This window comes from Diceros bicornis, chromosome 22 (assembly GCF_020826845.1).
Source record: "Diceros bicornis minor isolate mBicDic1 chromosome 22, mDicBic1.mat.cur, whole genome shotgun sequence".
Lineage (NCBI taxonomy): Eukaryota > Metazoa > Chordata > Mammalia > Perissodactyla > Rhinocerotidae > Diceros > Diceros bicornis.
This window is the reverse complement of record NC_080761.1, coordinates 14,537,183-14,825,540: the sequence shown is the minus strand read 5'-3', so window position 1 is coordinate 14,825,540 and position 288,358 is coordinate 14,537,183. Positions and strand designations below refer to the sequence as shown.

At 40.2% G+C, this 288,358-nt stretch overlaps 1 protein-coding gene across 1 annotated transcript; it reads left to right on the top strand.

Annotated features, from left to right (window-relative positions):
• The first annotated feature begins 64,516 nt into the window (after positions 1-64,516).
• On the top strand, positions 64,517-204,731 carry TLE4 (TLE family member 4, transcriptional corepressor). The gene is given in 21 exon segments (XM_058565594.1): positions 64,517-65,378; positions 66,208-66,305; positions 67,399-67,462; positions 68,636-68,680; positions 99,369-99,431; positions 114,041-114,115; positions 137,393-137,597; positions 138,875-138,891; positions 182,852-182,971; positions 183,938-183,991; positions 184,503-184,655; positions 186,325-186,457; positions 186,811-187,004; positions 187,506-187,582; positions 196,672-196,921; positions 198,010-198,117; positions 198,119-198,258; positions 200,113-200,260; positions 200,703-200,853; positions 201,212-201,288; positions 203,048-204,731. Coding segments are annotated over 21 exon segments (2,325 nt in total). The 5' UTR covers positions 64,517-65,333; the 3' UTR covers positions 203,156-204,731.
• Positions 204,732-288,358: the final 83,627 nt, after the last annotated feature.

Below are 288,358 nucleotides of genomic sequence, written 5' to 3'. Positions count from 1 at the left end.
GTAATTAGAGTAGACACTTGACATTCATGAGAGAGACATTGAGAACTTTGGAATCCCCAAATTTGTGAATTCAGAAATATTAGTACAGGAATTCCTGTTAAGAGTCAGACGTTTCTTGGACATATCTTCATATCAAATTAACCATTGTTTCAAACTTTGAGGGTTAGATCTTGCTCAGTTAGTAATTTTCACAAAGCCTGGCACATTTTTCTGCATAGTTTCATGACTCTAATTTCCTGGTTTCCATGTAGAGTTTATGATGGTCCTGTTTATATTATTTAATGTTACTGCCCAATAGATATTGCACTTATTTTTTTCCTAACACTCCTAGTTGTTGTCCAAGAACTCATTATTTCTTCTTCTTTATCTTTTTTTCTTTTCTTTCTTTCTTTTTTTCGCTGTCTTTCTTTCTTTCTTTTAAACTACTACAACTCTGAGACCTATGAGAGTACCAGGCATACAGCAAGTGTGCTCAATGAATATTTGCGGAATGCTTTCTTACACATCTTCACTTCCATACCAGTATCAATGGTTGACTCTTTGGAAAGGGTAATTTTTCCACTGTATGCATTCCCACCCCTGATGCTTCCTCCCCTGTGGAGGCTCGATTGAAATAACACATTTTTGGCCTCTCCCTTTTACTCTAGGGTGATGGTTCTCAATCAGGGCTGCTTTTGCCTTGGCAACGTCTGGAGACATTTGTCACCACTTGGGGTAGGAGGGATGCTACTGGCATCTAGTGAGTGGAGGCCAGGGATGCTCCTAAACATCTTACAATGCAGAGGACAGCCCCTTACAACAAAGAACGATCTGGCCCAAATGTCAGTGATGTCAAGTAAGAGAAGAGTAAGGTAGAGTAATGATTTAGGGTGAGTTGAAGTAATGTTAAACTTAGAATAGGTGAGGATTCTTAAACCAGTCCCTTGCCCTTTGTTTTTCTCTTTGTGATTTGCCTGCTTATAGAAAACACACATTTTCACCTGTTTGCACTACTCCATGGAGTAAGCTTAGTGGAGCAGGATCTGCCACCCACAGGGCAGACTTGCAGTTTGGGAGTATACATTCAATTCAGGGGAGTGATAGCAAGCCCATAATCTGCACTCCCTAAGCCTTATTATTTAAAAAAAAAAAAAAAACATTTAATCTCCCTGTACTTGAGTCCTGAATCTCTCTCTCTCTCTCTCTCTCTCTCTCTCTCTCTCAGTTCATTCTAAACTTGGATGGGAAAGGTTACTATTTTGGGGGTTCCCTCAAGCTCCAACATTATATAATGAAGACAACATGAGATATGGATGCTTAATGGCCAGCTGGGTTTACTGACTAGCTAAGGCTCTTCTCTCCTCATACCAGCTCTGTTAACAAACAGTTAAAATGGTGATGGTTACAGCAGTAGATGCTAAAGGCCTGACAGTTGGGAAGATTAAGATCCTTTAGAGGCAGGGAAATTGAAGAGCTCATATATTTAAATATGGAAGAATAACTATAAATGGAAACAAAATATTTTGATTTGGGATATACCCTCTATTATATCTGCCCCCAACTTGGATGCCAGAGTGAACGTGTGTTATTTTTGTCTGTCCAGAATACATCTTTTTCGGAACAGAACCTACATTTTCCTTGGGGAACCACCTTTCTTACACTCTTGGTCCATGTGGGCCAACACCACACGTGGCTCCAGCGGCAGCCGTGAAACACAGACCTGGCCCAGGACAACCTTGACTCCCCTGGGCCTCAGTGAACAGCTTAGCAATGGTCACATACCCCCAATCAGAGCCAAACCAATATCAGGACTTTGCTGGAACAAACAGGAGAGACACTTTTTATTTCTGCTGGACTTAGGGTTATGAGTATGTTAGCCTGAGATGCCACAAATAGGATGCATGAGATAGAAACCAACATACAGAATAAAAAAGCCGAGAGATAGAGAGAAAAAATCCAGGACCTAATGAGATCATTAGATCATTGAGATCCAATCATGCCTAAATCTTGGATGTCTCACTTACATGAGCAAATAAATTCCACCACACCACTCTGTAAAAGAAAAAAAAAGCACACTTTACAATAGAGAGAGTCTTAAGTAAGAAAGACATCAATTCTGGACTTACCACCTCAATTTGTCCCCAAATAAAATAATTCCTCCTAATTCTGGATACTTACACACTGCCCATTGTCTTCCCAAATTATATACTCTTAACTCCCCTCTTGGTTTTATATGTTCAACTGCTTTTGGTCACATTTGAAAACATTTCCTATTGGTCACTGGATAGTCTGGGTAAATGGATGCCATGAACCAGGTTATAGGTGAAACACCCTATAAAGAAGTAATCTTGGCACTTACCTGACAAAACCCTGGGAAAAACCCACCTTAACCAAATGCTATTCTACAGTAACAACTAAAGTAACGACAAAACTAATATATATATATTTGTGTGTGTGTGAGGAAGACCAGCCCTGAGCTCACATCTATTGCCAATCTTCCTTCTTTTTTTCCCTCTTTCTCCCCAAAGCCCCAGTAGATAGTTGTATGTCATAGTTGCACACCCTTCTAGTTGCTGTATGTGGGATGCCACCTCAGCATGGCCAGAGAAGCGGTGCGTCGGTGTGCGCCTGGGATCCGAACCTGGGCCGCCAGTAGCGGAGCGCACGTGTTTGACTGCCAAGCCACAAGGCCGGCCCCCCAAAACTAATATTAATAGCACCTACCATTGATTAGCACTTTACTGCTTTTCACATACTATGCTAAGTGCTCTCTGTTTCCTCTCATTTAGTGGTCCCATCATCCCTGTAATGTAGTCTTTATTTTCCTACTTTACAGAGGAGGAATTGGAGACAGAGAGAGGTTCAACAACCTACCAGAAGTTACCAAGTGAGCAGGAAGTGGCAAGACTGAGAATCAGACGCCAGACCCTGTGACCCTGACCACTGTTCTCTCCTACTTCTCAAGGCTATTCACTGGGGGCACCTTTGTAGCAAGGTTGCACAACGATCAATGATGGAAATCAATGATAGGCCCTAATCATCTTTCCTGGAAAATTCATTCATAAAGTGATTCCCTTATGGCAGCTACAGAGAACAATTTTAAAGTAAAAGGCTTACAGGTAAAAAATACTGTAGGAGATGGGATGCCCCATAAAAGACAGAGACCCCAAAGGCTTCTGTCATTATCATGCTGTGACCTTGGTCAATCGCTCACTTCTCCCAGTCTCAGTTTCCACCGCTGCAAATAGAAGAGGCTGTTGTAGAGTGTAATGCTACCATTGATTGAGGGCCTACTGTGCGCTGGGCATTGCTGGCATTTTACATCCACTGGTTCTAAGCTATCACTCATGTCTTTTTTAGGTTTAAATCATCTTCCGTGATTATAGGTTTTTTATGAATTAAAATGTTTTTGAAAGGGATATGTGAGAATACAAAAATGCAACTGCTTGAAAGAGTTGGATTAAAAATTCCAAAAAATACAGTCCCCCAAAAGTTAATTTTTACTTTTATTCCTCACAGGGCAGCATTGTTTGCACTTGGCGAGCACACACACTGCAACCATTATCCTTGTTCCAGAGCAGCCACCAGTGGATTTGGTGTGACTAAGAAATAAAATGCTTAGAGCTGAGCTCTGGGTGGCCTGCTTAACCTTTTGGCTGAGTTCTATTGCCCTGCTGACACCCAAATGGACACGTGAGAAGCCAGAGCTTTTGTTAATATGCAGGAGTTTCCTCCGATGGCCACGAAAGGCCTCTGTGACTCAAAGAAAATTAGGTTCCTCAGCAGTAAACTGCCCTTTGGGGAAAAAGAAGAGAAATTCCAGAGGAGGGAAGGAAAAAAGAAAGAATAAGTTTCAACTACTCCTCTCAATTATAATTAAAAACAATGAGGGCAGTAAATGACAATTGCTCATTTCAGATGTTGGCCTGACTCAAAGTCATCTTCAAACTGGTTTCCTTGGTACGTATTTATTTTTCCTTAAATATCCTGGGATGTGCACATCATTATCTTCTGTGGACATCTTTAGTAAACAGGGAGCTCGGGCATGTTTGCATCGTTCTGGCTTGTTGCAGCTGTTGACCTGATTGGATCCTGCACCGCTTTGATCGCTTAAAAATGAAAGCAGTTTTTACTGCAAATTGCACTGGAATGATTTGAAAACTAAACAAACTAAAAGGACGTGTTCTATTTATTCTTTATTACTTACACATTTAAAAGAACACACAGACCTCCCTTCTCTCACTCCCCAAAATATAAACGTGCTTAGGACATACTTTTAAACCACCTTCTCTTTGAACACTCTAGGCAAAATCCTCTGGAGGGTGCTTCTGAAAAAGGGTCAATGGGCGGGCAATTTCAGTTTGGAAAAGCCCACTTGTTTTTTCACCAGACCCTCCCCGCAGCCCTGTTTTACAGGCTCAGGGGGTTTTGTCTTGGCTCTAGTACTCCCTGGCCATATAACCTTAGCCTTGATAGCTAAACTCCCTGAGATTCCTTTTCTTCATCTGTAAAATGGGACGAGTGCCTCAAAGTCTTATTGGAAGGAGTGAATTATGTAAAGTACATGGTAGGTATTCAAGGGAAGATGGATGCTGTTTTTGTTGTTGGTGTTGTTATTTTCAATTTACAAATGAGAACATAGAATCTCAAAGAAATTAAGTGATCTGTCCAACTACTCACAGCTTATGAGTGGTAGAATTTAGAAACAACCTCTATTCTTTTGCCTTCAAATTCACCTCTTCATATTTTCTTCACATAAAAGAAACAGTCTAAGTAAAAACTCTGTGCTTGCTATACACATATCACTTTAAGATGAGTCCCTTGTCACTCCCCCCATTAGATTGTCAACTCAAAGTCCTTAGAAGAAAGACATTCTAAAGATGCCATTTTCTCTCTTTTTTTATTTAAAATGCCCCCTAATTAAAATATACTATTTGGAAAATGAATTGAGAGGCAATGGTTTTAAAACCACCCTTTGCATAATGATGTATCTGTTGCTGAAGTTGCCTTTTCTCATCTTTTTGATCAACAGCTGTGATAGTCTTATCTTTTCAATGCAATAGTCGTGAGGTTATTAAAAGGGACCTATACCCTAACAGCCTTATACCTTTGATTTTCTGCCATACTCTCCAAGTTAATGAGTAAGAGGGTCAGGGGAATTTATTTCTGTGCTTTAGGAAATCTACAAACAATATTAAAAGAGAAGTTGGTTGGCAGATTAAGAAACTTTTAATAACCTTGTGCAAACCTTCCAGACACTCATTACTCATTTTCAGTTAGCACGTATAGGTGATTGAAATATGCAATTTCAAAATATGCTGTGGGAGTTAGGAGAGAGCCAGCGGCTGACAGAGAGGTAGTTTGGGCAAGAAAAAAGAGGTTTCAGGGCCAAGGAGTTCAGTGAAAGAGTTAGCTCTTTTATTTTGCTGCATTTTTAACTAGAATAACCACATAAGAAGGAATGTTGGAAGCCTTGGAGGGTCTTGCATGCACACCATTTTGAAACCCGCTAAAGACCACTGATAGATTTATGTAAGGCATATATACTCTGGTCGAAAGAGAATTCTGTATTCTCTCTTCTCTCTCCCTTTCTCTCCTTTTCTTAAGATGCTCTTTTTCCAGGCAAGCAAGTAGCTTCCTGACTGGTTTATCAGTTCCAGTCTAAGAAATGGAAATTTCGAGGTATTTTCCTATTAATCTTTGAACAAGTATTTGTCTTCGTAATGCTGTTTCTCAGAGCCAGCTGTGAATGTGTCCATAGCTTGAGATTATCAACTGGATTCCAACTCTAGCCTGAGCACTTTCTAGTTCTGGAAACTTGTGCCAGCCACATAATGGTTTAACATGCAGTACGTTAAGTATTTTAGGCACATATGACAGAGGAAAATCTGAGGTTCAGAAAAATTAAATAACCTACCCAAAGTCACATAGCTATTGAGGGGAGTTATGACCATTCAACTTAGATCAGTCTAGTTCCAAAGTCCTTGATACTGGACTCTCCCTGGCATCAGTTTCCTCTCAATAAAATAATAATAATAATAATAATAATAATCTCTGCTTTACCTTCTCAAAGAATTCTTTGTAAGAACCAAATAAACTAATAATTGTGAAAATGTTTCATAAACTCAATATAGCAATAAACGAATGTGAAGGTTTCAGAGAGAAGAGAGGGAGGACAATTCCAATGGAGGAAACTGCGTGATCAATGGCATGATGGGAAGAGAGAATGACATGCCTAAAACACATACAAGATCACTCTGACCTGAGTCGGGATTCACAAGATAATACAGGGGTCTGCAAATTTTCTCTGTAAAGGGCCACAAAGTAAATATTTTAGGCTTTGTGTGGCCCATCTGTTCTGTCTCAAATACCTCTGCATAAAAGCATCCTTGGATGATATCTAAGTAGATGAAGATGACTGAATTCCCATAAAACTTTACTTATGGACACCGACATTTGAATTTCACATAAGTTTCATATATCACAAAATATTATTCTTGCTTTGATTTTTATTTCAATCATTTAAAAATGTAAACATCATTTTTTAACTCTTAGATCATCCAAAAACAGGCAGTGGGCCCATGGGGCATAGTTTGCAGATCCTTGTTATAGAGCATGAAAAATGATGAAGTGGCTGACTCGCTTGGATAATGTTTGATAGGCAAACACAATGTCACTAAAGCTCATTAGCAAGAGGATTACAAGACTATGTTAGTTTGGGCTGCAAGAAACCAAAAAAAGTTGGACAACAAGGAATTTTTTTTTTTTCTTGAGGAAGATCAGCCCTGAGTTAACATCCATGCCAATCCTCCTCTTTTTGCTGAGGAAGACTGGCCCTGAGCTGACATCCACGCCCATCTTCCTCCACTTTATGTGGGACGCCGCCACAGCATGGCCTGACAAGCGGTGCGTCAGTGCGCGCCTGGGATGTGAACCCGGGCCGCCAGTAGCAGAGTGCATGCACTTAACCGCTACATCAAGGGGACAGCCCCAACAAGGAATTTTATAGTATAGTTAACAAGAAATCTGAATGCAGAGATTCCAGGGTTTATTCAGAAGTTTAACAATGTCATCATTGACCCAAACCCTTTCCCTCCTTTTGCTCCTCCATTCTCAGCATGTTGGCTTTCCATATTTATGCTTCATACTTCACGGTCCTAACATCGCTGCTATGGCTTCAAGCATCATGTCCTCATGATAGCATCCCCAACATGAAAGAAGGGGAAGATTATTCATCAAAAAACTCTCCCCCATATCAGTCTCTTTTGTCAGAAAACAAATGCTTTCCCAGAAGCCCTTCAGCAGACTACCCGTTGGCTAAAATTGGACCACAAGGCCACCTCTTTGCGCTTCAAAGGAAAACACAATTGTCATGATTGGCTTACATCGATCATTATTTGGCTTAGTCCATTCAGACTTCTATAACAGAATACCATAGGCTAGATGGCTTAAACAACAGAAACTTATTTCTCCCAGTTGAAGAGGCTGAGAAGTCCAAGATCAAGGTGCCAGCAGATCCAGTGTCTGGTGAGGACCCTCCTTCTGGCTTGCGGATGGCCATTTTCTTGCTGTATCCTCACATGATCAAGAGCAGAGAGCAGTCATCATCTTCTGTCTCTTCTTACAAGGGCACTAATCCCGTTCATGAGGTCTTCACCCTCATGACCTCATTACCTCCCACAGGCTCCACCTCCAAATACCATCACACTGGAGATTTAAGTTTCAACGCATGAATTGGAGTAGGACACAAACCTCAGTCCATAGCAATCATTTATCACATTGGCCCAAACAAAATTAGAATTCCCTTAGCAAGGGGGACATGGGGTGATGACTGTTGGACATGCCACTGACAAGATCTGCCTCAATGAAAGAAGCAGTGTCTTATGGGAAATTAAGCTAGAAGCCAAGCTGAGGTAGGATGAAATTTCTGTATTCCCACAGGATCCTCTATCTTACCTCTTACCACATACTATGGAAAGTACTAATAAATACTTCTATTTTCTAAGTTGACCGTAAAATTGCTGAGGGCCAGGACCACACCTTATTCATGAGGGTGCTCTCAGTGTCTGGCACATGCCTGCAATTCAGTAGGCTTTGAGAATACTTGTCAAATTGAAATGTTAGAGCTTACAGGCAGAGTCAAAGATATTTTCCAGTAAAAAAATGAGTCTGAATTGGAAAGAAAGGAGAAGAAATGGAAATAAGAAAAAGGAACGATCATGAATTGAAGCTCATTGACCTCAACGCTTTCTTTTCCGTATGGGAAAGACTGAAGCCCTCCTGGCAGCAGTGCCTGCTCCTCTCCCATGGCTCCAGGTCCTGTTGCGTCCTCAGTGGAATGGAAAAGACTACATCCAGTCTTTTTGCATCATAGTGAGTTAGCCAAAAGAGTTATCAGTGTCCCACTGAGAAAGAGCCAAGGAAAATCTGAATAAATTTAAAAGAAATTTCAGTGAAAATGAGACGATAGACTCATAGTATGGGTACTTCACCAGTAACAATGGAAGCGAGACTCCAACTGCAGAAAATTAGGTTTTTCATTTTCTGTTCCCTTGTTTTATGAGAGATGTGTTATAATGTGTTATAGTCTCTTCTAACTTGTAAATTGGTGGCCATGTTCTCTGTGCAGATGGCAACACCCCAGTGAGTAAGGTAAGCAAAGCTTTGTCTCTAGCAATATAAAGAGAACCAAAAATGCCGTTTGTTTCTAACTTTTGAGATCATGTTTTGTGTGAGTTCAATATTGTCATCAAATAAAATGTACAACAAAGTTAATCTATTATACCGTTAAAAACATGCTTATTATTTGTCATGCTGCACAGTAAAAAGACAAAAATAATAATAAGTTCATAATCATGGCTATAATTATTATTAATCTTATGTAGCAAAACCTAGCTTTCACAATTTATCTTTCCTTTATTAGTTTACCATTATCTAGAACCATGTCAATGTTTATTACCTTTCCTAATATTTTATATAGCTTTATCCCCATCACATATAAGGACACATGTACTCACACAGCACTATTCATACTAAGAGTCACACATGCTCATTTACAGACAAATTTCTGAGCTCTGCTTCCTTCACAGCTGGAGTTTTCTACGTACTTCACCCTCTTAGCCTCAGGGCTAAAGCCCCTTGTTCCACCCACCCCTCACATTCTTGGTTATTCCTTCCACCATTCCCACTCCTTCCCATTTCCCATCACCTCAGACAGTGATGACAAAAGAGTTTTATCTGGGGCACCAACTCCAGCTGAATTGTACTGGTTGCTAGGGGAGCTGTGTTTAGAAAAATTGTGAGCAACGTCTACTTTGGGCCTGGGACATCAGGGGAGCCAGGCATCTGTCTTCCCTTGTCTCAGTGGTTCTTAGAAGGTATTGCTTGATCCTCTCCGTACATAAGGAGGACCTGCCCTCAGTGTGACAGTCGCTGAAGAACTTAAGACAGCAAGAACTAAGGGGCATGAGGCGGCAGTGCTAGCAAGAACATCCTTTCAGTCTGCAGTAAGTAAGAGAGAGATGATGGCCAAAATATGGGCTGAAAGCAAGCATGAGCAGCAGGAATCGACACAGAAAGAATGGCCTGGAGAAAGAAGCAGAAGAAGAAAGAATGAGAAAAGCATTTGAGCAGGAGGAACTATTTTCAGGCATGACATCTTATGCCTGCAAAATCCATTCTCTATGCCCATGATCTTTATGAGAACAGCTCTTAAATAAACTGGGTCTAAGGAAAAAAATATCTAGTGACTGCACCGTTCACTATGCATGAGAACAGTGCCACACACACACACACACACACATAAGCACACATGCACACACAGTTTTCTTATCTTTTTTCACTATTCAAATTGCTTCTGCTTGGATTTTCACACTTCTTGGAAACATCATCCTTCTCTTGGATTCTCCTGTCACCATGGAGGAATTGGTTGTGCAGCCCGGAGCAGAAAGATGGTCTGTTTTCTTATCTATATGCCGTACTGGCCTAGAGGTTTATTTTCATTTTAGCGTCTGTGTCTGTTGCCAGGAGAGCAGAGTGGGCAGCAGATTACAAATAGAGGCCTTAGGCAGTGGCAATTGAGGGCTGGTGCAACCACGGTGGCACAGAGCTTGGAGGGAATATTGCTCCTGTCTAGGTGGGAAGAGGCTAGAAATTTTCTTATAGAAATAGGGAGTGCAGACAATGGTCAATGACTCCAAATAGCAAGGGAATCTATTTGCAAGGTTACGTTCAAGTTAAGACCTACTATTGAAATTAATCCTACATGTTGCTGACATTAACTGTGGTGCCCTCACCTAGCAATTTACCTGAGGTCATTTGAAAGCCCATTCTCCCCTCTCCCCACCCCAATAATTAATTCCTGGGATTCTCAAAACAGAAGCTAAAAACTTTTATTCCACAATTCAGTTCATATCGTTGGACTACCTGTCACGTGGTAGGTATTTTGGGAGATGAACTGTGCTTGCCTCAAGGAGTTTACAATCTGGAAAACTAGAAGAAAAAAAGTTTAATAAATTAGAAAATTAGCATATTGGTTAAATTTGCAATCAGGTGCTTATCTCTCTTACCATTAGAAATGCCCTCTTTAGGTCTATCTCAAAATTGTCCACAAAAAACCTCAGTGATGGGGAGAATGATTGCATATGATGGACACTCTGGGGACAAAGCCCCAAATGGTCCATCACAAACACAAAAATGTTTTGGAAGTGTCATGCATGTATCAGTGGTTTTCAACAAGTGTGACTTTGCCCCCCATCCCCCAGAGGACATTTGGCAATGTCTGGAAACATTTTTGATTGTTACAACTGGGAAGAGCATGCGTCTAGTGGGTAGAGGCCAGGGATGCTGCTAAACATCCTACAATGTGCAGGACGGTCCCCCGCAACAAAGAATTATTCAGCTCAAAATGTTAATAGTGCTGAGGTTGAGAAGCCCTGCTCTGTATTAAAATTCATGCAAATTCTGCATACTCAATGTTGGGAATAATATTATTATACATGTTTTTTATTTTTCTCTGAGTAAAATTGACACTAAAAGAAAATGGGGTCATGTTTCTCTGATGCCCTGGCCCGGCCTCTGGTGCATGGCCGTGCACCATACTTTGAAAAGCACAGCCCCATTCCTGCCTCTCCAGGGATTCCACTCATCCTTCAGCTTAGTTCCCACTTCTGCTGTGAAGATATCACAGAAGCTTATAGCTAGCGGTACCAGGTTAGGCAAATAAAAATACAAGATGCCTGGTTAAATCTGAATTTTAGAGGAATAATAATTTTTTAGTATAAGTATATCCCATGCTATATTTTGGACAATTGAAATTTAGAATTTTAGTTTGAATTTGGGATTTGAATTTCAAATAAACAAAAAAATTTTTTTTAATATAAGTGTATCCCATGTCATATTTGGAATATATTTATACTAAAAATTCTTCATTTTTTAATCTGAAATTCAATTGTAGCTGGATAGCCTATATTTTCTTCAGCAGCCCTGCCTGCCCCAGCTTTAAGTGTTTGCTGTCTCCTCTCAACTCCTATGACATTATGGGCTGTATTCCTCCTTCAGTACTTGTGTTTAATAACTGTGTTTGAGTAATTATCTTTTAGCAAGCGTGTTTTAACCTCCCAAGTAGAATCTAAGCTTTGTGAGGCCGGGATCAGGTTCTATCGTTTTTCGTTTTTTTGCGCAGAAAAGTGCCCTAAACATCATGGGAACTCAATAAATATTTTGTGGCTGATGCATCGTGTCATTTTAGTGCTATGCTGGGAAACCGCAGTAAGTAAGAAAGAGATGATGGCCAAAATATATCAGGTTTTATTTTGTGACATGATACTTGCTCATAAAACCAGGATTTTAGCAGTGGGTATAGACTGTATCAGTTAAGATTAGTTTGGCTGTTAGGATTAGCCAACACCAAAAAAAAATCATCCCTAAAACAAGACAGGAGTTTACTTCTCTCTTGCATAAAAGCAGGCTGGAGATCAGCAGGGCAGGGCTGGTGTGAAGTCTCCACAGTGAGAGACCCAGGCTTCTTCCAACTTCTCACTCTGCCATTCCTAGGATATAGCCTTAGTCCTCATATTCCAAATGGCTGCTGGAGATCCAACATTCATATCCACATTCCAAGAACCAGAAGGGCAGAAGAGAAGAAGAAGGGCTCACCCTCTACCCTTAAAGACAATTATCTCCACTTGCATTTCATTGACCAGAACTCAGGTATATGGCCACACACAGCAGCAAGGGATACTGGCAAATGTGGTCTGTATTCCGGGGAGAAGTGTGCCCAGCTAAATATGAGGTTAATGTGAGAGCAAAGTGGAGAGTGAATATTTGATAGGCAAGGAGCAGTCTTTGATACAGATCTCTTCTGGCCTCAGTGACTAATTCCATTACCACTTCTGACTTATATCCCTCCTTCTTAAATTAACTGGGAAACAGACACTGAAGAAGTCCCGACCCCTATCACAATGGTTCAGACCTTTGTTGTTTTTAAATGCCACCTCCTTCACCCTGCCTTCTTAGGTTCTTCCTCTCGTTTATCTGCCCCTTACGAACTATCCAAGCACTCCATATACCTTTTAGGGTATGCACAATATTTACCTTCCATCATAGTTATTTCTGTGAGTTTACATTTCTCCCACTAGACTGTAGACCTCTTGAGGACAGAGTCAATTTTGAAATCATGGCTGTGGCCTCTTCATGTCTTGCACACACTAGGGATTCAAATATTTGTTTCATGGGTGAATGACTGTCTCATACCCGTGGGACAGAAGTGACAGTCTGGCACAGGCATGGGGCACACCAGGAAGGCGTCCACATTATCTTTAATGTAAAGACAATATATTGTGGAGATTATTTCACTTAGCTAAGCAGATTTGGTAAAGGGGAAAAATGAGTTTGTTTGGGGACGACAGGGAGCTTTTTAATATAACTCATGTGAGAGTCTCAAGATTTGGGATAAAATACTACCCCAAACTGCTCCTGAAAGCAGCAGGTCTGCAAAACTTGCCATTACTGAATGACATGGTGTAGAAGGCTGTTAGTGAAGCCTCATGCCTATACAGATGGTGTAATGAAGAAATGGGAGGTTTAGGCAGGGGAAACCGCAGCTCCAACAGAAGGAGCTGAAAAGATATAGATAAGATTAGCGACATATGTAAAAGCCCAGATACTGTGTGACAAAGTCTACCCAGCTGAATAGGCTGAAGCCAGAAGTAATAGGAAGGCCATGTTCTCCCTAATCCTCCAAGATAAGCTGTTCCATCCAGAATTATCAGCCAACAATCTTCAGGGTATCAGGCTGAAAATGAAGTTTCAGACTGCCTTGATTCCTCATCCATAAATGAGAAAGTGCCTGAAGGATCTTTATTTATTCTCGCTCCCACCGAAACACTCTTCAAAAAGTGCCAATATACTAGCAACAGATGCATAAAGCCTTCCTTCCTTTGATTGACAGAACACGATATAAAGCAACCCTCACTTGACATTTCAGTTTCATAAGTCTCCTAGCAGGGGGAGGAAAAAAAAAAAAATCTTGAAAAAAATCCACTAGAAAATAAAGAGGATTTATGCAAACTCACATGAATGTTTTCAGAATCAAATTTAACAGTTTTCTGTCTCTCCAGCCCTTATTTGAGATTCCGGGTTGCAGATGAATAATTTCAGCAGGAGCAATTTCAGCCATGTGCTTATTAATGTTTATGGCTTGTTAAAACAAAGTATTTACATGTTAATGTTTGTTGATTACTGGATGTTTAAGTTGCTTAGTTGTAAATGATTGGGATATTCACTCTGGGGAGGAGATCTTTAATTTGATGTTGTGTGTGGTTTAATTTAGATTTCAAAATAAGTAACTGAATGAGAAAATGTCATCCACACCTATGCATTTCAGTTTTGAAAGGTCATCCTGTGGTTAGTTTGTACATTTAAAAATTCTTGTCACATTGTTCAATAAGATATTAAAGTCAACTGCACCCTCTACATATTTCTTGCAATTGACATATAAATGTTCTGTTTGAAATAAGAACTGAATTTAATGCCTACATATTTCTTAAGGAGGAGAGGCCGAAAAATCTTCCAGATGAGCCTTTAAGAAAGATACTAATTCTTCCTGTTTTATCAAAGGTATCTCTTTTTATATTTAATTTCTCTCTGCATTTTTGCAAAGGTTACCTGGAGTTGGAGTGTTCACTTTCTGCGGCAACCATAGTGTACCGTAACTCCAGCAAGCCAGGATTTTCCTGACAAACATCAAAGCTACTTTGAATCCTGGGGTTGACTTTACGTCACTCAAAGAGCATTTCAAATGGTAATCTTCAGACTGCAAAGAAAACTCTGGGTGAGTAAGAGCAAGGGAAGAATATACCAAATTTGACAAACCTGGGCTAGATGGAAATCAGTTTTATTTCAAATATAATTTACTTATCTGTGTGTCCTGATTTTCCCACTTTCCAACAAGCTGAACAGTAGACAGCAAGCAGGTGTTGCTAATAATTGTATTATCGCTTTTTGTCGTGATATTAGCTATGGGGTGGCTTAAAATTTTGGTTTTCTTACCAGAGGGAAGTGGAAACTTGAGGAAAGCAAGCAAGATGATAATGTGTCTGTTATGACTCCGTGGGTGTGTCCCGCCAAAATTCATATGTTGAAGTTTAAGTCCCCAAGTGTGACATACTTGGAGATGGGGACTTAGGGAGGTAATTAGGCCCTAAGAGTGAGCCCTCATGATGACGTTAGTGCCCTTATAAGAAGAGACGCCCTCTGCCTTTCTACCTCTCCCTCCCCCTTCCCGTGCCCCTCCCCTCTCTGTCTGCCTTCCCCTCCCACCTCTCCCACCCTCTTCCTCTCCCCTGTGAGGATACAGCGAGAAGGTGGCTGTCTACAAGCCAGGAAGTGGTCCTCACCAGACATCATATCTGCCTCACCTTGATCTTGGACTTACCAGCCTCTAGAACTGTGAGAAATAAATGTTTGTTATTTAAACCACCCAGTCTGTGGTATTTTTGTTACAGCAGCATGAAGCGACTAAGACAACTCCTAACAACAGTACTTTTGCTGGCATAGGATACTCTCAGAGAAGCCAAAAAAAGTTATTGAATTGCCCCCTTCTTTTTTTTTTTTTAATAGATGAGAGATTCTGTAATGTTTCCAGATTTCAACCAACGACTAAGAAGCTCTAAGGACTCCTTAACGAAGGACAATCTTCACCTTGGAAGGGAAAGCATTGTCTGAGTTCCTGCAGCAGGAAAAGAGGAATTAGATTGAAAAGAATGAACAGAAAGTTTACAGATAGAAGTATATACACAAATTTGGGAGAATTCATTTTAAAAATAGACTCCTACTCCCTCTTTCCTTTAGGATCCAAATATTCACCTTAAGTACAATAATTCAAATGCTACATGCAAAATGGATGAAGAGCATGGGACAGGGTGGAGTATTGGGGCTACACAATTCAGCCCCAGAAAAAAGGATGTAATTAAATTTTACCTATATGCTCAACTGTGGACCCTGAATCAGAAATAAATTTTTTTAAATATATAAAATTGGCTCCTAGGAAGTTGCAGACTTGACTACCAAAGACATCAATGGAGAGTATATTTTGATTAACTGTAGTTCACAATGCCTCTACCTCCTTCTAACTATTTTATCTGTTGGCAATTAAATAAAATATATTATGGCACAAAATATCTCCTCTTTTCATTTAAACCTCGCAGAGACACCCAACATGATACAGTCTAGAAGTGGTGATGTCACAGCAGGAACTTCCACCCTCTGGGGGAATTGTGAAAATGTCCTGTAGTGGTTTAGAAGCATTTTATCATAACTGGACCCTAAATAAGAACAGACACTTAAAATCAGCAAACAATATTAAAATAAATGTAGTTAGCATAAAAGTTTCTCCTAAAAATTAATAGTCCTTTTTTTAACGCGTATTGTGAGGCAGGAATTCTGTATACTTTATCTCATTTTAGTTTCACAATAACCCTGTGAGGTGAGTACTATTATAATCCCTATTTTACATAGAAGGAAACCAAGGCTTCTTTCTGAGCCTAACTGAGCAAAGTTCGGTAAATTGGTCAAGACCACACAGCTAATGAGCAGCTGAGTCCCGCCCCACACTCAGCTCAGCCTGACTGCAAGCCCAGACCACAGTCATCACTTGTATTGCTAGTTTCTCATTCTTTTGCTTGGGAGTTGCTTCGACACATGTCTTGCACACACACTTATTTTGTATTGTAATGAAGAAAACCCAACCATAGGCTATGTTTTACTTCTAAAGTGTCTGGATCCTCGGACATGGTGAAAGTATTTCAGAATATGCAGTGTGCACAGGATTGCTGCAATATGCTTATATGGTAACAATCAAGTACGATGTGTATGTGTGTGCGTGTGCATGTTTAACAGACTCATTCTGGTATCCTAAAATATATTTTCCACACATTGGAACACGTGCTTTGCTAAAGGCAGCATGTCTTTATGCTTTAAGAATGACACTTATAATTTCAGGATAAGTGCAAATTAAGTCTATCACTTAAAATACATAAACCTCAAATATACAGACTAGATTCCAAAAATGGTCATTTAGCAGAATTGTTGAATGATGCATCCTGTGCTCTATAGTCAAATTCTGCCTTCAGCTGGCATTGGTACGGTCACATATAAGCTGATGCATTTTATTAAAACTCAAGGCCACTATTTATTGTCCAAATTTCTTACAAATGCATAATGTTGCCTATAGGGGGACCAAATAAGAATGTGGACGAATCAAACAAGACTCTCTTACTCCCTTACCATGTCTTCTGTCCAAGTCAGCAATAGATGATGTTTACCTACAAATACTACCCTTTTTTAAGGTAAATATAAGCACAGGAAATGCATTCCTGAAAATAGGAATGCTAAGGGAATCAGTACCCTCTATGTTCATTATGGCGTAGCCCCTGTGAGGATGTGGTCCCTACACGGCATTTGTTCAATCATTAACAGTGCCTAAAATAGTCCTTGTTCAAGAGCAGACACTCAATAAATATTTGCTGAATGAGTGAATAGATTATCCATTCACTTCAACTTCCCTGAAGTCATCACCTGCCTTTGAACATTGTTTCTTCTGGGTTCTAGCCACACTGCTGTAGCCTGTCTCCCTGTCTGCGGGGATGTTTATCTGTCCGGGGGCGTCTGCCCATCCTGGTTGTGGGCTGATTTTTACCCTCTGTTTCCTCACCTGCAAGCTTGTCCCTTGAAGGCACCTCCAGCCATTGTCAACCTCGAATTTTAAAAACCCACTTGGTAGTTATACTTGCACTGCTGCCCCACCTCTGGAATGTTTACAAATACACCTACTATTAGTTATTCTGAGTCAAAGTTGTTCAGCTGAACACGAAGCAACAGCAGAATTAGAGCCTCAAGAGAGTCAACAAACTGCCTGACAAACACCATTCGAACTGAGCCAAGTACCTCAGGTCTGCTACAGTCTGACAGAGCCTGGCATTCAATGCTCTCTTCCGCATCGGCTGCCCTGTCCTAAGAAAATTAGGTATTAATTACATTATTCAGTATATTATCTCTTTAATGAAAGTGTTTCTGACACAGAGAGTAATGTAGCAAATCAGCAGTATAGGAGGGAGTCCTAAATAAATGCCTGCATTTTAGTTAGAAAACCAGAGATTTGTTTCATTTTGTTTTACTCTGTTATTGCAGGATAACATAATTCCATAAAGTGTACAAATCTAAAATACACATTTTAATGAATTTTACTAAAGAAACATAACTACCACACAACTCAGATATAGATTATTACCAGCAAGACAGAAGCCTCCCTCACCCCCCTTCTAGTCATTACTGACCCCATTCTCACCCCACAGCAAAGGAACTCTGGAATCTAGTACCAAAGATGAGTTTGCCTATTTTTTACTTTTTATAAATGTGATATATAGCATTGACTCACCTGTGTCTGTCTTCTTTCACTCAATCTTTCATCTGTGGGATTCATACATGTCAATGAATTCCATTGAATTAGTATATCACTATTTATTTATTCATTCATTTTGAATGAACATTTGCATTCTCTTCCAAATTTAGGGCTGTTATAAACATTCTTATACATGTTTTGGAGCACATATGTAACATTGCTGTTGGGTATATATCTAGGAGGGAAATTATCGGGCTAGAGGATAAGCAGATTTTGAACGTTTAGAAGTATTGCCAAATAGTTTCCCAAAGTGTAGGAGAGTTCCAATAACTTTACACCCTTCAAACACTTGATGTATTCTGGAGTTTTGGGTTTGGGTTTATTTTAGTCATTCTTGTGGATGTATAGTAATATCTCAGGGTGGCTCTACTTGCATTTCCCAGATACCTAATGGTGTTGAACATCTTTTCATATGTTTATTGATCATTTAGATATGCTTTTCCATAAAATGCTTGTTCAAATTCCTGCTCATTTTTATTATGTTGTCTATTTTTTTCCTTATTGATATACACTAGTTAGGCGTTTTTTGTTGGAGATAATATATGTAGCAAACATCTTTTTCCACTCTCTCAGTAGTTTTTTTGCTATCTGAATTATGTCATCTGGTGAACTAAGGTTCTGAATTTTAATGCACTCCAATTAATCAAACTTTCCTTTTGTGGCTAGTGTTCTTTGCATTTTATTTAAGAAAACTGCCTAACTCAAGGTAAAAAACAAACAACAAAAAAAACTCATCTGTATCTTCTAAGAAGTTTAGTTATAATTTATCCATTTAGTTCTATGATGCTTCTGGAATTGATTTTTCTGTATGGTGTGAGTTAGGGGTCAAGATTCATTTGTTCTTTTAAATAGGGATATCAAATTGATTTAGCACTGTTTTTCTAAAAGAATGTTGTTTTACATTGCATTGAGGTGGCATATTTGTTGTCAATTCATATTTATGAGTTTGTTTCTAGACTCTATTCTTTCCATTGATCTGTTTTTCCCTCTTTGCATTAATACTATTTTATTTAATGTAGTCATAATAAATGTCTACATAAGACCTCTTTCTTCCTTTTCTTCAAGATTATCTTTGCTAATTTTGGCCATCTGTATTTCCATATAAATTTTAGAATCAAGTTGTCAATTTCTACAAAATATATCTGAGATTTTGACTGGGGTTTCATTAACACCCAAGATAATTTTAGAAAGAATTCATATTTTAACAATAATGAGTCTTGTAATCCTTTAAAGTGGTATTCCCTTTCATTTATTTACATATTTTAAATTATCTCAGTAATTTTTTTTTAGTTATCTGTGCAGAAATTTTGTACATCCTTTGTTAAATGTATCCCTAGTTATTTGATTTTTTATACAATTGTACATGTATCTTTTTTCAATTTTATATCTAATAATTTATTGCTAATATATACATATATAATAATTTATTATTGACTCTGTTTTTAGATTTTCTATGTATGCAGTCATATCATCTGCAAATAAGATGGTTTCCTCCCTCTCTTTCCAATTCTTCTATCTTCTATTTTTCTTGCTGATTAGGACCTCTAGCACAATGCTGAATAAAAGTGATGGTAACTGACATCTTTATACTTTTTCCAAACTCAGGATAAAAACTTTCAATATTTCAACCTTAAGTTGATTATTTTTTGTATACTTTTAAGATACCTATTATTAGATTGAGGACGTTCTTTTTTTTTGTTTTTTTGGTGAGGAAGATCAGCCCTGAGCTAATATCCGTGCTAATCTTCCTCTTTTTGCTGAGGAAGACCGGCTCTGAGCCAACATTTATTGCCAATCCTCCTCCTTTTTTTCCCCCAAAGCCGCAGTAGATAGCTGTATGTCATAGCTGCACATCATTTCTAGCTGCTGTATGTGGGACGCGGCCTCAGCATGGCCGGAGAAGCGGTGCGTCGCTGCGCGCCCGGGATCCGAACCTGGGCCGCCAGTAGCGGAGCGGGCGCACTTAACCGCTAAGCCACCAGGCCGGCCCTAGGACGTTCTTTTTTATTCTTAGTTTAGTAAGAGTTCTTATTATGAATAAGTGTTGGATTTATCACGTTATTAACACATCTATTCAGATGATCATATGCTTTTTCTCCTTTATTCTATAAATAAAGAGAATTTCATTGTTGATTTTTCAAATGTTAAACAAACTTTATTACTGGAAAACTCAATGTGTTGTCTATTATTCTTTTTATACATTTCTGGATTTAATTTGCAGAAATTCTAAACAGAATTTTTGTTAATAAGAAATATAAGCAAAATAATCAGTACCCACTTCTGATTTAGTAGCATCAAGTAACTTCCTACAGACGTTTTGCTAAGCAGAATAACTTTTTTCAACTACAAAATTGGCATTCAGTGCTACATCTCTTATAAAATACTAAGATTTAGATATCCATAAACAAATAAAGCTAAGAGTTTTATGAGTCCTCCTCATCTATGGATCTGCATGGCAGGAGGCTGAATGGAGGCACTGGCTCTGTACCTTTTGGACATGTCTGTTAGCCCACAACTTTCTCTTGTAGATGAGTATGATGATGGTCTACCTTTAGGATAAGGTCTAAACTCCTTAATACAGAACCCAAGGGCTGTGGGGTCCTAGGGTCTACATACTTCTCTAGTCTCACATCTCACTCTTCTCCCTAGTTCCCCCTAGTATCCTCTTGCCATCTAAATGATTCAGCCTTGCTGACTTCCTTGAAGTTTCTTCAATATGCCCGGCTTTCACTCATCTTGGAGACTGTGATTTTCTTCTCTCCTGATAGCATCTACATTCTCTATTTAGGATTCAGCTGAAGTTTCCTCTCTTGTTGTGTCTTATTATGCAGCGATATGACTGGGGAGAGGTAGCTATGTCTTACTCATCTTTTTATCCTATAAACTTGACCAGCACATAAGAGGCATTCTAAAAACTTTGTTTGTTTGTTTGTTTGTTTGTTTGTTTGTTTGAAAGAAGGAAAGGAAGGAAGGGAGAGAGGGAGGAAGGGGGAAGGAAGGAAGGAAAGAAGGAAAGGATGAAAATGTATTTACTACAATTCTCCTATATCCACTGATCATAAGTATGAGATCACTGATCATAGTATATATATATATCAGTGATTATACTATGATCACTGATCATAGTCCTTTTGGTCCCTAGGACCAAAAGAAAAGTGAGAAAAACAAAAATACCACTAATTTACTCATTAATTAAGTTAGCAAATAATTATTGACTAGTGACTATATGCTAAGCACAATTCTAGATACAAGAGATACAATAGTGGATAAGACAGAAAAACTCAGGAAGTTTATAGTCTAATGAGAGTGATAGCCAAGTTAACATAAAAGGGAAAAAAGAGGTAAATTTTGAAATTACAAATTGAAATAAGTTCCATAAAGAAAAACAACAACAGGGGCCGGCCCCGTGGCGTAGCGGTTAAGTGCACGTGCTCCGCTGCTGGCAGCCTGGGTTCGGATCCCGGGCACACACCGACACACTGCTTGTCAGGCCATGCTGTGGCGGCGCCCCACATAAAGTGGAGGGAGATGGGCATGGACGTTAGCCCAGGGCCAGTCTTCCTCAGCAAAAAGAGGAGGATTGGCATGGATGTTAGCTCAGGGCTGATCTTCCTCACAAAAAAAAAAAGAAAAACAACAACAACCAAATATTAAGCTCCAGAACACTAAGAGTGGGGAATGCTTACTCCAGAGTTATCAGGGAAAGCCTCTCTGAGGTGGAGACAATTAAGCTAACTTCTACAGAATGAGAAGCCAGTCAAGACTCTTACCTTTATACAACTCTGAACCAGGGCGCCTAATTGGACCATAATTTTATTCAGGTTTGTTTATCACAGCAGTTCTCAAAGTGTTGTCCGGGGACCAAGAGGCATCCTAAAACTCTTTCAGAGAAGCCGGGAGGTCAAAACTGTAATACTAAGATTATCTTGCCTCTTTCACTCTCATTATTTCATGAGGGTATGGTGGAGACTTCTAAAGGCTACATGACATGTGATGTCACAGTAGATTCATTGAAGAAGCTGTCTTTTATTATTAAACCAGACATTAAAGAGATTTGCAAAAAATGTGTAACAATGTGACTTTTCTCACTAAATATTTTTGTTTTAGACAATATAGGTATGTTGATAAAACTGTTAACGTGTAATGGGTTTATGATTGCTGTTTTGTAATAATTTGATAAATACTTTAAAAACTTGCCAATCTTAATTTGTAATATAGTAAATATTGATAGATAAAACCCACATAAACAAGAGCTCTTTCAAGTTCTCAAGCATTTTTAGGAGTATAAAGGCGTCCTGAGACCAAAATGTTTGAGAACCACTGGTTCAGCTGGTAGAATTAACATTAGTAAAAGAAATACAATCAGTAGGTGAAGTAGTTGGATGATATATATGAAATGATCCCTACTAACCCTTCAACTTTGGACACAAGGTGAAACTGAAGCATCTGCTGGAAACTGAAGCATTCAGTCCAACATCTACAATGTTCTTAAAAGCCCAATATTTAGCAGGTTATGGACAACACATTCTGGGTATTTGAGTGAACATGGGCAGGGCTCCATGGCGAAGAGGGTTCTCATCCAATTATTTGGTGCCTTATCAACCCAGCCTGAGCATTTTCCGTTTTAATTGGGAAATTTTGTTGCCTCTTATTTACAGCAGGAGGGATAGGAAAACAGGCAACCTTAAGTGAAATAAAAATAGAACCACTCCTCAATTTAAGTTTCTGCAATCTTTTCCTTGAAATGTTGCCTTCAGGTTTCTCCCACCAAATTACTCTGTGCCAGGACTGCTCAGCCACTGTCCAAGATGAGCAATCCTGACTCCATTATTCAATCACACCACGCCTCCGCCTGCTCCCTGGGCACCGTGGCACAGTATCTCCATTGTATTTTAGTCTGATTTTCACTTTCATTGGCAAAACTAAAAGTAATGAAACTGCCAGCCATAAGAGATCAGTTATTGAGGACATGTTTCTTCAACATTCGCTTAAAAAAAAAAAAACTAACTTCAGGCTTGTCATTCCAAAGAAAAATTATTTATTTCTCTTTGTAAAAGTCATATATACATTACACTGTATCTAAAGTAAAAGTCAACAACAACAGAAAGCAGCCCACCAAAAAAAGAAAATAGCAGAATATATTAAATTGGCAGATTTGGGAGAGCTATTTATATAGCCTTGTTTAACGTGCTATACCCTAAGAAACATTTATATTTGCTCCAGATTTCCAAGCAGAAATTACCATATTACTTTCAGAATCCTTCTGTTTAAATTTAACAGCAGTCAGAGAGATTGTTACTTTTGCAAGGCTCTGGCTTTTCCTGTTGTAAATATGCCAGTGCAGATTTACGCAAGGTAATGTGTATGAAACGAGCTTTACACTATAAAGATGTATACTCACATACTGGATTATTATTGTAAGTAAGGAAAGCAAAATATAATATGATCTCTTTAAATAAAAGCTATTGATGATATTCCTATCTAATCCCTTTCCCTTGATCCCTGAGTGCCTTACTGAATCTGAAGTCTCTTGTTTCTTGGCTAATGGAACATTTCTAGACTGACCCTTTGGAGTATTCATGCCGTCAAGTAACCAATCTGTAATCCGGAGCATTTTTTGTCTAAACATCTCTAAGTCCTTCTTGGATACTAATTAATCTGTTCCAGAAAGATTCTCAATTAGCCAAGTCCTACAATATGCATTCCCCTACGTACCTGAATACTAAAACAAAATAATTGTTTGCCGATGTTATAATAGTCAATGTCCAACTCCTACCATTATGTTTATAATTATTTACACTAATTCCTTTGAGTGCATTGATATATTCTCCAGAGCTAGATTATCCAATTTAGAGAACCAATAAGTTCTCGGAATTTTAGAGAAAAAAGGAAACATGAAAAGTCAAGCATTAGAATAACAAACCCATACTAATTGTCATTCCTGTTCTGAGGACTCAATTTATTTGAACAAATTTGACTAGAAAAATAACATTCAATGAATGTGAGGATGTGGAATCATTACTGTGTTTCCTTGAAGTAGATTGTTAATCATAGTTAAACAGACATCATGATACTATAAGATGAAACTACTTCAATGTAACTATTCTGTTGTTAAGGATTATGAACACATGAATACAAATTTTGTCAACAGAATTTTATAAAATCTTCCATAAAGTGATCATTTACTTAGAGGCCCTTGGTCATCATATCACTTTAATGTTCTTAAGCTTTTCAGCATTTTAGGAAAGGCGGTGGCGGGTGGAGGGGTGGGGTTCAGAAAATATTTACTCCATGCATTTGCTTGTGTGTGATACAATCTTTTATTCATGGAAGTTTCTACATCCCATCTTCATTTCCCTGATAATGTCAGTCTGAAATGAAGAAAGGGAAAAGGAAAGATGTAAAAATTCTTTTTCTTCTTAAATCTTCTGCCAACCTCAGCAAACACTGTTAATAAGTAAGAAACTCACCCCCTGGTTATAAAGAAAAAAAGAGACTTGTGCGGCCTGCCCCAAGGCCTAGTGGTTAAGTTTGGCACACTCCGCTTCGGCCCAGGGTTCAGTTCCTGGGTGTGGACCTACACCACTCGTGGGCAGTCATGCTGTGGCAGCGACCCACATACAAAATAGAGGAAGACTGGCACAGATGTTAGCTCAGGGTGAATCTTCCTCAGCAAAAAGCAAAAGACTTGTAGAGTATACTTGGGACCCAGGCATCCTAAGGAGATGCCTCTTATTCTTAAGTGCATAGTATGCTTAGAAAGAAAGACACTTTTCTGAGGGAAAAAAAAAGAGAAACAAGAGTAGAAGTTCAAGTTTCAGCTTTGCCATCTAAGTACCCTTGCTTCAGAGAAGAAAGGAGAACCAGGCCCCTTGCACAGTCCCTTCACATTTCTGGCAGGCGGCGGCATGCCCTACCTTCCCTAGCTTTCATAATCACTCACAAAAATGAAATCATAGATTTTGCTCCAGATAAGTCCATCTGTCAATCATGCATGATAAATTGGATTATGAAATTATGAGAATGAATTCAAATGTATTTAAATTGCCATTTGCACTGCTAATGGAGATTTATATAAATGTAGACTAGCACTGAAGCCTATATAACAAGGAAAATATGCTTAGCACAAATCAGGCAAAATATTTGGTTTCATATTTGATGGATCTGAACATTTTTCATTAACATTTCAGGTTTTTCTTTCTTCATCCTCTCTCTAGGTAATGTTGTTAATGAATAGTGCAGAGAGTATAAAGTATCCGACCTCCCTCCCATTCCCTTTGATTGGAGCTGAGCAATCAGTTGGCACATTCAGTGGAGCAGGGACAGTTGGCAGTGTTAGGGCTCAGGGAAAAGCCTGTGAGATCAGGATTTGGCTATTGGTATTGAACAAATACAAAAACAAACAAACAAAAAACTGAGGATAATGGGGAGCAGGTTTCTCACCATTGGAGAAGGCAGTTACGAATATGGAGAGAGAGAATGCTGGAATTAACCCTGTAGTACTGAATCAGAATTGAAAGTGTCAGTGTGGAACCATGGTTTTTCAGTATACATAAATGGAAACAGACATAGCTGTATGTGTGCATGTGTGTATACATGTATATGTTCCCTAGCTCTGTCTGCAAGAAGGACCTAGATGCAATGACACCCTGGTAGCAACAAGCATCCAAGATACTCAGATCTTGATTTCCAAGCAACATTCTCTACCTAGAGAAACCGATGGTCCTGGGGAAATGACTGAATCTAGGGCTGGGGCAGGGAAACAAGATGAGCCTGGAATATCTTGTGGCAGAAAATTAAAAAAAAATCCAAAGAATTATGTCAGAAGGACATGGGAGCCAGCTTGAAGGGGCTTTCATTGGCAAAGCCTAGGACAGTTTGATTATCAAGATATATAATAGTAATAATGGATTGTAAAATATTGAGTAAAACAGGAATCTGAGTCAATACTGGTATAGATAGTAGATAGGTAGATAGATAGATAGTAGATAGGTATATAGATAGATAGATAGATAGATAGATAGATAGATAGACAGATAGACAGACATACAGACAGAGAGATAGATAGAGCTTCTCCTGTAGAGAAAGGAAAACTATCTTACAGTAGAATGCCATACATGTAAAAGGAATAATAGAATTTACAAAATCACCATTTGCCCAGCCGTTATAGAAATGATTCAGGCAAGATTCATTGGTGGGTAAAAGTTTGGTGAGGAACAGGACATTTACATAGTCTCAAACTTTTCTGCACAAATTACTTCATTGCTCATTATCAATAGGTGCAAAACACATATTAAGTAAACTTACAATGGACAAACCTGGAAAATATCATTTAAAATAAGTAATAAGAGTTAACAGCAGCAAGAAAGAGACATATGGACACCATGTACCTCTAGAAATGATGCACTGAGGAGAAGTTCTATGATACTTCTGCCAAAAATGCATAAATCACAAGAAAACACCTGACAAACCAAAATTGTGGGGCATTCTGCAAAATAATTGGCTTGTGCTCTTCAAACATATCAAGGTCATGAAAGACAAGATAAGACTGAGAAACTGTTCCAGATTGATGAAAACTGAAGAAATATGACAGCTAAACACATGTGATCATGGATTAGAATCTGGGACTTTATAAGGATATTATTAGGGTAACTGGCAAAATCTGAATGAGTCTGTGGATTAGATGGTAATGTTTTATCACTGTCAATTCCCCATTTTAAAAGTTTGACTGTAATTATGTAGAAAAGTGTCCTCATTTTTAGGAAATACACATTGAAGCATTAAATGATAATGGGGTATCATGTCCGAAACCTACTCTCGAATGCATTAAAAAATATGTTATAAGGTACACATATATGTACAGTGTGTTTGCTGGGGAGAAAGAATGGTAAAATAAATGTACTACAATGTCAGTGTTTGGGAACCTGATGGAAGGGTATACCAGAGATCTTTGTACTGTTTTGCACCTTTTCTGTAAGTTTAAAATCATTTCGGGGCTGGCTCAGTGGCATAGTGGGTAAGTTCGGGCACGCCACTTCAGTGGCCCAGGGTGTGCGGGCTGCGATCCTGGGCACGGACCTACATGCCACTCATCAACCATGCTGTGGCGGTGTCCCACATACAAAATAGAGAAAGATGGGCACAGACGTTAGCTCAGGGCCAATCTTCCTCATCAAAAAAATCATTCCAAAATGAAAAGTTAAGAAAAAAAACTTAATTCTATTCACCCCTCACAAAAAAGGGCATGAAACCATGATTTTAAAAAAGGAAAAAAAAAATACAAACACACACACAAATACAAGAAGCAATGGTCCAGGGAGTCTACAAAAAATAATTCAGCATTATGTTAAACTATCAAACTATAACAAGGAAAAATGGTTGTCTATTTCACCCAGTGCAGTCTCCCAGGAGATGGATATCAAAATTGGGTTCCAAATTTATGTCCACTTTTCTCTATTTCAATTTGTTGATTTCTAGTTTTAAGAGAATTATTTTGGCAGATTGCATCCCTTCCCAATATTTCTCAGTGAGGCCACCTTCCAAATATCCTGTCTCAAGCTTTATAAATGTTCTCAACATGACCACATATCATATCTCTCCTTTGTAGGAAAACAGAGATTTTTTTTAAATTCCTAGACAATACCTAGTATTTTAATTTGAGATATTGTGACTAAAAATTATCACTTTTTCTCCCCTAGAGTTTGGACTTAAAGGAGGGGCCTCAGCTGGTAGGCAGAAAAGAAGAATACTATCACAGGTGTTTCTTTTCAGGCTAGGAGTTTTGTAACAGGCCAATTTCACATTTTCTCTGTGATTTTTCTCTAATTCTAGATATTGAGTTTCATAATTAAAGTTTAATAATATCTTCTAGGTATGATTTTTTTTAAAGAAAGAATCTTGGTAAGTCTCAATATTTTATTTGAGTCAAACTATAATAAGCAATGCTTTGTGTCACATTCTTACAAGTTTTCAAGTTTTTGATCAATTAGCAATCGTGTTTTAGGAAGTTAAAAATTTCTCCCATAAAGGAAATTAAATAGTGTGTTTGCTACGTTGAGAAGATAAAGAAATTGAGTTTGGGTAGAAATCTAGTGTTATAGAGGTCCCAGATGGATCCAAAATGATGATGACAACGATGACGATGATAGTGGTGGTGATGGTGATGAGTTTTGCAACTTAGGAGTAAAGTCTTAAAGTAAAGGCTCATTCTCAGATCCACACGCCCTTGGCACACAAGAACATTTGAGTTAACACTCATATTGAAGAGACTACTCTAGTAGATTTGCTTTCTATTGTTGAGTTCTTAAGATCCATACTTTTACTTCATAACTTCTTGTTATAAAAGATGAGCCAGGAACAAACAAATTATGATTCTGCGTATTTTCCTGACCAATTGTCCAATCATCCAAATGTGCAAACTGCCCCTTAGTTACGTGGTTGTGTCTGTGTCCTACAGATGTTTCTTTATGTAAGTACAAAAAAAATGAATGTATTATTTAATCCCTTTTAAACACAAAAGTAATATAACGACACTGCTCTGTACTTCTTTTACTCCACTGTCTTTTTAAAGAGGTCCTTACGTATTCTCCTAAATTCCTCAGTTCCTACCTTGCAGTGAAGGATACAACATTAGCAGTGATCTTTTCTTAGCAGAAGAAATTGGGACTACGGAGCAGAGTTCTTTAATCAGGGTTTCAGTTAGAAAGGCTACAGTTTGACTGCAGATAACAAAAACCTGACTTACAGAGACTCGCACAAACAGGCATTTTATTCTTCACTTACAACAACTATCCCCAAGGTAGTTGGTTGCTGGCATGGAGTCAGCAGCTCAGAAATGAATCAGGGGTCTGGATCTTGTTTTTTCATGCTTCCATTCTTGAAAGTTGGCTTTTATCCTCTTGTTGTTGTCTTGCAATTGTAAAAGGCCATTGCACCTTCAAAAATTATCTACATTGAGGGAAAGGGGATTAAAAAGCCTGTTTCGCAAGCAGCTTTGTAGTATTATTCAAGAGAGAAAGTCCTCTCTGCCAGTCCTCTCCTTACACCCCATTGGCAGGAACTGAGTCACATGCCCACCCCTAAACCAATCACAGGCCAAGAGGAGTAAGGTTATGGGACCCATATAAACCAATCAGCCCTAGGGGCTACGGGTAGGATCCTATCCTCCCAGAGATCCAGGGAGCTTTGCCCTCTACCTGAATGAAATGGGTTATTTTAGCAAGAAAGAAGGGAATCAGGAATGATTATTAGGTGGGTAGCAGCCAGTATCTGCTAGATGCAGAGAAGACTACTGTGTGTACTGAGTGACTACTGTGTGTAATATTATGAAATTGTATACATACTCTAGCTCTGTCTTTATTAATATTTAGTAATTACAAAGACAAAAAGAATAACTTTACAGTGTAGAAATCTGGCAGACATCACCTTAATCAAGGGATCAAAGCTAACTTCACCAGTCATGAGATGAATTGAAACCATGTGGCCACCTGATAGGATGCAATGGAGAGAACATCTTGCTAAATATGTATAACCTATATCTAATCATGAGGAAACATCAGACAAGCCCAAATAAAGGATATTGTACAAACTGACTGGCCTACAATCATCAAAAGTGTCAAGTCCTAAGAATTAAGAAAAGACGGAGAGGAACTTTTCTGGAGTTAGAAAGGAGACTAAAACTCAATGACGGCTAAATTCAACAAATGCTTCTGGACTGGATCATTTGTGGTAAAGGACATATTAGGAATTAACAAAACTGGAAAGGAGTCTGAGGATTATATGGCAGGAACATTTTCTTGATTTTGATGATTCTATTAGTGTTATGGAGGAGAATGCCCTTTTTTTTAGTGTGTAGGAAATACACACTAAAAGTATTTAGAAGTGATGGAGCATTTTGTCAGCAACTTACTCTCAAAAGGTTCAGGGAAAAAAAATATTTCTGTATTATCTATCAAGTTTTCAATAAGTTTGAGACTGTTTCAAAATAAAAACACTTTTCTGCTGTTTTCACTTAATAATATATAGCAGTGCCAATTCTTTGTAATGGCTGCTTAGTATTCCACTGTATGGAAGTAACTTGTTCTCTCTTGATGGACATTTAGATTGCTGCAATCTTAGGCTATTACAACCTATGCTTCAATGAATATTTCTGTAGTTATACTGTTATACACATGTGCCATTTTATTTGTAAAATAAATATCTAGAAGTAGAAATTATTTTAACTAATTATAAATAGAAGCCATGTTCCAAGATACATAATGCATAATGCAAAACGATGAAATATTTCCTAAAAGTATTTTTAGGCTGATTGACCTGGTTTAATAATATTTTCATTCATTGATTCAACAAACATTTTTTGTTTGGCTACTGTAGAGTAAGCTCTCTATTAGTCCTAAAATACAACCATAATCTTCGTCTTCAAAGGACATAAAAGTTTGAGAGATTTAGCAGGCAGAAGTTAATTAATTTAAAATTTTTTCCAATTCAAGATATGTCTTAATATTAAAATTTTTTAATGGAGGCAGGAAAGAATTAATAACCCCTTTTCCCTTTAAGCATATATAAAATTTTTTCCATAGAAAGGAAATCCTTAAAAAGTTTTAGATACTTTACTAAAATAGCTTATCAGCCTTAGTGTTGCTGTTAATATTTTATTAATTAATATTGTCATTGTTATGGTCATTTCAAATAAGTCCAGTTGGCAGTTTGACACACTGATTCCTCTGTTTTTTTCCTACACTTTAACCTTTCATGGTGCTTCCTTGACTGTAAGTTTTGTCAACTAGCTTCTGAAAGATGGGGAACAATAGCCCATCTCTTGAAGAACAAAATATTATTTTCAAGGTTGTTCTTTCCGCATATTTTCAGACAAGAATTCAGAAGTAAATACATTCATAAACATTTTTCAAACGTAAGTGGAGGCCACTAAAGACACCCACTCTAGGAAATTGACACTTACAGAGCTGACAAATTGCATAAATGGCCTTTTATGGATATTGATACCAGCTGTGCAGACAGAGGAGGCTCCCCATCAAGAATTTATCAAGGAGAGCCACAAAATAAATAATTGTGCAAATCTCAGAATATTCTTCGCCAGTGTTATTATGGAATAAATAATAAACAATTAAGACACCAATTACAAGGAAATAAATCTCTTAAGGTCAAAAACTAATTCCTCTAAATTGAGGGCTTCGGTCAAAAGGTTTTGAGTTGAATATAGAGCTGTAGTCCAAATGTGAAGTCAATCTCTGGTTTTTTAAGGGCCAGGCAAAGTCTTGGATTCAGAACAGTGTAGTGATTGGGAGCACAGGGTTGGCTTGGAAGCATATCGTCAGTATTTTATAGGGGAGCATCCCCTGGGTCAATGATTTACCTCCTCTGAGTCTCAGTTTCTTCAGGTATTTATTGGAGATAATAAGGCCTACTTTTATCCAAGATCTGAACAAAAACAATCTAATCTAACAAGCAGCCCAACTGCAGTGTGCTGAAATATGTGTACAAGCGTGCAGTTTGTATCCTGTTGGGTGCTTCAGTTAGCGTGTCGCTAAAGGACTGCCCTGAGCCCACTCTTCCTGCTTCCCATCTCCACACCTCCCCTGGCAACTGACACTTTAGAAACAATCCCCGTAGAGCCACGTTGGAGTTCCCCATGCTGTTTCCCACGTCTGCTCCTCTCGCCTGAAATACAGTAGTCCCCCCTGATCTGAGGTTTCGCCTTCATGATTTCATGTCAACCACAGTCTGAAAATATTAAATAAAAATTTCATATATAGTTGCAATGTGGAAGAACTAAGGTATTCTACATTAAATCTCTTTTTTTTCCAAAAAAAAAAAAAAATTTCCAGAAACAAACAACTCATAAGTTTTAAATCGCCCGCCATTCTGAGTAACGTGATGAAATCTCCAGCCGTCCCACTCTGTCCCCGCCCGGGAGGTGAATCATCCCTCTGTCCAGGGCATCCACGCTGTATACGCTACCCACCCCTTAGTCACTTAGTAGCCCTCTCCATATCAGATCAACTGTCCTGCGATCGCAGTGCTTGTGTTCAAGTAACCCTTATTTTACTTAATAATGGCCCCAAAGCGCAAGAGTAGTGATGCTGATGATTCAAATATGCCGAAGAGAAGCCGTAAAGCGCTTCCTTTAAATGAAAAGGTGAAAGTTCTCAAGTCAATAAAAAAAGAAAAAGAATCGTATACTGAGGTTGCTAAGATCTATGGTACCTTTTATTACAGTATATTATTATGTGTTCTATTTTATTATTAGTTATTATTGTTAATCTCTTACTGTGCATAATTTAAAAATTGAACTTTATCATAAGTATGTACGTATAAGAAAAAACATAGTATATATAGGGTTTGGTACTATCTGTGGTTTCAGGCTTCCACTGGGGTCTTGGAACGTATCCCCTGCAGATAAGGGGGCACTCCCATACCTTCTCTATGTTCTTCATGGTCAACTCAAGGGTACCATCCACGAGGAAGCCTTCTCTGGCCACTGGCTTTCCCACCCAGCCAAGTTCAACGAGTGCCCTGTACATGTTGGGAGTGGGGAGAGGGGCTAAAGAGGGGTGAGAGGAGGGGTGTAGCAGAAGTGAGAGATGCACGAGGCCGAAGAGGTCCTTTGGGGCGAGACTGGGAATTGCCTTACATGTTATGCTAAAGAGTTTGGCCTAATCTTAAGGGCAAAATCTTATGGAGGCTACAGAAGGTTTTGGTAGAGGAGTGACAGGATCAGATCTTTTTTATTTAGGAAGATGATCTGGCTGCAGTGAGGAGAATAGATTGGAGAGGGAGGAAATGTCGCAAATCCAGATGGGGCCAGCCAGCAGATGAGAACAAGTCTCCCTGCAACCTTCCTTGTCCTCTCCTTCGGGGTTGCACAGGAGTTGGTGGTTGGTGTATGGGCCCAGTGCAGGTGGCCTTTGACGGGAGTCCTGGAGACTTACAAAGCGTCAGGGGTTGAGTGTCGGGTCCCTGAGGCGTGAGTCTGATTGTGGCAGCCCAGTCTCTCTCCAAGTTCTGCTCTCAGCCCTCCTTTCCTTGTGACACAGAAGGCAGAAGGCAACACTAATACATTCTAATAATGAGGAAGTGGAGGTAGAATTGGAGAACCAGGGGCAGACAGCAAATGAAGGAGCGTGCTTATCAAGACAGTTACCACTTTTGCACATGCACTGCATGCCAGGGGCCTTTCTTATTTTAGCGGTTCTCCAATTTTAGCATGCACCGTAATCACCTAGAAAGGGCTCATTAAACCATAGAATCAGCTATTCTGGGTCTATAGGTCTGGGTGGAGCCAATAATTTGCATTTCTAACAAAATTCCACGTGAGGCTGATGCCACTGGTCCAGGGACCACAGTCTGAGAACCACTGTCATATTTTATCTCTTTTGATCCTCTCAATAACCTGGCTAGGCGGTATTTCAACAGAAGAAGAAACAATTGTTAGAGGACTAAGTAACCTGTTCCCCGCCCTAGGTCAACAAGTTAAGTAGGAAAAAAACTTTGGAGCCAGGTTGTGTTTGGCTCAAGAGCCCACCTTTTCCCCCACTTCCCCACGCTCCCCTTTCCTCCACAGCTGTCTTGAGACCTTATGCAGGGCAGAGGGAGCTCCCAGCTATTTCCTTTCCATGAGGGTCTTAATTGCCCACAGCTCTTAAGTGTGAGGGTGGAGTGTAAAGGAATATACTGTACTTCTGAGCATTTCTTTTTCTCCAAAAACCATTTCAGCTCCTTGAGCTGTGATTCCTCACTCTGGCCCGAAAGGAGATATCCAGACACTGCGTGTGCCATTGCTCATAGAACGTTTCTTCTGAGGAGGGTACAACGTGAACATCCAACTCTTCCACATACAACATACCGCCTGCAAGTCTACGATCTGCCCTATGCATCTTGCCCTTGATGCCTTTTCCAGCCTCCCCTGTGCTTGTATTATTTCCCCTTAGCACAACCACAACCAGGTGGTTGTATATGGGATGGCCCACTGTGTTCTCTGCGGGGGTTCCCCTTTTCTCTTTGTAACTATTTCCACATGCTACAGTTGTCCTGCCAAACCTTGCTCCTGACTTCAGATCATTTGTTTGAGCATCTTCACTTGCTGGTTGCCTACTTTGGGCCAGGAAAAAAAAAAAAAAAAAAAAAAACACCCAGTAAAAGCATTCATTTTGAATATACCTGTGCTTTGGAATTAATTATTTTCTCTACAGGCAATAAGTATGTAAAAAGCCAAGATGCCTGTTTTGGGGCAAAGAAAACATTTTAACCCAATGTTTCATTGTTGTTGTTTTTTTAAAAGTAATATTCAACCTATAAAGTAGGCAAGGTTTGCTTGAGGAATTTTATAAAATCTTTCTGTGTTATTTATAATGCATATATTCCCTTATTGCAATAATCAAAAGAAGGCAATTTTTTCCTGCATAAGATTTTTTTTTCTGAATGGAGAGGTAGTAAGCACCAACAAAAAATTTTGTCCACCTAGTTTTGCCCAAAGCAGGACTTGATAATCCTCCTGAACTTCCAAATTTACCTCATCGGTAGAGTTCTTGTTAACTTAGGTAACTTAGTATTAGTCACCTTAGGCTTGACGTGGTTTAGTTTTCCTTGACTCTGGGTGGCATTGTTGTCTATGTTTTTTTTAATCATCAGACTGTATATAGTTTAGGTAAGTGAAAAATATATTTTCATAAGTAAATTTTAAAAAATCTGATGTATTCTTTCTCTTCCTTTCCCTTGTCATTTACTCTCTTCCCTCTTTCCCCTTTTCTCTTGCCATCTCTTTCCTTCCCTCATCTCTTTCCTTCCCTTCCCAACAGTTCAGCCCAAAAGCTATTAGGTAGGGCTGAGCAAGGCAGACACAGTGCGGGAGGGGGCAGCTCAGCTTGGGTTGTTAGAACTGCAGTGAAGTGAGGAGGGTTCCACACTGAAGGATGGTCGTGGCGGGTGGCCCAGCACGTGAAGTTGCCAAATTTAGCAAATAAAAATACAGGAAACCCAGTTAAATTTGAATTTCACTTAAACGATGAAGAAATTTTTAGTACAAGTATACCCCAAGCAATAGTTGGGACACATGCCAAAAAAAATGTGTTGTTTAGCTGAGATTCAAATCCCACCAGTGTGGGATGTCAGACCCGAGTCTAGATGAGAAAGGCATCTACATGGGGGAGGGAGCAGTAGGAGTAGCAGATTAGCACAGGGTGTCAGAGCCAAGAGGGATGGCAAGGACATTCCTAATCTAGAGGGATGTGGGTCGAGGAGATTGCTTATATTCAGAGGAATTGATCAAATAAGGAAATACATTGAGGATAATGTTGGAGATGGGAGTTACAAATTTGGAAAGGGAGAAAACTAGAATGAGTCCTGTGTTGTGGAATTGGAATTGGAGATATCAGTGTGAACTCATGGTTGATAATTTGAAAGTGATATATATATTTGCTTTATATGCATAGAATGTCTCTGGAATATGCACAAGCGAGTCGTAGCAATGTTTACCTCTAGGGAGTAGAATTGAGTGGCTAGGGTATGAGATGAAAAAATTACTTTTCCTTATATTTCTCTTGCTACTTTCCTTATATTTCCATGCCACATGCTCATATTACCTGAAGTAGACAGTATTTTTAAAATATTTAAACATTTAAAAAATAGAATTGGCTCTATTTCAAATCAGAATATTAGAGGTAGCAGGGACCTTAGAGATTTTTCTAAAAACAACATTATGAGGATGGGGGGGGTGAGTGAAGATATAATGGGAGGTAAATACCTCAATCTTGTACAATTTTGATTAAAAAAAACATACAATTTGTACACACTTGGAAGTAAACAAAAAAACATAAATAAAATAGAATTGGTGTTACTTCCCAGGAAAACATGCACTGGTATCAAATGATTTGGCCAGGAACTGAAACCCGTTCCCTGTCCTACAATGACATGATAACAGGAGGTGGTAGATGTGCAATTCTAAGTTGGACGTGAAAGCAGGCAGCACTGGGGACCACCCAGGCTGAGTGGGAGTACAGACTGCCCTGGGCCAGCACCTGGGCGAAGTCAACAAAAGCGGCAGAATAAGAAATGAGTTTTGTGAGGTCTGTAAAATATGTAAATCTAAGCATGAATGCCTGAGAATTTGAAGGGAACTGTGGGTCTGTTTAATCCTCCCCTTGACCCTGGTGAGATACAGAAATTGAAAAATAATATGGTTGTGTTTCCAGGTTGCCTCCCCCATTCCACTAACTAATCAGAAGGAGGGAACCATGCACGAGGAGGCAGAGGCTCTCCGTGGTACCCCAGTCTGGATGAGAGGTATCCAGGCCATCAGCTGATCAGGTCAGCCTGACCTTATAACCACCCGGAGGGTGAAGTTGGAGAGTAGGTGCTGAGGAGGGAGTAAACGCTTACCTCCTAGAGGTGTTATAAGAATTAAATGACATCAATACATCTGGCACCTGCTAAGTGCTCAATAAATGTTACCTATTGTTAAAAAAAAAAAACTCTGTCACCCATAAAATGCTATACAAATATTTACATTATATAGTTTTTTTAAGGACCATCATGATTAGATCCTGATTCTTGAGGCTCACAATCTAGACTTCTTTGCAACATGCCACATTTTGCTTATTTCATGCACTATTACTTTAAATTGAGCCCTTTTTCAATAAACTGTATTATATATACTAGTTCATAAACAATAGCTTTGTGCATGGGGTGCTGTGCATCTTTCAGATATTTCCATAATACATACACACAATGCAACACAGAAACAGTTTTCTTTTAAAGAGCAAAGCTTCAGCAGTTTCTCTTGAATTTTATTCTGTCATTTGACTACATTATATTTCTGATGTTCAATTTGCACTGAGTACATTATGGACTTCTCTAGGGAACAGAAAGAAATTTTTTTAAGTAAACATAAAATGCTTTGATAAATCAAAACATGTGAATGAGATTTCTGTTAAAAATGTTCCAATCTGTTTGAGACTTGAAATAAAGTGGTCTGTAACACAATAAAAACTGTTAACCCAAAGGCAACGACAAAATAATAGTAATGTATTTGTTATAGAAGTAATGCATAAGGCTTATTTTAAAAGGTTAGTTATGTAAAATACAAAGAGAATCTTGCTGTAAACTAATTGTAAAGAGACTTAAAAAGATGTAAAATCTGTGCTATCTGATATAAGCTGGCAGTAAAAAGTGTAAATTGTTTGGAATCCATACATAACAGCTTATATCATAAACTAGCCATAGTATCTCTCCTGCTGAAAAGTCAACCATATTCTAAATATCATGGAATATTACCTCAGTGTTAGGTCTGTGAGAGTAAAACCTTGCCTGGCCCGTTAATAGCTGTATTCCCAGTAACTAGAACAATGTCTGCCGTAGCAGGGCTCAATAAATATTTCTTAAATAAATAAATGAAAGAATAATTCACATAGATATTCAGTGATTTAAGAAATCCTAATAATCAAAATTCCAAATATAAAAAACGAGTAATTAGGGAATGATAATTTAAAAGACAAAAGGATCCCATGAGCTTGCAAGTTTGGTGCAGGTCAAAGTGCAATGGAACGGAGATCTGAAAAATCTCAACGCAGCTAACTAACCAGCTATGTTTAGCAAGTCACATAGCTAAGCCATTTACCTTCTCTGAGTTTCACTCCTAGAATGAAGGGGGTGGTGGTGGCTGGCACTAATGATTCTAAGGGCCTTTCTAACTCTAAACTTCTTTGATGCTGTGGACTATAAAGCACCACCTCCAGGCATTCATGTGTATTTTCACTCAAGATGAAAACAGAGAAACTTGTAGCTACATCACTATCAAAATTGGCAATGTGGTAGAGACTTCTGAGTGTCCTCTCTCCCTCCTGGGCAGAAAGTTAGGCTACGTTTCCCACCCTCCTCTATGGTGAGGTGTGGTTGTGTCCCAAGTTCTGGGGATGGAATGTTAGGAAGTGGTGTGCACCACTTTCAAGCTTGGCTCATAAAACCTCCTATGTATGCTCCTCCAAACCCTTCCCGTTCCAGCTGTCTAGAATGATGACATCCCTACTCCCTGCAGCAACCTTAGAAGCCATGTGTTGAACATAGTAGAGTCACCATCAGTCTGGATCTCTGGATAACTTTGTGTAGTAGAACACCTACTCCCACTCTCACTCCAGAAATGTTGGGAGACAATTCTCCATGAGTCTCTAATGTTTCTGCACATCCTGTGAGCAGAGGCATTGGTTGCCTTTGTTTCAGACCATCTTTTCAAGGATGTTGGTATAGAGAACAGCCTTGGAAGACAGAGATAGTGTCTCCCTTAGAAGCAAAGGGCAGGTTTCTTTATTGTCCAGTATAATAAAGGAAACATCTCCCTCTGGGGCAAAGGGTAGTTTTGCTTGCAGCTCACTATAAAAGATCCCAGTTCCCTAAGCTCAAGGATCCTTAGATTTGACTCAACACCAATCTATGTGCAGTGTGGAGGGACACTCCACATTGACCCTGTGGGACTTGGAGAACGTGGAGAAATGACGTAAACATGAAGCTCACCCTGATTGCTGTGGCATGAGTAATAAAGTCATTTGTCTCTGACCCAGAAGTTTCATGTCTTCTGCCAGTTCCCCTGAAACTGTGGTAGGTAACTTGTGAGCTTAAGAGTAGGGTAGGATCTCAGATATTCACAGATACCCACCCACTCTCCCACCCCAGAAAAAACCCGAACTCTTATGTGAAGGAGTCATTACATTTTGGGTCTATTTTTTATAGCCTTAACCAATACAGCAGCAGTCACATTCCTGTTGAAAAATCCATAAGATATTAGAGTAAATTACCTTATCTTTGTCAAATAAGATGATGAAAATAAAGCGTATGAGTCTGTTAAATGAAGGGATTGAATTAGATAAATATTTTCAAAATGTATCAGAGTGTGCACTAGTCCTATCAGATATCGGATGAAAATAATGTTCTGTATTCAAGTCTGTTTGCAATACACCCACTGCTTAAATCTTGTTCCCCCTCCCTCCCTGGAGAGTCACAATGCACATAAGTTTATTAAAGACTCTGTGAAATCCTGTAGTAAAGAAACTTATTTGAATTATTTAACCAGCAGTATTTCCTAAATTTTTTCAGCATAACTTCTGTTGACATTCTATGAAATGAGTGTTCCATGGAATACACAGGGGAAATGCATGGCTAGATCATTTCTAAAATGCCTTTATGCATCTGTGATTGAAATGTCTGAAAATAAGAAACACGCTTGTTCATTTATTAGACAAAGGTAAGTACACTCAGTGCTTCTTAAACTTTAATGTACACCTGGGAATCTTGTTAAAATGCAGATGCTGATTTAGATGTCCGTGGTGGACCTGAGAGTCTGAATTTCTAATGAGTTTCCAGGTGATATCAATGCCGCTGGTCCACAGCCCATTCTTCGCGTAGCAAGGATCTAGATAATACGAGAACTAAAAAAATAATAGTCAGACTTATGATGATTTTTTAAGACATTTAGCTAATTGGTAGATAAGGATATATTACTACAAATAAGTTTTTATTATGTATTTAAAGAAAAATGGTCTCTATTTGTAACTTCATATTAGACAACTTGGAGGTGACTTCAGAATTTCTCGGTATTACCTGGTGAATTTAGGGACATGCTTACTTACTAGAAAAATGTATGGGGACCCATTTGGGATTCTGCATCATCATGTAGCCTATTCCCAATTTAGGATTTGAACACAGAGTCAGGATCTTCGATAAAGACACTGACAAATAATTTGTGAATCAACCCAGCAGAAGAGATTAATCTGGCCAGATTGTTACCTATATGCTCTAGATTAAAGATGACTACAATTTTTTCTCTCGAGAAAAAATGTTTTTCTTTCTTTTGTGTTCCTCTAGCTCAGATTTGAATTCCTTGGCATATGTTTCAAGAATTGTTTTCCCCACTCTGTTCTAACAGTAATATAGCAGAATTTTTCCAACAAAATATAAAGGTGTGTGAGATCAGGTAGAAAGGTTATAAGGAGATGAGCTTACAGGAGCATAAAAGCTTAATATCACTGAAGTTACTTCCAACAATGAAAACAAGAGAAAGTTTGGCATGTGCTAATTAAGTAATTTGATATGTGTGAATTTGTTTCCAATTATGAGATCTGAGTCCAATAATGAATTCTTTGAACCTGTTTCCAAAGTAACATATTTGGTTCTATAATAAAATTTCATACCAATCCCTAAATAAAAATAATTTGTAACCTTCATGATAGTGAGAGGAAAAATGTCAAAGAAGTTACACTGCATGTTCTCATTGGAAAACGAATTCTTAAAAAAAGTATTTAACATTGTAAGAATCTGGGGGAAATTCATGATATAACACTATGGGAAATAATAATAAAAGAAAGTATATCTTTCCTATAAATACACAATAAGAAAATAAAAGCAGTTTAGCATGTGGGGTGATAAAATCATGAGTGAATTTTTCTTTCATTTTGATTTCTGTTGATATTGTATTTCCCCTATTACTAGACATTATGTTATTTTTTAAAAAGTCTATTAAAACAGCTGTTGCTGGTGGGTCTGTGGAAACAGAACTAGTTATGTCAATGGGAGTTAGAAAAAATACCATATTTGTTTTGTTAATTTTCTTAACATGTTGGAGGGGGAGAAATATTGGCTGATCAGAACTTTCGTCAATGTAGTGCTTAAGACTAAACTGTACATAGGGAATAGATAAGAAACGCAGCAGAAAACAGATGCCACACCCAAAGTGAACAGTTGAGGAGGTTTAATAGACTATTTACAAATGTGTAGGCAGGGTTTAGGGGAACCAACAAGGCTTAGGGCAGTTCCTGGGAGGGTAGCAAGGAGGGAGCTGTTGTCACCATTGGGCCTGAAGGAATAAGGATGGAGCAGTCACTGGGACCCAGGTTGGGTGGCTGAATGGAAAGGGCCACTGAAGGAGGGAGGCAGCTAAAGCACAGTATCCTGGCTAGGGGAGCCTGAGGGATAGATACCCCAACCTCACATTCCTCCTGCCCCCTCTTCTCCCACTGATGCATCCTAATCTTAGATCCCAACCAAAGCCGAAGGACAAGGGAGCTGGTTGGTGCAGGTCAGCTTCCCAGGCCGAGAGCAGGAATAGAGAGGGTGGACCACGGATCTGGAGGGAGAAGTGGAAAAGAAGAACAGGAGGCTATCCAGCAGGGCAGGCACAGGATCTGCGCGTTTACACACAGGTTCACACGAGGGCTGATGCTAAGGGCTTCAGGCTAATGCTGATGAAGAAAAATACGGCTAAAGGCATTTCTGAAAACCTGGAGCATTGCATAAACATGTTTATTTCTCTTTATGTGCAAGAGTGCCCATGCTATGTTTGCTTGGCTGAAATAAAATGTTCCAAGACATCCTGCACTCTCCTTCGCATTAATAGCAAGAGCTAATGGATCTTAAAATAAGAAGAATCTCATTCAGACTTTTGTTGAAAAATCTCTCCTAATCTCTGCTAATATACGCAAATAATATGTATATATTATATAAAATTAATAAATCACTCTATACCCTCACTGAGACTCTCTTGACTTCTAAATTCCCCCCCAAAAAAGATACCTATACTTCTTTTGCTAAAAGTGTGAATTATTGATGGTGGTGGTGATGATGATGATGATAGCCATCACTTATTGAATGCTTATTATGTGCCAAAGCACCTATGAGGTAGGTGCTATTATGGTCTCTATTTTAGTATTGTATGGATGAAGAATTGAGGCTAAAGGAAGTTCATTATCTTCTTCAAGTCACATCACCAGAAATAAATGACTAGGGTTTTGGAGGCAGTCAGACTACGGAGCCCAAAATTTTAAATACTCTATTGCTTTTCTCTCTGGAAACAGTGCATTATACACTTTTTAAAATATATACTGGGAAAGATGATTGGTGTTCTTTAAAACTTTTCCTTGAAAGCTAACCAAATAAAATGCAAGACTGCCAAAGACGGAGGAAGAACAAGAGAAAAGACATCAGAGGCAGGATGAACTGAAGGGAAATGTCAGATGAGGAAGGTTCTAAATTGATCTCAGTCTACGTACTGGCTCCTGCCTTTCACAAATGTTCTCTGTTCTGTGCCTTTCCATCTAAACTGGAATATTTGTCCTTCTTTCTCCTAAATGATTGCTGTGAACACTCGAGAGCTAAGACTAATCATTTTGTTGAATCTATATTAAAGTCCTACATACAAAGCTCTAATAGGATAGTTTTGCCATAGGCCTTAAACTTCTCCCATGTCAGCTTTGTTCAATGAAATTCTGAGAAATGTGATGGAACTGTGTAACGTGCATATGGCCACATTGCATCTGTCAGTGTAAACTGGCTTTACTAACACATTAAGCTGCTTTTGTAAAACATACTGATCAACCAAACCAAATATGAATAACTCTTGATTATCCATATTACTTCACAGACTTCAACGCTCAAAACATTAAAACATTATAAAGAAATAAATAATAATTCTCACTCTACTTTGGAATATCAAGGGATAAATAAACAATTCTAGATTACTAAGACTTGATACGTCTCCAAATTTGGACTGCTTGGCCCATTTTTCTATTTATCAGATGATAGTTAAAAAAATATGTAAAAATGGATCCCTTCAGTAAGTTAATTTAATGACTTATCAACAGACAAAAAAGGTTGATGATGAAATTAAAATATTTATGTAAGATGACATATTGAGGTTAACAATGGGATTCAATTATCTATGACATCCATTAGCATGGAAGGCTGAGAAGTTGCTGTAAATTTCCTAAAGCTTGGACTGCCCAATAGCTTAACCATATTTAGCAGAAGAGATGAGAAAGAATTTATCGGCTCCAAACTGATCTGATGTGCCTTGTGGCTGTGTGCCAGCCTGTGCTAGTGCAGATGTGTGAATTGTAGGCTGCTGAAGGTAATCCTGTTATATCCCTTGTCTTTGCCACGTGCTGGAAGAGACTTTATCTGGGCCAGAACTGGACTTCTGAAATAGCTTCCTGTAGTGGTCATCGGCTGTTTTTGCCTCTCTGGTATCCGTTCTCTTTTTGTCCAGGTTACAATACTTCAGATTTCCTTTGGGACACTATTTCCTCCCCAATCTCAGATCATGTTGTTTGAGATTGATCACGCAACCATCCTCAGGCTACCAAAGCACTGAATTTCATTGGCCATATTGATCTGTTCAGAGCTGGGCTCATGAGCCAAGCCTGCCCTAGTACCAAAATTCTATCCTCTGGGCACATTGATTGGTTTAGAGACAGGCAAAAACTCATGTTAATCCAGTCATAGTCAATTTAGAGTCTTGAGAAGGTACACTAAAAAAAAAGAAGAGTCTTTTCTACCTTAGACTAACACTAACAATGAAATAATCTTAGAGCTATAGGGCAACTATAACTCAAGTTCAAGGTCACCTATAATATAAGTTCGAGAATGAAGCCCATGAACGTAATGGCAAGAGGAAGGTGAGAAACTGATACCCAATAATATTGTTTGAGCCCCTGGATCAAACCATGCCTGAAGATATGAGTACTGGACTTTCAGTGATATTAGCTAATTTATCCTTCTTTTTGCATAAATGGGTTTGAATTGGGTTTTCTGTTACATGCAGTAAGAGTTATAAATCTTATATCTCCCAACTACATTTAGTCTCACCTTCTAGTTCTTCTAGAAAAATCTCACTATTGATCTCCCTTTTGATCTAGCACTCTCCTGCTAAAGAACATTTAACAACGAATCTTCACTGCTGAGTCTGACAGGTATGATCTGGCCTCTGCCTTAACCTGGCTGGCTCAGGCATGTGGCTTTGCAGCATGAGGCCAGTTGGGAGGGACAACAAATAGGAATTGATGGGAAGTGGTCAGGAGACCACAGCCTGCTTGAGAGAGGACAGTTTGTGGTGTCTGGGAACAGTGCCCTGTGGTCATTTCTAAAATCAGGAGTAAAATAAATATGGACGATTGGAGACATAAAACAAATATTTCAGAGACATCCTTCTGGGAAATCTGGGTCATCAAAAGGAGGAGCAGTGACACTGTTTCCCTCAGTCCCTTGGTTCTGCCTGGTTGTAGGCAGGCAACAAGCCATGTGGCTGGGCTACTAGAGCTCACTCGGGAGAGCAACCATGCTAAGCCTCACCTGACGGGAGAATGCAGGCCACTACCAAATGCGCTAGCCCTGCTGATATTCACTCAAGAAGTCAGATGGTCCTGAGCTTGCCACATGAGCCCTGTAGTAGATTCAGCTGGAGAAAACAGAGGCAGGGAAACAAGGTAGCTGCCAGCAGGTGCAGCCTGCTTCTCAGCACCAGGCAGGGTTGGATGCATTGGCTTAGAGACCAACCTAGACCTGGGCTTAAGTCCCAGATCCAGCACCAGCTAGTGGTATGACCCAAAGCAAGTGTTTCAATTGTCTATGCCTCAGTCTTCTCATCCACAAAATAGTTGTTTCCTCAGTAGGTAATTGTGAGAACTGAGAAATGTGTGTAAAAAACTTAGCACAGGGGCCGGCCTGGTGGTGTAGTGGTTAAGTTCACGTGCTCAGCTTCAGCGGCCCGGGGTGTGCAGGTTCAGATCCTGGGTGCGGACCTACTCACTGCTTATCAAGCCATGCTGTGGCAGGCGTCCCACACGTAAAGTAGTGGAAGATGGGCACAGATGGTAGGCCAGGGCCAATCTTCCTTAGCAAAAAGAGGAGGATAGGCAACAGATGTTAGCTCAGGGCTAATCTTCCTCACCAAAAAAAAAACACTGAGCACATAGTAAATACTCCATAAATGCTCTCTCTCACATCACCCCTACAGTGCAGATAAGCCAGACGCACGATTTCCTGTAGGTAGCTGGTGCTCCCCTCTTTACACACTCCATTTTCCGCCCTTATGTTCCCCTTGCTGAACTTCTACCCATCCATTAAGATTTAATTCAAAAGTCATCACTTTCATGAAGGCTTCCTTCCAACTAGATGGATCTTTCCTTCAGCTGTAGCTCTTTGTAACAGATAGAAACCGCATCTAGGGCAGTTGTTCTTAATCCTGGCTGCATATTAAAACCACTTGGAAATCTATTAAAAATATTGATGCCTGGGCCCCCATCCCAGAAATTCTGATTTAATTGGTCTGGGGTGAGGCTCAAGCATCAATATGTTTAAAAAGCTCCCTAGGTGATTCTAATGTGCAGCCAAGATTTAGAACTACTGATGGTTGAATGAGTATGTTCTTAAATAATGTTTATCAATGAATTCAAGCTGATATTAATGGCTTAAAGTTTTAATAGACTAACCTTTAGAATACCTGTATTTTTATTAAAAGCAATGCAATACTATGCCCCAAGAATACAAAAGTAAATAAAATTTTTTTAAATGTCTAGCCTAAAGGAAGGAACCCTAATTTAACTAGGGAGATAAGTAAGCCTTACCCATAACTAGACCAAGCACTAAGCAAGATATGGGGTATCTGAATAACCTAGGTTGGGTCAGGTGCCCATCTCTGTCTAACCACTATGGTAGAGGAAGCAGAGTCAATAGGGAGACATCAGCTTCCTTTTAAGTAAGGCCTGTGGTCAGGATAAGCATTTCTTAGAAGACAGAGGGTGAGTGCTCTTGTAAAAGAACACAAGAGTGCTGGGCAGATCTTGGAGATAAATCTCCACCACTGTCCATCTCTTGGCCACTTAGCTCTCTCATACACCTTCTTCTTCTTGTTTAAATAATTTCCCCAAAGCCTCTGTGGTGGATTGATGTGCAAAAATAGCTCCAATTCCCCACTTTGCCCTCTATCCACACCCTTTGCAATGTGACTTTGCAGCAACTTCCATCAAGAGGTGGAATCTACCTCTATTTTCCCACTCTTTGACCTGGGATGGCCTATGACTTGCTGTGGCCAACAGAACAGGATAGAAGTACCAGTGGGCTAGTTCCGAGCCTAGGCTGAAAGGCCCCGTGTACTTCTGCTCTTTCTATTAGAGCCCTGCCACCAACATTAGAACCAACCCAGGCTAATCTGATGGAGGGTGAAAGACTCTCGAGGCAGAGCCAGATCATTCTAGGTGAGGCCATTTTAGATGAGGCAGTCCCCAGCCAACCCACCAGCTGGGTCCAGACACACGGGTAAGCTCAGCCAAGATCAGTCGAGCCTAGCCAAGACTGAAGAACGGCCCAACCAAGCCACAAACTCATGAACGAAACAAATGCTTGTCGTTTTAAGCCACTGGGTTTTGTGGTTGCACGTTAACAGAATTTTTGTGGAAATAGATAACCAATATAGCCACCATTACAAATGAAATAATCCTACATATAAACAGAGATATATTCAGCCCGCCCCAATGCAAATAGCAGAATGTCCAGTAGCACAGAGTGATGTCTGTTCCTGTCCATTAGGTGCAAATGTGACTTTTCTGATATTAATATTTAATAATGGCAGAAAATTAGGGTAATGCCAATTAAAACTTCCCACTTAGAAATGGGGGCTAGAAAGCCACATGCAAGGGCAAATGCTGCCTAGCAGTGATCCTCGCTATTGATCCTTGCCCAGAGTGTTCCAATTTCCTTTGGGAGTTGCCCTCAAGCATTGTGTGTGTGGCCTTGGCAGGAGGCTGATTCCAGCATCCTCCATCCACAAGAAGAGGATCCTGCTGGTCAGGGGTAATAAGATAAATGATGACTTTACTAGGTTTCATTGGCATCTATGCATTGAATCATTTCCCTGGCAGTATATTGAGTTCTTTAATTGGCCAATCTGGTAGCTCTGGTTCTGCCAGCTGAGTGATTTTCCTTCTCCAGTTTCTTCACTAGAAACCCTGGGAGAAGGGAGAGAGGCTCGGGAAGTTTGAACACCTCAACTGTCCAGCTCACCTACAATTGGTGCAGACCTAGAGGCCTAGCGATTTCCCTGGGGCTTAAGCAATCGCTGGCTCCTGTGTCCAGATTTGAGATTTCTCTGGTAACATCATAAGTGCTTAGTCACCAGCGCCAGAAATGTGGTCCAGCCTGTTATTTGAACTAAACATCACCGTCAATTTTTTCTCCTAGCCTCTATCTGCCTAGGTCTTCATTTAAAGCATTCGATCTCTGCCTCTGTCTTGTGGTTGGGAGGGTGGGCAGAAAAGGAAGGCAAAACTACTCTCTCCCTTTACCCCAGCTAATGCTTGGGAGGGGCCTGGGAGATCAGATTTCCTAATTCCCCTGGGGTTTCCTCGGTATCCCACTTCAGCCTGGACTGAGAAATAGACTTTTGCAATTTGCCAGTGCGTGAATGCCACATCTTCAGCAGGATAGGACCACCGCTGAAGGACAGAAAAGGATTCGTTTAACAAGGACATTTCTCTCTCCTGCCATTTCTCTTGTTTCAACACGGGCAAAGCACATCTTTCTCTTGCAGCACCATACTGAGTGCCCTAAGAGAGGCAGCCCCCACACTCTACTTTCATGACATGTTCTACCACATCCTCCAAAACTTTAGTCGTGATGGACATGGGGGTGGAATTCCAAGAGACCACGGGCTACAGTTTATTTTAACCAATAGCTTCAAATTTGCATAACAGCTCCAGAATTAATCTACATGCTTGGAAGAATTTTCCAGAGAAAGAAGGGTGCTCCTCCCAGAACATCAACATTCTAGGCCAACAAAATAAATCTCTGACTACTATAACTCCATATTGAACACTGCTCCTTTAGTGTTGCCAGCTCTGATTTATTGGTAAGGTTTGCTTTCAGTGGTGTATTGAGAGGGATTCTGAGGTGATGTCTGGACTCCATGAGAAAGAATGCCATGATTAATTAGTTATGCCTGCCAAGGTCAAGAGATAGGAGAGTAACAAGACATACATCCTGTTTTGCCATCCTTGTTCTATGCCAGTTAAGCATAAGATCACGTCTGATATGTGGCCTGGTCTTTATAAGACAAGAGTTTGAGAATTTGATAAGCATTTGAGATAAAATTCAAGAAGAGTCTAACATGAAAAATAATCACCTTAACTTCCTAATAAAATACCTTCATTTTTTGGAAGACACATTCTTTTGTATATATAAATCAACATCGTCGACAGAAGACTTTGTTTACACTCCGAATACACTAAAGTAATCCCCATTTGAAACTGTCATATACTTAAGGTTACACATCTCTTTCTTTTAAAACAAAAAGATAGATAATAACTGAACACTTTATATTATATAAAAGTAATTTCATCTTTTTGAGGCTCAGATATATTTCTTTCCCAGAAACCATCGCCCTGAAATCTCCTGCTTACTCCTCTCTCATCACCCCCAGCTGCCGTGGAGGTTGGGCAATCATGTATCCTACCTGCAGCTGGGTCCATTGTTGCCACAAACAGATACAGGGTTCTGTTAGTAAGGAAGAGGTGGGTGAATGGATATCGGGTAGGTGTCTAATGATGTCTGCCAGAAAAAAAAAATCTAATACTAAAGAGACAATAATCCTGGCCCTCTGAGAGTTAGAAACCATGGGAATATTGACCACTAAGGAAACAAGAAACTCTCCTAATGAACATGAGCCCTGTCCCCATGGTCTACTCACTCTGCCCCAGGCCAAGCAAGATGTCCCTACCAAGGACACGGTAAGTCTGAAGATGGGCCCCTACTTTCAGATACAAACATGTAACCACTGGCTGGAAAAGAATACATTTCTCCAGAGGAGCCAGAATTCCTATAGCTGACCAAGGTCTTACAAGCCTAGAGGTTTCTACCTGGAAGCAGAGATGGCCCTAAACTGCCCAGAACAGAAGGCTTGGAGTCTATGACGTGCTTTCCGTGATGCAGCTATTCTGATCAAGTGTTCCACGAGCGGTCAACAGTCTTGGTGAATCCTTCCTGACGGCCTTACAAGGCCTGCCGCAGACTCCTGACCCCGCCCTGGCCTGTCCCTTCAGGATAGATCGTCCCAGGAGATCCCACTAACCCAGCAATGACCCCTTGCCACTCTGACCTCTCCCTGAGCTTTCCGCCTCTGACCGCAAGAACTAAACAGTCCCATTCTATGCCCTGGGGAGGCCCCAAACACTGAGCCCAGGGAGCAGCTAATTGGTTTTTTACAAGCCTAAGATAATTCAGACATTTAAATATTGATGTTCATTTCTGGGCAGCTATAAACACAAAAGGGGGGAAAGAGCATGTTTAACTGCTTCCTCTCATTTGGTCTCACCACGATAATGGTCTTTAGTCAATAAGCCCAGCTTTCTCAAGAGGGAACTCATTTGCATTCAAAGGGATGTTCAGTGTGCTCTGTCTCATTGTGACAGAATGGTCCATCCACTGGGCGGCTACTCTGTTCACCCAACATCCGCACCTTTTGGGGCGGCAGGAGAAATCCTGGGTTCTGGGCTAGGAAGAATAAAGCAGACTATATTCGACGCCCGAGGAGCATTTTCCAGTAGCTGATGAGATCCTGCTGAGGATGAGGGGATCCTGATATTCAACTCCAGATGGAGAGTGGGAGGCCGTGGTGCCCTTGCCTTCCTCTCCTTGAAGCACAGGTATGAGGGGGACACAGGTGGGAACTTCAGATGCCAGGGGTAGATCACTGAGCAGACACGTCCAAGAAGGAACTGGGGCATCATTCCTACCCCACTCCCAATCCCGCTTACCTCCTCTGCTGAAGTCTTTTTGTGCTTGTCCTGTCAGGCCCTCAAAACCACTCATCCCTATGTCCCTGACATCTGCTCACTTTTTCTTGTACTCTTTTGTATTATTTCTTGAAAATGCCCATCAACAAGCAGACAATAATTTGTCCTACTGCTGATACTTCCATTTTCATGTGTATTTGACTGTTATTATTAAAGGTTTATAATCCACCCATAGGATCTGCCTCTTAATCAGGATCAAGGAATGCTATTAAGATGTAGAAATCACGTTAATAACAATAGTATCCTTTGGTTCAATTAAAACAGCATTACTGTTACAATACAGGTCACAGAATCACAATTTGCTAATTTATGCGTAATTGAAAGTCAGTCTATCTCTCATAGACTCTTATGTCAATGAGTACCTTATGTTATATTTATGTAGGTTCTCATATTATCATGCTGGAAGATTCTAGACTTCTTGAGGGTAGTGTTTTCATTATTTTGGGGTCCTGGAGTCACATATTCACTTACAGAACAAATCAGATGTTGATAGAAAGCACAGTTTCTTTCATTTTTCTATTAATTGATCCCCTCTATAAATGCCTAACTGGGCAGGAGGGAAAAAGAGAAACTAAATCAACAACCCAGAAAATTTCATCCTCTTCGTTAATTTTTACACTTTCTCTGCCTAACCACTCAGTCTATTTTGGAAGAAACACCCCATCTTTCAGATTTCTGCTTTCTCTCCCTGTTTTCCCCGAGATGACCTCTGGCTATGTGGGAAGAGGTGGGGCTTCTGTGGCTTTGTGGTAGTAGTGGGGTGACAGAGTCCTCAGATCAGCAGACTCTATCCTGGATCCTCGTGAGGTCTGCTGCCCAAGGACTGGCCTGGGCTGCCTGGGAACTAATGACCACAGAGGGTTAGTGGCTCTCCTGCCAGCAGGTTCTGCTGGGAACAGATCCTGGAGCCCGGGCTAATGTAACTTATGGTCAGTTTTCTCTTTCAGCTGGTTCTGGAGCTGGTCACTTCCTTGGCGACTTAGGCCTGAATTTGCCCTTGCTGGTGCTGAGGACTCCCAATGGATCCTGGCACAGCCAGTCTGCCTGATAGTCCTCAACTGCTGCCCCGAATGCAGTGACTGCCTTCCTTCTAGAAAGTTCCTGTCAGGCTATTCCTTAACTTTCCAGGCTCTCCTTGGTTCTTCTGACTCTCATTCATGCCACAGAGAAGCAGACAGTGGTTCAGAGGCCTGCACTCTGCCTCACTTTGGGTTATCTGTGAGTTTACTTTGCTATGGCCATTCCTGGTTGCTGAGGGTGGGCTACAAGGCTCTGTCCCCACAGAGCCCCAAGAAGTGGAAAAGAGGGCAGAAGCCCCTCTCTTCACCTTTTTCTTCAACTTAGCACATTTCATTGAACCTAAGATGCCATTGATTTTAAGATATTCCATTGTTCTATATACCGCTCAAAAAGAAAATAATAGTGCCTAGGAAGCTATGACACATCCTGATGCATCCTGATTTCAGAGATGGAAAAGTGTGAAAATACATGTATATTAAATCAGTGAATGATTTATGTGTGTAACATATGTTCCTGTCCAAAGAACATTGGCCCCAAGAAGAAAGATGGAGACACGGGCCTGACCACTACTAACCATCCTCTCTTACTTCCTTCTCTCCACAGTGCCTCAGGCCAAGAGGAACAGCATGGGGACTCTTGTTTCTTGTCATTGCGTCCTCCTGCTACTCCAGGGCAGCAGGCTTCACCTCCTAGCTTCCCCTTGTCACGGAAGAAACTCATCTATTCAGCTAGGCATAGCTCTTGAAATGATGATACAATGAATTTGGAAAGTCCTTTCTGTTTCAAAAAGTCTGGCCTTCAAGACTACATTGGCTTGTGACAAAATCCTCTTTTGGATATCGGAAATTGAATATTAGCTCTTTTTTTTTTCTTTTTGAATCATTTCTATAAAAATCCTAAACTTCTAGGAAGCCTGATTTTTGGATACCTCTGGCACAATGTGGAGTTGAGTTTAAGAAAATAAAAAACAAACAAAAAAAACAAAGCACATTCAAAAATTACCAAAAAATTATGCTATTTCAGTTTTATCTCCCCACAAGGCCTAGCATGGAGCAATGGGAAAAATTGACATGCAGTAAATTGTAGCAGAAAAACAAAGAATGAAAATATTTCTACTTGTTCCCACAGCCCCTTTTTATGAGTACCTCTGAAGGCAGAATTTGTATCATTGACTTTCTTGGCAAGTTCCCACGAAAAAACTAAATTAGATCTTGTTTTCAAGGGACCCACGGTGGATGTTGACTTAGTAGTTGACCTCTTTGCCATTTCCAATTGATAATATCTCTCCCACCAAAAATAACCCTGGAGCCCTATATGCTTTTGTACTTCTTTGTGTTGCAATCTTCAGATGAGGAGTGAATATTTGATTCCTTTTGCTATTCTAGTATTAGTATCTCATAGACAGAATAGAGGTTACACATGAAAATTGTTATTATTATCTTGTATAAATGTGACTTTTTTTAGTACTATTTTGGAGGAGGCCAAAAGAGAAATTCCAGAGGCAGGACTCTGTAATGTAGGGGGTTTGTGCTGCTAATGAAGCTTTTTCTTTCTGGTGCTCTTGAAAAAGAAACTTCATCGAGGTGCCTGGTGAGGTAACAGGAGTAGTTTCTCCGGCCAGGACTTTTGGCTGGCTGCCAGAGGAGCAACTGCGTCTCAGGGGCTTCTCCTGGCTAGCCTGTCCCAAGACACTGACGACGAAATCCAAACCTAAAGGAATTGGCAGGTCAACAGAAGATAGTACTAGAAGTATACAAAAGAGGTCATAATCCGAGTGCCTTGACTGACAGAGAGAGAGCAGAAAGAAGTGAAAAACTTATAGAATCACACAGACTCTTTCCTTCATATTTTTCTTCCCCAAAGCCTCATCAATTATTTCTTATATTTTCAGTTGCAGTGTTTTAATCACATAACTGTCATTTAAAATATAATATAAGGGAAACTATCATATTGCTTTAAATAGGCATTTTGAAGTGTGATCTTTACCATATTCAGGGCAAAATTGTGTGCGAGTGTGTGCGTTTGTGTAGCAGTAAATCTCTAGTAAAGTTCACTTAATGTGTAAGTCATCGAGAGCAGAAGTGAGTGAATGTCACTGAAATTTACATTGCAGACATTTCTTTTGGCTACTGATGGTGAGCTAAGTTATTAACAGTTTTGCAAACTGATCCTTAGGATTCTAAAATGAATGAAACATTTTAGTTTAAAAGATTTTCGCATATATTGGAGGGATTACTGAAGATGCAACATTTTTTTTCCTTTGGTAACCAACTGTTAATGGCTTTCTCTAGCTACGAGTATGATCCGATATTTCCTCATCAGGTTTTTCTTCTGTTTGCAATTTCTCCTGTGCCTTACGCTGAGCAGCGTTTCCCACCAGCAGATTAATAGGATGCAACACACAAAAAGGACCAGTGAATCTGTTTGTTACAGTCTACTTACTAAAGCTATGGCTACAATGCTCCAGTGCTGAAGTCAGTGAAAAGGCATCATCCAAACACAATCCAAGGAAAATGCAAGCTGATACAGCACAAAGATGCTTTGTTTAAGAATGGCAGAAATTTCCAGCAACTATCTGGAAAAAAAAAAAATGCAGGATGGGAGGGAATGTAATCAAATAACAAAACAAACCCAAACTAAAAGAGAATCTTTATAAACCAGCACAAGGACACTTTGTTGTTAAGTGCACACAATGAATTTTAAAGATCTTTGTTCAGAAGGGAAATAAAGTATTATGAAGGACTGACACATTTGATGGATGGATGGTTTCTGAAAAACCACATTATCAATTACTTTTTCCTTGTTTGGCTCCAGTCCAGTAATTTTTATTTGAACAAGCCACATGCTAGCATGGTTTTGATTGCAGGAAGTGACTGGTTGTTGTTAAAGGCTACTATTTCACTGATGGGCTTATCTCTTCCTCCCCCCTCCCCTTTCTGATGGGACTCAGATATGAAAGGCACAGCTTCAGTTGTTATAAACAGAGTCAGGGATTGTTTGATGGACCCACCCGTGTTTTGCTTTCAGCCTTCCGTGGTACAATCCGGACAATGTATTCAGCAGCGCTTCAGAAAACAAACACTTGAATTCGGCTTATTTCTGTCCTCGACTTTGATATGCAATTTTGCTTTTTCTGACAGTCATAGCTCTCATAAATCTAAGTTTGTTAGCAAAAAACAATTCTGAATATGATATATATTTTTTTACATTAGACGTCTATCTCAAGTGAACCTTGCTGAGAAAAAAGGATTTTTGTGAAATAGTCAACCTAAAATGTGTCGAGGATCTTCTCACACAACACAGCGCCTTGCTCTTGCTTATTTTTCATCTAATCAAAACAAGTACATTAGAACACTGTTTATTGGTCTAAATATAAGAAATATAGCTAATTAAACTATAGTATTAAGTATTATCAGTTTTCCTCTGTAATTAAAGAGAGATTTGGGGGCAGTCATCAGTGGGCAGGAAATTATCTATGAAATCAACTGTTGATAACTGTGGGGGTGTGTGTATGTATGTTTGTGTGTCAGTATCCGACACTCATGATAACTTCCTTTATGATTAGATTTTTTGCATGTTACCATGCCTGAAACTTAAAATATTTTTAAATTCCCAGGGTAGCATGACAATAGGCTCTGGATAGTTACTCAAGTATGGTTCCTAGTCCTATATTTTAAACACTAATTTTAGTGATTATTCCTCTCCTGAGAATTAAAAAATAAAAATAAAATGATGGGCTTAAAGAATGGGTCATTGATTATTCATCAGAACATAAAAACAATTTGAATGAATTAGGATTTAATCTTGTTCAGTGAAGGTAATATAAATTTAGCAACTCAATATAAATTTTAACTCACTGGTTCATATCAAAATTTTTCTAAAAAGGATCCCAGAGCATAGAGAGATATATAAAATGTATTATTAACCACAACTTAGTCCCTGAAAACAAAATGAAGAAAACAAAAGATATTTTATATCAAAATTAAGTATCTAAATATCTTATTCCTTTCTGACCTAGAAAAGGGTGGTGTGGAAACAAGAAAAAAAAAAACACTTTCTAGAGAAACATTTCTGGGTTTGAATCTTATGCTGCAATTTGCAGGTTGGGTGAATTTATTATATACAGGTTAGAAAACCTATCCACGAGTCCATGGACTCCCCTTTCAAATGAAGATGAGATGGAGAGTAAGGTGTTGTATTAGATCACTTATATGACAGTGTCTGGCACACTCAGTAAATGTTAGCTTCCAATGGGGTTGATTACATGTAATCACTGTGGAATAAATACAGGTACTTCCTAGGATATAACAGAAGGCTGTGAGGCATGGTCATAATAGAAATCAGAGGCTTTCAAGCTCCTGGTCTTGACACTCAAAAACAAAATTACGCATCCCTTTTTATCACTATTTAAATTTCCAGTTGAATTGACTAGTTAGTACTTTATTTACCAATTCTTCCTCCCTAAGCTATGACTTTGTATATATTTGGTTTTAATAATTAGTAAAGTTCTAGTTGTGCATGCAGTAGCTTTACAGATAATAAAATTTTAATTAAACTTACTTTGATGCAACTTTGATTATAAATTTTCCTAAGCATTGCATAAATAATTCAAAAATGTATGTGACTAACATAATTCCTTCAACAAAAAGTGAATTTTCAAAAGCTAAGTGTTAGATCTGGTCGTTTGTGTTAGGCTATTGTAAACACTGCTCTAGAACTGGTAGAAAATGTACAGTTAGCATACTTTTTGCCAGTACAGTTATTACTATCTAGCATTTTTATAGTTTACAGTAGATTTCTGAATCTGAGTAATTTTTACAACATGATTCACATGTTTACTGTTTTTGGAGCACGTTGTTAGAGAACATTAATTTCTGTGTAGCAATCTAAACGTTATAAAAATGTTTCTAAATGCAATTTGCAATAAATATTTGACAATTCTTCATTTTACATTTTCAATGTCTTATTAAAATATCCTTATACATGACAATTACCATCATAATAAATCATTTTCCATATGATTAATTATATATCTTAAAATTTTCAAAGAATATAAGATCCTCCAAGGACTGAAAAACAAACTGTTTCCTTTCAAGAGAGCATAAGTACCAAATGTCTTAAGCCTGTAAAGAAAAAATAGTCTATGCCGCTGTTTAAATCCTTGATGAACATCATTCCTGGAGATTATAAGATTATTTCCAGCATGGCTTCCCTTTTAAAAATCTAATTTCTTTTTAAATTCTCGCTGGATAAATCATAAAAAGTGCCCGGGTTTGGATTACAAATCAAGAATGCAGAAGGAGTGAGTTATTTCTGCATTTCTCTCTTTCATATATAGAGGTCGCAAAAATTAGTCAGATTCAGAAATCAACCCTAAGCTATAAAAATGCTACACAGTAGTAACCGTACTGGGGAAAGGTATGCCAATCATGCTGCGGGTACCTTTGCTAAGAAATGAGGGGAGATGAGGGAAGGGGAGTTGGACTGAACAACAGCTGGGTGATGTCTACGATTGAGCAGTTCAAGGGGATGGAGATAAGCAAGAGACAGGCATGACTAATATTCTACTTTCATTTGTTTGCCCTTCTGAGTTGTTCTCTCTTTCCATCACCTAAACCTTCACTAAAAGTGTTCATCACACACCGCTTGTGTCACAGATACTTCAGAAGAGTAAAGAATGTCCTAAAGGGTAGCCTGGTGTGGAAAAGGGACAGATGAGCAGGAGGCATCAAGTGAAGCTCAAGCTTTCATTAGAAGCAAGAGATCACAGCCAACAATGACTCAGAAACAGCAACCCTCCAGAATCCCCAGAGCTCTTGAGAAGGATGTGGGGTCTCTGCCTGTACATGGGTCGTTGGTGAATCATTCCTGTTGAAAACTATAAGAGCAAAGAATCCAGCAGACTGGAAGATGAGGACATTTAATTAGCTGACATATTGGTTATACTGATAACACCTCTCTATATATTTTCTAACTGTACATATTTTAGGATAGTAATTCTTCTTCTTCTTCTTCTTCTTATATATGGCTATAAATGTAGATTGTCGAGTTCTTGTAAACCTATATTTATATACACACATAGTCAAGCCAGTCACTTTTCTCTGAGTTACAGTTTTCACATTTGTAAGATGGTTACAATACCTGCTCTCCTTACCTAACATGGTTTCGTAAGGAAGAAGAGGCATGTGGAAACACTTTGTAAAGCAAAAAGCATTATAATTAGCATAAGACATTAAAAGGCATCTCTAGTGGGGTGGAGAGAAGTGGAATCTGAAAGCTCAAGTGTGATTCCCAACTTGTTTGCTTACTAGTTGTATAATCTTCAAGAGGCCACTGGTTTCTCCAAACGTCAGTTTCCTAGTCTGTAAAATGGGGATTTTAATACCCATCTTTCCCATCTCTGGGTGCCTTTACATATTATCAGATGTAATATGTGACAGCACTATGTAAACACTTGTGATCCAAATAGAAATATGGTATCAAATGGTCTCTCTTGTGGACATGCTTAATAAAAACCCATGATAAAAGCATTTGAATCTTGTCTATATAAAGCCAAGCAGTGGAGGTAATGTGTGTGTGTGGTGTGGTGTCTCCATGAATGAAATTTCCCAGAACATCACAGTCTTTTCTAAAAGTGGTAGTGCACTGGACTAGCTATTACACTGTGAATGATGGCTCATTCACACTATTTTACAAGGATTTCTATTAAAGGAAGTCATGTGATTTACCAGAATTGTTCCAGGCTACATAATATTGAGGACAAGTCCTGAATTGAATTATAGCAGTGGGAGCCCACATACTAGCATTAAGATTATAGTCCCTTACAGTTTTGACCACTTTATAAGACAACTAATCAATTTTTAACAAAATGTGTCTGCTTCCATTTCCTCCTAATCATATTCATTCTAGAAGTTCATTTCTTTGGAAGTATTAAAAATGGGTAAAGAAAAAGTGATCAAGCTGGCAGATGATCCTGAATCAAAATCCATTCTATATGACCAAAGCAACTCCCAAATTATGAAATAAAACCTTTTTAGAGCTGCAAATGTTTGCATTTAGTGAGGAAAGGTTTAGAGATCACACCTTCTTTATAGACGAGACACCATGTGGATGACTTCAGAAAGGTTCAAGGGACTAATCAAAGTTAACCAGATCGTGCAGATGGTGAGATGAGCCCCAGTTCCAGTGAAAATAATACCGGACTTTCATGAATTATTTTGTCACACTAAGCAGTATGGTATGTAGTTATACTTTCCTACACCTACCCCATTCCCATGCCACTCATTTCAGAAAGTAAATACACAGCTTTTCTCCTGTAATATCTACCCTGCAGGCTGTTGTGACAGTCAGCGAGAGTGGGAGCCTGTGTGAAGCCACGGCGAGAGCAGCAGAATAGGTGTGAACCCTGCTGTGGGGGAAAGGAAAAGGACTAGAGCCTAAGCACTGTTGTTCATCTCTCTTGAACTGTGCTTTTCAAGCCTTCAGAGACTCAGAGGTGGGGGGCTGGAGGGAGGAAGGGAGCTGGGTTTCTTTCCCTGCAGCCGTGGAAATCCTCAGGTTCAACTTTTGCCCAGTGGCACCTGCAACACAGTCATCTCCCTGATTCACCCTCCACCCCCATTTTAGCAATAAAACATCTGCTTGAACAGGAGTAAACCATGCAGGTGAGTCAGGTAGTGCTTAAATTACATACTTTAATTGAATACCCACTTGTAGAAAATGGGTTTTATATAGGTATGGAATAATGAGGTAGGAGACGGAAGTTCTGATCTCTGCTTCAGTACTTACAAGCTGTATACCCTCGGGCAAGTAACTTCTTTCTGAGCCTCAGTTGATTAATCTTTCAAGTGGGGATAATAAACCTTGTTTGCTTAAAGGCAGGGGAATGGAACAGAAAAATCTCTTAAAGGTCCCTTTCAGATTCAAGGGAAGGAAAGATTACTCGAGTTTTTCTCAAGTAAGAGCGTCATTTTTTAATAGTGTATTTCTTAAATACGATTTGTTTTATCAGCTTGGAGTATAAATAAATTCACAGCTCCTTTCAAATATTCAGTTAATTGTTCAGACTAGCCAGAAGCCTAGGATCTCTCTCAGACAGAACTATCGCTTACCTAGGTGTGACTATTGAAGACAGGGGTCCTATACAGATCTTTATCGTCCTCACACACCCATTTATCCCAAAGCACCCCATTAATGCCAGGGGGAGTAAGCCAAAAGGGGATTCTTATCTTCAACAGAGAGTTCTTTCAGAATGAGAAAGACCCATACTCCCTGCCTATGTGGCTACTGATGCTGAATCCAGGTCACCAGCCCATTCTCCAGTTGACTTTATGGTGAGTTCTAGATAAGCCTCCACACCCCACTGTCTGTGGCCCAACCCCTGGGAGGGAAGAGAAAGGCCTCAGTGTTCATTCTTGCCAGAAGATTTAATTAGGGACCATGTCAAGGAATTCAAACAATGTAGCATTTCAATAAGGAGAGTTCTTTTCTCCCAGAAACCTCCTTAGTCCCTATGCAAATGTGCCCACCCTGCTCCCAAGCCGAGCACTGTCCCCCCCAAAAAAGCACCAGGTACCCACCTGCCTTTTATCCACCAAGTTAAGAAGGGACATCCCAACACAAAGATAGCTTGGCAATATCCACCACTAAACGTAGAGGCAGCTGGCAAAGATAAGGTTCTGCCTCACCAGACAAGTTCAGAAATTTGGCACTCTTTGACATTGATGTCCTAAATTTTTTTGTTCTCTGAGGAAGATTCATCCTTAGCTAACATCTGTGCCAATCTCCCTGTATTTTGTATGTGGGTCACTGCCACAGCATGGCTGCTGATGAGTGATGTAGGTCCATACCTGGGAACGGAACCGAGGCTGCTGAAGTGGAGTGTGCCAAACTTAACCACTAGGCCGTGGGGTTGGCCCCCTAAATTTTTTAAAATAAGGAGTATACTGTACAGTTATGTCCATCTTATCATAAATGGGAGGGTGGTGACAAGTCAGTTACTGAGCAAGTCAGTTGCTGATCCTGAAATGGATCTGCATGTCCTTGATTCTCGTTGATCATTGCTGTTCTAGTTCTAAATTCAATGCAGAGCTTGACATTTCTGAATTGCATAGGTGGCCTCTGTTCAAATTAAAATGGACCCATCACTCATTAGCAGGGGTGAGGCAGTGGCAGTGCCAAGGGGATGTGTGTGGGGGAAGGGTGTGCACCTCCATAATCTTGATCAGCTGCCCCAAATAAAAGTAACAGATATTCTTTAATATGGAAAAGAATGTTTTCCTAATCTTAGGCCCAGTGTGAATAACAGCACTTAGGACCACTTTCCTATTTGTAATGATCCTGTCACTCCCTGCTCAACAATCTTTCCTCCCCCCACAACGGCTTTCAATTACACTTAGAATAGAAAATGAATGCCTTTGTCAGGTGTAAAAAGTTCCATGTGATCTGGATCCATAAATGTGGCCGTGACCTGATCTTACCCTATTTCTACCCTGGCACACACCAGTCTTTTAAAAATCCTCACATTCACCAACACTTCCCCAGATAGGGCTTTTGCATTCACCTGCAATTTGCTTCTCACTGATCTCTGCCACAGCTGGCTCTTTCTTGGCATTCAGGCTCTGCTTAACTGTTACCTCCTCTAAGAAGCCTTCCATGACCTCCCATCTGAACTAGTTCTTCTAGTCACTCCTATGCCCCCTACCTTCTAATCACTCCTATCCCACCACCCTGCTTTATTTCTCTTCATAGCACCAATCACCATCTTCATATTATGCTGCTACTTGTTCAACTGCTTTTCTACTTCCCTCAATCAGAATGTAAGCCCCAACCAGGAAGAGATTTTGCTTATGTAATCTACTGTCCAATTAGAAGAAAAAGCACACAGTAATTTGAAAAGGAAAGTTCAATATAAAGAATTATTAACTATGACAGGAAATGAGAGTAAAGCGGGATTGGTGAGTCAGAGGTAAAGAGAACTTTAAAGAATATAAAAATAGCAGATATAAGGAATAGCTACTACTCCTAGGGCTGAGATACAGGCCTCAAAAAAGAGTCTCGCCAAGACCCACACACACCCTATGGCTGATATCCAGCCCTTGCTTGAGAGGGCACAGCTGGAGTGCATGGACTCTGCTGGGAATCTGCCTTCTGGAACTTGCCAGAAATCCACACTCTGGAAGTTACTGGAAATCCATTCTCTGGGGTGCCTGAGACAGCTGTTCAGGAGATGTCTCATCAGAGGCACTCAGCTCCAGAAACACTGAAGGGGGGTCCTGGAGGCAGCTGCTGGCTGCTAGGTGCTACTGATTGTCACCTGTGCTGTAGGCACCTGCCTAGCTTGCACACCAGAACCAGGAAGCAGAACTCTTTCCTCTTGTAATGTCTCTCCAGTGCCCTCTATCCACAATACTTTGGTACCAGCTGGCAAAGGAAACTATTTAAAGGGCCCAGATACATTTTCGCAGAGCAGGCAAAGAGGATGATTTTGGAGCTGAGAGACAATAAATCAAAAAGAGCCGCATTTACTGCTAAATCCCTTATCCTGGCACATATCAGGCACTCAATAAATATTTGATGGAGGAATAAATGATTTACAACATATAAGCTAACTGAAAACAATGTGCTTGCTTTGTATATATCACTTTCAGATTGGAACCCTCAGGCCTAGCTTCCAACATGAAGGATGCTGCTGAGCCCCTCCCATATGAAAATTCTGGAGCTCCCCACCCGTGTGGTAGGCATAAGACAAGCCTTCAAGTGACTTCACAGCTTGGCTCCACAGTTTGCGAGAAGTGCGATGAGTGAAGCACAAGCAGAGAGCAGAGGAGACAAAAGCAGCCGTGAGCCCCACTCACTTTCTATGTTTGGGCCCAGGCTGGGCCACTGGATGCTTCACTTGGCATCTTTCTGAGACACCACTGTGAATTAGGTAGATCTACCACATGGACAAAATGTGAAACATATCCAAGCGCTGTATTTTGAAATGGTACTTTAAAAAATAAAGAAGCATCCTGATTTCTCTAGTCTCTCTTCTGTTGACACAAACTCTTGAGAGAGTTTAGGAGACAGGTCTCTGCTACAAGCTATTTGATATTTCCTAACAAAGCAAAGTTTCCCCTTTGTCCACTGACCCTTTCAACAGCTCTTCAGGTTCTATTATTAGGATTCTCGTTCCTTATCCCGGAAAATAACTGCACAGACTCTCAATAAATATGGCTCAAATGATGCGGAAGCTTTCTATATTGACACAACATGGCGTTCACTCATTAATGCCATCAACAAATGTTTCCTGAGCACCAACTATGCGCCAGACATCATTCTAAGCGTTTGGAGTGCAGCCGTGAACACAACTGAGCCCCTGTTCTTATGGAACTTGCTAACATTCTGGCTAGAACAGATAACATGGAACTTCCTACAGAGGCACTGTGGGTGATTTAACAAACTATTGAAAAGCTCCCGTGGGAGTAAATAACCAATCCTAGAATAGAACATGGTTGTTGCTGGTGTTCTTAGAAAATTCACTGTCCTAGTGTAGAAACTGTATCACTGAAGTCTTCCAATTTTTAGTTCCTGGGAATGTTTCAAAACAGTGCTGTCCAATGGAAATATGTGATCCCCATAAAGTAATTTAAACTTTTCTAGTATCTGGGTTAAAAAAGTAAAAAGAAATAGGCAAAATTAATTTTAGTAATATATTTTGTTTAACCAATTGTATTAAAAATATTGGAATCTCAACATGTAATCATTATAAATTATGGGACTATTTCACTTTTCTTTTTTTGTACTAACTCTTCAAAATGCAGTGTATGTGATACTTACAGCACATCTCATTTTGGACCGGCCGCATTTCAGGTGCCCATCAGCCATGTGTGGCTGTGTATTGGATAGAGGAGGTTCAGAAAACTGCCCACCGAGTCCTCCATCTTACTTTGGGGATGGAGGAGAATATTTTTGCTGAATTGAAACATTCTGTGAACTCTAGTTCTAGGATTTTAGTAAAGAATTAGAGGAAGGTGAAGACCACCGTAGCCTTCCTTTGCGCCAGCTCTCCACAGTGCCCAGTACAGAGAGAGGCCGTGCATAGAACGTGCTGGTTGGACATTAAGTCGTTTGATTCGTCCACCCAGGCAACGGATATTATTAAGAATGGTTTTCCCCTAATGCTGAACCATCTCGGCCAACTCCTCTCAAGTTAGAGTAGGCTAAGGACACTCAGAAATGAACGTCCCAAACCCAGACCTTTAAATTTGCTAACTCTCCACTAGACTTTTTCAGAATTCCTCCCCGCCCCAAAAGGTTAGAGGATCATTAGGAAAGGCTGCAAGCGCACGGCCTCCCCTTAAACCAGGGAGCTACACCCAACTGGATGAGGACTCACGGTGGAGGCGCTGCCCGCCCCAGGGCGCCCCTTCTTGCCGCCGAGCCGAGCCGTCCCCATCTCCTCAGCCACTTTATAGGGATGCCCCTCCCCCACCATCCCAGCCCTTGTCACCGCGGTGGCCGGCCCCTCGCTCTTTTGGGGACCTCGTGGCCCCCTGACTGTTTCAACTGCGACAATCTTGACTTGCTCCTCCAAAGAGCGGGAAAAAGAGGGGCAGTCTTCTTCCTACTGATCTGAGGGAGGGAGCGTCTCGGGGCGCGCAGGGGCGTTTTCTCCCCACTGCCGGGGCTGGCACTCAGTTGACACCGCTGTAGTGCAGGCCGAATGACAGTCTGCCGTGTGCGGATGGCCCCCTCGGCAAATTTTTTTTGGGAGTCAGGCGACCCCTGCCTCCGGGGCCTTCAGCCCCACCCCGAGACTCCACGGTTATGCCCCCGCGACCTCCGGGGGGAGCGTCTTGGGGAGCTTCCTGGCAGAGTCGCTTGGAGGAGGCGGCCCTGCTTCGGGGTTAAACGACAATCACAGCCCCCTCGGGGATCGGAGAGGCGTCCTCCCCACCCGCGTCCCCGGCCCCCCAGCCCGGTCAGCGTCTCGCAGCTCCGTCTCGGCTCTAAACAAGAACAGGGGCCAGAGTCTGCGTTCACACGGAAAATTATGCCGGCTCCAGCGGCGCGTAAAATTGATGTGAACCGAACGAAGTGGGACCGGCGTGATCCTCCCTCTCTTGTCTCAACAGGGGTTTCGGCGCGTTACACAAGGCCGAGCTTGTCTCTTTAAGGAGACATTGGACCCTAATTAGCCCGCATTCCTGGCGCGGCCGCGGAGCAAGGGGCCGAGGGTGTTTGGGTTGAAGGGAGCTGGGGGAGTGGGCGGGAGGACGAGACTCGGAAGGGGATCTCCGGACCAACCTCCATTCTCACCGCCCCCACCACCCTCTTTATTTAGCCGCCACCACCACCACCACCACCCAGTTCTGAAGATGCAGCCAGGGCAGCAGCAACAGCAGCAGCCGCCGCCGCTTCTCCCAGGCCCACGTTACTTTGATTGACAGCTGAACAAATGTTTCCCCAGTTCGAACGCTCGCGCTAAGGAACTTCAGCCAAGGCGAAGCTCCGCCTTGGGCGGGCCGTCTCCGCTCCGCCTTCGCTAACCGCATCCCATTCCGTTCATTGGTCCGAGCCACAGACGACGCCCGGCCCCCACGTGGGATCCTGCCCGGCCGGCTCCTCCCCGCTGGCTCGCCATTTGTCAGCAGTGAAATGATGGGCAGTAACACAGAACGGCGATTAATGTTCAGCCATCTCTGATTGGTTGCTGGAGACGCCTACCGCGCCGGGGGTGGGCGGGGCGCTTGGAGAGCGCCCCAGAGCGGTCGCGTGGCCGGCCGGTGGTTGTAGTCAATCTGGCAGAATCCTCAGCTGCGGTCGCCGGGGGCGGACTACATCTCCCGGGATGCTCCGCGGTCCCTCCACGGACGGCTGTGAATATGTATCAGAATGTTAATGATTAGCTGCTGCTAAATTTGGTCAAAGAAGTCACCTACACAGAGCGTGTTGTTAGAGCTGTTCTGAGCGGGTGTTTGGGCTGTTGGCTGCTTTCTTCCCCCCTCACACACTTGTATATTATTTTGAGGTGGTGTTCGCAGAGTTTGAAAGGAGAGAGAATTAAAAAAAAAAAGCCGCAAGCGTTTCACTCTCTTTTATTTTTCTAATCCCCTTCAATTTGGGGTTAAAAAAAAAAAGACAAGAAAACAGGAAGGAAGAAAATAAGGAAATGAGATGTGGTAAAAGAAGCTAAAAGGTGCCTTTTAAAAGATCGTTGCTGTGAAGTGAAAAAAATCTCCAGAGAAACCAAAAAGCACCGCCGAGACCTCTTCCGAACCAAAGGAGTTTGTGTTTGCTTTTAGGAAAGAAGAGAGAGATCATTCATTCGGAGGAATACCAACCAATTAAAAGACAAATAAAAAAAAAGTTTGGAGTGGGACGCCGAGCGAGCGGGCGGCGCTGCCGGCGGGCGCTGGGCGCGGAGCTCGCTCTTTCCCGGCTGGGGAGCGGCGCGGCCGCGGCGCCGGGCTCGGCGGGCGCACCTCGGCGGAGCGAACGGCGGAGCGTTGCCGCGGGAGACGCGCGCCGGACAATGCTCGCGGCGGGCCAGTGACGCCCGCGGGGAATGCGGAGCGGCCCGGCCGCCGGCACCCAGCAGCCGCCGCCGCGCGTTCCTGCCGCCCGCGTCACGCGAGACCCGGTGGGGGCCGGGACCGCGCGAGCCGCCCCTCGGACCCAGCCGGCCGCCGCTGCCGCCGCCTCCTCCTCGGGGCCATTAAAGCCAATGAGCCGCGCGCCTCTGCCCAGCGCAGCCAACTAAATCGGTTTGGATGATTCGCGACCTGAGCAAGATGTACCCGCAGACCAGACACCCGGTGAGTGCGGGCGGCGGGGCGCGGGCTCGCCGGGCGCCGAGGGGTCCCCGCGTCGCCCCCCGCGCGCCGAGTTGTGGCTTTGGCCGGAGGGGCGTGGAGGGCGGCCCGGAGCTCGCGCCCCGCTCCGGGAGCCGCCCGCCCCCCGCCCCGAGGCGGGGGCACTCTCGGAGAGGGGGTACGCAGAGGCAATTGAGTTGTAGCCATTTTCTTATTGTTGTCTTTGAAGCCCCTGGAAGCTGCGCGGAGCCGTTGGCCGTCCCCACGCCGCGACTCCTCGAGGGGGGGGCGGCGAGCGATGGAGGAGGCGCGACTCCGCGCCCGGGCAGGGAGGGCGCCCTCGGCGGCGGCGCGGCGGGGCCGGCTGCGGCTCCAGAGTGCGGGGCGCCGGCCCTGCCCCGCGGGCCGCGGGGACGAGCCAGCCAGCCAGCCAGCCAGCCAGCCGGGGAGGGTGGCGGCCCCGTCCCGCCTCCCCCGACCTGACCGCGGCCCGACGCCATGGCGCGAGTCCCCCCGACGGGCCAGTTTCGATTCCGGGTGGGGAGGCAGTGGGCGCGGTGCGCCGGCCCCCGGGCGCCCGCCGTCGGCGAGGCAGGGGAGCGGGGGCTCGAACCCGCGGGGGCCGGGGCGGGCCGGGGGTCGCGAGGGCCCGGGGCCACCCTGAAACCAGCCCCTGCCGGGCTGTGCGGCGAGGGGGCCGGGAGGAGAGTTTTCCTCGCTCTTCGCCGGCCTGCGCGACGACCCCCCCGCCAGCGCTGCGTGTTCTGTTTTCTCCGTCTCCCTGCTTCGCCTGTGATGTGGGCTAATTAAATATTTCATTGTTGTTCTTTAGGCACCGCATCAGCCTGCTCAACCCTTTAAATTTACAATTTCCGAGTCCTGTGATCGGATTAAGGAAGAGTTTCAGTTTTTACAGGCTCAGTACCACAGGTAACGATATTGACTTTAGCTGATCCTCCTGTTTGCTTAGCTCTTGTCTTCCCTCCACAGACACACACAAACACCCCCCCCCCCTTTTTTTTGGCCGCCACAAAGGTATTATTATCATTTTCCTTGTGGGCAGAAAGAGCAAGTCAAGGCCTCTTTTCCTTAGGCAGGTGTAAAGAAATTAAGCATTGCTCCCATCTCCCATAAATTAAAAAAAAAAAGGAGGCAGAACAATTGAAACTGGGGAGACTTGGAAAATGCTGAGGCCAAACTTTCGATGTTGATTTATTGGGGCCAGGAGAATGGAAGGTTGGGAAGATTCTGGGGCCTTTTGACTTCCTTGGTTCTTTATTACTCGGGCTTGATTCCTTCTCACTTCTTTCTGCTATTCCACTGAAATACCCAGAGCCGAGAGTCCTGGGAAGTCGCAAGTGACCTATTTCATTACTCTTATGCTGAAAAAATGTTTTGGTCTTTGAGACTATTGTTAGAGTGCCTTTGAAATATTTTTCTTTCACTGAGTTTTTAATGACGTGTAATTCTTATTTCATAAATGCAAGAACCAAAACAAGTCACAGAACTTGATCCACACTTTGCCCCTGGGTGGTGGTATTCAACTTGTCTCTGTTTTGGAGGGAAAAAAATAAGACATCATTCATAAGACATGTTTGATTCATCTTTTCATTAATCTCTTCTTGGAACATTAAAGGAAAAAAACTCCCTTATGATATTTTGGGGGATTTATTTGTGCTTGGATGTGTAGACATTGGTGTTTATTTCCTTGTTCTTGTTTTATTAAATGAATTTAGTGAGTATTCACTTCTGGATGAGGTTCCGGAGTTAAATTGGCTACAGGGTTTTTTTCTTAAAACAATCAAACAAAAACCCCACATTTGATCCTTGTTGAAAGGGCAAGTCGGGGCTGGTTCCAATCACCCTTTTCTCTCCTGCCTCTCCTTCAGTAATGAGAGTGGTATTTAAGATAGTTGATTTGGTCTCCTGTAGGTGATGATTTAGAGGAGGGAATGTATATTTACATTTGAAGGATGTAAGTGGAGATCTGCGTTGTACTTAGATTTCTTTATGTCTTGGACAGCCTGAAGCTGGAATGTGAGAAACTCGCCAGTGAGAAGACAGAGATGCAGCGGCATTATGTCATGGTAAGAAAACTGTGTTACAGATTCAAAGTGCCTGTTAGGTTGGGATACCAAAAGCAGGAATACGATCAGATGGCTGGAGGCTGTGGAACGGACCGTAGTCACAGTGCCAGTGCAGTTGGGGTTGTGGGAATGTCACCATTAGCACCCTGTAATTCCAGGATGTTACAACTTGCCTCTGACGGCCAGCTTTGATTTGAATTTTCAAAAAGTTCAACTGCATGGGGTATAATTTTCTGTGCTTTGTTTTTACAGGTTGGGAAAAGAAAACAACCTCATTTATGTTTTGTTTAGTCACAAGCAAAATGTTTGTGTTAGTGGTTTTCTTTGTTTTCTTGCTCTTGCTGCAAACAATTTTAACAAATTTTTCTGTAAACCGTGAAAATTTTAATGTGTTTTATTTCTTTTAAAGAATGATGGATAAGAAAAGACACCAGACACGTTTTCAAATTTTGCCTGTTTTTATGTTACTACTGCGTGTGTGTTTGTGTTTTCAATTTCTATAGTGTTACATTGGTTTGAGGAGTGTTGTAGTCTTCTGTATAACTGATTTGTTCTGCCAGAATTTCTATAATGCTAGTTATACTACATGTTCAAAAAATCGGATCTGCTTTTTCAGAAGTATTACCAAGCATGTTTTTATGCTTGTTCATAAAGGCTCCAGAGTAACTCGTTCATTTCCTATCGAGTCTTTTCCTTTGAATGTATGAACGTAAGCAGTACACTAAAAATGAGAAACTGAACTCAGAAGTAGCATCACCTTTTGGAATAGTTCTTTCAAAGCATCAGCATTTGTATCAGACACGTTTTTCCCATTAACTTGCTCGATGTGCCTGGGGATTTAGAGTCCATATGGTACCAAATTTTCATCAGACCTTTTTGATTCATCTGCTTGTGATGTCTAAAGACAACTGGAGATGTTAAGAATGCTATGTTGGAACTCAATTTTCTTAGTTTTGTGAGTTATTCTCTTAGAGTCTGTGTCTGAAGGTGGCTTCTAGTTCTTTAGGCTAAAGATATCGGTAGATCATTCCTACTGATTTAGCAGCATAGGTATCATGGATATTTTGATTTAAGCGAGGCTTTTATGTTTGTTTTAAACATTTGGGGGCGTTTTGAACAAACTAGGGAGATTGATGAAAGCCACGAAATTAACTGCTTTTCCTTCTTTGACAGTATTATGAGATGTCCTATGGTTTGAATATAGAAATGCACAAGCAGGTAAGTTATTATTTCTTTATAACCATTTTAAATGACGGTAATACTATGCACTTTAGAAAGAAAATTGTATGTTTTGCAATTTTATTCTGCACATATTTGTGTCTACCTGTGTTTTAAAGGACTGTATACTGGAGAGAATGCTGTTTTTTCTGGTGTGGATCTGCATCTTTTTTGCATATTATCCTAATTTGATTCATTTAAAAATGTGATTTAAAATGTCTGAATGCATATTAAACTTTGTACACTTTCAAAAGGATGCTAAATTTTAAAATATGTCGTTTTTCTTTTGAAAGAGTTAATTTATGTATTTCAGGCATTGCAAACTTGTCTTGTGAAAGAGCTTTTCTTGGAAAATATTAAAAAGTAAAACTAAATTGTGTGGAGCCTTCGTTGGCTCAGTGTGAAAAAATGGATACAGGGTGAGCTGGGAGGATCAAAATGAAATCTGTGTAGCTACAAAAGCAATTGATGTAAAATCCTTGTACCCGTCCCCCGAGGCTACTTAGTTAGGTCTTAGCAGGAACTGTAACTGTTACTTCCAAAATTTGTACAGAGTAAATGAGCCTGATAGGAGGATGTGATAAGGTTCAACACTGGGTCTTGAAATCTAGTAATTAGTTCAGCCAAAAAAAAAAGAAAAAAAAGATAATGATTAGTCAGAAAGCGTTGAGAGGTGTGACTCAAACAACACTTTTTTGCAGGGGACTGAAGAAAATGGTTTGGTTTAAGTTTCCTAGATAGAAAAATAGCATATAAAATATTGTTTGGCAATAATAATTCCTGTAGGAGGCATTTATTTTTAGTGATCTCTTAGTGAAAGTCCGTCAGGTCTGTCTCATCAGCCATTCCAGAGTAGGTTTGTATGTGTTTACCTGCTGGGAAAAGATGTGGGAGAACTTAATACTTTTCATCTCTTATTTATGCTCATGATGAATGTCATTACCTTCTAAGTTTAAAAAATATGAAATGATCACGTTATTAGGTTTTTACTACTTAATGGATTCCTTTTTGGATATAGTTAATTAGCACATACTCAGAGCATAGATGGTAGATCTTTAAAAGATGACTGACAGTAAAAGCAATCGGATAGACAGTATTTGAAAACAAAAAGTTGGAAAAAAATGAATCATTCCTTATGCTGAGGACTTTTCATTTCAGATACTTTTTTTTTTTTTTTTTTACTTCATATGCTATTTGGTTATGTCAATATTAACATTATCGTATAGTTTGCTCTGTGTTAAAATTAAATTCTTATTTTGGCATCTTTGCCATTTCTGTTTAGATTAGTAATGTAAATATCTTCTGCTTAAACAAAATCCATCAAACTTATGGATGGACTCCCCTTAGCTCTATCTTACAGGAATAAATTACACGAGAGATATTGTTTGTTAATTATCCTCATTACATGTCGTTTTAGGTCTGGATCTTGTACATGTCTTTTTTTTTTGTCCTCACCCCACCACTGAAGATTAATTAGTGTCTTTTTAAAGATTGGACCAGATGATTAATGTCCCTTTATTTCTCCTCCTGTATCTTGTTTACCCTAACCACTCAGTTTCCAGATCTCTTGATACCATTCATAGTTCTGGGAGGCACAGAGCTTGTATTTGGCTGTATGTATTTCTTTCGGGGGGATGGGGGCTATGTGAGATCCCTTAATTTTACACATTTTATACCTCTGTAATTCTGTCATCTTGTCCAGCTGGCTTCGCATGCCATCCATTTAAAATTGAGAATGGAGTACATTTTCCCTTTTTTTCTCTTGCTTTTAAATTCAATCATATCAAGAATCCTGAGGGCAGTTTATCACATTATGAAATACAGACAGCCCTGCAAACCACCTACTTATTATATTTTCTTTCTTTCCCCCCTTAAGCACAGAGGCATATCTGTCTTTATTTGTTTTCCTAGGCAGACAGCCTTGGTTCCTCTTGGCCTCTCTTCCAGATACACTCGCTGGATACCCTCGTAATGGAAAGCAGCAATAATGCAGGGAAGTTGCCCTGTGGCGTAATTGGGCCTAGTTCTCAAGATCGGGTTAGGCTTATTCACTTATTAGATTTGTGTCTCGAAGGGTTCAAGAGTAGGAGTCCCCGGAGTCCTTGGAAGTACCCTAGTAATTGGTGGCCCTGATATTTGAAACCTTTGTGTATTTTTTGGTTAAAGCTCCTGTTCTTCTTGGCTGCTGCCAGCCACAGACTATTTATTTTTAGAGATATTTTTCATTGGAACACAAGATGATGGCTGTGATGGAGTCATGACTCTGTGACTTAGCAAATTGATAAAAGGATAAAAGCACAGAGCAGTGACAAAACCCGAGAGGGGGGACGGTATTATGGCTCCTCCCCTTTCTGTATGTTGCTCATCATCAGTCACCCTGTGTTGATTCTGATAGAGGACTATAAAGTGAAACCTATGGGGAATTTGTCATTCTGAAATGAAAACTAATGTAATTAGTACCAATTAAAGTACATTTAGTAAATTGGATTTAATCTTAATTAAGCCTGCATAATGTTGCCAATTTTTAACAATTATGTTTGAGAACATAATTAATTTAAATTTTGGTAACTGAGTAAATAGCATTAGTCTGGTAAAATTAGTTTTTTTTTTTTTTAAAGGGGAACTCAGTGACATGACATGGAATTAGAGCATAAAATATGTATCTAATTTCTGGTAATCTTGAGTAGGATCGATAGTGCTGAGCAGATGAAGCTGAGAAAAACACCCAGAAGAGTTAGAGTGGAGTGTTCTAGGCAATAATGGGAATTAATGCTTCGCCACTGTGTTAAGTTCTAGCAGGAAAGAGAAGATGACAAATGGGACATGGTTAGAAATAGCACATGTTTTATTGTGATGTCTTCATAATGGAATTTTTTAAAATGAAAGAACGTTGGCTTTTATTCCCTAAGGATTTCCCTAAGTGGGAGGTTTTGTTTTTTTCTTTGGATGGGACAGTTGGCCCACAGGGCAGTTGTTACTTTTTTTGCTGATTGTTCCTCTTTATAGATACAGTGTGGCTCCTAAATGGGTCAGTGACCGTGGGCAGAACAGGGTGATGTGCGCAGTTGATAACGTTGCTAAATGCTGTTTGTTCCCATCCTTCACCTGGAATGCTGTAATTAAAGAAGACTGCCATGATTTAATCTGACAGCAGCAGTTTACTACTTTAAAAAGTATGAATATTTCATGTAGATTAGGAACAGGTATGTGAATTCAACCTATAGGAACTGTAAATGGAGATGAACGTACCACATTTTGAGAACATCTCATGACTTCCTCATAGTTAATGTTCTGTAATCTGAGGGTTCTAAGAAAATTTAGCTTACTATTTGAATTTTAGAGACTAGAAAATTTTAGAAATCTGCAATGTTTAGAACCTAAAAGAAGTGAGTACTGCACATTTGTGTATATATATGTATGTTTGTGTGTATATATGCATATTTATGTGTGTATGCATGTACCTGTGTGTATAATTACTATTTTTTTTGAAATCAGAGCAAGAAAACTCCTGTTTCACTCTAAGCCATGTAAATTTTATTATGAGATTTGGGCCACAACCATTTGAGTGCTGCTAAAATATTAATTGAATAGAAATGAAAGGGCCTTGCCAACTGATAGGATATCATAATCATAGCCTCTCTGGTCGATGGTAAATGATGATAAATGACATTAGGAACCTTTTAGCAAACTGTAATAACTACAAGGAGGGAAGCAGTATGGATTTGCATTATATCTGATACCCTCTAGTACCAAGTGGATTGCCAATACTGCTTGTTTAGCATTTTCTAAAGGCAATAGGATATTGATTTCTGACTTACAAGGAACAGCTCTATTTTCGCCATTGAAAAGTATTGCAGGTTGTTAAGAAGAAATTGACTTGAAGAGGCCGACTGCTGCCCATCATGGAGCAAATAAAGCAAAACTGCCGAAGCATGGTGGAGCAGAGAGACAGGCCCTCAGCAATTTGTTGCTATTAATTTACCATGCTCGACAGCAAATCAATCGGCATCTACTTCATCTGCTGGAGAAAATGCTGTCCAGGGCAGATAAAAGGCTCGGCATGGTACACAGAATAGACTGGATTGGCCAAAGGAGGCTGCAGTTAATGTGTAAATAAGTGAAATCAAGGCTTCAGTTGCAGAGGAAGCTATTGTTAATTAGGTTGGTGCTTTTTCGTGAACTGTTGTAGAAAGCAGCCGAGGATTTGGAGAGTAAAAAGAGATTTATTGAGGTTGCAGTAATAGATGACTGGCATGACATTCCAGCCTTGAGTGTACTTGATTCTAGGGTGCAGTAAATTTATTTGGGGACCGTGCTTGCAGTGGAAGTCAGTTTGTATAAAATTCTGTTTAGACTGGATTTCCCGTGAGAAAACTTTTTTTTTTTTGAGCATTACTAATTTCTTGCAAATCTCCCGTCTTAGATTGTATATGCTTAGATTTGGAGGAGTAGATGCAGGAGTAGGTATTTGAGAATATAGGCAAAAGTGTGTCTGTTGTATTCTTACAGTGATTTTTTTTTCCAGAAATGGATGTAATTTGAGTTCTTATACAATAATGAAAGTGAACTATTATCAAAGGTGGGGTGTTCGAGCTAAAAGTGACTAATAAACCAGTGAAAAGTTTGCTCACAGAACTATCTTTTGCTGTATAAACATTAGGAAATGGTAATCTGGAGGGGCTGAGCAATGGGTGGACACTACTGGACAGGAAAATCTCAGAGATTACAAGTGAAATTTTGATGACTGTGCAGAAAAACTCCATATACAATAGGAGAGCGTGTCTGTGTGTGTTGAGCGGGTTTTTTATGTTTTTAGTTGTGTTTTTTATTAGGATTTAAAGCTGCCTTTTCTAATTTAAGATTACTTGTTCTTTGCTAATATTCTGCAATTAATGTTAACCAAATGGAGGTTATTGGTGGTGTTCCCCCCCACCTCTCTGATTTGGACATTTTGGGATGGGGGGCCAATTTCAGTCCCATTTAGTAAATCTAGATATACGTAGATTTTAAATTATATTTTTTCCCAAACTGAGAGGATCTAGCATGAGGGCATTCAATAACAAGTGGCAGTGCCTTGGGCAGGACCCAGGGAGCTGTCGTTTTACATGTCACAGGACCCTCAAGAGAAGCAGATCTGGGGGAGGAAATTTAACCTGTCAAGGTGTGTGCATAATTAGGAGTGTTTTCTGAATAGCGTGGGTTTCTGTTTTTTCTCTACTTGCACAGTTTGCTTCTTAATTTTCTCTTTCTTGAGGTCTCAAAATATCTGAAGATTTTTCACCTAAAGCAGTGATTGTTGAGTGGATTTGGAATATCCTTTCAGTGGAAGTGAATGTTTGTTGTATATCTGGCATGTTCATACCACTGATCTGGGCACATTGCCCAAGTTCTTTAATTCTCACAATGATTCTAAGAAAGGGATTATGTCCAATCAAAGGATGATTAAACAGGATCAGATTTGCACAAGGTGATATAGTTATTAGGTAGTGGATTCAGGACTTGAGGTGAATTTACGTGGGAGGATGTCTCCTGGGAGACAAGTCTGTCCTGGGTTGGGGATTTAGGCCCCAGGTCATCCCTGGAATGGAGAGCCCCTGGGAGTCTAGGACAGTCCTTGAGTTTGTCCTTGCGTCACTGAAATTCAGGCTCCTACCCAGAACTCCTGGAGAGTTGAGGCATTCTCTGCGGCTCTGCCTAGAGTCAGGGCCGGGAGGCTTGGCCTGACCTCTCGTCCAGACTGCTTTCAGTGGGTGAGAGAGCGAGGGTCACTTTCACTTGGAGTCTCCCTCAGGCTGGGCCACCAGAGCTGCTTGCTTATCAAGATCGAGCTTGCTTCCTCCCTGGGCAACCTATTTCTCATTTGTTTACAACCGTGCTCTTCCATTTAACTTATATCTTTTCCTTGTGGTTTCTAAAATTATGCCTGAAGACAAGGGGCTGTTTGTTAATCACCATCCTGTGGGTTTTTGAAGGGGGATGCTGGGAGGGGAAAATGTGATGTTTTGTGGCCTCTTTGTAGTTCAGAAAGAGGTTCATAGATGCAGGAAATCACTCACAACTCAAACTTGTAAATGAAGGCAGATGTTTTGCTTTTACTGTTAAAAGATTTTCTTTGCAGCATTCCAACAAAGGGATATTCCTTCTCACTGCCCTTTAATCCCTACTGGATATTGTTTATTTTTATTTTTTGTTTTGCTGGGCAAAATTCTTTGTATCCTAAGTAATATCTGTTTGGGCTCGGTTGGACTGATGGACTGACAAATAAGATGCATCCTTGTGGGTGCTGTTGCAGACCCAGTGAGTGCAGGCATCGGCCTCTCTTCTCACATTCTTCATTTTGTCTTTCCTTGCCTAGAACTTCACTTTTTTTTTCCTTTTTTTTTTTTGCTCTATAGAATGGGTAAGGTCGATTGAGAATTAAATGTTTAAAATGTGCACTTAGAAGTTATTTATGTTTGTTTTTAATGAGACCATTTTTATTGCCTTTGATAGGACCAGATAGCTGGTTTATCACTTCAGGGTGGCAATAATATATTTGATGGCTACAGGGCGAGGGAAAGGGATGTGACTTTTAGAGGGTACTTTCGCTTGATCCCTCCCTACACCTCCTCTTAAAAGACTCCAGCACTCCAGCAATGGCGGCAGGTCCAGTGGTCTTGTGGCTAAGTTATCCTCAGTTTTTCGAGCTGGGCTGTTGGAGAGAAGGAGGAGGCAGCACGTTTACCTGTGGGCAACTGAGTATTTACGCTGATGATGACAGTTGTGAGGTTTAGGACTTGACTTGTTTGGAGTAAGTGCGCTGCAAACAGAGTTCATGAAATGGTTGCTCTCCTTAAGGGGGAAGGGCCTCAGAAGTTTTAGTCAAAAGCGAACATTAGAGTTGTTTTGATTTTGCCCTAGTAACAGCTGTCAGTGATAGTTGCTTTATATCTGTACAGAGGGATTTAGCTGGCATTCATCAACACGAATCTATATACCCTCTCTGTTTTCATTGGAATGGACCCAGCGTTTATGCCAAGCTCCTGCTATTTCTCTACTACTGAGCCAAAACTTTCCTCAGAGAGCTGCAGTGTGTATCCCATGCTCCATCCAGGGGAATGAAGGGTAAGGTGTGGGTTTTCTTAGCTGAATCTTCAAAGAAGCAGAAGATAAATACTTTAGGACACCTCTTACTTAGGTACTCTGTTCTCTGCTGAGTGGGTCACTTGATCATAATTATTGAGGATTTTGCTGCCAAATACTTGACAATTTGTGATGTGAAGGGAGCTTCCGTGTTTCATGGAAAGGAAGGATGGCCGCTCTCCTGCTGCAGAACTTGAGCTCCATCCACCTGGCTGGTCGTGGCAAGTCTTGGACCCCTGTAGCCACCTGGGGTGGCTACAGCAGCTTAGGCAGTGAGAGGGGGAGGTAAGGAAGATGGATATTGACTTTCCGATTTCCTAGCAAGCTTATTTCACTTTTTACTGTTATTCTAATTAGGATTCTGTTCTTATTTTCTATGTTTTCTGCTTCTCTAGGTCTGTGGATTATTTTGGTTAAAGAATTTGACAGTGCAAGCAATTATAACTGGAAAGAATAGTAATCGCAGAAATTACCAGCACTAGTACTCTGTAACACCCTTTCTTTACAGAGAGCTTAAGGCATTTCTATGTTCTCCTTAATCTTCCTGATGTTCCTGTAAAGCAAGTAGCAAGCTTGGATCCATGTATTTGTTTAAATAGCTTCTGTCAGTGGAGTACCCGACAGTTTGCCAAGCAGTGTCATTGCCCTGGCCTCCTTGAACAGATGACACTGAGGCTTAAAAGGGCTTAAGAGACTAGCCCGGTGTCACAGTACGGGGAGGATCAGTGTGCGGGCCAGGAGGCCAGGGTTCATGCGGGTCAGAGAATGTGCCTGGGGTGGCATAGCACGAGTTGCTGGCAGAAAAGGTTTCTTGAGTTCCCTTTCAGGGCTCCCTTCGCTTGACTGCACTGTTTGCAAACAGCAAATCATGTGCTCGTTTCTGTGATTTCTTGGCTGTATGCAACATGAGAAGATAGGGATGCTCCTGGCAGTCCAAGAGGTGTTACAGTGTCATCTCTAGCTGGAGATTTGATCTGTGTGTTTGTGTGTGAGTACAGAGCCTCCCTCTCCTCCCCGCTACCATTCCAGTGTCCAGGCCCTGCCTGAGGGAGGCTAGGATCTGCAAATTAAAATAGGAAGCCTAGATCCACTTTTAGCAAAACACCTAATAAAACTGTCTGTTCCTGCATTCCTGAAGTATACTATGCAAACACTGTACTAGATAGAAACTTGTCTCCTGCCAGTCTCCTCTCTCCCACTAGAATGTAAGCTCCATGGGAACAGGGGTGTTTGTTGTTGTTCTCTGCTGTGTCCACAGTGCTGAGAACGGTGCCTGGCACACAGTAGGTGCTCTTGAAGTACTTGGTGAATGAGGGAATACGTGCATTCAGCTCGAGCTAGCCAAGAATGTGTGTGACTTCATGTTTTTAAGGACATGTTTAGGTGGCAAGATAACAAATGCTGAGCTTCCAAGCCCAGTTGGGCCTGTGGTGCCTACCTGTTAAGTTGGTGGAAAGTGACAGGTGGAAAGGGGAAGTAAAAGCAGCTGAGCTGGGTGCCTCTCAGGAGTGAGTGAGGATCAAGTAGGATATATGTATTTTAGCATGTTGAGTCTGCCTTTTTAAAGATGAAGACATGAATCCTTCCTAACTAAATTTAAAATTCAGTTTGAACATCACTCTATCACTAGTCAGTGTGTATCTGAAGAATTCTTTTACCATTAATAGGTCTGTGTACATGTGGTTTGAGTGAATGTGGGGAGATATTGATCTTAACTGTACTGTGGTGTGTTTAGCGAACTTCCCTCCAAATCAGTAAAAATGCAAGCTTCTAGTTCTTTTCAAGAGACGAGGACCTTTGAAAGGTGTCTTAGTTTTTTTATTAGTGGAGATGGTGTAGTATTGTTGAAAGAGTAATAATCATAACACTCAATAATTTTAGAGAGCTTATCGTGCAGGTAATATTTAGCTTATTCTCACAACAACTTTATGAGACTATAGTATTTTTATTTCCATTTTGTATATGAGGAGGGGTGAGAGAGAGAGAAATTAAAGAACTTCTTGAGATCAGCTAGCCAGTAACATGTATCCTGGGTTTGATAAATTTCAGATCACTATTATGATAGATATATCTCCCATATTCTGAATGCTGTTTGGCATACTCTGCTACGAGCATACTCGACGACCTCCCCGCAAATACTACACTGAGTCAGGAGATTCAGATTTTAGTTCTGACCTGGCTATAACCAGCTGTGTGATATTGCTGAGTACCCCAACTTCTCAGCACCCCACTTTTCTCAGCTGAAAATGAGAGTGTAAGTGAAGGCCGAGACTTCTTTTAGCTCTTTTGGTCTAAAATGACCGTTTGGTTTTGGTTTGTTATTTCCTATGACCCAGTGAACAGAAATTGAGACTTACTATCACTTCTTTTTTAGTCTCAGAAAGTCCCTTTTAACACCTATTTTCAGAGGTTTTTTTTAGTCCAAAATTAACCTAATGAAGCTAGAAGTAAAAATGAATATTTATATAGTACTTTATTTTTTATAAGGTACTTTCTCATCTATGTTTTATTTCAGTCCCAATAATGTTGCTTAAAACATTTTCTCCGTCTTATGGGTGAATAAAATGAGACTCAGATGTTAAGTGACAAAGTCCCACTGTTAGTGGATGGTTCAGGATTTGCTGGTTCTCTTAGGGCCAGCATTCAGGCTAAAGTAATGTTGATACAGAACTAGAGCAGTTATTGTAAAACATGTAATATAAAAAAATATGTATGTACAATATAATACCAGTGCTGCTTTATTGTGATCAATTTTTATGCTTTTCCTTTGGCATGTATTAGAAAATTTAATCATATAACTTCTGAAATTGTATAAATTATAATGTGATGCAATAATTTTCTCCCCAAGTGTTAGGGGGATATGTAGTAGTTTATTACCTGTTGTGTAATTAGCTCCTGGGATTAGTTACCCTTCCAGAATGCAGTGTAGATGTCAGTTTCTCTAGCTGAGGTTTGCCTTGTGACGCTCAGGGTAAAGGGAGTCTGTAAACTGGCTTGCAAAGAGTTTGAGAGCTTAAGTCCTCGGGTTACTTGCATTGTCCTATCAGGGATCCTTTACTTGGGGCAGGTTTGGACTTTTCAGCTTGGTTTATAGTAAGTTAATCATAGGTAAATAAAAGAAGGGGGAAATGTTTAATCTTGGCCTTTTTGAACTGATGAATGGAGGACATCGTAAAGATCAGGTTCCTTTACTAAGGTGTAAGCTCCAGAGGGAGGGATGTGTTTGTTACTGCTCAATCCCTAGCACCTGAAACAGTGTTTGGAACTTACTATAAAGGAAACGAATGAAGGAGTGCTGGAACGACTGAAGGAATGGTTTCATTTTTCATTGCATTGCATCTCCTATAGCACCGTACATCTGAGTGTCAGACCACCTGTGTCTAAGCTTTGTTCCTGAGCTCCTGGGCGGGACTCGGCTTCATGATGAGCAAAAACGGCCTGGATAGACAGTCGGAGGTTAGGAGTTGTTGATGGAACTGTGTCACAGGTCCTTCAGCTGGCCATTGGGCATCTTTAAAATTTAGGATTGGATTCATTTCCAGATGATGATTTATTTCGAAGATATCTTTCAGCTCTAACATCATATGATTTAAAAATGACCAGTGTTAGTTAGCAAAAGGTCGATCCCTAATTTTATTGCTTGACACTAGAGGCCATGCCATTTCACATAAGTTAAGGTTTAGAATCGATTTTATATATGAGGAAATATTAATATTTTCTTTTTTTGAAGAACTTCACTTTGAGCAGTGTCAGGCTATTGTAGACAGCTGAAAATTCCTAATATTGCCAATGTTTTGCAGTGTGGAACCATATACTGTGTTGCTTCTTTCATATATTTCACACCTTATATATCCTTATGTAGTTACAGGTTTTCCATGTGTGTATCTTTGGCAAATATTAATGATAATAATAACAGTTAATATTTATTGAGCACCTACACACACCAGGTGATGCTCTAAGTGCTTCAGATGTATTTGTTTAATTCATAACCCTTTGAGGAAGGGATCTGGTTGTCTCCGTTGTGTCTGAGGAAACTGAGGTGAAGAGAAGCTAAGAAATGTGCCCAGGCTTTGCAGCTAGTAAGTTGCAGACTGGGGATTCAGGCCCAGGCAGTCTGGCTTCAGAGCCCATGTTCTGAACACTTGGCAAAACCTGCCTCCTAAGTGACCATTTTAATATGGTAAGCTTGTTTTATTTTCTTTTTGTTTTTTAAATGTATCTAGTTAGTCTCCTGTGTTCCCTACACAGTGAACTTAAGTGTTACAAATAATAGTGGGTCTCCTTTTGGGTATATATGGTATCAGAAAAACAAAAAACAAACAAAAAAAAGAGCAGCAAGTTCTCTGCCCCGTAGTCCTTGTTGAGAAGAGTGGTGTTGAGGGGAGCGGTCTTCTCAGTAACTGAAGAGCTTTCTCTCTGCCAGCTGTCCACCCCCTGCATGGGCATCCCTGCCCTGCCTGCTTGACTAGGCATGTAAGTGGAAGGAACACTTTTTTTAAATACAGATGGAAATAGCCTTGGACTTCACATTCAGTTATTAATTTGCAAAACAATTCCTTTACTTTTTGCTTCAGGACTTTTTACTAGTGTAACTGTTGAGTGGGAATATGGGTTGGGGGTAGTTTTTCTGCAGAGCCACGCACACAGTCGTAGATTGGTTACTTATTCCAGGTTGGGGAAAAATAGCATAATTTTTTTGTCAGCAGGTTCACTGGGTTAGTGAACTGATCAGTTCATCTTTATTGCAGATTCCACTGCTGGCTCATGGCCTGATGGCCATAGGCCTATAGATATGTTTGTATTGCTGATCATGAAATCTCTAAAACAGGCACAGTACTTTTTATAACCACATGGGAATGTCCAGAGGACTGAAAAACTGTTGAGTGCCTGCCTGCGCTGAGAATGGGGTGGGGTCCTTGGCTGGATTTTAAAGGATCCACGTAGTCCTTGAACTTATTGCAAAATTGTGTGCCTTTTTCTGTGGGAGAAGAGTCCATAGCACTCATTGATCCAGTGAGGAAACCGGCACCCAAACAAAGGAGTTTGAGAACTATTTCTCTAGAGCAGTGGTCTCAAAGGAGGGCAGTTCCTTTCTCCCAGGGACATTTGGCAGATGCTTCTGGTTGTCACAACTTTGAGGTGCTACTGGCATCTAATGGGTAGAGGCCAAGAATCAGCCTTGTCTGGCTTCTCTACTTAATTATGTCATTTTGAGAGAACCTGGTGAACCATACTTGTCTTTTCAGGTTTTATCCTCCCTTTCTCATGATGATAAGCAGAGTGGGGTTGGCGGTAGTGGGCTCTTATTTCAAGTTCAAATGGGTATGTTACATGGTCTTCTCTAACGATCTTTTTCCTAAAGAAGCGAGAGTGATAGACTTGTTCATTGGAACTATTGGACCCAGTGGAAATTTCTTGCTTTAAGTGAGGCCCATTTGTCCTGGCTACCCATTGAGGGCACCAGAATTAGTCTTAGTCCTTTTCTAGGTGATAGTTTTTCAGAAGTGTTGTCATTCATTAGCCTTCCTTTGTCCGTGCTGAACAGTCTCAAGTCATTTCAGCTGTTCTCCTGAACATCTGTCTGATTAGTACCAAGATGTATGTGATAGACTGAGCCACCTGAGAATTCAGCATGACACGTTGGCCTGATCTACCCCAGCTGAGGGATCAGGGCAGATCTTGCTGCAAAATAGTCCTTTTCCTCTTTCACTTAGCTTCTTGGTTTTGTGAAAGTACATTGTGCTTATCTTTATCTAGTCCCGATCACAATGTAATAAACAAGACGGAACCTTGAGTTTTCTAAGTAGCCTGTGAGTCTAGAAGATGGGTTTATTTTATTTTGGAATGTGTGGGCACTGATCAGTGAATCTGAGTTTTACTTGGGCTTACTTTTTCCCCCTGCCTGTTCTATTGTGCCATGCTGTGAATGTAGGTGACTATTTTAAAGGCTTTTGATTTTTTGGGACATAGAACTGTTTTGGAGTGACTTATAACCTCTAAGTATGTCTACCTTGGTTAACCTCAAAAAATATTATAGTTCACCTAAAGTGGCCAGTAAAAAAAATGGTGGCAATTCCACAGTTACTTGCTTGAACATTTTTTGGCTAAGTAGGGGAAGACAAAATGCTTGTTTGAGCTTCTTAATGGAAAAATTGTGTCCTGCAAAATTCCAGAGTGCCCTTCTTCATCTTGCACCTTTATGTAGGTTCCAGGAATGTGGAGATGACAGCTCTGCTTCCTTGTAACCCTTTTTCTTATGTTTATGAGGTTTCAGATTTAGGAGAGGCTGGGTCAGGCATAGTACATTTATACACAAAAACATTTTTAATATGGCAGCTCATTTCCAAATATTGATATGGCTGGCCTAAGGAGGCCCATAGTTAGGACCTGCTTTAACCAGATCTAAGCAGAGCTCATAGGATTTTCTTATAATCTAAGCAAGAAAATCTTAGGATATTTTGTATCAGTTTAGGATGCAGATAGGAAAAAATTTGATAAGATTTTTGTTGGATTTGGATTCTGAGATGGCATTAATGCCAGCTTTCCAGCTTAGATTTGTAAATCCTACTTTAATATTTGATTTTACAGTTTGGGCACATGCTTTTGTCACTTTTGTTTGTTTATTTGAGGCTTACCCAAAAAACTAACTTTCTCTATGGAAATATTTAGCTTCTCAAATTGAAATATCTAGAACTGGGCCTACAAAGATTAGGACGATTATAACCTAAAGACTTAAACCTGAAAAAGAACTTAATCCTTGTGAGGTTGTTTTATTCTTCCTTCATTGAGAGAGTTACTTGCTTAAGAGACAGTAGTCTTGAACACCTCAGATGGAAGGCAAACGCTGTGATGGCTTTCCTCGTCCATTCAGCAAATGCTAGTTGACCTCACACTATGTGCAGGGCCCTTTGAGGGCTAGGGAGTTAGGAGAGGTAAAATGCTTGCCTCCATGGAGATTCTCATCTTTTTTATGGGATTTGGACCAGTGTGAACAATACAAGGCAGTGTGTGGTGGTGGCACTGTTGTGACATAGGCAGAAAAGGAGGAAGTCTTTCTAGCTCTGGAGTGATTAAGGATTCTGTTACGCAGGCTATAGGGACATTTTAGTGGACCTCAGAGGAGGGGGTCACTTAGGCAGGAAGAAAAGAAAAGGAGGATTCCAAGTGGAAGCCACAGAGACAGGAAAGTAATGTGCATATTCAGGCTGTGGTTAGCATTTCCAGCTTGGTTGGGTGATAGAGGAGAGAATGGTTGAGAAGGTAGGTTTGGGGTGCATTATAGAAGACTTTGAATACTAGTTCTAGTGCCTGGGCTATTGAAGAAAAACAAAGGGAAGGTTATTCAGACACTAGGGCAGGGACTGTGTCTGTTTTGCTAATTTGCTTTATTCTCTGGAGCTCATATGGGGCCTGACAGCAAATGTTCAATAAATGTTGATTGAAGTGATTTGCGTGGAGAGGGACATTACTGGAGAGGGGCAGGGTTGAGGAGGTGACCTGGGACTGGAAAGGAGGAACCCAAGTGACCCAGCAGATCATTGGATGAGGGATGTGGAAATGCATAGGAAAAAGGCCTAAGACATTGACCTCTGCAGACTGTCAGAATCATGGTATCGTTAATGGAAAACAGACCTGGGGGGGACACTTGGTCTTGATTATGCTGGGGGGTGAGGTGCCTAGGGAGGAGGGAGTGGTAGAAGGAAGAGGAGGGGAGGAAAGGGAGTTCTTGCTTCTCTCGCCTTCATGCCTCCCTTTCAGTGCTCCATACCTTCTCTTCATCTCCTGCCAAATCTGTACTCCTGCCAAGAACCTCAAGGATTCTGTTTCAGCAAGACCTATATTTGTGCCTTTATTCTATACCCAGACCGCAATGGGCTCTGCCAGGCAGCGCTTTGTGGGAAATGGTTTAAGGAACTTACCATTTTCATAAGGAAGGCGTCTGACCTTTGTGTCAATGCATGAGAGAGTGTTTCTCTTCATCATTTTGCTTGATTACTGCCGTTACCTTTATATAGATGTAATAGTGGGAGTTTGCAAATGATCTGATTTTTGACTTTTTCCTTTTAAAGTTTTTTTAACATTAAAAATAGGTACAGAATTCTCTAAGTTATTCATCAGCTGTGGAGATTCTTTGCTCCCGTCATTCTTTTCTTCTGTTTCTTTTAAATTTTTGTATCATTTGGCCAACACTGCGTAGGTCAGTGATTCCCTATCCTTTTTGTGTTGACAAATCTCGTGTAAACATGAGGCTGAGCCTATATAATAATTGTCTTGAGAAACTGCTGTATTTCAAAAGAAATAATTATTCCCATTGTTCGTTATGTCCCTGATGAGCTAAACACTGAAATTACAATGGGTGCTTTAGTCAATGTGAATTATATGTGTGGTTAATTTTCTTCTTTTTTCCCCAATGTGAGACATATTCTGTATTTTAGACCTTTCTCCCCTTTTAGACACTTGTCTTAAGTTGCTGTAGTTCAGTGAGAACAGCAGTGATAGTGAGCAAAGTTAAGTAAACATGAAGTTAAAAAGGCCAGAGAGTACATTTTTTGGTAAACCAAAATATTGCTTGGTGGCATAAAGCCACAGATACATTCCAAAAAAAAAAAAAAACACCATGCGGAAATGTGGTTTTACTGTCTGTCATGCAGTCTGTTTCAACTGTCAGAAACATACGTTGTTTTATGGGGTATTTTTTTCAAGTCTGACCGCAGCTTTTAATTTCCTTCACTCCACCCACACCTCCTCCCACACCCCCGTGTATCTAGTGCTAATTTATGGGCCATTTAAATGTAATGACATAATCCGCAACCACCAAAAGGGTCAGCAGTTGTGGCAAACGTTTCTTGTCTTAGGTGTGCCTAGGTATCTGTTCTGTACTTTTGGAAACTTTTGTAATTAGAACACGGCAATTGTCCCTGTTTTTGGACTCTTCAATCTAAGTTATATTGAGGTCTTGAAAAGGTGGTTTTGAAATGCTTTTTTTTTTTGCTAAAAAAGTAATATATTCACTTTAAAGAAATTTCAGAAAACAAAAGAAAGGAAAAGACTCACCCATGGTCCTAGCACTCTGATGGAACTACTGACCTAGGCAGAGACCAGAGGCTGAGGGTTTGCTGTGTCTCCGCCAGTTGTGCTGTGGCTGATGGAGAATTATGCTCCCCTACCCCATCAAAATATACTGGTCAAGGTTCAAAGCGTAATACATAAAGTAAACATGAGTATGTTTTTATTTCTTTTAAAAGTATAAAAAAGTATATAGTAAAATGAAACCATATATCTTTCAAATTAATTTTGATTTATTGGTAACTTTATGGTTTCTTCAACATTTTTTTATGGGCAACACATCCTAAATATTTTTTTGGATCTGCTTTTAATGAAGTTAGTAACTTGCTGTGATTTTGGTACATCATTGAAGTTTTCTAAGTCTCATTTTCTCATCCATATGCATAAAACCAGGGGATAGGACTGGATCAGTATGTTTTATAAAATGCTAGTTCCCGAGGCCTGTACCCTGAGACCTGGGCATCAGTGTTTTTCTCAAAGGTCCAGGAGTGATTCCACTGTGCAGTGGGGTTGAGAACCAGTGAACTAGAGTAGTGCTTCTCAAACTTGACTGTGCATATAAGTCACTGGGGATCATGTTACAATCAGATTCTATTTCTGCGGATCTGGAGCCATGCCTGATAGTCTCCATTCTAACACCCAAGTGATGCCGATGCTGCCAGTCCGCTGACCACGTTTTGAGTCGCAAGGAGACAAAGAGTCTCCAAAATTTCTTCTATTTCTATGTTATTTTTTTATTTCCATAGTGTAGGTTATGTAGTACACGAGAGTTCATATGCTGTTTGTATGAGACCCCCTATTTAGGATGTCAAGATTGATAGGTAGAGTAATATCTGCATAACCTCTTATTGCTTAGGTTCCAGACATGCATCTCTGGAGTGATTCAGCAAATGAAGTCATTTTAATGGTACCCTGCTTTAGGTAGCCTGACTGAGCTCCAGCTGGTGGCTGGTTGGTTGGCACATTGTTACAGAGAAGAGGGGCACTTTTCATTTCTCCCTCCTCTGCTCACAAGACTGCACTCTAATAGGTACTTAAACTTTCAGATTCTGTCTCCTTCTCATCCTTCAACAGCTACCTGGCCCATATTGACCTCTAATTCCTGAGGAATGTTTTAGGTAAATGGTAAAAGAATCATGAAGTAGTACATTTTGTTTTAATGTGAGCACATTCTCTGTAGAAATTTATTAAACATAAGTAAAGCAAGCAAAACTCCGATTTTGAAGTGTATTTTGTTGTGGAAGAAGCACAGATATCCTTAAGCTGTAACATTTGGCGTGCTCTTCTTTAACCCTATCATTTAGAAATAAGAAAATGCTGTTTATAATTGTAGTCCTTTATGTTTCTTTGTTGTAGCACAGCATCAGACTAGCAGGCAGCGGGATCTAGTGGGAAGACCCCTGGCTGGGGTGTCTGCAGCACTGATTTCTAGGCTGTCACTCACCCTTAAGTAGTTAAGTATAACTGTGGACACTTAGCTTTTCCATATAAACCAGGCAGGGGATCAAGGAATGCTCCATTTATTAGGGCTGTGTTGGAGAATTTTGTTGCCTTGAAGGAATATCACCTATGCTAAATTCCCAGGCAATAAGATATTATAGTTTGCGATGTAGGAGTGTGGCTTTAGAGCAGCATTACTCAGTGTGGTCCGTGGACTGGTGCAGGTCTGTGAACTATTTGCTAAAGGTGGGCTTTACGATAAGGAGCTTGTACCAGACTATAAATCAACGCACTACTTCTGTCATCAGGAATGTCCTTAGTGTTAAAAAAAAAAAAAAAAAAAAAAAAACCCAAGAATAAAAAAACACATCTAGATGAAATAAACAATAGTTGATTTAATTCTGGCACAAGCCCATTATCTTTTTGCTGATGGATAACAATTTGGGGACTGACTACTTTTAGTAGCTCCGCTTTAGAATATTTAATTAATCAAAAGATTTCACAGAATGGTTTTATAAATTAGGAATAGACAAATTGAAGTTCATAAAATAAAGTGTAACCTAAAAAATAAAAAAGTAAGTTTAAAGGTGAGTTAGGTAAAAGGTAAGAGGTAGTGCAAGGTGGTCTGGACAGCGCAAAATAGTAAGTCAAGTCAAGGCAGTCGACAGATTCACCGGTGGGAAGCTGTAAAATACTTCTGAATTCTTCGTAATTTAATAACTTGCCTCAGAGAATTTTTGTTTTTCGTTTTCATCATCTTACCCGATGGAAAGAACATACTTCTATAAGTCTCACATAACTGTTATTTTTGTAGTCTTACATTGCAAGAAGCTTTGCAATTAAGCCTGACTTCCCTTCCACCTCTCCTCTCCCCCAGCCTGCTATTCCTTACTCTTGACTACTATAGATAAAATTTACTGCATCCAGGGCAAGTATCTGTTTACCAAGAAAAGAGGAAGAGAGATCCTTTGCCAGTAGCAAAACATAAATACTGAGAGTGTCTTTTCTGGGTCGCAGTGCAAGAAAGTGGAGAAACAGCAGATTTTCTGGGCCCGGCCCTGTGATCTCCACTCCTCTTTGCAGTCACTCGGGAGGCACTGTCCTCTGTTACTACTGTGCCAGTGAGTCAGCCCCCACCCTCCCTTAGATCTGCAGCCCTTCCCGGTGTAGTGTAAATTAGTGAGGGCTGCCTTCCTAATTGAGAGACAGGAAGAGCCCTAAGCTTGAATCGATACCTGACAATACAGCTACTCAATTTTAGCACTGTCTAATCTCAGTTCTGTCTTAGAACAGAACTACTTACCTTAAGGGATTTTATTCGTAAGTCTACACTCATAAATATTTCTGCCAAGCAGATGTGGGGCAGCTATTTTTCTTCCCATTTCATGGTTGTGGAAAGAGTCCCAAATCACTTAGAGGGTCATGGTTCAGCTGGTTTAGTAATTATAGTCAACCTGGGATTTGGGACTACACAGTTGTATCATTCACATTATCTGGTGTGCTTTCCAGAATGTTTTGTCACTTGAGTCTGGATTCTTCCCTTGCCTTTCCATAACTGTCCCCCAAAGCAAACCTTGAAACTGGCCTTGTGAGTTCTCTGTCTTAATGAATGGAGCACCATATCCAGGCTTTATACGTGGGATTCCTTACATGGATTCCTTACGTCTCTCATTGTCCAAATCTAGTGAAGTCACAACATGCTGCTGTCTCTCCTGCGCACGTGTCTCCTTTCCTTGCCTCACTGTCACTCTCCATCAGCCCGTTGGGTCATGCCTGGACTCCTGGGCCGGGCTCCCGGCTGATGGCCGAGTCCGCAGCCTTTGCCTTCTCCGCTGCCGTATCTGAGCTTGCGGGAGCTCCGGGTCCACTTCTGTGTCTGTCCACATGGTGTCATTCTTGAGGGGCCCTTCTCCACTCCCGGAAATCCAGCCAGGGTCCCATCATGGCTCTGTCCTCTTCTCTGCTCAATTTACTCTTTACCCGGCTGACCTTGTCCACTCTAAGTAGATGAATCCCATTGTTTTTCTTTTCTTTGTTTTTGTTATTGAGGTGACATATAAATTCCAGATGTACATCATTATATTTCAACTTCTGTATAGGTGCATCCACCAGAAGTCTAGGTGCCATCTGTCACTTTGCAGATGTGCTTCTTTACCCCTTTCGCCCTCCCCCCCAACTTTTTCCTACCACCTGGATCTCTCCTCTGAGACCGCTGTGTGTAACCAAGTCCTTATTTCCCTTGAATGTCTCACAAGTAGTTGAACTCATGTCCCCAAATGACATCCTCCCCCACAAGCTTGCTTGTGGTCCAGTCATCTCTATCTCAGGAAATGCCAGCACCATCCACCCCATTTCTCAAGCCAGAAACCCCGAGGCAGGTGATGATTGCCTTTCCCTCTCACTCATTAGCGGCACCCAGTCAGTCATCTGGTCTCTTGGAGTCTCCTCCCAGTTACTCCTGCACTTGTTTACTTCTCTCCAGCTATCTCATCATGGTGAATTACTTAAGCACTTTATTCTTTGGCTTTATCTGTAAAATTGGGGACAAAAGTAAGCCTCTTAAAATTATTTTACACTTAAGTGAAATATCTGGCACAGAGGAAACTCCATGAATGTTAAAGTGTGGAGGAGGAGGATGATCATGATCGTGGTTAGCACTTTAGCCACCGTATTTAAGGTGACTCTTACCATGTGTAATGCAGTCATCTCCTAACTGGTCTAACCTAGGTGGAGATAATTTCGGTAACACTGGGCTCTCCTGGATCTGCTTCTCCAGCGTCATCTTGTGCCGCCACTTGCACTTGCCCCATTCCCAGAATATGAATGTCCCACACTGGAGCAGCAGGCCGAGCTGTTTTGGAGTGTTCTCGCCCTTTTCCCTGCCCATCTCTCCTTTGTCTAGTAGACTAACTTCACCCTCAGTTACTCAGGGAAACGGAGTCCTCTGTTAAGCATTTTGAAATACCCTGCATTTTGTATTTTTTCCAAAGTCTGCCTCATTTGCTAGATTATGGGCTCTCTAATCCTATGTTGTTCCCCTACTCTTTTCTCAGACTGTAACACAGGGCCTAGTAGAATAGACAATTAGTATAATAATTAGTATAGTAGACCTAGTATAGGTAGTATAGTAGACAATTATTGAAAATTGTGGAATTAATGTCGCTCACGTGTTGCTCTCCCCCAAAAGCCACTGTAATGACTTCAGCCAAAAGGGGTTTCTTCCACTCTCACCCTTGCATTTCTAGGGCTCCTCTCTCTACCACCTAGGTACCACATGGTGTCTGTTGTGTTTATTTCCAATTGGTCTTCACCTGTACTAGATTATAAACACTTAAAGGATCCAGATCAATTCAGCATTCACCGCTGTTTCTACCCTAGTTGCTAGCTTAGAGTAGGAGTGAATGAATGAGCCGATATCTGAAAACGTCTTGTTGAATTTCCTAAGCCTGTGGTGCTCCGGGAATTCATATTGTTCCTATTCTGAAATTATCTTTCATCCTCCATCTTTCCTCTTGTGCTATGTTTTGTGGTTATAAATCTCTTCTGTCCTTCCACAGCCACTCAAATATAATCAGTGGCAAGAAGGCGGTGGAGGGCAGAAATGCAGGGGAGTATCTTGACCTCCTGTCTGGCATTTATCATAGCTTTCCGAGGAATTGTCCTTGAGAGGTCCTTGCTGCCTTCCAAAGAAAGTTCAAGCTCTTTAGCGTGGCATTCAAGACCCTCCATAGTCTGACCCTGGTGCACCCTTTCTGTCCTTATTTTCCACTCTGTATTTTGTTGCATGCATCCTGTGCTCTGGCTTAATGGTTTTCAATCCTGCCTGTACATTAGAATCACTTGGGGAGCTTTGAAATAAAATATTGAAGCCTGGGTTCTACCCTCTGAGAGTGTGAGTGGGTGTTGGTGTTTGTGAAAGATCCACTAGTAATGCTATTGTAAAGCCAGGCCTGGAAGTCATTGATTAACTCAGGGTTTCCCATGAAATATAATCTCTAAGACCTTTGAGAAGAAAGTTTCCATAGTCAAAGAAGTTTGATTAGCACTGCATTTTATGTGCCCCTTTCCAAAGATTATAACTGACATTATCAAATGATAGGCTCTGAGATGTCCAACAGGGAAAAAAAACCAGTTTAATTTTGTTTAAGCTCTGTGAAGTCATCTGATCAGGGAGCCCTTTATGTATATAATACTTGTTAATAATATCTCAGAACTTGGTATAGAACCTGCTTTGGGTGTAATGCTGCTTCCAGCCATATCTCAGTTTTTAAGTCACTTTTTAATTTGTCTTTCATTGATAATCTCATACAAACCAGACCCACCCCCTGCCCCAGTCTTCTCTCTTAGATTCCCCATTTTATCTTCTTCATTGCATTTCTCAGTATCTGAAATTCATCTTCCTATTTGCCTCTGTCTCCCGTCCCTATGGTGTGAACTCCATGACGACAGGGACTCATTTGTCTTGTTCACCTCGGTGTCTCCATCCCTGTGTCAGCACCTAAAATAGGCCTGACAAATAGTTGGTGCTTAATAAATATTTATTGAATGGACGGAAAGGCAGTAATACATTCGTGGTTTTGGCTTTTTCTAAGGTACACATGTTTAAATATTTTAAACTGCCTACACAATTTAATTTAAAAGCAGCTTGACATAGATTTTAAAAGTAACTAGGGATACAGGAGCACAAATTGATGATAATAGTTTCCTACACCTTTAGTTTTCTCACCCTACCTAGTAAAGTATTAAAAAAGAAGACAAGCAGAAGTAAATGTGAGCCTGATTATAGGGAGAGTGCTGTTATTCTTCTGATTGTAGGCAGCTCTCAGTCTGTGGTATGGGACTTCTTTTTTCTTTATTAATTTCTCAACCAGCCTGTCGAAGGCAGCTTCTCCCAGGATACTGTGATGACACCTATGTGAGTCATTAAAAGAGTTTGGGTGAGGGTCAGTGAGTGATAGTGGACTTTTACGTGGGATACACTGCACCAATGACAAAAAAACACAAAAAGCAGCCAAGAAATTAGTAGATTTTAAGTAAAAACTTCCTGATTATTGGAACCCTCCTGCAGGGAGTATTAGGGACGGTGGGGAGTGGATTTGTGGATCTGAATCTGTACATGGGATCTCATGTGTGATGCTGCAGCAATTCCTGGACCTTGTTTGGAGGGGGTTTGAATAGCGTGTTCTCTCTAGGGGTCCTTCGGCTGCAGCTGTGTCAGTCATTCCCCAAGCCTGGCTCTGACTGTCCAACTGTTGAGTGGGGTCGAGATGTGTGAACTGGTCTGCACGTGAGGTAGCATGGATAGTCCCTGTGACCCACTCTACCTCGAAATATCAGAAACTGCTCTTTGTCTTCCTGTGAGGTGAGGGGTGCTGGCACATGGCTAGGGCCTTGCCTTGGGCTGTTAGAATCATCACACTGGTTCACTCTGGAGATACCTTTGTGGAGATTTATCATGACTCAGCATACAAGGTGCCCTCCCAGTGTGCCATCTAACAAATACCCCAATTCCGGTGGGTCAGAAGATCGAATCCTGGTGGGAGTAATCTCAGGAAGGACATTGAGTGGCATCTCCTTCATTGTATTTCTAAAATAATCTTTTAAAACACATGTCCTGCCAAGGTTACAGAATGGAAGTTTGAATCATTTACTTATCAGTCAGGAATTGTCCAGAGTGAATTTGCATTTCCTTTTGTGGCCCGCTGTGACTACTTAGTATTCTTTTTGAGCAGCATGGCATCCTAAATGCTAGAAAAGATGTGTGTTGGAAAGGTAAACAAATGAAATCAGAGTATAAGCAGGTCTTCCATATGGATGTTCCTGTATGGTTGAAGTGCTCTAACTATTCCCAAACAATATTAGCGTGCTTACAAAAGATTTCAACCACCTAACCTAAACTGCAGTTTCTTCTGTTCATTCAACAAATATTTTTGAGTGTCTTCTACATACCGGGCAGCGGGTTATAGACAAAGATATCTCTGCCCTCGTGGAGCCTACATTCTCTAGAACCTTTCCACTCAGGGTGTGGTCTGCAGACCCACGGTTCCAGTATCACTTTGGAGTTTGTGAGAAGTATAGACTCCCAGGCCTTACTCCAGGCTGGATTCTAACAAGATTCCCAGGTTATTAGTATGCACTTTAAAGTTTTAGAAGCACTGCTTGAGTCCGTGTAAACAAAAACATAATGTGAGATAATTTCAGATGATTATAAATGCTGTGAAGAAAAGACAGTAATGGGCCAGAGAGTGAGTGGGAGAAGGAGTCATAGAGACGGTGAGTGCAGATGTCTGAGGAGGTGTCCTATGGGCTGAGACTGAAATGATGAGTAGGGAATGAGTCATGAGCAGATCTGGGGAGGGCGGTTCCAAACAGAGGGGGACTTGCTTTGTTCACCTCCATTGTTTTGATGCCAGGGTCAGGCCTTTTCTTCACCTTTCTGCTCTAGCCAGGCTGGGCCCATGGATTCACTTGACCGCTGTGCCTTGAGCTGGTTGGCCAGGCAGTATGAGTACAGACAGCAGGAGAGCTAAACTTTGGTTTTGATAAGAGCCAGCTATTTATCAAGGCAAGGAAACAATCTTAAGATGGAAGGGTATCTTGTCAATGATGACTTTGAAAAATTGAAATTTTATATAATTGGGAGGGGGAAGGGGAAACCAGTAGAGGCCATGCTAGGATTGAAAGGATGGAAGGAAAGGAGATGCTGAGGAACGTGGATATGGATGAAGATTTGTTGAAAAATGGGGATAAACAAAAAGGAAACAGATAAGGAAGCCTTTAGTCTAACCTCAGAGGATAGACTGAAAAACAGAGCGTGGCTCTGAGTCTATGGAAGGGGCTTGTTGCTCTCCTGGAGATGGATATCCCTGTGAGAACTGGGTAAGAACTGTTAGTGTTTTTCTTTTTCTTTTTGGTTTTATTCCAATATCCAAAGTTTCTCTGTGTTTAGGTATCTCTCAGGTACATTTTAATTGCATAGATCATGTTGGGAAAAATCAAGGTAAATGAACTTCACCCACTGTGGGCACAAGGAATATTTGTCCCTTCCACTGTCGCTAAGTATGAAATGCTTAATTATAAATCAGCATTCAGAGGCACCTGAACATTTATGTCAATAGGAAAGAACAGGGTCAAAAAAAAAAAAAAGATTCAGAGATGGCCAGAGAGAAGAGATGAGAAATCAGAAAGTAGCTGGTGGGGCTTGCTGTGACACACCGCCCGGAGTGTTGAGGAAATGAGAGTTTGCAGACTTGAGTGTCTGAGTGCTCAGAGTAATCAGGTTCTCTGACCAGCTCCACCTTGTTAGAAGGTTGAGGTTAAGCTCACCAGAGGAGGTCATTTGCTTTCCCTACTCCTAGCATCCCACCTTTCCCTCACATTTTCTTTTTCCATTTTCCCTGCCCCATTCCTCTGGTGGAGCTGAGTATAACCATAACATTGGTTACAGTGTTTTCCAGACTTGAGAAATGAAATGATTTGACCTTATAGGAGTAATTGGACGTCTGGCACAAAAATCATCATTCTCACCCTTGATGATATATCACTCTTAACATTTGGAGCAGTATTTAAACACAATAACTAGAGCCCAGAAGATGTAGGTAGGATAATAGGCAAATATCTGGCATTTCCCTTAAAGACTTTCTAGAAAGCTCAAGAGGTGAGAGGAAGGGACACTTTTTTCTTGCCATTGCAAAATGCTTTAGTAAAATACAGCTTCCCCTTTGGGGACAGATTGGAATAGTTTCATGAAATGTAGGTATACCGTGATACTCTTTGGGAAAGTGTTTCTACACTGGCACCACATAGACCAGCACCTGTAGATCTTGTTGGATCAAACAAATGGGGGTACTTAAGTGTATGCAATTAACTGAGATGCATACTGGGTGCTTTATAGCACACTTAGCATGCAGTAAAATAGCGTAAATAGAAGTTCAGAACCCAAAGCAGATTGACATTGCTTGAGGTATTTGCCGTCAGTAGAATCATTGCTCTAGTTAAACTTCTTGGGAGAGGCAGGTGGGGGAGTGGATAAAAAAGTGGTTGAATATTGGCACTCTCATATCGTTCAAGGTAATACGAATTGATTACTCCTAGACAGTACCTCTTAACCAGTTTCCTCTTTAGAGGAAGTGGGATGATGAGAACTTTTAAAAAGTTTTAATACTTTGCAAAAAAAAAAGTCTTAGTACTTTGAGTCAGTCCTTTAGGGAACTGTTAGATGTCCTATTAAATTGATTCTTACAATGTTATCACTTCATTTTATTGCTTCATTAAGCAATATAAAGTATTTTGCGCAAAATAATCACCTGACCTAAAATAAAACTTGGTGTCTCATTTACCAGCTTGCTAGCAGTGCTGACAATACTTTTGATCTAAACTCTAAGCCTTATTCTAGTCTGGCTTTTTTTTTTTTTTTAAATATATAAAATTAGTTTTATTCATTACATGTTCTTATCTCTTTTGTAAAGTTGAATTTTGATGACAAGATAAAAACTGAGTTGTTAGTTTAGAGAAATAGTACTACTTGAATATCTTTCCTCATGTTTAGTCTGGATTTTTAAGTCAGGAAGAGTTTCCCTGGAGTCCTCTGACTTTTTAATCTAGGGGCAGGCAGGGTCAGTTCCAGAAGTTGTGCCATTTCTCAGAAAATTTAGAACACATCTGTGAACAAATTGAGATAATTTATTTTCTGATTGAAGTAAACAATTAAAGTCTTGGTTCTGTAGTGGTAAAAAGAGGGTGAAGGAGAGGGTTGCAAGGTTTATTTGTGCTTATTCCACAATAAGGAAATCCAAAAAGGATTTCAGACAGAGTAAGAAGGAATTTTCCTTCACTTTTTTTCAAGTGTTTATATATAATGAGAGAGTATATGTTCTTGATAAATGCTTAATGAAATAGATTTATCTTCTAAAAAAAGTTTTTTGGCAAAGAAACTGCTGTAGAAAACATTAATTGTAAAATGTTATTCTTGAGGAATGTTTTCCTGAAACTATAACTGTTTGGAGTTTTATGTTTGTTTCGTTTATCTTTTTCTGGTTGGCTGCTTCCTAATAATGTTTCCTTATTTTGTTTTATTTCAACAGTACTGTGTAGTAGTGTTCTTATTTTGATGAGAGACTAAAAACTCCAAGAAACATTTTTTTAAACCAACAATTGCTTTTGATAAATCTCTCTGATTACTAAAATAAAGTTGTCTGTACTTTCTCTTGTTTATTATGTCACTAAAATAAAATTTAATTTTTTAAGGAAATCATAGGCGGAAATAAACTAGATAAAAATTAGATTTTTATTATATTAGGACTATTAGAGGGGATGTAATTCAATTCAAGTATAGGCTTAACTCGTTTTTTGTCTTACTTAAATGACTAATGTAATTTGTTATAAGTGATAAAGAAAATATGTATTTGATATTGTGTGCTTTGGTATTTGTTACTTTTTAATCTAGTGATTGAATTGTGGCATTCTTTTCAATGCCTTACATTGCTTTCCCATGATGCAAGATAGTTAAATTTTGCAGTGGTTCTTGAGTTGGCCTGTGAAGAAAACAGGGATGAAAGGTTCTTCTTTGTGTTTTCCTGTTTCATTACTGACTGGCCATGCTCCCATTCGACTGGCCATCACCACTTTGGATTTAGTCAGCCTGTCAGCATTCATGTGCCAGGTGTTGAGTGCATAGCTAAGATATTTTCATGGAATGCCTTTTTTTGTTAAGCTGCCTTTGTCTAAAATATTTTGTCCAAGTAGGTTTTTTTTTTTTTTTAGTGGGGATGGTCATCATTTTTATCGGTTCTTTTTATTGGAGGGTGGCATAAAGATGGAAAATTATAGGAGAAAATAGAATGGTAGTGAATTTTGAGGGTAGGAAAATATGTGTGGAACCTAATTTTAAAATGAATACCTTGATGGTTAGAGGAAGATGTAATAGAAGTGTCAAAATTGTTAATGTATTTGACAAACTATGGCTGCAAAAACAATCATTTTGTTATATTTTGGCATGAACAATTGTCCTTTTATTGGGGCCATTAATGCTATTTTGGAATATTCACGGGCATCTACAGATAGTCGTTTAGCAGTGTCCATAAAGCATCGACACCACGATAACATCCAGTAACCCTGACAGCAGTATTTCAGAATCTCTGCCTGGTTAAATGGGCTATCTGTGAATGTACTTGCTCAGGGATGCATGAGCCACATCACCTATAAATTTGATTGGAAGCTACAGCACTGGCATAGGCTGATGGATAGCAGATTAGAGCCTTGATTAACCATGTGATTCGAAGACTGGGAATATATTGTCTAAGCAAGATTCATCAGACGCAATCAGAATTTCAAGTGGTCAGATGGAATTCAAATGTGTATTGTGGCTTTTCCTCCCCTAGTGCTTTTCCTCCTAGGTTGCCTTTTTTCCCCCTCTTTCCCCAAAGCTGAAAAATACTTCTTTGATGAATCTGCTCCTTACCCTAAAGCTGTCTGTCTGTTATTCATCAGAAAGCAGGTCGCAGTTCAGTGAGCAGAAGAAAAGATTTTAATAGAAGCTGTGCCAAGGGCTGTAATGCATCATTTTAGGGCCCTAATTACATTACAATGACAAATATCAATGGTGACAACAGCAATAACCTACATCCTTTAATGGCTGTGCTGGAAAAGGAGTTTGGGCCCCATGCCATTAGATTAGACTCAGTTTCAAAACATAGGCCATTAGAAGTGTGTGTCCACAGTATTATTGGCTGATCACTGAAGCCCAGTGGAAAGGCTGTAAATAAATGATGCCTCCCTAAAGCTGGTCCTATGGGACAAAAGAGGCAGAATTAGATGACCACGGAAGCAGCAGTGTTTCCGAGGCAACTTGAGCTTTCAAAGTGAGGAATGACCTGCTTAATTTTATGAAATCACACACACTTCTCACCCCCCCCCCCCCCCCCCCCCCGCTGCCAATTAGCCGGACTATGAAAATCCCTTGTCAGGACAACTTAAAGAAATTAAGAAGTCTTTTAAACAAAAGGAGACCTTTAAAGAAAAAGTTTGGAAGATCTCCTTCCCTTTTTCTGTTATGTATGTTAACATATACAAATCAATAAAACGGCTTTTCTACGTTTATTTTTAATAAAATGTAGATTCATTTTTTTGTAGTTGCTCCGACTTAAAATAGCCTTGGTCCAAAATGAAAGGAGCCCAAAACATACCTTGGTCTTATTTTGCCAGATGAGTAAGTTTCCTTAGAGTAGTTTTTATTGCCTAGATTATGTAGGCGAACTAAAGAACTCAGTTTTCTTATGTGCCCACACATTTTTCAACCCTCCTAGCAAGGGACTATTTTATTTATGTAAACAACATAATGAGGAAAATATGCTTGGCAGATGGTTCTAAGCGTTAGAATCATCAGTTTGGTCTGCCCCAAAGTGTCTCATTATCTTTATTCTCTCCCCCTCCACCTCTCCCCGCAAAAAGCTTAACAGCCAAATGCCTTTGAGACGCAGTGCCTTCAGTGTGGTGAATGCTACTCTATTTTCTCAGCTCACCCTGGAATTTCACCCCATAACCACTGTGCTGTGTTCGTCCAGGTGGAGAGTGGTTTGGTGATTCCCATTGCAGCTTTTCATGGTGGTTTAAGCATTCTTAAAGGATGGCTAAATGCTCCACGGGGCCAGGGCAGTAAATTAAATCAGGTCAGCACAGTTGGGTCCTTATTCACTGCTGCTTATTGGTGCTGGGTTTTTGTCCATCCTCTTAGGAATGCAGCCTGGAATGGAAAGCTTAGGTTTGAAACTTCATGGTAAATTTGTGTTTTCTCTCTGCTGGCAAAGTTTTTAAGGTGCTGGCATTTAAAAGATTGCATAGCTACAAAGTCAAAAGGGTTGCTGATGAAAGACGGAAACCTAGATTGCACAAGTAGAGTGTCACTGTCATTCTGGTAATGACTTAGCAAGAAGAAGAGCATTTTTGTCCTCTTATAAAATGAGGAACTGACCCTGGATGGAATTTATTTTAAGAATCTCAGGAATAGTAATTGCTTTACGTTTTCTGCCTTTCAAGACTGCTCTCTTCTCCTTTACCCCATCCCATCATTGAAATATAAGCTATGTTGTATGTATGTGTATAAAAACCCACGTATTTATATGTCCCGTACATATCAAAGTGTATAAGGGCCCGTTATGATAGTACAAAATAAGATGAATATCAGTGAAGCTCTGGGTAGCTTTTTAAAAAAAACTTAGCGGTGGTATTTCTTTTTTTTTTAACTTAGTGTAGCATCCTATTAGTATAAAATTTCTGTACTTACAAAAATTATTGGAATAAACTCTGTTACCTGACATTATTGGGACTTCTGCAAATCTATAGTACAATGATAATTAATGTTCCCAAGGTTAATCTTCATATATATACAAATTGCTTTCTGCTAAGTATAGGAAGATTTTAGCATGTTCTAAACTTTTGCACAGTGAAAACCCTGTTAGGACACATTTGGAAATTTTTCTGATTGAAGAAAACATACCATTCTCCAACAATTCAAAACTAAGGATCTGAATTAATCAACTTATTTGGGTTAGTTGGATGCTATTCTTTTGGGAGGTTGGGGACTTTATTGTAAAATCCCAGTGCCTGTGTCTGAAACAAAGGTCAAATGTAGAAATTTAATGAGTTATTGAGAGACATTGGGATGTAGGGAAGAATGTATCTTTACTATCTAAACTCAAAAATCTCAAGGTTTTATGAAAAAACACATTAGAAAGAACAAGGGTCCTGTTGAAGGCTTTTGAAAACTGATTTCCAGTCATGAAAATAAAATTCCCTTTTATATTGTCCTGGTGCTTGAATAAGTTGACTTTTTAAGATGAATGCTAGTTAATAAATTGTGCTATTAATGTGGCTCTGTTGTCACTGACTCCTTTTAATAGGCTTGCTGATGAGAATTTTCCTCTTCCTTAGGAAATATGCCAGCCAGAATATAAAGTGTGTTTTAATATCATCTTGTTAATATTTCGGGAATTTGTAACCAGCTGACTGTTCTCTTTATTGCTTTTCTTTCCTTTTTTTTTTTTTTTTTTTTTTTTTTTTGCAGGCAGAGATTGTCAAGAGGCTGAATGCTATCTGTGCACAAGTCATTCCTTTCCTGTCCCAAGAGGTAAGGCGGTTGGTGTCAGGCCCTGGGCTAGCAGGTGCCATTTTAGTGGTTTTGCAGAAAATGGATTGTGGAACTGACTCTTTGGCCTTGTCTCTTGTGTTTCTATTGCTCCTTTCTAAGATACAGTGTTTGCATTCCAGCTTCTGCACCTTATTAACATTCAGTGGAATATAGTTGTGTTTATATGATGGAATATTTTCTGATGTGTAAAGCAAAATTCAATTGTTAAAATGTTTTGCTGTCGTTGGACGGTGTAGTGTTGCTCAGAATTATCAATGTTTGTCATAATGGCATCTAATAGGGTCGATTGAAAAATTGCCCAGAGACAAGAGCTCGTTCTACACTTTTGTCGCTGGGCGTTAGGAGTTGGCAGAAGACATATCAAATAGAAAGGCTTTACATGGTAAACAAACTAATGTAACTTTTGGCTAGCTGCTTTTAAAAAGTTACTTATTATTACCAGATGAAGTCTTTATGTTGTTGGTGCATTTGGGAAAAGACATGCAAAGTAGAGTCAGTGGACTTAATACTCTGAGTCCCATGGCTCTCACATGTCATCAGGGCTGGCGTGCAGCTCACTCGCTTTCTCTTGCTCACCACCAGTGGAAGTGCATGCTGTCCGCAAGCGCATACACAGTGGAATGAGGAGGTGCATTTCTAGTGCATGGTGGCTTCCTTGTGGCTTTTTTTTCTCTCTCTTTCTGTTTGTTTGCTTGCTTGCTTTTGGTGGTTAGGGAGTTTAGGTGAGAGTACTGGAAAGATTACTTTGTTCGGGTAAGATCAGCTATGAGAAGGAAGAAGCTAACTAATGGAATATCTGCATGTCTTGCAGCCACAGTGCTTTGTGTTGTGGACTAGGAGGCACCAAGGCACTGTCCTCCTACCACCCTTCAGTTCTTATAAGTGTGTTGTGCCACCACTTTTCAGGAGAGCGGTTCATCCGCCTGCCTACCAGCGGGCATGTGCTGTTGTCAGCGTGCAGCTGGTATTTGAGCATGTGTGTGTGTATTATAGATATGTGGGTTCCTTGTGTGTCGTCTGGGTTAGACCTCAGTAACCATGGGTACCTTTCATCAGGTATATATCCCATGGGGGTACTCATGTTCACAAACCATGGACCTAAATTAACATCTTGAATTCAAATGCTGTTCTGGATCACAAACAACAAAGGATGTATTGTCTTTCTGCCCCTTCAGCCGTGACTACAAAACCACCACCCACTGTATCCCCGTTTACCTACTCCTACTTAGGTTTTGTTTGTGATGACTAGATTAGATGGAGTGGTGAAGGAGAGTCAAGGGGCCTGTTTGCATTTCTTTAGAAAGCCTGTCTGCCTTTGCCTGATCCAGACCAGTGTGTATTTCTTCTTACTTTAAGCAACTCTGCTTTAGGGAGATGGAGAATGGGAAGTATGTATAACCCACAGAGCTGTAACCAGGCAGAGGTGTCATACCCCAAGGAAGAGAGAAAAACTTGAATTATCCCCGAGGTGGTATTAGACTTTGGGCCTCTGCAGGCACAGACCCCTATATAGAATCACCGGTACAGCTTATTCCCATGGCATTTTTATAGGATCTGTGGGGTTATGTCCAGAAGTGGAAGACCTAGGTCTTAGGGGTGTCGATGGAGCTGATTTGCCAATAGGTTGTTTTCCCACATGAGTTATGTTGTTCGTGTGAGCAGGCCCAGTAAGAACAGAATGTGTAATAATAATGGTGCTGAGCAAGACTGGACTGGAATTAATTGGCTAAGGAAGTTGTACCCTGTAGAGGAAAGCCATGGGGAGATGCTGGCAGCTCCTTTCTGCTTTAGGCTGGGAGGATAGGCATCATAATCTCACCACCTAACTATTTATTTCTCCAATACTTTGACATTTCTTGGTTGAAATCCTTGAGTCATATGTAATGAATGACCTATGTCATGGTTTTCTAAATCCTAATTCTGTGTATATCTTCTGCTTACTTTGGATTTAATTGGTTCTTCTTTTTTTAGTTTCCTAAGGTGTGTGTTTATTTATCCTTTAAAGTGTGGGCCACAGACATGTTTGTTCCTGTCCAGTCCAGGCCTCTCTGATGTTTTGTGTCTGAACATTGCCCACCTTGTTTCCTCCTGTGGGCGTTCTGTGAGCATCAGACTCCTCACTTCTACCCTGAGGCCAGATGGACTGTAATCTGGAGGGAGGGAAAGGAGGCAGGTTATTAGAGGAAGATGAATTCTATTTCCTGTCTCTTCAGAGGCGTGGAAAATCACTCTTGCATGGCTGCAAGCATCACTCTGTGCCAGGACTGAAGGCTCTTAATCTGATCTTTTAACACCGGCTCTCTGTGTGGCAGTCTCACTGCCAAAACAGCAGCTGTGGCATTAGAATTTATTTTGAAATGTTTTCATTTAAAAATTAATTGATTGTCTTTAGAAAAAAGAAAAACATTCCTTCAAGACTAGCATATAAACCATAGGCCAGTGGTTGGAGGGTTTCTTCGGAGTTTGACAGGAACAAGAGGTAAATTTACATACATCTAGGTGAAGTCTATTTTTAACTTAGCCTCCCATGTGCTGATTAATGAACCTGCTTACTAATGCTTGTGTCTAGTTTACGGCATTTTCTTAAATTAATAAAAATATACAGTACTGTATGACAGCTATTAAATAAGTTGTTTTAATGGCAAGATTTTTTTTTAGAAATAAATTGTATAATTGTAGCTCAGAAGTACTTGAACTGTGTCTATGTACATAACAATCACAGGAAAAAGAATTTTCCTATTTGATTTCACTAAAATGTTTTTTTAAAAGTTATAGCCAATATGTATTTTAATGATGTACCCGTTGCACTCACAGACAACTACTTCCAAAGTCCCAGGCATTAGACAGAGGTATTGCCAACTCTTGTCATTAAAGTGAGAAACTACAGTTCTTAAAATTTTATAGAATCCCTAATATCAGAGAAACTTGATGAGTGGGGTCTCACCTGTCTGAAGCAGTTTTTTGCTTCCACTTTCTTTTAGGAATGGGTAAGACTGATCTATATTCTGCTGCCCTCCAGTTTCTTCTTTAAAAGGCAAATATCAAAGTAGTAAGTGGGAAGCTCTTCTCTATCCTGCTTTGGATCTTCTTTGCTGGGGAGGAACTATAAATAATCAACTCCCTCTTGGCAGTTCCACAAGCAAGAGATGCCAGGATAATGACAGTCACATCTGGGTTGAGTCCTGGCCTCCCTGTTACGCATTGCGTGGCTTACTATGAGAGTTAAGCTGGGCGACCTTTAGCAGGTGATTTGCCTCTCTAAGCCTCAGTTTCCTTATCTGTACAATGAGGTTAATAATAGCCTGGAATGCATATGCTCACTGTGAGGATTACTTGGGATTATACACGTGCAGTTTAGGGCATAGTAAGCACCTCCTGGTGTTGCCCAGCAGTAGTACTGGCTGGGGCAGGGAAGATTTCTTTTGGGAGGATCTGGAGCCAGCCCTCCCTCCTCTTTATAGTCATTGCCTTCTGGAAGAATGCAAATTGGTTATCTTCCTCTCTAATGTCCTTCTTATAGGAGAAAAAAGTGTAAATTAAAACTGAACCCAGGGCTGTGAACTAGCTAAAGAGCTCAGTGAGGCATGTTAGGTAGCCCCAAGGGTGATTTTCATCTAGCTCCAAAATTAATTTTCCAGTTTAGCAAACACCTGTCTCTCCCCAGCCAGCAAGCAAAGATCCAAAAGGTGACAGCTCTTCAAGGTGTTCAGCCTGCAGAGCTGCCTCCAAAGGAGCAGTGGTTTTGGATGGGGTCTGATTGTACCCACCAAGCTATCTAGGAAAACAAGCTTCTCAGTCCATTTGGGGACTGGCTGTTTTCAAAATACTTGGTGGCTTAGCTGAAGTTAGTTTTGTTATTACAAGTAGTTTTTGTGGGTGGGCTGTCTCTTTTCATCAGTGATTTCAGGATATAGCTTGTGGACCCTTAGACCTTGTGGGCCCTCAGTGGAATTGAAGGATGCCGGTAAGTACTGACCTACCTCCAGTGCCCAACCCCCCCCACCCCCAATATCCCTTTAAGAAGATTCTAACGTAGATTGAAAACTATGAGCTGCTTGTTACACCCTGGCAGCAGGGTGTAAGCATTTCTGCTAATTTGGAATCAGACCAGCTCTGCCTCTTACTGGCTTTATGTTGGGACAATTGATCTCTCTGAGTCTTAATATTCCTATTGAATGGCGAGAATAACCCCCATCTTTATAGTATATGTGCTGCCGAAGCGAGCACAACCCCCATCTTTATAATGTGTATTGTATTTATTAAAATGTAAAGCACTTGGGATAGTAAATGCCAGTTTTGTTTTGTTTTGTTTTGTTTTTTTCCTTTTCCTGGGAAATGGATTCTATTGCAGCTTAATTTGGGTCCCAAGACCTTTGGAGAGGAAGGACTTAGTAAAAACTGAGGGAATTCAAGGTCATATTCAGAACGAGCTGGCTGGCAGTCTTCCTGTGAAGGTAGCTGGGCCTTGCAACTCCAGGGGCTGCTTCCAACAGTGGGCAGTTAGCTCACACAGGTTATCTTTCAGAAGAAAGGGAATATTTTATTTTTTTGGTAAACCAGTAAGTATTATCTTAACCTATTAGGTTGATTAAACATTAAATATTGGGCACTAGCTGAGGACCTGATTTGCAGGATTTTGGGGATGGGCAGGGTATGTTTCACGGTGATCAACAAGGTGCGCCTAAGACCTTTGAGAACTTCAAAATCCTAATAGGCCTTAGGTCAGTTGGTGAAAGTGTATTACAGTATAGTTGAAAATCTTCTTTGCCCAGGGTGCAGTTGTATTTTTCAGAAACTTGTTGCTCCGTTGCCAAGGAGCAGAGTTCATTGGAAGAGTTATGTTATATGTGAGGCAGTGTGATAAGAGCCTGAGGTCAGGCAGACTTGGGACCAAATCTGACCTCAGCCTCTTGCTTCTCCCTTTATCACGTTGAGCAAAATACCTAGCTTTTCTCGGCTGCAGTTTCCTCATATATATAATGGGATACCTGCACTGTAGAGTTGTTATATGAGGATGAGTGACAATGTAAAGGACCTAGCTGGATATTTGGCTGCTTTAACAGATCAAAGGAACAGCGGTTTAGTCGAGTTAAAAGCTTGTTTCTCTCTGACATAACAGTTTGCATAGAAGCAGCTGTAGCTAATTTGGTGACTCCGTGATGTTGTGAACTCAAGTTCCTTCTCTACTGATTTTCACCATCCCTAGCACCATCACATCCTGCCCCAGCCAGCAGGAAGGAGAAGAGAGAGGGCATGTGCTTTTTCTTTTAAGGGCATGATGTGGAAGATGCTCACATTTTGCTCACTGTGCAATAGCCAATGCCTAGTTCCCTGCCCACACCTAGCTGCAAGGAGACTTGGAAGTGTAGTCTTAGCTGAGTGGCCATTATGCCCACCTAAAACTTATACTAATGTAAGAGAAGAGATACCACGAGACAACTAGCAATTGCATCTAGACAGTGCTGTGCATTAAATAAAAATAGTGACCATTATTATGACTGCCCATGTTGATTTGAAGGGAAGTCATATTGAACCAATGGTGTGTCTTCACGTGATAAACTCTAGCTCCGACTAGATAATCAGCACAACTCATATTTTAATTTATCACAAAATATACAGTAACACATAGTTCTTGTTACAGAAGTCTCCTCTGAGGTCTGACTTGTAAGGAAGAGTCACCCATCAGGAATTGTTTATCATTCATCCATTCACAAGAGGTGGAAAGGAACCCACATGAACAGTATGGGCCCTGTGGCCTGTCCAGGACTAAATGCACAGCTTATGTTTATGCCCATATTTTAAAAAGTACGAAAATTCTTCACACTTTTTAATTGAGACACCTCTCAATTGAATGAATGATAGAATAAAGCAGATCACATATAGGCCTGCCGTATTTTATAGTAGACTTGCTGGATCTTTGCTTCAAATGCTACTTGAAGCTGGAAAAGTTATTGTTAACGAAATCTCTTCTCATGAGTGGAGCATTTTGCAAGTCCTTAAGTTAGTCCCTTCCCCCTTATCTATCTCAGACGTACTCTTTCGTGAATATGTATTGTCCTTGAAATGGAGAAAATGGGATCAAAATTTTTGACAGTCTCCTTCCCCGAGAAGTTATGGAAGATATATTAGATAAGTCAGTCTTTGTTTTGTGGAGTTTTAAGCCATCTTAGAAAAATTAGCTCAGGTTGATTGTTTTGCAGCATCAAACTTTGATCCATTTTGATGTCTTGGGCCTCAAACCATTTCCACATCACAGCCTGAAGTAACCTGAAATGCGTGTACCTTACTGGAGGGAGTGAGAGAGCATACAAGTGGTTCCTTAGGACCAGTGGCTTCCTAATTCCTGTTTATTTAACCCGTGGTCATCGTTACCTTTGGAGAAATGGCCGTTTATTTAACCCGTGGTCATCGTTACCTTTGGAGAAATGGCGTTATTTATCTTTAACCTTGTTTTCAGCAGATTGTTACAACTTGTTTCTAGTCCTTCAGTGCCAAGAAGGATGACTAGTCCGCTCTCCCCACTCCTCTGTAATCCCATAGCTGGATTTTCTTGTTCCCTGAGTTACTGAAGCTGACGCACAACTGCTTGGAGGCTGGTGGAGGAGCCCTGTGGACTAGTCCTCCAGAGTCATGGGGAGTCGGGGCAGCGCCCAGCTTGGAGCCTGGGCTTAACCAGTGAGCAGTTGTTTTTTCCTTGCATCTGTGAATATTGATTTAACAAATGAAATAAAGAATTCAAGACATTCTTTGGACCACATTTAACAATAGTTCTATGATCATTAGAATTTTTAGAGTGTAAGAGGGAAAATTGGGAGTGAAAATTTTAAGCCTTTTACTTTTATTATTATATTTACGTAGGGAAAAGGGAGCATTCCAACCTGAATGCTTTTTAGTGCAAATTTAATTTTAACTCAAAACTTGGTTTTTATTGCCCTGTTAACTTTTCTAATGAATAGTACCAAGTAGTTAGTGTTTTTTGCCAGAATTCTGTAGGTTTGTTTGGGTGCTCTGCATTGCATTTAAATGGTAGAAAGTAATATAAATTATATAATAGTGGTAATATGCATTTATTTAAATTCCAATTCCAATAGGCTAGAGTAGCTAGTCAAATCAAATGATACATGAATTTCTGTTTTGGACATGCCATAAATTTGGTTCTTTTAATTTGATGGGAAACCAACCCTTTCTATGATATGAGATATGGATGTATCTCAAATGCTATTTCTTTGGCACCTGGATTAGTATGGTACTGAATTACTCTCAACCACGTTTTGTATGTATAGAATAATTGTAAAATGGAAGTTGAAAAATGTGATCAGTCACTTTCATATTGTGCCTTAGGGAGGAAATGAACAAAATGCAGTGGTTACATGCACTGGTGGCTGTGTTCTTGCCTCATAATGGCACCAGGTTAACTCATCTTATTGCTTGTTAACTTTGTAAGGAATCAATGGCTTGTGATAACATGGTTTGATGTTAGGAGAGCTTGGCTGAAATCACCAGAGATCCCCTGATAAGTATGCAGTGACACCCGTTAAGTCCATCTTCAGAGATCGTTCATTAAATGCCAGCAGCCTTCACAGGACACATCTGCTTCCCAGTCAGGACCGTTTCATCAGTGTTGGTAATGTGTTAGGACAGCGTTGTATATCTAAAGACTGTCCTCAAATGACAAATACACCTGGATTGGGGCTTTAGAGGATTTGGTCCATTCTTCTGATTTTCACATTGGACAGCCTTTCATTTAAAATATGTATGTTTTTTTCACAATACTGAATGAAGTATCAGAGAGCATAATCCTGTCCCATGTGGCATGGTTGACTTGTTGGCTTATTCTACGTGACCATGCATTTTGGTGACAGTTGGATATTTGGTGAGATCCTTGTGGTGGCATTATGCCCTGCTTGCCCTCAGCAAGTGCAAGATGATATTCAAGAGGGAGAACTTTTTTTTTCCAGGTTTAAATGTGGGCCCCCTTCCAAAGGCAGCAATGCTAATAACCCTTATCTTTATGTGTCTAAAAGAATTAGCATGCATTTGAGAAACAATTCATTTCTTTGACTTTCCAGTTAGGTAGTGATTGGATTATTACTGAAGCTAAGCTATCAAATACTTAGATTACTTAGAGATGCATTGCCAGTACAGTTAGCCAGAGCCATTTGTGGCTATTTAGATTTAAAGTTAAATAAGGTTAAAAATTCAGTTTCCAAGTCACACTAGCCACATTTCAAGGGCTCATTATCCACACACATGTGGCTAGTGGCCACCAAATTATTAGCGCAGATCTAGAACATTTCCAACATTGCAGAAAGTTCTGTTGGAAAGCACGGACTTGTAGAGCTTATTGGATGTATCTGTGAAGAATGCCTGATCCCTCTCTGAGTGAGAATGGAGAAGGTAAGGCCAACCCATCAGTAGGAAGGAGACTTGGGCAGCATTTCCCAAGGTGTGCTTCTAAGAGCTTTAATCGCATATTTCTTAGCTAAAATTGTTTGGAAAGCCCTGCGTACATATTCACTATCTTTGAGATTTGAAGCTCGAAGAATCCCTGCAGTTTACCAGGTGTTAGCCAAATTAAACCTGATGTTTTTTTTTTTTTTTAAATAATACCTAATTTTTGTGGGACTAACATTTCTTTGAATACCATTTAGAAAAGGCTGAGTTGAGTTTTTGGTTAAATTTAAGGCTTATTTGTGTCAATAAACTTGGTAGAGTTGCTGAAAAAAGCTCAGTAGGATGTGAGCCTGACTTAGGGGACATGGAATGACACTCAGATTTGATCTGCTCAGCCATACCTGGAGTGTTGTGTCTAATCACATTGAGCATTCCAGAGGAGGAGCCCGAAAGATGAGTGGCCTAGGGCAGTGACCTGGGGATATTTAACCTGGAATAGAGAAAATTGAAAACATACATTATGCGATTTTCAAATACTTGAAGTGCACTCCAGTGGAGGAAAATTTAGAGGCAAAACTGGATCCAGTGGGAAGAAGTTATGGGGAGGTAGATTTCACTCAATATTAGGACCCATTATTCCAAAATGGAAAAAGCTTGTCCGTGAGGTAGTGAATTCTTTTTCAGAGGATGTAATCAAGCAGAGACTGACTGACTACTTGTTTGGGTGTGACAGAGGAGATTCATCCATTGGATATAGTAATGGCCTTTGGCCTGTGGATGGTACTGCAATGCCACCGTCCCAACCCCCTCAGCCCAGGCAACATTTAGAAATCTGTAGGCATTTGGAAATATGGAGAGTCGTTTGTCGGTTGGTTGGTAAAATGCTTGGGGCACTACTGCCATCTGGATCTCATGATTTCTAAAGGCTCTTTCTAGTTTAGAATGAGTGCCTTTTCATGTACATGTGGCTAATGATTCCTATTAGCACACAGGAAGGGTATTTGGTCCAAGTTCAGGCCTAAGTATCCTTCACTTAGAATATTGGCATTAGACCCTCTAACTGTTCTCTCTCCAGTCTGGTTCACCTCCCTGCCATCCAGCTTCTTTGCTATTCCCAGGTCCATCTTACTAAAATGCAGAGCTTATAGCACTCAGCTGCTTAAAAATTTTTAATAAAAAATGTCTTACCAGGATAAAGTGCAACTTCTTTGCACGTCATGCAAAGCTCTGTTCACTGTTTGGTCTCCTCCTACCTTATGGATTTCACTTCCCGCTAGTAGTTGGTGGTTCTATCGAGTATGCCTACATCATACTCAAGTGACTTCAAGCGCTTGCCTTTGCTGTTCTTGTTGTGAATACCTCTTGCACTTTAAATTAGAGTTTTGCATGAGTGTCTTGCCATGCATGCCCAAGAAGGCGCTCAAAATCCTACCTTGCCTTGTCTCTGCCAGCTTTTCCCTGTCTTACTCTCCTTCTCCAGCCACACATCCTTTCTTTTCCTTGACAGACAAGCTCCTTTCTCCTTCAGGGACGTTACTCGAGCTGTTCCCTCTGCCTGGATTTCTTGTCTCGTTGCTCTTCATCCACAGAACTCCTGCAAATCCTTCAGGTCTTGGTTGTTGGGTCAGCTTCCTTAGGGAATCTTCCCCTAGCCCTAAGATTTGATTAGATAATTCCCTGATAAGTGATTGCATAGCATCCTGTAATTTTCTTCATGGAGATTATCCTCCAATTGTAATTACTGTACAGAGCCTCTTGAGTATCACTAATTCACTGACTGTCTTGTTCATTATTCTAATCTCAGTTCCTACCACAGTGCCTGGCGCACAGTAGGTGTGGAAGTAATTGAATGAATGAATAAGAAAATGAAGCTTATCCTGATGCCCCAGGCAATGCGCTGGCCATTCCTTCCTATAACCTGCCCTAGGATTTTATGTCTTACATTCCTGTACTGTAAGGTGCTCTCTGTGTCTGGGAGTTCTGTGCGGGGAGGGAGGGGGGCGACCATTATCTCTTGCTCACTTGCATCTCTACCTGTCAGGAACGATAGTGTTTTTTATTATAAGAATCCTACTTCATTTTACACCTCTACTCTTACTACCTACCCCTTTACTGTCCCTATCAATAAGGGGGATATTTAAAAAAATTCTAAGTTGTAACGTAGAGTTTATTACTGTTTTTATTAGAAGTACCACGTCTGTTGCCATGCCCTAAAGTATTGGCGTGGCAGGTATTGTCATAATCTCTCCTGAGAAGCATACATTAAACACCTATTGTACAGGTATTAGCAGTTTGTTAAGGTCTGTTTCTCAGCAGGCTTTGTTGGACTTTTGAGCTTATATTATTTCAGTCTCTTTCTTGTAGAAAAAAATATTTTAAATACTTTTCCAGAACAAATGCAAAAAATAATTTTATGGTGAAAAGTAAGTAGGCAAATGATTTAATGTATAGAATTTCATTTTACTGGCTTTTTTTCCAACCATGCTTGTGTTCCTTAAATCACAGTATTTTATTGAGATATAATTTACACATCATAAAATTCACTTTTATTTCTTTTATTTTTATTTTTTATTTTTTTTGTCAGGAAGATCAGCTCTGAGCTAACATCTGATGCCGATCCTCCTCTTTTTTTGCTGAGGAAGACTGGTCCTGGGCTAACATCCGTGTGCATCTTCCTCCACTTTATATGGGAGGCCGCCACAGCGTGGCTCGACAAGCAGTGCGTCGGTGCGTGCCCAGGATCCGAACCGGCGAACCCCGGGCCGCCGCAGTGGAGCGCGTGCACTAGACCGCTTGCCCCACTGGGCTGGCCCCAAAATTCACTTGTTTTAAGTGTACAATTCAGTGATTTTTAGTAAATTTACAGAGTTGTGCAACCATAACCACAATGTAGGATTTTTTTTTGAGGATTTTTAAAAAAATTATAAATCACGGTATTTTAAAGAATAAATAATTGGACTTTTTTTTTTTTTTTTCCAAATCCCAGTTAGAGGCCCCCTCTCTCACCCTTGGCTTATTAATATATATTTAGTGGCATTTTATTTGGTGGCACTGGTAGAGAGTTCAGAGCGGGAGCTCATGTCTGAGTGAACAGCTTGAGCAGTAAGAGCAGCCATAGTGTTGCCTTCTGCAGATTTCCTGGAGCGGGAGTGGCTGTCACCATTTGTGGTGAGGGGCAGAGGGGACAGGCAGGAAGTGGGAGAGAAAATGAGATGTAGGGTGCAGTGAGGAGGAAAGGAACAGAGGGGGCAGGGGAAGAAAAGGGGAAGAGATGGCAGACAACGGGAAAGCCATCATGGTTCTGAGAAGATGTGAAAAACTTGCTATATTTTCTGAGTCGGAGAGCTTATTTGTTAAAATGTGAAAATGGAAAAAAAATGCCTCCTTTGGGTCAGTTTATGGGAGTACTTTGGACTTCTTCCTTAAGTGCTTTTTCTCTTATGATCATTTGCCCCTTCTTCCCTGAGTTTTAATTTTCACACCTTACCTGGTGTGTGCTTCTTGAGTCTGTGGTGGAATGTTACTATGTGGCTGAGTAAGCAATGTTGGGGTGTTTCTGGTGCTTTGAGAGCACACGGGGGAGGAGGCATTCTTTGCCTTAGGGACCTTCTGTTCGAAAGGTCCTTAAACAGCAGATGATTCACATTTGTACGCAGAAATAGGGAAGTAAAATCCTGAACTACAGGTAAAGTTCAGATGTGGTGTTGTAGTCTATGGCCATTGCCATGAGAGAAAAGGAAGGAGCTGAATCATGATTTCCATTGTCATTTTAGCTTTTTAGCAAGAGTTTCTATAGGAGCATCAGATGTCAGCGTTATGGTTCACTGGTGTGTTTCTGGTTTTCTCAGTAAATGCACTTGATTTTAATGCTGAGCCAGAGAGATAATACCTAAGGCATTTTTGCCCATCTGGGCAGTTGGAATCCAGTATGAAGCAAGAGTTGAACAATCTTCATGGTAGAAAGGCCCTAACTAGATGCATTTTCTGCATCTCTGTCTCATAAAACTGTTCTTTGAATACTTAATATGGAGTAGATGACATTTCAGTAATATAGAGATATTTCAGTAATATACAGGAATGGCACAGAGTAAGGGTTTAAAAGCTTTTGTTGTATGAATGGATGCATGAGAGGAATGAGTGATATGCCTGTTGGCTGTGTGTACATGTGGTCCTTTGGCTTTCCTTTCAGTTTCCTGGAAGTTTTGAGCAACCATTGTTGAATGTTGGAAAGTAAAAGGTGGAAAATCCTATAAAAATTTCTGTCCATGTACTCGCTTTGAGTGTTAGATAAATCCCAGAGCTGTCCCCCATGTTGTCTTTTTTCTCTGCTTTCCAACTACTGCCATTTTTTACAACTCTAACAACCAGATTAGCTTAAATCTAAACATGAGCTCTGTCCTTGGCACATAGTAGGTGGTCAATAAACATACATGGTCAGGCTGCCTTCAAGGAAGAACTACTGTTACTGGTCATTTTATTGACTATGCCTCTCGATTCCTTCTAGTGTTTTCATAAATCTTCAGGATTTTTACTTTCTTCAGAGAAAGTGGAAAATGAATTATTTCATTTTGGCAAATGTTTTATTAAAGAGTAAGAGAATAGATGGAGATATCTATGAAGACTTTGGGTTTGTTTCTTAAGCCTTTTTTGGAAACTCTTACTGTTAAAAAAAAATCAAAGGTATATAGTTTAATGTTCAGAGTTTATTAAAAGCTTAAAGTGCAGTGATCTATTATTTGACATTTTTCCGTTAGTTATAGGCACAAAGTACACATTTCTATTAGGAAATCAAGAATGAAAACAGCACATGTAGATAACTAATTTAAGCAGCTTTCTTTCCCACATTATCCTCCCACCCCATCGCCACCCCTACACAGCTGGGATGTGGAAATAGTGGGCACCCTAGTTAATCTCAGTAACTGTACTATTTGAGGGTTTTGGAATGTAGTACCAGGTAGCTCAGGGGGAATTTCATGTGTAACTGATGGCTTAGCTCTTTGTACCTTTTAGGCAGTATGATAGCTGAGCTTCGTATTCACTTCACATCGGTGGAGAAAGTTAACTACGTTTCTCAACTGGGATCAACCAAAACAAGACTCTTCCCAGCCGCACAGAGGAGGGCCTGTTTCACAGCACAGTCCCTTTGGCTCTTCATTCACTAAGCCTAGTTGAAAAAAGTCCAAAAGAGACCTGCTTTAGACTAAATTTGAGTGTGTAGATACTAGAATGTTCAGGTGTATTTAGTTGGGAATAATATTTACATTTTGGGGGTACTTGTATAAGCAGTTGGGTATGTCCAGATGTGAGTGAGTGCCTCCATGTGGAGACTTCTGTGCGATTTTTCTAATATTACAAAAATTACTAATATCAGTTCTTGCTCATTTTCTTTAGAACTGAATCATGGATAGAGGGATTTTCATACACTAGTCATCCTAGTTTTTCCAAAAGAAAAGTAACTTAAACTTGTAGGTTTTAGTTTTTCTATTGCATTTAAAAGAAATGCCTGAAGTTGCTAAACTTTACTGCTAGCAAGAGTTGTACATTTTTAATCTCTTTTAAATATGAACACTTTTTACATTTCCAGAAGCAACCTAAATGTTTACTTCATGTCCTTGTAGTGTTTACAAATATCATGAGAAATTTGAAAAATAAATACTTACAGGAAATATTTTCAAAATTTTTATGTAGATGGCAGAGAAAAAGGGGGTACAGAGAAAGCAGGTTGAATGGGTTGTGTTTGTTAGTATTAGTGGAAGATGTGGTGTCAAATTGCACTACGGACATGAAAGTAAAATTTAAGCTGCTTCTACCAGTTGTAAGGGAGCATCCTTCATGGGGGCGTAGTTGGATGCCTCGTTGCTTCTCAGCAGTAAAGACCCATATGTACCCTAGACACTTAGTCATCCACCATCCGGGGCTTTTATTTGAAATATGGAGACCCCTAAATCCTGTTTTGCATGTAATTGAAGTTAGAGGACATGTTAGGAAAAGCTGTTCTTGACTGACTAGAAAACAAATAATTGTATTCTGTTTCTGATCTTCATTTATCCACCATCCGGGGCTTTTATTTGAAATATGGAGACCCCTAAATCCTGTTTTGCATGTAATTGAAGTTAGAGGACATGTTAGGAAAAGCTGTTCTTGACTGACTAGAAAACAAATAATTGTATTCTGTTTCTGATCTTCATTTATAGCACCAGCAACAAGTGGTGCAGGCTGTGGAACGGGCCAAGCAGGTGACCATGGCAGAACTGAACGCCATCATTGGGGTACGTGGCCTTTCCATTTTAGCTCTGATCTTAGTGTTTGCCATCAGCTCTCTCGCTTTCTCTTCTTGAATTTTATTCCATCAGAGAGGCAAAGGGCAGTAGAAGACCATAAAGAAAATTAAGCACTTTGCCTCCAATCTCATCTGAAGTTTGATGACTGCCTCAGAAACTTTCTGGATCACATTCTCACCAATTCAAGTTGATATGTTCCTGAAAACTCTCCCTTAAGGAGACGGGGTAGTTCTTTTTTATGATATTTCTTTCCTTTGCAATCAGCTTCTGTTGCTAACCTATGCCAGAAAAAAGATAGATTGCCCTGATGTTAAAATGGCCTGATTTTATATCTTTCCTCAAACATAGAGTATCTTAATTATTATCATTTTCAGTGAAATAAAATGTACATTTTCACATCTCCCTGCTACTCTTCCTCCCCTGTGATCGGTGGTTCTTTTGGGCTAGTGTCCATTTGTAGTAGAAGATAATAGATGAACTACACCTCTTTGAAAAATCAGTGGCCCAGTTAGAAAATCCTTCCTGGTGATAGTAGCATTAATGCTGCATAGAAATTCATGGGTTTGGGCAGTCACCCCAGTTCCACTTACATTTTTGTTCTCCCGGATTAATGTAACACGTAATAGAATAAGGTGCTAAAACTTAGAAATAATAAAGATGAGAAGTCTTAGCTGAAAAGAGCACAGTATTCACGTCTGTTTATGCAGCTGGTACAAGCAGTTCCTTAGGTTATTCTAATAAAGACACTACAACTGTACTTTCCTCTTTCTGTCCCCTCCCAAATACTTTCTTTTGTGTATAGATTATACACAAAAGTCTTTTCTTTTTTCCCCCTCAGTGTATCAAACACACTTTGAAATGCTAATTATTCCATTTACTTTCATTAAAATTCAAATTGCTGAGTGAAGATGCGGATAAGGGTCGCCTGATAATCAATCTGAAGTGAAGATATTGCTTCAATTATGCCTCTGTCTTTTAACAAGGAAATCAGAACTGCCGATGGTGGTAGAGCAGTAGTCTGATTGTAGCTTGTTTTTTAATAGGCTATTTTGAGCTCTATTTAGTATCCCTCTGACCACAAGAAAATACTGGTAGTAAATTAGAAGACGAAGACATAATAAAGGGAAAAGAGTAACCTTTATTTCCTCAGAAGTGCCCCTTGGAAAGAAGAGGCTGAATCAGAACAAGCTGAATCAGAACAAGCCATATAGACTCATTTGTCATACATTTTCTATGCTCCAGGGGTGGGGGAGAGATGAGAGATGATGACATTTCACAGTTTTTATTTCCTAAAATTCCAGAAAAGAGTAGTGTAATAAATTTTTTAAACATTGAGAAAGCTTCCATCATCAAGTTAGTATATATGTATATATACCAGCTGTGTTTGCTCAAAGTGTCTGTTGTCTCCACGTTGGGCTGTATTTTGGTTACCAAATCTCCCGAGGTCACTAGGGCTGGAACCTACGTTTCTCACCCAGTACACTGTCTTCCGTGAACGAGAGACTGCGTGGAGTGAGGACTAGTCGGAGAGCTTGCTGGGTCATTTCTGGCTTCGTGTTTATTGTTTGTATGAAGTGCTAAAATGCAGGTAACCATCCTACCGTCTGTCTGGTTGGCACCCTTTTCTAGGAAAACAGAATGCTTTTTTGTTTCTTTTTTGAGTCTTGTTAGTTACTGTCTGTACAGTGGAGAGATTAATCTAAATCAAAAACACATTGTTTGGGGTTGTATGTTGCTTAAAAATCTGAGGGTAGATATAAAATCAGAACAAGTTCCCTTCCCTTCATGGCATCAAGTATATTTTTAATACTGTTTTATATCTATTTCATTTTACATACTTGGTTTTGAATGGGATGGCAGATTGCCTGTTCTCAGGGAAAGGATGATTTATTAGACTGTAGCCGAGTTACTGACAGACATATTGTGTATATATGGATTTAATTATTAAAATAAAGCTAATTTAATTTTGTGGCTTAAAAACTTATTTGAAGAACTAACTCAGTCGAGTTGCATGCTGTCAAAGCAGCATGTGCTATAGTTGGTGGATCTGGTGGGAATTCCAGATTATTTGTATCTGAGTAGAAAATGAAGTAAAAAATCACATCATCTGACTATTCTGAAAAGTTGATTGCAGAAATAGAAAAACAAACCCAGCAGTTTTCTGGAGCCACAAACCAGAGAAAAGAAAAGAGCTCAATTATAAACTTACTTGATGCATTTCTGCTGCGGCTGTTCTCTGTCCTCTTTGGTCTTTTGTGTGTTTTGTCCTGGTAGTGCCTTGTGTCTGGTAGTTTTCAAAGTTGTAACATTGTGGAATTTTAAATGCACCTGCTGTTCTGTGTGTCCTTGGGCATGGCTGTGTTGTGAGGTGGTGGTATTTTGACCTGCTACTAAAAGTGGTGAGGGGTCAATTTTAGTTGTTACTTGATTTTTAGAGTGTAGTGGCAAGGATTTTCTGCATAGAGGGAATGAAAACTTTTCCTCCTGAGAGGCACAGACCCATCTAGGCCCCTGCAGACCTTCATTTATTTATCACTTCATATGTATCTGTTTTATATGTATGAGTACCATCTACACAAGCACAAATGTTCCCAGATTTAATGAAATCTGATGAAGCACCTTTTGAACTCTGCAATATTATTCTACCTTCATTGGTAAATGAGCCAAACCAGTGATCCATGCAGTTTAAATGCAAAATGCTGAAGTGAGCCCGAAACCTGGAGAGGCGGCTTGTTCTCTTGACAGTAAGCTAGTTGTGTTTAATGGAATGAAACACAGTTATAATGATTTCTTTCACAGGTCATGTTCAGTTTAAAACTGTTGATAGATTGAAATAAGTTAAATATCATTTATCTTTTATTTTTAAGGAAAAACACCAGAAAATTCCTGTGTTGTTTTCTATAGTTAATATTTTGTGTTTTGTTTTGAATTGGCGGTATTTTACATTTCCTTGAAGCTTTCCCGGAGTTCCCCCAAATGGGCTGAAGGAGTGTTGTATCTCTGATTTGATTTTGTCATGTGTCCTGCTAGCCACTGTGTTTTTAAATTAGAATCTCTGCGAGATCACACTGTTGGAACAACACACAAATTGTAGTTTTAAATCAGTAATATGATCTAATTAGAAATGATGTTTTCATTTCCTGTACTATTAAATTGAGTCATCTGACTATCTTAAAATGCTTTTTAAATCCATTACACTATATAATCAGCACATGCTGTGTGAATGTGGTAATGCTTACTAAAGGAGGCTGACTTGGAACCTCATAAGAATTTCTCCAAAGAAACCACCATTAAGAAAAAAAGTTTTGTTGGTACGGACATTGGAAAAGAAAATGTTTGGCTTGTAAAAATAGAAAATGGGTTTTCTTTGGGTTCTCCCTTTTTTAACCTAACTCTGAGGAATAAAATGATAGAAATATGCATTTAAAAAAAAAAAAGCAAAGCACACCCCCTTAAAAAAAAAGTTAAGAACAGGTATGCCATGGTGTTGTAGGAAAACGCAGTTTAGCACAAGAAATGCTGAACCTCCATTTTTAGCAGTGACATTTTAATGATAGGAAGTCTGCAAAATTATTTGCCATCAATTGTGAAGGCAATAACAAGCCTTGGTGGTTTTTCACACTCTCTGTGTTAAGTGCTTTCAGAATGACAGCGTAAACTGTGTTAGAGAACTCCAAGGAAGTAAAACTGATTAAAATGTTCATGCTTGAATGGTGCTGATGGAATAGTTCATTTGGACTTTCTCTACCTCCTGCAGCTCAAGCTGAAATATTAAAATTCAGTGGATTTAAATCTCTCTCCTCTCAGCTCAGGAAAAAAACATTACATTTTAATAGGTTTTAAACCCATAATTCATTGGTTTGGAGCAGCACTATTAAATCTATTTAAATATTACTTGTATTACTAAGGAAATGATTTAAATGACTTTGCCTTTACCATCCTATGTGTTTGAGTTAGTTTAAAAAAAGAAAGACAATACCTTTGGGGTTTTTTTCCTTCCTCTTAGCATTTTGTTTTATTGTCTTTGTCATATGATTGGCCCTTAAATTATATACGTACACATTCCAGATTGGCATTTTGGCAGAGGGTCGTGCAGTATGGTAGTTTTAAAATGTGTGTCCCTCTTTTTTTCATTATAGATTTCAAAATGCCATTTTAAGTTTCAGAGGCATTTAGATGCACCATTGTGGTAATTTCCCTGGTTGTCTTTTTAAACTAATTGGCCGTTAGGCAAAAAACTGAAAGATATAAATATGTGGCCATATATAAAAATGTGTGTGTGTTTGTTTTCCCCTCCCTTACATCACAGCATCCAATAGCACAAAATTTGAAATAAAAACTTCACTTTCTTAACAAAAGGAAAAATGTATCAAGTATCCAAAAGCCGTATTTTCTTCTCTTCTGTGGTTACTAATAAAGGGCTTTCCAGAGGTGGTGGTAATTTTGCAGTGGCTGTGCTATTGTCCTCTTTTGGGACAGCACTGAAGCACTGTTGTCCTTACCGGGCCCACCTCTTACCCCTCCTTTGCATTCCTCTCCCGCCATTGCCACACTGGGAAGCTCTTGCGTTTCCCCAGTGCTTTTTGTGGAGACTCCACCCTTCATTTATGCGTATGCAGCGTGGAAGAGTGAGGGAGCTGTCCCTCCCACCACATAGAGTAATCTCGGACCCACAGGCAGTCAGTGGAATGCCCCCCTCCTTCCCTTTTGGTGGGCAGTTTTGAGGTGCTTTCTACATTCCTCCACAAAGGGGCCCAGCAGAATGGAGCATCAGTTGCCCATGGTAGTGATCAACTCAAGAATACATCCTTGTTTTGAGTTTCTCTCCTTCCCTGATTCACTTTCCCTAGCCCCGACTCCTGTTCTGGGATCATTTCTCAAAATTACCTGCAGCTAGGCCTTGTCCCTCCACTTCCCTGGAGGAAGTAAAACACCCAGGATTTGACTTCATAGGCCTCAGGCTCTCTAAGGGGGCTTTCCGATGTATTTAGGCGATTGTACCCGTGTGCTAGAATCATGGTTTGTTTTCTGATCTGAATTCGGTGCATAAAACCTTTTCTTTAATAGCCTAGCTTTTACATTGTTTTTTGAATAATTACTTTTCAATATACTTACAGGTTGAGCTTCCCTTTTTGTTCTTCTCCCAATTGATTACTATTGGTATTTTCTAAATATGGAATAAACTTAAAAAACGAGCCGTAAAATAGATTTGTGTTTTATCAGAGATTGTTATCTCAGCTTTGTTACTGTCTTTACTGAACAGTGTGCCCGGAGCTTAAAGGCTTTATACAACATGCCGGCCATTGGCTGCATGATGTACACAGCTTGCTGGGGTGTGGGTGAGCGGGAAGAAGCTGATTTTCTGTAATTTTAGGGCTTTGCTTACCTGCTCTTGAAAAGTATGATAAGTCTGCACATTGCTCTGTATCTTACACTGGTATGCCTGCCCCTCACCTTTTTTTTTGACTGGTTCATTTACTGTGGATCAGGGGACTGCGTTATTGAGTGACGTAGTCATAATCTAATCTTTGTGCTACAATTTGATGAGGCTTTAAGCGGTAATAATTTCCCTTCTCTCATAACAAAGATTCTCATATACTTAAGTAATTTTTTAGCTCTGTCTTCACTTCAGAACTCCCTAAAAAACCCAGGTAAAGAATAGGATTTCTAATTTGTGCTTATGGTGTGCTGCTAATTTCTGTTACAGAGCTTCCCCGGAAGAAATTTCTAGAAACTAGTCATTCAGGTTTTTTTTTTTAATTGTTGCTAACCTTGAAGGGCTACTGTTTTTCTTTCTGTTGAGGGAGGAGTCCTTCTCTCCCTCCTTCCCCTGATAACTGCATTTCCATAGCTCAAGGTAGAGTTAAACGCACAGTGTTATGGGAGTTGTAGAATGTGTGCACCTGACTTAGCTTAAGGTGTGTGGGCATTGGGCTTCCGCTAGGAGGAAAGCGGAGTGTCCCGCATCTGGAGATCTGCATTTCATTCACACCAGAGCACAGCAGGCCTCCCGTGTGTGGGGGTCCAGGGGTCCTGGTGGAACTGTTAGACAGAAAAGCAGGGTTCACTCAAGGCAGCTTGCAGGCTTGCACAATGTTATCCCTATTTATTGGTTAGTGCCCCACCCCGTTTTGCTTCCCCGTTTTTAATTCTCTTGTTGACTTCCTCCCAGTGGTATTCCTATGAGCAGCATCACCAGCTCCCATTTAGTCAGATCTTTTTCCTTGTGCACCCAGCCTGCCTTGAGTTCCTCAAAGCTGGGAGGGAGGGAGGAGGCATGGTCTCTAAGAGAGGCAGGCTTACCTCAAACAGGCAACTAAAGAGTTGATGGCTTAGGCTAAGTTTTAAGGACTATTGTTGTGTGCACTCCTCAAGGCTCCCTAGGAAATCCGTTTGGAAATCCTACCTGAAAGTGCATTTGTGATCTTAAATGTTCTCCTAAGGACCTTTGTGAAAAGGTTAGAACCTTTTAGCGAATGGTAAGAATGATTTAATGATTACATCTACTCATTCATTCATTCTGCAAATATTTGAGTATCTTCACCAAATCCTATTAAAGAGGCACATTTTGTTTTCACTTTAAATGTTATTTTTAAATGTCTTCTGAAATGATCCTCAAATTACATTTAAATCATCTTATTAAGGTTTTAGTAGTTGTAAGCTTTTTGCTTTTGCATTTTACTACACATAATCAACTTTTAATTAACACATTTTAATTTCAGTAAAACTTTAGTTTCTGAGGATAACAGGATAAAGAGAAATAAGTAATAGAAAACATGGTAACATTGAGGCTGCGTAGAAATAAGTAATAGAAAACATGGTAACATTGAGGCTGCATATGTTTACTAATTTATATATTTTTTATATTTTCAGATATTTGGAATTATGAATCTAGAAATACAAATTCCTTATTCATATTCTATATTCTTCTTTTTAAGTTGTTTGTTGAGGGATAATTTACATAAAGGAAGATTTATCTTTTCTAGCATACAGTTTGATGAGTTTTGACAACCAAATGCAGTTGTGTAACTGCCACCGTTATCAAGATGGAATTTTTCTCTCTAGCCCTGCTCTGTCCCCCCAAATTCCCTTGTTCTTTGTAGTCAGTGCTTTTCCATACTCCAGTCTCTGGAAACTACCGATAATAATTTTCTCCCCAAGTGAGCCTTTTTGAGAATGTCATATGAATGGAATTACACAGTATATGTAGCCTTTTGAGTTTGCATCCTTCGTTTAGCATAATGCCTTTAAGATCTGTCTGTGTGGTTGCCTGGCTCGGTATTAGGTAGTCCCTTTGTAGAGCTGGATAATAGTCCATTATATGGGGGTACTAGTTGGTTTTAACATTCACCCCTTGAAGAATGTTGGGCTTTCTCCAGTTTTTGGTGATTGTGAATAAAGCCCCAATAAATATTCACACACAGGGTTTTGTGGAATATAAGTTTTCATTTCTTCTGGGCGATTACTTGGAAGTGGGATTGCTGAGTTTTGTGTTTAACTTTCTAAGTGACAGACATACAGTTTTCCAAAGTGACTATATTGTTTTGCAGTCTTACTAATATGTATGAGACAGCCTTTGCTCCGCATCCTCACCAGCACTTAGAATTGTAGGTTTTTGGAGATTTTTAACCATTTCTAGTAGGTGTATAGTGGTACTCATGTTTTTATGCATTTCCATAGTAGCTAATGATGTTGTTTCTTTTTATGAGCTTGTTTCCCATACCTATATCTTCTCTGATAAATATCTGCTCAGGTCTTTGCCTTGTTTTTTTTCTTGAGTCAGTTATGTTTTTGAGTTTTGAGAGTTTTTTAATATTCTGGGTATAAGTCCTTTATGTATTTTGCAGATATTCTCTCCCAATCTGTAGTTGTCCTTTAATTTTTTTTAATAGTATCTTTTGAAGAAGTTTTTAACATTCTTCAATAGATGAAGTCTAATTTATGAATTTTCTTTATGAGTCTTACTTTTGGTGTTGTCCCTCAGTAATCTTGGCCTAACCCAGGACCACAAAGATTTTCTCCTAGGTTTTCTTCTAGAAATTTTATGTTTCGGTTGATGATCCAGTTGAAGTTAATTTTTGTTTGTGGTGAGATGCAGGTCTAGTTTCTTTCTTTCTTTTTTTTTTTCAGGTGGATATCCGATTCAGTTGTTCCAGCACCATTTGTTGAAAGACTGTCTTTTCTTCATTGAATTGCCTTTGCAGCATTGTCGAAAATTTATCGACTATATGTGGGGGTCCATTTCTAGACTCGATTCTGTTCCATTAAATTGGATGTCTATTCTTTTGCCAGTGCCACACTGTCTTGATTTCTGTAGCTTTCATTATTGTCTCCATTCTATTTTGTGTTTATTCTTTACCATTTTCACCCTCTTTCCTGTACCCCTCAGAACTTAGGGGTTAAAACTCTGAACTCAGAAAGGTTAAAACTTTGCTCTGATGGCTGCCCATTTTGCTTAGAATGAAGTTTAAATTTCTTATCATGGCCTGCAAGACTGAGCTGACCCTTCGCCCACCTCCCTGACGTCACATACCACTCACTCTCTTCATTTGACTGTCCCTTGGGCACATTGGCCTCTTTCTTCTGTCGCTGGATTAGCCCGGGCATCTTCTTGGCTGAGGGTTTGTGCAACACCTCTTCCACCCTCTGGAATGTCCGTCCTTCACGTCTTGACATGGTATCCTCATGCTCCTCTTTGAAGTCCCAGCTCAGATGTTATCTCCTGAGAAAGGATTTCCCTGGCTGGCAGACTTGAGTAGCTCTTTCACCCAATTCATTCTCCGTCCCATCAGCCCATTTTGTTTTTCTCATAGCATTTACCACTTATTTGTTTATGTGTGTGTTACTTTCCCTTTACTAGCACTTGAGAGCTTGTTCATTTTTATAGCTATGGTGCCTAGAACAATATGTAGCTCATCTTTTTCAATAAATATTTGTGCAGTAAGTCCTTAGTAACTGTTCATTTAATAAATGTGCAATAATTTGTTTATAGTATTTAATAAAGGCTTGTTCAATAAATATTTATTAAATGAACAAATACTCTATTTTGAGCTATTTTCATATTTGGATTTTTCTCCCCACAATTTTGAGCCAAGATTGAGAGAAAGCATGGACTGGTGGGACATACACAATCCTGAGTATCACTTATGTAGTATGATCTTAGGAATTTCGCTGAGAAGTTTTCTCACCTGTAGTGTAGAATGCAGGGCTGGAGCTAATAGCCCCTGAAGTAATGTCTGCTTTTCTAACATTGTATGGTTTTGTAAACCCATTAGTTTTGATGACTATAGAATATTTTTAAAACTTAGGGGCTTTTGTGTCAGTTATTTCTCAAGATTTATCATATCCCTAGGCTTGTATTCTTTTCCCTAAACAGGTAACTAAAAATAGCAAATGTTTTTGAATATTTGCATTGTGTCCAGTACTGTGCTAAGCATTTGCATGCGTTATCCTGTTTAATCTTCACATCAACCCCGTGTGAAAGGTAGTATTATTGTCCCAACTTTACAGATAATGAAATCAAGGCTCTGAAGGGGTGTAAGTAGTTTTCTGAAGGCCACACAGGGAGAAAGTGGCAGAATGGGGATCTAAACTTAGTTCAGAGCTCACACATTTAACCATTCTGTTACACTGTACCTTATTTGTTCCCTCAACTTGTGTTCACACAAGGATCAATAGTCTCTTTATCCCTATCCACTGATAGGATTGTCCAGCGTTTAGTGTCCAGAGCTCAAGGAGGGAAATGGAAATTGGGTGTGTCTGATGCACGTACTAATTGGTTAGCCTAAGTTGTCTGAATTATATTAGTTCCATAGATCAGTTGGATACTCTTGACTCATGCTCTGTTTGTTCCTGTCTATTGTAACTGACTCTCTCCTATGTAAGAATCATAAGTTGTCATAAACACTGCTACCAAGGCAGGTGTTTTAAACCTAGGTCTTCTCAGATTTCATCCTTGGGTATTAGGCTGTTCATTAGCTCCCTAAAATATTGGCAAAATTGCGTGTGTGTGTGTGTGTATGGGGGTGGTATATACATTTTCTGGGGAAGAAATTTTGGTCTTAGGTTCACAAAGGGTCCCATGACACAAAAATGTTTGAGCCTGTGCCTTACGGGACTAGAACTGTGTAAGATGCAGATATGAAAGAACAGAATATTTGGTGGAATACACGTCGATAGAAAGCAGTTGTCTATAACATTGTAAGGACACATTGCTGGATGATTGTTTAGAAACCTGTAAATCAGGCGTCTATACTGAATTTGTTTCTAAATAATGCCCAGGGGATGGGGAAGTTTCTTGAACTATTTACTGATTGGAAAAAAAAAAACAAAGTTACATTTTGTAAATATTGTCATAGATGTTATGGAAAATAAATTAGCCACATTAAACATTTAAGCTTTAACAATTAATGATAATCACTGCTTGGGATATTGTTTATATTAAAAGGAATTAACTGGAGATAGCAGCTCATATAGTTATATCAGAAGAAAGTACAGGCAAGTAAATATTTCTTCAGAATACATTTTTTTTTTTTTTTTTACTTTCCTATTTATACAAGCACCCTTTAAAGTTCTGGGTCACAGTGACGACTAAGAACTGGTCCCTGCCTCTTCAGTGCTCATGGTTTCATGAGAGGAGTAGATCCATATGGATAAATCATGTTTGTATAAACTTATGAACCACGCACAAGGGGAGACTGACTGGGGTAGCAGTTACCAGTGAAAGTAAAAATGAGGGTCAGCTAATTATAGGCAGCAGTGGGTGAGGAAGGGGGATGACTGGTAGGGGAGGAACAGTGGGCCCATGCCAGGCCAATGGCCAGTCAGAGGGGACATAAGTTAGAACCCATAGAGATTGCCAGTATTTTGGGGAGTTCTGTCTTTGAAATTATTTAATTGCCTTATGATGAACAGTGTACTTTTTCTCTGCTTCCATTTCTCCATCTTGAGAAAATCTTGTCCATCCTACTTGTGAACATTAGGTACTTCATGGGATATAGTAATATTGCAAACTTAAATAATGGTGTTGACCTAATAAGCAAGAGTTTGAGCTAAACCCTCCCACACAAACCTTTTAAGAAAAAATAAACATGGCACATTCTTGAACCCTTTTTAAGGCAGCTCCATGGCTAGTCTGCCTTTGTGAGTCTCATACATTTTTTTCCCTTGGTGGATTCATAAAAAAGGGGAGAGTTTATGTTGGCCCAGCTTGTCTTCTGTGACCAACAGGGGCAGTGCCACTGTGGCTGTGAAGCAAATGGCAGTCATGTATTTTTTTTATTTCCCCAGGGTGTTTCTGGGTTGACCCAAAGCAATTTGTAGACGCAGTTCTGCACAAATTAGTATCTGGGAGAAGAAACTGTTGAGGGGAGAAAAATAGTTCAAGCTACTGTCTACTTGGATTGAAAGCTCAGAGCTTGCTTTTGGGTTTCTTTCAGCTAATAGCCTCAAAATGGCCTGTGAGTAAAGACAGGTGTCAAGGCAGGTTTTATTGGTTGTTTCTTACAGGAAGAGCCTACTCCTACTACGGAGGCTAAAACATTCCAGGTGCTCTCTCCAGCTTTCTTCACAGCTGAGCTGTGGGCATGTGACCCTGTCTAGGTCAATGTGATACAAGGAGATATCTACTTTTCCTTAACAGACCTATAAAGAGAGAATTACCCTCCTTTCTGCATTGGAACATGATTGTGGAGGTTATGAATTAATGCTTGGAGATATGGTAGCCATCTTTGGGGAAGTGGGATATAAGAGAGGCCACAAGAATTGATGTTGACCCGGAGCCTTGATATTACCAAGTCATCCAACCAACCCAGAACTTCTTCTGTGAGAAATAAACACCCCTATTATTTAAAGGCCACTTTTATTTTGGCATTATGTAACTTGCAGAGGAACTATCTTAACTGATACACTCTAATACCATGATGACTTTGCACATATATATCAAAATTGAAACAACCTCAACTTTTTAACGCAGTGGTTGACGACCACTTAAATGAACTCTTATATATCTATACAATGGCATAAACTGCATAGCCATTACAAATGATGTAGTCAAAGCATTACTTAGGGATATAAGAAAGTGTTTTTTGACGCACACTAAATAGGACAAGAAGAAGCATTTTAAGTTATAGGACGGCATGATGCATTGAAATGCTTTGAAAAATACTGGATGGACTCACCAACATTATATTAGTAGTTTTCTTTGGCTGGTAGGATTATGCTTGACTTTTAATTTCTTTCCATTCTACTTGTCTTCATTTAACGTATAACTTTTCTAATCTAAAAAAGTTATAACCATGAACCTAAAACTGCTCCATAAAAATAAAGTATTAATTTGAAAAAATTATAAAAATTTTTTTATGGACCCATTCCTCCTCTCTTCTCCCCCATCTAAATTAAACAGTACAACCATCTACCCAGTTACTTAAAGCCCAACTTTACAAGGTATCCTGGGTTCCTCCAGTTATTCTCACCCTCTTCTCCTTCCATAACCATGTCTTTTCAGCACCATCACAAATATATCTTAATTCCTACTCTTTGCAACTTGTGCTACCACAGCCCTAATCCAAGTCATCAGTGTTTTTTGGTTTAAACTCTTGTGTTACCTCCTAGCTGGTCTCTATCCTTTCATCCTGGCTGCTCTCACATCCAGTCTCCACATAGGATTCTGAACTTTAAAAAATTCTAAATTATATAACACTCCAGCTCAAAATACTTACTAGTCTTTACATAGGCCAATGAAATAGAATAAATTACAGTCATGTGCTGCATAATGCCGTTTTGGTCAATGATGGACCTCATATACCATGGTGTTCCCATAAGATAAATACCATATAGCCTAGGTGTGTAGTAGGCTATACCATCTACGTTTGTATAAGTACACTCTATGATGTTCTCATGACGATATCATCTAACGACACAGTTCTCAGAATATATCCCCATTGTTAGGCAACACATGACTGTACTCAGAAACATATCCACTCATATATGTCAGGCAAGCAAATCAGTGGGGGAAAAGATGGACGCTACTATTAATGACCCCGGAGGATAATAGGTTATTCTTGTGGAAAAAGTGAAATTGGATTCACCTGTCTCATCATATGCAGAAGTCAATCTTAAAAGCATAAGAAGACAGAACTTGAAAAATTTCAGGAAAAAAAACCCCAAGAATTCTTTTTTTTTCTTTTTTTGGAGTAGAGAAAGATTTATTAATGGGTTACAGAAAGCTCAAACTATGAGAAAAAAGATTGATAATATTACTCAGTTAAAATTATTAAAAACATCTGTTCATCAAAAGATATCTTAAAGAAAATGAAAAGACAAGCCAGAAACTGAGAGAAGGTATTTGTTAGACATATAGCCAACAAATGATTATGATCCAGCTTATACCAGTTAAGGACAAACTAAAAGTTCAACTTAAAAAACAAAACAAACTCAGCACAGCCTAAAGGCCTTATTATTCTTAAATGAAAGTCTAACACCCTTTCCTTTGTCCCTGATCGGATTCCTGTAATATTCGCATTCTGTCACACTTCCCCTTGCTCACTGGGTCCGCATCAGGCTTCCTTTTTCACTGTGGGCACCTTTCCTGTTCTGGGCGTCTGCAACTGCTTTTCTCTCAACTTTGGTTCTCTTCTCCCAGTGCTCTGCAAGGTACTCTCATTCTCATCTTTCAGGTCTCATTTCAAGGGCACTTCCCCAGAGGGCCTGTCTCCATTGATTCTTATGAATGAAGGATTGCTTACCTCGCATGGTAAGACCTCCCTAGTTAAGACAGGGCCTGCTGGGGCAGCTGACTGGATGGTGGCAGGGATAGGGGGTAAGGGGGGGTATGTGCTCCATTCTTGATACTGATGCAATCTCTCACTGACTTTTACCTTGAGCCTCAATGTGTAGGTGTTGGCCTGTAAAATTCTGCACCCAGTTGCAATGTGGGGGGAGGTGGGTCCCCACCGCAAAGCAGTTCTCCAACATCAGCTGCGTATTCTACAGTTCAACTCAATTCTGATACTGTCTACCTGAAGATAGGATCAGATCTCACAGGTTAAGCTCAGTCCTCTAAGACTGCGCCCCCTTCAGACGCCAATTGCAAGTCTAGGTTGTCACCTGTGCTTCCAACAACCCCTTGCTTGGGTTTGATTAACTTGCTAGAGCAGCTCACAGAACTCAGAGAAACATTTTACTTACTAAATTACCCGTTTATTCTAAGAATATAGCTCAGGAACAGCCAGATGGAAGAGATGCGTAGGGCAAAGTATGAGGAAAGGGCTTGGAGCGTCCATGCTCTCTCTGAGGCGCCGCTCTCTCCACATCTCCACATCTCCACGTGTTCATCAACAGAGAAGCTCTTTGAACTCCATCCTTTTGGGTTTTTATGGAGGCTTCATTACATGGGCATGATAGATTAAATCATTGGCCATTGGTGGTTGAATGCAATCTCCAGGCCCTCTCACCTCCCTGGAGGTCAAGGGGTGGGAGCGAAAGTTCCAACCCTCTAATCACGTGGTTGATTCTCCTGGCAACCAGCCCCCATTCCTAAAGTCACCTCATTAACATAACAAAAGACATCTTTATTGCTCTCTTCGTTTCGGAAATTTCAAGGGTTTTAGGAGCTCTGTGCCAGAAATGGGGATGAAGACTCACTATATATTTCTTACTATAAAGAACAATGTCACAGCCTGCTTCAGTGTCCTTCCAATTGCAGGCCATGTGACTCATGAGTATGCGGTGAAATCAATTCAGTGATCCGTATTCAACATTTGTTATTAAAAAAATATAAAGGAATAGAAAATATTAGAGTGTGCTGCACATAGTATTTGGTATTGTTTGTTGAACTTTTGTTTCATTTTCATGTGTATTCTATGCAGATACATGCCCGCAACACATGAGTTGTGGTCAAAACGTTGGAAAGCAGCTCATCTAGGTGTCATCTGAGGTTCATTCTACTTCTGAAGTTCTAAGGTCACATGCAGTTGCTGAAGAACCTAAAGTAGATAGGCTTTTTAAATGTAGCTTTACTTTTTTAAAGTACTCTGAGGTAACAAAAGAAAGCTTTTCTGAGCATGATCCCTTACCTTGGTGACTTTAGTGACTAAAACACAAAATAGAAGCATTGGTTTCAAGAAGACAATGTGTTAAAATCTCTGAAAGAGAATTCTTTAAATAGTTTAAACAAGCCTCCAGGAAATTGTATTTCTATTATTAATTTGCTCAGAAATACTTTTCCTAGTAAACTGGACCAGTTCAGAAAAAATTCCAACAGGCTCGCTGATGGGAAAGTTAATATAATGAATGAGGTTTTTTGGCTTTTTTCCCCGCCTTTTCTTGCTGTTAATACTTCGCGACTTACACGGCAAGTTAGGATGATGGAATCCTTGGCACAGGACTCTCGGGATTTGCTTGCTTTTTCTTACCTGTCCTCGCCTTAAAGACTACTCCAGGATCTTGAGGACCACAAGGATCTGTGGTTTTAGTGAGAAACTTACTCTCGCAGTGATCATCTTTCTTGGGTTGCTCTAAATGCAAGTCCTTCTCCTGCAGTAAACCTCTGTTTTAAGTCATCAGGAGTGAGTTACAGATAAGCTTAGGTTGAAAAATTCCTTCCTTTGTCCTTTTTATTCTTGCTTCTTTCCATTTATTCACTTAACGTTTAGCTTTTGCTAGAGATATTTGTTAAAAGCAAGAACTTTCAATCTTTTGGCCAGAAGGGCAGATCTTATTTTCCCCACTCCCAGAACTACAGGGAAGTGGAAAGAATAGTAAAACAAACACTGTATACTCATCACCTAGATTCACCAGTTGATATTTTGTCACTTTTGCTTTATATTTATATGTATGTACACACACGTAGACATACATACTCTTTGTGTGTGCTGAACTGTTTGAAGGTAAGAGGCAGTCATAATGCCATTTCACTCCTTAATACATCAGTGTGCATCTTCTGCGAACGAGGGCCGTTTCCTGAATAAGCACGACACAGTTAACACATCCATTTAGCCAGTGTATAGTTCATATTCTTATTTCTGCAGTTGTCTGCAAAATGACCTTGATAGCACCTTTTCCTCCATCACAGTTTTCCCCCAATCTAGGACTCACATTACAAAATGCCTTTATTGTCCTGTCTGTTTAGTCCTCTCTAATGTAGAGCAGTCTCCAAACCATTTTACTTTATGACAGTGGCATTTTGAAGATTCTAGGCCAGTCTTGTGGCATGTCCCACCATCTGGATTTGTCTGGATTGTTTTCTCATGTTTAGATTCAGGTGAAGTATTTTTAGTAAAAATACTGCTGAGGTGATGTGTGTTTCCACTTGTATCACGTATTGGTGAAACTTGGTAATCCATGGGGTGATACTTGGACACTGTGAGCAACCTGTTCCCAGCAACTGTTTATTTACCCAGGGGTTTTAGCATTTGATGATACCGTTATTACATTTGGAACGGTGAAGTGGTAAGTTTTAAATTTTTTCCCCTTTAAATTAATATTATTCTGTAAGGAAGAGCTCCCACCCCTCCGTGTGTGTGTGTGGGTGTGTGTGTGAGAATATGGAATGGACTTCTGGATATCTTTTTCCAATAATAGCAGCCACCATTTATTGAGTGTTTATTATTTGCCAAGCACTGTGCTAAAGGTTTTATATGCACAATGTTATATAATTCTCACAGCAATCTTGGGGAGGTAGATTTTATAACTGTTCCCACATTTTACATGAAGAAACTGAGACCTGGAAATGTGAAGTGACTGGTTCTTGCTTACATAGATGGTAAGGATTCCAGCCTGGTGGCTCTGATGCTTCTTCACTATGATGCGTCCCTGAATGCCATCTGGATCTCTTTTCTCATACTCAGTCCAATCCCCACAAATAGTGTCCTTATTAAAAGAGTGTCTTCCCAGTTCAAGGAGTATAGATATCGACCGAGTCCTGGGTCCTCGCCTGTGCTTGCTGCTCTATTTCAGAGTCTGTTGCCTCCTCCCTCCTGGTTCCTCTCAAGGTCTGCTGGGCCCTCCCTCACTTTTCTCCTAGAATAGTGTCTCCTGGTTGGATCAAGGCACACATGCTCGGTGCACCCAAGTTGGCCAGCAGGTAGAAGAGTAGTTGTGGGCCTGGGAGCCAGCCATTCTCTAGTCCTTGGCCCCAGAATGCCCTACAGCTCCACCTGTTTTGTTGGGGTACCATGGACCCCACTCTTGGAAACTTTTTAAAAAATATATTCTATTTTAGTTACTATTCTTCATGATACTTAAGTTGTCTGAAGTTTTGCGAATGAAGACCCCTTCAGGTTGGCTCGTTGTCCTGTTTGTCACTATCTATTAGTCTAGGGAACTTTCTTGCTTTCTGCAAGATGTAGCAGGCTCACTTTGCACCTTTTTTTTTAAGCAACCAAGATATAGCACTAAGTGCTCATTGCTACTGGGGTATCATTGCTTCTAAGAAAAATGCATATTTTTTCCTTTTGCGGATTCTCCTGTTGTTGATAGGATAGTAGAGATGAGGGATGAAGACAAGAAAACCTCAGTCTGGTTTCCAGTGGAGGTGTCCAGAATTGCTAGGGACATGTGTGGACTGCAAGTCTGCCCTCACCGAGCTCCTGCTTGGTCATTGGTCAGTCAAGCCCTGGTGGTCAAGTAGTTGGGGACATTCGATTAAAAAGAATTTCTCTCTTTGCTCAAAAAGACAACATTTCAAAAGACATTTCCTGTGAGCTTGAATTTGCTAGTGGTTTTTTTCTACCCTTCGTTGTAAACTTGAAACTGCAAGGAAATAATTCTTTATTACAGAAACTCCAGTAAAAAGCTATTAACAGAACTGAGGCTCTGTCTACCATCTCATTGCTGTATATTTTCAGAAATAATTACTATTTTTCAAAATTAAATTAATTATCTTAATGGAGTACTTACTTGCCTAAATTTGAAGTTCACTCTATGTTAATGTTTATTCTCTTGAATGGCTTATCAAGGGAACAGAAAAAAGGATTTTTAGTTTGTATTGTGGTTTAAGATAACAGAGTGGGTTTTTTTGTTTAATAAGTCACCCAGTGATAGTAATGGCCTAGGAATGCCGGGGAGAAGAAGTTTTCCAAGATATGTATCTTTCTCAGTATATTTTTCTCAGTTATGGTTACATAGAATTTATTTTAATGTTTAATTTGTACTACAGTCTATGCCCTCCTCTTGGTTTCTTTGGCTTCATTGTTTTTTGTTTTTTTTTCTTCTCAAGTCAACATTTTTTAACCTACTGCTTAGTAATTATCTAGAGTGGTGATTTATCTTAAATTATTTTAGTAACAAAGCAGTGTTGAACTATGTCCTCTTAATATACGTTTCCCTTCCCTCTGTCTTTAAAAAGCAGGAGGTTTTATGTTTCTTAGTGTGATCAAAGGATGAAGTAGTAAAACTTTGCAGGTTAATTGCTCTGTAATTAACACAGATGGGGCAGAGATCAGAGGACAGTGTTAGTGTTTTGGGGAAGCATCACCAACTTTCTTGTGTTATAGGGCAGTCCATTAGGTTACCTTCTCTCAGCTTCCTGAATAATATCCAGAGAAACTTGACTCCTTTTCCAGGGAATCTGCTTTGAGTTTTCCTCTGTTGATGAGAAGACTTGATAGAGATTCTTTTTTATATTGAGTTCTTGAATGTTATTTGAAATTTGATAAATTAAAGCCAATTTTTTTTAATAGAGGAAAGAGTGAAGTTCAGTTTAGCTGTTGGTGACTTACTGTTTTTATTTAAAGAAGATGGCCTCTAATACATTAGTTTTATTGACTAATCAGGAGTCATTATCAATTGTAAGTCTGTCTGTCACTTTACTACTAGGATAGTTTCTAAGATGAGAAAACTTACAAAGAAGCTTAAACATAACCACTACATATAGAGTGGTCTATTTCATTGATGTAAACATTTGAAAACCTACCAATGTATTTCAGTAAATCTTTCTTACGTTTTTATCATATACCTTTTTTGGTGACTTATTTAATCTCGTTGTCTTAGTTTTATATTTTAAACACTTGATAAAAATTGTTCCTTTCTGTAGGATGCTCTACTGAGTGTGCTTTTTTTGGTTTGATGTTTTGTATGAATAATGGATGACTTGTAAAATGGGTTTATGGTAGCCCCTTCTCATTTTTTTTTCCTCTTGTAAGTTCAAGGCATATTCTTTTAAACAATATGACTGTAATTTGGATGTTGCCATTCATAAGATCTTTGAAAGGGCTTTATAATTTTGGTAGAATAAGTAAAAAATTAAAACCTCTTAATGCAGTGTGGCATCCTGGAACAGAAACGTGACATTAGTGGAAAAACTAGGGAAATCTGAATAAAGTCTGTAGTTTTGATTAATAGTAATGTACCAATGTTAATTTTTTAGTTTTAATAAATTCTATGGTTATGTAAGATGTCTTAACATTAGTGGGAGTCAGGTAAAAGGTATATAGGAACTCTGTTTACATTTAGTAGAAATTTAATTCATCAAAATATATTTTTTATGTTTAAATATATGGCCATATGACTAAATAGTGGTGGGCTAGGTGCCAGAGTACAGAGGCCTGAGGCTGGTTTCTTCTCTGCAGAGTCTCACAATCTCATTGGCAAGTCAAGATCTTTATATTCATAAAAAGAGGAATACTAGTACGTTTATGAGGCAGCCTATGCCGATGAATGATACAGGGAGCCCTGTAAGATAGTAGTCATGTGGAATGTTTGGGGAAGCCTTTACAGGACAGGTGAAACATGAGCTGAGCTGGGATGGGTGAGTACAACTTAGATAAGTAATGGAGAGCTTGTTCTGAGAGATGGGAGATGAGATGAATTGAGAAAAAAAGAAAAAACTGCCAGTGGTGATGCATGATGGGTTGGAATCGAAATGAGCTAATGGAGACGTGTAGTAACCAAAGTATGAGATGAGAAGGGTCTGCCTAGTATGGTGGCAGTAGAAACATAAGGAATTATTTCAGAATTGACAGGATCCGGTGATTATGGATATAGGAGCACAGAAGAAAAACAAGATGGTGACTGATAACTTGAGCCAGTGGAAAGTGCTTAGGGGATTTGTGTTGAACATTTTCATCTTCAGGTAATGCTGGATTGCCAAGTGAGGTTGTCTGGCAAGAAGTGAGACCAGGGGTACTGGAGCATGGGAGAGGAGCAGAAGGGTTAGGACTCTTCCTCTTTAGTGAGCAGGAGAAGAAAAAGCCGAGACGGAACTCTAATGGGAGCATTCAGAGAGGTAAAGAGAGGCCGTGGTGATCACTGCAGCATTCCTGAAGCAGGTGGAGGAGAGCTTCAGCAAGGAGGATGTGCTGTCTGTGGCTGCAGACGCATCAGAGAGAAAGAAAACTGTGAAATCTGAAATAATTGCTGTCTGAAGGGCCATCAGTTTTATGAGAATGGTAGGCCTGGAATCCAGATTACAAGGGTTAAGGAGTAAGGGCTGTGTGTGTGTGTGTGTGTGTGAGTGTTTGTGTGTTTGTGTGTATATGTGTGTGTGTATACGAGAGGAGATTGTTGAGAAGTGGGGACAGCAAATTTACCCTAGTTTCTAAAGAAGTTTGGCCATGTGAAGTCAAGGATATATATGTACAGGGCAGTAGCTGAAGAGGGCAAGAGAAGGTTATTTTAATTAAATTTAACAAACATTTTTCAAGTGCCAATTATGTGCAAGGCCCTGTATTAGAGGCAGTGGAGGACACAAAAGTGATTAAAATATAGTGTTTTTTCCCCTTCTGAAAAAGTGCTACCTCAAGTTCCTTTGGCATTATATAGGCAGTTCATCTTAGCAAAATGTTAGGGACGTTGGTATTAAGCTTGCAAGCAGAAGGACAAAAATCAATGACAGAAGAACTGAACATGGGGGAGAGAGTTGGAGAATTGATGGAGCGGTGAAACGAAGAAGGGAAAAAAAGATGATGCAGCCTGTGCGGGTGGGGAGAGGTTGGCCTTGGATGGGAAAAGGATCCTCCTTCCGCCAAGGTGGGCATGGAGGATGGGGGGGTGAGGTCGTGTTAGAGCTATTTTGAGGTAGAATAGAGCACAAGTGAGGAGCCCAAGAAGTCTTTACTATGAATGGCCCATGCAGCAGATGGGGAGTATGTTGTCTGCCTTTGAAAAGTTCCCTGCTCAAAGGGGAAAATGAGGCTGTTAATACTTATTTTTTTTTGTCCTTTGAGGAAAAATAAAAGTGAAACACCTGGATCACTGAAGATACTGCTTTTGGCTCAGGATTTTATTTTAATCCCTAATGAAATACATATATTTTTAAATTGCTCAGATGTTGCGTGAATGTCTCAGTGCCTGCAGTTAGCTAAGCTTTGTGTCAGATCTAGACTCCCACAGAGCTTGGAGTCTAGGAAAGGTAATAAGAGAGAGATATGCAGGCTCTTAATACATGCTTGCCAATTGAACTCTGATCTGAGATAGAAAGTGGCTACGTGCCCGACCCGTACACGTGAAGTATTGGGGGTTTAGAGGAGAAAGAATTGGAGCAATTTTCTGGCTATTTCAGTTGAACAAGGTTTTGAAATAAATTTGCCGTATATTTACCTAAAGGCCTAGTTTTCTTCATAGATGTTATTTTCTACACATTTAGAGGACATGATTGTGCGTTCATACTTTCTGGTCACAACTAAATAGCAGTACATAAAGAATTATGAACATGATTTTGGCCACTGAAAGAAGAAATGCATTATTTTGAACCATCCAGTTAGGTAATGCTTTGGCAGAGCTTTGGGGGGGGCGTTGGTGGTGGAGCATCTGGATCAAAGCTCCCATCTTCCATTTTCTGTGTGTAAACTTGCCTTAAAAGTGTTAGTACTTTATTTTATTGACTATATTTAAGTGCATATGTCGAGAAAATAGGTGTAGGTCAGTTGGCAAAAAGAGCTCATTAGTGCCATACTTTGACTTTTATAGTCAGGCACAGGAAGACATCTAGAGGGGAAGAGCAAGGAAATAAAACTCATTTGAGGAGGAGAAAAAATGGTCACTTTGTTCTTTAAAGTATTTTCTTTTTAAAAATAAAAAAAAGCATTTCAAGATCCTTCTTAACAGTGAAGGGGAACAGAATATGCCACCCCACATATTTTTTAAAAAGCTATTTTGTGAAATCCTGCTTGGAAAGAAAATTATAGAAGAGGTTATTTGGCTCTCATAGGATAGGCCTGAAAAGTGGTTTATTTAAAGGTATTAATTAAAATGTAATCACTACAAAAGTTAGTGTGAGAATTGCTCAACACTCGTTCTCATAGAACATTGTTAAGCAGGGTCTCCAGTTGAAGGGATTCCCGTTGAGGGGCATATTTAACTTAACATCCTCATCACCTCCCCACTCCCCGTTCCCACTCGGAAGAGGCAGCGAGGCTTGCCCACAGCGCTTCCTGTAGCCCAGCTTGAGGCGGGCGGCCATGACTGAGGTCAAGCATGCCCATTCTGGCCTCTTGAGGGCTTTCTCCATGTGTTGCCAGTGTGCTGGTAAAAATGACTTTAAACTCTTGTCAGCACAGTTACTGGTGCATGCATCACAGTCCCACTCAGATAAACCTGTCACAACACAGAGGCGGCCTCTGGAGAAGAGTACAAGGGCAGGCCTCTAGCTTTCCATTCGAGCATCACTAAACGTGCACAGAGTGCCCAATTATTTCAGCATTATTGAGCAAGCCTACAGGAGGACCCAAGCCTTGCTACATTAGATTTTCTTTAGTAATTTGCTCAAGTACCGCTGAGGACACTTAAAGGGCTTAAAACGGTGGCTGCAACCAGTTTCCTTTTCTGGGTTGTTAATTCAGGTTTTCTCTTTCAAATTAACTCTCGGTGCATGCTGTGCAGTGGTTCTGGGAGAACTGTATAACACTAATTTTCTCAATTTTCAGCTTTTTTTTTTTCAACATAACTGCTTTAACAGTTAGTCACGTATATGTTTTGATTAGAAATGTATGATAGCAAGGCCTTATGTTTTGAAGAACAAAATACAGACACTTTGTTAAAGAAATCTGAATTTCAACTATTAAAAGTTACTTAGATATTAAAAGTTACTATTTAAAAATTAAGCTATTTACAGTGCATTGTAAAAGCCTGAAATCTAAGAAAGAAAGATAGCATTCTCTGTATACATCTCCCTCCTTACCCTTTTTAAAAATATATATGAAGGATAAATGTTCCCTTCATGGATGCTGGGTTTTCCATTTTCTGTTTGCACCTCCTTTCTCTCTTTTTGTTGGGGGTGAGGGATAGATACAAGGGACAAGTTCAATATCTTGGTCTCATTTCTCACAGCAGCAACAACTCCAGGCCCAGCATTTATCACATGGACATGGCCTGCCGGTGCCTCTGACCCCACACCCTTCTGGACTTCAGCCCCCTGCCATTCCTCCCATCGGTAGCAGTGCCGGCCTTCTGGCCCTCTCCAGTGCCCTGGGAGGCCAGTCCCACCTTCCCATTAAAGACGAGAAGAAGCACCATGACAACGATCACCAAAGAGGTAAGGGATTCTCTCGGGATGTCAAGCTGATATTACCTGCCTGCTGCTGAGGGTAGATTCTGGATGCCATTGTTTATTCTGTCTTTAGATTTAATTTTACCAGTGACTAAACAAAGGGTTTCTGTTGGAAGGTAAATTAATTATCGGAAGTGGTCTTTTGCCAACTGATACCCTAGTGGTTGGCAAGAGTTGATGCACTCCGCCAAGGCAAGGGGGCCTGTTCCTGGTTATTGCCTTTGATCCCCTGCTACCTCCTGTGTTCCCTAAGTCTAAGTCAGTAATGAAATCCCACTATAGTCTGTGTTTGAAATAGTGAGTGGCATTAATAGCTAATTTTGACCGAATCTATTTTGGGGAAAGACTGATAAAGGCTCACTTGATAATTTGACAGACTCAATTATTATTTATAAATCAGATCAGCCTATATAGTGCAGTAAAAATCTCACAGGTAAAAAAGCAATTTCAATAGTCTTAGTAATTGAGAAAGTGCAGCCCAAACTAATAAAGTCTGCCGGTTTAACTACCTCTCTCACCCAGTCTGTTTAGAAGCATGAAATTAACTCGTTTCTTCTGATAAGAACACCACAGTTGTTTATGCAACATAATTGATTTGAAGGCCAGTTGTGCTCCTTCTAGGTTGGTTTCCTCCCTCTACAAAAGTAGGTGATGGTGCAGAGACGTTTTGATGTGACTAGATGTTTGTATGGTGCTTACTAATAGTTTTTATTAGTTAATGGCAGAAAAGCAAATGAAAACGTCTCTCCCAGCATTCCTTTGTGGGAATTTACTTAGAACATGGGTGGTTCATTAGTTGGAAGGGTGTGGTTCATAATTAAAACCTCATATCTATTCCTGTTTCAGTATCATTACCATGAATTATAATCTTGGGTAAATGCTATTTATCACATAAACATAAATTTCCCATGTCCAATGTTGGAAATACTGTAATATTTGATGTCCAGTTATTTTAATGCTATGGTTTAGAGCTAAGGCATGATTATAAACACTTTTATAAGTGGAAAAGTTGATAAGGAGTATAAATCATGTGAATCTCCAGGTTTGGTTTCTGAAATTGTGTCAAAGATAGTTTGGCTCTTTGTGAATCTGGTCGAGTAGTATTAATAATTAACTTTATAGCAAAGTTGACATCTGTGCCATTTATTTAGCAGAGATCAAGTTTGATAAATGTATGATTTTTATGTAAACTAACTAGTACTTTCCTTTTTTCCTACTTCCCACCACTTGATCTACGTGTGTTGCTGCTGTTTTGCCTATAGACAGAGACTCCGTCAAGGTAGGACTGCAATTCACAGACGAAGGAATGGCTTAAAGGGGCTCACAGTGATGTGACTAAATCTGGCAATGGATTCTTTGTAGAGAATGATTTGGTGGGCTTTACCAAATAGTGGTTAACTGCATTTTTGGATTACTTTCAGTTGTGTGGTTGAGATTTTTGAAAATGTTGGTTTTCTCTATCAGAATCAGATTTATAGACGAAGACTGAGTTATAAGATCTGGCTTGCGTTGCTTTTTATTATGTCTTGCCATGTGAAAAAGAATAACTGCTTTTCTTCAGTTAGGCTTTGGCTATAAGATAAATAATAATGAAAGGAAATAAATAAATTGTTTATAAGGAAATACACATTAGTCTCATATTTTGGGAAACAGTTCCATCCTACAAAATTCCTTATCAAAACATTTGTTTACGAGTATTTTTCTTCACCAGTTTTTTAATTTAATAACATCTTGGTTTCCAGTATAGCAAATTATTCTCAGATTTTGCATCTGTCTTACCTGTCTTCGGTATCTCCATAGACAAGTTGTCAGGAAACAGGAAAAGTATTTCGGGCCTAATGATTTGGATATGCTTGTGTAACACCAGAATGGGATGTACTAAGGATGCCTGAATTTATATAGTAAGCAAACAAGGAAAACAGGCTACCATGGCAGGGAATGAGTAACACGTGAAAATTGCTTGATCACTTTTGAGCCAGGCACAATGTAAATATGCTACTGTATTATGCATAATTGTATTGCGTGTGCCATTGTATTTTGTATAGATTAGAAGGAAAGGACAGTTCTCAAGCATTGGCCAAAGCACGGATACTGTCAATTCCTTTTTTTGTATTTTACCATTGAATGTTTTCGAGCATGGGCAGTTTTACATCACTTGGCAAAATCTTCTCCTGAAACCGCCTGTGCTGTCACTTTGAATGCCTCTTTACTACTTGTCCTTTTACAATAAAAGGGAAGTAGGGTTTTTTCCAAAATGCCTCAATACAGTCATGCATTGCTTAACAATGGGGATACTTCTGAGAAATGTATTGTTAGGCAGTTTTGTAGTTGTTTGATCATAGAGTGTACTTAGACAAACCTAGATGGTATAGCCTACTCCACGCCTAGGCTATATGGTCCTGTTCTTAGGGGACTACCGTCAGATATGTGGTCTGTCATTGAAATGTTTATATGCGGCATATGACTGTAATGGAAAATAAAAATTAAGTGTATCTATTTTACCCTTCAAGAATCTTTGTAATTTGAAAGGGCATGTGCACACCCATAGAAATGTCAACATTTACCATTGGAACTGCACACATTAAATTATTTAACTATGCATTTGCAGTTGTGTATTTTGTTGTATAATATGCATATCAATACCTAGATTAAAAAGCATTCTTAAAGTGTAGTAAGTGTTCCACACATGTGTACTTAAGAAGTAGTAAGTAAATGCACTGACCAGGATTAGCTGATAGCAGCCCTTGGAAAGCCTGTCTAGTTATTCTGAGGCCATGGTATAAACATTCCCTACCTTTTGATAAATGCATACCTTTAGGCAGGCCAGTGAACTAAACAAAAGCCTCCTCTCCTGCCCCACTTCCAGAAGCCTGAAAACATTTATACTCCAGTACACACTTTTGTGTCAATTACATTTTATATTCCCTCACGCCAGAGAAGGGTGTATTTTGAAATCATCTATAATCATTCAGGATGAGTCTGGGAGTGAGTGTCTATAAAGCTAGAAGCCAGGGGAAAAACAAAAAGGAAATAGAGGCAGATGATTTTTGCCTTGATTTATAATGGAATGGTAGCTATAAGTAGATGTGTTTTTGGGTACCGTTCTCAAATTTGAAGTTGTGTTGTGTCAGGTTTGGAGCTGTCCTGTGGCTTTGCAAGGTGAAATAGTTTGCTGATTTTCGTAAATGTGTTCTGTGATGCTCAGAGAAGCAGTTAGTTGTTTGTTCCATCGATCGTCCTCATCCTCCTGTAAGTGGTTCCTGGTTAAGAGGGGCTTTTTATGATTGTCTGCTGTGTGACTTGAGATGGTTTTTATCAGCCAGAGCATGCCAGTTGCCTGCAGCTGGAGTCAGGCTTGTATGAAATAATTTATTCATGCAGGATAATGCTCCTTAACATTTAACAGGTAATGAACGTGACATAAATTTCCTTCTTGCTTTTAATTTTTCCCTTTCCTCTTCTAAATGTGCAAACAGGCAGCTCTGGTACTCTAAATAATAAGTAATTTTTGGCCATCTGTCAAAAGGAAATTTCAATACAAATTTAAATTAATGGTGCCTGAAATTTTTTATAGCTCCTCTAAAAGCCTCTAATGTGCAGAAAATTCTGAATCTGCTGGTAGTAATTAGTGTTGCATGTAATGAGGATGTGGGCAATGTTATACAGCCCCAGTGTAACATTTTGATATGGTAGCAAAATTTTGATTTATACAAGGTTGTGGATGAGTTTAATTGTGAGAGACACTCTAAAATGTTTTCTTGATGTTACAGATTATTAAACAGGGCAGATTTCAGAATAGCTCATAAAATATAAATTTAAACTTAATGTAAAGATCCAGGTAATTAAGGTACTACTTTAGGTGTCACGTAAAATGAAAGAAATCCACTTGTTAAAGTGTTGGGCCTTTTTCCTCCTTTTTCTTTCTTTTCTTGGAAGTTCTGTGGCCACTAAACCACTTGCTGTGGGCTTTATTGATCTTGTTTCCTATAGCTCTGGTAACCAAGTTCATTCCTAAGCCTATTATTTGCAGACCTGTATCTGAAGTTTTTCAACAAGGGTGGAGAATGTAAATATGGACCTAAAGGAGAAAGCACTGTAGGAACCCAAGAGTCAATTTATTTGGTGATGGAAACCAGAATGGTGTGTCTTCTAGGACTCTTGAAGGGGCCAGGGCACCTGCTTGTCACTTGGCTCTCCAGTGACTCCATGTGACCAACTGGAAGCCCCAGATTTGGGGGCTGAAAATGGCAGTAAACAGACCACGATCCACACTTACCCTTAGTGATAGAGCGGAAAGCCTCAATTTAGCTCTCCAGAAAAGGCCCTCCAAATAGGTTCCTACTTCTCTCTTGGGGGTTGGGGGGGAGGGGTGCTTTCTGACCACCTTCTGGAGTGTTTAGAACTGTTTCTCTCATCCCTTGAAAAGACATAAGTGAAACCAAAGAAATGTTTTCTGAGGTGGTGGAGCCTGCCACTGTCCATCCCTCCTACTGAGGGCTGAGGGGTAAAAGTTGATTGGCTCCAAAGTGGTGGCAGAAAGGACGTTCCCACATGCTGTCAGGAGCTTCCTCGTTGCTGGAGGTACCAGTTCATGAAGAGGCGTCATTAGCTTCCTTAACATCACTCTCAGTTTTCGTTTGAGTGGCTGAAAGGAGGGTAATGATTCAGAGCTGTGTTGGCCAAATTGCCTAAAACTTGGTAGGACTCTGAGGTTGAGAACGTAGTCTTATTACGCCCCAAATGTCTACACAGTTTTAATACCTTCTAGCAAAAAGGCACCAAAATCAAGACCAGCTTGAATAGACAGAGCAGAATTCACTATCAGCCACTATTGATTGGCTTCATGGCCTCTCCCAAGTTGAAATTATCACGAATGCTTTATTACTTCATAAGTCCTTTTTATGTATCTGCATGGTCCTCCTGCGTTTTATCCTGAATGCGATGACCTCCTCAAGTCAGGCCTGTGAGGGATTTGCCATTTTTTATTTGTAAAATATAGCATAAGTACATTTTTTTCCTCTAAGTGATGTTTTTGTTTTTATTTCATTGAAATGTCTTCCCCAAAGTGTGCTGTATGCTTCATCAAAGAGTATGGGCATTTTTAGTGACTTGTACATTGCCAATTGATCTCCGGAAACATGGTACCCTTTTAAAATGCCTAATGCAACGTTTGAGTTTGTTTCCAGACAGTCTGCCAATATTGAACCTTATAGTTTTTATAATTTTTGCTGGAATAAGGCGTATGGATGACTTCATTTTTTTAATTTGCGTATAGTTATTTTTCAAGCTAAATGCTTTTCTGTGAGTGTATATACTAGGTGTTTTTTTTTCTCCTATGTGAATTCTTTGTTTCTGTTTGAGGGTTTTCATTATGATCCATTTGTTAGTTGTATCTAAGGCAAAATACCAGTTTATCCTGCCCCAGCTAGATTTTGGTGTTTATTCTACGTAGATGACTAAAACATCATATATTGCTTTTCTTCTGGTCTCTGCAGTTATTCTCTGTTGGCAGTGGGCGAGTTGCTAAACTTCCCTGGATCTCAGAGCTACTAATCTAGGCATTTTTTTCAAGCATCTGGAATGTAGATGTTTTCATACATTATTTAATCCCATCTTAGAAATGAATTTAACAATAAAAGTCTTGTACCATAGGGTTATTTCAGCAATAAAGTTGACTGTACCATTAGCCAAATAAACACAGTGGTAATTGTATTTCCTTTTGGAGGTTGGGTTGTAGGGGGATAGTTAAATGTTTTAAAGTATATCTTCACACGTTTAATGTTTAACTCTTTCAGTTTTCCAAAATAAGATAGTAGTTTGAAATTAAATTAAATGTTTCAGCATTACTGTAGCTTTTTAACTCTTTGTAGTGGTATTTGTTTCTACCATGTATTTTGCTGTTTAGAGTTACCTTATCAAAGAACAGTCAGAAACGTTTGTTCTCTGGGTTTATGATGCAGTAATTTGTTCAGTATTAATTGATACCTGCCTCCAGGCATGTAAGCTGTATGAAATGTACCAGGTGCCCTAATTCCAGAAAATATATCGTTAATTGTTTGTTTGTCCAACAGATGAATAAATATCTTTAGGGCATAGCTGGTCCTCAGGTGGTGAGCATGGATGGATTAATGATGTGACTGGGAGAGACGTGCTTGTTTGCTGAGCCCTCCTCCACTGATCAAGGAGGCAGAACAAATATTAATTAACAGAGTCGGTCTCGTTGTGGGCTCTGCCTTCCCCAGCTGATTTTTGGCAAGGGTAGTGTCCTCCATAAACCAACCCTCTTAGTTACTAGACTGACATTTTCATCCTGATGTTTAACGTCTTTAATTTTCTTAATTGGAATGCATTTCATCTCTTGCAAAAATATTACACCATGAAGTTTTTATAAAACTGGCACTTGAATTTCAAAAGGATTTGTTTCTCAAAATGTAGATAATTCTTCCGAAAGAATTATTTCAAAGAACTGTTCACCATCTTTTTCGTATTCTTATGGTAACACTTTCCCATAACCCACTCTGGAAAAACCGTAAAATCACCCAAGGGGAAGCTAAATACTCGCACTTCTTGCTTTTCTTGAATCATTTCTGCTGTGCCGCTTGCCTCTATCCGACTTACATATTTTGTTCTATGATGGTTTGAAGTGCTTCAGATATCTTCTGGGTTAAAGACTCTTTATTCCTGGGGGGCCACCACTAACAAGGGTTGTAATTGCGGACCTGAAGAGGAGTCATATCTAATTATTTCCATGGCAGCTGCCTTGGGACAGGATTGAACAGAATTCCGGCTTCGTGAAAGAGGACTAGAAAGGAAGTTTGTTGAGGGCTGAGTAATACCTTGAGTGAGTAATTCTTTTAAATAAGCTTGCTGTTAAATGGAAGTAATAAAATCTTATTTCAAGACTAAATAATGCTGCTTAGATCTGGCAGACCAAAACTTTAAATCTTAGTGTTGAATACTTAGTTGTTTTACTTTCAATCTAAATATTGAACAAAATAGGTATTATTACTTTGTTTATCAGATTCATTATTCAGAACCAATCCAATTATTTTTGTGTTTATACCACTTTAAAAAACATTTTAAGAAGGAGTAGTATTGTAACTTTAATTCCTGTTTATGTGTGGTAGTTGTAATTGATGGTGAAGTCCCTTCCTCCCCCCACCGCTAGGTTTGGTGATGCCCTCTAGTTTTGCTTCACTAGAAACAGGAAGACAACAGTATACATGCGCATGAAATCCGCTCATGCGCGGTCTCCCTGTTTTCCCTCACCCTGTTTAATATTACATCCTCTCTTTAACCACTAAATGTTCACGAAGAGCTTACACTTTCCTGTCCCTCACTACCCTCCCCTTGTACTGAATTGCAGGCAATGAGGTGGAAGTTAAAATGTCTTAAGTATTCTTGTTTTAAGTGAACTTTCTCACATATGGTGATAGGGTGAGCCTGAGAAATTCCTTTTCATGGGAATGGACTCATTATTTAATTGTATCACACCTTAAGGATTTTTTAATCTTTTTTTCAAAATTGGTACTTTTCAAGTTGTGGAGTGTTCAGATTTCAGGGGAAGAGGAGGGGGGGGGGAGGTAAACAGGGTAAGCGATGCCACCCAATGAGAGAAGCCAATAGGCGATATAACAACACCTCATTTTATTTATTTGTCCTTTTGGTCATTTTAATCTAGAAATTTTTGAGTATTCTATTCATTTATCTTTCTTTAAATTTCTGTTTTCCTGAGCGACATTTGGCCTTTTGAACAACAAAATAAAATTGGAAATGCTAATGTTTTGAGCCAACTAAAGGAGGAAAAATAAAAATGTCACCATGGTAACAAAGCTGCTTTCTAGATGGTTTCCTAAGATATGCCTGAACTAGAAGCAGATGTCTGATTTGAGAATCTTGCCTCCCTCAATGTAAACAAATAACTTCTGGGCAGGTGTTGGAAATAATATGGAAATCCTATTAAGGGGCCCCGGGTTCCTGTCAGTCAGGAAGCCTGTGCCACAAAAGGGCTGGTTGTCGCATAAAGGAGCAGAGTAAATTCTCATTAGGCTTGAGCTTTTCCCAGGAAATGATTGTCTCGGTGTGTTCTTTCTCCTGTGAATCTGAATGTAAGCTGTTGCTTCTATTGATCTATTCACTGGCTTTATTTTTCTCCTCTTCATTCCAGATCCTCCCTCGCCCCTACCAGCCAGCCTGTATTCTCCCCCTCACCCACCCCTTCCCTTTAGATTAACACTTGATCTGTGCTACTGCTCTGAGAGTTGTGACATTTGTGATTTTAACCTCCCACCCTGGGTGGGGTGGGGAGGAGGGAAGTCAGTCTTCATCCCTGGGCCATTGGACAAAGAACCAGGCTGATGAGGCCAAAGGCTGAGCGCTGCTTGGAACTGGCACAGTGAGCGGCAGCCGCAGTCCTGAATACTATTCTGTGTGCATTTACTTGGAGTTATATTTTTATGAATTAAGCAGAAACTAAAAGTATGACGAGACAGCTTTTTATGAACTTTTTAAAACCTACGTAGGTTGTCTGGTAAGCCTCTAAAACTGCGATGTCCAATAGCAGAGCTCCTAGCCACATGAACCTATTTTAATTTAAATTAGTTAAAATGAAATAAAATTTAAAAACCCAGCTTCTCAGTTGCACTCGCCATATTTCAAGTGCTCAGTAGCCACATGTGGCTGTCGTTAACTGCCATCGCAATGCAGATACAGAACATTCCCATCATGGCAGAAAGTTCTGTTGGATAGGAAGAGACTGGCCTGATAAGGCTTGCTGGTGCTGCTGTTCCGTCTGGTTAAAACTGACTCCCAATAATCAAGAGCAGGGTTCCTCCCCTTGCATATTAAATAAGGGGCGTGTATGTATTTCGGTTTTGTAGCTTCTGTACCCCTCAGGAAAGGTTGATACGGTTGGGTGCACTAATATAGTAATCTTTCAATGGTTGTAGGTCTGTTTTTTTTCCTTGTGGAACTGGTTGAGCAGTTTAACATGGATCTTCCCAAAATGGACCACCAGGAGTTGCATTTTAATGTTTCTAGATGGAAAGTTGAGGCTGTTTGGGGGTGGTGGTAGGGGGGTTTGAAGGCTATACATAACGATGCTCTTTACAACACTCCGAAGGTTAAATGTAGATAAACACAAAACAGGGCTTCAGAAAAGCCACACTATTATTATGCAGCATTTCTCGGACTATAGTCCCTGAGACGCACTTCATAAAGCCAATAAAGCACACACTGGTGGTCTCCCGTTGCCCTAGCAACGGACCATGGGGCACAGTGTATGTGAAACGCATGAACATCTGTGAATTAATCTTTTTTAGTTTGTTCTTTTCTTGGCACTGATTGGGCCGCTCCGGCTTGTGCCTGTGACACTGTGTGTGGAGGGGTAATCTGGAGCAGTCCTAGGTCCTTGCCTTCAAGCGGGTGGTGGAATGGCAAGTGAAGGGAGATTGGTCCCGGGAGTGCATCGACAGTGGAGGGGTTTGGTCTGACAGCACTCTCAGTGGGACGTTATTAGCTTACTTTCTGGTGCAAGGGGAAATGAATAAAAAATTTTCTAGTAAATCTGGGCATTATTGCGTTTATTGGGCTGCCCTGAAAAAATAGTCTTTAGAGAAAATTGAAATAATCATTTGTGTCTGTACCACAGTTATCAGGACATGAAAGGTCTCTGAGTTATTTCACACCCTTGCTGCAGCCCCAGGCCCAGCCTCGGCCCCGAGATTGTAAGCAAACCACAGTGGACTAGTCTGACTGAGACTCCTGAATCGGATGCTTAAGCTGGAATGTGTTTTGATAATAAAATCTGGTAGTAACCTAGTCTGACCTTATTTAGGGAGATTTTAAAGCTAAACTTTTGCCCTTGGGAGAATAGAGTAAACTATGTATGACTAAATAGAGAAGCATCCAGGAGCAATACTTTGGTTAGATGGTTACTCCTCCATTCCTAACAGGATTGTCTTCAATTCTTCCCCTCCCCCACGCCCCCATTTCACACTGGCACCCCTCCCTCCAGACTAGCACCACCCTGCAGACTTGGTGTTCAGTTCCTCCTGTTGGCGCCAGATGCTCACTTGTAAACTGTTTTGCTCACGCTTGTCATTTTCAACCCTCTTTCATTCCTTTTTTCTCCTTCTACCCTTTTTTCTCTCCCTCCATTCTTCCTTATGGGTCAGCCATCTTTCCTTCTTAATAATAAATGTATTAAGACAAAAGTCTATGCTACATGCTAGTTCCTTTGATTTGCTTGATTGTCATTAATATTGAGGGGCATTTAAGTGGAAAGAATTCTTGTCAATTTGTGTGTTTTCCTTTGGATATTAAAAAGGCAGAGCTGTACCTCTGTAGCTGAGAGATTTCCCTGATTTTCTGTTAGACAACTAACCAAAAATTATTATTTTAATAGTTCCTGACTTCAAAACCTGTTGGTGTTGACAGACGAACTTGAAAATTGAGCAGTGCAGTCTAAATAAAATATTTAAAGTTCGTTGGTAGGTATTGATTTGGCTGCTGGAGGGCAAATAGGCCTGCCCTGCGTCGTTGGGGGTGCACAGTCAAGATTAGATACAATCCTTTCCCTCAAATCGCTTTCCTGTTAAAGTATGGAACTGAGATATGCTGCTGTCTGAGTAGAATAAAATATATTAATGGATCGTTCCTCTTCATTTCTCTGAACTTCCAGGTAGTCCTGAGTTCTTTTAAAATGTGCCTATAAAACTAGTGTATGATGATTGGAGGACTAGCTTCTGAAAGCAGTCTTCCTAGGAGGCTGCCAGGGCTGATGTGCAAATACATGCAAACATGGAACCTTTAGCAAACACTGACCGCAGTGCCAGTGGCAGCATTCTGGAGACGCCCCATCTTGATGGTGCCTTTTACTCGCATTCAGATAGTATTCCGTAGGAATCAGCAAAGCAATTACACTGTAGAGCTAAACAGTTATCGTCAGACTTAGAGGGGTTTGAACCCCGTCACTTGCTTCTCAAGTGGTTTCTCTGATAAAAAAAAATAGTTTTCTGTTTCTGCATCCAGTAAATAGCCCCATTTCAGTGCAGATGAAATTGTCTTCTTTCAAGAATCAATAAATTTTAAAGTTACCAACTTTCTAATTGTTACTAGAAGCCAGCCTGAGAAATACAACTGTTACAGGGATTATTAGAGACCTTTAGAATGAAGTAGAATTCTCAAATTGTGTTTTTCATGTCCTCGACTAGTATTTGTTCTTTGAAAGCACAATTTTTTATGCCGAAAACTAAAAATTCTTAGACACTCCTGGTAAGAAGTGAAAATTCCACAGTAGTAAATGGCAGTGAGTAAGCTGGCTGTAGTGAGGAGAAGAAATGAGTTTGAATCTCTGCTGTTTCCTTCATCTGTGTTTGACAAAGTGTGTTAAAAGCAGTAATCTGGATGTTTGAAGGCTGGAAAAGGAAAGAGAGTATGAATAATCTAGAAGGGAAAAGGTCTCCAGCATTCAGATATTTTATCCCTTCTGTATGCACTAGCCCAGCAAACAGCAGTAATCCTTGAATTTTATTTTTAAGTCTTTTTGAGCTTTTAAAGTATTTGTAGAAATAAAATCAGTACTTTCATTAGTGTTGTAAATATGTGGATTTGTGTAAATATGTGGATTTATAGAAACAAAAGGTATTTAATGGAAAAAATTCTTGCATTTTTTTTTTTTTTCCCCGAGGAAGATCAGCCCTGAGCTGTCATCCATGCCAATCCTCCTCTTTTTGCTGAGGAAGACCGGCCCTGAACTAACATCTATTGCCAATCCTCCTCCTTTTTTTCCCCCAAAGCCCCAGTAGATAGTTGTATGTCATAGTTGCACATCCTTCTAGTTGCTATATGTGGGACGCTGCCTCAGCATGGCCAGAGAAGCGGTGCGTCGGTGTGCGCCTGGGATCGGAACCCGGGCCGCCAGTAGCGGAGCGTGCACACTTAACCGCTAAGCCACAGGGCCGGCCCCCTTGCATGGTTTTTTTATACACTGTATTGCAGTGGAACGTTCGGTGATAGGACCGATCTCAAAAGATGGGGTTCGCAAAACTGTGCATGATACCTTCTAGTTAGGGACTACCCCTAACATTTGTGGGGCCTGGAAAAGAGTAAAAATGGAGGTTCTCATATCATATGTCTAAGTATTTAAAAGTTATAAATCCAGTTAATAATTACACCTTCATGATGATCTGAAAGGCCAGGTTTGAATTTAAAATTCTCAGGCCCCTTGGAATGCATGGCTAGAACCATGTGGGCCCTCTCATATTTTCTTGTAGATGCCCCAGCTGTCAGTTGAAAGCTTCATTTCACCCCGGTGGCTGCCCTCAAGTCTTGGTGTGCTCAAACCAACAGCTTGATCTACCCCTGGGATACCCCAGGAAGAGGACTGTAAACTCTGAACGTGGGCCTCTGGGCAGGGAATTTCAGGGTCCTGGTTCGCAGCTTGTGGTCTAGAAGTGATGGGCAGAGGGTGTGTGTGGGCATGTCCCATTGGTCCCCAGGGGGAGCTTAGCTGGATGAGGTCCTGGAGCCTAGATCAGGGGCCCCTCTTTCCAGGCTGTTTCGTTTGTATGTGATTTGACAAGCTATCCATACCTTTAAGAGGAAAGAAAGGAAAGTGGGAGTTTAGAACTATTACACCTCCAAATAATTCTTTGTAAATAAACATCAACATTGTTATCGAAATTAGGCCAGAGAATTGACATTCTAAAATATATTCTTTATATTTAGGTATAGTTTAGGTACTTTTAAACTCTACTTCATAGCTTGTTTATACATGTCTAACTATGCTTTTTAAATACTCCATTAAAAATCCTAAATGTATATGGCACCTATTGCAGTGCTTATGAAGGGCAGGAGGGAGACTTAAAGTTGGACAAGGTGAAAGGTAGTCCGGCTCCACACTCACGGGTGCTGTGAATGGCTGAATAAATGGCTTTCCACCCAGCCCTACCCGCAGTCTGGGCCGTAGTAAAGCTTGGGCCTGTAGTGACAGTGCCAGGCAAGGTTGGACCTAAAGGATTAGTCGTAAAGACTTGGCTTTCTTAGACTAGAGATTATCACTGGGAACTAACCCCGGTCTTGATTTCTGTTTTCATCTCCTTTTGTTCCTTTCATGTGCTTCTGCAGTGGGACAGCTGGAAGTGCCCCAGAAATATTTCAAGAGCCTTGTTTAGTAGTTTCTGTGGAAAGTCGTTGAATAATTCACATCACAAATGATTAGACAAGCACTTGTCCATCTGACTGAATTATTCTACATGTTTGCCGAAGCAGTGAAGGAGGAGCACAGTGTCTCCTCCTCCAGAGGGATACAAGTGGCCGTATTGACCCATCTAGTTATTGGGTTTCAGCCTTTTGTTGACATTGTTGTAAATGAAAGCAGCCTGGACGAGCTGGGAGCAGCTGGGCTGGATAATTGTGAAGGATTCCTGCTTGTTGCTGTTACCCCAGTGTTTGCAGTGGGTTGTTTGCTTTGACTTTTGTTGAACTGTTGACAAAAGCATTAGATACAAATGGGAACAAATAAAGTGGTGAGATGCCAGGAGGGCTTGGCGGAAGTAGTGGTTTCCATTCTGACTTAAATGGGGGATGTGGGAACTTATCCAGATGGGAAATGAAAGGTGGAGAGAGAGAGTGTGTGTGTGTGTGTGTGTGTGTAGCTGTATTCTTTTCAGGTACCTTTGCTCACAGAGGTGAGAGAATTAAAGAGGCCACCATGTCTTTTAACCTTAAAAAAGCCACGCTATCCTTACGCCCTTCAGGTGTGTTGCTGGCCAGGAATGCTATAACAAATAGGTTCTGGATTCCACCTCCTCAATCTAAAAAAATGTGTTTAATAATGGAAGTATTTTGGATTGGGGAGATGACAGGCATGACATTGAGGTAGGGAGGATTAAGAAAAACAGTATATGCTAAAATAGTATAGCTAGCAAAATGGAAGTCATTTACTGGAACGCTTTTAATTTGGTTTAAACAAAATACTCTTTTGTATATTCAAATGGGGAGTAGCTCAGCTGTTGTGAAGCCAGAAAATTAATGGTATTTTTAGTGAAATAGCAAAAGCATGTCAACAACATAGCTGCAGATGATAATGCTGGCATTTTATTCATGAGGAATTATCAGTGCAGGTTACCGGACAGCATAGTGTGACTGAAAATGATTGAGTGTCGGGGAAGCTGCTGTCCTTCTGCTCGATGATTTCATTTTGCATTTAGTCTTCCTCAGGCTTCATTTTCTCTATCACAAACGAAAATATAAAGTCTTCTTGGCTAAGGATTGTATGCATATTTTTCCCTTTAAAATATCTCGAAGTGCAAGTCCCTTTGAGTATTGATTCAAAAGCTGCGGAGTGTGTTTTCAATGCACAGTCCGTTAATGGCGGTGGGTAGTCCTTGCAGAAAGGTCTCTCTGAAGAATTCATCTAAATAAGTCTATGGGGGTTGTCTAAAAGCACCAACTAGCAAAACTAACCACAGTGCGAGAGATGGATAACACAGAATTTGCCTTCCAGGCGAGTAAGGGATTTGGAATACATAGCGAGGCCAGAAAGACATTGATGAAACGCGGGCAAGGATAGACAGAAACTGTACTTAGGAAGTTCAAGTGCCCCCTGGGACAGCGCGTTTTAGTGATATGATTATTGAAAAGCTTACCAAAAACGTATTTGAATGGTTAGAAAAATTAAGTCATGTCTTTGTTGTTTGGTCTCCAAGTTTGGTCCGAAGCGCCTTGGGCACCAGCAGTATGACCTTCTTTTGTCGGTGCTGTTCACCCATTGTCGGAGCAAGGAGGAGACTGGGGCTCCCTCTTCCATGCTCTGTTCTCCAGCGTCATCTGTTGGATTCCCCTCTACTATGGGGACAAAAGAATGGATGGTACCTTTGTGTAATTGTTCTTTGGTTTTGGTACCTCATATGACCAAATCTTGAGGAATTATAGTGGGGAAAAAATAGGAATTTACTGATTTCATGTTAAAAGTGGGAGTGATCAATTGTTTTAATCTTTGCAGCGTCTCTAGTCCTAGAGACTAGTAAGGTTGGGGGGTGACTTTATGGGTAAACAGAAATGGAGTTGTGCATTATATGACTGTGCTCTGCAGTTTGCTAAAAAGAAATGCAAATGAATGCTTCCCAGGTTTCGACTCATAGGTGATATTTTGCTTATTTCAATACTGGATGGTCAGGTGTAGGGATCTAGATCTGAAGTTCATAAGGAAGAATCCCTGAAAAGACTGGTACTGAGTGAGGATAAATGCATCTGGGTGGCTGAGCAGTTCTTGTTTCCTCCAGGGTTTAGTCCTCAAGGGAGGAGGTGGGGAAATCACGCAAGTTAGAAAACTTGAAAAGACAGTCAGGCAAGAAGTTTATTGTTGTTAACAAGCTGGAAGAAGAAAAGCGAGAGACCGAGACTCCACAGACTTGACTCACCATGACTCCCAAATTATGAGAGACCCTGGGCAAAAATGCAATAAAAAGCTCACAAGGGAAAGGAATGAGTTCAAGAGAAATTTACTTAAGCCAAGACAAATAGATGGGTGCACTGGCCCCTCAGGCAGTGGCCAGAGCCACAAGGGTCAGCGTATTTTGGAAGGGGCGTGTTTCACAGATGAATCTGCCTTGGCTTTCCCTCCTGCTTTCCCACTACTTGAGCAGGTATTCATGTTTGCTGTGCCCTTAAAGCTAAGATAACACCCTTGTGAAGGGTGACTCAAGGTGGCCCTTTGTAAACTCTTTGAACCACATTTCTTAATGCGGGAAAGCTGTGTGTTGAGACCTGTACACATGGGTGCATGTGATACGCTGTGAACTCTCGCCGGCCTGCAGGTGAAAGGCAGTGCCAGGATACTGGGTAGAAACTCCAGCTCTGGAGTTAGGTGCCCTGGATTCAAATCCTGCCTGTTGCTGTTTACCAGCCTGTGACTTTGGGCAAGCTACTTCTCTCGTGTTCTATTTACTGTAACAGGGGGATGGTAAAGGGAAATATTCAGGGGTGCCTGACACTTAGTAGATGCCCAGTGAATCTTATATTGTTAGTATTTTTTTAGTGCACAATTCAGATAATTTGAAAATAACTTGGTTTCATTTATTCTCTTGGTATTTAATAGTTAACTTAACTTACATTCCACAAGCAAGCACGAGACTGACAGTAGAAAGAAGCAAACTAGAAATGTGCCAGGCTGTGGAGGAAATTATTCTGGGATTAAAATTTTGCTGCACAAATCTACAAAATGGATCTTATATGTGCAGATGATTGAGAATTAACTGCAGCTGATCTGAGCACATATTTAATTACAAAGGGAATTTCGTGTTTCAGGATAGTTCAACCTCGACTGAGAACGTGACTTTTGTATTATATCTTTTACAGCAAAAACCACTTGCCACTCATAATAGATGAGACCAAATGGGGAGAACCTGTGGGTTCCTGTCAGTCCAAATCCTGATTTTAAAAGACATTTCCCTGCTGTGCCAACGCTATGTGCTTCTGCTGGTAGAAGCTACTAACTACCCTTAACCACCCTGACCAGCGCTGAAGGAGTGGCCTGAGGACTGTGGGCCCGTGGTTTACCTTGTGTTTTACAGAAAGCCTCTTTTATTTTCATGTCAGATTATCTGTAAAATGGACTTCTCCCTCCAGTGTTGTAAACTGTAACAATCCCGACGTTTCTCTAATTGATTGGGGAGAGGGAGTATACCCAGTAGATGCTTGTCGAGCAGGAGAGACTCTTGCTGCTTTTCATTATTTTACTACTCATACACCTAATCCCTGTCAATAAGGTTGGCTGTTTGGGGAAGGAACACACATCCCTGCACTATAATACTGATTTATTTGCAGCTCCTTTTCTTCACGCTGAGTTAACAGGAATCTCACAAGGCAACGAGAGCCAGTCTTAGTATGGGCTTTGGTAGGAGTGCATCTGAGGGAAGAAGGACGTTTGCAACATCCAGGGTTCTGGGGGACAGCAGGCCTGGGCCCAGCAGGGGAGGCTAAAGACTGTGCCCCCACCCCTATTTGAGACGGGCTCTCATAAGGGGAATGTTGAGAAGAGAAGCGTTCTCACAGTGTGCTACCTGGGCACTGTGTTTTCAGTAGAGAGATTAACCTTAATTTCTCCATAAGAAATGTCAATCTGGAAGATTTCATGTGGCCTGTGCTTTTTAGGCTGTTGAAATAATGTGTTAACTTCTTTTGCTTATTTTATCTTTGTGTGCCCTTTCAGTGATAAGTGCTCTGCTACATAGCTATCTTCCAGAGTTTATAAAAATGAGGGACCCCTCCCATCATGGGGAGAGAGTACCTAAAATGTATATTCAGATTACTCAGTCATATCCATAGGGCTCTAGCAAATTCCATATTTTCTTAATAGGAATAGCAGAAGGGCCAGAGTTCTGGAAGACAAGATAACACACTGGGCATAGGGTGGAGCTTGCCTTCGTGGGGGAGTGCTGGCGTAGCCGGGTTTCCCACTAGGGAGGGCAGTGGGGGACACCTGAGCAGATAGGATTTCAGCTCCCTACGGGGGCCAGGGCCAGTCTGACAGAGCCTTAGAAGTTGTCTTTCAAGTGGCTCTGTTTTTTTAGAGAATTACCTCATCTGTATGTTTAGAGCCATCTTCCTGGATGATCTGGTTTTTGTGAAAGAGAGGCCCTGGGAGCCATCAAGCAATACTTGGGGCAACACATTCTTACCGGTCACCAAACTTTGTTTTTAGAAAAGTGTTATCTCCACCAAAAGTCCCAAGAAGCCCTTGTGGGGTCAGCTATGCTTAAGAATTCTTGAGTCTTTGTTTCTCTCTCCTTTCTCCTACCTGAGATGCTACTTTTGAGTACTTATTAGCTCAGTTTGGAATTTGATCAAGAGAGATTCACATTTCTTTGGTTATCAGAAGTAAACACCAGCTGTTTTTCTTTGTAAAGATTCATTTTATTTAAAAGATAAGGAAAAAGAATATACGTTTCTCTAGCTCAAAAACAGCTTAAGAGGAAGGACTAGATTAAGTGGAAACTTTCTACAGCCACAGTTAGAGTTCAATTGAAGAAACAAGTGCGGGTGAGGGCAGGTGGGATGTAGAACACTCGCAGCCCAGGGATTCAATTAAAAATGCTTTAAAAATGTAATTCTAATCAATTTGGATTGTCTTAGAACATTGCAAGATGTGTGAAAACATGCTTGAAATGCCAGCAACCAGTGAAAAGGGCACGGTTTCAGAAACCCTGCTGTAAATTATCTCTGCCTTTGGCTTTCAAAAACGTGGAGGATACATTACTGAAATATTCAGAATAAATATCAGAGAGAATTATACAGTCTGCATTCGACAAGAAATGAAAATTTTAAAGAGCTAATTTTCTTTGGCCTAAGATACTGAAAATTTTTTATGGTTGTCACAACATTTGTTTTGGGAGACGTATGAATCAAATCTGATTATAACAAATATCATTACAACAGAAATATCACTATAACCAAACAATTTCTAGACCCCAACCAATAGTCCACTTACTTAAAACACTTGAATGTAACCCAATTCCATTATGGCAAAATAATGTGGGTTAGTCTTGGAGGTTTTTCTTTCATGATTTACTTACCTCCTGGAATCCATGTACGTGGATTGGCAGTAAGTGGTTTCGAAAATGTTTGTTTACCTTTGGAATATACTATATGAGTTTTAAAGTGTAGTTTCCCTTTCAAATTATCCATGTTGAAGTATTTGCTTTAGTGGGAGGAGTCCACCCCAAATGAAATGCTGCTGTCTCGTTCCCTACTTTGCATATGTTAGTTTCTCTTATTTTTATATCTAGAAAGTTCTTAATGTATAACTTTTCCCTAAAAAAAATTAAAGTAGTAGCGTAATTTACATTTTACTCATTGTCAGCCACTAAAACCACAGGCCGCAACTTGCTCAAATGTAGTAAATGAGAAACAAAATGGAGGCTCAAAATACAGTTATGGTGAATGGTCATTGTCACACGTGTGAGTAGTGTTTGCCTCTGAGCCTGGTGGCAGTTGCTTCCAATGCTGGCTGTGCATGCCTTCCTCAACGGGAAGCAGACCGGGCAGTTCTTGTTGGTGGCTCTTGCCTCTGGCTGTCCCTGGGCCCATCACCCTAGAATCTTCCTCTTAATCACCCTCACCTTCTCTAGTCCCCTCATGTCACACGTGCCTCAGGCTTCCCTTCCCAGATAAGAAGAATTAAGAGGTGGCATATTGCTTTTCTTGATGTTTATGAAAATCCTGAGAGAGCTGCTTAGTATAGTGTAAAGCATATGCTTTGTAGCCACTGCCATGGGCTCTGGAAACACCTCTGCCACCTGCTAGTTTTGTGACCTTGGACAATAATAATAAAAATAATTAGCACTGAGGGTACATATACGCTGTGCTGGCTAGGTCCTTACAGCCATCCTTCTGTTGAGTCCTAACAGTCCACTGATATGGAGCTTACTGTTACCTCCAGGCTGCAACGAGGAAAGTGAGACACAGTGAAGCCAAGTGATCTGCCCACTGTCACCCAGAACGTAGTCTATCAGATGAGTTGACAGAACCAAGTTAGTCTCCAGTGCCCCGTGCTACACGAGGGTCAGTTCAAACCTTGTCTGGATATACCTTTACTTGGTGTAGGGTAAGTGTGAGGATTAGAGACATATATGAGAAGACCCAGGGAAGTGCTTGCCACTTAGGAAGGCAGTTAATAAATATTCTTCCTGTCTGTCAAATCCACAAAAATCCAAGCTAAATAATGCTGATTTTGTCCATCTGGAATAATGCTGTTGTGGTGAGTTCTTTGTGTGACTTACGTGTCATATGTCCTTAGAGTGTAAGCTCTTCACGGGGGGAGAAAGCATGAGTTTTTAGTACTTCACACTTTGTGGACCTTCAAAATGGTGATTTGAAGCCATTTTTATTTCACAGCATTTTGGAATGTCATCACACAGTCCTGTGTGTGTTTTTATGTTAAATTTCTCATATCCAGCAGATGTATCCTCCTCCTCTTACAGCTCAGAATCTGTTATCTGATTAATTAAAATTTATGCAGATAAAAATCTGACAAAGAATTTAACTTGTAGCCTCATCCATTTGTTGGAGGTTAATAGGAATACTCTTACAGTAATAGAATTCCCCAATGTGAGTTTTATAGTTTGATGTCGTTTTCATTTAACGAAGAAGCAAAGGTAGGTTTTTTTTTTTTAAATAAGTGATAATACTTCCTAACTCAGTGTCTATAATAATTTATAATTTTTAAATCTATGCTTGTAGCTCTTCCTTAATTGATGAACAAATGCTCATGCTTTCAGTGTTTCAGCTGTTGTTCCTATCAGCTGACCTTTGGAGATTGATGACGTGGATTGAGGAGGGGACCGCTTGTGTTTCATAACTTAGAGGCCCCTTTGAACTGTTCTGAGTTTTCTTTTCCAGTCCTTCATTCCCTCCCTCTGCTGCTACCACTCCTCCCTCCAAAAAAGGGTGACTTAGTACCTTTAGAATAGAACAGATTGGATGGTTGGGTGGGAGTCGCAGAGAAATGAATACTTGATTCCAGTGGTATATCAGTTTGTTGAGGGATAACTTGAGGAATTAAGCTGAGGGCTGCATATGATGGTGATTGATACTTTTAGAATACCAGATTGGGACCCACGGCTTCACAAAAGCATTTTTGTGCCAATTTGTGAATCTACTTGAAAAGAATTAAGACATAGAAATTAAATCTCATTTATTCTACATTTAACAAACTACCTTTATTTAAAACAAAACAAAAAAAAAGCATGATATCAGGCTATCCTGTAAATCCACAATGTATAGTCATTAACAGCTACTTGTGACTGGGGGCTTAATCATTTTCAAGATCCTCTTTCTTCTCTAAGCACTGTCAGTGCCACCCTGATGAGTTACTTTGCTTCCCTTTTAAACACAATTCTCAGCTTCACATTAGGGAGCTAAAGTGAGGTGAGAGAGATGGTGTCTTAGAATCCTGTACCAGCCACTTGGATCTGATTAGATCACAGGCTTCATGCAAGATGCTTGCAGCTAGATTGCCCTGGTAGAGTGGCAGTAAGGGAAGGCTGTTTTATCCTCATTTTCTTCTACTGCCGTATTTGATGGTCTGTTAATTGCCACTGATGTTTGTTGTAGATACTCTAATTAATGGGATTCTTCACTGTTTTTGCTCCCCAAGGCCTTTCAAACAAAGGGCACAACAGATAAAGTAAATAAATTGTTGCTTTTGTTACCACTGAAACTATTTTGGTTCAGTAGTCTAACTCATTGAGTGTATTCTATTATTTTTTAAAATGAAAGCATGTAGAAAGAGGAAAAATAGCCAACTAGAGATACAGTAGAAAGAGCCCTGGACTGGGATTCAGGGCCTCTGCCACCATCATCTGACCTTGGACGTGCCCTCTATTCTCTCTAGCCTCAGGTTTCTTATCAGATTGCATGACTGCTTGGGTTATTCTGAAACTAGAGTTTATGGTGTATTATATGATAAACTCTATGAAGTATTTTGTTTTTTAATATTTAATAGCAGTACTTTACTATGCACAAGCCCTAGTATTAGTTGGAGCTATGTGTTATTCTCCTATCCACTCAGGTATTCTGAATGAAATGTTGGAGACTGCCTCAGACATGTAAATCAAAGATTTGTTCGATATTTTAATTTACTTTGTATATGTGAAAGTGCATTTCCCCCGCCAAATCCATGTGAGAGTGATGGTTTTAGCCATGACTCAAAACAGTGGTGTAATGGAAGGAGAGTGGGTTTGGAATTGAATAGATATAGGTTCAAATCATAGTCTTTCGTAGACTAGAGATAGATGACTTAGCAAGTTAGTCAATTTCTCACAATTAGATTCTTTATAATAATAACAACAGTAATAATATTATCCATTTCATTGGGTTATTACAAGATTAAATGAGACAATGTGTGTCAAGTACCTTGTGAAATGCCTGGCATCTAGTCAATTCTCAGTAAATGCTAGTATCAGGTATTTAAAGTAGTATTCTGGCTAAGTCAAAACACTTCTTGCATGCTAAAAGTTGTAGTGCCTAGAATTAATGAAGTTTGTGGCATCTTTATGATTTTCTGTCGTGTTGAAAATGTATCCACAGTGGGAATAATAGTAATAGCTAGACTGCTGCAGTGTCTGGAGCACGGGTTGTGTGCCAGGCATTGGGTCCTGTGCTTTCCGTGCCTGGTCTCATTTTAGGGTGTCCTTGCCTTTACTTCAAGATGTTCATTTTAACTACCTGTAGGTGCTGGACTATGATAACGGCAAGGACAAGATGACATGGTAGGAACTTTTTAAATTTTTTAAAATTGATCATCAGTGGGTCCTGATGACCTGTTGTATAGTTATTTATTTCTTCACTAAGACACTTCTGTATTTTGAATTTATGTATAACCATTGATAGATTTAATTTTTTATTTTATTTTCTGGAAACAAATTTATATTGAGCCTATACAATCCTAGAAGTTGTCAGATGTGGTGTCCTCACAGCTATCCTGCTTCTAAATTTTGTAGGCTTGTCATTAATTTCACATCTATATAAATGTGGTCCAGTTGTGGGTGCTTTTACTTACAGAGTCAGAAGTGAGCATTGTACATTTACCAAACTCAGAAACTCCAGAAGGAAGGTTACTGAAAGGTTAACCTTACCAGGTGTTCTTAGTAAAACTTCTTTCTTCTCTTTTGAATGCCTATTTGTATATAAAGGTGAGTATCAAATCGGTAGCTTGTTAGCAAAGCAAGTGTTCAGTGACACAATTGCTAAACAAGTTCAGGGCACTATTTTATACTGTATATAGTCCCTGTGTCTGTTATAGAAATTAGTAGACTGTATTGTGAAATACATGAAATGAGGCAGAAAAGAAATTGTGCAACCTTACTAAGGATCCAGGATGCTTAGGTCCAGGGATGATGAGCTTCATTAAGTTGTGTGTGTGAACCTGCCTCTTTGATAATTAGAACCTTTGTTTCCTTGTAATCCAGACTTTGTGAGCCTAATGCAGTGAAGCTGAAAATAATGTGTAGACTTTAATCTATGTACGTTGTATTGGGTAAATGTCCTTGTTTATCAGCAGAATTCCATTGCAAGCTTGAATTAGAAACCACATGCAGACCTTGTTCTAATCCTAGCTTGTCCTCTTACTAGCTAGAGGACCGTGGACAAGTCCTTTCACTTGCTTTTACTTGTTATTAACACCAAAGTGGTTGGACTAGGAGCTCTCAAGCTTGTGTCTACATCTAAAAATTCAGATTCAATCTGGGGAAAATTATGTATTGGATTAAAATAGGTCTTGGATATACTCTTCTAGCTTTCATTTTATGGGGTGTTGGAGCATGTTGTCTCAGAAGTTAATAATGTAATGTCCACTTAAGGTGGCCCTCCTAAAACCATATTGCCTTTTCTAGCCACATAGCCATGGGTATTTAGTGATGCAATGGGTAATTATTAAGAAAGCCATGCTACATTCTTTCCAAGGATTCCTTAACTCCGTCCTAGGAAGTATTTTATGTATGTTTTTTAAATCTGTTTTTTTTTTTTTTTATGACTCTTGTGTGGCATAAGAAAATGTTACTAAGAGTCAAATCTCGATTGGCTTGAACTCACCTCACTGGAGACTCAGGTAGTTTGTTGTTGTAAAGATGTGGTGCCATAGGCCACCCTAATGCAGCAGAAGTTGCCAATTGCTTAGCGTTTGGATCTGGAATCACCATATTCTGTGGTTTTCTTAAGTTAAAACTTTATAAAAGAGAGATAAAAATAAAATAAATTTGCAGACTCTTCTAATATTAGGCAGGCCCACAAGCCGTTATCCACTACTCTGAAATCCAAAAAGCTCTGAAAACAGAAAGGTTTTTTTACATCTCATTTGGTAACAAAACTGAATTGACTATAGAAATATTAATGTTTGATTATGCGGTGTTATCCCAGACCCTGCTACAGTGAATGTATCATTGCCTTTCTCAACTTCCCAAAATACTGATTTCCAAAGCACATCTGGCCCCAAAGGATTTCCTGATGTGCGGTTTCTTAAGTGCAGCCTTGGACTTGTGTGCTTATCTTATCTCTGACTTGTCCATGGACACAACGCTTTGAGGGCAAAGACCTTGTCCTTTTCAGCTTTGAACATTCCTGTATTCCTGTCTGAGTGCCTCTGTTACAGTAGTCATTTGTTACACTCTTGAATAAATCAGTGAAGAGAGGGAAGAAGGTTCAGGCAACTTGAGCCCATTCTACTCGAAACCAGTCAGCCAGCAATTTCTCATCCTGTGTCGTAGGCATAAGTTAAGCCATGAAACTGAGTTGACTGATAACTGAAGTTATCAGATGACAATTTATGACCTTTCCGCTGCATTTAAAATCATGAAAATCAAAATGCTCAAGGTTCTGAGAGTAGTGAAATGACTCTGGGTGGAGTTGCAGACCCTACCACACAGATCCTCATCTCTCCTCTCCTGAGTCCTATGGAGTACACCTTGAGGAGAGAATGGTGGAAACTTGATATGATTGTTTTTGGCCATAGTCTTCAGATTATAAAAAATGTAGGAATACACCACATTCTCTTGCAGTTACATAGACAACGGGGTGGCCAAACTATGGCCCACAAGCCAAATCATTTCCTGGTTTGGTTTTTTGTGGCCTATGAGCTAAGACTGGTTTTTACATTTTTATTTTATTTTATATATTTATTTATTTTTTTTTGGTGAGAAAGATTGGCCCTGAGCTAACATCCATTGCCAATCTTCCTCTTTTTGCTTGAGGAAGACTGTCTCTGAGCTAACATCTGTGCCAGTCTTCCTCTATTTTTGTATGTGGGACACCGCCACAGCATGGCTTGATGAGCAATGTGTAGGTCTGTGCCCGGGATCTGAACCCGTGAACTCCGAGCCACTGAAGCGGAGCATGCTAACTTAACCACTACGCCACCAGGCCAGCCCCCTAGTTTTTACATTTTTAAAGGGTTGTAAACAAACAATGAATACTCAACAGAGAGCTTATGTGGCTTGTGAAACCTAAAATGATTACTGTCAAGCACTTTAAGGAAAAAATTGGCCCACCTTTGATATAGACCATTAATTTAACTTCCAACTTGCTCCTCCTCTCTTGAAGATGAATTTCTTCCTTCTTTGTCCCCATTCTCCTGTCTTCAGGAGTCTGCTGAGTCTGTGGTCATCCTTCGAGAGTTTAGATGGTACTTTTTTCATGAACTGGTAACCCTACAAGATGCTTTTGTATCCCCTTTTTAAAATCTCCTCAGGAAGAAATTTAAATGAAGTTGAGATGTAGAATTAAGCTGAGCATAAACATGAAGTCGAGAGTAATTTTAATATTCAAATGTGGAGAGAACCAGTTATAGAGCTTCCACAGTGCCTTTCCTGACTAATTTTATGAAGATATCATTACTCTGGGCCCTTTATCTTCAAAATTCCTTTGAGTCACAAAATCGTGTACATAATTTGAACACTGAGAATTATTTCAAAAATATTGACTTGGGAAAATATTCATTGCTTTTTAAAGAAATGATATTTTAAAAATAATGATACATATCTAAGTTATATAATCCTGGAATATCAATGTAATTTAGGATTCGTACTGTGAGCCATTCTATTTTTTTCTAAATTATTTCAGTTACATCAATACACAGTTTTTTATATCTTGCCTTTTTACTCCATGAATTGATAAAGCGTGAGTAATTTCACTGACCTTGTCATATTCTCCTTCTTTTGTGTCAGGGTAGTAGTGAAAATCAGTTGAGGTCTAGAGTCAGAAGCCCTATATTCTAATGCCAGCTTTACTTCTCTCTAGCTGTGTGATCGTAAGCACTTAATCTCACTTGAGTTCTGTTTGCTCATCACTAACATGGTCGTGATAATACTATCCTAACAATGTTTTGGGGAGGGCAAATATGATGATATATATGGAAACGATCTGAAAATTCTGGAGTGCTTTTCAAGTGTTAGTTGGTATTGGTGATGCATTAAGTAATTTATGGAAGTTAATCATTTATACATATGTTGATTCATTTCTTAAGGTATTTAGAGGTCCTAAGGCTGAGAACCAGAAAGGAATGAGCTTGCTTTTTTAATTTACATTGTTTTCATCTATTCCTAATATGGAGGGCTTAAAAAGGGGAAGGGGCTTTATTCCCATAGTGCATATTTTCAATTAAATGGTTATATCAGTTAGCAGTTGCTGTGTAATAAACCTTCCAAAATTTAGTGGTATAAAATCAAAACTATTTGTTATCATTAGTCTTTGTGTTGGCTGCAGGTGAAGTTCTTCTACCTGGGCAAGGTTTTGGCTGATCTTGGCTGAATTTGCTCATGTGTCTGCAGTCAGCTACGTGGTCTAGAATGGCTTCAGCTCAGGTGACCTGGCTCTCCCCCACATTTCTCTTGTACCCCTCCAGCAGGCTAGCCAAGGCTTGTTCTTCTGGCAGTGGCAGAGTCCAGGAGAGCTTCTCTTTGCATGTTTGGTACTGTACCCTTGGCCAAAGCAAGTCACATGACCAAGTCTAGCATCAGTATGACAAGGCACTACCAAATGTGAATGCAGGGAGGTTGAAAAAGTGTGGCCACTATCGCATTCAGTCTGCGCAGTGGTCTTAGAGGTAAGGGAATATCTGCCCAAGTGGGAACCAGGTTGTAGCCTAGCATATGAGTCATGGTGGTCCCATGTTCTTTTGGACGCCTTGCGTAAATAATTTCAGTGCTTACACACTCCCGTTCTTCATCATTGTTCTAGAACCTTGGCAGCCTCACAGTCTGACTGCTTCTCAAGAAATAGCCCACGCCCAAATGTGCACCTCTTGTGTTTTAAATAATACAAAGAATATTGTTTCCAAGACAACTTTGATAAAATGTCAGCTTTCTCTAGGTTCTAAACCCACATAAGAAGCATTGTTATCCTCATCCCTGCTGGGTAATTTGTATACTGCAGTAGTTTGTTTGGAAACATGCCTGTTGTTCTTTAAAATATGCTTAATGCTAGATTAGAGAACAGATTTTTTTTCTGTTTATGCAAGCTCATTTCTAAAGCATTTAAAATAAAGAGCTTGGGCATGTATGGTATTTAAAAACCCTTCACATGATGTTTTTAAAACAGATCAATTTCAGCATTAAAATGTTAGGAATCCAGCCAAGGAAAATTCAACTTGGATTGTATAGCTGTAATGATAATGTATTATAACCATCTTCTTTGAAAGTGATTGTACCAGCAGAGTTGAACCTGGTGAATTACATAATTTAAGAGTGCTTGCCAGAACACTGTTGTAGGGGGTTATTCAAGCCTTTCCTAAACAAAAGCAAAACGAAAGATGGATTTTATTATGAGGTACTTAAATCACAAGAACAGATGTCACAAGATATCTAAAGGTAACTCATTTGAATTGAGCAGAAGGTCATATGTCTGAATGTCACTTATCACATTTAGCTACTTGGCAAAATATTAGGATGTAAGAGAGCATGATTTCTGTTTTTTAGCTACTTTGGCTTAAATTAAAAGTGTCTTGAGTTTGCTTATTTATCAAAAAAGTATTTTCAAATTGGAAGTAACTTCATGATTGAGACTTTATTGATTTCAGATATTGACTCCCAAGTAATTAAGAAAATTATGTACAATCACATTATTTAGGCATATCGTTAATCTTTTAAAAACTGTTTTTTAGGGGAAAAAGCTCATGTATTCTTAGTTCATCCTCCACCCAGTAGCCTTCCATCTCAAGGGATCATACTTTGCTTGAGGAGTGTTTTTGTGGGTCTGTCACATCTGTCTGCTGTTGCCCTCACTCATTCAAGGTCTTGAGTCAGAGAATGTTTTGGAGGGTCAAGTTCATCATTTTGTGTTATAAATATTGTTCCTTTGGAGAAGTGCTACAGGTTGAATTCCTTAGTACTTTCAAAGGTGGAGATGAGGCAAGACTCTGAAAGAAATAAGAAGTGGGTGGGAGAACTTTTCTATGGAGATTCTAGTTTTAAAAAAGCCAGTGCCTCTACCCTGACACCGAGGGCCACGTGGATGTGGTGAGAAAGTCATCTAGAAGGAATAGTTGCAGAGAGACTTCAGAGACATTGTCAGCATTACTGGAGGTGAGGGTGATGGCAGAGAAATAACATAAACTGATAGAGAGAAGGCCATGCATGCGAAGACAGAAGAAGAGATTGGAGTTAGGCTGTTACAAACCGAGCAATCCCAAGGATTGCCAGCAAGTGCCAGAAGCTGGAGAGGCAAGGAAGGAGTCTTCCCTAGGGGTTTCGGAGGGATCCCTGCCAATACTCGGATCTTGGACTTCTAGCCTCCAGAGCTGTGAGAGAATTAATTTCTGTTGTTTTAAGGTTTATGGGAATTTGTTGCAGCAGCCCTTGGAAACTAATACAGCTCCCAAGAGTTAAGTTTATCTGTCAATTTTGTTTCATCATCTATATAGTAATTACTGTATGATGCTAAAGTGAGTACCTACATGTAATGAGCCAAAGAACTGGTGTGTGTTAAGTGTTTTAAAAATTTTGTTATTCAGTGGCTGGCTGAGTACAGGTTCTGGGATATAGTGGTGAAAAAGACAGAGAAATGTCTGCCCTCATGGAGCACGCATTTCATTGGGAGAGACACATTCATTATACGATTAACACTTCTAATGAAGTTGGCTTTTATGTAGCCTACATTCTTGTTCCTTTTTATTTTCCATCCTTTAGAATCCTAGTTGACCTTTGGATTCAACCTTAGGTGATGCAACAAACCTGTCCATGCTTCTCACACTCTCTTGGGCTTGGGTTAATCTGGCCACGCACAGTTGTGTAGGAGTACAATTCACATGGACTGTGCTGTTTGCATATATGGTGCTCCCCCAAGTTGTGCAGTCCACATCCTGCACAGTCATATGTGGTGGCCCCATGGATGCCACATTTTCTCTCATCTCCCTCTCCCTTTGAAAAAATAAAGTGGAGACCTCTGAGCTTTTCCTTCTTTGAGTTGTTTTCTTTTTACCCATTTTAATGTCCTTTTTATTTTTCATGTTTACAGAATTTGTAAGTTTTCACTTCATACATGTTTGATAGAGTTCTTGGCCTAAGTCAAATAGATTTGAACCCAGATCTTTCAGACCTAATGAAGTCAGTCCCTTTGTCACTTCCTTGACCCTTTTAGGTCCTCTTTTATTGATGGCGCCCTGCTCCTCTATATATAGATTGATTTCTTTTCACAGTACACAGGCATCGTTTCCTGTGCCTCTTATTAAAATCAGAGGATTGTCTTCTAGTATCTGCCCTGTGTTACTTTGCGTGAGTTACTTCTTCCCTCGGGATTCAGGTTTCTTCCTGCTTCAAGTGAGGAGGTTGAAGTAGACAGGTGCTCTTCAAACTTTTAATGAGCATAAAAAGCACACATGTTGGTCCAAATGTGGATTCTGCTTCACTAGGTCTGAGATGGGGCCTGAGATGCTGAGTTTCTAACAAGCTCTCAGTAGATCTCGATGCTGCTGGACAGTGGACCACATTTTGAATGGCAAAGGGCTAGATAATTTCTCTGGTCCCTCCCAGCCTAAGGTGAGAATTTCCTGCCATGTTTGGTAGAGCCTGTTCGTGGCTGTGAGCTCTGTGTTGAGAAGGCCCACCGCTGGTCTTTGCATTTCCAATATTCTTCCCATCCCTGCACACTGTGTTCCCAAGGAAGGGCAAAGTACACTCGGTGCTGTCTGATAGTGCTTGAAAGGACCTGCTGTCTGCAGTTCTTCTTTTATAACTTGGCCCATATTTTTTTCTCAGACTGAAGCTCAACTCGCTATCTAATGCGTAATTAGAATTAGCCTTCAGGTTACAGAGTTCTTCTTGTGGCTATTTGCCTTGGGTTTCCCCCATTCCTTCATCTCACAGTAATGGTGAATTTATAACCATCCTCATAAGTATGATTAAATGTCTCAATTCTTCTGCTTTATGTGGCATTCTTGGCCACTTAATTACTCTGCATTAAATGGTGTGTTGTTGCTGTCAGTTCAGTTGGATTGTGTTGTGGATAGCATCTTTGGATATTTTGAAAAATTGTTCCTATCATACAATTTGAGCTTGTAAATAGAAGTGCTGAGCATGCATAAATGTGCTTTAAGAAATTATTTCTTTATTACTGTTTAGTTGAACTGATAGTGACACTAAACATCAAGACTTTGATGTTTTATACGGCATTCTTCCCCACTAATTAACTGCACTAATGAAGTTAATTAGTGGGGAAGAATGCCGTATAAAACATCAAAGTCTAGATGTTTAATTACAGCTTAAAAAAGAAATTTTATACTCTTCGATTGCCAAACACATTCCAATTAGCCTAAGGAAGGTCAAAAATTCTGTTTTTCCTCATGGTCTTCAAAGCTTTTCCTGACTCTTTTCTGGTTGACCGTTGGTTCCTGGAGCCTGAGTGTTAATCTAGACAAGCTGACAGTGGCGTGTGGAGGGTGTCTTTCCACAAGCTGTAAACCAGCAGAACAGAGACCCGGTCTCTGCAAAGGACAGTCAAGACTTCTTCTGTGATGTGCTGATCAGGGGGAATGCAACTCACAGAGTAATGGGTGTTTCTCTCTTGTACCCTCTAATTTTATTATTAATTTAGACCCACTGCATTTTCCCATATGTTACCATTGGTTGCTCTTCAGAGCCACTTCTCTCATGTCTCATAGGTATATTTCCTTAATGAACTCAGACTGCAAAGCTGAGGAAACGTGGTTTAAAGGGATAGGGTTAAGTTGGGGTGCTGCAGAGTTGATTACAGGAATTCTTAACCGACCAGTAGTCAAGCAACAAGAACAACAAGAACTCCTTCTCAGGTCATTTCCTTGTGGTGTGTGTTAGATCAGTTTTTATTGTTTTTTTTTTTTTTTTTTTAAATCAAGCAGGGTTTACAATAGCAATAATGTAATTCAGATAAGCAATTATTGTAATTGACCTTGGCATTGAGTATCCTTGGCTTTTACCACAGTTTGCTTAGTACCTGAGGATGGCCAATTATCTCATAATGCTCACTTTATTGAGATTATTGTTTTAATTATGGCACTCAAAATATATCACTTTGTCAGCATTGTAGAGTCCCACATTCAGGCGGTGAGAAATGTGTAAAGAGCATCTAGCCTCATCTTGTGACATGGTCATGATTGAGTTTATTGTCCCAACTCCTATGATTTTGAAATATGTTACTTCTTACTGGTTAAATGTGGTTCATCCTGACAAGAACAGCCGCAGGGAGATAAAGTCTGGGATGCTGTCACTACCTCTGAGCTCACTGTGCCCTCTGAAAGGCCTGCAGGTGACAAGGTGCTAATAGGTAGGCGGTTCTAGTTGATTAGGAGTTCTAGCTGACAGCAGTCACAGGGACTGCTGATTATCTGACTAGGCCTTAGGTCAGAGCTTCTCAGCTTTAGAATTACCTGGAGGCTTTTAAAGTTGTCCAGGCCCCGCCTCCGGAGAGAGTCTGACTTCTTGCTCTGGGGCGGGGTCCAGGTGGGGCTTTGTTTAAAGCTCCACAGATGACTACAGCTGGGGTTGAGAACCACTCCCCAGTCCCTGAATTCTTGGCTCCCTGCTGGCTTGTCTCTTCCCAGCCCATGACCCCACCCCAGAGACAGGACACCTTTTGGGGTCCTAGCTTCTCCATGCCTTACTCTCCTCTGCTTCCTCCCAGACTTAGCCTAACCTCCTCCCATGCCTGGAATCGCCTCAGTCCAGGTTTGGTCCCTGGCCAGGCTTGCTTCTCCTTCCCAAGCAATGCCCAGCCTACCTCTCCCACCAGAAGTCTCAGTGGATAAATCCCACTCTTTCTGAAACCGGAGAGCACCCCTTTTCTTATTAACATCTTACTGTGCTCTTATAATTCAGTTTCCTGGTGATCACAGTGTCTTACCTTCCTTCTTTGTAAGTTTCTTTGAGAAAGGGTCAGCACTTATTCTTTAGCATCTATCTCAAATACCTTGTATACCACTTTGTGGAAATTTAATTCTGGTCGATCAGTTGTTTTCCCCCCCGTTTTGTGATAAACCTGGAGGATGTCATTCACAGGCACCATGCAGTCCCATGAGCCCCTTAAGGTTAGGTGCATTCTCATGGGATACCTAAAACTCCTGCCCTTTCTTTTTCCAGTACGAACCTGCGTCACATTGCAGATGCATGAAGATGACATCAGTATGTTGACAAACTTGATTCCATTCTAATTATAAGCATACATGTACACCTGCACACGCTCATGCATACTTACCTGTGCACGCACATACGTATGTTTGTATGCAGTGAGTCATTGGGTTATATACCTCCACCTCTCTCTCAAATCCATCCTCTTTTCCCCTTCTCCAGCACTCCCTCCAGTCTGAGCCACCGGCATCTCACCTGGGACCACTGCTTCCCTCCAAAGCCCTGTTACCTGACAGGCCCACTTAAGCCCATGCCAACAGCACTAGTAAAGCAGAGGCACCAAAAGTGATGAAAGCTCAGCTTTGATGATCTGATTCAGAATTTTGCTATTTTAATTTTAGCATGCCTGTAAGGTTGATGTTTACACTTAGGATTGTTGTTATTTTTAATTACCAAGAATGGAAATAGACAATATAATCTTTTCTGTTCTTAAGTGATTTTAAAAGTCTTACTCTGACTCTGGCCCCTCTCTAACATAGAACTTTTCAAAGATCTGAACAATTTTTAGAACATGTGTCATCTCATCGCTCCCCATCAGTGGCACTTACAATAAAACACAGACTTCGCCGTGGCCTGCTGGGTCCTGCACAGCCTGGCCCCTGCCTCCTGCCACCATTGTGTCCTCATGCTTTCCCCCTACGGCAGGCCCTCAGCACTCCTGTTCCTCTAGTATGACTGCAAGCTTTCCGCCTCCTTCGGGCCTGTGCGTGTGCCATTCCCTTTGTCTGCAACATTCTTCTCCTGACTCTCCATGTGATGGGCTTCGGGTTTTGCTTCTGGTGTCAGCCTGAATGTCATCTCTTTGAAGAGGTGGTTTCTGACCACTTTGTTGCTAGTTAGTCTCGTTCTTAGCATCCTGTTTATCTTCTTTGTAACATGTTGCCATTTGCACTTATTTTATTATTCATTTTTTTATTTATTAATAATAATTTATTTTATTTTTATGTTCCCTTTCTAGAATGAGTGCACTGTGAGGGCAGGGTTCTCTTCTGCCCTTTTTATTGTGTTCTGAGTCAGTGCTTTAGGCCCAGCAGAGTGCATGGCATGCAGGTGAAACTCATGTTTAGTAACTGATGGTATTTAGTTATTAACAAGGGATATGTGCTGTGCTTCCCCCTCCCCCATTAGTCTTGATGCCTCACTCCCGAATCATTTGTCATGTCCCTCTGAAGGTAGGGCTGCAAGTCTAGTCTTCACTCTGTCACCCTAACTCAAGGTGATGCTAGAAGGCAGCACATTTGCCATGAGTTCTGCAAACAAGGAGAAAGAGCAGAACTTCTGAAGAGGGCGCCAAGCTGAGAAGGCAGGTAGCAGCCCAGACTGGAGAATATGCGGTCTGAAATGTATGAATCTGGGCTAACAGAGTGGCTTTTCCCCAGAACCTGAGATTTGAGGAAGTGCCCGTTACACTCTTTCAAAGGAAGGCCGAGAGGAGACATTCACAGCAGCTCTTGGGGCCTCGTGCTGCCCAGATTGTGTTTCTGGCAAAGGCTTGGCCGTTGTCTTCCAGGGCAGAGTCCAGAAAAAAGCATGAAAGGAAGGGCAGTATGCCTGCCACTTCATGTAGTTCTCTCATTTAGTTCTCTCATTTAATCTTCATGACAGTCCTGTAGGACAGATATCCTTATCTCCATTTTACAGGTATGAAACTTGAGGCCTCAAGGGGTTAACTTGCCAAAATCACACAGCTAATAGGTGCTGGAGCTGAGATTAGAAACCAGAGCGCTCTCCCTCTAGAGCCCATGATTATTCCATTCCATCCCCTTCCCTCTGGACCCCACAATGCTGTAAAACTGGTGCCATATTCACTTTGTGTCCCCAGTGTCTAGCACAGTGCCAACACAGAATAGCCATTCAGCTAAAGTTGTAGGTTTCGACTGGCCTCACAATGCGTGACTCTGTTTGCAAAGTCTTTCTTCTTCTTCAGATAGAGGAGTATAGCTCCATTTTCCATTTACCAACCAGTATTGAAAGTACTTCTGCAGAGTCACCCTCTGCCTCCAGTGGTCTGGCTGGCGCTGTCAAGGCTGCTAATGGCCTCTCTGACCCCACTCTCCATTCCCAGTGGGAGGAAGTCCATGGCTGTCTGTTTTAGCAAACTTTGTCAGTGGCTCATAGTCTATAACATGACATTTGATTAATCCCATGCTCCTTGATGTTTTCTTTTACACACGAGGTGTGGGATCTTCTGCATCCACATGTCTGTGCCCTGGACACTACAAATCAAAAGACTCCAAGATGGTAGACTGTTGGCTATGTTAGCAGAGGGCTCTCCTGCGATGGGGTGTGTGTGTTTCTGTGTGTGTGCACGTGTGAAGAGAGAGACAGACGGGGGAGACACCCTACCACAAAAGTGGTACTACACTTTGACTTATAAATATCTTCATTCATTCGTTCAGCACACACTTACTGGTCTGTCCTTACATTACAAAGTGCAGGATGTCCTTCAAGCCATATTTAGTATTAAATAGAAAAAGCATACCACTGAGCTAGTGTTCTTCCTTTTTAATAAAATAGTGATTGATCGAATGGTCTTCACCTCGTTTCTCAGTGTGGTGAGTGAGAGCATTTTCTTCCAGTCCATTTTCAGCTTGCTGCTATTACCGCACCATTTAGCTCGATGCCAAATTGCAGTTGGCTCCATTCAGTTCTGTTTACCGAGGAGCGCTGTAGTGATTAAATGTCACTGAGTACACCGAGTATACAAAAGTAATTAACCTAAAAGGACATGTTAGAATAAGGGTCAACAACCTCTTTAGCCCATAGTGCCACCGGCAAGACTAAGTGTTGACAGAGGTATTGCTGTCAGGACGGGGTGGGGTGGGGGGAGGGGAGAGGAGAGAGAGAAAGGTCAGAGGAGCTGGAGCAGCGGACCAGCACTCACAGCTGTTTGGGATGCAAGTGGAGCAGAACTCGAGACATTTTCCGCCGTTCCCTTACCGTTTAGCTCTCTGACCTATGATCTTTGGGAGGAGTGGCAGCGATTAGCCCACGACCTGACTCCCCTTTCAACATCTAGCACTGGTTAGTGGAATAATGCTGTTTCCTGGCTAGACCAGCAGAATCTCGGCATGTGCTTGGTGTACCAGCCTGTTCTTCCGTGTTGTGTGTATCTTGTCAAACCCTTGCATCTTTAGATCCAGCTGTCAAATGAAATCTGCTGCTTTAGATTGTTTCTTTGGAACGATTTGAAATTGTGCCTCTAAGTATCTGTGTCCCATTTGTTTTCATTCCTCAGTATACTGAAGTCACTTCGTTAAACTGATATTAATGCTTTATGGGGCTTTACATACTAAAAATTTACATAACTCTAGGTAGTTGTCTATGATTTAAAAATCAGCCAACGTAAAGCTCTTTTTTTAAAAAACAAGTATTATATCTGTCTGCCCTATATTTGGCTTTTTCTTTCATCACCTGTGTGTGGTGACTTACTATATAGAAAAAAAATGAGACTACTGAAGATTTTTTTTTCCTTTTACCACATACCTCCTTGGGGCATAAACATTTCCAGGAGATCCCCAGGGATCTGGAGTCTCTAAATGAGCGACCACAGAAGGACTGCTGATGCTTGCATTCTTCACGTGGTGTTCTGTCAGGCAGGATTCATTTAAATCCTGCCTTTTCAGTGGTCAGATTTGAGTAAGATTCGTTTCTCCCTGGTCACAGACAGCTGATGAGGACATGATGGGAGATGAGGAAGAGAGATGGCCAGTTGAAAAGTCTCTCTCTTATGCTAAAGATTTATCTCTTTTAGAATAAAGAAGAATTGGTGGCCTTGATGCAGCAACATATATTCCTGTGTACCCTCCCAGAGGTCAAACCTGGTGTTGGCCCTGGAGGAGGGGGCCTGTGCCGCTGATTGGTGAGGGAGCAAACAAGGAAAAGGCAACACCTTTGACCCTCTTCTCTACATGGCGCCGTTCTGACCTTTGTTTCCATTTTATTTTTTGCACTTCTTCCTCTTAATATCTTTTCAGCATAGTCCTGAAAATTGTCTTGTCACAGTATCACTTTCTAAATTACCACTTTTGAAGGCTGCCGCCTTCCTTTGGTTGCCTACATGCACCTGCACATACCACCCCCCCCCCCCCCACACACACAGCTGTTCTTCTAAGATAGTCATTATGCTGAACAATGAGAATACAAAGAAATAAGGCACAATAGTATGTGCCCTTTAGGAATGCATAATGTTTCATCTCAATATAATGAAAATATGGAAACAGGTGATGTATGAGCATTGATGCACGAGCAGATCAAGTATTGTTCTCATTCACTTATTCAGCACCTGTTAATTGAGGCACTCAACCAAGTACTGGATTTTCATGGTGATGAAAACAGGCGTGGTCCCTGCCTTCATGGAACTTCTACTCAAGTAGAAGAGCTAAGCAAATAATCAAAATAATGGCCATGATACAGATGCTAGGAAGGAAGTCAACAAAGGGCTATGATAGAGATTTCCAGGAGGGATCTCCTTGGATAGCATCACCAACAAGACCTTTCTGAGAAGGTGGCATTTAAGCAGAGACATAAAAGGTGCAAAGATGCTAGCCACTCAGAGGCGGGGCCCGAGAGTTCTTGGCAGAAGACTGCACTGTGAGGGTGAGAGAATATGGGGTGTCCAGCACAATGAGAGAGACCTTTGACTGAGGTTGGAGGAGGTAGGCAGGGGCCAGATCAAGGCTGTATTTTTATAAAGTGCTAGATGCTTGTATTAATGGGTGTTGATTCTCATTGTGACTTCAAGAACTTTTAAACCTGTGTCATCTAATATGGTAGCCACAAGCCACGTGTGGCTTACTGAGCATTGGAAATGTGGCCATACCAAATTGAGATGTGTTATAGTGTAAAGTGCACACCAGATTTTAAAGACCTAGTACTAAAAACAAAAAATGGAAAATGTCTCAATAATTTTGATATAGATTACATGCTGACATGGTATTTTTGGATACATTGGGTTAAATATATGATTAAAATTAATTTTATCTGTTTTAAATTTTTTTAAATGGCTACAAGAAAAATTTTAAATAACATGTAGCTCACATTATATTTGTTTGCCAGTTCTGTTCTAGAGTACAACTCACTTTAGTATTTTAATGAAGGACCTTAAGACCAAATTGGCTAAGTGATCACTGAAAACTTTCCCGTTTGAGGTGGTATGAAGAAGCTTTGGCGTATCTGATTAGCAACCTTAAAAGTTTTTGTTAGGCAGCCTACCTTTAAATTGATATACCGTACTGTCCTTTCCTCTATGTTCCTGCTGAATTACCCTCCAATATTGTATAGAGTATATTTGCATACATAATACATAAGAATATATATGAGTCTCTGTGGAGTTAACATTCTTTGGAAGAAAAAAATGTGTAGCCTTTCAAATAGATTAAAACAGTTTACTGGAAAAAATAGCAACATGAAAAGACTTTCTTTTCCAATAAATTTTAATAGTTACTAAAATGAGGATTCTGGTCCATTAAGATATAGCTTGCCAAGTCTTAAAGCTGAGTCACTTATTTTCTCTGAGCAGCTACCCTACTTCAGCTTCTTTCAAAGCAGCTGTTAGAAGAATGTGGGTATTTTGATTCAAGAACAGAGCACAGTACAAGAATAGGTCTAAAGCAAATTCACCTTCACAGAAATTTCAGGAAGGAAAGTTTTGCCAACCTCTCCCCTTTTGTTTTTAGGACAGATTCATATATCACATCATATTTGTCACTGATACTTGGTAACATTGATTATAAGGCAGTAGGTGAATGAATGATTTAGGATATATTTTATAGGTGCTATACCGAAAAAAATAATCCCAGAAGCAGGTGACAGGTGCTGGTAACTATACTTTTCATAGTGTCTGCATACAAGATTTCCAGAATCTGTATTAATGAGGGAGGCGAATTCTTGGTGTAGGACAAATGCACATAGGAATGTGAGGTCTTGCAAACTTGGTGGAGGTCCATTGGATTGAAGGGCATGTTGTGGCTTTGGGGTGATTAGACAGTTTAAAAGATGTAAGTGACTTGTATGCAATATTTGTGGACTGTCTTCTCCATCAGTGGTAAGGGGATGTACTTATCCCCTCCCATTCCCCCAGTTGCTTCCTTCTGTTACCCACAGTTTGGACCACATGCAGACAGTGGCTGTAAGAGATGGAAGCTATGGTGCTTATACAAGAATCAAACCTGTATCTTTGGTGTCAAAGCATCATGTTCCAGCAGCTCAGCTTGCCAGCTAAAGTAACTATATTTAATGAAATTTCTGGGGCGGAGCCAACAGCTTTATTCCAGGAAGAGGAAATAGCAGTCAAGAAACCTCATGAGGACGTTAAGATAATGTTCTAATTTAAAATCAATTTTATTGATACCTTATAAATTACGGCATTTTATCCTCACCAAGTAATACATAGTGCTGAGACCATGGAAACAAAACATGAATGACTGAATATCGAAGTGCTGTATATTCTACTGCGTGAAGGAAAAAATATGTAGAACTTTTGTATTCTAAGTATTTTTAACTCATGGAGCCCTACTGGAGGGCAAGGTGTATATATCATTCATCTTTGTTTCTGTACTTAGTAGGTATTCAGTAAATACCTGTTGAATGAGTCCATAAGTGGGCTAAGATTGTGTGGTGGTTTCCACATTAGCCAAAGAAGAATAGCTCTTCATGATGTACTGTGCTTCACAACATGCGCTCTCCTCGCATCTTCGCAGCAGCCTTCTAAGGAAGTACTCCTGTTTTCCTCGTTTTGCCCACTGGGAAAAGGGAAGCTTAGGGGTTCATTAATTTGTTCAAGGTCACACAGCAAATGGTATAGCCTAGTCTTGAACTCAGAGCTGACTCTAGCACGCATACCAGGACCATTGTGGATACCACCTCTCTTCTTCTTCATTCCTCTGTCAGTTCCTCTGATTTGATCAAGTTTTGCTTATCTTCAAAAGAAATTTATCTTGATCCAAATTTCTCTTACCAGGAAAGAAGCAGAAAGACAAAGACAACACTAGAATGTTTTGAAGAACATGTTATTCACGAAATGTTGTAGAAGGTGTAACATTTGTTAAGAACAGATTCATTACTTTATATGGAGATTGTATTAAATCCTATTTTAACAAGGGCAGGTCTTCAAAAAGTCCCAGTCATTTTTGAAGGTGAATTTTGATTTATGTTAATTTGAAAAAAGCAAGTTCTGTGAGGGTTATATACAGATTGTGTTTTTAATGACTTCCTTAATCAAGCAGATAATAAAATAAAGACGTAGTGTAATGAACAATAGACTGACACCAGTGGACTGTCTCAGAGCCCTACCATATTTGGGTTTTTCAACACTAGCATGCTATAAATTTTAAGTTAATTTACATAAATTTGCATGTTATGAGTCAGTAGGTAAGACACGTACATTTTGACAAAATAATTTTCATTTTAAAGTTTTTGTATTTAATTTTTCCCAGTCGAGGATTATTTTCTCCATCTCTCCTTGTTGTTGCCTTATAAATGAGATACTAAATGTTAAAATGTTTTATCAGTTATTAAGAGCTCTATGAATGAGAATATAAACATTTTGTATAATACTATACAATAAAATATCGATCAGAAATGCACTGGGATATGGTTCTATGTTAGTTTGGTAAGGATAGGTGTATTTAGGATATTACTTTTACGTCCGAACATGTTGAAAGTATGTCATAACTGAAATGCTTTGAGCACTAGTGAATGTATTGATTCTGGGTGACTTATAATTGTAGGCCTCTTCCTCCTGAAGGCCCTTCTGCTGAGTAGGAGTGGGCTGAGTCCCTGCTCATCTCCAGTAGCACCTTGGCCTTCCTGAAGTCAAGAAAACTCCCCAGTATTTGTTTCTGTTCTAGACATGGTCTTTTGCGGAAGAAATTACAATTGAGGACTTTGGTTATGGCATCAGTAAAGGGTCTACAGGGCTCTTCAGCCTGCCTCTGCATCCTCCCCACCCCCACCGCCACAAACTCCCTCTGAATTGTCCCTGACGCAAACTAACTCCTGTACTGAATGAACTAAAGTTGGAGGAGCAGTATAATTTATTATCTATACTGGGCTGTTGCTGAGAGTAAAGAGGCCTGGACAACACGTGTAAAACAGGGGCAAACCAGGACTTGCAGTCGCCCTAGCCAGATTTTCATGGTGCCCTCTGCCCTGTCATAATCCCCTTTATCTGTTTGAAAACGGATTTACCCTTTGGTACCAGGTAGATGGGGTATTTGAAGGCCGTAGCTGGTTAGCAAACAAATCATAACGATAGAGTTTAAGAGTTCTTGATCATGGTTGTCCACTCGACCTTTAGCATATTCTTTCTGGTTGGAATCTTGTAAGTGGGCAGGGGTGTTTGAGCACTGCACGTATGCACATGGAAAGCAGAATTAGCTTGATATGCATTTGAAATCAAATTATAAAGTCCGATGTGAAGGCAGTATTTATAGTCCTGCCTGCAGTATTGAACCAAAAACCTTACTGTGATTGTTGAAAGGAGATGTGTTTTGGTTAATAGCAGCCTATTGAAACCCTGTCATTATGGACCATCTGTATGTCTATGCTGCGTGGTAGTACTACAAAAACGCCTAGAATAGTCCTTTGGTGAGGCTTAAAATAGAAGCTCTCTAGGAGCTCTGTAGTAAATAGAGTGCAGTGCACGGTCGTAGTGCTGGGCTGCTGTTGCAGAGGGGCTCAGTTGTCTGCTTGGGGCTGTGCCTTGTACTCTACGGGGATTCTTTCACTTACTCGTCAGAGCCGTCCAATGAGGGAGAGTGGGTGGGGTGTTATCCCACACTACAGAGAGACCGAGACTGAGCAGTATCCCCAAGGCTACACAGCTATTAAGTGGAAGACTCTGGACTCAAACCCAGGCAGTCTGACTCCAGAGGGATGCTCTTGCCTGCTAGTAAAATTTGTGCTACCTGTTATTAAAATTAGCTAATTATAACAGCATTACTTCTTTGAGGGGGGTTCTTTATAGGAATTTTTCTCATACATGGTTGTCTTTGATCTTGAGGTGGCAGAGGAGTACAGGTGAAGGGATGGAGTCATCCATTTTGATTGCCAGAGGTGTCCCTATTCCAACTGACTTGGTCAATAGCCTTAGTAAGTAAAGTCTAGGTTGGATTTCAAACTAAGACCTAGAATTTTTCTCATTTTGAGATAAAACATGATTTGTAACGTTAGGAATAACTGTCTTTAAAGCGTATCTTTTGCTACCAAAGCAATTAGGATTTCCATGTAAGATTTATAAACTTTTATTATTTTTTGCTTGGTTTCACCTTGTTTCTCCCCCTCTTTTTCTTTCATTAAACATCTACCTTTTTCTTTTAACTATCCCAATATAAGTGTTTACTTTGTGAAAATACGGAGCTTTTTACTAAACATTCACATTTAAGGTATTTTTGCCTTCTCTGGATCAGCCACTGCTTCTGATTGTGGCTCTCTGTTCATAACAAATTTGCTGATATAATTACATGATCAAACTGTAGTGAGAAAAGATTTATGTTTAATGTTTCTAAATACATAGATTTATACAGAGTCAAGATGCAGCTCCAGTAAGTTTCTTCTGTAGTAAGCTAGGGAAATATCTAACCTAGCTAAGCATTTAAAATAACGATAGAGAAATAAAAATAAGCTTTTCGAGTAAAAGCATGACTTTGTTTTTATCAGTATTTATTTAATTCCTCCTGTTCACGTGCCCAGCAAAGATCCAAGTGGCCTTCCAGAGGCAGAATGGTGGAATTGTAAGATTCATGATGAGAGTGTGTGCCAAGTCCATTTTGCTTCCAGAGCAATTATGTTATTAGAACATTGCTGATTGCCCCACTGCCCATTGTGCAGCTTAACCTTTAAATGTTAGTGATAATTAACTACTTTATCATCTACCAGGAAACTCTAACATGTAACTCTGTTCCACAGTAAAATTCACAAATAAAATACTGCCCCCAGAGCCAAAAACAGCCAGTTAAGAAAAATAAAGCTATTTGTACATGTGTACCAATAAATAAGCATAAACATCTAAATAAGCATTACCATTTAGGAGTAATTTTTAAGAAAAATATTTCATCTTTGTTTAAAGATCAGTTTTTCCTTTTTGACAGAGTGGAAATAACTTGCAGTAGAGTGTATCAGCGTCAAAAGACACAGATAGTTAATTATATACATGTACACTCAGTTTTTTCTTCTTTTTGTAAAATATCAAATTAGTAAGATGAAGTCATCTAGAAGTAGGTAAAGGGATATAGGTGAAGAAAGGGGCAGAGCTGCTGCCATATTGTCAGCCCCAAGGGGTGTCTACTCAGATCTTACTCTAGTGAATAGTTTCCCATGGAACTGTTCAGCCTAGTTGGCCCTCTGAAAGGGAATGCATCACATGAATTTTGTATTAAGATTGAGGAGTGTAGAGGGTATGTTCAGTCATTTATGTTCAAAAACATTTCTGGGCAGTTCTTTGCTCTTCACTGTGCTAGGTGCCCCCACCATCAGGAACCCGCAGGCTGGAGTGGGAAGTGGCCTTGTAAATAAATAGCCATAAATTGATTACAAGTGATCTACTCATTGGGTGAACAAAATGTTAAGTGAACAAAGAGGAATGGGTGATTAATTCTGCCTGACAGCATCTGAAGGACCTTTGAAAAGTGACAGTAGAGCAGGTTCTTAAGAATGAGGAGGATTTCAAAAGAAAGACACTGAGGGAAAGGACATTCGTGTAAGCAAGGAAAAAAAGGCTACAGATGCAATGAAAATTCACGGAGCGCTGGGGAACAGCAAGCTCATAGCGCTGAGATGAGACCAGTGCCCTGGATTTGGGTGTGGAGTGAAGGGCTTTGGAAAATAACCATACTCAGAAATTTGGACTTTTTTCCCTATGGACGGTGGAAGCCATTTGTCATTTTTAAGGCACAGTGAGAAGCAGTCAAATCTCTCTTTGGGAAATATGAATCCCAGAAGTGTAGAGGATAGACTGGAGAGGGGAGAAACTAGATCTGGGGTTCCGGCATCAAATATAGTACATAGTAGCTCACAGATGATGTTTGCAAGATGATTTCAGTGGAGTAATGGTTATAAAAACCTGATTGCATTGGGTTATGGTGTGAAAGCAAAGCAGAAGCATTGAACTAAGTCTTATGGCTTGGGAATGAGGATTTGGGACTTGGTGGAGATATATGAAAGTCAAGGAGTGCACTTTTTAAAATAGTTTGGCTTCTAATGTTTTGCTTCAGTCTTGGGCCTTACTGAAGAACACCTGCCATCTTTTCTGCCGCTAAGCTTAAGGGTGAATGTTTGAGTAAGGGTAGTTACAGAGTTTGGTGTATACAGTTTAGAGTATTCATATAAAACCTTGAGAGAGACTGGTACAGGAAGGAAGGTTTAGCGATATCCAGTCCCTGTCAGTCAGTGGGCACCCAGTCACTGGTCCTTCTCATCTTCCTCTGCCATGAAACTCCTGCCCCGACTCCTGCCTTTGGAGTTGCTATCACCACAGCTGATGCACTAGGGGATGATCTCTCGGTAGCTCTACTGACCCAGGTGTGGAAAAAGTCTGTTGGTTTTCCTCTAACAACATGCTTTGAAAGTGTAGCCACAAAAGAGAATGTGGCATTCTGGTTCAGTGGAAGTGAAATGGAATATAGAGCCAAAAGTTCTGGATGTCACTGCCTCCAGTAGTTAATTAAAAGGCCCTTGTAAATTCATAAATGTTAATTATTACTAACAGACTAAGATAAAGAAAAAAAAGTACAGGGAGTTAATTTTATATTAGATGAGTAAAGTTACAAATGAGGAAGAGCTTTACTGAACCGTTTTCTGAATTGATTTAGATGTCAGACAAAATATTCTGGTGGTGATTCTTTGTTCTTCCTAGAACTTTTTTTCTTATCTCCAAGCATTCTTTCCACTGCCCTCCAAGACCAGCCCTTTCCTACACAAGGCTGGCTTAGTGTTGAACTCAGGAGTCCTGCCCTGGTGCCCTGCTGAGAGACTTGGCTACTCCGGCCTTTACGATCCACCATCAGCAGGTTAGCCCTGCACTCTGCCCTGCTCCCCCTCGTACACCTCCCCTTTACTTGGAGCTGCTGTTCAGTCTGTCTGGAACTGAGTCACTGGCTAGTTCTTACGGTTACTTCGAGTTTTCATGCACACTTTCTTCACTTCTTCATCCATGATTTTAAGCTCTCATACCATCTGAATGTGCCCAGTAACCACCTGGCACTGTGCTCCAGATCTTGTTGCTGATGTTCGTTTTCTGTGTGGGGGACTCCTCCCTCCAGTTGAGAGCTCTTTGGAAGAGCAGAGATGACTGACCATGATCCCAAGAGGGAGGAACTACCTTTCTCCATTCCCTGGTCCTATTGGTGTTCCTGGGTTTCCAGAGAGAAAAAGGAGCAAGCTCATGAAAACTCTAGACGTCAGAAAGGAATAAAGTGAATTTTTGCAGGCACGCGTGCGTGCGTGTGCGTGTTTACCTGCTACTCTGTATCTCCTATGTCCTTAAGCTGGGAGGGAACAAAGCAAAATTCTATAAATATGACCTTTGTATCACATGATCACCATTTTTGGGTACTTAAATCCCCAAAGCATTGAAGAAATACTAATTATCTCTCAAGCTAGACTCTGAATTTATTCATGGTTTCTCTGTAGAGGCTTGAACTATTGGCTTCCCCGTTAGCCAGCAAACTTAGGGGAAAAAAAAAAAAGCCTGCCTTTTCCTTCCTCCTTTCTCTTCTGTTTGCTTCCTTTCTCTACTCTCTGAAGGTGCTTCAGCATTATAACATCAACACCTTTAGAATAAGCCCATTCTGTCTCTTGAGTTTACACTATTCCCTGCCTCCTTTATTCCTCTGCCCTATCTTTCCACTTTCTGTCTCGTTCTTTCGTTTATTTCCCCATTCCTTTCCTCTTTTCTTTTTATTCTTGTTTTTCTCTCTCCACCTCTCTTTTCTTCCTTTCACCTCTTCCTCCCCTTTCTCCTGTCTCCTCACAGCTCTGCGAGTGTGTACTAATGAACAGAAAGGAAACAGTCTCAAGGATGTAATTAGAAAAAAGTCACACTGTTTAATGGCTGATCATTCTCAACCCCGCTTCCCTTTCTTGTTCCAGAGCTCTTCGGTATCCCCATCAGCCAGCTTCCGAGGTGCCGAGAAGCACAGAAACTCCACAGACTATTCCTCTGATAGCAAAAAGCAGAAAACTGAAGAAAAGGAAATTGCAGCTCGTTACGTAGGTTCATTCACCTTTGCTTTGGGGGAGGCCAGTTTATGTTGCTTTTTATCAGCAGCCTTTGACTATTACCAACCAAAACTAGAACACAGGATAACAACTTCTAAGGAGAAAAAGATAGTTACTGCATTTGTAGCTCTGTCTCAGTTGGCTAGCCGAAGTCCTGTGCAGGTGAGTGCACTTGTGCAGATGAGCAAGAACAGAGTGCTGTATCTGGCAACTGCTGGAAGACTTGGGTGTTCCATATTATTATTTATATAGATGTATTTGCTTCCCTCCATATATTTCAAGGTGGCTGAATGTTCTGTGGTCAGCTAGAAATATTAAGGAAAACTGTAAGGTTATAGAAAGCCTGTTAAATGTCTAGATGAACTCATGTGCTGGGGACTATAGCACGTTGTGTGGAATGTATCTTACAGAGACAAATGTCCCTAGTGCGAGTTGAAGCTCGTTTTCCTTTAGTGACTGGTCCTTCAGGTCACACGGTGAAGAGAGCCAGCTGGAGGGGCCCCATGTGGAGGCACACAGTCGCCACTCTGCTTTCTGTGCTGGTACCCTGCAAGACTGCAGGCCACAAAAAAAGCTGAAGATTTGGCTTTTCACGTGAAACCTCCCAATTTTAAAATTGTGGCTCCTTATCCAGTTTTTTAAAAACACTGACAGAACAGATCACGCCCATCTGTAGGCTAGATTAGCCTGGGCGTACCAGTTTGCACTAGAGACTTCAGAGTCACAAGCAAGCCATGAGCTTCAATATTTTAAACTGTAAAATGGAATCATCGTATTACCTACCTCATAACATCATCATGAGGATTGAAGAACATAGTACATTGTAGGGTGTTGAGCACTGTTTGGTGTGGTTCATTTTTATAAGATGGGAGGAATTAGTCTGGACTTCTAGGGTAAATCTGGCCTTTTGTTTTTTTTGCTGGGGGAGGAGATAATGCTTCTTAATTGTCAATGCAGGACAGCGATGGTGAGAAGAGTGATGACAACTTGGTGGTTGACGTTTCCAATGAGGTATGTTTATGGCTCATTTAACTTCCTGCCCTTACCTAGCTACAGCAGTGACTAGTGTCCGAACAAATAGTATCCAAAATGTTTTCTTAATTTCTAAAGAGACTCACTTTTTATTTACCTGAAAAATGTATGTATTACTGATTTTTATATGCTACTGATGCCTTGTTTATTGCTATTCTTTTCTAAGAAGTGCAAGTGTGTTTTGCTACCACCATGAATATGAATGCACACCAGACATCGGTGGTCAGCCTACAGATCTCATTGGCAAGTGACTTGCAAATTTGTAGGGTTTTGATGTTTGTTTGTCTTAAGTAAGTGCTATAAATATTGTAGTATTCTCTTTGACTTGGATACTGAATATTTTTTCCAGCAAATTCAGTGAGTCTTATCTATTACAGAACATTTTGCCCTTCTGAGCTATTAAATGCTTTTGGCTAGAAACGTCCACACCCAAGTACTCCGGCATTGTGAATGCTCTGTGCTGCATTTATACCATCATGTTCCTTTGTAGGATCCATCTTCCCCTCGAGGGAGCCCAGCACATTCCCCGAGAGAGAATGGCTTGGACAAGACACGCCTGCTCAAGAAGGATGCCCCAGTCAGTCCCGCCTCAATTGCATCTTCCAGCAGTACTCCTTCCTCCAAATCCAAAGAACTTAGCCTTGTAAGCAGTGCTTCACCCTTTTTCTTAATGTTTCCTATTTCAAGATGGTTGGGTTTGATTTTTTTAATTTTGTATTCTTCACCTTTTCTGTAGGACTTTTATTTCCAAATATATGTATATGTTCAGTATTCAAGTTTAATTGACAAAAGTATTTTTGGAACAGAATGGGTTTACTGGCTTGTTGGTGATGGATGTTTGTTTCGTGAGTCTTTCTGCAAGGATAAGGGAGGGATATGGGGAAATTGAGTGAAACATGTCTGAGTGATGATGAAGAAGTGCACACTGGGGTTACAGAGATTGTTTTGTCACCTGTGGTTTATGGTAAATTTAGTTTTGGGCTTGGATGTGATTTTGTTGCTAGCTTTGTTTGAATTACCAAGCTATATATGAGTGCAATAATTTTCCCTTCCTATCTAAAAAGTAATCTGTCATTTGCAAAAGTCTACTTTGACTCACACCACAAATCACAAATGCAAAAATGAAACTGCTTGTAAGACAGGATAATCTCCCCATACCCCTTCTTCTGGGGCTGTGTAGTTAATTGCATTTTTGTGTGGTGGATCGTCTTTTTTCCTCACCAGTTATTTCTTTGTAGCATAACATTTACAAAAAAAGACAAATTCAGTTTTCAAATAACCATTTGAATTTACAGCTAAAGGAAAGAAAATTCCTCAGTTTGTCTGAAGATTAGGAGGATATGTCTGGCAGAGGACTAGATTAGGTTGTTTTCTGTTGGCCTTCTTGTAACGAATGGCAGCTCCTCCTCAGCAACTGGTTGTGCTGATCGGTATGACGGTTCAAGCTTGGATCTTTTCTAATGGGGCCTGTTAACCAGGAAGCCTCTGGTGACATGAACAATCCACCAGGAGCCCAACTCAAGCCAGTCAGTCTTTTTTTTTTTTTTTTGTAAGGAAGATCAGCCCAGAGCTAACATCCGTTGCCAGTCTTCCTCTTTTTTGCCGAGGAAGATTAGCCCAGAGCTAACATCTGTACCTATCTTCCTCCGTTTTGTATATGGCATGCCGCCACAACATGGCCTGATGAGCAGTGCTAGGTCTGCCCCTGGGATCTGAACCTGTGAACCCCAGGCTGCCAAAGCAGCACTCCAACTTAACCACTATGCCACCAGGCTGGCCCTCCACTCAGTCTTAAATCAAAGCCACTAGCAAGTGGCTGGTCACAGGATGTCATGATTTGTCAGCCTCCATCTGACTCAGACCAGTTTCCTGGAAATGGTCTACCCTAAATTCAGCTTCAATTTATGTCCTCCTGAACATTGGTTTTGTGGTCTCAAGGAACTCTTTTTGTTTCTTTGTTAGCTCTTTTTATTTTTTATTTATTTATTTTCCCCCCAAAGCCCCAGTAGATAGTTGTATGTCATAGCTGCACATCCTTCTAGTTGCTGTATGTGGGACGCGGCCTCAGCATGGCCGGAGAAGCGGTGCGTGGCCAGAGAAGCCGTGCGTCGAACCCGGGCCGCCAGAAGCAGAGCGCGGGCACTTAACTGCTAAGTCACCGGGCGGCCCTGTTAGCTCTTTTTAATTAATGAAAATAAAGGCCCAAGCTGAAGAACTTTTTCTTTTTCTCTTTTCTTTCCTTCTTCAGTGTTTAACATCATTGTTAAAACTGTGTTCTAATTGCCAGTGTATTCCATTACATCTCTTGTTAGAATGAAAAATCTACAACTCCAGTTTCAAAGTCCAATACCCCTACTCCACGAACTGATGCGCCCACCCCCGGCAGCAATTCCACTCCCGGATTGAGGCCTGTACCTGGAAAACCGCCAGGAGTTGACCCCTTGGGTTAGTAAGAAAAAAGGCTTTCTACATATTTATGCTGTTTGTTTTTAAAGAAAATAAAGCAATTTCAAGAATGTAATACATTGAGTACTAATAACCAGTATTGAATAGCTGTTAGACAAAGTTATTGAACCAGAACCAGGTGCCTGGCACCTACCATGTCTGGAGCACATGTTGTGTGTTCAATAGAATAAGTGAATGAATGAACCCCAAGGAAAGCTGGAATGGCTTTTGAGAATATTAAAATAAGCTCATTTGAACCATGATCCTATTTTTTAACGTATATAAGAATGTCTTACTTCATTGTTTCCTCTGTTCTTGGTTTTCCTCTTTCCTCCTTCCGTTTTGGTCTGTAGCCTCAAGCCTCAGGACCCCGATGGCAGTACCTTGTCCATATCCAACCCCGTTCGGGATCGTGCCGCACGCTGGGATGAATGGGGAGCTGACCAGCCCCGGCGCCGCCTACGCGGGGCTGCACAACATCTCCCCGCAGATGAGCGCGGCCGCCGCCGCCGCCGCCGCGGCCGCCGCCTACGGGAGATCTCCAGTGGTACGTGTGCGCGCCTTCACTGAACGAGGTCGTTCAGAGCAAAAAGGGTTGTCTACATATTTTTTTAATGTAGTTTGTATAATTTGAGGTGTTTATAGAGGGGCCTGTGTGTGTATTTGTAAATTAAACTACATGTAATTATATTGTAAGATCCATTTTCTTTTGTAAGGTGAGGGAATTTTATTTTTATATTCCATTTTATAAAAAATTTTAAACCTATAAAAGTACAGCAAATAGTATAATAATAAAGTGAACCCTTTGTTTGCATCATAAGCTTCAATAATTATTAGTATAATTTTTTCATGTATCTTCCACTCCCAATTATGTTTCCGTTAAATCATAAACATCCTATCCTTTTATCAGTAAATACTTCTGTATATATTTCTAAAATCTTATTTTTAAAAGCTCTCTTCTCCCAGGTTTTAGGAAAGATACTGAGTAGGATGAAATCAGGTAACGTGACTGTCTGTTTTTTATTGTTTTGCTGGGGAACAACTTTAGGTTGGATTTGATCCTCACCATCACATGCGCGTGCCGGCAATACCTCCCAACCTGACAGGCATTCCAGGAGGAAAACCGTGAGTACCTCTGTGCTCATGTGTGCCAATCCCGGGCCCTGGCTGGCCCTCTAGACTTTGAACACTGCTAGACAGCGTGGGGGTTCCTGTGGCTTGCGTGTTTTTCCTTGCAAAGTATTTTTCACTTTCTCTTAGCACAAGGAAAGAGATAATGAGGTGGGGTTTTGTATTTTCAATTTAAAATCTTGAGCTTCTAATATGGAAATGCAAATTGCTGAGGCATCTCCAAGCAGTCAGGTCTTCTCTATGTCTGTTACTGATTTCAAGGCAAGGCTTTTGTTGCCTTGGAAAAAAACGTCGTATGTGCAAACCTGGATGCTCAAAATTTGAGCATGTTGGGAAAAGACATGCCAAACTTCAAAGACTGAAAAGAAAGAAGTGTAGTCTTAACACTCGATTGTGTTTCTGGAAAAGGTAGCTTGCTCAGTTGGCTTCTTGTCTTGTGAGCTGGGTGTTTAGAGTCTCTGTATTCACAGCCCCCTTGAGTTATGAAGATAAAACACACACACCAGTTGTTCCAGCCTCTTCCTATACGTTCTAATCCCTCGCCGTATCTTGTTGCACATCCTTCATTTCAATCCAGTGCACCTTTTATTACCATCTATGCACAGTTCTCTCTGCTGTTTGGCTTCATCTTCTCAGATACAAAGACTTTGCTATAAAATAACACTGGCTCTTCTTTTAAAATCCTAGCCTGCTCCCTCTCTCCTCTCTTTTAGGAAGCACCCCCCTGCAGACCCTCCCTGCCTTGTTAATCACATGTGTATATTTATTCTAATTGGTCTTTGCATTGATATCCACTCTGTCACTATACGCACCATACACATGCTGCTTCTCCAATCCCTAGTGCTTTCTCACCTGCCCTCTGCTATCCAGACTTCACCCTCAGGAGCAGTCAAGTCCGCCTCTCCCAGAGGCTTCCCTGGTGGCTTGCTTGTCTCAGGGCATTTGCTCTTTCTGGTCCTTCTTGTAACACATTTTCTGTGGCCTGCTGTCTCACTTCAGGTCTCTGCTAAGATGTCGCTTATGAGCGTTGTGCCTTGACAACCCTAACAAAGCATCCTTCTCTCCCTCCCCATCATCCCTCTTGTCTATTCCCTGCTTTTTTCATACTTGTCTACAGCCGTTGTTTGCCTCTCCCCACTTGAATGTAAGTTCCATGAGAGCAGAGCAGAACTCTTTGCTGTTCATTTACAGCTCCAGTGCGTAGAATGGTACCTGGTTCATATTTGGTGCTCACAATATATACTGAATGAATGAATGAATAGATGGAGATATGTGCCGATCTCTCCCTTTTCTGACCTCCCCCACTACTATACACTCAGGTCCTCAGTTATCACCCTGTTGTTTCCTGTGTGTCCTCTCTTTCTCCCTAAGTTGCCTGCCCCTCAGTGTTAATCATGCCTGACCTTGACCTTCTCTTCCCTTTCCACCTGATGCAACAAGCTCTTGGTTCTTCCACCTGTAACTTACTTCTCTACAGACTCTACCCTAAACTTCCGTGTTGCTCAAACACAATGCTGGCTCCATAGCCAAGCTGCTCAGTAAATATTTGACTGATTAATACGGGAAACAAGCAAATTAGGCTTTTGAGTTCCTTGAGAGTTGAAGGTATAAATATCAATTACCGTAAAATTCTGTGTACTTGTGTGTGTTCTGCAAATAGTTGTTGACTGACTGACAAGTCTTGTTGACTAAGAACTCTGATGTATTTGAAGGTAGAAGTTTGGTCTATTTCAAGCAGTGACTAAATAACAAGGTCATAGGATTAATCAAATAACTCCAATACCTATAAGCTCCATCTGAACCTGTGGGGAGAGGGGTTCCTTTAGCGAAGAGGTATCGTCCTGTGTTCAGCTACTGCGTAGTTACCACTTAGTTAACCAGCATTTAGTTAACCCAGAGCTGTAGTATAACCAGTAGAGCAGATGAGGTGGTGCTTCTCGTCTCACCTTCTGCCCAGAGGCCACAAGGGGTGAAAGTGTGTTAGGTGTATTTAAAGAAGCAACGACAGTCTTGTTTTGGGGTTGGGCCACTTGAACCACTGTAGAATCACAGCTGGTCTGATTCAGGTGGTGCTTCTGAGCCTTGAGCTGGGCTCTCTTCCTTCCCCCAGTCATGACTCATAGCATTATAAAAATTTTGAGATCCATCTGGGAGGGTTGATGGGTTGGAGGATGGTTGAGAGCTTTTCTTCCTGGCAGTGATGGAGTCATACCTAACGCAGTTGGCAAATGACACTAGTGTGTGGTGTGGTCAATAGAGTATGACAGTTCTGGAGTGTGACAGATCCAAGTTTGAATTCTGACCCTGCTAATTGACAGCTAGGAAGAGAGTGATTTTGTGTACCATTTCTTAGCTTTGTGAACTTCAGTAAACCAGAGCTGGCACCTCCCAACAAGGAGGGTATGAGGATGGACTAAGATGATATGAAATATATTTAGTACTTAGGTTTGCCACATGGTGGCTATTCAATCAACTGCAGCATCATTTCCCATTCAGCTTTGGGTCAGAGTATTATCAGTTTTTCAACTGCTTATGCAGTAGAGAATGTATTGTAGGGGGCAGAAAAGGCCCAAAAGATTAGATTGAGTAAATTAGACCTCACGCTCCTGTCACTGGTATGTCTTTACCTAACAAGGCATCAAGACATACAAAATCATGCTCATTTATGCATATAGACATAATATACTTTCATGATAGATTTTTACAGGAGAAATGGTTACGTGGCTTTCCAGATTATAAGATACAGAACTGTGAAACTTTATGTTGTGTGTATTTTTCAACAGAACAAGTGTTTTTTATGCTGGAACATAAATATAAATCACCTAAAAGCCTCCCCCACCACTCACAGAGTAACTGCCTCTCTCCAGAAAGACTTAAAACAGTTGTGCTTCTCTCTCCTAATTATTTTTACAAAATGAATTGCTAGATATTATCAAAAATTTTAATTGAATGTGTGTTCCAAACTAATGAATAAAGTAGCATTTATTTGATAATTCACATTGGGTCTTCTTGTCTATTCTGATGAATTAGCAAGGGTTCCACTCAGTATGTATTGGAATGACAACATAGTTTAATTTCAACATGAGCCAAAAATGGACTTTCTCCCTCACCTGCTACTTAAATGAGGCTTCTGTAAATAGTGTAAAACTGTTCAGTTAAAACCATGGTACTAATTGTATTATGAGATGTGGCATGTGCGTCAGCCATAACAAAAGATCCCAGGTTTATGGGTTTTAGGCTGCTTGCAATTCAGAAATCGTTCTCTGTTTTATTTATTTGTTTTTATAAAGCAAGATTTTTCAAAATAGGAACAATACTTGACACACAGTAAACCCTCAACAAGTATTTGTTGGCTGGCTAAGCTACCAGTGGGTTCACAAGCTACTTAGAACCTAATTTCCTATTGTACTTTATAAAGTACAATAGCCAGACCTTTAATTGTGAATTCAAGGTCTACTTCTGTCTTGTGAGACATTGAAAACTGGGAGGAGGTGTTGCACGGTATGAGAAAAATGGGTAACATGACAGAATTGGGCCTCTTAGAGAGAGTAAGTGAGCTGGAGGTGGGAAGGCCAAGGACCTTCTTTAAGTTAGATTTTCATCAAAAGATGATGAGCCAAATAAAATAACTTCGATGCATATGCTTTAAAAAGAACGATTTGCAGATGGCTTGATTGTTTGAAGTATGGTTCTGTCAGAAAGTCCAAACTTCTCTGTTCTTCACCATCTCCCTTCGAGAGCCCGTCTTAGCCGTGTGTGTGTGTGTGTGTGTGTGTGTCTGTGTGTGTGTGTCTGTCTGTCTGTCTGTCTGTGTGTGCACGCGCCACGCTGACAGAGTACAGGTCACTATATTTCACTGGCTCCCTCATCGTCTCCCTCCAGCCCTATGTTTCTAGTTACTTCCTGGGCATCTCAGCTATGCATCTTGAGTGTGTATTCCTTGCACTTCAAATTCATCATATTCATAAAATGCTCCCCCAGGTTAAATCTTCCTCCCTACTTGATGATTTTTCAGTAACTACTAGCACTCTGTTTCTTGTTTTCTGAGCCCAGAAAGTCAGTTATTATTAATTCTGTCCTCACTTCTAATTAGTGAAGTCCTACAGAATTTTATATCTGCTGTTACTTCTAGCGTATCATCCTTCCCCTTGCCTAGTTCGGATCCCCCATTACCTCTTGTATAGATTATTGAAATAATTGTCTCTTATTCCTGCTATCCATCGTACTCCTTGTTACCAAATTTATTCTGTGAATGGCTTTGCCCCAATAATGTCCCATTCCTTCTTGCAAAAAAAACCCTTCATTAAATTCTGTTTGTGGAGTTCTCAGGCTGGCATTCTAGCATTATATAGCTCCCTTTTATAGTGTTGTATTGGGTTATATATCTCTCTGCTATGTTTTATCAGGCTGTGCTTGGGCCAGCTCTTCCAACCACTTACTGTGGAATTGTTGAATAAATGAATCTCTGGATTAAAACCAATTCAGAAATTTCCCATATCATTTCACCTCATCCTTTTAGAGCCCATGTTCTCTGCTATTCTCACCCCCTGGAATTGTTTTTCCATCTTCCTCCCTCCTTGGTGAAATCCTTTCATTCTGTAAAACCCATCTCGAGTACCATGTCTCTCATGAAACAAAAACTTTGTCCTTCCTCTTTGAACCACCACAGAACTTCATACTTCCCATCTTCCCCCTGGTATGTAGTCACTTCTGTACTTTTCTCATCAGACTTTCTTTTATTTATTTATTTTATTTTATTTTTTTTGTGAGGAAGATCGGCCCTGAGCTAACATCTGATGCCAACCCTCCTCTTTTTGCTGAGGAAGACTGGCCCTGGGCTAACATCCGTGCCCATCTTCCTCTACTTTATATGGGACGCCGCCACAGCATGTCTTGACAAGCGGTGTGTTAGTGCATGCCCGGGATCCGAACCTGTGAACCCCGGGCCACCAAAGTGGAGTGCATGCACTTAACTGCTATGCCACCGGGCCGGCCCCCAGACTTTCTAGACGTAAGGCACTTGTGGGCAGGGCCAGTGCCTTACCTGGTGTTATATCTTAGCATGACACATGTCAGGAGTATTTGGATAAGAGATACTTACTGTTGCATTTAATTGGATAGACAACAGATCTTCAAGCCTGGGTTTCTCTGATTTCTAGAAAGCTTGGCTTTCGTTACACATTCTGTCCTTCTTGCTAGCTATACATCAAAGAGTTTGTTGAAATTTGATAATAAGTACATAAAAGACCTTTATTTTTTCCAATCTTTTCTTACATACACTGATAGCAAACAGAGGGCCCCATTATGTCCTTACTGCAGGACGGCTCTGGAAATTCCTCATAAGAGAGTTTCAGGAGCGTAGTCAGAGCCCACCCAGTGGTTGTGGCTGAGTTGAAGACCGTCCTATCAAACCGTCGAAAGAAAGAAATAGTATGCCTCATTTCTTAACTATTTAAATTCTCAAGACTCTTTAAAAACCATTTAGTGATTCTTGAGAGGAGAGAAGGGATGTCTTTTCAAGTAAATTATCATTAAGAATGTATAACACCATCTAAACTTGGAATAATCTTCCTTTTCCTTCCTTTAAGATTTAGTCTTCATGACCTCTTAATTACTAAATCAATTAGCCTTTGTCTCCGTTGTCATCCCTCAGAATCTCAGTCTTTCTCTACAAGCATTGCCGCCTTCCCCTCCTTGCCTGAACTGACACCCGGCCCTCCCCTGAGGGGACCCCTCCACCTGCAGCCCTCTCAGGAGGGCACTTTCATTTGCCTCACACCCGCCATCCTCAGGGCCAGTGGCGGAGGTGATAAAGGCTATGTCATCCCCCGTTCTCCAGTCTCTTCTAGAAACAAACTCCTCTACCTTTTTGTGGAAAGCCTGCCCTTTTCAGGCTTGTACCGTTGGACTCTACCCACTCCCCGACCTTGTTGGGGGATTTCCCCAATTTATTGAAGACTTCACACTTTTGGCTTAGGGTCTTCCTTCACTTAGAACCTGCCACCATTCTGGGTGACTCTGGTGTTCACATGGTCAGCCCCCCAGGAACCTCGTCTCAGGGCTTGGACCACATCACCTCTAGTGAACTTCTGCCCTTCTCAACTTCAGTTACCTACTGACAGGCTCACAAAGGAGACCTTGGCATCGTCCCTCACTGTGTCATCTCCAAAATCCAAATGTCCCATCCAACACAGCCTCCTCTACCTCCATGTAGCCAGAGTGATCTTTTGAACTGCAAAAGATCTGTTCCCGGCTTCCTCTCTCAAGCCCTAGCCGCTGACTTTTCCCTGGGTTACTGCACTAGCCTCCTGACTAGTTTTCCTTCTTCCTTTCTGCCACCTACAATCCCTTCTTCAGCAACCAGAAGCATCCTTCAAAACATTAACCGAATCACGTCACTCCCCTGAACAGAAGTCTTCAGTGACTTCCTGTTCTACTCAGAATAATGTCCACCCTCCTCATCACAGCCAGCAGGGCCCTTTGTAACACGGCCCCTGCCTCTCTCTCCAGCCTGGCACTCTCCACTGAGCACGCTCTGGCGTTCTTGCTTGGTTCTGCTTCAGGGACTTTGCATTTGCTGTTCCTCTGCCTGGCACATCCCCCTCAGTATGTGCCAGGCCTGTGTCCTTCCTTCAGGTCTCAGCTCACCTCAGACTTCTCTGTCCACTTTTAGGCTCTTTTATCTGAAACCGTATGTGTGTCTGTATGTGCGTGAGAGAGAGAGAGAGAGAAAGGGCATTTACTGCCATCTGCTTATATGGTACCTGTTTTCCCTTCTGGATGTAGGCTCTGGAGGATAAGGACTTTGTCTTGTTCACCCCTGATTCCCAGCACCTGATAGTACCTGACTCATATTAGGCATTTAATAAATATTTTCTGACGAAGTGGATAACAAGCATTCTCTCTTGCTCTGGCCTTCGATTTGCCATCCTCCTCCTCCTCATACCATCTTCCTCTTTGCCTAGGTAATTAACACTCATTCTTTATATCGCAGCCCCATTGCCATCTTCCCCATCCTTCTCATTCTGTCAAATTCCTAGAGTACCATGGCAGGTCCACTCTTCATAGCATTGACCATCTGACGTTTTTATATTTATTTGAGTATCTCACTAGTGAATCTGCCCCTCTGCCCACCTGCTGCCTCCCCTCCCGGCTGTAACTTCAGGAGAACGGGAGTATGTGGGTTTTTCTTTCTGTTGTATCCCTGTCCTGTTAGCAAGGTACTTGGCACGTTGGGGTATCCAGTAAATCCGTGTTGAGTGGATGCATCGCTTAGTGAGTCATCATGTGATCGCCCATCTTCTCCCCATTTCCACCTGATGGTGATTATCCTCCTGGTTAGCTGACTCTGACTGTTCTTGCTGGAGATTCCTTAAGTGTAAGCATTCTCTGAGATTCTGCATCTAGTCTCCTCACTGTGCAATCTGTTCCAGGACTATTCTTTCTGCTCCCTTAGCTTCAGCTATCACTTCTTTGTCGATGACCATGTGTTGATCTTTTTCACCTGACCTCTCTCCTGAATCCCAGTGCTTAACTTTCTGTTCAGCTGGTTGGGTTCCCATCTGCCCTCAAGCTGAAGAAAACCAAACCGTTTACTTCCAACCTGTGTACCCTTTAGTTATGGGTCCCTGTCACCTTCTAATGTAGTGCCATCGACCTAGTCACCTGTGTTCCAAGCCTTAGAGTCTTGTCCAGTATCTCTCTCTCTCAGGTCACACATCCAGTGTGTCTCCAAGTCTATTGATACCAAATAAGTATCTTACATCCATTGTCTTCCTAGCGTCCCACCTCCTTCCCCCTCAGCAGGTCTGACACACTACCTTTTTTCTAAGCCCAGTTCCGAGCCTTCCTCAGTAGTCTACAGAGAAAGGAAAAGCCCTCCACTGTCTGGCGCCCACGCCTTTCACAACCATAATGCACGCATCATCCTTTCTGGAGACATTCAGGTGGTTGATGAGAGGCCCTCAGTAATGAGCTGAATTTTGATGAGTGTGGCTAGCCCGTAGATTTTTGCATTAAGGAACCATAAACTGTTTTCATTTCATTCTAAAACTTCCCTGCAGTTTGGCCCAAGCTCCTGCTCTTTGTGTACCCACAACTTCTTTCCCTTGGTATGTCTTTCGTAAACTTCTTTGTGTAAACAGAACACATTCCAAAGGTCTGTGCCAAAGCAGAATGACATCATTTCCAAACTGGGCTACTGCTTGTGGTATCCCTCAAGACAGGCCCAGCTCCTCCCACCCACCGCTGACATCCCCTGCCTCCAGGACCCCAGCAACGTCACAGCAGCCCCACTCCTGGGCCCCTTCCTGACTTCAGTGCCCTAAGAATAGAGATGTCTGTTGAGGGAGATGTTCTAGCTTATCTTGCATTTAGAACCAAATGTTGTCACAACTGGAAAGCTTTCCTTGGAAATGAACTTGCGATGGAGCTGTTGGTAGGTACTCCCAGGTGAGCCTTTGGGGCAGTCACACAGGACATCTTTGCAGATTCGAATTCCATTTGGAATTATTAGAATTTGTGATTGTCAAGTCTGATAGGACTTCATCCTTTTTTATTTTCTGTGGGGGATACTTCTACCATTTTACTTTCTAAGCCTAGAGACTCTTGACTCCTTAAAGCTTCAAAATTTGGTTTATTGATCTCCATTAGTAAGTCACTTGAAGTGATCTATAGGCAAAACCTCATTGTAGGCTTCTGAATGACCCGAAGTAGAAGGCAGTGCAAGTTTGCAGAGTGCCCCAAAGGAAGCAGGCACTGTACTGCACATTGGCTGTCTTATTTAATTCTCTGTAAACATAGGTAGCATTTTCTCCGTTTGAAAGATTAAAACTAAGATTCAGAGAGGCTAAGTATCTAATGTGACACAGCAGCTGATGAAGAGTCGACCTGGAATTTGATCATACATCTAGCTCTGTGACTCTGATAATTGTATTCTTTCCACCATCCTAGGTAAATTTGACTTGTGTGCAAATCATAAGTAGCACTGAATATGTTTTATTTTTCATCTCATTACACGAATCAGTTGAGTAACACTTTTTACATTCTCCTCTTGCTGTCTTTTCTACTCTCTACCACCTTAGAGCATACTCCTTCCACGTTACTGCAGACGGTCAGATGCAGCCTGTCCCTTTCCCCCCCGACGCCCTCATTGGACCCGGGATCCCCCGACACGCTCGCCAGATCAACACCCTGAACCACGGGGAGGTGGTGTGCGCGGTGACCATCAGCAACCCCACGAGGCACGTGTACACGGGCGGGAAGGGCTGCGTCAAGGTCTGGGACATCAGCCACCCCGGCAATAAGAGCCCTGTCTCGCAGCTCGACTGTCTGGTGAGTGAACATGGATGAACCAGACTTAGACCTTCATTCAGAAAGTAGGGCGGGGTGGTGAGAGCACTGGAAGTACAGCAGCACACAGCATGGCTCCCCAGTGGGGTGTTGTCCTCGCTGGTTTGTGTTCTTTCACTTGGAGATTTCGAGCGCTGGCAAGGCAGTGTGTCTTGCTTCAGTTCTTTAAGGTGGAGTTATCCAGTTCTCCTTATGGGAACTACACCAGCACAGTTTTCATTAACACTGCCCGCTACATGGGAACAGGCAAACCACTTGTTTTCCTGTCTCCTAAAGGAGTTTAAGAAACTAAGAGCCCACAGTGGTTTCTGTGAGAATGTGCGTGAATATCATAACCTGTCACTTTGTGAGATGTGAGTAACTTAATACTTCACGTGCCAAGCACTAGCTCCCCTTAGCTGTTTCGTGGTGTTTGTCCTGGAGTTATTTAGGAAACTGTAGTTTGATTTTCTTCCTTAGACCAGCGGTAGAGTTTTTTGCTGCAGCACAATGTGAGGTCAGTTATGTATACAAGATTCCCATAGCCTTGTGAGCCAGGAGGAGATTGTTTTTTTTCTGTCACTTAACACTCCTTGATCACCTCTAGCCTGCAGTTGATGCTGCTTGATCAAACCCATGATGCACTTGAGCCAGGAAATGTGGGCCAGGTGAAGGGAAGCGACCATTTGGTGGGCAGTAGCAGGACCTTCCTCCAGCCGGGTCAGTGCACCGGTTCCCCAGCATGCTGCTCCAGGAGTGTGAGGGCTGCCGCGCTCATGAGTGTGTGCGCCTGTGTGGACAAGTGACTCGGGCAGCTGGTTGATTTGGTGGTAGTGGGAGTGGGTCTAGATCTTTGCATTTTCATGCTAATTAAGATTAAATATCTCAGTACTAAATTTCGTAGATCAAGTTTAAGTACTTCCCTAATTTCATGTAATTTTCTAGCATTAATCCACTTTATCATTGTCATAAGTAAAAAATGGCTCATTAAAACCAGGAGGGAACACAATAGTTTTATGGATTTCTGCTCTCATGTTAATGCTGTTTTCCTTTCCTCATGAGTAATCTCTTGATGGTTTTTGTCTCTACAGAACAGGGATAACTACATCCGTTCCTGCCGATTGCTCCCTGATGGTCGCACCCTAATTGTGGGAGGCGAAGCCAGTACTCTGTCCATTTGGGACCTGGCAGCTCCGACCCCCGCGCATCAAGGCAGAGCTGACGTCCTCGGCCCCCGCCTGCTACGCCCTGGCCATCAGCCCCGACTCCAAGGTCTGCTTCTCGTGCTGCAGCGACGGCAACATCGCTGTGTGGGACCTGCACAACCAGACGCTGGTGAGGTGGGTCAGCAGGATCCCTCATCAGGGCGTGAGGAAGAGCCAATTTTACCACATCGTGCCAAAGATATGTGTGTGTGTGTCTGTCTGTCTGTCTAAAAGATGAAATATAAATATCTTTGTAAAAATTGTTAAGAAAAGGCCCATTTTAAGATGCCTAGAGACAAATTATTGTAAAATCTTGTTTTATCCAATAAGGAGGTTGTTTTCTCTTTTTTTTGACATTATGCTAAGCATCACCAATTCAGGTTTAAAAAAAATGTGGTTTTATGTAATTAATGTACATAAGCTTCCCATACCTCGTGAGATTGTTGTTTTCAGTGTTGTCAAGTCAATCCTGACTCCTAGTGCTCCTGTGTCCATCAGAGCGGAACCCTGCCTGGTCTTTTTGCACCATCCTCTCACCTTCCAGTGCTGTATCACACAGTGCTCTGCTGCTATTCATAGGGTTTTCATGGCCCACTTTTTTGGAAGTGGGTGGCCAGGTCCTCCTTCCTAGTCTGTCTTAGTCTAGAAGCTCCGTTGAAACCTTTCCACCATTGATGACCCTGCTGGCTGGTATTTGAAATAGTGGTGGCATAGGTTTCAGCATCATAGCAACATGCAGACGTCACAGTATGTCAACTGACAGACAGGTGGGGTGGTTCCCTGACTGGGAAACAAACCTAGGCCGAGACAGTGAGAGAGCTGAATTCTAACCACTAGACCACCAGGGCTGGCTCATGAGCTCATTAGACATCTGTAACTTGCCATCTATGCTTGCTAACAAACCATCATTGTCAATAGACAGAAGATGCACAGTGTGTGGCACTATCTGTGGTACCGTATGTATCCGACATGTTTATTCCTTCAAAAAATAATTCTTGACCACTTACCATGGGCCCAGACGTTGTGTTCGGTGCCATTCACCCTGAAGAGGTCTAGATTATCTGTAGTCCCACCTTTATGGATGGATGGACAGAACTAAGATGTCTGTTTAGAAATGAGATCGTGTAGGGTTGGTGTTGACAGATAAAGCCCTGAAACGAGCCTCCAGCTGTCAGCACCTGAGAGAGCAGAAGCAAGAGGTGTGATCTGCTAAAGGGCATGAGAATGTTGTAACCAGGCCTAGCCACACAAGGGGCGTGTGTAAGGAAAAGAGGCCTCCCCTGTCTGTCTGTAAGGTATTTTGCAGGACTGAGCTCTATATATTATTCTAAAATCAAAATAGTCATCACTTTGTTTCTTTGGGGTACGGCTCCTACCAGGAGCTGCTTTCAATCTCTCCTCCCAGCAGCATCTTGTCCGTCGCAGCAGCTCCTGGGGCAGACGAGTCACATTGAGCTGTTTCTGTGTGCCTCACTTGGGAGCGTGGCCTTGTCTTGCACAGCCACCTGCGGTTGTATCATTGCTCACTGGCGGAATTTGTTCTGCTGTGTCCTGCGCCCATCGCTATCACTTTGTAGAAGGGGAAGTAAATTCTTTACATCCTCATAAATTCTTGAATAGGTCTCAGAATGTATCTGTGATTAGTTCACATACATGTAGCTGTGGGTTTTTTTGTTTATTTCAGTTGGGGATTTTCTTCCATCACTTCTATCGTGTTTTAACATAAGAGGAATTTGAAGAGTACTTCCTAAGTGTTCAAAGATAAGAAATGTAGGAAAGTCGGCATCTCAGTTAAACTTCAGTCTCCTTACATATAGGAGAGAGAGACATAATTGCTTTGTTATTACTTTGAATAATTAGGAAACATAATAAATCAAAATGAAATCTACAAATAAGGCCTACAGTGAAATTGATCACTGAGGCATTCTAAATTGAGTTCACTTAAAAACTAACTTTGTAAAAGTTTTCCCTCTATTTTGACATTTTCAGGCAATTCCAGGGCCACACAGACGGGGCGAGCTGTATTGACATTTCTAACGATGGCACCAAGCTCTGGACGGGCGGCCTGGACAACACGGTCCGGTCCTGGGACCTGCGTGAAGGGCGGCAGCTGCAGCAGCACGACTTCACCTCGCAGGTGCGCACTTGTGCCCAGGACATTTTAGAAGACGTGGTTTTGTGAAATACAGGACATCCTTAAGAAGGGGCATTTCATTTATCATGTGACTTTGGACTCTGGATTAGATACTGAAAATTTTATTGTTTTCTGTCAAAATACAACAGTATATATTAAGAGATTTAAAAATATCATTTATTATAAGCTTTTAGCAGGCGTCTATTTCAAAGACCATTATTCTGTATATATTTGAATTTTACGTAATTGATTAGTAAATTACATTATGGAGATCCTCTCTCATTACTTCAGGATCAACTGTTTGGCTTTCGTTTCTTCCTGTACAATTCAAATTATCTTGATTTTCTTCATAATTTAAGTAGTGTCCCCAGAAGAAATAGTACCTCCCAGTTAAGGGAAGTGTGTCCTCTGTAGCCACTATCACTCTCACCTGTTTTAATTCCAGATCTTTTCTCTGGGCTACTGCCCAACGGGAGAGTGGCTTGCAGTGGGGATGGAGAACAGTAATGTGGAAGTGCTACATGTCACCAAGCCAGACAAATACCAGCTGCATCTTCACGAGAGCTGTGTGCTGTCACTCAAGTTTGCCCACTGTGGTAAGCAAGCCTCTCTGGTCCATTTTCTGTCAGCCAGATTTGTTCCTTCTGCTCTCCTGCTACTTCATTTAAGTCGAGTCTTTTAGTTCATTAACGTGTCCCTCCTCAAAATTATATTACTTCCCTATACGTGCCTGTTTCCCTAATGCTACGTAGTTTTCTGGCATTAATCCACTTTATCCTTGTCGTAAGTGTAAATGACTCATTAAATCTAGGAGAGTAGACTTATTTTTTCAGTGAAAAGAAACTCTTGTTTGTTGTAAATCACATGAGTTTTCTGTGACTAGTTTGATGCTCTATAAAGCAAATCTGACAAAGTAACACGAACATGGCTTTTTTCGAAACCTTCTTCCTGTAGGGAAATGGTTTGTAAGCACTGGAAAGGACAACCTTCTGAACGCCTGGAGAACACCATATGGGGCCAGTATATTCCAGGTAACACTCACTTTGTTCAGCCTTCACTCTCTGTGTGCTCCCTGCATGGTGGCTGTTTAACCCAACCCTCTCTGTGCGATCTTGCAGATCAATAATGCACATAAGTGTCCTAGGTGGTAGGAGCTAGTGTTTATTCCCATTGTGCAGAGAGGAAAACTGAGCCTGAAGGAGGTAGTGTCATAGCTGCAGCCATGGAGCTGGGGATCTTCTCCAGTTCCCCTGAACCTGGAGCCGAGCTGCTGTGCCCTTTGCATTAACCGGCTCTTCATGCCTAGGTCCCTTTGTGTACCAGAGTAGAGGTTTCTGTCTCTGTAACTTTTCTTTTCTTTGTGTTATATCTTTTTAAAATTTGAGGATTTTGTAGAATACTCTTATTAGTATTGTTGTTTCTTTGAATTTTTTCTCCAAAAAAGAGTGTTATGGAAAAGTTCAGTAAATCTTGATTAATTTTATAAACTTTTATTCTTCTTATTGACTCAGTGGTACTTTGTGTAGTTTGTGAAACATAATACATAGATGGAATCTCCTCTCTCTTACTGGTGTGTGATTTCATAGGAAAGTTTAAGAAGATTACTCTTTTTAATATATATTTAGGATATGTTTTAAGTATTCTTTTTTTAGGACTAACATAACAGATTTGCAGTTTTCTTGACCAAGTGATATTGAGCCATCATAGAGTAGACTGTAATTCAGTTCAATCTAAAAATATATTTTGAGTGAAGATACTGTGCAAAGATAATCAGTAGGACAAAAATAGCTGATTCTTGCTGTCATGAAGTTTATAATCTTTTGTGTGTGTGTATGAAGTTTAATATAGTGTTTTTTGTATTGTGGGTCACAACTTTTTAGATGGTCCAAGCAGGACTTAAAAAAAAGAAATAAAAAATATTAGAGTGCATCTTTTGTAGAAAGTGTATTATGTCTTACATATATACTAGGTTGTGAAGTAAAATGTATTTATTGCAGGTTGCGATCAAAAAAGTTTGAGAAACACTGGTAGTGGGTTAGCAGCTGCGTGTCAAACATTTATTTCTTAAGTGTTGAAAGTCCTGGTTAAGATCCTGGGGTTTGTTTGTTTGTTTGTATGTTCATTTGTTTTGTAGCGCAGGTCAGTTAAAAGTGAACAGTGAACCCTCTGTGGTTAGTGTATTTGAACAATGTATCTAGAACGCTAAGTGTGGTACATTTTTCTTTCTAACTGTTGAATCCCACTCCCTTGCAAATTTGTATTCTATTTCTACATGGGAAAATTAGGTTTTACATTAGAAATATTTTTATGTTCCCTATCTCAAAAAATGTGGTTTTGTCAATGCCGTTTTCCAGGTAAGACGCCTTTACTTGTGTGCCTTTGTAAGGAAACCGAGGCTTAGACAGATTAAGCGATGCACCAGGTGTTCCTAGCTTCTCCTAAATCCAGGCCATCTGAGTGAGGTTGAGGGTTCTTCATACCAGGAACACTGCTTTCAACTGTCTGGAGAACGGGATTTGTAGTGGGGCCTTGCTTCGTCAGCAGAGGGGCTCGTACCACTGACTTGCCTGACACCTGGTGTCCCCAGTGCAGGAGTCTGTAGGCTAACATGGTGGAGTGTCGCTAGGAGTGACCCCGGCTCAGCCACTTCAAGGAAGCCCTTGCCTGGGCTCCTCTTTGTCAGTGGAACACATGATGCTTCTTTTTGCTCCAAGTCCTCCAATCCTGCCTGTCAGTCTTCATGGGTTTTTCTTTCAGTAATCGACATTTTTGTTTCTATTTCTTTCCTAGTCCAAAGAATCGTCATCAGTGCTTAGCTGTGACATCTCTGTGGATGACAAATACATTGTCACTGGCTCTGGGGATAAGAAGGCCACGGTTTATGAAGTTATTTATTAAGGACAAATCTTCATGCGAACTGGACTCCTTCTCCTTGTAGCACTTTGTTCTATGGTCCTTTCTTCCCCCGCATCTAAAACCAAGGATTTCAATGCTCTTTGCAGTTGTGGAGTTAAACCCCCTTCGTTCCCCTACTTCCTCCATGCTATTGAATTGTGAATACTCTTAAGAACCTGTGATACCAAATCTTCGGCTATCTACTTGGAAGAACATGGAATAACCATACTTAACAGTGAACGGAATCTTTAATTATGTATTATATCTGTAATATATTTATTTTGTTTAAAGAAGGCTTTCTAACAATGACTGACTAAATGAAGCTGTCTGCTCCTGCATTGATAATGAAGATGCATTGTATTTGATACCCCTCGCCCCCTTTTTTTGGCAAAGGAGGGGAAAAGATGGTTTAAAATAATTGATTAAAAATGTCACTAAATGTAGACTAATGACTGTATAGAGATGTGAAATGTATAATTACATATGGAAGCAATATGTTGCTATGTTGTTAGATTTTTTGTTTTTGTTTTCTACTTATTTTAATTTGTTTGGAAATTTGAACAATTAAAACATGACAGGCCACATCATATTCATATGAGTCTATTTGGACAACTTTAACCAATATATCTAGAGCTTTAGAATATATTCTATAAAAGTAATTGGACTTTTTCCTTTTTCTTTTTTTGACTTGTTGACAAGTGTCTTTGTAATACGTTTTTAATTCCTTTTTTTATTGTATTATAGACAGATGAACAAATTAAATCTGGCCTCAGAAAGAGAACTTAATCCCTTCTGGATATTTTTGCCATGTTTCTTTGCAAAGGGAGATGTTTATGTTTGGACAGTTTTGTCATGAGGAGAAATTATGGGCTATTTTTTGGCATATTCTTGGGGAACTGCACAGATTCAGGGGAGGATTCCTCCTGCTGTGCAAGTCAAGGCTTTTACAGAAAAAGGACATCAGAGGAAGATTTGCAAGGACCTCCCTCTGAAAACCAGAAAGAATGGACTCTCACCTGGGAGGAGGACTTGTTTTCTTTACATCCGGTTCTTTCCACATCTTAGTTGGATGTCCGTGAAATGGACACAGGCTGTGCCATTGTGCCAGAAACATTGTGTTATCTTTTATGTTGTTGTTGTTGCTGTTAAACTATGATATGTGACTCCTTTTTTATTATTATTTTTTTTTGAATGCTTTAAAAATCTTTTAAGTCTGTGGATCTGCTGATGTACAGTGCCTTTGCTGCTATGGATCAAAATCAAGAGAACCGTGTAGATAAACTTTATTGTATAAGTAGAAAATTACTTAATTTCATACTAGAAATGGATGGATGCTGCAAGTTGAAATGGACTGTCCATTGACGTTCCTAATGTGGTAGCAGAAAAAAATGGTGTCTTAAGTGCTTAGTGTTTGATGTCATTAACAGTTTCGTAAAACTCTACAGTGTAGAAAGATTTTGATACTAAACTGTGCATTGTACATAGTTCTAATGCATTGTATTGACCACCAGTACTTCTATAATGGTAGATTGTTTGTGCATTCAGACTTTTAAGCATTAAACATAAATAACTTCTAGTATGCTTATTTCTAATTCTTTGTTTGGCTGCCTTTAGTTTATTTTTTATCTGACCCTGCCACTCTATTAAAAATTATTAATTTAATTCAAGGGAGCTTGGTGTCAAAGTAATGTGGGTTTTTTCATTGTTGCTACTTCGGTTTTTATTTTCACTTGAGAAGAGCTAGAAGGGAGAGCAGACAGGTTATCAGTGCCGGGTTGCTACAAAATATTTATTGAGTGCCCCTTTGGTTTGTAAAAATATTGTCTATTGAAACAGTTGTGATGTTACTCAAAGCCTTGATGCTTTAGAACTGCACTGTTCAATATGGTTACCACTAGTCATTTGTGCCTGTTTAAATTTAACTGTATTAAAGTTAAAAATTCAGTTTATCAGTCACGCTAACTACATTTCAGTTGTTTCAGTAGTCACATGTGGCTGATAGCTACCGTATTGGACTACACACATTTATAGAACATTTCTGTCATCAAAGTAAGTTCTGTGGGATAATGCTTCTTTAGAGTTAGCCCGTGCATACCATTTCCAGCCATTTGGGTTTGGGAAACATTTCCAATGTAATGCACTGAAGTTTTTGAACACACAAGGCCTCTTGGGCTGCTACTGGTTGGGTGCGAAGGTTCCACCTAAGGAGGAGCTTAAAGAATTCTGAATTCCTGGGACTCAAAAACCTGACATTTTTAAGGCTCCGCTGGGAAGAAGGCTGGAGGTTTGGAGCCCCATGGTGATCTTGGAGTGTGCTCGGTGATCAGCTGTAAGAGGACTGATGCTTGCGGTGCTAAGCAGAGGTCAGCGGTGTTCGTCAGTGGGATTGGAAGCGGGACCTCAAATGCAAGTGCCGTGAGTGCTGCTACCGCGGAGGATAACGTCTCTAAAGTGTTCTTAGCTCAGTCAATTTTCTGTGTGCCCCTATTAAAATTTCTTAAAAAATGATAGAGATTTGGAGTAAAAGAAAAATCATTTGGCACAAAGAGTATGATACTTGCACACTGCGTTTATACTTATATAGGAGAAAAGTGCCTGCCTCGAGGAGTTAAAATTCCGTGGGTGCCTGATGGGTTAAGTCTGTGATGCCCTTCAGGCTTCCCTTTAGAGAGATCCAAAACATTGGGTGTTGTACTGGATTAAAAATGGAAATAAATGCATACATGAACCTAGCTTTTTAAAACAAATGGGCACCTAATTCTATCATTGCCGAGGTTTTATCAAATTAGATTTTTATGTCTTTGATATAAATCTCAGGCCTGGATTGATCTGTATTTAATGTTGCTGATTTGTAATTATAACTTGGTTTACCATAGTTGTTACTCCAACTATGGTCTTGCAGAGTTTGAAGAACAAAGACAAGAATCACCCTGAACCAGGGAGAACTCAGTTCTGGTGAAAGAACAGAGTGGTGTGGGACTGAAAGGTTGACTTACGTAGAACTACCAAGAAACGGAAACCCAGATTGAAGAAGCCATCAAAGCCTTCCTAAGACTGGCAGATCAAGTGTAGAGTAACACACTCCAAGATCTTCACGTTTTTACAGGTACACACCTCACTTTTGGGCCACTACTGAGCAGGGTGGCTTCTTAGCCAGTGAGCTTCTTGGCCAGCCTTGTCCTGGAATGGTGTGTGCCAAAATTTTAACTGCACTCTGTAACACCTACAAGTGGTTGGAATCCACAGCCATGGAATATCCAGAAACTCAGTGTCAAACCATCTCACATAGCCATGACATTCTGGAATACTGCAGCCAAGAGTAGGGGACATGGCTGTCCTAGAGTCAGAAGGCGGCATTCTGGATGGAGGAGCAGTGCACTTGCCAGCCTTTGTGAGCAACTAGACCATCAGCGATACCCTCGGCTGTCAACTCTGCTGCTTTGTGCATCCTCATTCTGGATGTTCTTGCAGTGGTGTTGTATAACACAGAATCAAAATGTCCAACTTAGGGTGTTTGTCAATTGATATTTTTGGCAGTTGTAAGGAGATTCACAAATTCCAATTCCTTGCCCCGCATTCAGTAAGCAATTACAAAACTATAAAGATGTTGTGACAAAAAAATTCTTTGACATAGTTGGATGCTGGTTTCTGTAGCTACCCAGCTCCTGGGCAACCTGTAGAGGGGTGTTCATCAGTGAGCTCTGGGTCCTGCCACCCCTCAGTTTCTCATTGGGGCATCAGCGATAGAAGCAGTGGCTCACAACCATCCATATTCTTTTGAGCTAATTACATTTATTTGCTTTTCGGTTCAAACTTCCATTCAGAACTGACAATGAAAATGGTTTTTTTGATAACCCGAATACATCAGAAGACCTCTCATTCATTAGAACATTTTAACAGCAATTCTATCATATTGGTAGGAACTAACTCTTGTTATAAGCTACTGTTAGCATTTTATTTTAGTTTTGTTTGGGCTTTTGGCAGCAAGTGACAGAATCTTTTGGGTCCCACATAGAATTAGTGGGGGAACTGGTCTCTAGTTTGCCTCTCCCCAGGGAAGGGAATTCTCAGCTGGCAACTTCGGTATTTGGCCTTCAGGGAAGGAGAACTCCCACCGGGCTGCCTGCAGTCCAGAAGAAAACCGTGAGCACAAGCGTTTCCGCAAAAGTCCCTTTTGCTCTTGCAGCAGGCCTAGACAGGCTGGATGCTGGAATACTGAATTTACACAAAAGCGCACAAAGGATGAGAGGAGCAAAGTGATTCACCCGAACTCCTTATCTCCTGGGGAAGAGAAGCTGACCTGAAGCCCAAGGCTCCAGACTTGTAGTCAGAATTCTGTGTCATCTGCCCAGCATGGCAGATTGGAAGAAAAACAGAAGAGTAGTGTTACAGACCTCTCCGCCTCCCTGGTCCGGCCCAGTTTCACGCAAGTTAACTGACATCACAGAACCTCTTGAAAACTTCTTAAATCAATCACAAATTGTTTTTTGAGTTCCTATGACGTGTCTATCTACCGTGGACTGAATGCAGTACATACATTGCAAAAACCCACTGGTGGGTGAGCAGGCTTCCCCAGGCATGACCCTGGTGACCTTGGTGACCCTGGGCATCTTGCTGTCTAAAGCAGGGAGCCCCACCCCTTAACGTCCCATTATGGCTTCATGAGAACATCCAGAGCTAACAAGTTTTATGTTATTTTGGAAGGAGATTTAAACTCAACGTAAATGTCATGCTTTATTTGTCTTGAGCCCAGCAAAATATACACAGACTAGAAGGTACTTGTGAGGTATTTGGGTTTTCAGAGTTTAGGCAATAAATTTTTGAACTCTGTTTAGGTGGAGTCTAAACTAGTGCCCAAATGATATTTAGTGGCCTAGCATTTCTCCGCAGACCGAGGTAGCAGTTGGCCATTTCCCAGTCTTTACTAGACCTGCACAGCCTCTCCTGAAGGAAACGACTGTGGTGGTACCCTGACCGTAGCTTGAGTCGTGACAGGAAGTATGAGTGGGGCTGGAGACTTTTGTTCTCCCAGGAGGCTGGGAAGTAGCAGAATGAGTTAGTGGTGAGAACTAAGTCAAAGATAGAACACTGCAGGCCCTGTGATCATGAGAGGTCCAGCAAAGGAAACTGTCAGGCCAGCACGTGGCCTTCCTTCCTGCGGGGCCAGCATCACAGGGACAGGAAGAGACACGGCCACCAGGAAACACCGTGAGGGATGGAGTGAGGCCCCCAGACCGCCAAGGGTCAAGCAGAGCGGTTTTCCTTAGGACAGCTTCCTCTTATTTGAAGGACTTCAGTCAGATGCCTCTTTGCCTCTAAAGGGTTTAGTTTAAACTTCAACATTTAGGTCAAGTTTTGGCATCCAATGCAGAGAAGGCTGGTGCTGCCAAGAGCAAAGCACCACCCCCTAAACCTGTTAGTCTTTCCCAGATGAATGAAAACAAGACTGTTTCCAGATTAGAAATCATCTGTTAAACTTTGTTCTTCAATCCCCTTCAGTTCTTCATAGCCCCTTTTATTTTTCCTCCAAGTAGACAATCAGTGTTAATGAAATGTGATTGCAGATTTCACGGCTGAGTCAGGAAATTCAGAGTTAGGGTTTGCACGTTCATGGTCAGTCAGCCCCATCGCATGCGCATCTTTAGGCATCAAAGTTTTAGTGGGAATGTGAGCAGCCTCCTGGGCTCAAGACAGTTGTGAAGGTTAGTTACTCTGAGGACAAAGGCCTTGGTTCACAGTCACTTGATCCTGAGCGATGGGCTTAAAAACAAAGCATAAAGCGCCCTGAATGAGAATTTTAGTGGCGACTCAAGTTAACTAAAAGTGAAGAATTCAGCTCCAATCTCTGAGGGGGGTGGACTTGGTTTCACATTAAGTGGCTCAGTCTATGGTGGTTCGTCTGGGCCAACGTGACTTTGCAGACATCCTCCTGTGGGTGCAGACTTGAGCCAGGAGTGACAAACGGACTTGAGTTCAACTCCTTCAGACTTTTGGCAGACAACATTTCCACCTCATGGTGTTTTGTGTTTGTTTGAGTGTCTTTTTCTTGCCGAAGATTTGTTTTTGCACAAGTTGCAAAGAACAGTGCCATGCTATAGGTTTGTAAAACTTGTGTAAACTTGTAACCTGACTGCAGACATGGAGGGGCGAATAAGCCCAGTTGGTGATGCTCAAACTTATAAAGGTTTATCTTTCTTCCCCCAGCTTTATTGAGATGTAACTGACATATAACATTGTGTAAGTTGAAGGTACACGATGAGATGATTTGATACACATATATATTGTGAAATGATTACCACAATAGGGTTAGTTAACATAGCCATCACCTCACATAATTACAGTTTGTGTGTATATATGTGTGGGAAGAACATTTAAGATTTATTCTCATGGCAATTTTCAAGTAGATGACACAGTATTGTTACATATAGTTACCATGCTGAATATGGTCCCCAGAACTTATTCATCTTATAACTGGTTGATAGTACCCTTTTACCAACACCTCCCTATGTCTCCCGACCCCCGCCCTCCACCAGCCCCTGGCAATCACTATTCTACACAGTTTTTATGAGTTTGCCTTTTTTTAGTTTCCATATATAAGTGAGATCATGTAGTATTTGTCTTTCTCCATCTGACTCATGTCGTTTAACTTAATGCCCTCGAGGTCCATCCATGTTGTCATAAATGGCAGGATTTCCTTCTTTCTCATAGCTGAATAATATTCCATTGTGTGTGTGTGTGTGTGTGTGTATACATCACATTTTTTAATCCATTTAGCTGTTGATGGACACAGGTTGTTTCTATGTCTTGACTATTGTGAATAACACTGCAATGAATACAGGAGTGCTGATACCTCTTTAAGATACCGGTTTCAGGGCCAGCCCTGTGGCTTAGCGATTAAGTGCGCGTGCTCCGCTGCTGGCGGCCCTGGTTCGGATCCCGGGCACGCACCGACACACCGCTTCTCCGGCCATGCTGAGGCCACGTCCCACATACAGCGACTAGAAGGATGTGCAACTATGACATACAACTGTCTACTGATCTACTGGGGTTTTGGGGAAGGGGGAAAAAAAAAAGGAGGAGGATTGGCAATAGATGTTAGCTCAGAGCTGATCTTCCTCAGCAAAAAGAGGAGGATTAGCACAGATGTTAGCTCAGGGCTGATCTTCCTCACAAAAAAAAAAAAAAAAACACAAAGATACCAGTTGCATTTTCTATACCCAGAAGTAGGATTGCTGGATCATATGGGCGTTTTATTTTTAACTATAGAGGGAACCTCCATACTGTTTTCCACAGTGGCTGTACCAATTTACTTACCCACAAACAGTGCATAAGCATTCCCTTTTCTCCACATCCTCGCCAGCATTTATCTCTTGTCTTTTTGAGGACAGCCATTCTAACAAATGTGAGGTGATATCTCATTGTGGTTTTGATTCGTGTTTCCCTAACAATTAATGATATTGAGCACCTTTTCATTTACCTGTATGTGTAATTTTGGAAAAATATCTATTTAGGTGCTCTGACCATTTTTAAATTGGATGATTTTTTTGCTATTAAATTATATGAGTTTCTTATATTTTTTGGATATTAACCCCTTACCTGATATGTTGTTTTCAAATATTTTCTCCCATTTTGTAGGTTGCCTCTTCCTTTTGTTGATTATTTCTTTTGCTGTGCAGACAGCTTTTTAGTTTGATGTAGTCCCACTTGTTCATTTATTTTTTTGCTGGTGCTTTTGGTGTCATATCCAGAAAGTCATTGCCAAGACCAATGTCAAGGAGCTTTTTCCCCATGTTTTCTTCTAGGACTTTTACAGTTTCAAGTCTTACATTTAAATCTTTAATCTATTCTGAGTTAATTTTTGTGAGTGGTGTTAGATAGGGGTCCAATTTCATTCTTTTGCATCTGAATATTCAGTTTTCCTAACACCACTTATGGAAAAGACTATCTTTTCCTCACTGTGTATTCTTAGGTCCCTTGTCAAATATCAGTTGGCTATATACACATGGATTTATTTCTGGGCTCTCGATTCTGTTCTGTTGGTCTGTGTCTGTTTTTATGCCAATACCATACTGTTTTGAGTACTATAGCTTTGTAGTATAGTTTAAAATAAGGAAGTTTGATGCCTTCAACTTTGTTCTTTCTCAAGATTGCTTTGGCTATTCGGAGTCTTTTATGGTTCCATATGAATTTCAGCATTGTTTTTTCTATTTCTGTGAAAAATGCTGTTGGAGTTTTGTTAGGGATTGCACTGAATCTGTAGATGGTTTTGGGTAGTATGGACATTTTAGCAATATCCTTCTGATCCATGAACAGGGGATATCTTTCCATTTGTGTCCTCTCTGATTTCTTTCATCAGTGTCTTATAATTTTTAGTGTAGAGATCTTTCCCCTCCTTGGTTAAACTTATTCCTAAGTATTTTGTTGTTTTTTGATTACATTCCATCCAGCAGCACTCCATAATCAAGCACATTAATATTTCTGGGGCAAAACATGAATGTTCATACTAAGTGGAGTAAGTGTTGACTATAAACATCTACAGCTCAGGTAAGGTCAGTTTTGCCCCAAATGTATCATGAAAAAACTGGTATTCTTCAAATTTTCCATCCTGGAATTGGAAATAAGGGATTTGTGGACCTGTACTCCTGTTATCCCCGTTTACAGATGAGAAATTGGATCCACAGAGATCAAGTGACTTGAATGACAGAAGCTTGCTCTGACGGCAGAGCCAGTGTCCTTCACGAACTCTCCCCACTGTCAGCACCTCAGTGACTGGAACGAGGTTGCCCAGAATGTTCCTTTGGATCTCTCCTATATTGCTCTGTCTCACTCCCATATACTACTCCATATGGTCTCCGCATCCCTTCTTCTATCAGTTACCGAAAATTACTTATTCATTATGCCCAAGCAAAATGCCATACTTTTTCTTTAAAAAAAATTAGGGCCTGGGCTTTGCTACCATGTCCTCAGCTCTGAGGAGCTCACTTCTAGGTTTGATGCTATTTTCTATGAGACTAAAAGTCTGATCTTTAGACATGAGGCAGTGTTAAAAGCAATATACTTTAATAGTAACAAAAACATCAGCCAAAAACGTGGCATCGAAAATATCTTTCAAATTTTCTGATTGGAAGAATCTTCATCTATGTTTATTTTTTTTCTCCACCAAACTTTAAATGTGGTTAGCTTTTTTTTTTCACTTTTATACTCTTGATAAAGTGATGTGTTTTGCTTTGGCCTTGTTTCTCTTTTTTTTTGAAAAGCAGTTTCTGGCATGTACAAAAGTCTTGTTTGAAAGATGGTCACACGGGAAGGTTTTCTTTGATGACTAGTGTGTGTTATGATTCATGAGCTCATAAGGGCCCAACCATGGTGGTTAAAACAGAACTCTTTACAGTCATGTTAAAATTGCACTGAGGTCACAGGAGGCCCTGCTCACAGGATAGATTGAGCTGCAAGGCAAAGCACACAGGTTGCTTGAAATCCTGGGAGCTGCTGTTCTGGGTCTGCAAAGGCGTTTTGATCTCTTTCTCCACTTTGGGGACAATTTGATTCTGTACTGAGTGCTTAATATCACATACCTGTGTTAAAAATGTCGCTTCTCTCCACCGCCAAGAAAAGAACTCTTAGGGAATTCGGAGAGATGACTTTGTAGAGTTCTAGTTAAGATCTCATCACAGAACTTATACCAGTTAAGTTACCATCTGAATTGCTTTCCTGTGAAAAACAAGGGCTGCCAGAGCCAGTGCAGGGATGCACAGCTATTTAAAGACAGTAGCACCTCTTAACTTGTGCCGTTTCTTTAATTTTCTTTATTTATTTTTTCCCCCAAAGCCCCAGTAGATAGTTGTATGTCATAGCCGCACATCCTTCTAGTTGCTGTATGTGGGACGCGGCCTCAGCATGGCTGGAGAAGCGGTGCGTCAGTGTGCGCCCAGGATCGAACCTGGGCCGCCAGCAGCAGAGCGCATGCACTTAACCGCTAAGCCACAGGGCTGGCCCTGCACAGCTATTTAGACAGGTGCATAACTGGTTCCCTAGAGGAGAATTGGGCAGCTATGAGTATTTTAAGGGTCATCTTTTAAGGATGTTGCAAAACTGTAATCCTGCTCATTTATGGTCCCTGAAAATCTTTCCTGAAATCCCCAACAGTCCAGGGAGGTATCACTATGTCCAGAATTGAACACTGACACCTTGCGCACTTCCCCCTCTCTTTGGAGATACCGATTGTATACAATGCCAGTGGCTGGCACAGCAGGCAGTAATAAATGTTAGCTCTCCCCCAATTCACCCAACTCCCCTCACGCTGTTACATAAGACAGCATTTTCAGTGGATATTTGCTCTTGGGACTATTATTTGACTAACTTATATGCATAGAAGTTGCCATGGAAAATGTGGCAATAATCCAGCAGTTTGGCAACTGTGTTGGAAAAGAAAAATTCGTACAACTTTTTACAATGCAGATAGAGGAAACCTTTTTAAAAAGAAAATTCAGTTTTTATTCCAATGTTTTCTAAGAAATACCATATCTTAATGTTCAAGCAAATACCCACCCCATCAGATGTGTGTGGCTACCAGTATTAAGGAGATATTGATGGAAAAGTTTGCCTCTTTAACTCAGAGGCCACCTTCTTTGCCACACATCTTTATGAAAGAGATGTTTCTGTTTTTTAGCATCATATACATGGCTCAAGGTAAATAATTCTTACTTTAAAACAGAGTTTGGGCCGGCCCCGTGGCTTGGCAGTTAGGTGCGCGCGCACTCTGCTGCTGGCGGCCCGGGTTTGGATCCCGGGTGCGCACCGACGCACTGCTTCTCCGGCCATGCTGAGGCCGCGTCCCACATACAGGAACTAGAAGGATGTGCAGCTATGACATACAACTATCTACTGCGGCTTTGGGGGAAAAAATAAAAAAATTTAAAAAAAAAAACCAAAAAACAGAGTTTGCCGAAGCTGCGTTGTAAAAATCCTATTGCACACATATTTGGGAATTTGGGGACTTGGGATGATGATTAGGTATTATTATAAGTTGGTAGATGATTGAGAACTAATCTGAGAAGAGTTAAATATCCATCCATTCATTCATTTATTCTGCAAATGTTTATTACATAGCTACTATGTGTTTTAAGGAACTGAGCTAGATACACACTGGGGATACAGAAATGCCCAGAACAGAGACGGTCCCTGAGCTCATGGAGCTTGGAATGGAATAGGACTTCATGTAAGTAATTGATCACAGCATAGTTGGGTGGATGGTGTGCTAGGGGACTTCAGAACACTCTAGGACCACATGGAAGGGAACATAACTTAGACTTGTAGGGTCAGGGTAGGCTTCTGGAAGAAGTGACATCTAAGCCAAAACCTGAAGAATATGTAGGGATTGGTTAAATGAGGAGTTTGCGTATATGGGAGAAAGCTCGAGGCAGAGGGAAGAAGTGCAGATTCCCAGAGGTGACAGAGAGCATGGAGACTTCAGACAACTTGGAAGCCCTTTGGTATGGCTGGTGGTTGGAGTGTAATAGATGGAGCTTGAAAATCATAAAAGCCCTTGTGAGCCATGTAAGGATTTACGACTTTACTCTGAGGGCAGTGGGGACCTATGAGGGATTTTAAACGGAGGAGTAGCATTGTCAGATATTGATTTTGGGAGGATCACTCAGCTCCGTGTAGAGGATGGATTAGAAGGAGAGTGGACTGTAGGTAGAGACTACTTAGGAAGCTATAGGAGGGGTCCAAGTGAGAGACAGTGATGGCCTGAACAAAGATAGTGACAGTGGGGATGGGAATGGGCCCTAGAGACAGTGAAGGGGATAGAACTGACTAGGCCTGCGTGATCTATTGCATGCTGAATTGAGGTTTTTGTTTGTTTTTCCATTTTGTTGGCAAGGAAAAGAAAGTGTCTTTGACCAACTTAAGCAAAAAAGGGATCTCTTGGAAGGCTATCAGGATAGGTCACAGAATCAAAAAGAAAGCTGAACGAAAAGCTTGGGGATCTAGGAAGCCGAGAGCTTCATCTCTTTACAGTCTTCAAAAGCCCAAGGGTCCATTTTTTTCTAGAGTGTTGCTGTAAAATTTGTTGGTTCTAACCATCTCCCATCTCTCAGATATATTCACTCAGAATTCAATGTCTCAGGAAAGAAAATCTAAACGGACCAGCTTAGATCCAACTCCCCTTCCCCCGACCACGCGGCCAGGATTGTAACCAGTGACGCGGAAGGGAAAGCAGCAGGACCAACCAAAGCAGTCGCCCCAACGATGGGCAGGGGGTAGGCGGAGAGAGGAGTCGAGTGTGAGGCCCGGGTCCCTGGCTTGGGCAAGTGGGTGAAGGATGGTATCATTCTCTGAGATAGGAGAAGGAGCAGGTTTGAAGTGAGCAGTGGGGAATGGCGTTTAGTATTGAACATACACATGAAGAGGTTTTGCAGGAAAGTGAAAATACAAGTCTAGAACTAAGAAATATCTCGGCTGAGGAGCTAGTCCTCAGTATTCATGTGGTAATAGAATCCATGGGAACTGAGGAGATGTGTAGTAGGAGGAGAAGAGAGGCTTGGACAGAATCCTCAGAATTAAAATGGGCAGATCTAAGAGAAAAATAGAGCTAAAATAAGTTGGACACAGGCTGTAGTTGCCTCCTCTGAGATGGCCTCCAATGATCCCTACCTCCTGGTATTCACACCAGTGTGTAGTCTCCGTCCTCCATTGTACCAGGACTGATCTGTGTAACCGATAGAATGTGCAGAAGTAATGCCAAGTTAGGTTATAAAAGACACTGTGGCTTCTGTTTTGCTCTCTCTCTCCATCTTGGATCACTCACTCTGCCAGTTGCCACGTTGTGAGCACCCTATGCAGCAGCCCATGTGATGAGCACTCAGGCCTTTGGCCAGCCACCATGTGATGAGCTTGGAAGCACATCCTCCAGCCCCAGGCGAGCTTCAGATGACTACAGCCCCAGGTCACACCTTGCTTGTGGAATCACGAGAGTTCTTGAACCATAACCACCTGGCTAAGCTGCTCCCTGATTTCTGACCCACAGAAATTGATTTGGATCCTGTTGATATTTTCCCTCCTACATTATGACATAGCTACTCTGTGTATGTTCCATTATTCAGTTCTCTTTGCATCACATTTTATTTCTGATCTCTCTCCAAATTATTATTAAACCAGTAATGACTTTCAGGGTCACTTGTTCATTTCTAACCATATCTATTTATTTTTCTCTGTGAAATTAATAGTTCTAGATCTGTAACTTCTTGGGATTTTTATTAGTTAAATAGATTTTCTAACATCTAAGGAGTAAGCTATACAAATAAGACTTTCTTTAGGAATAGTGGAGAAAAGAGAGGACCAAGGAAATTGACTTGCTAGAAACAAGGGAGAAAAGTTGTCAAGATGGAAAGATGTCAAGATTGGGCAGAACCTGCTAATGGTACTTGAGCTTTTCTTTCATGTAAAGATGGTCAACATTTAAAGGGCAACTGCATTATTTTCCCCTGGGAGGGTGGAAAGTTAAAGGAAATCTGGAGATTTTAAGTGGTTAAAGAAAACTGTAAAGTGTTGATTATATTCTGATTATATTCAAATAATTTAATGATATTTAAAAATTGGTGGGTATTATTGCTTTGGAGTATTCTCTGAAAGAGCAATTACAGTACCGTTTCTCAAAAAAGGAATGGAGATTGTAGTTCTTTAACTTTTATCTCACTTTTTTTGGAAAAGAGCACAAGCAACCATGCAAATAACAAAATAACCATGAAATATTTGCAACATATCTGACAAAGTTTTAATATTTTTATATATAAAAAGTCTGTACAAATCAAATAGAAAATGAACTAATAGAGAATTGGGTGCACAAATGGACTGTTCAGCAAAGATAAGAAATAATTCTATTATTAGACTTTATCACTGAATAAATAAAAATTAAAGGAAGATACCATTTTTTCCCTATCAAACTAGTAAAAACAATTTTTTAAAAATTCAGTGTTAAGACGGGGTAGATAGCAACCATTCTCATAGACTACAGATGAGAGTTGAAATTGATAAAACTTTTCTGAAAGACTTTTTGGAAATGTGCTTCAGTCATTTTAACAATGTACATAAGTTTTGACTCAAAAATATGACTTCTATGATTTTACTCTAAGTAAATATCTGAAAGTATAATCAAATATTGTTTTTAAAAAGGATTTTAATTGCAACATATTTTGAAATCTGGTTACAAATAACAGAAACTCAACTTGAAAGGCATAAGCAAAAACAGAGAGTTTATTGGCTTGGGGAATCCAAAGGTTTGAAGAACTGAGTTATGGAAAATGTACAGTAGGGCGTAGATGCAGCTTGGTCTCAGGAACAATTGGTATCAGGGTTTGAATGTTGCCAGGTCTTGCGCCATCCCTCTTATCTGCTGCTCTCTGAGTATTCATTTATTTTTAGGACAGACTGGCTTTTCCTCATGGTGGGAAACATCTCCATTGGTCCAAAGGACATTCTTAACAAAGAAGACGCTGACTAAACTCAAATGCTCTGAGTTCTAGTTCAACAGAGTCTATGGAAAGACTCTGAAGGCCCACTCTGGATCAGAAGCTCACCCATGGGATAGTCAATTGAGGTGGTGGTGATTGGGCTATATTGACTCCAGTACCCAATTCAGATGAATTGGTTGTGGCCACAGTGATGAGGACATGAGAAAACGTGCAGTTTCTGTCTTAGCCATGTAGTCTTGGCAAACGGGGAGGGGTATAGTGATTGGGCAGGCAACCCCATAGATACCTACCAGAAAATTTTGGTCTTTTTCCATGTGATAAGCCAAATACTAGATGGAGTATGGTGTCTAAAATATGGAAACTGGGGATGGGGGATGAGAAATATGGAGTGAACATCAGACAGCTACTGGTGACTTCAGATTGATGGCAGAAGACAGGAAGTTGGTAGGTATGTCACTGAACCTATTATAACTTACTTTCTTGTGGTGGACTTTCCTGCATGTGAACGGAAGTGAGGAAATAATATTTATTACATGCTTGCAGTATGCCTAACTCTGGGGGAAGGTACTTATATATCTAAATACCTAAATACATTGTATATATGAATATATACGATATATATTCATATATCGTATATATTGTATATATGAGATAATAAAATCTTATGTCTGATTTCATCTCTATAAGATTTAGGAGGCCCATTTTACATATAAGGACATGGAAGTCTGAGACAGGTTAAGTAACTTACCCAAAGTTGTAGAACTAGCAAGTAGCCAAGCCAATTTTTATTTTTAAAGTTTTTTTAATTAATTTATTTTTTGGTGAGGAAGATTGGCCCTGAGCTAACATCTGTTGCCAATCTTCCCCTTTTTGCTTGAGGAAGACTGTCCCTCAGCAGACATCTGTGCCAATATTCCTCTATTTTGTATGTGGGTCACCTCCACAGCATGGCTTGATGAGAGGTGTGTAGGTTTGCGCCCAGGATCAGAACCCACGAGCCCCGGGCTGCTGAAGCTGAATGCACAAACTCAACTGCTATGCTGCTGGGCCAGCCCCCACAAACCATTTTTTTTTTTTTTTTTTTTTTTTGTGAGGAGATCAGCCCTGTGCTAACATCTGCCAATCCTCCTCTTTTTTTGCTGAGGAAGACTGGCCCTGGGCTAACATCCGTGCCCATCTTCCTCCACTTTACATGGGACGCCGCCACAGCACGGCTTGCCAAGCAATGTGTTGGTGCGCACCCGGAATCCGAACCAGCGCACCCCGGGCCGCTGCACAGGAGCACGTGCGCTTAACCGCTTGTGCCACCTGGCCGGCCCCCACGAACAGGTTTTTAAATCCTGATTCCTATGTACTGGCCCCTTATATCACCTAATCTTTCTCCAAATTTTCACCCCAAGATGTCTTAAGGATACGGCATATCTTCCACTTATCCAGCATTTCATATACCATTCTTTTTGCATTTTACAAAGCTTGAACTTATGTAGTTTGATTTTCTCTAAAATCAATTTTATACCATTATTTCTGCATATTTATAGAATCTGTCAAAATAATTTGAAACTAAATCTATCCCAAACAATGTAAATCCTTTACCTAATATCCTCCCAGTTGCTCTTAGGGAGCTGGCTCTTTTATAGGGAGGAAATCTTCTTCTTCTCCAATATGCTGGTCTCCACCCACCCATTCATTTTAGAGTTATGGTAATTCACCGAGCAGTAGCTATCCTACCATTGAGTCCATACCATCCTTTCATTGAACATGTGTTGATTGAGCGTGTGCTAGGACTGTGGGCCTGATGAGCCTATTAAAGGGTCCAGGAACCACTCATTCCTGCTCCAGATATCACACCAAATAGCTCCTACCCAAACTCCCACCCACCAATTTAGTGCTGAGACACTGAGAGCTGTGCTTTTTAGTAAAGCTTTACAACAAATTTCTTCTGAAGTCATCTGTTGATGAGCATATCAGGGAAGACAGAATCGAGAGCTTTGTAAAATTCAAGCTCTGTTACATTTATTTCATCTCTCTGATCTACCAGGCCTGTCACTCTGTTTTAGAAGGAAATTAGATGGTTCTGACAAGGCTGTTCTTCACAAAGCCGTGTTGATTATTACCTAGTGTTCTGCGATCATATGGGTGTTTGCAAATTGATTTTTTGATGATTTGTTCTAGTATTTTTCAGGTATGAAAACTAAACTGACTACTCTGTGATTTTCAGGGCTGTCCCTTTCTCAGTTTCAAATATAGATCGTCTCTCTACTTTTGTACTGTTTAGTGGCCTCACTGATTTCTGATGAATTTTCAAGATTGCTTTTGAAAAACCTCATTAGCCTTGCTTAGAAGTTACGTAAGGGGAAACAGTTAAAGGAAATGAGACAAACATTCACAGTCAATTTTTTAAAAAGAAAACATAGTAACAAAGAACTGAAATCTGGAGTTTTTTACAAATTGGCAAACTCCTCAAAGATTTGCTAGGCCACCATCCACAGCTCTCAGGTGCCCTTAAAACTTAGAATTTATGAGGTTACCATGTCAGGGGCATAACAAAAAGTAATGCTGAGTGAAATAAAGATGTTTACAACAAATTGATTCAAATATTTCTTCCCCTTGGCAAGCTTGCTTTGTAAAAGACCTACATAGATTACGGAATAATATACACTTTTGAGATATAAAGAGATTTATTTAGCCCTCCAGAGAATAATCACTGATGGAGATCAGTGTATCTGCTTTTTCCTGCCATTAAGATAAGTTCAATATCATGTTAGAAGCACAAGTGAAATCTCTTTCTAACTAATTTATTATGAAAATGCGATCAGCAACCAGCTTAGACTATTATTGTATGGAAATGATGTAAAGATGACAACTTTTGAGGTTGTACTAAGCTCGCTTGTAGGAAAACCAGAGAACAGCTGTGAAAATTCCTCCCCCAAAACATCTGGGGGAAGAACGAAGTGAATACACCTCTGTGTGCTCCAGATGGAGAACCTATGGGATTGTCTTCGTTTTCTACTTACTTTCTTGGCACCGTCGTAGGCTCACTGGTATACTTGGTTTTGGAGTCTAAAAGCTCTAGTTCAGTAAAGAGAGCTTTGTGACTCCAAGGCAGACAGATCCATTTTTCAATTGCAGAAGCACTTAATTCCTTCTCACTTTAAGTGTGAAAGACATTTGGGTGATAGCCCAGGCAGGGTATTGCAGACTGAGAGTGAAAAACTCTTGGCCTCTGAGAAGAAACAGTAGGGGAAAAAAAATTCAGTTACCATTTACTAAGAGACCAAGAAAAAAAATATTGCATTTAGAAAAAATTGCTTTTGGCAACTGTGCTTAAGACTCTCAAATTTGGAAGTTAAACATGGGAAAATGTTATAAACGGGTTGCACCATGTTTGTCTATCACTCTCTTTTGGAAGTGGCAATCTGGGCGACTGGAAAGTATGAACACATCTCTATTCTGGTGCGGCTTGCTGAGAACTGCAGGTTACAGAATGAAGCCTGCCTGTTGGGCTGCTGCTTATAAATAGAAGGAATCTGGTTCATGCCATAGAGGGTGAGCTTCCGTTTGAGTTTTTGCATGAGTGTGAAGGCAGCTAGTGTGTATTTGACAGGACAGCTCAGCTGTCTTGGGCTGGCAAGTAGTGACAGAAGGGAGAAAGGGGCCCAGCAAATAGCCATTCTCTGAATGTGCTCCTCGAGGAGCTGGAATGTTTCCTGGAGCAGTAATCCTCATGCTTGGGGTAGGAGGCCGGGGCTGGCTGGGTTGTTGCAGAGCAGGCTGAGGGAGTTCTGGAGTGTCACGGAGCTTCAGAGTTGCCCATAGCTATTTGATGACAACACATTTTCCAAGGTGGCAGGCATTCTCTTTTGCTTCCTTATTTTTTGATGGTGGTAGTCATTTTATGAGATGATGGGCCTATAGAAATTTTGGGAGTATTATGGGATGCTCGTATTCAGGTGGGAAAATAATGTCATTAGAAAAGAGGCAACGGTATATGCTGAGTCGGTCACTGCATTTACAACATTTTATTTAATTCCCACAGTGACACAATTATGTAGGTGGCATCAGTCCAACCGAAATGCATGGAAATAGAGGTTCAGGGAAGCAAAGCAATTGGCCCAAAGTCTATAACCAGTAAGTGGTGTGATCAGTCTACCCAACTTGAACTGGACAGCCCACGATCACTGCTTCACCTTTTCCTCCCATGAGGAAAGAACACCTGTGGGTTGCACTGAGAGCCTGATTATTCTAGGAGACCAATGAGCCTTTGCCATGTAGCTTGGGGTGTGACTTACGTCTTCGCCCTTCTACTGAGGAGCAGTGGGAGCTCAGCCGCCAGCCACTCTCTGGCAAATCTGGTGAGAGGCCACATATTGTAGTTCAGCACCAGGCCTACTTTACAGAGAGGATTGTTAAGCCATTTGTCAACACTCTGTGAGTCTTTCAGTTTTCAAGGTGAGTGAGAAGTCTTTATTCATCCCTCTGGGATTGTTGTCATCCAACCGTCATTAGGGCCCTTACAGTGCAAGAGTTTGTGCTGTTCACCTGGCCATATTTCTCAAACGTCATCTGTTTCTCTCTCTGCTTCCCTAGGCCCTGGTTAAATTTAGATGGATATACTACTGTTTTTCTTATGCTTAATGTTTAAACAAACCAAAAACATCTTGATAGCTTCATGTTTCAGGACCACCATCATAGAGATGTTTTGAAAAGCCAAAGCAATGAATAATATTCAATGATTTCTAGACTTCTATCAGTTTGGTAATAAATCACTCACCAACCTGTTCACAAAAAATGTGTCCTGCAGTATCATAGCTCTGCGGTGTCTTTCAGCGGAGATCTTGTAAGAGCTTCGTTGGCCTGGCTTCTTTGGACACACCCGGGCACTGGATTCCAAAAGTTGCTCCAAGGACAAGATCATGTTCCTGATGAAGCTTTCACCAGAGATTGGCAACAAACGAATGAACAAACAAATGAATAAATCAATGCAGTAAATAAGTTTTTAAAAAACGAATCAACTTAAAGAAACAGTCTTTAGTCTAAGTTTATGTTCTTCACAATTGTGTGTATGTGTATTAAAAATGTCTTTCATGAATTGATGGACATTACAGATGGTTGATGTTCATTTTCAATGACCTATTTTACCTTTTCTGCCTCAGCAAATGGTCAATTCCATACAGATTCCTAAAATTACCAAAAAAATCCTACTGTTCCCTGAAATCCTAAATCTGGGAACCAGTAATGCCAAATATGATCTTTGTCATCCCCATCATCCTATACCTTCATCCCCAAACTCCCATCTTTGGAGAGATTCAAAGAAAGGTAAAGCAGAGGGAATTGGGAAGAAGAAAATAATCCCATTTGCTCTAGAAAAACAAGAAGAGGAGATATATTTACATATTTATATATTTAAATTACATATAATGTAATTATATATTATGTAAGTTACATAAAATATGTATATTTACATGTTTATGTCTATTTGTTTATAGAAGCTCTTTGAATGTAGGTGAGCTGAAGATTTCTCATAGGGTGCGGTAGAGCCTAGGAGTACTTTTGATTGAGACCATTAAGGTCAGAGGCTTTAATTTCTTGGGTGTAGGAGAGGTAGCTTCAGATTCTTTCTCATCTATTTTCCTTTTTTTTTCTTGTCTCCTTCCTTCTCTGCTCAGTACTGAGCTTAGACCAGACAAAAGGGGTCCTTCCCCGGTCCCACATTTTAGAAAGCCCTACTTATCACAAAGAGACATAATGAATGCATTAAAGAACAATGGGCACCTCTGTCACTTGGGATCCAGTATTCAGTGCTGGAACAGTGGAACCCAAAACATCCACTTTCAGGACTAATACCGTTCAGGTCCCAGGGAACTACTTCTCTATCCTTGCCCTTTGGCCTTAAAAAAAAAAGGTGACTCCATCCAAATGTCGTGAAGACTTACGGGCTGTACTGACATCAGGGACTAAGACTGCTTTGGAGTGTGTGAAAAGATTTGAGCAGCAGAAGAGGTTGCTAAGAGAAAAGACAAATCAATTAACTTGGCAGATCAGTCTTCTCTGATAGCGTGACTATGCTAGAGTCTCGTGTGGTCAAACAGCATTCCCCAGGGGCACTGAGCTTTCCAGTTGCTTCCTCCTCTTCGCAGTTCCAGAGGTCTTTACAAGTTAGTGCAGGATTTGCAGCACTAGCACATGGAGTCTCAGGAACATTTTCTAAAACTAAATAATCCAAACAACTACCAAATCTGTATGGATGTGGGTCTAGATATAACGTGAGAGGGATTATTCTTTACATTATTATACAGCTCTAGATAATGCTTTAAAAGATGGTGGAAATCATGATATGACAATTATATATTGAAATTAAAATGTTTTGTAATACTTTTTGTGGTGACAATAATCTATTTTATGCAATTCAAATACTCTGGTTGCACATGATCTATAAAGGAATTTTGTTAACAACTCTAGTTGCTACTGCTTTAGTAGAGTGAATGTTCTCCAAATAGACATTAATAATAAAAAAATTACCTGAGACCTATAATATTTCAAGAAAAGTGTCTATTTTGGCATTACTGTCAATAGACTACAAAATATGTGGAAGTGTTGATTATAACATCATTAGTGTTTTGCTGAAACGAAGGCAAGAAAAGCAAATTTTATGGAATATATTTGTGAGTCAATGAGAGTTATTTTATTCCTTATCAAACGTCACTAGCCCATCAAGAAAACACCTAGATATGCACACTATCGTTCAATCCAGTCATCACTGAGAGCTTGTTGACTTCCACTCATATAAAACCACAGCTTTGGGGCCGGCCCCGTGGCTTAGCGGTTAAGTGCGCGCGCTCTGATGCAGGCGGCCGGGGTTCGGATCCCGGGCGCGCACCAACGCACTGCTTCTCCGGCCATGCTGAGGCTGCGTCCCACATACAGCAACTAGAAGGATGTGCAACTATGACATACAACTATCTACGGGGGCTTTGGGGGAAAAAAAAAAATAAAACCGCAGCTTCAAACAGAGGTGTTCATTCTATCATCGTAAATACATATTTGTCAAGGATGGGATAGAATGTATATTATTTGGCAGTTTCTTAACTTGTTTTGTATCTTATAATTATTTAGATCTATGGCACGTGGGCTTCCATTTGAACTCTTCCCACATTTTGCCTTCTTTCCCCTTATTCCCCCTTCTTTTCCTTTCTCTTCCTTGGATATGGCCTTATTCTCCCTCTTATTCCTCTCTTCTCTCCTCTGTCCTTATAAATCTTACTGCATAATCCCAAGTGCTTAATAAATGTAGTATTTCTTTATTTTTGTGAAATCAAACCAGATCCATCTCTGAGTCTCCATCTCTCCCAGATGGCAAAAAAATCCGATCTTAGTCATTACGGAGGAGGACGTGAGGATGGAATTCTCTTCCTCTTTCTCTAGGGCCGTTTAACAAATCAGGAAGCTTACACAGAAACCAGAAGGCCCTCTCGCTTCAGGACAGCAGAATGACCACTGAAATCTTGTGTCCCAAGCTAGGTGACTCCCTGCAGGCTGGCAGTTCTGCAGCTTCCTTGCAAAGCTGGGACTCAGTCTCAGTCATCGCTGCTGTTGGGAGGATGTCACATGAAAATTCCCTCTGGGGTCCTGCCACCCTCCAAGGTGCTGGGAAAGCTGAATGTGGGTCACACTGTTTGAGGAGTCTGCCAACGCCAACCCCTTTCCAGTCTGGGGGAAATATTTCTGCTTCCTTTAGCAACCTTCAAATTCTCCCTCCTTCCCCATCCCCAAGATGATTCCTTCAGGAATCCTGTGCTTCTGGAAAAACAAGCCCGAGAGTTAAATTGTCTAAAGGCGATTTCTGCTTTTATGGATCACAAACTCCTCTAAAGCAAGGAAGTGAACACAAAGGCCTGGCTATCTGCTTGGAAGAGGGAAAAGAAAAACACAGGAAGGGCAAAACAAATCAATATTTAAAAAACTTATCTCACACATTTGGACTTGGGATATGAGGGGAAGAGGGCATTTTCAGCTTAATTCTGAAGACTTAAGGAGAGTTGGAAAATAAAAGCCGGGGGCACAGCTAACTATGACCCATTTTAGGTTTTAAGGGAAATTTCAGATTTTGGTCTAGGCTAGCCATTTGGCTCACTGGAAGAGGGATGGAGACAGGGACTCACAGTTATATTTCCGGCCAGGAGTGAAGTCACTGCATTAGGCTGGTGTACTCCCGGAGGTGTCTCTCTTTGAAATTAGCGTTTTCTTCAAGCTCTAGCTCTTGTGCCCCTCCAACACCTGCCTGCTGCCCCATATATACTTAACATACAGACAAAATTAAACACGCTTAAAGGTGAGTTCCTTCTTTACTTTATATATTCACTTATTTGTTCAACAAATATTTGTTGAGGGTCTTCTAATTGCCAGGCATTATACTAGGTGCTGGGAGTACACTGGAGCGTAAAATAGACTTGATGTCTCCCTGTGGAACTTATAGCCCAATATGGGAGATAGTCAATGAAGAAAAAAACAAATAAATATGAATCACAAATTGTGCTGAGAGAGTGAACACAGAGAAGGACCATGAAGTTGAAAGAGCCTAAAATATTGTTGTATAGAGAATTGAAGGAATTAGGAAGATTTTGCCTTCTCCACAGAAGGCTCAGAAGAACTGCTTCATTGTACATAGATTTTAAAGGATGTCATCTGAAAAAGTACTTTCTTTCATTAATTCTAAGGGGTTGAGCTAGCATCAAAGGCTGGAAGCTTTAGGGAGATCCATGTTGGGTTGATGGGATGAAGAATTTTTTGAGTTGTGAAAGAATGGAATGGGCTGCTTGGAGGTGGGGTCAGGTCAGGAGTTCATTTGATTAAAAATAGCCATAATTATTACTCAGTAATAATGAGGAGTAAACATACAATGTGGATGACTCTCAAAAACATTATGCTGAGTGAGAGAAGCCTTACACAAAAGACAATATATTTTATGATTCCATTTACTTGAAATTTTAGATTAGGCAAAACTAATCTATGGGGGATAACTAGAACAATGGTTGCCTGCGGAAAGGAGCAGGACGGGGAGGGCTGGGATGAACGAGGAAGGGGTGTGGGGGAACTGGCTGGGGTAATGGACATGTTCTATATCTTGATAGGGATTTGGCTTACACAGGTATATGCACTGTCAGTGCTCATCCAACGGTTCATTTAATATTTGTGCATTTCACTATATGCGTATTTTACCTAAAAATAAGTAAGAAAGGAAGGGAAAGAAAGAAGGAGAGAAAGAAAAGACAAATATTGAACTTTAGTTAATGATACGCATGCTGGAGTTTTAGGAGTGAAGTACACTGATATCTGCAATTTACTGTGAAATACATAAAAAACAAAGATGGACTGATGAATGGATATATAGATAAATATGCAATAAGGCAAATATAAGCAAATGTTAACAACTGTAGAATCTAGGTAGTGGGTATGGGAGGATTCACTGTACAATTCTTTATCTTTTCTGATGTTTCAATTTTTTCTTAATAAAATATTAAGGAAAAACTAGTCATTCTTTATTGAAGACCTATCACAATCTGTTAGTCACTGTGCTATGTGTTTTAGATACATATTTTACCTCTAATACTAACGAGAGTAATTTATGGTAGATATTATATTTTTTCTGTTATAAATTAGTAAATTTGCAAATTGTAAATCGGGAAACTGGGGCTAAGAAAAGTCAAATAACTTGTCCAAAACCGTATGATTAAGTGGCCAGCCTGTCTGTTTTCAAAGTCTGCACCTATGTTATCCAATATGGTACCCACCAGCCACATGTGGCTCTTGAGCACTTAAAATTTGGCTAGTGTGACTGAGGAATTTATAATTTTATTTAATTTAAACTTAAAAAACGGATACTCAGTTCAGTTATCAGAAAACTCAGTTCATTTATTGGAAAAGTTTTAAGTATGTTCATAACAATTTGGGTAAGTAAATCTACTTTTTCTACTGTAAATTTTATGAAATCTAAAATACTTATCATATATTCCCAGTGAAAATTTAGCCTTTGAACTGGAGTGTGCCCCAAGTGTAAAACAGACACATTTTGAAGATTTATTATGAAAAAAAGAATATAAACTATCTCATTAATAATTTTTATATTGATGAAATGTTGAAATGATAATATTTTGAATGTATTGGGTTAAATTTTTAAATATCAAAATTAGTTTCACCCCTTTTTACTTCTTAAAAACTTTAACATTGCATATGTGACTTATATTTCTGTTGGACAGAGTTGGTCTATGCTCTTTCCAGTGTACCCTGCATGGATACTATCTCTATTTAGGCTAGGGGGTGCAAGTTACCAGGAGTGGGGGTGGGGTGCAGTGAGGATGCACTAAATCACTAAGACCCTCTAACTGTGAGATCCCGGGAAATTTTATGTAGCGCTTACTATGTATCAGGGAATATTTTCGAGTCTTGGCATTTATTAATTCATTTACTCTTTCCTTACCAAAACTCTATGGGGATAGGTACTGTTATTATTATCCCCATTTTACAGATGAGGAAACTAGGGCACAGAGTCACAGATATTAGGTAGCAGCTAAATTGAAGTAAAGGAATTGGGATATACTCAGAATTTAAAAGTAGTCATTCAGAACTTTCTTTAAATGGCTTTGATTGAGAGATTTGGTTTCAATCTCTGACTCTTGACAACATTTTCATCATCTTAGGACACTGGTCCCTTTTTCACGTACAAGCAGCTCTCTGAATTGTGCATCCTTTCACAGAATTCTAGGGCATTTATTCAAAAAATGTGGATCAAACTAGATAATTGGCCAACGGGAGTAGACGGTAGTTGAGCAAATGGATTATTAGAAGTGTCCCATTTGAGAATTCATCATTTTCTCTCAGTAGAGGGTGTAGTTTAATCTCTCTAAAAGCCTGCCACACCCTGTGATAATTGACTTAGCAATGGAATTGCCCTTGCAGAAAGCTCCTGCATTTCTATGGCAGTGCTGCTGATGGACATCTTCAAGGGACCCAGGAGCTGATGAATTGTTATTCCTAGAAGGAAGAACAGAGGAGAGAAGGTGATACTGCATTCCGAGGCAGTTAATTGCCTGAGTGCTAGGCTTTGTTCATTTTGAAGAGAACTTGGATTGGCTGGTGTTCTAGAAACTGCAACAAAGAAACTCAGGTGAGTTGTCAAAAATTACTTGAGCACTTTGGACGGTAGGCCACTATGGTTTTCATTACCTGAGACCAAGCCTTTCCCCTCTTTTATGAGTATATCTTAAAAGTTTGGGTCAGAGCTGATACCGGTTATAATCCATGTCTACTTCCAGAAGGCATTGCTTACTGTGGTCATGAGACCCAGCATGCTGTATGCTGTTAACACATCGGCACATCTTCCAAACAGTAAAAGAGGAAACGCTAAAAATTCAGGAGAATGTCACCATTGTCCAGTTCTGAGAGGGTAGAAGGTGATTAGATGGAAAAGTTTTGAAGAGCAGAACACTGAATATGCCAAATGGTAACTCCCACATTCTCCTAAAACCATGGAAGTTGCCAGATATAAATATCTAAAAGGTGTTCCCTTCTGAGACCACTAATAAAATGTCCATGTTGTTGATCATCAGTGACAAATGTTCCGGAGCATCTTGCATTTTGTTTCATCTAGGCCAGTGCTACTTAAAGTGTAGTCTTGACAAGCACTGTCAGCATCACCTGGGATCTTGTTAGAAACGCAAATTCAGACCTCATTTCCAATCTACTGAATCAGAATCTCTGGAGTTGGTGATCAAGAATCTGCGTTTTAACAATATCCCTAGACCAGTGCTTCTCAAACTATCTGTGGTGAAGGGCAAGTTTTTTGTTTGTTTTTTTAAATAATTTGTCACTAACTCATTCTTTTGTAAAACATCCTCTTCATTGACACAGATCTTCAGTCACTCCCTGGGCTCTTGCAGCAATGTCCATTGCTGTAAAAGTTTTAAACACCTCCTCACCACTTGTGTACCTTTCTTATTGGAGACTGGTAACAATGAGTTCATGGGCTGGCCCAGTCCACGGACTTTGAGTAGCGCTCATCTAAGCCATGCCTCTCCAGCACACTGGCCTTCCTCACTCCAGAATGGTCACTGTTGCTCCCTGGAACTTATGGATCTTTGCCACAGAACACCAATGAGCCTCACAGAGAATCAAGACATGGAGATGAGAGTTAATCAGACAGCACCCCCTCAATCTAGGTTGGTCAGTAAACACACTTTCAAATAACCCTTTTCAGCTGAAATAAATCAGGCAAAATTTTAGTCATGGATGGATTGCCTCTTATTGCATTAAGATGGTGAATTACAAAGATTTGCTTTTCGTGTATTACTGCTGTGGTTCGTGAAACTCACAGTTGCCACGAGTACGTAGATATTATGGAGAAAAGTAAATTTATTTTCATGTCTCTCTTCCAAATAGGACTGAGTCTCTGATTTTCTGCTAAAAGGCTGTGTTACAGAATTTGGCTGGTCAGATGACATTTGGAGTCCATCAAATTCTAACTGATGAATAAACACAGGGAGAATGTTTCTCTCCCAGACCTAAAATATGGAGTTGACTTTGTCACATGAGATTGAGGTGTTATGAAAATTTTGCTTTAATCTGTTCTGCATTTGGTTATCCTCATCCCATAGCCACATCTCTTAAAATCTTGTTAAAATACATTAGGGCTTATTACACCCTTTGTTTATATTAGGGATTCAGTAAGAGAAGGTGTCAATGATGTAAACATTACATAAAAGTAAAGGCTACAGAGATGAAAACAGTGCTTAATGGAGCTGCTTTGCTAGAGGGAAATGAATTCTGATATTATCCAGAACCAGTTCTTACTCTCAGATGCTCCCCACTTACAAAGAGTGTCAAACAGCCTTTTGGCAACCTTCGAAAAAATCTATGGTTGTTTACATGAAAGTGTTTCAAACTCTTCATCTGCTATAAATTGTGTACAGCCAAGTGGGTGCATTAGGATTTATACTAAATCTCTTTATCTGGTAAGATAAAATAAATGTTTATAATTTCCCTGAAATGTATTTGCTTTTCCCATGACTTTAGATAATACTGTTAACCCCCTAAAAGGAGCATTTAAGAAATAGCTGTTTAACCTACAACACAAACAGTAGCATAAGACCTTTGGTATTTTCTAGTGTCTGAAAATGAATAATCATGCCTTTCTCAATTATTTGACCTCTTCTATAAGAAGGCACCTGGTTTGTGAAGTTTATCCAGTTTTTAAGAATACGTATGGCAAGTCGTTTTGCATGGTTTCTCATCTTGGTTTCTTGAATTCATATGTGATGACAGTATGCCCTAAAGAAAATGCAAATTAAAACCACAATGAGATACTATCTTATATCCACCAGAGTGGCAAAAAAAAAGAAAAAGGTCAACGATACCAAGTATTGTTGAGGATGTGATGCAAAGATGTCCACTCTCGTACAAGCTGGTGGCAGTGTGAATCGGTACAGCCACTTTAGAAAACAATTTGATCTTATGCAGGAAAGTGGAGCATGTGAACACTCTACAACTCAGCATTTCCCTTCCTAGGTGTCCACCCTATGGAGATGCGTATGTGCACTAGGATAGACACAAGAATATTCTTGTTAGTGTAGTTTGCGACAGCAAAAATTCCCAAGAGGAAACTCAAATGGCCATCTAATAGGAGAAAGGATAAATTTATACTGTTATATTTCTACAACTGCAGCAAAGGTGAATAAAATACTGCTACATGCATCAACATGGATGAACCTTAAAAACATAATATTAGATGAAAAAGCAAGATCTAGAGGAATACATATGATAAGATTTCATTTAAATAAAGTTAAATAATGTGCAAAACTAAGCAATATGTGTGTGAGATAATATGATTAAGAAATGAAAGTGAATTATTAACAGAAAATAAGATAGTTATCTTTTGTGGAGAAGGGAGGAGCAATCAATACAGGAGAGAAACACGGTGAAATTTGGAGGAACTGGTAATGTTCCATTTTTGAAATTGGGTAGTGCATACGTGGGTGCATTTTTAAAGTCAGACAGATGAGGTATATATAATTTGCAAGCATGACTTTTTTTCATAACAAAATAAAAATAAATAGAAAAAGAGTATACCCTAAAAAGAAATCACGAGACCTATAACTGTTCTGTCCCGTTAGGTTATTCTGTAGTAACAAACCATCTCGAAATTCTCGGTGGCTTAGTGAAGCAAAGTTTATTTTTTTCTCATGGCCACATGTCAAATGCGAGTCATCAGGGGCCTCTGATTATCGTGGTAACTGAGGGACCCAGGCTGACAGAGCTTCTATGGAAAAGAGCTTATATAACTGCCTGTGGGAAAAATTATCACCAGATCATCACTGAGGGTGGAGATGGGGAGAGGAAGAAGGAACCTGACAAGTCAAACACTGGTTCCTCAAATTCCTACCTGGAAATGATACGTCACTTCCACTCACATTTCGTTGACCAAGCCAAGCCCTACAGCCCTGCTAACACCAAAGTATTAGGGAAGTGCAATCTTACTATGTCTCTGGAAAGAACCTGAATATTTGCGAATAGATCTAGTGACCATAATGACGACCACATGACGGTAGCCGAATTTTGAGTTCATTGCTGCTTGTCCTATCCCACGCTCCAGAAGAACACACGTTTACGCTTGTTTGCCATTACAACTCTGATAAAAATAGAAAGTGCTGGATTGGGAAAGGTTCTTTCTTGATGGTCTTAGAAGAGAATTCCTTCTGAAGATACGACACTCTTATTCCAAACAAAAGGCATACACTTGGAGCAAAAGCCTCTTATCGGCATAAAGGTACGTGGGTCTCCTCTGTTATTTATGGAGGCAAAAGGTAAAGATACTCAATGTTCCACTTCCCAGAACTGGGAAAAGGAATGTTGGGGTGGCGATGAGGGTGGGGAGGGTATGGCTGGCAAGGATACCAACAGAAATCCAAGCTTATTTGAAAACACAGCAACTAAAAGTTGCAAATTTATGGCCAAGATCTGCCCCCTCTTTATGTCACAGTGCCAGAGCCTCATCTGGGTCAGACACACCTGCATCCAGGCAATCAGGGGAGTGAGAAAATACATGCCAACCATCTGACCTGAGTGGGGAAGCCGACCTCCACTGCCTTGTCCCCAGGGGTGGGCCAGGGACTGGATCTTGCTCTCAGTCCCATTCCTTGTCTAAAACACATTGGAAAACTACATTTCCGCATCTCCCTTGCAATTAGGTTAGGGCCATGGAGTCTGGGTTCTGGATAATGGAATATGGGAGACATGCTGTGATGTTCAGACCTGACCATAAACCAGCAGCACAATATCCCATCCTTTGTCACTTCCCTTGTCTTTGGGCCAAATGCAGAAGGACCACTCTGACGAGCCAACCAGATAGGAGGAGCCTGGGTCGCCAAAACACCTCAATGAAGGCTGACTGCTGAACACCCAATCAGATGAAGATAGGAACAAGAAATAAGTCTTTAATTAGTGAAGCCAGTGAGATCTGAGGGTTGTTAGTTTCATCAGCTAGTGTTACTTTACCATAAATAATATGAGAGATCACATCCCCTTTTTCGAAGCTACTGCTGGCAAAGAACTCTGCTGGGTTGAATTCAAATAATTCCCCAGGACAGGTCCTCCTGGTATACAAGAAAGGCTTATCATCTTTTCTTACTACCCTCAAAATAGGTAGGCAACCCAGGTCTTGCCCATATGTTGGGCGATCATTCAGAGTTGGTATTATAATTTGAGCACATATAAATACTTTAACTGATTTAAAAAATTTCATCCTACTTAGACTTCCTTGTCATCTGAGATTTTGAACATTGGCTGACCTCTGCAAATGATATAAGAGGTAGGTATTTTTAGCAAAAGATGTGATATGATTTAGGAGATGGTATATTAACTCTGTAAATGTCTGGACAGGCTACTTTATATGCTTTAGGGCCAATTGAGTATAATAAGCCCATTGGATGAAGGGGGATACAGGCTCCAAATGCTATTTTATGTATTTGGAAGAGAAATACCCAGAGGGGAAAAAGGCTGGAGTCCAAAGCAGATCAGCAGACAAAACGATGGTCAGGAAGGGAGTTGTCTAGTGAAATCTTTCTTTGGCCGTGAGTAAAGCAGATAAAATGCAGATTGTAGTCACAGCGGTGGGACCTGTAGGGCGGCCCTAAGTGGGTTTACTCTCCCTTACAGAAGGGGAAGAATAAACTTGTGCTTGATCCAGGACACATAGTGACAAGAGAAAACGATAATGGCAGGTGGCATCTCAAGGAGAGTTAGTCACACATCAGCTGAAGCATTTGAAGTGTTTGGCTCTTGTCACATGCAGACTTGCATTCTTGATTTTCATAATCACATTGATGAAGCAGTCTGGTGACTGGTTGACTCATGAGTTAGCAATCTAAACCTAATCTTGATCCCATCGCTTGTTGTAGGTGTGGTCCCGGGCGAACGCTATGACCTCTGGGAACTTCAGTGTCCACATCTATAAAATGAGGATTCCGCAGAAATTTTGTGAGATGTAAATGATATAAAACACGTGAAAACAGCTACAGCAGTGCCTGGCATATCACTAGCATTCAATCATATTTACTTCCTTAATTCTTTTCTCTATTTGATATTAAGTTCCTTGAGGGAAGGATTAGGGCACATTCATTTTGCTTTGCCCTAAGGGCCTGGAACACCATATGGAACACCACAGATGCCGGATAAATCTTTATTAGATGTGCAAATGAAAGGGCTAGCAGTCAGACTTTGGGGCTAACCATTGCATCCTAGTAAATTAAAATATTGACCTTTTTCCTTTATGAAATTTCCCTTAAGATGGGTGTGTTAGGTAGGCTTTAGTTTCAGCAGCATTTAACAGAGACCCAAATGACAGGGGCTGAAGAGATAGAAGTTTATTTCTCTCTCATGTAAAAGTCTTAATGTAGGCAGTGCAGGGCTCCATTGTGTGACCCAGTGACCTTTGTCCTCATTGTCTCAGATGGACGAAAGGGAGTAAGAGGTGGTACACAGCCACCCCCTTTAATGACACAACCAGGAAGTTGCACATAGGTCTTCCCTCACATCCCATTAACCAGAAGTTCTAGCTGCAACGGAGACTGGGAATGGAATCTTTATTCCAGGCAGCCATGTGGTTCCATCAGTTGGAAAGAGAGACAGATATTAGATAACAACCTGAAGTTCCTTCCACAGTCTTTCTTCTATAATGCTTTTTGGAAAATGGGATAATTGTCAGTCCCCTATCTTGGACCATGAGGATAGCAGCCGCTTCTCAGTGACGGAGGAGATAAAGTCTAGACGCATCCTGAGTCCCAGATAAATGAAGAGCTGCCAGACAGTCTTGAATTGTCCGTGAATGTGTGAGAAATACTTTCCTAAAATCCCTATTATTTTGGATCTTTGTTATCCACAACTAAACTTGTACTCTAAATAATGCAGTAGGGCTGGTGTGCCTGTGTGTCTGTGTGGAGATATGTGAGCGGGGAAACTTGAACCTTCTGGCCATGCTATATCCACTGGGCAGCGAGTGGTCCCTCTCTCTCTTGACTCGGCAGCTACCCTGACTGGCAGGAAACCATTCTTCTCACCACCCAGCTGTGACTTCATTCTATTAAGCTAAAATTTAAATCAGGGGTGAGTTAATATACCGAACGGTACCCCAGTGGCCTCCAATTTCTTTTCTTCTCACTTAGAGGGTCAGGCCTGTATAGTTATGTTTTATACCAGCAGTACAAACTGTACAAGACTCTTTAAAAAAAAATCAAGCCAATCAAAAGTAATAAGATGATAAAACAGTCCTGCCTCACTGAAGAAGATCTCAGTATGTGAAAATTCAGAAACATTTAGAGTACTATGCCCATACAAAAGATTGATCTCTTTACAAAATAATTTACTGAATACCTAATAATTTGCTGAATACCTAAATACCTTTAAATAGGAACATTTCCTTGCACGTTTATAATACTGTGCCCAAATTACTTCAAATTTTCACATAATCCATCTGTTATGTAAAGTGAGATATGCTGGCTCAAATACCCATCCTGGGTCTGAATAAAATAGATGCAATTTTATCAGTGTAACATTGTTTTTTCAATGTTACTGCTTTGACATTAACAGTCAAAATGAATAACCTGAAGGAAGAGATATTTTCTAAAGAAATAGTAAAGGAATTAAAATGGTGCTCTAGTTTATACAAGATCAAGCATTCCATGTTTCTTTCTGTTATATTTTATCATAGTTCTGACATGTCTTTTTTTTTCACATTTTAGAGTTCATACCTTGTATATTTTTAATGTCATTTAAAAAAATCTCACCTCCAGGCATTTTCCTTTCTCATGCTGTAGCTATGATACTATAGCAAGTTGGAACTAAAATAATTATGATCCCTTAAGGCAAGACCTCCAGCTTTTGAAGTAGGCCAGCCTTCATACCTAACAGCTTTAACCTCTAATAACACAGAGAAATAGAAAAAGTGCCTACAAGGAGAACCAGCCTTTCATCCGGGCTGTTTTTTTGTTATGAGACCTTAAAAAAACAAAAACAAAAAACAAACTGCTTTAATGATCTATTCTCTTGGTTTTCTTCAGGAAGAAAATTTTCTGGATTTGAATGTGGCATCTTTCTTTACCCATGATTCCATGGAGAAGCCCATTTTTTGTGAGCAAGTAAACAACTCAGTAGCTCTGAAGCCCCAGTTTTATTTGCAGCTCATGGGAGGAAAGGCCCTGGCAGGTGTCCGAGTCCACACACCAGGCAAGAAAGCCAAAGTGGGCAAGGAGCGTTGCGTACCATCTCTCCTGGATTATGCCACAACAGGTGAACCATTCAGAACTGCTATCAAGGCCCCAGTTCAGGTTGATTGTCTTCTCTTCCATTCTCAGGGAATGTCTTCTCCAGATAGGCAGGGATGGGAAAATCTTTTATCAGCATTATAAATGCAAGTTTATAGAAAGAAATTCAATCAGCAGAGGGAAAACCATCTATAGATACAGACAATGTATGACTATGCAAACAACTCTTACACCTGTAGGCTCCTTTCTGCCCAGAATATCTGCCCTGAGGTCCATTCTCCTCACTCTCCGCCTTGGAAGCCAGGTTCTCCCTTCCCAGCGCTCCTCACCCAGGGCTGCACTGTTTGGGGGTTTACACTCCCAGCTCTGACCTGGCCAGAGTCCCCTCAGGACTTCTTCAAGACTCCAATGGGCATCTGCATTGGCGTGTTGCTTGCTTGGTTTCTGGGCTCCCCGAGTTGGTTGCTGAACTTGACTGGTTGCTGAGCTCCACTTGGAGAAAGGAAGCAGAGAAACCCCACTCAGATTCACGTCTGAAGTATTGCTTTGCTTTTTCTTCTTGCTAACGTGTTGCTGGCCCATCTTCTGTCTCCATCTATCTTCACGCTGGAAAAATTGAAACTATTCCTCTCTCTGCTTCAAAAGTGACCAGCAGAACTGCACCTAACCACAGGCCAGGTGCTTCCGGCCTGTGTTCTTCACCCAGACAGACCCCTGCATACGAGCTCCGGTAACCACTTTCTGTTCTGCCTTTTGTTTAGTTGCTTCATGAACCGTAGACGTTGGCTGGAGTGGAGGACCTGGAGCGGAAGGGAGAGAGCTCTGAACTTGAAGCCCGACAGACAGCAGTTTCAGTCCTCCTGGCTTGTGAACTTAGTGTCTGTGCGATCTTTAGATGACATTTAACTCCACTGAGACTCAGTTTCTTCATGTGTAAAATAGATATAACATGCCCCTGCTGAGTCAACAGGATTCCAACACAAACCCCTTCTCCAGGCCCTCAGACTTAATCTCCATATGTACCTTTTTTGTGTGTGAGGAAGATCGGCCCTGAGCTAACACCAGTTGCCAATCCTCCTCTTTTTGCTGAGGAAGACCGGCCCTGGGCTAACACCCGTGCCCATCTTCTTCTCCTTCATATGGGACGCCACCACAGCACGGCCTGACAAGCGGTGCTCCCAACCTGTGAACCCAGGGCCGCCGAAGCAGAGCTTGCGAACTTAACCACTACGCCAAGGGGCCGGCCCCATGTGTAATTTTTTAAAGATTGACCACACAAGCTCTATTTAACAGCTAAAAGCCAAACTCACTTAAGAAGGCAGAAATGGAAATTAGTATCCAAATCTAGAGATTTTCCAACAATGTATTGTTGTGAAATTGAGTTGCATAGATTGACAGAAGAGAGCTCAGCCGAGTGGGCTGCATGGTGGCGGCTCCACAAGGTTAGTTCTCTTCTCTTTCCCCTTACAGCAGCCCTCTGCAGAGCCCGACCGGTACATTTTTTTTCTCTAGATTCTAGGCAGAAGTCCCTAGGAAATGAGGGAAGAGGGGGTGAAAAGTATATCCCATGCCAGACTTTCGGAGTGTTGGGGCTTCTTTCATAGAGCAGGCTTGTTGATGTGTGTTCCTGTAAAGCAAGATCCCGCTGGTGTAATTGTGTTCAGGAGTGACCACTGAAGCTTTGCAAGTGGATCGACATGAGGCTTCTCCAAACTTCCGACGTCTCCTTATTGATTGTGGCCCGAGGCAACGGAGTATGAGCTCACCTAAGATGCCTGTTAAGCTAAGGAAAGGACTGGTGGGGCATGTGGTCATTTACAAAGCCACATAACCACACCGTGGTTGAGACGGCAACGGCTCAGAGGGGTGGCTTTGATGTGAGGGGAGGGCTGAAGCTATTACTGAAGAGGAATTGTTTCTTTAGAAAGCCTTCCCATTTCTCTCAGCGTGTGGTTTTGGTTAGCAGCAAAGAGGAGGGAATCGGATTCTGCTCAGCCCCATGTCGTCAGGCAGGGCATTCTGCAGTGTGTGTGGTGTTAATTCCGAAACTAAGGCTGCCACAGAGAGATTGATGGCTGACCTTTTCTTCATTCATCCTGTGTGCACATTTACTGAGTGCTTATTATGTGCCACGTATTGTTTTTTAAACACTCTGCTGGTCTTAATGTATTTATTCCTCACAGCACCTCTATGAGGTGGGCACCATTTTTATCCCTGCTGCACAAAGAGAGAAACTGAGGCAGGAGGAGGGGAGGGTTTCTTTGTGCCCTTCTGTTACTAGGAATCGTTTTAGTTTGACAGTTATTGACTCGAAGGTGGCAATTTCCACAGAATTTTTCTTAAGGGATCTGGCCTGAACCATTTGCTCACTGAGCAATTAAAGTGTTTGTTTCAGAGAATGACAGATGATCCGGAAAGAATGATGGAGAGGGCTATAGGGAGGTATCACTGCTATTAGCCCCTTCTATGCCGTGGAGCAGGGGGCCTGGATGGCCATGTTTATAGAGGACACCTGTAGTTTTCAGATCTTTTATGAGTCTCTGACCTTAGGCCTATGGTTCTGTAAAACATCCCACATTTCCTTCCAAAGCAAGGGTATCAATATGCAGCTCTTCTCAGATGACTCTTTTAAGAGGTTTCGACACCCTATTCATTTAGAATACATCTGTGGAGCAAATTCCAAATTACATAGTGTATCTTCTGTCGTGGTTACCTTAAAACAAAAAATAAAGGGAGATTAAAATAATGGGATTAAACAACCAATTACTCCATTGGCAATGAGGAGTAAGTTGGGCAAGATGGTACCATTTACAGTCCACTCCTGCCCTTTGAACTCAGCAGAATCTGGTGGGAGATTTGACTGCAAACATGACCCGGGTAGGATGCCCAAAGCCAGGTGCTGGCTGAACTGTGACAGTATTTCAAAGCACCTACAATACTGCAGCGGAGTGATAATCTGGGATTACTGTCAGGACGCTGGCAGACAATATTGGAAAATGGAGTTAAGTAAGTAAGAAAGGATATGGAGGGCAGGTGAAATTGATTAAGACAAGTGATTCAAAACTTAGGTTGTTAATCCCAAAAGTTGTCGTTGGTTTTTTTGTAGTAGCTAGCTTATACTGTAGTGGTAGGTGAAGGGCCACCAGGAAACTAGGCTGGACAGCGCTGAACTAACTCATTACAAACCAAAGAAATGCTTAGTTATCCAAGACAACTGGAATTTTTAAGGGTGGAGAAGGAGCAGGGCCTGATTCTCTGCTCTGTTCTTATTCCATAATCCCAGTGACAATACATTGTGTGTTTCCAATTTCCCCCCAATGCCACTATCTTCAGGAATTCTGTCCATTTGGCCTCTTAGGATGGGTTAGCCCAATGTGAGTTGGAAACGCTAGTATTTCAGTTATTCTCAGGCAATCTAACAGGCCCTTCCATCCTGTTTCCCTTTCCCCCCACCACTTGAAATTCTTTATACTCTTCAGTGTGCATCTCAGAGGCTGCTTTGTCTATAGGGTTCCCCAACATTCTGTTTCCTCCTGTCTTGAGCTGGATTTAATCTTTCTCTCCTTTGTACTTCCTGTATTATAGCGTGCACCAAAGACTATCTCATATTTATCTTTATTATTTGTGTTTGTCTTACCTTGACTGAAAGCTCCCTGAGGGTAGGATTTGTGTTTCATCATTGTTGCTGCCTCCATATTGCCTTGCACAAAGTGGATGCTTAATAACTTCTTATCGAAGTAGATTAAAAGTCGTTCAAAGTCCAGGTTGAATTGAGAACATCAAACATTTCTGAAGATTCTGAAATCTTGCGAAGATCTGTGCGGTGGACTGAGGCAGCAATAGATGAGGCCTCCAAGGGTGGAGAGAGATTTGCAGGTCTGAGTGTTTCTACACCAAGCCAGTCCAGATCTGGTTCCTGCCTAAGCAATCGATCATTCTCATTTTATTCCTGGATGGTCTCTTTGCCCTCCTTGCTTTTTTAGAGATTAACTAAATAGCCTTCCTTTTTTCTGCCATGCTCTAAAGGTCTCACTAGCATTTCCTTTGATTTTTGGAGAGCTTGGATTGTCAGCAAAGCAGAGGGCCTCTCTGGGAACCAGCAGGGTCGCTCTCCTCCTCTCTCCACTTGGTTAGCCTTAGTCTGGGGTGCGGAGGCGATCTCCCCCCTTCCAGGGCAGCTCTGATCTGCCCACCAGGCTTGGACTTGTGCAGCCTGAGGAGAAGATGGGCTCATGGAAGCAACAAGTGATGCCTCATGTCACCTGGTTCAGGATTAGCTTCACCAGCCCAAAGGCAAAGCTTGCCATTGATGTTTTAAAATAATAGTCTATGATCATTTTTGTATATCCTAAGGACAGGGCCAAATAGTTTAAAAATAAAGAGTGAATGGAGAGTCTTCTTCTCTTTTTACTCTACTATTTCAATTATTATTATTTTTTTAAACCTAGGGAATGTTCTGTACCTGTGAAGGCCCCTAGCTGAAGTATCAGACAATCTCTAGATCTTGATACTAATTCCCATCTCTACTTTCTTAAGAGAGCCTGGCTTTCACTATTTGACAGAATTCCTGTGGTGGGTAAATCTTAAAAAAATACATGGAGAAAAAATCTGAGGCCCTGGGCCAGGAGTTTCTCCTCAGCTCCTGGTGACTCAGGCAGATCTTACAGCTTTTGCCTCCAGACTTACGTAAAAGATACTCCAAGGTCAGTTGAGGTTGCAAACACAATCTCAATTCAGTAATTAGAATGTCACGGTAAAGACGTTAGTCAAAACTTTGAACATGACAGCATTCAATCCTTTGCTTCCTTCAGCTCTGACCTGAATCAGACCTGGTCCTCTAGTCTTTACTTTTTCTCACCTCTCCTCTCTGCTCACCTTCCATCTCTGCTCATCTTTCCCTCCTCGCTCACCTCTTCCTCCCTGCACATTTTTCCTCACCTGCTGGTTCCTTGCTGGTCAAAGATAGGAGAAGGAGAAAGAAGGGAACATTGTGGTTTTCACTAGGCTGGCAGCCTTGTTATCTTTGGCCCTGGAGCTACCATTCCTAGTTAGGTTGCTGCTGATGGAAACAGAGCTTTTCTCCATAGCTGCTTTTTTTGGCTCTTTGAGGTACCCTGCTGAGCTCTTCCTCCTGCAGCTTCCATTACCTCGGTGGGTTCATCTCTATTTCAGCCGGCCATTTGTAACTCTGCCCTCAGCCTGTGGGCAACCAGTGATACCCTGGATATCCAACTCCTTCTGCCAAGGTCTTCTCACCTTCTGTGTTACCCTATTGGGCAGGACCCAAGACAAAGTGAGCTGGATTTCTCTCTGGCATGGCTCATGTTAGTTCCCAGGATCCTTTGCCCAACAGCCCTGAGGATGCAGGATGACCCCAGCACAGAGCCCTCTCCTGGCTCCATCACTGAAACAGTGGGGCAGCTCTTTGCTCCTTGGACACATTTCCCCAGTAGCAGGCAGAGCTCAGATAGTCATCATTTTGGCTATCTCAGTCATGAGTTGGAAACTGGTCCTCTGTATCTATCGACTGCATTTCAAAACTTTCTCAGGGGTCCTTGAAACTCTTCACCAGCCTATCAGTCTCTACCCTTTAAGATAGAAGGTGATATCCCCTATCATTCTCTGACCAAAGGAAGGATGGGGGTTCACAGTTCAGCAACACCTTTTGCAAGAAATAAATAAATAAAAATAAAAAGAAAAGAAAAGAAAAACAGAAAAAAGGGGAAAAAAACTTTGCCAATTTCCTTTTCCCACCCTCTCTGATTTTCTTCTGTATTTTTGATCTGACTAAAGGTTCAAGATTCGTGGGACAATGTTTTGAGGCCATTTCCTTCATCCATTGGTCTATGGAGGTGAAGGTCTTGTCTTGCTCTCATTTTGATGTGTGGTATCTGTCGTGTTATCCAGTCAAAGCTGAGGCTGGAAGAATTGAATTGTAACACAGTGCCGCACAAATTATCTGAAGTAGCTCTGATTAGCTAGATCTGTGCACAAATCTGCCCTGCCCGGGGATATTAGGAAAACCATTGGACATGCCAACTTCAGAAGACACGGAAGAGGAAGCCTGTTGGGACAAGTCCTTTTTATTTATATTTATATTGCCCTAGGCAATGCCAGTACTTCTACTCAATTCTTGGAGGTAAAGGTGGGGAGGGTAATGGACAGGTAGGATGGGTCTCAGCTCACTTCTGTGTGAGGAGGAATAGAAAATGAGAGTTTTTTCCTCCCCTAGTGTTTCAGCGTACAGGATGAGGTGGAAAGAAAAAGGTGCATATTTATTGGCATTTAGAGGGAAATCACTAATCATGGTCTCTAATCAGCAAGTTCACAAGTCCCACCATAGCATAACATTTCCCTTTATTGGTTATATTGGCTATCTATTAATACAATAATGCTACATTACAAACACCCACGAGCTCAATGGTCTATAACAAGCAATGTTTATTGCGTATGCTTCAGGGGGTCCTTTGAGGATTAAACAGATGGTTCTGCTGATCCGGTTGGGCTCGCTCACTTGAATGGAGATTGAGTGGGTGCTGGCTGATCTAGGCTGACCTAGAGTGACAGAGGAGATCTGGCTCTGCTGCAGATATATCTTCTCCTATAACAGGCTAGCTCAGGCAGATAGAGGCACAGAAGTGAGTAGAAATATGCAAGGATTCTTGAGGCCTAGGCTTGGAACTGGCACATCTCTTTTCAACCTGGATGTCCCGTATTTTTTATTTGCGAAATCTGGCAACTCTGTACTTCATTTGACTGGCCAAAACAAGTTACATGGCTGAGCTCAGAGTGGAGGGCAGGGCAGATCACCCTGCCCACAGTGGAAGACCTTGCAAAGTTATATGACAAAAGGAAGGATCTAGAGATGGTTAGAGTAATGTAATCAACCTACCACATGGGCTGTTTTATAAACTTCTATTTTCTGGCTACAGACCATCACATTCATAGTGCTCCTTCTCATATTCTCTTCCTTGCATTACTAACAGTAGACATTGACTTTATTTTGAGGACTTGAGTTTTTGCTTGCAGGAGAAGCTGAGAAGTGGACATACTCCCTGCTAACGTGACTCCTGCCCTCATAAAGCTTTGTAATACAGGTGACTCAAATTCGTCCTTTGGCAGCATGACAAATTTCATCACCTTTTGGCCCTTCATGGTCCCAAGAGTCAAAACCATAGATGTTAACTCTGAGAATATCAGGGTATTATGGTGCCAGAATCACATGTGAGAAAGAATAACCAGATGGGCTGGAAGAAAGAGGAACAGCATCAAATGGGGGTTAGAGAATTTGAAAGACAGATGCAGGAGTGGCAGGAAGAAGTTGGCAAATGGCATGTAACTCAGGTCAGGGTTTCCGAGCACCTGGCGATATTCTACGTTCCTTTGTTCCCTGTGAGGACTGGGAACTTCTGGTCCATATCTACTTTAGAGACAGAAATCCAGTTCCTGAGCTGGTTTCCTTATGAGTTTAGATACATGTTAGTCTCCTGGGAAAACGCCCCTGATGGAATTAAGATTAGTTGAAACCGTCCTGTATGAAATCTAATTGCACAGAAATATTAATTAATCTCTATTTTTCTCAGTTACATTTTATTAATTTTATAACAAGCATTTCTATGCATTAGGGGTAATGAATACAAAAATTGTATTTGACTCATCATATGTTCTCTTACACTTTTGAGTTGCAAATTCCCCAAGAGAGAAATCACACCAATTCTATGTTAGTGTGGAATATTCAGAATTTGGTTCCTGCTTTTGTTAACTGAAGTAACCTCATAATTTTTCTGATATGTATTTGTTTTGTGAAAATAGTAAGATTTGAGGATGGAAAGAAGAGGAAGTAGCTATTAGTATGATTTAATTTTTATTGCTTTTGAAGTAGCAAATATTCATTGACTTGAGGGTAAATTATTTTACTTATTTCTCTGAAAAAATGTAATATATAATGAGTGAGGGCTGATGATACGTTTTCTTGACAAGTACTTTCAAGAAGACCATTTCTAAATGCAAAATGCCAAGAAAATCTTGGGAAGAAGTTGCATATTTCTTTAATAAGTATGTAGTGATCCACTCTGCCCTTTTCATTTCTTCCATGCTCCCTAGGAATTCTTTCTTTATCTATTTAGGAATGTTTTTTCTGCTTTGAATTGAAATATTCTGTGCAGCAACGCCTTTATATATCTGTTTTAAACTCTTACTTGGTTCATTAAAATGCATTTTTAAGAGTTATAGTACTGTGTAGCTTGGATTTATGACCCTCAACACTTAAAGTCAACAGCATATCAAGTCTGGTATGGTTGATGGAGCGGAGAGAATATTTACTATAAAGTACTGAAATTTCATAAGCTTTGGCAATGAACGGTAAAGATCTATATTCATTTAGAAACTAATATTAAAAAATAATGCCTTGTAATTTTATAGCTTATCATCTCAGTTGATTTTCAAAATAACCCTTGTGTGATATAGTCCGGTCAGGTTTGTCATATCCCCATGTTAATGATGAGAAAACTGAGGCTCAGAGAGGTTGAGTGAATTGGCCAGTGTCATCCTGCTGGTATGATGAAGAGCTAGGATAGGAATCCAGGTTTTCTGTCTCCAAGTCCTGACTTTTTACATTACAGTGTTAAGGTTTTTTAGACAGAAGTGGTTATTTACAATTAGGCCTGGACATACAAAGATGAATGAGACACCATCCCTAATTTCAAGAACTGGTTGGGAGGTTCAGCTGGGAAACAGATCTTGTGTCTGTCATGGAATCTTTGCAGTACAATTTGGTAACGACAATAATAAGAGTGATAGAATAAGGCTCTAAGGAAAGGAGGGCCTAATTCTATCAGGGGTGGGAGTGGGAGGAGTTTAAGCTCTTGTGTTTAGGAGAAGGAGTTTTGGTCCATGGCGGTATTTCTCTTCTATAACACCAGTGCATGGAAAAGAAAGTTGTTTTTTTCCCCTGTGCTCAGGACACTGAGTGATTGAGGAATTAAGCTGATGGTACTGAATACAGCCACTCCAGCTGAGCAAGCAAGTCTGTGGCAATTGACGAGTTCTTGGTCTAGGAGCAAGAAGCATTCTCAGGGAAAAGCAGCAGGAGTAAGGCCTGGAGAGAAGATGGTGCCAGATCTTTGACCTGCCTGGAGCTTCAGAAAGTCATTGTGGCAGGTGGTATTTTCCAAAGATGGCCACGACAATATCTTTTGTCTCTCATGCTCTTCTACAATGTGACCTCCTATTCCCCTATCAAGAGGTTGAGTCTAATTTTTTCTCCCCTCAAAACTGGGTGGACTTGTGAGCACTTCAACCAATAGAATATGCAAAAAGGATGCTGTGTGATTTCCAAGACACAAAAGGTGAGACAACTTCTGCATTCTTTGCTGGAACACTCTTGCTTTATTAAGGCTACTTTCTATAAAAATGAAATCGATACTGTCAAAGATGAACTAAACCATTTATGTATCTTATTTCTCTCTCTCATCTATCACCTACCTGTCATCTCTCTCTCTCTATCATCATCATCTGTCTGTCTATCATCATCTATCTATGTATCATCTATCACATATCCATCTATCTATCTATCTATCTATCTATCTATCTATCTATCTATCTATGTATCACCTTTCTCTTAATATGAGAGAAAATGTTTCTATTGCAATTAGTTCTATTCTGCTATTTATTCGTTCATTATTGGAGTCAAATTATGGAGATGTGAAATTCATTTGTCCAAAAGATCAGAATGAAAGTTGAAGTTGAAAAGGGATCCGTTTGTTTATTAAAAACCAAAGAGAAAGAAAAAAACTGATGAAAAAGGGGGAAATGTTGTACCCTATCCTAAAATAGTCAAATGTTTACTCTTCCATAACCTTTGGTTTTTCAAGGTTTTTCTCTATCTCTCTGGCTTCTCCCACTCAGTATTTTTTTTTTTTTTTTGCTGAGGAAGATTCGCCCTGAGTAAACATCAGTTGCCAATATTCCTCTTTTTTTTTTGCTTGAGGAAGATTAACCCTGAGCTAATATCTGTGGCCAATCTTCCTCTATTTTGTATGTGGGTCACTGCCACAGCATGACTGACGAGTGGCGTAGGTCTGCCCCTGGGATCCAAACCTGTGAACCCAGGTCGCCTAAGTGGAGCACACCGAACCCGACCACTACACCATGGGGTTGGCCCCTCCTATTCAGCTTTTTTGTTGCCTCTTTTTGCTCTGTCCAACCCTTATTTTTTTGGTGGTTTCCATGGTTACTTCCAAGGCTCTCTTTCCCTTCCTTTTAATTCCTTTTTCTTGCCATATTTTCCCTTCCTTTCTCCCTCCCTACACTCTCCAAGAGTGATCTTATTCCCTTTTCTGGCTTAATTACCATTTATTGTGGACAGTCATTAATTCCACAAACATTTATTGAGTGCCTTCTGGGTGCCAGGCATTCTTCTAAGAACTGAGGATACAGTTATAGCTTAACATTTTTAGTGGTTTTATGCTTGTGAATTTTATTTTCAACTGGCAGTGATCACCACAGAAATTCAAATATTATTATATAAATTTACATTAACATAAAATGTGTGTTCGGAAGATGATGAGTGTTTGGGAAAGAATGAGTAACTAGTTAGCAGCTTGAGCCAGCAGACTTTTCCGACTTCTTAACGTGGAAAGAGTATGTGTTTATCCTTGGTATTAAGGTAGCACGATTGATGAGAAAATAATTTTCCTTTTTGACACATATTGCACTGGGTAGGATGCAACTGGGAAGTCCTTTACGATGACAGCTATTAATGGCAGAGAGGCTGTTTGAGGCAGATGCCAAGAGGGAAAGAACTAGGAAGTGTCATCTTACTCTGGTCTACTTGGCTCTCATATGATGCGGATTGTCCTGGATCACTGTGAGCCAGATTTCCAGACTCGAGATTATCTTGATTGACTTCTTTCTTGGACTGGAGTTATTTGGTAATGTTAATAGGGACTTTCCAGAGGAATAACTAGGAAAAATACTATAAAACCATTCATGCAGTTGAAAGCAGATGTCTTTGGTGATATTTATATTGGGCAAAGACTATGCCTTCTTTTGGGTTATATATAAGGATATTCTCGGCTTCCAACAATTTCTACCCCTAATTTTGCAATTTGCAAAATTATTTGGTTTGGAAAGATGCAGAAAAGCAAATTTTAAATTGTCATGTAGTTTTTTTCTTTCAATCCATTGAGGAGCTTAAAAATCAACATGAAGGCACACCCCTACCAGTGCTGTTAAAAAAAAAACCAAGGGCGGGCACTGGGGCATAGTGATTAAGTTTGCGTGCTCCACTTTGGTGGCCCAGAGTTCATGGGTTCGGATCCCGGGTGCAGACCTACACACTGCTCATCAAGCCATGTTGTGGGGGCGTCCCACATATAAATAGAGGAAGATTGGCACAGACGTTAGCTCAGGGACAATCTTCCTCAAGCAAAAAGAGGAAGACTGGTAACGGATGTTAGTGAAGGGCCAATCTTCCTCACAAAAAAAAGCCCCAAAACAGTTCATTTTTTTTTTTTAAAAAAAGCTCATCTAAATAAAAATAAATAGCCAACATCTTTTCATAGACTATTTGCTTCTAGACTTTCTGGGTATTTCTTACTTTTTATTATCATACTGTTTAGGACTCTTTTTCCTTTTGAATTCAAGACACCAAAGGGCTTTGTTCTGATGCTATCTTCTATCAGAGCAGCTGGTGGTCTGTTACACACACACAGAGTGCTTACCTTTTACAAAGCTTAGCATCCTCTTCTTACATCCATGTTCTACTGCTCTCGAATGCCCGTCATTACTAATTATCTTCAACTGTGTCACTGCAGTCTCCTGAGGTGATCTCTGGTATTTTAATACCTAGGATCTACAGGCCAATTATTAAATCATGCCCAACCCTAGTGATAGATTTTGTTGCAGGCAGCAAATTTGAGTTTCTGTTTGTTTTATTTGGTCAAGAAATTGCCAGTTCAACTGAGGAGAAACACAAATGCATCTGTGATAGGGATGGGATAGAAAATAGGAGAAAATCCTAATATAGTGGAGTACATCTTCAAGTAGTGGCAATATCAAAACTCATAATATTTCTCTGAAGCATGATAACTGCTGGGTAGAGCAGAGTGAGAAGGAGCAAACACCTATTGAAATACCCACGATGTGTCAGGCTCTGGGCTAGGATTTTCTTAGTCTTTCTTATTTAAATCTCACAATATAATTAGGAAGTGATATTTATCCCTAACTCACAGATGAGAAAGCTAAAGTTCAAAGATGTGAAACAATTTGTGCCAGATCACACAGCTAGTAAATGAAAGAGCCAGTATTTGAACCCAAACTTGAATCTAAAAGCTTTGCTTTTTTCCAGGATTCTCTGAGCTCCAAACTATAAATGGTATCCCTCGCCTATTTTGTTTCACGAAGCCTCAGGAAAGAGTGGGCCAAGACATCCTCACAATTGCTTGAAATGTGACATTTGACCTGCCTAAGTGAAAACAACCATAGGGATTACCTTCCCGGAAGATGAGGGAAACAATTTAAGGTCTCCAACCCTCAGCCTAAGAAACTGTCTTGACACTTGGATTGACAATCCCTATTTATGCCATAAAACAACCACCTAAAACCCGAGTCTCTTATTCTCCTGTTATAACCACAGAAAAAAGGGAAGCATTATGCTGGTTTTTCTGTGTGTTGAAAGGAAGGAATAAGACGAATGATTGTGAAGATGCTGCATTTCGATGGTACGGTTCGCCCCTCACTTTCCTCTAATTGCCTTCTGAATGCTTTTCCTCCAAGACTTAATTAGAAACATCCTACCTGGTGCTTTAGCAATGTGAAGGTTTTTTTTCGTTGTTGTTGTTAAGCAGTTCTTTAAAAAAAAAGGAAAGAAAGAAACTTAATTCAAAGTTTAGTTTCAATATGCTTGAATTTTAATCTCATATTTCTTAGCTGAGGCACATTTTTCTTTTGGATCAGAAAGCACTCCTGGCTGCTATCAAGAGTAAGAAATACCGTCTTGAGACAGATGTCTGTTTCCGCTGCCAGGCTGGTGTGCAAGCCGCCCCGTGTCTCCTCCCCTGTCTAAATGGGAGGGGTGGGAGGGAAGCAGCAAGGAGGTATTATCAAGCATTCTGTCTAAAACACTTTTTCTCACCCCAGTGCTCTTGCCACATCCAATGTCTTTTAAAATAACAGCAAAATGTCTCTGAAAGTAGATGGCATTAGTGGGAGGTAAGTCCCTAAGGCCTCTAAACCTGAGAATCACGCTTATCCTGAGGGCTGGACAAGCTTTGAGCTGGGTCAGCCCTGGATTTGAATCTCAGCTCTGATGTCATATGAGCAGCTTTGTCTTGGGATATTGATGGGACGGAATGTGGAGCAAGACCTTCGTGTGATCTTGGAATTTAAGGCTCATAAATTGAAGACAATGGGTGGTAAGTGCCCAAATCTTGTAAGAAGAGGTCTAGACATTTCTTTGTGGACTTTATTAGGAAGTGGTAAAACTAGTCTTTGAACTCTTTGCCCCCATTCCCCAGCTCCAGCCTATATAAGAGAAAGTTAGATGATGTCGTAGAGAGCAGAAGGGTTCTTTGAAGGGTATGAACAGGATTAGAAAATGCCAGGGTGTTTCTCCTATGCTTTCTTCTCGGCCTCAAATCCTGGAAAACCGTTGTTAGAGACAGAGGCCATCAGAGGGAAAGGAAAATTGACATTTCACAATCCTGCTCTTTGCTTAATGACCTAGAACAGAGGTCAGCAAACGTTTTCTATAAAGAGCCAAGTAATAAATATTTCAGGCATTGTGGGTCATGTGGTCCTGGTTGCAACTATTCAACTCTGCCGTTGGAGAGTGAAAGGAGTCCTAGACGATGGGTAAATGCGGCTGTCTTCCAGCAAAGCTTTATCTTTCAAAGTCTGCTGGTCAGAGTGGCCTGTGGGTCATAGTTTGCTGATCCCTGACTTTGAGATTCACCCTTTAGTTGTTTAGAATTGGACCACAAGTGAATTCCTGGAAGAATGTCTGATGGACACATGGGAAAATTAAGACTTGAGTACCCCATGATGACCTTGTCCAGAAAAATTGTGAAAGACTTTAAAATGAGCAAAAAAAGATAACTGAGTCTTTTTTTAACCAAAGCTAGGCATTGTCCAGACCACTCTCCTCGGTTATGTGATTCTCTGGCAGCATTCATTTTTTGGGTTACTTTACAACTCTGTAAATTATAGAAAACCAATAGTAATGCGAATTATTCCTGTCCAGAGAGATGCAAATGAACTTTATCTGATGGAAATGCAGTTGATTCCTTCCTCTTCTCCAAAGAAACCAGTTTTATATCTATTAAACAAATTCTTTTCATTTCGCTATTCCTAAGGGCCTAAATATGAGTTTGCTCTTTGGATTCTCCCTTGAACTGGTTCTAACATCTTACTGGTTCCTTTATTAATGAATGAGGTAAGGATTATCTTTGACACATGTTCATTTTATGTTTTTATGAGAGTCATGATTTTATCCTTTAACATCTAGGAAAGAAGAGAGGGCGTTAGAGAAAGATGTTGGGCACGTCTCGTGCATCACCTCAAGATTCTCTTGGCCACTTACCTCTTACTCCAGTCCCTGCTGTTGTTTCCCGCAGGAACAATGAGACAGGGCCTGGCCTCAGGCCCACACTGCATAGCTTTCCCTTCCTGCCCTAGAGCTTCTCTGATATAGCAGCGAACTCATTTATACTCAGCTTGGAATTGTGGGGAGTTAATACCAGCGGGACCACACGTGGTTGATGGGGGATGAGAGACAATAGGTAACTGTTTTCTACTTTCCTCAGTCCCACCCCTCCCACTCTGAGATGAATTTCATAAAGGTCTGAAGTCTGTCTTCGCAGGATGCCCACCCTTGTCCTTCACAAGGGCCAGCCTCATAAAGCATATCTGCATTGGCTTTGCCTCTTTCTGTTTCTCTCTTCCTCTCCTGCTTTCTTGCTCCCTGAGATCGTAACCCCAAATAAACTACCTGCATGTAAGCCTCTGTCTCAGGCCCTACTTTTCAGGAACCTAGGCTAAGACAGGGAAAGACCTGCACTTTGTTTGCTGGATGAGCATTCACAATGTTTCTTGAAGGCCAAGTTGACTATGAGAAGCATGGCCAGGAGCAAACTCTACTCGAAGAACCCAGTCTCGGAAGAGTGTTTACTGGGATGAGGAAGTCCTAACAGAAAGAAACTGCATGAAGTGTACAAATAGAGGGCAGGAACTGAGGTGGAGTAAAAGAGCTCAGCCTGAAATTGCATTCCCTGCCCTTAGCAATGGTGCACTGGGAGGTCTCTGAGGAGGACTTGGAAAAATTTACAGTCAACCCCACAGAAGAGCCAGAATTTGAATGACTGCATTGCAAAGGTCATTAGACATATAAAAGAGAACCATAAAAAGCATCAACTGAGAGAAGAAGCTTTTGGTCCTTTACCACTTATTCCACCTACTGCTCTTGACTGTGGGGGAGCAAGAGCCACCGGCATGAGTCGGTGAGGAGTTGGATCCAGGAGAGGAAAAGAAGAGACCACACCACCTGCCCCTCTTCACTCGTGCTCTGTAATATTGTGGGTTAGGTTTAGGGCTACAGGAGGGGAGAAGTTCTTAATTGGTTGAGAGATTGAAGTTTTGATTTGGACTGGGTTTGACTTCTTTTTTTAATTTAATATTTTATTTTTTATTTCAGTTTTATTGAGATATAATTAGCTTACAGCATTGTGTAAGTTTAAGGCATATAACACAATGACTTGACATACATATATTGTGAAATGATTGCCACAATAGGTTTAGTTAGCATCCATCACCTCATCAAGTTACCAAAAAAAAAATTTTTGCCTTGTGATGAGAACTTTTAGGATTTACTCTTTTAGTAACTTTCAAATATACCATACAGTGGTGTTGACTATAGTCATCATGTTGTACATTACATCCCCAGGACTTATTTATCTTATAACTGGAAGTTTGTACCTTTTGACCCCCTTCCTCCGATTCCCCCCAATTCCCCCATCGTCCCCTCACTCCCTGCCTCTGGTAACAAATCTGATCTCTTTTTCTATGAGTTTTTTTTTTTTTCTTTAGATTCCATGTATAAGTGAGATCATACAATATTTGTCTTTCTCTGTCTGACTTATTTCACTTAATATAATGTCCTCAAGGTCCATCCATGTTGTTGCAAATAGCAGAATTTACTTCTTTCTTATGGCTGAATAATATTTTTTATTCACATATTCTTTATCAATTCATCTGTTGATGGACACTTAGATTGTTTCCATTTCTTAGCTATTGTGAATAATGCTGCAGTGAACATGGGAGTGAAAACATCTCTTTGATATAGTGATTTTGTTTCTTTCAGATAAACACCCAGAAGTGGCACGGCTGGATCATACGGTAATTCATTTTTAATTTTTTGAGGACCATCTATACTGTTTTCCATAGTGGCTATACCAGTTTACATTCCTCCAAACAATGCACAGAGTTCCCTTTTCTCTACATCCTCTCCAGCATTTGTTTCTCTTGTCTTTTTGATAATAGCCATTCTGACAGGTGTGAGGTGATATCTCGTTGTGGTTTTGATTTGCATTTCCCTAATGATTAGTAAGGTTGAGGATCTTTTTATGTACCTGTTGGCCATTTGAATATCTTCTTTGGAGAAATGCCTATTCAGGTCTTTTTCCCATTTTTAATTGGATTATTTGTTTTTTTTGCTTTTGAGTTGTCTGAGTTCTTTATATACTTTGGATATTAATCCCTTGTCAGGTATATGGCTTACAAATATTTTCTCCCATTTCATAGATTGCCTTTTCGTTTTGTTGATCATTTCTTTTGCATTTGATGTAGTCCCACTTGTTTATTTCTTATTTTATTGCTTATGCTTTAAGTGTCATATCCAAAAAGTCTTTGCCAAGATCCATGCCAAGGAGCTTACTGTCGGTGTTTCTTTCTAGGAGTTTTATAGTTTCAGGTCTTACATTGAAGTCTTTAATCCATTTCAAGTTACTTTTTGTGATGAGATGAACTTCTTAATACCTGAAGATGTAACTCTTTTGTTGCTTAAAAATGACTAGAAAGTTACAGAATCTGCCTCAGATATTGTCAGGGGCAGGGAAAGAAAAGCTGACAACACGTAAGGGCTCTTTCCTGAGTTTGTCCCATTCAATAAACTAGTTATTTATTTAACTTCTCTGGTTTTACTTTCCTGATCTTTAAAATGGAGATACTAAACCTAGTTCATAGGTCGATTTGTAAGGATTAAATGAGGCGCTTGGTGTGGGGTATGTTGATTGACACACTGATTGATTGATGCAAAGAAAGCATGAAGGCACAGAACTCAGACTCCATTGGACGAATATTTTCACCTCTTGAGTAATCTCAATTCAAATGGTCATCGTCCAATGTTGCTGCCTCCCAAATCTTCCAGTCACTTTTACTTTAAATACCGTCTAATCATCTTTTTCTCAGATAATTCAATTGGAGAGGCAGGATTTTTTTGGATTGAGGCTTGGATGACACTATTCCAACTTTCATTTTATGTCCATCAGGGTAGCTCAACACTTTCCCAGATGCACCTCTGTGTAATTTCCCCTTTGTCACCTCAGCACATTAAGGCACATTGTCGTCAAATTTAGCAACATTATTAATACGGCACGTGGGGCTGAGATGCACATTTTTTTATGTTCAAATGCTTTACCTTGAATGATTTTATCCCAGGAGCATATACATAAATTTCTGCTTTAAGTCATAAGATGTTATTTGTCAGTCATCAAAATAAAGATGTCATTTTCAGGATGAATTTACAGAATTGCCAGAACCTAATTTTTTTGAGTAAAGCAGGAGTGCTTCCCTCTTTGCTCCACAGTGCTTCTGACTCAGGCTTCATTCTTGTAGTTCATGTAGTTTTATTCATGTAGTTTTATCTTGCTGAGAAATATGTGTTCAAAGCATTTTGTCTGGGGACTGTGGCCAGGTCTGAATTAACATTTTCTAAAAGTTCAACTATCAATAGGAGAGTTTCTCTTACCAACTCTCCCCTCACTGTCTCCCCTGCTCAAATTTACTTTGTAAAATTTCTCCAAAAAGGAAAATAGTGACATCTGGGGAAGCACAAAAACAATTCCTTCTGTGATGGAGGTGATTATACCAACTGCCCATCAAACATTTACAGAGGAACCAGAGACATCCTGACTCTAACTGTGAACGTGCAGGGTCTCCTCCACACAAGCAGGAGCGCTTCTCCCACCAGGTTTGGTCCACACGTGTGCTGTCTCTTCTGAGGAAGAAAGGAAGTCTAGGAAAGTCTATTTGGGTGGCCATGTGGCAAATCTCAAGCAGGACTGGCCCTTAGTAAAGTGTCCAAGTCATGAAAGTTTGACACAGGTATGTTTTGGTTGTTATTTTAGCTTTTTTATTCCTATCCTACCTCCAACCCCACTTCCATCTGCCCTAAGCTGCTCATGGTACCTTGTCGTCCTGTAAATCCTACTACCTTAAGGTGCACCATGCTTAGCCACCCAGTAGGTCCTCAATGAGTATTTTTTTTTTAATAATTTTATTTATTTATTTATTTTCCCCCCAAAGCCCCAGTAGATAGTTGTATGTCATAGTTGCACATCCTTCTAGTTGCTGTATGTGGGACGCGGCCTCAGCATGGCTGGAGTAGCGGTGAGTTGGTGCGCGCCTGGGATCCGAACCCGGGCCCCCAGTAGCGGAGCGCGCGCACTTAACCGCTAAGACACGGGGCCGGCCCATGAGTATTTGTTGAATGAATAAATGACAAATGTGACTAAGGGACTGTTATCCCTATCTGTTGCTAATGGGCTTGTTGTCCCCTATAATGAGTGGGCCATAGAAGTCATGGAGCGGAGGTATTACAGTGATTCCTGTGTCTCCATACATTCAAATACATCTGGAGGCCCAATGAAAAACGTTTCCATAATGTATATGCTATAATTTTTTCACGTATATACATGAAATTGGGATTCATAAAATGTAATCATGCTTATAAGCCTTACTGGACAGAGTTTAAAAATAATGAGGAAAACCTGTAACTCTATATTTGTTACCATGAGAGGATATTGCTGTGTTATTTTGTGAGAGAAGTGAGTTATAAAACAGTGTGCAAAGTATGATATCATTCCTACAAGATAGTACATAAAATACTAGAAAGATAGATACATAGATAGCTGGAAAGCAGGGCAAAAATGAATCATCTGACAAGTACACCTTATTTTTGGTTTATTTCTTCATTTTGTTGAAATACATCATGCAGTTAGTTGATTTCTGAGAATATGAGAAGAGGAGGTTAAGTTTTCTAGATCATTCTTTTCTTTCCTGTCAAAATTTTAATTTATAAGATTTTTTTCTTATTCTTTCCATGTTCCTTTTAAAAAATAGCATTCTGTTCTTGTTCCATAGATATGAGTTTCTCTAATGCCCTGAAAATTTAATTATAATTTTTTTAAGTGTCCTTCTATTTTTTTTTCTTATTTGTTTGTTTTGCTCTTGGACTTTCATATTTGTTGTTGTTGAACACTGGTGATTTCTGGCCAAACTGTCATATTTAAGAATGAAGCACTAAAGGTGAATGGAAGCGCTGGTTGTGTGACACGGCTTTGTCAATTGCTGGCGTTTGCTAGCGGGTTCTCTGACACTTTCACTGGGTCATCTAAATGCATCCAATTTCCTGCTAGTAGCCTGGGGCAGGTTAGGAGACCACCTGCCAGCATTCTGAAAGGCAGCCAGGGAAGGGACCTGGGAGATCACTGTTTAGTCTGTACATTTTCACTGTAATCTCCCTCTTTTCCGCTTCTTGTATGATCCCAATGATCAGCTATGCCTGGGACCACTAAGTCCAGAGCCTGTGGTTTAAGTGCTCTGGATAAATCTCATTCTCTCCCGGGTGGAGCAGGTGGGAACTGAAAGCCTGGGGTAGAACCAGCGTCTGGGAATCTAACTACAGCCTATACGAACTTCAACCAGAAAAGGGCTCAAAACACGCAATATGTATAAATGATATATTTGACTTATAAACATACATTTTAATATATTTTTAAGTATACTTAATATATTGTAAATGTAAATTTAATATATTTTAAATGTATTATAGCCATATTTAACTCACAAACACAAATAGTGCTTTGGCCATAATGTTAGAATATATTCTCTGCTGGAAATAGCTAATTATTTATACAGGCAATTAATTTATTTATTTTTATAGTTGTTTACACAGGTAGTTAACTTATACAGGTGATTATTTTTCATATCCTCTCTTCTTTTTCTTTATATTATTTTAAATTCTAGAAAATACATGCTTGCTATAAGATATTAAATTGATACAGAAAGGGATACAGTGGAAATTGAATGTCCCTTCACCTTCTCTCCCACTCCTCAATCAGACACTCCTTCCCAGAAGTGATCACTTTTAAGAACTGGTGTCAGGGCCCGCCCATGGCTTAGCGGTTAAGTGCGCGTGCTCCACTACTGGCTGCCCAGGTTCGGATCCTGGGCGCGCACCAACGCACCGCTACTCCAGCCATGCTGAGGCCGCGTCCCACATACAGCAACTAGAAGGATGTGCAACTATGACATACAACTATCTACTGGGGCTTTGGGGGGAAAAAAAAAGGAGGAGGATTGGCAATAGACGTTAGCTCAGAGCAGGTCTTCCTCAGCAAAAAGAGGAGGATTAGTATGGATGTTAGCTCAGGGCTGATCTTCCTCACACACAAAAAAAACAAAAAACAAAAACGCAATTAAAAAAAAAAAAAGAACTGGTGTCAATAATCTATACTGCCTTTTGGCTACTGTTTTTGATCTTCTCCCTTCAATTAATTCACCGGAAAATAGATGGAAAGTTTAGAATACAGCCTCTAGAATGCATAGAATTTATTTGAATATTGGAGCAGGTTTGGCAGAGGGTAAAGAACTGAGCCTTACGTGAATTCTGGCTCCTTTCAAGAACTTTAATTAATTATAACAGGCCAATATTTCCCCAGTTACCATGGCTAACTGAAGGCTGACTATCATACAAATCGGTTTGGGTATTAGACTTTAAGAGAGATTATTTTAAAGAGTTTCCTTGTATTCTGTGCTAGGAAAAAGATCCACCTGGGAGAATAAGAATGAGATGAAGAATCTAAACCGACACCCCAATGAAAGCCTGTGTGCTGTGAAAAGCATTCAAATAATTTTTTAATGAACTGGTTCCTTTGACTTATTTTAAGATCTATATGTAGGGGGAAATAAAAGCATGACAGGAATAGAATAAATGGAAAAAAATTAAACAAGATTCTGCCCCATTAGTTACGACTGACAAGGAAAAGATAATAGCCAAAAAGCAAATGGAGTTTGTTAGCAGAAGGAGATAATGATAATGGGACTTTCACAAATGTATCAGGGAAGAAGCAGATAAAAGTTTTTAAAAAGTTCAGTAATCAGTGGAGATAGATGTAATATGAATGACTCTAAAATGGCTGAAATATTGGTGTTTAAATTCTGTCACTACTAAGACAAACAAAGAAGGGGAGTTCAGATCACTAATGAATAATGAAGGAAATTGCAAACATGGCTACTAAAAATGCAAAGAAGCGACTGTTGTAGTTGGAAAATCTGAACTTAGCTATATCAGCACATCTGGTTGACGTGCCTCCTCTTGGGTAATATGAGAATCAGCTAATGTGCTTACCAAACCACTTATGATGCATAATTCTTATAAGATGATTGTGCTGATTTAACATGAACTAAATATCTAAATGCAATGAACTCTGGAGCTGCCAATTTTCAAAGAAGGAACTGGAATAACATATATTTGAATTGTCTTCAGACTGACTCCCTCCCTCCTTTAGCTCAGAAAGCCAGCAGTCACAAGAAGTTAGGAATAATCCCTTATCTAATGTGAATTTAAGCTAAGGAGATGTAAGCACTCTTGCCATCTCCTTTCCTCCTCGCCTTTCCTTGCAAAAAAAAAAAGGGAAAAAAAAACATTTGTTGATTAAATTCAGAGAAATAATACGTAGACTGTCTAGTCTACAAATTGTCTCCACAGAAATCTCTCTTGAGCTGTGGGAAGAAAATATTAGAACTCCTATTTATCTATTAATCTTCTAATGCTATTAACGTATTATCTAAAATGAGAAATAAATTAAGTTTATAGTATTTAATTTATTGATCGACACTGACATCCTTATTTTGGAGCTTTCCACCAAAGATCGGATGTTGGTAGGTGGTTGACCATTTGTTTGCTTTCGGCAACCTGCAACCTTTTATAGCCTATATGGGCCTGTTTAAGTGGTTTTATAGAGCATATTATCTTGTTTGCATCTCAGTCTTTAGAAGGAAAGTGGACAAAATAGATTCCTGCAAAGACACCACAGATAAAATACAATAACAACGATTAAGCACAGACAAGCATCAAGAATATGGCAGAGCTAACATTTTACCCACCCCTAACAGGAGTTCATGTTTAGCCATTTAAGAGGTAAAAACAATAATGATCTAATCGACTAAGTATTGGACATAAAGCTTGGAAGTTATCAAGGAGTTTTTTTTTGTGTGTGTGAAGAAAATCAGCCCTGAGCTAACATCTGATGCCAATCCTCCTCTTTTTTGCTGAGGAAGATTGGCCCTGGGCTAACATCCATGCCCATCTTCCTCTACTTTATATGGCACGCCACCACAGCATGGCTTGACAAGCGGTGTGTCGGTGCATGCCTGGGAACTGAACCTGCGAACCCCAGGCCACTGAAGCAGAGTGGGCACACTTAACCGCTGCGCCACCGGGCCGGCTCCTCAAGAAGGTTTTTTTTTTTTTTTTTTTTTTTTTTTTTTTTTTTTTTTTTTTTTTTGTGAGGAGATCAGCCCTGAGCTAACATCCGCCAATCCTCCTCTTTTTTTTTTTTGCTGAGGAAGACGGCCCTGGGCCAACATCGGTGCCCATCTTCCTCCACTTTACATGGGATGCCGCCACAGCATGGCTTACCAAGCAGTGCGTCGGTGCGCGCCCGGGATCCGAACCAGCGAACCCCGGGCCGCCGCAGCGGAGCGCGCGCACTTAACCGCTTGCGCCACCGGGCCGGCCCCCTCAAGAAGGTTTTTTGACGTGTGAATTTACACCTACAACAAAGGGATCTGCTCCTGAGAGCATTAAGTCATCACGATTCACAGAATGCTTAAAAGTAGTTTTATTTCATTTCATCTCATCCTTTAAATTGTCTAAATTTGTTACATGTGTAAATGTATAAGTATTTATATTTTGCGAATGCTTGCCAAAATTTATTAATGGTGTACAGAGTTAAAAATGCTTGGAGATCACTGTGTGTGAGAATGTATATTAAAAAGAGATGCTTCAGAGATTCTCCAAGGAGGTGCTCTATAATGTTTACATTCTTTACTACCTTGTATGCCTTATTTAGGAATAAATTCCATGGTAAACACTGCAATAACTAAATTACTTTGCCTCTTTTTTCAATTATTTTATTGAGGTTATATTGGTTTATAACAATGTGTAATTTCAGGTGTACATTATTATTTATCAGTTTCTGTATAGATTGCATCATGCTCACCACCAATAGTCTCATTCTTATCTGCCACCATACATGTGCCCCCTTACCCCTTTCACCTATCCCCCCACTCCCTTCCCCTCTAGTAACCACTAATCTGTTCTCTTTATCCATGTGTTTGTTTATCTTCCACATGTAAGTGAAATTATTTGGTGTTTTTCTTCCTTTGTCTGGCTTATTTTGCTTAACATAATACCCTCAAGGTCCATTCATGTTTTTGCAAATGGGACAATTTTGTCTTTTTTTATAGCTGAGTAGTATTCCATCGGATATATGTAAACCACATCTTCTTTATCCTTTGATGGGATTCACTTGATGGGCACTTTGCGTTGTTTCCACATCTTGGCTATTGTGAATAATGCTGCAATGAATATAAGGGTGCATAAATCTCTTTGAATAGTTGATTTCATGTTCTTTGGATAAATACCCAGTAGTGGGATAGCTGGGTCGTATGGTATTTCTATTTTTAATTTTTTGATAAATCTCCATACTGTTTTCCAAAGTGGCTGTACCAGTTTGCATTCCCACCAGCAGTGTATGAGGGTTCCCTTTTCTCCACATCCTCTCCAACATTTGTTATTTTTTGTCTTGGTAATTATAACCATTCTGACAGGTGTGAGGTGATATCACATAGTAGATTTGATTGCATTTCCCTCATAATTGGTGACGTTGAACATCTCTTCATGTGCCTGTTGGCTATCTGTATGTCTTTGGAAAAATATCTGTTCACATCCTCTGGCCATTTTTTGATGGGATTGTTTTTTTGTTGTTGAGTTGTATGAATTCTTTTTATATTTTGGAAATTAACCCTTGTTGGATATATAATTTGCAAATATTTTCTCCCAGTTGGTGGGTTGTGTTTTCATTTTGTTTCAGGTTTCCTTTGCCTTGTAGAAGCTCTTTAGTCTGATGTAGTCCCATCTGTTTATTTTTTCTTTTATTTCCCTTGCCTGAGTAGACATGGTATTCAAGAAGATGCTGCTGAGACCGACATAAAAAAGTGTACTGCCTATATTTTCTTCTAGGAGTTTTAGGGTTTCCAATCTTACATTCAAATCTTTAATCCATTTTGAGTTAATTTTGTGTATGGTGTAAGATAATGGTCTACTTTCATTCTTTTGCATGTGGCTGTCCAGTTTTCCAAACCATTTATTGAAGAGACTTTCTTTTCTCTATTGTATGTTCTTGGTGCCTTTGTCAAAAATTAGCTGTCCATAGATGTGTGGTTTTACTTCTGGGCTTTCAATTCTGTTCCGTTGATCTGTGCGTCTGTTTTTGTGCCAGTACCATGCTGTTTTGATTGCTATAGCTTTGTAGTATATTTTGAAGTAAGGGATTGTGATGTCTCCAGCTTGGTTTTTTTTCTTCGGGATTGCTTTGGCTATTTGGGATCTTTTATTGTTCCACATAAACTTTAGGATTCTTTGTTCTATTTCCGTGAAGAATGTCATTGGGATTCTGATTGGGATTGCATTGAATCTGTAGATTGCTTTAGGTAATATGGACATTTTAACTATGTTTATTCTTCCAATCCATGAGCATGGAATATCTTTCCATTTCATAATGTCTTCTTCAATTTCTTTCAATAATGTCTTATAGTTTTCAGTGTATAAGTCTTTCACCTCCTTGGTTAAATTTATTTCTAGATATTTTATTGTTTTTGTTGTGATTGTAAATGGGATTGTATTCTTGACTTCTCTTTCTGCTAGTTCTTTATTAGTGTATAGAAATCCAACTGATTTTTGTAGGTTGATTTTGTACCCTGCAACTTTGCTGTAGTTGTTGATTATTTCTAACAGTTTTCTGGTCAAGTCTTTAGGGTTTTTTATATATAGAATCTTGTTATCCACAAACAGTGAGAGTTTCACTTCTTCCTGTCTGATTTGGATATGTTTTATTTCTTTTTCTTGCCTTATTGCTCTGGCCAAAACCTCCCTTACTATGTTGAATAGGAGTTGTGAGAGTGGGCACCCTTGTCTTGTTCCTGTTCTCAGAGGGATGGCTTTCAGTTTTTCACCATTAAGTATGATGCTGCCTGTAGCTTTGTCTTATATGACCTTTATTATGTTGAGGTACTTTCCTTCTATACCCATTTTATTGAGAAGTTTTCTTTTTTATCACAAATAGATGTTAGATCTTGTCAAATGATTTCTTTGCATCTATTGAGATGATCATGTGCTTTTTATTCCTCATTTTGTTAATGTGGTGTATCACATTGATTGATTTGTGGATGTTGAACCATCCCTGCATCCCTGGTATAAATCCCACTTGATCATGGTGTGTGATCCTTTTAATGTATTGCTGTATTTGGTTTGCCAATATTTTGCTGAGGATTTTTGCATTTATGTTCATCAGTGATATTGGCCTGTAATTTTCCTTCTTTGTGTTGTCCTTGGTATCAGGGTGACGCTGGCCTCATAGAATGAGCTAGGAAGCATTCCATCTTCTTCAGTTTTTTGGAGTTTGAGAAAGATAGGTATTAAATCTTTAAATGTTTGGTAGAATTCTCTAGAGAAGCCATCTGGTCCTGGGCTTTTGTTTTTTGAGAGTTTTTTGATTACTGTTTCAATCTCTTTACTTGTGATTGGTCTATTCAGATTCTCTATTCTTCTTGATTCAGTTTTGGGAAGTTGTATGAATCTAAGAATTTAGCCATTTCTTCTAGGTTATCCAATTTGTTGGCATATAGTTTTTCATAGTATTCTTTTATAAGGATTATTTCTGTGTATCTGTTGTAATTTCTCCTCTTTCATTTCTAATTTTATTTATTTGAGTCTTCTCTCTTTTTTCTCAGTGAGTCTGGCGAAGGGTTTGTTAATTTTGTTCATCTTTTCAAAGAACCAGCTCTTAGTTTCCTTGATCCTTTCTCTCATTTTTTTAGTCTCTATTTCATTTATTTCTGCTCTAATTTTTATTATTTCCCTCCCTCTACTGACTTTGGGCTTTGTTTGTTCTTCTTTTTCTAGTTCAGTTAGGTGTAGTTTAAGATTACTTATTTGAGATTTTTCTTATTTGTTTTGGTGGGTCTGTATGGCTATAAATTTTCCTCTTAGAAATACTTTTGCTGCATCCCATAAGAGTTGGTATATTGTATTTTAATTTGTCTCTTGGTATTTTTTGATCTCTCCTTTGATATCTTCATTGATCCAGTGGTTGTTCAGTAGTGTGTTGTTTGGTCTCTAGATATTAGTGACTTTCCCGGCTTTTTTCTTGTAGTTGATTTCTAGTTTCACTGCATTGTGGTCGGAAAAGATGCTTGATATGATTTCAATCTTTTTCAATTTATTGAGCCTTGCCTTATTTCCCAACATATGGTCTATCTTCGAGAATGTTCCAAAGTGCGCTTGAGAAGAATGTGTATTCTGCTGTTTTGGGATGGAATGTTCTATATATCTCTATTAAGCCCATCTAATCTAGTGTTTCATTTAATTCCACTATTTCCTTGTTGACTTTTTGTCTGAATGATCTATCCATTGACGTAAGTGGGATTTTAAGGTCCCCTACTATTATTGTGTTGCTGTCAATTTCTCCCTTTAGGTCTGTTAGTAGTTGGTTTATATACTTTGGTGCTCCTGTGTTAGGTGCATATATATTCATAAGTGTTATTTCCTCTTGGTGGAATGTCTCTTTTATCATTATTTATTGCTCCTCTTTGTCTCTCCTTGTGTTTTTTATCTTGAAGTCTGCTTTGTCTGATATAAGTACAGCCACATCTGCTTTCTTTTGCTTGCCATTTGCTTGGAGTATCGTCTTCCATCCTTTTACTCTGAGCCTATGTTTGTCTTGAGAGCTGAGATGTGTTTCCCAGAGGCAGCATATTGTTGGTTCTTGTTTTTTAATCCATCCAGCCACTCTGTGTCTTTTGATTGAAGAATTCAATCCATTTCCAGTTGTTCTATATTTCCATTGTTTCTCTTCCCTTATATTTCTGACTGCTATTTCAGTTTGGTGGTTTTCTGTGATGATTTTCTCAGTTTTCTCTTTGTTTATGGTTTGCGGCTCTATTCTGATTCTTTGTTTAGTGGTTACCGTGAGGTATGCATAAAAGATCTCATAGATGAGATAGTCCATTTTCTGATAGCCTCTTATCTCCATTAGCCTAAGCAGGTTCCCTCCCCTTCTTCTTCCTCTTCTGAGTTATTGTTGTCACAAATTCTGTTTTTTTGTGTTGTGAGTTTGTGACTAAATTGAAGTGCTTATAGTTATTTTTGATGCTTTCCATCCCTTTATCTTTTATGTTATAATTGTTTGCTAACCTGTTATGACAGAGACCTGCAATATTCTGATTTTGTCTGTCTATTTATCTCCTTGCTCAAAGCTTTGTAAATCTTTTCTTTTTTGTATCAGGTTGGAGGGCTTCCTTCATCATTTCTTGCAAGGGAGGTCTAGTGGTGATGATCTCCCTCAGCTTTTGTTTATCTGGGAAAGCTTTTATTTCTCCATCTTATCTGAAGGATCATTTCCCTGGATAAAGTATTCTTAGCTGAAAGTTTTTGTCCTTCAGTATTTTGAACATATCATTCCATTCTTTCCTAGCCTATAAATTTTCTGCTGAGAAATCTGCTGAAAGCCTGATAGGGGTTCCTCTGTTGGTTATTTTCTTCTGCCTTGCTGCCTTTAATATTCTTTCTTTGTCATTGACTTTTGCCAGTTTTAATATTATATTCCTTGGAGAAGTACTTTTTGCATTGATGTAATTAGGAATTCTATTTGCTTTATGTACTTGTAAGTCCAATTCCTTCCCAGGTTTGGGAAGTTCTCAGCTATTATTTCTTTGAACAAGTTCTCTGCTCCTTTCTCCCTTTCTTCTCCCTCTGGAATACCTATAATCCTTATATTGCTTTTCCTAATTTAGTTGGATATTTCTTGAAGAATTTCTTCATTTTTAAAAAATCTTAGTTCTCTCTCCTCCTCTCCCTGAAGCATTTCTATATTTTTGTCCTCTAATTCACTAATTCTGTCCTCCATAACATCAGCTCTATTTTTTTATGGTTTCTAGATTATGTTTTATTTCATTAATTGTGTTCTTCATATCCAGAATTTGTTTGATTTTATTTTTGCGGGTTCAATCTCTTTAGTGAAGTATTCTTTCTGCTCATTAATTTTATTCCTGATCTCATTGAACTGTCTTTCTGAGTTTTCTTGTAACTCATTGAGTTTCTTTATGGTGACTATTTTAAATTCTCTGTCATTTAGATTGTAAATTTCTGTGACTTCAAGATTGGTTTCTGGAGACTTGTCATTTTCCTTCTGCTCTGAAGTGGTACTGTAGTTCTTCATGTTGTTTGATGAACTGATCCTTTGCTGGCACATTTGTGGTACTATGAGGTTGCAAATTCCACCTGCCATTGCTGGGGAGGAGCAGGATCTGTGTTTTCTGATCCTCCCCCATCTGCTGGAAGTTGTGCGGCTACTCTGCATTTGCCCTGGCTAGTCACAGCTGCTCTGCAGTTTATGCTCATGTGGGCAGGGCCTCTGTGATGGGCAGGTGGGTTCGGTACCATAGGTAGGGCATCTGTGCTCAGCAAGGGACTGGCTGGGTAGGTGGGAGGGGCACCTATGTGGGGGCTGAGCCACCACTTGGTGGGTCCCGCGGGCTGCTGTGCTCCATGGGCAGGGTGCTTTCTGAGTAGGTAGGGTGCCTTCTCGCCTGTGCTGTGCTAGGGGTGAGGGGTGCTCATGTGGGGGCTGAACCGCCACTTGGTGGATCCCATGGGCTGCTGTGTTCCACAGGTGAGGGTACGTCTGAGTGTGTGTGGGGGTGCCTTCTTGCCTGTGCTGTGCTAGGGGCAAGGGGTGCCCATATGGGGGCTCTGCCACCAATTGGTGTGGTGTTCCCACTGGCAGGGCTGCCACGGTATGGTGGCCACTCCTGCAGGCTGGGCTGCAACTCTGAGAGCATTCATGCAGGCCAGGCTGTTCCCACCTCCTCTTACAGTTGCGCCGCCACTGTGTGAGGATCCGATCCGTGACCTGGCTTGTTGCCGCAGCGGGGAGGGGTGTGTGCTCACCTAGTTCCACTGCCTCCCGGGGATCCAGTCCTCCCACCCTCAGCTGGATAGCTGTGTGGATCTCTCAGATGTCCTGTTGTGCTGTGCAGGGAGTCCTCTGCTGGTTAATGAATGTCCATTTAGTTGTAACTTAAAGGGGAGAGACTAAGGGAACAACTCACTCTGCCATGATGTTTACGTCCTATTTTGCCTTTTTATGAGTTCTTCTACAAGATGGGCATGGCATTTTCCCTGTTCTTCCATAAATAAATGAAGACCAATCAAATGAGAAAAGCAAAGATTATTTATTTAGAGCTTGCTATAGCAAGGGAGTCAGACACCATCACTTGCATTTGGCAGACTCAAAGGCCAGCAGAGGAGTGGGACGGCTTTCTAGTGGAAGAAAAGAAAGGCTTCAACTGTGCCTGGATTGGAGGTTGTTGGCCTGGGAAAGCTGGAGGTGGGACAACCAGAAGCAGGGCATCCTATATGACTGGTTAGATGCGCATTTGGCTTTCTCTGATTGGTCCTAAGTTGGAAGCAGGGGCAGAAGTTACAGAAGCTATTAGTTACCAATCAATTCCTGGCCATTTTGGACTGATTGATACAAAATTTATTGTTTGGCTTGCTGGATTGTTACTAGAGATAGCAATCTGACTTCCTGCAAGTCTGACTTACAGCAGGCTGTCTTCCTGGGCTGGTTCTTAGAGGTAAAGGCTTGGCTTCCTGGGCATGTTTCTGAAGCTTGTGGGTCAGAGTTCTACTTTTATATATGGTCTGGCCATTGTCCATTTGTATATTTAATCTCTTAATGGCTATTTAGTTTTATGATGTTTCCTTTACCACTCTTCTTAAAAATGCCTTCTGGGGTATTGCATGAATACTTTCTGTCTTGACAATTTATTGAAAATTTACAAAATGACTTAAAATAATTAGAGGAGCCTTCCTTTCTGCCTCCTGAATGTGTCAAAATGAAGACAATAGTGCGGCAATCACTGATCTGGAGACATCTGGTGTATGTCGTTCTTTCCAGCCTTTAGGAAAGTGAATCTATAGCATGTAAAAATGAAGAGTCGGTGCTCTAGAGGATCTCTGGGATCTTTTAAAACATCTTTCTCTCTCTATAACTTTTGCTTTATTGAATCCTCTTAACACTTCCAAGAATTAAAAACGTGTAGTCCCCCGCCCCCTTTTGTCTTTCAGGATTATTTCTAGCTATTCTGAGGTATGGAGAGGTGGTAAGGAGGAGTTCAGAAATGTTGAATTTACTGCAATTGCTATAGGTTTGTCCATCAACCATGGATAGAGACTTCTCCACACCCAGGGGACCATAGCTCTTCACAGTATGATATCCTTAACCACCTCTAAGGGTGTAGTCAGTATCTATCAATTGCCATGGAGAAAGGGGACGATTCTTCTCCATGGGCCAGATATTTCCTCATCAGCGTTTCTCCCAAAGCAGGGGTTTAGGTAGTAATTATTAAAGCCCTGTAAAGATAGAGTGGGGCAGTATGAAGGTGGAAGCTTCGTAGATCAAGTATTATACCTAATTTAGCTACCCTGTATAGCACAAGAACCTCAGTACTAAAGTACTAGGTGGGAGCCCGGATGAGAGAGAGAGATTCTGAAAATTCCAGAAGTGAATTTCACAGAAATTTTGATCTTTTATTAGGCACGAATTCAAAAGGACCTTCTGAGTTACATTTGTCACCCAAGAGTCAATAAACATCTGGCCTCTATTCAGTCTGGATCATCAGTCTTAATACCAAAAGCAAATGTCAACTCAAGGCAATAACCACATTCCCCTGCACTTCCCTTCTTTGAGTTTGCCCTTTCTCTCCTTGGCTTCCCATAACCCACAGCTGCTTCCTTTATAGGGCTCTCCCCAGCCTGCAATGCTCCTTCCCATCTCCTGTGTTTCCTAGAATGGGGTAGCCCTCAATACAGAAATTGTGATGTTCAGAGAACTCTCTTGTGCTCTGCCAATTTAACACCTCTATCTGCCCAGTGAATGTCAAAATTTCCTCACCTTTCCTGGTTTCTGCTAGCTCTGCAGAGGTCTTGAGGGGTGGAGTGATGAAGAGGGAGAAGAGCTTTGACTCTGGACTACTGTTAGAATTTATTTAATTTTCAAAGCTTCCCTTATGAACTACTTGACAAAATTTCTTTTCTCTTTCTCAATATTTTTACCTTGGTCAACGTGAATTAATAATCTCAACCTTGGTCTTATTATAAGAGAGCTTTTGCACTCTCCCTGCTCTGGGAATTTATAGAACAAAGCTTTCCTACATGGACAGACCATGAAGAGTGTCCAATCCAAATCAGTTCTCACTTTACCAAGCCACAGGAGCTTCTAGAATGCTGCTCTAGACTGATACTTATGAAAAGAAGTTCCTTGAGTATTCTGAAAGATTATCCCACCAATATGATGTTGATCATAAGTATTTTATATGTTAGAAGAATATGATCAAGATCTTTTTTCTGATTATTTCCCATTCCATTTGTGTCAAATAATTTGCTAAATCTTTCAAACTATAGCTAATATTTGGGTTGTGGCCAATTAAATTATTATAAATAATACTACTATGAACATCTTGGTATATAGTTTTTCTTAATTTAACATTAAGGTAGTATTCCAGAAGAAAAGTTTTCTATAAAAAGGGGCTCTATCAACACATAGTCCTTTTATCATTTTCTTTTGGTCGATTTTTTTTTTTGAAATCTACATAATTCCTTTTTTGGTGTTGTATTATTAAAAATAATCCAACTAGTGCAACTACGACATACAACTATCTACTGGGACTTTGGGGAGAAAAAGGGGAAAAAAGGAGGATTGGCAACAGATGTTAGCTTAGAGCCGGTTTTCCTCAGCAAAAAGAGGAGGATTGGTATGGATGTTAGCTCAGGGCTGATCTTGCACACACACACACACATACACACACACACACACACACACACACACACACACAAAGATCCAACTAATATTACTTCATCATAATATCAAAGGATAATGAGTACTTACTCCTTTACTTGTCTTCCTACTTGCGTGTTGTGTCACAATTTAATAGAATATGTTGTGAAACTTAATTTCTTGTTTATTCAATTAAAAGTGTATTCTTTTAACTGAAAATTAGTCAGCTAATATGGCAGTTTAATAGTAAAATGCCTTAATTTGGAGAAATAAACTGAATTATGTGATTACTTTCATAAATATATTTTCTGAACTGCTAACAAACTAATAGATATTATATTAATATTTTTTTCCCCAAAAGATTACATCTATGGGTAATTTTAAAATATAAACCAATTAGTGTAAAAATAAAAGTAAAGGCTATTTTGAATCACATAATAAAACAAAAAGAATTATTATTACTTCAGAATTTTTGATATCCATGAACATTTCTAATAAAAATGCTTTAATCCCCACACAGTATTTCTTTTTTTAAATTAGTTTAATTTTTGAGAAATCTTGTAAGTCTAGGGAGTGGAAATTCACTGGGAAAGTAAATCATTCTTAGGTTTTAATTTGATATCTCATCAAATATTTAATGATCGTCTGTGTTGTACGGGATACAAAGAAATACAAAGTAAGTTCACTGCAGTCAAAGAATAATTTAAATGAAAAATGCAAGGCATAAACACATAAAAGTTAAATATTTTATCTGAAACTCAGTTTAATTGCAGAATTGGGCCATCTGAGCATCACAAGTAATACTACATAAATATCAAAATTTTAATCAAATTTTTGTGATGAGATGTAATTTGATAAAGAAATTACACATCGAGAGAAATTATTCCAGAGATTATACCTGAGAAAAACACCCTAACTGTTTTGAGAGGGGGCTAGGGAGTGTGTCAGGGAGAATTACTAAAAATGGGATTTTTATCCTATCAAAACTTCCCTAATCAGTGGCTGTGTGGAGAACTCATGGGAGGAATGTATAGAACAAAGCTTTCCTATGTGGACAGACCATAAAGAGTGTTCTGCCCAAACCACTTGTCATTTTACCAAGCCATAGGAGGTTCTAGAATGTTGCTTTTGTCTCATAATTCTGCAATGAGGTTCCACAAGTATTCAGGAAGATGATACCGCAAATATAGCAATGATCGTAAGTATTTTATATGCAGTTTCTTCAAAATAGAGTTTGAAGCAAATAGTCCTGGTTAGTGGTAATAACAATGGTAGGCTACCTTCACAGAAATACAGAAATCTCAGAGAGCTTATTGTAATTTAGGCAAAAGCACCATGAAATGTATGAGACAAAGATACACAATCATAAAAGGCAGACTTCATTTTCACTGAGTGTGCTAGTTCGAATCCTCTGAGAAGCAGACACTGAGTCAGAATTAGATGCACTGGAGATATATTGGGGAATATGTCTGTGAATGATGACAGAGTAGTAAGCAGATTAGGTGGAGATAGTCTTCAGAACATAATAAAGGTTTGACACCTATGAAAGGAGAAGAGGAGGAAAGGAAGATTGGTTTGCAAGAGCCTCACACCACAGTGCACCTCTGAGAAAATCTCAGCCAGGCATAGAGCAAAATCAAGGCAGAGATGGACTGTACTGAGTCCAGCTACAATAAGATTGATAGTAAATTACATGTGGAAGGGTGCTTGAATTTGTGGTAGCAAAAGGTTATAAACAAAAAGGAAATATTGTATTTTAAAGATAGATGACTGAGACTTAAATTACTGGACATATCTAGCAGACTAGATCATATAAAAACAACAACAACAACAAAAAAATCTTGGACTACAAATAGCTGAAATTGCTTGGTAAAATATGACAAACACATTTCTAAATGAAGAGTTGAACATTCAAGAAAGTTAAAGAAATCTTAGGAACCAAAGATGAAAAGAAAACTGAGAAACTAAGCTCAATGTGGGAGATAACATTTGTCTGCCTTGCGATGGATGTGGGGTGCTAGTTCTGAAGATCATGGGCATGCAATTTAGTGGCCACCAGGCAGAAAATAGGAACTGAATCTCTGGTCTATGTAAGGAGAGGAATTGGAGGAGAAACTGACTCTACCCCAAATTCCCAATATAGGGGTCTTCAAGGAATTACCCTAAATAACAGCAGTATGGGAGGGGGACTAAACAAACAAATGAACACCAAACCACAAAGCGACTTACCAGCCCAGAGAGGGGGGTAAAAAAGCTTATCTGTCTTTTTGACTTGGGTTCTGGGTGGGGGAAAAAGTCTCTCTGGTGATTTCATAATTATAGGTCTACCCTCACATGGGTTAGTTACACTACTTGTATGATTTGGCAACCTGTAAGCCAAGAACTTATGATAAAAATTTGTCTGTATCTGGTAATATTTCTTGGTGGCCTGACAGAAGCAAACACAAAATATTTCTAGAAGGATATAGTATCAACCCGTCTCCTCAATAATCCCATCTATAAAGTCCAAGTGAACATGAGTTTATAATTCAAAATTACAAAACATGAAAGGAAAGATCACACCAAAAATAAGAATTAGCAGATTCAACAAACAGTTGAATTAAACTCTCAAGAATTTGAAGGAATAGAATTAATAAAGGGAGACTTTAAAATAAGTAACTTTAAAATGACTAAACTATGATGCACACCAATATATTTCATAGTGAAATATTGTCAAACAGAAAACATCAGCTTCAAAGGAAAGTTCTTAAAAACAGCCAGAAAGAAAACATACATTACCTAAAAGGTAATGACATTTAAATAGTCAGCAAACTTCTTGAAATCACAGTAGAAGACAGTCAGGAAAATTATTGCAACTATAAAGAATAAAATAATTAATACAAATATGACAATAAAAAATGTAAATGGTCTTTTGATAGTTAAAAGTCAATGACTTTTCTGATTGCATTCAAATATCAGATTAGGTATATACTGTTTACAAATGATCTTGAAAACATAAGGATTTGGGAAAGCTGAATGGAAAGAATGGCAGAAGTTATGCCACGGAAATATTAACCAAACATTAAGTTAGCATATCTATATTTAATTCAGACAAAATAAACTTCAAGGCCAAAAATATCTTTAAGGATAAAGGGATTACTACATAATGATTAACATTTTAATTCACCTGGAATTCACTTGTAATAGAGACCCCCAAAATTTCCTTTGTTTAATATTAGTTGAAAGCCATTCTGTGCCAGAGCTTGTTCTAGGTTCTGGGAATACACTATTGAACAAAACAGACAAAAATTCCTGCTCTCATAGAACTTATATTCTAATTTTGGAGTGAGAGGAGGATAGATAATTAAGCACTAAACAAAGAAAAAATTTAAAGAGGTAATACGTACTATGAAAAATAATGAAATAGCGTCAGGGGAGAAAAATAAACAATATGAGGGTACTGTTTTTTGATAGATGGGTAAGGGGAAGCTTTTTATAATAAACTGACACTTGAGTTGAGACCCAAAGGAAGTGAAGGAATAATCAATATGGATATATAGGGGAGAGCTTTCAAACCAGAGAGATTAGCAAGTACAAAGAAACTTGAGGCAAGAGTGTGCTTAGTGTGTTCATGGAACAGCGAGGAGGCCAGTGCAATAGGAGTAGAGTTAGCAACAAAGAAAGTGGCAAGAATTTATGTCAGAAAGGTGGTAGTCAAATCATGCAGACCTTGATGGCCGTTGTAGTGATTTTGGATTTTTTTTCAGAGTGAAACGGGATGCCTTTGAGTAGAGGTGTGACCTGATATGACTTTTGTTTAAAAGGGCTCACTTGGGCTGTGGCACAGAGTTTAGAGTGTTGGAGGGCAAGGAAATAAATGGAAGACCAGATTTTTTTTTTTTTTTTTGGAAGACCAGTTTGTATGCTAATTGTGATAGTCCAGAGAAGAGGCGATTGTGGCTAGGACCCCTGGACGTGATGCGAAAAAGTCAGATTCTGGGTAGATTTCAAAATGGAGACCTTCATTTTGGGATCTGATGTGTGAGAAAAAGAGGAGTCACGAATGATCCCATGTTTTCTAGTTTGAGAAGTGGAAAAATAAGTGTTGTCAGTTACTGAGATGGGGACCACAGAAGGAGCAGGTATGGGTAGGAAAATTAAAAGTTCAAAGGAATACCTAACAGAGAAGATATGATATAATTTCAAGGAGCAGAGGATAATTTAATAGTCGTAGTAAGGATTGAAATACACTTTTCCCAGTAATGAATTGATTGAGTAGACAAAAATTGGAGTATAAAAGATTTGAACAGTGCAATTAAGAAGTTTTATTTCACGAAATATAGACTCCTGCATGTCATGCAACATTTATAAAAAGTGTCCATGTTCTGGACTATGAAACAAGTCTCAATAAATTTCAAGAATTGGTAATCTACAGACCACATACTTTAAGCACAACAAAATCAAGTAATAAGGTAAGAACAAAGGAGAGCTAAAAAATAACTAAAAGAAAGATAGCAGGGCCGGCCCCCTGGCTCGGCGGTTGGGTGCGCGCGCTCCGCTGCTGGCGGCCCGGGTTCGGATCCCGGGCGCGCACGCACCACTTCTCCAGCCACGCTGAGGTCGAGTCCCACATACAGCAACTAGAAGGATGTGCAACTACGACATACAACTATCTGCTGGGGCTTTGGGGAAAAAGAAATAAATAAGTAAAATTAAAAAAAAAGAAAGAAAGATAGCAGGCTAGGAAGAAAAAGGTTTTGGAGAAATGAAATATCAACTAACAGTATTTCTGAGAAGCTGTAGCTACATGTAGACGAGCTCAATATCTTTGGTTACACTCATGGGAAAGTCTTTACATCTTGCCTGGTTCTTAGGAGTTCCCTTGAACTAGGCTAATTTTGCCCCCTCCCAAAACTTCCCAGGATTCCCTATGACTTGGGCAAATTACTTAAGGGTGACTTTTCCTTGGAATTTCTAAATCTCAGAATTTTCTTTTCTTTCTTTTTTCTTTATTGCGGTCATATTGGCTTATAACATTGTGTAAATTTCAGGTGTACGTTATTATATTTCAGTTTCTGTATAGACTGCATTGTGTTCACCACCAATAGTCTAGTTTTTATCTATCACCATACCTGTGTGCCCCTTTATCCCTTTCACCATCCCCCCACCCCCTCCCTCCTCTGGTAACCACTAGTTTGTTCTCCTTAGCTATATATTTATCTTCCACATATGAGTGAAATCATATGGCATTTGTCTTTTTCTGTCTGACTTATTTCACTCAACATAACACCCTCAAGGTCCATCTATGTTGTCACAAATGGCATGATTTTGTCTTTTTTTATGGCTGAGTAGTATTCCATTGTATATATATACCACATCTTCTTTATCCATTCATCACTTGATGGGAACTTGGGTTGCTTCCACACCTTGGCTATTGTGAATAATGCTGCCATGAACATAGGGATGCATAAATGTCTTCGAATTGTTGATTTCATGTTCTTTGGATAAATACCCAGTAGTGGGATAGGTGGATCATAAGGTATTCCTATTTTGATTTTTTTGAGAAATCTCCATACTGTTTTCCATAGTGGCTGCACCAGTTTGCATTCTCACCAGCAGTGTATGAGGGTTCCCTTTTCTCCACACCCTCTCCCACACTTGTTATTTCTTCTTTAATTATCCTAAAACCCACATCATTTTAGCTTCCTGAAAGTAGCTATGACCACTGGGCCTGCCAAGCTTGTTCTCGTCTGGCCTGAGTCTAGGTGGTCTTTGGGATGCTAGAGCTGTCCTGAATTTAATGATATGGTAGGAAACAGGGAGCTCCCAGGGTTATCCTGGTCTAGGTGTCAATGACCTGTACTTCCCCGCTGTGTGGCTGGCTCACATGATTGTGTTAGGGACCAGAAAGGAGCCTGTCCAGCCTTGCATGCCTTTCTTAAGCTACTGTGACCACCTCACAAATAAGCTCCAAGAAGTTGCAAAAGGGAAGCTCTGTAGCTTCCTGCAATGCCTGGTTCTCTTTCTGAACTTACTCCCTCTCTCTCTGGCTCTCCTTTTCTGTTTCTGCTCTTCCAAGCTACAAACTTTGCTCCACCAATCCCATGGGGTAGATACTATTGTGCTCCCACATAGGACCTTGCCAAATTGGCTTCATTTGTTTTCTGGCTCTTTCGGCAGTGATTTCCATTGTTCCTTTATACCCTGTGTTTCCTCAGTTGAACGGCCCTCTAGCTAGCTTTCAGTTCAGTTCAAGAACCTGTCTCCAGTCCTGTTGTGACCTGGGCTGCAGAAGCACAATGCTTATGATAGATGCCTGAGACAGGGACCTGTGCAGAGTGGGACAGTTATTACATAGTTTTCTAATTACTGTTATTTTTTCCTGACCATAAAAGTAATATATGCCGCATTGTAGAAAATTTGAAAAAAATAAAGAAGAAAATAGATACCACTTGTAATTCTACCATTTAGGGGTATTATCCTTTGTTAACATTTCGGTGCATTTCCTACCTGAAATTTATATGCATATAAATAACCAAACGAATAGATTTTTTAAAAAGAATTGGATTATACTCTACATATAGACTTCATGCTACTTTGTTCCTTAACATAAATAAATATTATCCCAAACCCATGAAAATCTTTGTAAACACAATTGTAAATAATTGCATAATATTCTAGCCTATGTGTGGCCCTTAAACTTAATATTTTATTCTGTTTTTTTATTTGTGTTATTTTTTTCCTGGAAGCCTTGTATTCTTCCTGGTAAAACAATGACATTTGTTAGTATGATTTACTTCCTGACGTTATTACATTTTTTAAAGTCAACGTCTTACATTTCTAATTATTATTATTTTTTTAAAAGAAGAATTATAAATGCTGAGATTCTTAAAGGCCATATAAATTTATCTTTGTGAAAGAATTCAATTTTTAAACTTTTTTTTCATAAGTGAATTAGCTTTGGGTATTTTTAAAGATTTAGGGTCTTAACCTAATGGAGTAACCATTAAATTTTCAAGTTCTTTAGGAATAAGACTTATAATGTCTAAGGAAGGCCAGCAAACCAGAACCTCAGCTTCACTTCCATTTCTAGGGAGAGTCACGATCACACTTCTAAAAATGCCCCCAACACTTCCAGATCAGTGAACATCTCCTTTTGTAAACTATTAGAAACCTAAGAAACAGAATTATTTTCTGTTTTATCTCTTTACCTCTGCAACATCCAGCCCAAACTCTACCACTTTCTGGCTGTGAGTTTTTGGACAAATGGTTGAACCTCCTTAATCCTCAATTTCCTCATGTGTAAAATGGAAATTATAATCGTACCTTCTTCATTGGGTTGTGGTAAGGATTAAATATGTCATGCACAGTGGCCATCCTGGCTCATTAAATTTTAGATATTATTAATATAGTCCTTATGTTACTGGTGGAGATAGCATAACATGGTGGTTAACACCATGGACTCTGGACTCTGGAGTAAGGCTAACTAGGCGCAAACCTGGCCTGCCACTTACTATTCTGGGGCCGAGGAAAGTCACTTATCCTCTTGTGCCTCAGTTTCGTCATCTGTAAAAAGGAAATAATAACAGTATCTACCCCATGGGATTTTATTAGGATTAAATATCTTAATATATATGAAAAGTATTGAGAACTATGTCTAGCACATACTCATTGTTATATAAGTGATTGTTTAAATAAAATAAAATACTTAATCCATATTTTAAGTAATAAGTGGATGGAATAGTTACAGAAGGAAACTAAATCATGTCATTTGTTTCCTCACGTGTCAATATTTCTTTTTCTCTGAAGTGTTCAGTAATAAGAAGAACTGCATAATCTGAGATTGTTGGCCTGAAGGGTACTCAATTTGACCAATACCCAACAAAGCACTTGCAAGATTGCTGAGATTGAAGGTTAATGCTTCAGAATCATCAACATTTGAGATGAGTCAACTAATGCCTACTCTTAGCTTCTTCAGTAGAGCCCAAGGACACAAGAGAAGTGGCATGAATAGGTAGCCTTCTCTATATATGTTTATGGGACTGTTGTCATCCTTTTAAATGCAGAAAAGTGGTTATGGATTAGAAAGACTAATTTGCTTTTAGAGATTTAAATGTCTTAGACTGTCCTTGGGCAAAAAGGAGTTCACACAGAATGAAAAAAATATAAACAGTTTTACTGTATTCCTCCTACACTAAGACTCTTCATAAAGAACGACCCAGTAGACTAGAAGACTTTCAAGAAAAACAAAATTATTTTCCACAAGGCAAATGAGTGTTTTGATTGCCTCCCTATGTTTTAGAAGTATTAAGAGTTCTTCAAATGAGGTCCAAAGTGCAGCAAAACATAATCATCCAACTTGGAAGGCGGCCATGGAATGGGATGACTGAATAAATATTACCATGTAGCATCATTTATCTCAGGCTTTAGTGGGAATGGGAGAGGGGTTGTGGAGGGATTTCCTGCCAAAATCCAAGGTTAAACCCAAAGAGAAGTTAGTACCCTCCGGGGGCCATGGTTTCCCCATTATAAGCCTTGGATATGATTTCATTTTGCTATTTCTAAAACTCATATTTTGAATGGGGGTAGGCAGACTTGGTTTTGAACATCTATAATTTGAAAATTCATCTGGAAATGTGATGGTCGGTTTGCATGGATATGAATATACTTTTGCGGCTGGCTTTTCTTCGATATATTTTTCTGCTGACAAATTAGGACCATTAAAAATTCCTTGCAGTAGAGGCATTTGATTGTTTAAGATGAGATTGTGGATACCTTTGCAGCCTTTGACAGGGGACACAAACCATAATTTGGAACCTGTAATGTAAACCTTGAGACAACAGAGTAACTTAACAGACCTGAATCAAGCATAAACAATGAAGTGGTTTGAAAGGGTTGGTCTCCCCAAAATGTCACGTTCCACGGAAGAATGCTTTCTCTATTTGATCTGTCACTAGAGCTCTCAAAACATGACACTCCTTGAACATAATATACTTTGATGATAAACTAGATTAACTTTCCCAGTACAAGTGAAAGGCCACCTGTTGCCAGAATGGCCATATTCTTCGTTGGCTGTCTTGTAGCTGTCATCACTTCAATGCAATCTGCAGCCGACATGCTGGAATATAATGAATATGTCAGAAGTTGGAGGTCAGCCATCCAAGTACATGAAAACTTGGCTCGCCTACAGTGTCAGCATGGAGGCCTCCCCTATCATCTTGTGCAAAGGATTTCTGCACCACTTGATTTGTTTGCACAGGGTTTGTTGCTGTTGGATGGGGTGCATTTCTGAGAGGCTTTTTGACAGCCCATTCAAATATTTTCAGTGTGGAAAAATAGGGCTTCTGGTTTCAAGCTCTTCAAATAATAATAGGTGGTTTGAAATGCCATGGTAGCTGATGGTGGCGAGGATCTGTTGTTGGTTTTTAGTGGAGAAATATCCGCAGAGAGTGTTAGAAGTGTTTTGATTGGAGTGGAGAGGAGGGTTGGTTGGAAGATCAGAGCTACTGAAGAAATCATAGTGGTGTTCAATTGCTACCTTCTCCTATCCACCCTTAACATACAGCGGTGTTGGGTCAGTTGGGCCACAAACTCTTAGTATAGGGAAGTATAAATTGTACATCATATTTATTTATATGTCATATATTTATAAAACATACAATATAATATGTATCAGTTTTCCCAGGTCACAGTAATGAAGAGCAATATGAGATTTTAGTATATTGATGGCATATCTGTTCTTTTCCTCTTTCTTCTCCAAAAGTACAGTCTGTTTTAGCTAACAGCAACAGGAAGAAGCCCTCTGAAGTCTTGGTCAGTGTGATTAAAGAATCATGGATAGTTCCACTGACTGAAAGTAAGAAAGCTTAAAAGCAGTCTTAGCTGTTGTTAAATGCTTGCCCCAAACCTTTAGAGGCCAACTAAAAGGAGAATTCTGCTCTTGGCTTTAGCTATAGCAGAGTTGCTCAACATTGGCACTATTGGCATTGTGGATTGGATAATTCTGTGTGGTGGGGGATGTCTTGTGCATTGTAGGATATTTAGCAGAATCCCTGATCTCTGTCCACCAGATGCCAGGAGCACCTTCCCAGCCATGACAATAAAAAATGTCTCCAGACGTCCCAAATTGCCAGTTGTCCCCTGGGACTCACAAGAGCGCAAAATTGCACCCAATTGAGAACCACTGAATTAGGCGAATATTAGGATCTTAGAAGTATATTACATTGCAGTATCATAAAGAAGCAAATTATATGCATAAACCCATCCTCCTAACTTTATCTTTCCGGTTTTAACATCACAATATCACCTGGAGAGGGTGGGAAGTTTATTGCACTCTCTACCATAACTCACATTCATATATCCTAAGAGCATGGGTTTGGGTAGCCAAAGGTCTAAGATTTTCTTCTGTTGGTTTTGATAATTATAGCATAATAGCTCTTGTTTATCAAGGGACAATTATGGTGCCTCACCCTGTGCTGTCTCTTATCTGTGCTATTTCACTTGATCCTTGTAACAAATGTAGAAGTTAACTGCATGATCATACTCTTATCAGATGAGTACACTGAAGCTTGGAGCCGTTAAGGCACTTGCCCAAGCTTGTACCCTTAGTAAGCAACAGCGCTGGTGTTTAAATCCAGGTGTCTCACCTAGAACTTGTACGTTGAACTACATACATAGTTTCTCCCTATGTGGACTGGATCACAATGGAAGGAAACCTGTTTCTGTGGACCGAACTGTTACTGGTCCTCAACAGCTGATGCTCAGCAGATTTCTTTCTAGCACTTTCACATAATTTAGGCCTCAGTGAGTCACATCCTATAATCGTTTTATGAGAACAAAGTGGCAAATTGCTAATTTAAAATTATCCCTGTCAAAAGAAGATAAGAAAATTATGTGTGGGTTTGATAAAAAACATTTTATCTCTCTTCTAAAACACTTGTTACATTTTATCGAGATGTGACCTTATAAACTTAGACCTATAATGTATTAGCAAGTGGTGTGCTCTGTAGGAATTCCAATTCCCATTCAATATTTAATTTGTGTTAATTAACTCAGTGTTTAATTTTTGCTATTTGTCTCCATCATCTCTAACATTTTCTAGATGTGTTGACAAGGGGCAACATCTGATTACTGCATTTTTTCTCTTTTGCCCTGCTAGTGGAGATTTAAAAACTAGTGAAATTGTCAAAATCAGGCAGACTGAAAAAAAACAAAGCAAAACAAAAGCAGAGACGCCAATTAATCGACATCCTGGAAAATAAACTCACAAATTTGCCCTCATCTATGTTTTTTTAGTCTGATGCCAGGGTTCCTTTTTTCCCCTTCTTTATTTATATTCCTTTTAATCATCACTTCAGTTTATCTTCATTTAGCCTGTCGCCACTTCCCAAACTTATTATAAAAGTAATGTAAGAAGAGTCTTTTGTTCTTAGTTCTTTTTTTTTTTTTTAAATTGGTGCATTAGGTCATTTCTTCATTGGTACTTAGCAGACACTCAGTAAATATTTACTGTCTTAGGGAGCCCAGTAGACACGTCAGAGTAGGAATCACATCATCAAAACAGAAGATGTAGACGAACCATAGCCATATGGAAGGTAACTGTACTGCCTTTAAATGGTGGTGGACAGGAAAGGTAGTGAATTGTTATTACCATATTTCACTGATTGCTTTTTAAGTACTCTTTATCATGGAGAATTTCAAACATATACAAAAGTAGAAAGAATAGTAAATGAACCCCATACACTTCTAACTCACCCCAAAAGTCATCAAACCATGGCAGTCTTGTCACATACTGTACTAGTTATCTGTTGGGGTAAAATGAATTAACCCAAAATTTAGGAGCTTAAAACACATCCATTTGTTATCTCACAGTTTCCATGGATTAGGTCTTTAGATAGGGCATATTTGGGTCCTCTGGCTCTGGGTCTCTCACAAGGCTGCCGTCACCTCAAAGCTCACCTTGGAGGGATTCACTTCCTAGCTCACTCAAGGGGTTGTTGGCAGGATTCAGTTACTCATGAGCTGTTGGCCAGAGGCTTCCCTCTGTTCCTTTCTGTATGGGCATCTCTCCAGAGCATCTCACAACACGGCAGTTTGTATCATCAGAGCGCCAGCAAGAAAGAGAGCAAGAGAGAGCAAGCAAGATGGGAAGTCACAGTCTTTTGTCACCTAATCATAAAAGACGTGTCCCATCCTCCTTGCTGAATTTGTTCTTTAGAAAGAAGACACTAGGTCCAGCCCACACTCAAGAGGAGGGAATTACATAAGGGTGTAACCACCAGAAGGCAGGGATTATGGGGGATATTTTCAAAGTCTGCCCGTCACACATATACACCCCCATTCACTTCTACCCTTCCACATTATTTTGAAGCAAATCTCAGATTTCATATCATCTTTTCTGCAAATACTTCAACACGTATCTCTAAAAGATAAAGGCTCTTTCAAAAAATGTATAACCATAGTACTATTATTACACTTAAAATTTAATAATAATTCTCTAATATTTAAAAATATCCCATCAGTGTTCAAATTTCCAACTGCATAAATATTTAATGCATTGAGATAGATTGATATATTTTGAAATACATTCTAAGTCTCTTTTAATCTATTGTTTTCCTCTTCTTTGTCCTCTTCCTCCGCCCCCCCCGACCTTGTAATTTATTTGGAGAAACCAGCCTACTTCCTGCAGTCTGATTGGCTCCCTGCAGTGTGAGTTTATCATGTCCTCGATAACCATTGATTTTTAAGATGGCATTTTTCACACATTGGAATCAGGGTGCATCTTACCATCAAAAGCATTGTATAATTTCTCAGGTGACATTTAAGATACTGTTGTCATTGCTTCAACATGTGCAAACTTGTCTTGACTATTGATATTGTTTTCACTTCAATTGAATTATGGGCACTGTTGCTATTACATGTGTTGAGTTTAATTGCTATTTAAATTTTTTTTTTCAAAAAGATTACACTATGTGCCTTGAAAGGAAGGTCAGTGTGTGTACAGGATAACACAGAAGCAGAACAGAGGGTGTAAATTTGATTCATTCATGACTGGATCACTATAATCCCTTGATGTTTCAGACCACAAACTAAGAAAGGGCATTGGAAGAAGGAATATGAGTCCCGATATTGTCTGAAAAGGATCAAAAAAGTACCAGCATTAACACTTGCCAACAGGTTATCGGCCCCTTGGAAGAAAATTCCGTAGTCAATAGTGGAGCACTCTTTCAAGTTATACTCAAGATATATATTATCTTTAAAAATAATAGTGTGGAAAAACACAGAAATCAATGGCTTTAAATATAAAACTGATTCCTGTTGAATTCTTTTCTGTTTTTTTGCAGAACATTTATTGGTTTTGGGAAACACTAAGTGAAAACAATACAAACAAAATTGCATAAGCAGTATTAGCTTAATTAATGCACAGGAAAAAGACTGGAGGAAAATATATCAAATTGCTACTAATATTGATGGAGATTCTGGGGACACTCATTTTTTCTTTATATTTTTTTGCTGTTTTCCTGAATTCTTTGCAATGAACAAGAGTATCTGCTAAAATCAGGAAAAAAATCCAGTAAGTATTATTTTTGTAAAAGCACCATGTCAGAGAACTGACCTGCTAGATTGTGGGCTGGCTTCTTTAAGGAAAGCTACGAATGTTCTCAGGCCTGCGGATTGCAGGTGAGTTTCAATGTCTGACAGTGGAGGCCCATGGCAGTCTTCCTGTGGACAGATCCCTGCCTTCTCCCTGCTTGGCGAGCGCCCCACCCAGCCCTGACTCAAACTGTCTCAGTGCTGTCTGATGAGGGATGTTCTCCAGTCCTTATTCATTTCTTCCCCAGAGAACTCAGATATGATATTCTCATGGCGAGCTTGAAGTATAGAAAGGCCTGTTGGATTCGTCATGTGAAGAATTTTTGTAGTATCTTAATCACTAGCATTTTTGCTAATATTTTCCTTTTTGTGGATACACAGAAGTGATAAATGACATAAATATTTGTACAAATGTTTTAAGAAATCATGTCTTAAGTGTAAAATAAAGATAGTATAAAATAGTATAAAATAGTATAAAATAAGTATAAAATAAAAGTTCTAAATGATAAAAAGAATTTTATCAGTTTAATTGGCAGGTTTTTTTTTTTCTTAGTGGCTCTTAAAATAAGTGTGTGCTTTTCAACTAAGTTATCAGATTTGATGAAATATATTACTAACAACAAAATTTAAAAAAACACTAAAAAATGCTGTCTTCTAGAGCTAAGGTTAGGAGATTCAGAGATTTGTCTCTTTCTTGTCTCCTTGTATCAGAAGTTGTTATATACATCATGAATTTTATAACAGCTTTTCAGAAAAAAGAGCACCTAAAAAATTACACAACTTTTTTTCGTTATAGACGTACATTCTTCAGTTCATAAGTTTGGTTTGAGCCTAAATCTTTTCACATTCAGAGTCCAAATGGTTTCCTGAGTCTATTTTGGGCACCATTTGTAGTGTCATGGTCACCCCCTCCACTGCACCTCATAACTTATCTTTTATAATCTGTTCCGTTTTAACACATTTAGGAACAAAAGAGTAATTTCAGGGGATATTACAGTATTCCAGTCTTGATGAACAGTTCCTTTGTGGTTAAAATTATTATTACATTTTTCTCTCTTAATTGAATTATGTATTGATGGACATTAAACAGTTCTTAAAAGTCAGCTGGAGATTTCCCATAGATGGATGAGGTACCAGAGTGATAGCTGTTTGGCATTCAAGAATAATCATCAAACCTTCATAGTTTTGAGAAATCCATGCCTATTCCAAGAAATCTGGCAATTTCTACTGCCTTAAATTATACTGCATAGAGCATGACAATATTCTGCAAAGACAATTATTATTTGTTTCTCTGTTAAATTTTAATATATTCTTTTTGGAGACATTTTAAATGACAACTAGGATCCAAATTTAAAATCAGGTTCAACTTCATGCCATGCTAAGAAGGTTTATGTCTCAGTTTAGGTGAGACTCGGGTGAATCTGTGCCCTTCTACACATGTGCTCATTTGCACGTGTGCAGGCATTGACATCCATGTCACAACTCACTCCTGTGCCAAGTCTCATTTGGCACTGACTGTAAATTACATACGAATTTGAGATATGTTAAAATGTGAAAAGTTCTGGATCTTAGACTTGATGAAATACAGTAATAAATAACATTTATAGAGTGTGTAGAATATGCTAGATACTTTACCTATATTATTTCACTTAATCCTCATAATTACCCTATGAAGCAGTACTGTTGTTGTCCCCATTTTACAAATGAGGAAAACTGAGTCTTAGGGACTTTAAGTCCTTTGCCCAAGGAAAAGGCAGAATTGAGTCAAAGCTTGAACTTGAAAGCACATGTTATCTTTACTTTCCCACTTCCATCCCAGTAAAGGCTTCCTTTTTTATGCACTAATAGTGCTGTCCAATAGGACTTTCTATGATGGAAATGTTCTCTATCTGTGCTGTCCAGTATGGTAGTCACTAGCTAACTGGGGCTACTGGGCAATTGAAATGTGATTAGTATGACTGAACAATTAAAATTTCAATTTTATTTAATTTTAATTACTTTCAATTTAAATAGGTACAGGCGGCAAGTGGCTCCCATACTGGAGAGTGCAGCCACTATATAGAATGCAAGTCACTACATTTTCAGGAAAATACCAAAGAGTTAAGGGACGCAGAGTTCACTTTTGCTCTTGCAAAAGTCGTGTCTACACTAGTGCAAATTCTGAAGTAATTACTTCTCTGAGACAATTTGATTATTCTCATGGCCTTTTGGGAGCTAGTCAGCAAATCTCTGCTTAAGCAAAAAGGGGCAGCTGGAAAACTATCTTCCCACAGTAGGGGGCATTTACTCATGATGGAGACAGTATGAGATTCTTACAGGATTCTTCGTAGATCCACTGTGATAGGTTTTTGGTTGATGTTGTCATTAATACTTTGCATTTGTAAAATACTTTACATTTTACCTATAAGTTTCAGATTATCTTATAAAATTTTCCCAAATATCTTATAAGAATTGGTATTACTATCGCCATTTTCCAGAAGAGGAAATCGAAACTCAGGGATGTCATGTGATTTGCCTAGGGTCACAAAGGAGTGACTTACTTGGGGCTAGTTTCTAGATCTTTGGATTTCCAGTCTGTTGAGCTCTCCGTTACAAGGAGCTATTTCTCCACTTTTGCATTCAAGCATATTTTATTCAAAAACAAATACACACCAAACAAACTCTGCTGGTAGAAACTCTGACCTTGGGTGAAGATGATTCCATGCAAGCTGGTGGAATAAGGTATCACCCAATGGAGCATTTGTCCCTCCCAAGCGGTCTTTACCAACCGTTTGAGTAATGTCACTGTTTTCAGGTTGACTGGCTTCCAGCCGAGTGGCTGTGGTGGAAGACCAGGCACAGGGGCGCTAATTCGGTTGCTCTTCAATTTGGCTGTATAAGCAAATGTTAGGTTTGCGCTTGCAGAGAAAATGAATACGTCATAATCCCAAGGCCTCCTGGGTATTTTGGTTGGCTTCAAGTACCATTCCTTTTGTAATTAAGTAGGAAAGGGAAAACAGATGGTCACCTTGTCAAATCTTGTTTTCAAGTTAAGTACACACAGCCCTCTTTCCTAAGTAGGATATTTCTCTTTTAATGGTAACACTTTAAGATAGGGAAACACTGGTGGTTTTGCCTAAGATCCAAGGTATGTGCATGTAATGTTCACCTCAAACAGTGCACTTTGGAAAATAATGCCTTAATTTTTATGGAAGTGCCACCTGTAATCTTCTGTGTTGTCTAGAACTATAATCATTTAGCTTCTCTGTACTTTAGTCTCCTTAGGGCTACACCTTCTGTGCATATACGCGAAGCACACACATGGAGCAATAATTTTTATCTGGGCACTGGAAGGTGCCATTCAATTGGAGATTAAAGGAACAGGGGGAGAGTTCCCCAGATGGTCCCACTGTCACTCCATTTTGTTTACTTTTTGGATATTGAGGAGGATTTGGAGAGGTGAGGGAATCAGTAACTAGTCAAAACTGGAAGTAATCTCTTACCCAGCTGGTTCCTAGAACAATTGGTTAGGGAGATCTTAGGCCCTTCCCAGATTTAATCATGTCGTGGAGAAAATAGAGAAAATATCTTCAGTTAAAAAAATTTTTTTGAAATGAGAATCGGGGCTTCTAGTCTTTGCCAATTCTAAAGTCCCTCTTTCTGTGTCTAAAGTCACACCTTTCTATTTCCTTTTTACTTCCTTTATGCCCTTTTACTGTCTCACTCTCTGGATTATCCACATTACAGACTAAAAGTGGACTTGCAGACAAAGAGAAAACCTTGATTCAGTTTCTATTTCTAGAAAAGCATGAGATTTTGATCACTGTTTTTCTATCAATCAACAATGATTTATTGAGTGCCTATTGTGTACTTAGAACTGTGTTGGAATTCTCCCTCTCGCCCTGAAGCAGAGCACATTGATTGTTAGAACCACCTTTAGTTAAGACTTTGATTTAAAATCCAGCATTATTTAAAAAATTTTTGTCATTCCTGTTGGATTTCTGAAGTCCTTTTGTTTTCTGCCTATGTGTTGGCTTGGGGGCAATTTTCCTTTTCTTTGTTTATTTCATTTAGCCAGAAGTAAAGGAGAAAATGTAAGCCTGGTATTTTTATGAAGTTTTTTTAAAAGTGTTTTGACATTGTGGCTGATGGTCTGGTTAATTCATAAAGGATTTGTGGTTACTATAAATGCTTACTATCTAAAAATACACTGTTTGGGAGATCAACTAATACTGTGTGCACACCTTAAAAATATACCTACATATAGCACGAGTAGATTTAGGCTCAGTTTACTGAAACATCCTTTTGACTAGAACATTATATACCATCCCTCACCTACCATGCTCAAAGGTTGGTGAATAAAGAAGACAACAAAAGATATATATGTAAAAATCTATTTGATAATCCTTTTGTTTTCTGTGAACATATTGTAGAACCTACATAAGTCTAAATTAAAAAACAAACGAACCCTGAATTTTACCACTATTGAACAAAGGTTGTTACTAGCTCAGAAGTGGAGACCTGGATGCCAATTCATTGATGTTTAATGAAATTTCTTATCAATGCATTAATTGGCCAAAACCCAAGTCTGGGTCATGTGAGTTCCACTATGAATGAGGCAACACTGTGGAAACAAGTGACCTTTTCACTGGGTTTTCTTTTCCTCTATGGTTCATAAGGAGGGTCTTCTTTGCATTATTCAGTGTTTTTGGCTTATTTAAAATTCTCAGAGGAAATGTTGCACAAAACCACAAATATTTTAGATGTCGCTGTTATCATTGACTTACTCATTCAGACTGCAAATGAAACCAGGAATGTTATAGAGGTTTAAAACTTCCAGAGCAAGAAGGAACACAACAGTGAGAATCTAAGGTCACGCGGATGTGGGAAAAGCCCGTTCATTCGATGTTTGTTTCGCTAATAAAAGTGAAAGCTTAATATATGTTACAGATTTCCCTTTCCTTCTTCCTGCTGTTAAACTGTTAGTTGGTTATCACGTTTCAAGAGGAATTATAAGAACATATTCTTCTTTAAGATCTGAAAACTCAAGTTTCCTTGATTCAGTAAAATATGTCTTATTTTTTTAATTAAAGCATTTGTCTGTGTGATATTGGAGTTTAGAAGTTATATTTTATTGGAAATTGCTTTTAATAGTTTTAACTTGTTTGCTAAGCTAGAACAACTTAATGAGTCCAACTTGTAAGAAACCATGTTCGAATCTCTCAGAAGTTATTTCTAAGACTGAGGTCTCCATAAGAATGCCTTATTCACCCCTGGCATTTATACTTGAACTTTAATTTATAAAATAAGATTTCTCTCTTGTCCTGTATCTTAATTTCTTACTTTGTGTGTGGGGGATTTGGAGATGGTACAAAAATTCATTTCTTTTCCCTCTGCATTTTGAAGATGAAAAGATTATCTGTGCATAGTTTAAACTCCTAGGTTATTACTTTGGGTAATAATAATGTGCGATATTTACCTGAAAAGATGCTATAAATAAATAAAAATTTAATCTGATTCCTTTTTTAATGTAATGAATTTGGGTACATTCAGAAAAATGTCTCTGAGGGTACTCTGTGGATGGTGGGCTTCATGCTGTTGTTGCCAGCTGATTTCTGGCATTGACAACTCAATTTTCTTTTTTTTTTCTCTTTTGCCTTCCCTTCGTCTTCAAACACTATCATCCTGCAGTCACCACTTGCTTTCCCTCACCTGACGTGAGCACACATTGTTTCATACTCAGTACTGAGCACTATAGTTTGATACTAAGTTCAGTATCTAACAAATATGAGTGACTAATGATTAATATCCATCTGAAAGTTAAAATATATTATGAGGACTCCCCTCCCCACCCCAAGGGTTATAACTTGAAATCAACATTTGTATCCCCTTAGAGAAAATTATTACGGAAGTTTC